This window comes from Balaenoptera acutorostrata, unplaced genomic scaffold (assembly GCF_949987535.1).
Source record: "Balaenoptera acutorostrata unplaced genomic scaffold, mBalAcu1.1 scaffold_126, whole genome shotgun sequence".
Classification (NCBI taxonomy): domain Eukaryota; kingdom Metazoa; phylum Chordata; class Mammalia; order Artiodactyla; family Balaenopteridae; genus Balaenoptera; species Balaenoptera acutorostrata.
This window is the reverse complement of record NW_026645629.1, coordinates 208,132-496,489: the sequence shown is the minus strand read 5'-3', so window position 1 is coordinate 496,489 and position 288,358 is coordinate 208,132. Positions and strand designations below refer to the sequence as shown.

Sequence of the window (288,358 nt, the reverse complement as noted above, 5' to 3'; positions counted from 1 at the left end):
GGCCTCTGGGCTGGGGCTTCGCGGCTCCGTGGAAAGGAGGACAGGGAGGCCCGGGGTCGCCCTCCCAGGGCCTCCTCGTTTCGGCCACCCGGGCCAAACCCCACTACAGGGAAAAACGTAAACATTTGGGTGTTATGGTGAACGGGATCCACGGGGGAGGACGTTGAAAACTGGGCGATGTCTGTGTACATCCTTGTTTTTCCCAACCTCCAGGCGAGTTGGGAAAGTTGAGAAAGTACGACCACCGGGACGCACGGAGGACGACGCCGGGCACGGACACCCTCTCATGACCACACACAAGAGCCCGAGCGGTCCCCACGGCCCGAGGGACACCACGGGGTGCTGGTCGACCCGGCCAGTATACCAAACCACTTCCAGAGCTCAGCGCCAGCCTCAGAAGCTATAGACCTGCTCGGCCAATCTCCGGCGACAACATGAAGCGCCCACGCCTCGGCGCCACCGGGACCGTTGCCGCTAGCATCGCCGGCTTCCTGGAACTCTACCTCGTGCTCGGCGGCTGAGTCTCAGCCCTCGTGAAGGTCACTGAAGCACCAGATGGAAGGGACGGTCTCAAAGCGGCCGCCATTTGGCGCCCGACAAGCGGTGTGAAAGTCCGAGAGATGGATCCCGATTGCCGGCCGGCGAGGGTACAGCGCGTGCCGCCCAAACGCCCGAGCTCGTCCCGGGGCGTCCGCCTTGGAGCTAGCTCCTGGATCGGCACCGCGGGAAGCGACCCTGGCAACAGAATAAGAGGGCGTGGGACTGGGAAGAGGTCGCCGGGAGGCTGCCGCGGAGACGCGCTCCCCACGCGATTCCCGGCGGGGCGGGCGCACTAGCGGCCCAGAGCGCTTGCGCAGGTCCCTGCTCCTGGGAGCACTTAGGCCTTTTGCGGGGACTTGGGCTGCATGGACTGTAAAACTGAAACGATGAAAGTACTCGTAGAAAACATGTATGCATGATTTTTATTCTGTGGTTTCAAACTGGAGTCCTTGTCAAGCATTTTTTTAAAAAGTCCAGAAACCATCAAAGAAATGAATGATAAATTTGACCAGAAATTCATCTTTACATATTCCACAAGCAAAGTCCAATGATAAGAAACCGGTGTGTGAGGAACATTTGTGCAAATACATGTGTAATAAGATTACTGATATCAGAATTATTTAATATAAAAACAGAACATTCAGAAAGCATAGCCGTTAAGAGGGACCAGGTAAGGAAATTGTAGTATGTCTACACAATGCAATATTATCAATTTGTGTTTTAGTTATTGATATTTTTAAATGAGGTAAATCTATAGGTGGAAAGCTGTTGATGATGGACTGTTCAATGGAAATAGCAAGTTGTAGGACTTCCACTGGTGCTAAAAATAAGAATTAAAACATACACACACAAACACACAGGAGAGACTATAGCATCCATCTGATCTTACGGGGAAATGTGCCTCTGGAATCAACCACATAAATGTGGCATTCAGGAGAAAGATCATCTAAATCACCTTATTCAGTCCTTAATCAAATTTTCATTTTTTAACAACTATTTTCTGAGAATCTCCAATATTTCAGAATTTGAACTGTTATGAGGATTGAGAGGTAAATAATACTATGTCCTTACCTTCATAGACTTCTACTTCTTAATAAGTAAATTAAATTACCCTGCAAAATAAAACTTCTGATATTAAAAATTAAATGTAAATAAGGGTTTATACATCGTATAATTCCAAAATTTTGCTACTAGTTTACAAAGAAAATTTGGCACTTTATAAAATAAAGTTGACATTTCAAACATTGTCAATTCTGGATCCTTGATTAGGCTCTATATTTTCAAAAAGGCTGGGTTATTAAAAATACTGCCTAAAATTCTGAACTTTTGTAAAGTTGCTCTGCAAGATTTAGGAAGAATAAAGGTAGATTTCTTTTCCTAAGAGCCAAGTTTCCTGTTTACTATATCGTAAAATAAGTATTTTTGAAATTCATTATTTGCATTCAAAAATAAACCTTTTTTAACAAATTATTTATTTATTTATTTATTTATTTATTATTTTTGGCTGTGTTGGATCTTCGTTTTTGTGTGAGGGCTTTCTCTATTTGCGGTGAGTGGGGGCCACTCTTCATCGCGGTGCGCTGGCCTCTCACTGTCACGGCCTCTCTAGTTGCAGAGCACAGGCTCCAGACGCGCAGGCTCAGTAGGTGTGACGCACGGGTCTAGTTGCTCCGTGGCATGTGGCATCTTCCCAAACCAGTGCTCGAACCCGTGTCCCCTGCATTAGCAGGCAGATTCTCAAGCACTGGGCCACCAGGGAAGCCCCGAAAATAAACTATTGAAAATCAATAATGGTGTTTATTAGAATAGAAAATCTGCTGCACATGCCCCTGAAAATTCCATTTATCTGCCATTTTATTTGAACATCCATGGGACACCATTTTCAAGAATACTGTACAAGAGGATCTCTCTTTTAATCATTACTTGGGACTCTTAATTTTCTCTTAACTTAATTTTAGATAATCCAAAACACCCCAAATAACAAAATATTGCATATATACATTTCCTGAAATAGAATATAAGCTACATACATTATTGATAAATTTGAAATGAAATGTATTTATAAATACATAAGAAAAAAACAAAATATATTTTGTTTTTGTTATTATTATGCAAGAATACACTTTTGAGAAAGAAATGTTATACCAGATGCAAGAATCTCTCGAAGTTGCATGAAAATGCTTTTGTATTTAATAACCAAAAATTATGTAGTTCTAAACGTTGGTTATTTTTGTTAAGTTTTCAGAAGCATATTCAATTATGTATTCATTATTTCATCAATGTGACCATTTTTAGAGTTTGCTTTACTCCCAAGTGTAAATTGGAACTCATTAACTCTTAATAGTTTTCTATCAATAAATTATTCTTGTTTTTAAAATAAAAAAAAATAATTTTTTTTATTGTAAAAAAAGGATCCTATGATGAAAGAAGCTTCTCTTTTAAAAAGCAGTGATGCACAAGGATAAGAGTTCTTGTGCAATGTGCAGGTAAAATAAAAATGAAGTTGGTTGCTATCGTCATCCTTAGTGCAATTTCACTACTCTGGTTTTTTTCAGTAACCTGGAAAATTATATCTGTGATCACTCTTAAAGTCATATCATTTTTTAAAATACATCTTTATTAGAGTGTACTTACTTCATATTACTGTGTTAGTTTCTGTTGCACAACAAAGCGAATCAGCCATATGCATACACATGTCCCCATATCCCCTCCCTCTTGAGCCTCCCTCCCATCCCCCCTATCCCACCCCTCTAGGTCATCACAAAGCATCGAGCCCATCTCCGTGTGCTATGCTGGTTCTTTCCACCAGCCAACTGTTTTACATTCGGTAGTGTAAATACATCGTTGCTACGCTCACTTTGCCCCAGCTTTGCCCTCCCACCCCGTGTCATCAAGTCCATTCTCTTTGTCTATCTCTTTATTCCTGCCCTGCAAGTAGGTTCATCAGTACCTTTTTTGTTTTTTTTAGATTCCATATATATGCGTTAGCATAGTGTATTTTTTTCTCTTTCTGACTTCACTCTGCATGACAGACTCTATGTCCATCCACCTCACTACAAATAACTCAATTTCGTTTCTTTTTATGGCTGAGTAATAGTCCATTGTATATATGTGCCACATCTTCCTTATCCATTCATCTGTTGATGGACATTTAGGTTGCTTCCATGTCCTGGCTATTGTAAATAATGCTGCAATGAACATTGTGGCACATGTCTCTTTTTGAATTATGGTTTTCTCAGGGTATATGCCCAGTAGTGGGATTGTTGGGTCATATGGTAGTTCTCTTTTTATTTTTTTAAGGAAACTCCATATTGTTTTCCATAGTGGTTGTATCAATTTACATTCGCACCAACAATGTGGGAGGGTTCCCTTTTCACCACACCCTTTCCAGAATTTATTGTTTCTAGCTTTTTTGATAATGGCCATTCTGATTGGCGTGAGGTGATAACTCTTTGTAGTTTTGATTTGCATTTCTCTAATAATTGGTAATGTAGACCATCTTTTCATGTGCCTCTTTGCCATCTGTATGTCTTCCCTGGTGAAATGTCTATTTAGGTCTTCCACCCATTTTTTAATTGCATTGTTTGTTTTTTTGATATTGAACTCCATGTTCTGTTTGTGTATTTTGGAGATTAATCCTTTGTCTGTTGTTTCATTTGCAAATATTTTCTCCCATTTTGAGGATTGTCTTTTTGTCTTGTTTATGGTTTCCTTTGCTGTGCAAATGTTTTAAGTTTAAGTCCCATTTGTTTATTTTTGTTTTTATTTCTGTTACTCTAGGAGGTGGGTCAAAAAAGATCTTGCTGTAGTTTATGTCAAAGAGTGTTTTTCCTATGTTTTCCTCTAAGTGTTTTAGAGTGTCTGGTCTTACATTTAAGTCTTTAAACCATTTGGAGTTTAGTTTTGTATATATTGTTAGGGAGTTTTCTAATTTCATTATTTTACATGTAGCTGTCCAGTTTCCCCAGCACCAATTATTGAAGAGGCTGTCTTTTCCCCATTGTATGTTCTTGTCTCCTTTGTCATAAATTAGGTGTCCATATGTGTGTGGGTACCTGTACCATCCTGTACCATTGATCTATATTTGTGTTTTTGTTCAAATACCATACTGTCTTGATTATTGTAGCTTTGTGGTATAGTTTGAGTTCAGGGAGCATGATTCCTCCAGCTCCATTTTTCTTTCTCAATATTGCTTTGGCTATTCGGGGTCTTTTTTCTTTCCATACGAATTGCAAGATTCTTTGTTCTAATTCTGTGAAGAATGCCATTGGTAGTTTCATAGGGATTGCATTGAATCTGTAGATTGCTTTGGGTAGTATAGTCATTTTCACAATATTGATTCTTCCAATCCAAGAATATGGTATATTTCTCCATCTGTTTATGTCATCTTTGATTTCTTTCATCAGTGTTTTATAGTTTTCTGAGTACAAGTCTTTCACCTTCTTAGGCAGGTTTATTCCTAGGTATTTTATTCTTTTTGTTGCAATGGTAAATGGGAGTGTTTCCTTAATTTCTCTTTCTGATTTTTCGTTCTTGGTGTATAGGAATGCCAGAGATTTCTGTGCATTAATTTTGTATCCTGCAACCTTATGCAATTCAACAATTAGTTCTAGTAGTTTTCTGGTGACATCCTTAGGATTCTGTATGTACAGTGTCATGTCATAGGCAAATAGTGACAGTTTTACTTTTTCTTTTCCAATTTGGATTCCTTTTATTTCTTGTTCTTCTCTGATTACCATGGCTAGGACTTCCAAAACTATTTTGAATAAGAGGGGTAAGAGTGGACATCCTTCTCTTCTTCAGGATCCTAGTGGAAATGCTTTCAGTTTTTCACCATTGAGTATGAGGCTTGTGGTGGGTTTGTCATATATGTCCTTTATTATGTTGAGGTAGGTTCCCTCTATGCTCATTTTCTGGAGAATTTTTCTTTTTATCATAAATGGGTGTTGAGTTTTGTCAGAGCTTTTTCTGCATCGATTGAGATGATCATATGGTTTTTATTCCTTAATTTGTTAATGTGGTGTATCACATGGATTGATTTGCGTATATTGAAGAATCCTTGCATCCCTGTGACAAATCCCACTTGATCATGGTGTCTGATCCTTTTAATGTGCTGTTGGATTCTGTTTGCTAGTATTTTGTTGAGGATTTTTGCATCTATGTTCATCAGTGATATTGGCCTGTGGTTCTCTTTTTTGTGATATCTTTTTCTGGTTTTGTTTGGTATCAGGGTGATGGTGGCTTCATAGAATGAATTTGGGAGTGTTTCTCCCTCTGCAATTTTTTGGAAGAGCTTGAGAAAGACGAGTGTTAGCTCTTCTCTAAATGCTTGATAGAATTCGCCTGTGAAGCCAGCTGGTCCTGGACTTTTGCTCATTGAAAGATTTTTAATTACGGTTTCAATTTCCTTACTTGTGATACATCTGTTTATATTTTCTAATTCTTCCTGGTTCAGTCTTGGAAAATTGTACCTTTCCAAGAATTTGTCCATTTCTTTATGGTTCTCCATGTTATTGGCATAGAGTTGTTTGTAGTCGTCTCTTATAATCGTTTGTATTTCTGCAGTGTCAGCTGTGATTTCTCCTTTTTCATTTCTAATTTTAGTGATTTGTGTCTTCTCCCTTTTTTTCTTGGTGAGTCTGGCTAAGGGTTTACCAATTTTGTTTATCTTCTCAAAGAACCAGCTATTAGATTTATTGATTTTTGCTATTGATTTCTTCATTTCTATTTCATTTATTTCTGCTCTGATATTTATGATTTCTTTCCTTCTACTGACTGGGTTTTCTTTGTTCTTTTTTCTCTAGTTGTTTTAAGTGTACGGTTAGCTTGTTTTTTGGACATTTTTGTTGTTTCTTGAGGTGAGATTGAATGGCTATAAATTTCCCTCTTAGAACTGATTTTGCTGTGTCCCATAGGTTTTTGGTGAGCTTGTTTTCATTGTCATTTGTTTCAATGTATTTTTAAATTTCTTGTTTGATTTCTTCAGTGATCTGTTGGTTATTTAGTAGTGCACTGTTTAGCCTCCATTTATGTGTGTTTCTTACAGTTTTTTCCTTGTAATTGAATTCAAATCTCATAGCGTTGTGGTCAGAAAAGATGCTTGATATGATTTCAATTTTTGTAAATTTTCCGAGGCTCATTTGTGACCCAAGATGTGATGTATCCTGGAGAATGTTCTGTGTGCACTTGAGAAGAAAGTGTATTCTGCCACTTTTGGGTGGCATGTTCTTTAAATATCAGTTAGGTCTACCTGGTCTATTGTGTCATTTAAAGATTGTATTTCCTTATTTATCTCCTGTTTGGATGATCTGTCCATTGGTGTAAGTGGGGTGTTACAGTCCCCTTCTACTATTGTGTTACTGTTGATTTCTCCTTTCATGGTTGTTAGCATTTGCTTTACGTATTGAGGTGTTCCTATGTTAGGTGCATAAACATTTATAGTTGTTATATCTTCTTTTTGGATTGATCCTTTGATCATTGTATGGTGTCCCTCTATCTCTTGTAATAGTCTTTATTTTAAAGTCTACTTTATCTGATACAAGTATTGCTACTCCAGGTTTCTTTTGATTTCCATTTGCATGGAATACCTTTTTCCATCCCTTCACTTTCAGTCTGTATGTGTCCCTAGGTGTGAAGTGGATCTCTTGTAGACAGCATATATATGGGTCTTGTTTTTGTGTCCATTCAGCCAGTCTGTGTCTTTCGGTTGGGGCATTTAATCCATTTACATTCAAGGCTATCATTGATATGTGTGTGCCTATTACCATTTTCTTAACTGTTTTGGGTTTGTTTTTGTGGGCCTTTTTCTTCTCTTGTGTTTCCTGCTTACAGAAGTTTCTTTAGCATTTGTTGTAAAGCTGGTTTGGTGGGGCTGAATTCCGTTAGCTTTTATTTGTTTGAAAAGTTTCTGACCTCTCCATCAAATCTGAATGAGATCCTTGCTGGGTAGAGTAATCTTGGTTTGTAGGTTTTTCTCTTTCCTCACTTTAAGTATGACCTGCCACTCCTCTTTGGCCTGCCGAGTTTCCACTGAAAACTCAGCTGATAAACTTATGGGGATTCCTTTGTATGTTACTGTGGTTTTTCCCTTGCTGCTTTTAATATTTTTTCTTTGAATTTAATTTTTGTTAGTTTGATTAATATGTGTCTTGGTGTGTTTTTCCTTGGGTTTATTCTATATGGAACTGTCTGTGCTTTCTTTGGGTGACTATTTCCTTTGCCATGTTAGGGAAGTTTTCCACTATAATCTCTTCAAATATTTTCTCAGATACTTTCTTTTTCTCTTCTTCTTCTGGGACCCCTATTAATCAAATGTTGGTGCATTAGTGATGTCCCAGATGTCTCTGAGATTGTCTTCAATTCTTTTCATTCTTTTTTCTTTATTCTGCTCCTCAGCAGTTATTTCCAACATTTTGTCTTCCACCTCACTTATTTTGTCTTCTGCCTCCGTTATTCTATTATTGATTCCTTCTAGTGTATTTTTCATTTCAGTTATTGTGTTGCTCATCTCTGTTTGTTTGTTCTTTAGTTCTTCTAGATCTTTGTTAAGCACTTTTTGTATTTTCTAAATCCGTGCTTCCATTCTATTTCCAAGATTCTTGATCATCTTTACTATCATTACTCTGAATTATTTTTCAAGTAGGTTGCCTATTTCTTCTTCATTTATTTGGTCTTTTAGGTTTTTACCTTCCTCTTTCAACTGTGACATAGTTATTTGCTGTGTTGTTATTTTTTGTTGTTGTTTATTTTTAAGATTGGGATTGTGTTCCTCTTATACTGGTTGTTTGGCCTGAGGCTTCCAACCCTGGAGTCTGTATGCTATTGGCTAGAGCTGGGTCTTGCTGCTGAGATGAGGAACTCTGTGAGACCTCACTCTGATGAACATTCCCTGGGATCTGTGGTTCTCTGTTAGTCCAGTGGTTCGGACTTGGTCCTCCCACTGCAGGAGTTTCCACCCAAACCCAGGCTCAAGAATCAAGATCCTGTAATCCACGTGGGGCAGCAAAAAAAGGAAAAAAAAAGGAAAAGAGAGAAAAAACTATAACAAATGCCCTCCACTCCTCTCCTGCTCTTCCTGGGGAGTCACTCACACCTGCCTCTCCTGATCTCCCCAGCCTCAGGGTCGCCGATCTTGTCTGGCTTCCACATCTCCTCCCCCTTCAGTCCCTGTATGTCCTACCAGTTGACTCTGGTATTCCTCCTGTCTCCTTCGGGGTCAAAGTTCCCCACAAATGGCCATTGTCCATGTGGTTTTACATACATCCCTGCATCACTGAGAACTTGAATTTTTGGAGCTGTGTCAAACTCAAGTACACCACTAGCCATTTTCCAAACAATGTCTGCCAGCAGCTGCCAGTTGCAACCCTGGAATTTCAAAATCACCCTCCTTCAAAACTATATATTTCGTTTGAACCCAAGCCAATCCTTGCTTAACAAGCCTCTTGCTTCTTGCCAACTACAATCCTACTTCTTGACGAACAATTTATGTAACCTTGCAGGTTTTTGGCTTTATAAACTTTGCCCATTTTGTAGTCTGCAGGAAAACAGTTCAAGTGCTTCTTGGATATGTGTCTTCTGGGCTGCAGTCCTAACAAACCCCAAATAAAAGCCTCTTTTTTTCAAGCAGGACTTTGTTCTGGGAATTTGCGGTCAACACAGGATTGTTTTTCTCTCTGCTTCCTGTGTCTTTGTCAGCATTCCCCACGAGGCCAAAGTTCACATTCCAGTTCTTCCCAGGACCTGTGTTGACCCTTCATTCATGAAAAAGTGTCTCAGCGGATCAATTTACCCTTAACATGTAGATCTTTTACAGATCTTTTCTTACACATATTGTTACTTATGTAAGTTGATGCTCTATATCTTGGCAAATCAGTTGACAATATTTCAAAGTGTTAAAAAACAAAATTCAACTGAGTAAATGTTAAACATCCTATTGGCTTTATTCAGTGATTCTTGAATCTGGCACCATCCTGTCTAGCAGACAGAAAGGAGCTCCAAGATCTAAAGAAGGCAAGAGGTTTTACAGGTGGAAGGGAGCAGAGAAAAGAAAGTTACACTAGGCAGCAGGCTGGTTGCTAATTGCAAGGTTCCTTTCCTTTAGGGGATGGGAGGGGCATTGCAGGCAGATGATCCAACTAGTCCTGATCAGGAGATTCCTAATTGGATGGTTCAAGATTCAATTTCTGGGAGATCAAAAATCTTTTCCTGGTTGACCTTTAAGTCACATCATTGATACACATACTCTCTCTCTCTCTTCTCATTGCAGTGCAGTGTCCCTGCTTCCATCCCATAAGCTCTCTGAAATTGGTGACCTCCACCCATTCAGCAGAGTGAGTGACATGCCTAGGTTGACCCCACCTCTTGCACAACAGCCAGACATTTGGAGGAGGAATCACATTCTCAACGGAGAGATCAGAATAAAAAGCTCATCTACTTACTGATCGTGAATCCTTGGTAGTCTCAAACAAAGCCATCCTTGGCTAAAACTACTTTCTATTGTCAATCTTGCACATTTGTGCTTCCTGATTTGAAGTGTTTTCTTCTGTGATGAATTGATTATTAAGTGTTCCATATACTTTACCGTGTGCAGGATTTTCACTTTGGTCTTGTCCTAATGATCAAGAGATGAGAAAATTTAACAAGGCTGCCTGATTTATTAAAGATTGATTGTATACAAAGTTTCTCATTAAATCTCAGCCACATAACTAAAAGCAAACACGGCGAAATAAAACCACAGCTCTGGCATCACTGTTTTGTGTAGTCCTATACTTTAAAAATAAATATTATCACCAGAGCTTCCTTGCAGCCATAGTTGCCGTAATTGGAATGTTTATCACCATGGTGATCGGCTGCTTTGGCTGTTTATACCAGAAGGGTCATGGCTGGCGGCTAGTCCTTTTGAGCACAGGCTCGAAGGAAACCCATGTTATCCTACAAAAGTACATCCCATCTGTCCTTGGAAATACCTAATTTCCCTTGGTGACTAGTTTTATACACCAGTTGTATGGGTTTGGTTCAACATCAACCTTCTAACAATAAATAAATCCATTTTTGTGTGATGTCAAATTAGGTGCTCTAAGTTGTGAAACTGATTAATCCCATCATCAATTCCCAAAGTAATGCTTTCCACCCTGCAAGTCCTCTCAGGACATGACCTGATCCATTGTTGGTTGAGAGTGTTTTTACATAATATGGAAGATAACGCACAACTGGAGGGATGACCTTGAGAAAGCAACTTTGTATTTGCTTACATCCCTCAGATATTACAACCATGAGAAGCCAAACTCATAGAAATAGAGAAAAGAATGGTGGTTTCCAGGTTGGGGTAAAGAGAGAGGGGTTAGTAAAAGGGAACAAGCATTCAACTCTAAGATGAATAAGGTCTGAGGATCTAATGTAAACCACGGTGACTATGGCTGATAACGCAGTTTTTGTAACTGAAATTTGCTAAGAGGGTGAAACCTAAATGTTCTCTGACACACACACAATGATAAATATGTGAGGAGACGGATGTGTTATTTCACTAGACGGGGGGGGGGCATCTTTTCACATTTATACATATTTTAGATCAACATGAAGTACAGTTTGAATATCTTACAATTTTATGTCAATTCTACCTCAATAAATATGAACTTTTAAAGCAGATATTGTTGCCGAACCAGGTTCACTTGCCTAATGCACAGAAAGCCAAACACTGACACGCCAAGTTTGCAGCAGATAAGGGTTTATTCATGAAGCAGCAAGCGAGGAGATAGGAGAACAAATCTCAGATCCACCTCCCCGAGGGTGAGGGGCTCAGGATATTTACAGGATAAAGAAGCAGGGTGGCCTTAGGCATGAGGAAAGGGGATTGGCGGTGGGGAAAGATGAGGTCATCAGTGTTCTTCCCAGGTGTATCTGCATCACAGGCTTCTATGAGATGCATGTTCATAAATGGAGGCACTCAGCATGTTCTGAGATTGGAGGTTTGGGCCCTCTGACATCAAATGGTCACACATCAGACCACTGGGCAAACCCAGTTTTAGGGATGGTGGGTCCCAACCAGTCTAATTTGGATTGAACTGAACAAGAACCAACTCGAAGTTCCTGGAAAACAACTTAAACCTCCCTGTTACTATAGTGACCCATAGTGGGAGGCGTTATCTACAGGGGTGGTTAAAGTGTTCTGTTATGTATTCCCTAGGTTACGTGAAGCTTAGAGTGTATGGAATTAAAGAAAGACAGGGGAAAATAACTAAAGTGCGTTCAATCAGCAGAGGCAGGTTTTCAACACACTATTCCCTTATCTGTTACTCTGTAACACAAGCTCAAGGGTTTCTGTTAGTCACTACTTTCTGTTAACCCAGAAAGGGACATGGTTTCAGTATTACATCCATGAAAAATGGAAGGGTGATAGTGTCTAGCTCCATAACACTTAAGATTATAGGAACTGAGTCAAACATCACAGGATCCAAAAATTCCCCCTGGCTGACAGTATCTGAGCAAGCTTTAGTTATTACTCATTTCTGAATTACCATGTTTACCTGCATTGGTGGCTTAATGAATGATTTACAAAGAGATGCATACTGGAAACTTTCTAGGGTGTTTGATCCTATTCTCCCAAAGTAAAATGCTGCATTTGGAGATTACCCTTTGTGGGGACTCCTTTGATTTTTTATATATTAGATTGTAAACAGACATAGGAAGATATCATGAAATAATTTTCTCTATTTTCCTTTTTATTATTTTCGTCAATATGACCCTTTCTCTAGTTAGTAAGAGGCATCTATGCTGCCTCAAAGAGAATTAGTTTGTTATCACAAGATCGCAAAGAGGAAGAAGAGTCCGATGTTCTGCTTTAATATTTTCAAAATAAGCTATTTAAGTCCAGACTGGACATAGTTGTTTTGAAAAGCAATCCCTTTCATTTGGAAGAGGTGAAATTCATTGAATGAAGACAAGGCCCTAGAAAATAAGAATGAGGACACTCTGATAGAAGAGCAGCACAGTGATAACCTGCCCAGCAATAGGAGGAAAGAGGCAGAGAATGACACAGACCACCCTGTCTCAGGAGAGAACACAAGATTCATTCTGAGAGAGGAGCAGAGGGTGGACAGAAGGCTGATCTTGGAGGGTTTGTGGCTTCAGGGATGAGGGGACCTGGCTGCGTTTACTGATGGGGGATGAGAATCATCATGGAGAGAAATCATCCCTCATCAGCAGGGTGTGGGCATCAGGAAACCCCACTGAGACACGTAGACCCTCTGCTGCCAGTGAGTGAGCACCGACCACCACTGCTCAGGGGCACATTGGCTGTCCTGGTCTTTGAGGTTTCCGGTGGTCCTGGGTAACTGCTGTGCTCGTGTCTCACGGACCATCCAGCAGAAGCCCTCACCATCCCTACCCTGATCCTCTTTGAACCCTAACTGAAAATTCTCCCTTTTCAGTGACCTGGAGTGTTGTAAACATTCCAATGCTTTGCAAAGTCAGACACAAGATAGAGGAAGAAGGGGAAAGAAAGGAATAAAATGTCATTCACAATTTTTTTGAACTCAAATTTTTTAAAAGAACTGAACCTGTTTTCTGAGGGGACGGGAAGTCCAGCTGTGGCAGGTGAGGCCCAATGGCGGCTGGGGACATAGCAGAAAGACTCTCTGAAGGAGGGCCTGGGATTCATATGAAACCTGGAACGAGAGCCCATGGCTGGCGGTGGGAAGTGACAGCGAGAACTGAGAGTTGCTGGGACAGGATGGGGCTCTGCTCCCCTCTGGGCACCTCTTCCCTTCCAGGCAGCTGCTGTGCACAGACGTCAGGATTCAGTATAATGACTATCGGGGGAGGGAGGCTTGGCACGAGGTGTAGCCGGGGAGGGAGCCCACGGGTTTCTCCCCGCATTAGTGGCAACTGCTCGTGACCTGGGGCTGCCGGGTCACCTGCGGTGCTTCTGCTGGAGGGACGTTCTGCCTGAACTGATGGCTGAGGCCTGAGCTCTCTTATGGAGACAGGGGAGAGGGCGGGTCTGTCCTGGGAAGAATCAGACCCTTCTGGGAAACTAAGAAACCTGAGGGCGGGCGGTGTGTGAAGAAATGATTCTATGCCACACCCTTTGGAACGGGGAGAGGGTCACCTAAGGAACAGAATGCATCTGGATGGACTCACAAGTTTACTGGGGAAGGATGTCATGGGAATAGTTTTTATGTTTAGTCTTTAAACGAAACGGGGGCTTCTAGGTTATTGGGCCTAAAATGGAACCCCAGATATGAGTCACGTGGGGTCCAGGTTTGTGCTTGAGATGTTGCAGAGCCGGTGGGGACCGCCCTGTGTGGACAATTCCTTATTAAGCCGGCACAACACCTGCAATGTCCCTGCAAACAGGCGAGGGGACACTTGACACTCAGGAGGCATCAGCTTATTGAAGGAAGAGCCCCCGTTGCCTGTCTTTGCCTGAGAGAAGACAGTGGTGACACTCATCCAAGTGCAAATACGTACATCCTGTGACACTGTACTTTGGTGTCGCTTCACTGTACTGTACTCTATCTTAACTTCTTTCTTTAGATTTCATTTTTTGTTAAAAGGAAATATAGAGATTGAGGAAAAATCAGGGATAAGTGGAGTACGTACACTTGGCCCATGCTCCACTTTCAGAAAAAAGAAATCAAACTAGGCCAGTGCCTGAGATAACATTTGGAATACCTGTTATAACCATCATTAAATATCTAGCGTCCATGAACTGAAAGGGACCTCCATCCCACATGTGCACGTTAAGGCAGGTGGTCTGGCTCGTGTGGGACCCAGGTAACAGCAACGGGAGGAGCAGGAATAGAATCATGAAAGTGGATGACCACGTGGGTCTTTTTGTTCCAACTCCATGAACCTCCGAGGACTTTGTGAATAGGTTCCACTTTAATTGTCATTGCTGGCCTGAAAGATAGTGTGAACTGTAGCTTACGGATGGGTGAGTGGACATGTGAAAGACAAGTTCAAGGCCAACTCTACCAGAAGTATCATTTATGTACAGATCCAGGAAAGAAACCAGATAGTTTGGGCTCTTTCAGAAGCCTGTATTAGCCACTTGGATGCCTGATATGTCACTGCTGCTCCCCTGACTTTAAACCCAGCCTCACCCACCCTCATATCTTGGCATTTATAAGTGAGGAGGTGGTGAGAGGCATGTGGGTGGTGACTTCAATTGTTATTTAGAGATCGCCCTCTATGGCTGCCATGGTTACGTGCAGCTACGGAGTACAGATCCTTTTTCTTCCTGATATATCTTCTGATTCCCTTTTACTATATTGCTTTCCACAAGCCTCATATTTCGCAGCATACTGTGTTTTACCGCAAGCCTCCAAAGACCACCTCTTTCAGAGGGACCTCCTGCTTCTGCACCATTGCCGTTGCTCTGAGACTGTCCCCTGCCCCATGGCCCTTTCCAAGCGCTTTCCTTTTGGTGCTTTCACAGTTAATGCTCAAACCTGCAAATGTCACTTTTTCTCACTCTCTCATGGCTAATTCTCTGACCATCACATATGAGACCTCTTCTCACTATTTCCCACTCATGGAAGCCTACAGCTTCTCAGTGGGAATCCCTCTGATGGTGTCTGTCAATAACCACCACCAGGACCCAGCACACTGGCTTCCTTTCCTTCTGGTCTCTACCTCACACTCAGATCTGCTGGGGGCTCTGGGGCTGACTCTTACATGGATGTCGAGCAGGGGAGTGCACTGTTTGTGCATAGACTCTGGAAGGGTATATGCTTCACTTTTGGATTTTAAAAAATGTAATATGGAGAGATTCTAATTCAACTAGCCACTATGCATCTTCATATACAGAATTTCAGACTTCTTCAATGTAAATCAACATCAGTGGCACAGCCTAATCCAAAAGGGAAGTTAAGAGCTACCTCTCTCCAATCCACCCCCAGATTAAAGATGTTTTGATCAAAATCACGACAAGAACACTGTTGTTCCTTTACCAAACAAAGTTTGTGCATCTGATGCACAGCAAACCAAACCCTGAAACACTGAGGTTTGCAGCAACGAAAGGGTTTGTTCACAAAGCAGCCAAGAGAGGCAATGGGAGAACAAGTCTTAGATCCCCCACCTTGAAGTCCAGAGGCTTGAGATATTTGTGGGATAAAGAAGCTGGGTGGCCTTAGGCCTGGAGAAAGGTGACGGGAAGTAGGGAAAAGTGAGGTAATTAGTGTTCTGCAGAGATATAGCTGAGCAACGTGCTTCTTCATGGGATGTATGTTCAAAAGTGGAGGCAGGGGTGTTTCCCTGGTGGCGCAGTGGTTGGGAGTCCGCCTGCCAATGCAGGGGACACGGGTTCGAGCCCTGGTCTGGGAGGATCCCACATGCCGCGGAGCGGCTGGGCCCGTGAGCCACAACTACTGAGCCTGTGCGTCTGGAGCCTGTGCTCCGCAACAAGAGAGGCCTCGACGGTGAGAGGCCCGCGCACCGCGATGAAGAGTGGCCCCCACTTGCCGAAACTGGAGAAGGTCCTCGCACAGAAACGAAGACCCAACCCAGCCAAAAATAAATAAATAAATAAATATTAAAAAAAAAAAAAAAAAAGTGGACGCAGGCCTGAGTCTTTCTCTGCGGGCAGTCTCTCCCACCGTCTTACATCAAAACCAGGCTTCTCTGACCCCCAGAGGACTTGAAGAGATATCTGCCCACCTTCTGTAAGACAAAACTGAAGTTCTTCTTGAGCTGATCTATTGAGAACACCAGAATCACAACTAGCTGCTGGACAATCATCGACAGAAAGACACTGGAACTCACCAAAAAGATACCTCACATCCAAAGACAAAGGAGAAGCCACAATGAGATGGAAGGAGGGGCGCAATCAGAGTAAAATCAAATCCCATAACTGCTGGGTGGGTGACTCACAGACTGGTGAACACTTATACCACAGAAGTCCACCCACTGGAGTGAAGGTTCTGAGTCCCACGTCAGGCTTCCCAACCTGGGGGTCCGAGAACAGGAGGAGGAATTCATAGAGAATCAGACTTTGAAGCCTAGTGGGAATTGATTGCAGGACTTCAACAGGAGTGGGGGAAACAGAGACCCCACTCTTGGAGGGTGCACACAAAATACTGTGCCCATGGGGACCCAAGGGGAGGAGCAGTGACCCTGCGGGGGACTGAACCACACCTACCTGCTAGTGTTGGAAGGTCTTCGGCGGGGGGTGGGGTGGGTGGCTCTGTTTCACCATGGAGACAAGGAGACTGGCAGCAGAAGTTCTGGGAAGTACTCCTTGGTGTGAGCCTTCCCATAGTCAGTCATTGGCCCCACCAAAGAGCCGAGGTAGGCTCCAATGTTGGGTTGCCTCAGGCATAACAACCAACAGGGAGGGAACCCAGCCCCACCCATCAACAGTCAAGTGGATTAAAGTTTTACTAAGCTCTGACTGCCACAGCAACAGTCAGTTCTACCCACCACCAGAGCCTCCCATCAAGCCTCTTAGATAGCCTCAACCACCAGAGGGCAGACAGCAGAAGCAAGAAAACTACAATCCTGCAGCCTGTGGAACAAAAACCACATTCACAGAAAGATAGAGAAGATGAAAAGGCAGAGGGCTATATACCAGATGAAGGAACAAGAAAAAAAACCCAGAAAAACAACTAAATGAAGTGGAGATAGGCAACCTTCTAGAAAAAGAATTCAGAATAATCATAGTGAAGATGATCCAGGACCTCAGAATAAGAATGGAGGCAAAGATCGAGAAGATGCAAGAAATGATTAACAAAGACCTAGAAGAATTAAAGAACAAACAAACAGAGATGACCAATACAATAACTGAAATGAAAACTACACTGGAAGGAATCAATAGCAGAATAACTGAGGCAGAAGAATGGATAAGTGACTTGGAAGACAGAATGGTGGAATTCACTGCTGCAGAACAGAATAAAGAAAAAAGAATGAAAAGAAACGAAGACAACCTAAGAGACCTCTGGGACAACATTAAATGCAACAACATTCGCATTATAGGGGTCCCAGAAGGAGAAGAGAGAAAGGCCCAGAGAATATATTTGAAGAGATTATAGTCGAAAACTTCCCTAAAATGGGAAAGGAAATAGCCACCCAAGTTCAGGAAGTGCAGAGAGTCCCATACAGGATAAACCCAAGGAGAAACACGCCGAGACACATAGTAATCAAATTTGCAAAAATTAAAGACAAAGAAAAATTTTGGGGAGCAGCAAGGGAAAAACGACAAATAACATACAAGGGAACTCCCATAAGGTTAACAGCTGATTTCTCAGCAGAAGCTCTACAAGCCAGAAGGGAGTGGCATGATATACTTAGTGATGAAAGGGAAGAAAATGATGAAAGGGAAGAACCTACAACCAAGATTACTCTACCCGGCAAGGATCTCATTTAGATTTGATGGAGAAATCAAAAGCTTTACAGACAAGCAAAAGCTAAGAGAATTCAGCACCACCAAACCAGCTCTACAACAAATGCTAAAGGAACTTCTCTAAGTGGGAAACACAAGAGAAGAAAAGGACCTACAAAAACAAACCCAAAACAATTAAGAAAATGGTCATAGGAACATACATATTGATAATTACCTTAAACGTGAATGGATTAAATGCTCCAACCAAAAGACACAGGCTTGCTGAATGGATACAAACACAAGACCCATATATATGCTGTCTACAAGAGACCCACTTTATACCTAGGGACACATACAGACTGAAAGTGAGGGGATGGAAAAAGATATTCCATGCAAATGGAAATCAAAAGAAAGCTGGAGTAGCTATACTCATATCAGATAAAATAGACTTTAAAATAAAGAATGTTACAAGAGACAAGGAAGGACATTACATAATGATCAAGGGATCAATCCAAGAAGAAGATATAACAATTATAAATATATATGCACCCAACATACGAGCACCTCAATACATAAGGCAACTGCTAATAGCTATAAAAGAGGAAATTGACAGTAACACAATAATACTGGGTGGCTTTAACACCTCACTTACACCAATGGACAGATCATCCAAAATGGAAATAAATAAGGAAACAGAAGCTTTAAATGACACAATAGACCAGATAGATTTAATTGATATTTATAGGACATTCCATCCAACAACAGCAGATTACATTTTCTTCTCAAGTGCGCATGGAACATTCTCCAGGATAGATCACATCTTGTGTCACAAATCAAGACTCAGGAAATTTAAGAATATTGAAATCATATCAAGCATCTTTTCTGACCACAACGCTATGAGATTAGAAATCAATTACAGGGAAAAAAACGTGAAAAGCACAAACAGATGGAGGCTAAACAATACACTACTAAATAACCAAGAGATCACTGAAGAAATCAAAGAGGAAATCAAAAAATACCTAGAGACAAATGACAATGAAAACACGATGATCCAAAACCTATGGGATGCAGCAAAAGCAGTTCTAAGAGGGAAGTTTATAGCTATACAAGCCTACCTAAAGAAACAAGAAAAATCTCAAGTAAACAATCTAACCTTACACCTAAAGGAACTAGAGAAAGAAGAACAAACAAAACCCAAAGTTAGCAGAAGGAAAGAAATCATAAAGATCAGAGTGGAAATAAATGAAATAGAAACAAAGACAACACTAACAAAGATCAATAAAACTAAAAGCTGGTTCTTAGAGAAGTTAAACAAAATTGATAAGCTATTAGCCAGACTTATCAAGAAAAAGAGGGAGTGGACTCAAATCAATAAAATTAGAATTGAAAAAGAAGAAGTTACAACAGACACTGCAGAAATACAGAGCATCCTAAGAGACTACTACAAACAACTCTATGCCAATAAAATGGACAACCTGGAAGAAATGGACAAATTCTTAGAAAGGTATAACCTTCCAAGAGTGAACCAGGAAGAAACAGAAAATATGAACAGACCAATCACAAGTAATGAAATTGAAACTGTGATTAAAAATCTTCCAACAAACAAAAGTCCAGGACCAGATGGCTTCACAGGTGAATTCTATCAAACATTTAGAGAAGAGCTAACACCCATCCTTCTCAAACTCTTCCAAAAAATTACAGAGGAAGGAACACTCCCAAACTCATTCTATGAGGCCACCATCACCCTGATACCAAAACCAGAAAAAGATACTACAAAAAAAGAAAATTACAGACCAATATCACTGATGAATATAGATGCAAAAATCCTCAAGAAAATACTAGCAAACAGAATCCAACAACACATTAAAAGGATCATACACTACGATCAAGTGGGATTTATCCCAGGGATGCAAGGATTCTTCAATATACGCAGATCAATCAATGTAATACACCATATTAACAAATTGAAGAATAAAAACCATATGATCATCTCAATAGATGCAGAAAAAGCTTTTAACAAAATTCAACACCATTTATGATAAAAACTCTCGAGAAAGTAGGCATAGAGGGAACCTACCTCAACATAATAAAGGCCATATATGACAAACTCACAGCAAACATCATTCTCAATGGTGAAAAACTGAAAGCATTTCTTCTAAGATCAGGAACGAGACAAGGATGTCCACTCTCACCACTATTATCCAACATAGTTTTGGAAGTCCTAGCCATGGCAATCAGAGAAGAAAAAGAAATAAAAGGAATACAAATTGGAAAAGAAGAAGTAAAACTGTCACTGTTTGCAGATGACATGATACTATACATAGAGAATCCTAAAGATGCCACCAGAAAACTACTAGAGCTAATCAATAAATTTGGTAAGGTTGCAGGATACAAAATTAATGCACAGAAATCTCTTACATGTCTATACACTGATGATGAAAAATCTGAAAGAGAAATTATGGAAACACTCCCATTTACTATTGCAACAAAAAGAATAAAATACCTAGGAATAAACCTACCTAGGGAGACAAAAGACCTGTATGCAGAAAACTATGACACTGATGAAAGAAATTAAAGATGATACCAACAAATGGAGAGATATACCATGTTCTTGGATTGGAAGAATCAATATTGTGAAAATGACTCTACTACCCAAAGCAATCTACAGATTCAATGCAATTCCTATCAAATTACCAATGGCATTTTTTATGGAACTAGAACAAATCATCTTAAAATTTGTATGGAGACACAAAAGACCCCAAATAGTCAAAGCAGTCTTGAGGGAAAAAAAAACGGAGCTGGAGGAATCAGACTCCCTGACTTCAGACTATACTACAAAGCTACAGTAATCAAGACAATATGGTACTGGTACAAAAACAGAAACATAGATCAATGGAACAAGATAGAAAGCCCAGAGATAAACCCAAGCACCTATGGTCAACTAACCTATGACAAAGGAGTCAAAGATATACAATGGAGAAAAGACATTCTCTTCAATTAGTGGTGCTTGGAAAACTGGACAGCTACATATAAAAGAATGAAATTAGAATACTCCCTAACACCATACACAAAAATAAACTCAAAATGGATTCAAGACCTAAATGTAAGACCGGACACTATAAAATTTTTAGAGGAAAACATAGGAAGAACACTCTTTGACATAAATCACAGCAAGATCTTTTTTGATCCACCTCCTAGAGTAATGGAAATAAAAACAAAAATAAACAAATGAGACCTAATGAAACTTCAAAGCTTTTGCACAGCAAAGGACACCATAAACGAGACGAAAAGACAACCCTCAGAATGGGAGAAAATATTTGCAAATGAATTAAAGGACAAAGGATTTATCTCCAAAATATATAAACATCTCATTCAGCTCAATATTAAAGAAACAAACAACCCAATCCAAAAATGGGCAGAAGACCTAAATAGACATTTCTCCAAAGAAGGCATACAAATGGCCAAGAAGCACATGAAAAGATGCTCAACGTCCCTAATTATTAGAGAAATGCAAATCAAAACTACAATGAGGTATCACCTCACACCAGTTAGAATGGGCATCATCAGAAAATCTACAAACAACAAATGCTGGAGAGGGTGTGGAGAAAAGGGAACCCCCTTGCACTGTTGGTGGGAATGGAAATTGATACAGCCACTATGGAGAACAATATGGAGGTTCCTTGAAAAACTAAAAATAGAATTACCATATGATCCAGCAATCCCACTACTGGGCATATACCCAGAGAAAACCGTAATTCAAAAAGACACATGCACCCCAATGTTCATTGCAGCACCATTTACAGTGGCAAGGTCATGGAAGCAACCTAAATGCCCATTGACGGATGAATGGATAAAGAAGATGTGGTACATATATACAATGGAATATAACTCAGTCATAGAAAGGAATGAAATTGAGTGCTTTGTTGAGACGTGGATGGATCTAGAGACTGTCATACAGAGTGAGGTAAGTCAGAAAGAGAAAAACAAATATCGTATATTAACGCATGGATGTGGAACCTAGAAAAATGGTACAGATGAACAGGTGTGCAGGGCAGAAGTTGAGACACAGATGTAGAGAACAAGCGTATGGACACCCAGGGGGGAAAACCGCGGTAGGGTGGGGATGGTGGTGTGCTGAATTGGGTGATTGGGATTGACATGTATACACTGATGTGTATAAAATTGATGACTGATTAAAAAAAAAAACAATTTAAGTAACAGGATTAATTTAATTAATGCTGACTCTGAGTTCTCTGTGTGTGCTGAGACTGGAGCTCCAACTGAGGACCCTTCCACCATGAGTACAGGTCTAGGGTTTCTCTTCATTTGAGTGTGCTGGTGGTTTAAGAAAGAGAAATTCTAGCTGAAGGCTCTACCTTACTGATTGCAGATATAGGTTGTCTCTTCCTGAGTTCTCTGGTGCATACAAATGTGACAGCAGCATCTACGGGTTCTTCCACATTTATTATATTTATAGGGCTTCTTCCCAATGTGACTTCTCACATGATGTCTAAGGTCATGGCTTTGTCTTATGTTTTCCCACATAGATGACACTCACAAGGTTTCCTCTCCAGTGTGAATGAGTCCACGACTTTGAAGTAACAAAGTTTCAACTGAAAGCTCTTCCATAGTTATTCCAGACATAGGACTTCTCTGCTATTTGAGCTCATATATGTGAATGAAAGTTGGCCTCTGATGAAGGGTCTCCCACATTCACTACATTTTTACGTTTCTCTCCAGTGTGATTTTTCATGTGTATAAAGGCAAAGCCCCAGCTGAGCTATTTCCCACTTTCATAACATTTGTAGGGGTCCCTCCAGGGTGAGTTCTCTCATGCCATCTAAGTTTAGAGCATTCACTGAAGCTTTCCCACATTGGTGGGATCTCTATGGTTTCTCTACAGTATAGTTCACCTTCTGTTATTGATACTTAAAAAAGGAATATTGGCCAAAGGCTCTTCCAGATTAGTGACAAGTATAGGATTTTTCTCCTGTGTGAATTTTTGGTGTATATAAAGGTGAGGGCTCTAGTTGAATTCTTTCTCACATTTATAGCATTTATAAGGATTCTCTCCTGTTTGAGTTAATACATGTGGAGTTCACGTTGTTGCATGTGAAATCTCCTCACATGCACTATATTCGATGGACTCTCCTCCAGAGTGAAGTCTGCTATGTGCAAGGAAAGGAGAGGCTGTTACAGATGCCCATGCACGTCCATGTACTCATTTCTCTACGTGCTGACTCTAGTCTGCTCTCTCACTGGTGTACTTTTTAAAAAAAAATAACTCCGCATGTTTGTTCTATTCACATGCAGTGTTACGTTGCTGAATTCACACTGATTTTCTATTTTGTAGCCTCTCACCTCCATAACTTTCTGATTAAATTTTAAGTCTTTATTTTTCACACATTATATACATGAGCTACATTGAGGCAATTGTCCTTTTATTGAAACTGAAGTTCCAGTTGGTCTTCAGGGAAATCTTATTCCAAAATTTAAAGTATTCAAAATTTCTACTGGGACAGAATTTATGCTCAGGCTTTTTTTCCATCAGAAGATTCTCATCAACTCCTAGTTTATCCCATTACCAGGTCTCTAATGTGACGACTGAGTTCATCCCCAAGAAACATACCATTGACCTGCAGATAAATGGGTCCTTCTTGAACGCTTGTTGTGTGGGTACCATTTCATGATTTTTAAGGTCACCTTCCATGTCTGAAAAAAGAGAAAAGAAATAGCTACAGTGACTTAGGGGAAGGAGAATTTTGCAAATGCTCAGAAGGCTAATGTAAGTATGTGTCAAGTATTGGCTTTAACACAGAGAAAAGATGTGAAATGGAGGAATATAGCAACAATTAGATACATGATATAGAACACTGATGATGTATACTATTTTTAAGAGTAAAATGACTGAAAAATAAAATGAAGGTGGGATGTCGGGGAGATTAAGACGCAGTAAATCAACAAAAGGGAGGGACAAACACATGTTGCTACATGAATAATAGTAACAGAAAGAGCACTTTCTCAGAAGCCAAGAAATGTACATAAAGTTAGATGAATAGAGATTAATATGCTCAAAGAATTAGAACACTATCGGAGCGAGATTTCTGCATTGGCCTTACAAGATGTCATAAGACTTCTTCCTCAAGGAAATCTGCAATTGACATTACAGGTTCTGTTCTCTCACTGACAAGACTCCTTTCCACATAGAATCCCAGGAGCCTGGAGCCCACCTAGAGCTGGGATTCTGGGAATCCTCTTTCTTCCTCCACACCTCTTCTCCTGCTACAGCTGGGAAATCACATCTACTTGTAGAGGCAAAAAACATTTGTGGAAAAATGTATATGGATTTGGAGTCCTGCTTTGGGATCTGCGTGTGGTCTTCAGGTTCACGTCAGGAGGAGGAGCGAGGCGAACGTAAAGAGCAGCACAGGGAAGGGCGTCCTGAGCACGGGCAGCACCACCGGCCCTTCCCCAGAGCAGAAGGACTCTGACCTTTGCTTCAGATGTTAAGGAACTGTCTGTTGATGCTTAGGTCCCAGGACTTTGACAGACTGAAGGATCCTTCCCCCCCCCCCTTTCCTCTGACCAGTGTGAATCAATTGTTCTATAGTAGATTAAACTTTATTTTAAAAAAAATCCAATAGTATAACTCAATGCCAACTCTATGACTTGTATTTTAAAGGGACAATATCTGTTCTGTGTAACTTTGTAGGGTTAAACTCCACCAGAGTTTGCACAGCAGAATGGTTTTTGGAAAATATTTAATGCATTTGTTTATCCATTTAAGGCCTCCATGCAGTGAGTGCCCAGCACTGGTTTGAGTGTTAGATATGGAGCCGCAAGAAACACATACTACAGTTCTCCGAAAGTCTACTATCTTTTGACATGACAAAGATGAAGTAAACAAATGAACAAGATCATTTCATCCAGGTTTTAGTAAGTGCTGTATGAGTGTATATGTGTCAGGGTGGGGAAGGGAGGGAACTCTGGCGAAGCTGCTCTGGATGATTTTTTATTAAATAAATAAATGCTGACAGTGTCAGCCACAGAGAACAGATGACTGTTGTCCTCCAGCATCACATCCCTGTGCAGGTTCCTCAGAGTTGGTTCTGACAGGGCCTCCCTCTTTCGATGAAGTTTATAGCCACAACTTGAAGGTGGCTGATTCCTAAAAACATGCTGGAGATTCTGGTTCAGGCTTCTCCATCCCCAAGAGTATCCAGAGGTGATGGTTGAGGGTGACTGCACTGGGAAAAGGCAGCTGTGTGTATCAAAAGCTCAAACCCTTCTTGAGGTCAAGTCCAATATTTCTCTGTGCTGACTTAGCATATGTCTTTCAAATGCATCACAGAGATGTGCACACTCTGAATACACAATAGCTTTCATAATTAAGGAATATCACATAAGTGGTTTGAAATAACCAGCACATTCTATGACAGAATGTAAGTTCTGAGTTCTGGATTAGCAATTATAATATTTGTTCTTGGGAAATAATAAATAAACCCTGTGTTCTACCAATTTTTATTAAATCTACAGACAATACAAGGCAAGAAATATCCATGTTCTGACACTAATCAGCTTTGATTGTGGGCAAATTATTTCCCATTTTGAACTTCACAATTTTCAGGTGTGAATAAGTTTCATAACCCCTTGAGAGAGTTGAGTGATTACATGATCTAATAGGTAAGTGCTTCTCACATAACAAAACCCAATAAATAAAAGCTATATATTATTATATGTTATTTATTATTTGTTCAGGAATATTGTCATTAAAAAGTCAGAGAGCCTTGAGGCAATGTCCACCCCTCTGCATGTCTGGACAAGTTTTATACTAAACTTGGTGTCAGGAGGTGCTGCCTGTATCATCTCCACTCTCATCAGGTGTTCATCACCAGATGTGAGGACAAAGTGTGTATGATGAGTCCAGGTGCAAAAGTTCAGTTGCCCCCTTGGTTCGCATCTGCTGTGCAAGAGGACTTCTTTCCCTTGGGAAAGCAACTCAAGGCTCATGGAGTGAAGGGCTGAAACCATGCAGAATCGAGCCAGCAGCCCCTGGTGGGGATGATTGGGGCGCCTGAGTGAATGTCTAGGGGCTCCCAGGATGAGGGAACAGGCTGAGGAGCTCAGGTCTGCAGAGGCAAGTTTACACAAGGTCCCCACTTGCATCTGAGCCTGGGTGGAGCAGAGATATTTAGGGGCTGGGATGCCAGCTCCTGTCTGGAAGCTGTAGTAGCATGGGGCACAAAAGGAGGAGGGGCAGCTCATCTTTGTTTCTGAAAACACTCATCTTTCTGGCTCCAGACACCAGGCTATAGGGAAGAGTTGATTTTTGTTTGTCAGAATTGCTTTAGCTATTCTAATACCTTAGCCTTTCCAACTCACATTCTTTAAAAGATAAATGCATATCCTGTTGTTGGTGCTGGCTTTTTTTTTTTTTTAACCACCCTGGAATTTCTACAAATGGCTATTTTCATTGAATAGTTCATTATCAACATCTAAGTCAGTACCTATAGACCTACTTCATTTAAAAAAAATATCAGTAACACAAATACAAATTGATAATAATGCATTGTGGGGATGCACTAACTAGAATTTATTTACCTAATTCCACTTAATGGCTATGTTTTTGAAATACTCTGTTTTTATATTAAGTAATGCTGATATCAATATTCTTATTACACATGTAATTTGCAGAAATGTTCCCCACACAGCCGTTTGTTATTTGACTTTGCTTGTGGAATATGTAAAGATCAATTTGTGGTCAAGTTTACCATTCATTTCTTTGATGGCTTCTGGACTTTTTAAAGAAATGCTTCACAAGGACTCCACTATGAAATCACAAATAAAAATTATTCATACATGTTTTTACCGAGTACTCTCATGGTTTCAGTTTTTCACTCCGCACAACCCGAGTCTCCGCAAAACCCCTATGTCCGCCACTGGGTCAGGGACCCGCCCGTGTGCTCGGGGATCCTTCGCTGCAGCCTCGCGGCGACATCTTCCCAGCTCACTCCCCCTTTCTCTCTGCTGCCGGGGTCGCGCCGCGTCGTACCGAGATGGGAGCTAGCTCCGAAGCGGACGACACGGGACGAGCTCGGGTGCTTGGGCGGCCCGCGCTGCACCCTTGCCGGCCGGCGATCGGGGGTCGTCCCGAATACGTTCTCGCGGTTGCCGGGCGCTACACAGCGACCGCTTTGAGATCGTCCCTTCCCTCCGGAGCTTCGGCGACTTTGGCGAGGGCTGTGACTCGGCCGCCAGGCGCGAGGCAGAGTTCCGGGAGGCGGAATGCTGGCGGCGACTGTCCCGGTGGCGCTGAGGCTTGGGCGCTTCCTGCTGTAGCCGGAGATTGGCCGAGCAGATTCGTGTGGTGTGAGCCCGGCCTTGCGCTTCGGGGCTGTGGTTGGGGTGGTCCTGGCGGGTCTACCAGCATGCCTTGGTGCCCCTCCGCCCGCAATACTGAGCGTGGTTATAGGACACGGTGTCCGTGCCCGACGTCGTCCTCCACGTCCTGGTGGTCGTACTTTCTCAATTTTTCCGAGTCATCGGGAGGTGGGGAACGACACTGATGTACTCGGACTGCGCCTGACCTTCCCCGGCCTCCACGCTGGATGCCGAACTTATTCACCAATTTTTTACGTCTCTCGCCGGAGTGGGGCCCGGGCCGGATGGCAAAACGAGGAGGCACTTGAAGGGCGACGGCGGCCCTTCCCTTCCTCCTTTCCACGTGACCATGACGCCCCGACCCACAGGCCGTTCGGCAGTGCGTCCTCGACGCCTTGGGGGACCGGGTCCGTCCAGCTGCCGTCGCGGCAGTGGGACAGCTCCCCGGCGTCCACTTTCGTTTCTCCAGCTTCCACGCGAAGCGCTCACTGGGCTCCGTAGATGGGATTCCCCTGCAGGTAAGGCTGCGTCAACACTGGCAGCACCCGTTGTCCAGTTTCCTTACGCCTCGGCGCAGCGCTTGTGTGTCGACAGCACACGCAGGTACCCTCACGGTGCGGGACAGCACGGTGTGTCGCGGGCGAGCGGGGAGGACGCTCCAGGGGCGGCGGCCGTCCCACCTGGGTCTCGGTGGTGGGACCCTAACAAACGTTTGGTAATCGGTGAGCGGCCTGGGCCGTCCGCTGGTGTTCGGGAGGAGCCCCGAGCCGGGGCGCAATCCTGGTTGGGAGCGGTTGTCTGAGGCTCCCACAGGGAGTAAGCTCTCTCTCTGGATCCTGGGAACGGTCTCTGGACCCGCGGGCGGACACCCCGGACCGAGCAACGCGACGGATGGCGGTCTGGGTCGAACCCAGGAGTTAGGGCGGCGGCTGTACGCCTGCGCCCTTGCACGCCCCGGATTCGTCCCGCTGAGCTTCGCACCAGTGGAGCTTCACCTGGTGGCTCCTGCAGCAAGGTCGACCAGATGGCTTGGCAGCGATATTGGGGATATGAAAAATATGTATTGGGTTAATGATTTTTTTATGTTTTTCTTTCACTTTAAGACTCACAGTAGACTCACCACAATGTAGGCATTAATGAAATAAGAAATCCTGAGATTTTGGTAATGAAAATTACCATTGTATTTGAAGATGTTGAAAGAGGGTTTCCAGAATACAGAATTTTCGATGTATGCCTGGGAGTCAGGGAAATCCTCCTTCTAATCACGAGGTCCTGCTCCACCCCCTGCAGCAAGCAACCTATAAAGCCAGACCCAAATCTGTGCAGCAACAGATCCCAAGGGTCAGTGCTTGCTCAGTGGCTGACAACTTCCTCATTTTTCATCCTTTGCATTCAGAACCGAATGTAAGAAAGCCAAATATGTTGCCCGAGGCAGTCACGTGGGCTTCCCCTCTTCCTGTGCACCGCCTCCAGCTTCCTCACATCACATCCTTCTTTTTTGCCACCAGAAAGCACTTCTGCGTGTGCATGGGTCAGTGTAACGTGAGGGGCAGTGTCTGTGTCTCTCAATCTGTAGCACCAGCTCGGAACAAATAGTGCTTGTCTCGCTTGGGAGGTCTTTCCTCATTTCTACAGAGCTTAGCAGAGTGAGAGTGAGAACCAACCAATAAACAAACAACTCAGGATTATGTGTGTTTTTGATGTTCTTTTATAAAAATGACATTTACTCATAACGATTTTTAAAGTGAGATAGATACACATAACATAAAATTCATCCTTTCATAAGTGTACAATTCAGTGATTTAGAGTCGACATAGAAAGTTGTACAACCGTCATCAGTACTAATCGAGAACATTCCATCACCTCAGAAAGAAATCCAGACCTCATGATACAGCCACTTCCCCTTCCCCCTCCTCCCCACTAGCCCTCAGCAACCCCCTGTGTGCTTTTTGTCTATGGATTTCTGTCTGGCTTCTCACACTTAGTGTCATGTTGTCGAGGCTCATCCGTGTTTTAGCCTGTGGTTGATTCCTCTGTTTCACTTAAGAATTTGCCATTCTAGGGCTTCCCTGGTGGAGCAGTTGTTAAGAATCTGACTGCCAAAGCAGGGGACATATGTTCGAGCCCTGGTCCGGGAAGATCCCACATGGTGCTGAGCACCTAAGCCCATGCACCACAATTACTTAGCCGGCACTCTAGAACCAGTGAGCCACAACTACTGAAGCCCACAAGCCTAGAGCCCATGCTCTGCAGCAAGAGAAGCCATCACAATGAGAAGCACGTGCACCACAATGAAGAGTAACCCCTGCTCGCCGCTACTAGAGAAAGCCTCCACACAACAAGGTAGACACAACACAGCCAAAAATAAATAAATAAATAAATAAATAAATAAATAGATAGATAGATAGATAGATAAATAAGAATTTGCCATTCTAGATCATTAAGATACACACACTTACACAGATACTATCTATCATTTTTTTAAATGTGAAAGATACAGAATATATACATTCCATCATAACCATTTTATGCACACAGGTCCATGGTATTACATCATGTTTTCCTGTAGATCCTCAACTTGCACCAACGTCCTACAGCTGCCACGAAGCACAGCGGACATGAGCGCAGTACTCTTGTCTGTTCTCACAACACCACAAACCACCGACACCGACCAGGACTCCACCAATGGGTGCCTCGTGCTGGCGGCCAAAGAAGAGAGCACAGGGTGGGGACAGGGGTGACAAATAGAGAGAGAGACGGAAGGAGAGAGAGGTGGCAAAAGCCTGATCTCCCGGAACCCACAGTCTCCCAATCAAGTACAACCCACGTATCCTCAGAGTGGTGTGGCCGTCGATGATGGCATCCAGGGGGGCACACTGCCAGCCAGGCTTCACTCCCCAGTGTGCTCTGAGCCCTGGGCTCCCCAGGCTCCTGTGGGTGGGCTGCTTCTGTCACACCCTTCAGCCCTCTGTGGACCACACCCTCAGGCTGATACATTTGAGTTCCCAGGAGACTGTGCACACTCAGTGGGTGTGGCCAGTTGCAAAAGGTAAGGACCAGCCAAGAGCAAAGTCCTGCCCCCTATATTCCAATGCCGCCCTGACACCACCCGCCCTTCTCCTACTCACTCTTACATTCCTCTATCAACACATTCCACCATCATGTTGCAAGCTGGGGTTTCGGGGACAGCAGTGACAGGGGACAGCAAGAGCTGAGCATCTCACAGTGAGATGCCAGGAACTCAGCCAGGCACCACCTCGGCCGACATAACTGTCAGATTTACCTAGAGTTAGAACAGAGGCTACAAAGGCAGTATTGACTTGATGTAGGCCATGAAGAAGGCTTAGAACTGGGGTCTGTTGACTAGTAAATCTGTCAAGGAGAAATATTGAACCCCAGGTAATCATAATCAGGTTGGTTAAGGGCAAAGAAGGAGGGATGTGTCCTGGTGGGGGAGGGGTGAAAACTTCCTCTGTTTCTGCTGCCCCACTTCCCACTGCCCACTGGCTCAGACACCGGGTCACGTCCTCCTCAACACCCTGTGCTCACATAATGTCTTCTCCTGGCTCGGGCCCCACAGAAGGGCTCCTGCCTTTAAGGTTCTCAATACTAAGAGGTACAGCCATGAAATGTCTTCAAACTGTAAACAAAATGAAATGAAAGACAAGAGTCTTCCAGACTACTGAAGTGGCAGATGAGGTGAGGGTGAGATAACGCCCCTCGGGCTCCTCGTCCTGGAATGAGGGTGGAGGAGGAGGAGGAGGAGGAAACTGACCTTCGGTGAACTTGACTTACACGTGGCCTGTGTTTAATCCTTTCACTATTCAGCTATTTAGCCATCATCACACATTTACGAGCTCCTCTCTGAGTCTGGTCCAGTGTCCTCACAGAGTTCACAGGCTGGAGAGGTAATCAAAGCATAATCACAGCCCTGGGTGTTCCACATGAGGCCAAAGGCAGCAAGAATGGGTGGCCATCAGCATGTCTTCATGGATGAGGCAACATCTCAGCTGGGTCTCCAAGGATGAGTTCTCTTCTAGCCAAAGTGGCACTGAGCAGGAAACACACAAGATGAATGAATAAGGAATGAAGGAATAAATGGGCATCCCCCTAACACTACACAAGGACGGCAGCCCACCAAGATGGTGGCTTGGGAACACAGGGTGCACTGGGGGAACAGTGGGGAGAGGCTGCCGCGTGATGCCTGCCTCACTCCCATTATGGGCTTTGCTGCCACAGTGGCCTGTGCTCTACCTGCTCAGGGAGACTTGTCTGTCCTCTGCTCTGGGATCCTGTTGCTCTTTACCAGCAATGACCACATGTGGTGACCCATGTGTATTTGTCTGCCACATGAGGGGCCTTTTCGAGGAGGGGAAGTTTGGTGTGCATCCCAGGATTGAAAAGAAAGAGAGGATGGTGGGGAGTCCTGCAGCAGTGGGATCATGGTGCAGAATGCTGGTTTGGGGTGGGGTGAGGCAAAAGCCATTCCTGGAGCTTGGGGGGAACATTAGTGGCTTTCCTTACCAGAGGGTATTCAAAAGAAAAAATGCATCTCAGTTTGGGCAGCACTGACTTTGAGAAGCTTGGCAGACCTTTGGGCATAGACCTCTAGAAGGAGCTGTACATAGAAAATGAAAGTGTGAGAGTGTGTCAAGATCAGAACTCATGACTCAGATGAGATGGGAGGAGGTGGAGTGGAAGGAGACTGAGGACACAGAGGAAGTTCATGAACTGGGGTCATCAAGGTGGAGACCCCTCACGTTCATTCCACAGCCTCCTAGCTCCTCACAGATTGCTGGGCCCAGGGAGGTCACTCAATAAATATGCACTGAGTTGACCCAAAGTCACCAAAGTTTTCACTTTGAATCACTGGAATAGAATATGCTGAATTCGACAGATTGATGGTGAGGCTTTTATGTCAATGAGCTAAGGAAGTGAAACCAAGAATACAAATAAAAGCAAAATGCAGACTCAAGAGAAATCTAAGAATTCACACTAGTAACTAAGACTTTCAACATGCAGCCCACTGTGGCCTCAGGGCCTTTGTACTTGCTATTCTCTCAGCCTGGAACACTCTGCCTTCTCCATTTCTTGCTCATTAAACACACTCAGAAATTTGCTCAACCTTCCTTCCTGACTATTTTTCTCCAAGATACATATCACCATTGGACGTTGTGTCCATTTTATTGTTTTCTCTCTCCCCCACAAGTGTGTCGCCTGCATGAGAATGGGCACTCCCTCCTTTTTCATCACCCACTGCTGCCCCTCAGTGTCTGGAACAGGCCTGGAACTCAGTGGGGCCTCAACGACTGTGCTCTGGGTGAGAGAGGAGTGAGTATGTTGTGGGGACAGACAGCTGGGTATAAGCGAGCACTATGCCAGATCGAGAATGAAGGGGTTCGAGGACACTCTGCTGCAGGTCTTGGTCTCTTGTTCTGCATGTATCTCACTATTATAATAAAGAGTCAACATCAGGCCCAGGGAAAGCAGCTGCTCTGACTTGGGGAAAATCCTAATTATAACCCGCACCTCCCGCACTGAGGTCAGAAGGGTGGACGTCAGGTCCAAGGCTCTCACCGGCATCTCCCCTCCTCCCACCATCTCCTCGCATTTCCCTGAGAAACCCCGGCTCAGGACATCCACCAATCCCTCCACTTGGTGGGGCCGGTGCTGAGCCATCAATGTTTCCAGCTCAGAAAGGGTTTAGTCTGTGCTGTGGAACTTAGAAAACCCTTTCCTCCACCCTTGGCCCGTCGGAGTCTCACCTTCCCCTCGGCCACCCCCGTGCCCGGAGGGATTCTGGGTCTTTGTTCATCAGATGAGAACCCGCACATGGCAGGCGCTGAGGCTCCTCCAGCCACCACGATGCACCCGAACCTCCATGGCGTGTCCACAGGCTGTGTGAGCAGATGGGGTCCCCACTGCAGGCCTCCCCCGGGCTGGGCCTGGACCTCCTTCCTCCCCAAACCAGAACCAGAACCAGGAGACTGGCCGTGCCTGTGAGTGGGGAAGGGTAGGAGGGGACAAGTGACTCCAGTGCACTCTGATACCGGTGAGGGGAATCAGCGGGGAAAGAGGGACAGCGGGGCGGCTTGGCCTGCTTTCTGGCCGGGATGTAAGGCTGCTTACAAGCTGCGGCTGCACCTGCCAAAGATGTTGATGGTGACAAAGTGCTCCTGCGTCTGTAGGTGCCAGAGCCACTCACAGAGCTCTCTCAGAACCAGCAGTTACAATAAACACCCGCGCTGATTGGCAACAGGGGAAGGGCTGACTGTGATCCAGGAAGCTCCCCCTAACCTCCGGGGCACATTCTGACAGGGTCTCTGAAGATGCTAAAAAGGTCTGCTTTGGCTAAGAAGACACTGGAGGATTTGAAAATTGTCTTCAAAGGTACATTTTTGGTAATGTAGAAAACTGTATTATTTCAAAATTAACAGCCTACGTTATGATTTTAGAACTACATTACTTAGATGACTACTAAATTGTATAGTGCAGGCATTGGTGAAAATAAAAGCTAAGTTGTTATAAACAGTTTTAATATCAATTTGTATTTTCCTATATTTTATATTATAGTATAAAACTGGTGTTTCTCTCTCTCTCTCTCTCTCTCTCTCTCTTTCTCTCTTTCTCCATCTCCCTCTCTCCAGCTTTAAGATGTGTTTCTCCATTTGGTAGGTGCCATTTCTCCTGCACCATGTACACTTCGTTCTGTAGGAGAACTGATAACATTTGATCACAGGAGTGTAAATGAGGAAGTGAGGCGCAGGAGGACTGGGGCACTGCGATGTGGTGAAAGAAGGAAGGGACTCGACCAGGGTGGCTGCACCCTGGCCTCTGGGCTCCTACTTTGCTCAGACACTTGGGGTGCCCGGGTTCACTCTTGACCCAGTAACAGGGGTCAAAAGGAGCAGTGCAGGCAGCCCCAGCCAACACCTTCCATATACTTCTCTCCATTTACATCATGGGCATGGAGTTCTCTCGAAGATCTTCAAAGTTCTGGGCTGTTCTGATTTCTTTAGTCTTCATTAGTCTTCTTGCCAGTGATGTCACTAACTAAATTAGCCTATACATTATGAATATTAACATATATTATTGGAACATAAATATTATTATATTAATATTGCTATAGTATATATTATTTATATGTTATGTTAATATAGTTGTAATAAAGCAAATTAATAAATATAAATGAGTTAATATAATAATATGAATATATATTACACTTGGAGTCAAGCCTTTGCTCACTGTGTGCTCAGCTGTGCCCACTGAGCCATATTGTTTGCCTGAAAAAATGAAGACTTCAGGGCAAAGTGAAATGTGAGAGGGAGGCGGGCAGAGAACACCCAACCTGCAATCACAGTTAAGGCACCACAACCGAATCCCTCAAGTGAAGCATGAAGTGTGTTCTCAAGACCAGCATGAACCGCACAGTCTTAGTGAGGGGAGTGCACGCCAACCTGCTCTCCCACCCCGTGCGCCCCGTCTGGAGTGGGGGGTGAGGAAGCGTCCTCCCGGTATTTCTTCTCTTTCCCTGCTCTCAGTTTCCTCCCCTCCAGATGGTCGGATGTGCAGGACAGCAAAAGGCACTTCTGACTTTCCCCGAGTGTGGGTGCTGGCACTGACTGCAGGTTGTTAATCGTTTGTCACTTAAGCACAGGCAGTGAGTTGGATTAAGTCATAGCCTGCAAAACAGTCAATTAGCAGGGCTAAATATGTACATAATTTTAGTATGCATATTCCCATACACTCAATCTTCTATATTTTTACAATGAGAGGTTACTAATTTTCACTCAGATTTTCAAACATTGGTCACTGGGAAATTTAGTAGTTGCCATTTGGTTTCAAGATGGCAGACTGAACAGGGACTAAGTGTAGACAAACATGCAAAAGAATATAATTTGGTCAAAGCTGTCCAAGTGCTTTAGAAATGTTACTGTATAACCTTCCAGACCAATAAGAAATGTCAGAAGAAATTCAAATAGAGACCTCATTTTGTTAAGCGAAAAGGTGAGAGTAAGAGGTGAGGTTAACAAGCCGGCCCAGCGTGAGGGGTGGGATCAGGCAGTTCAGATGTTATGGAGGCGGCTGTGGCGGCAGCTCTGCCACGTCCTCCCTGGGCTGGTCTCTCAGCCCCCCAGACGGGCAGCTGGTGTCGGTAAACTCAGGGTAGGGTGATCAGCTGTTCACTGGCCACTTCTTTTGCATCACACATGAGCAGAACCCTGAAAGTTAGGAGGTGTACAAATTACAGCCTGTGTCACTCAGACTGGAGGTTCGGGTGGATCATGGTGGCTGGAGGAGCCCCAGCGCCTGCCATATGTGGGTTCTCACCTGCTGGTTCTCCACTGCACTCACGCTGGCCAAGAGCAGTGCGGGTCCTGGAACAACTGTGAGGGTCACACATGCTTCAGAGACACCCCCCACCCCCGCCCGGGATCTGGGCAAGGCTTCGCCAGGGCTGCATCACAGCTCAACCCTTCCATCTGCCTCATCCTGCTTCCTCCCTGCCCTGCCACAAAGGCTGACACTGAATACACAGTCCTGCTTGTCCAGGTCCATCCCAACATCTGCCTTCAGAGAAACTAACTTGTGATGGGGGAGTGGGAGAGACAATGGTGAGAGGGACTTGGGAGCCAGCAAGGACGCCCTCGTTGCCCAGGAGAAGCACCCATAGTGCCAAGCCTGGGTGGCCGTCCAGGTGCTGGAAGCTCACAGTGCTGGGACAGCTCCAGCTACTGTTCTCAATGACGCCCCCCACACAGGGCCCCCACAAGGCTCAAGGTTTTCACGATGAAAATTATCTCATTTATATGAGTGAGTTGCACTAAGACTTTCTCAGTGAAGGAACCAGAGGATTGTTAGAAAGACCAGACTGGGGTTTACTGATACAGAGTCAGACACCTTCTAAACAGGCTCTTGAAATAAGAGGAGATGACCTCCATGAAGCTATTCAGTTCTGCCACGTTTCAAGGATCAGGGGTCAGTAACACATGATGGAAATATAATTTCTATGCTCAGTTACTGAACTCTTGAAAATATAACTTCTGAATTTTCTCCATGCTATAGAGGAGGTATTTTCAAAAGATGTCTCCTCAGCATGCCCCCCAATGTTCATTGCAGCACTATTGACAATAGCCAGGTCATGGAAGCAATCTAAATGCCCATCGAGAGATGAATGGATAAAGAAGGTGTGGTACATATATACAATGGAATATTACTCAGCCATAAAAAGGAATGAATTGGGTCATTTGTAGAGATGTGGATGGATCTAGAGACTGTCATACAGAGTCAAGTAAGTCAGAAAGAGAAAAACAAATATCATATATTAAGGCATATATGTGGAATCTAGAAAAATGGTACAGATGAACCAGTTTGCAAGGCAGAAATAGAGACATAGATGTAAGAACAAATGTATGGACACCAAGGGGGGAAAGCGGGGTTGGGGGCATGGTGGTGGGATGAACTGGGAGATTGGGATTGACATGTATACATGAATAAGTATAAAATAGATAACTACGAAGAACCTGCTGTATAAAAAAAAAAAAAAAAAAAAGTGTCTCCTCAGATATGGGCTTCATGTGAACAGGTGCAAAGCAGAGATTGTTCCCGTGCCCACAAAGTCTGGAGAGCAGGGGGAGTGGCCAAAATCAGTGACATAATAAAACAGTTCTACAGAGTAACAGTAAAAGAAATCAACTCCATGTAGCAGTGTTTCACCCTCTCAGCTTGTATGTTTGTTTTCAAGAAAAAAAGAAATCTGCTTCTAGAATAGATATAGAAAATCAAACCTTGGATTTTACCAGGCTGAAAAAAAATTTTGGAACCGGATTTTGTTTTCTAAAAAATTATTTTGCTTTCATTTTTGCCTGGAACAACTTCACCAGTGGCTATTTCTGGGAGGGTATGAATTAACCAGCACGTTCTGGAGTGAGGATCCTCTTCCCTCTCAGAAGACTTAAACTGGCCATTGTGATGTGTGAACCCAGAGGGGCCAAAACAAGGCCTCAGAGAAACATTTTGTTTAAAATAACAGCAACAGCAAGCCTTCCTAGAAATACTGTTCTGTGTAGTAGAATTTTCCCCAGGCCACAGAAGCTGAGCCACATGGGCCGCGGCTCAAGGTATGCTGCATCCAGGGATGGGGACTGGGACCTGCCTTCAGGCGTGGACCCAAGCTCTCAGGAACCCGGTGAGCAAAGCCAATGTATTTTAAAACCTACAATGAAAACGCACAAGCCCCCAAATGTGCACAACGTAACTTTTTCAATGTGAACCTCAGTTTCCTGTGAATTATTTGTGAACTGAGTTAAAAGCTGTTTTGCAGATGGCAGCAAAGGAAAGAGAGGATATTGGCCATAAAATTCGTTCTAAAAGACTTGTAATCAAACTAAATAAAAAATCTCTCCAATCTTTGGGAAAACATTTACTAATTTACAGGCATTGCCGTAAAGTTAGCAAATCCCTTACGGTTTGGGGATTGTTTGGGAAGATGAAGCAACAAGGGTCTGAAGCTTTAAGAGCCAGTTCAGGGCCCATCTCAGCTGAGGTTGCCCTGCATGTGAGCGTCTGGAACAGGACTGAGTCGGGAAGGGGTCAGTTTCAGGGGCACGTTTACTGGCTGACTTGGTTCTCTCCCCTCATCCCTGCTGAGCCACAGCCCCTGTCACCTCTTCATGGTGTCAGTTGGAAGATGCCTCCTTCTGGGGGGAGGGGAGGCTCCTTGTTGTCAGACACAGAGCAGCAGCCACTGGTCCTACGTCTCCAAAAGCCCCATGTTATGAACTCATTTGTAATACTGTGTCTTATCATTAAAGTGCTGGATATTTCATCTGAAAACTGGTTATCACCACAAAAATTTTATTTTTGGCCGCGCTGCATGGCTTGTGGAATCCCAACCAGGGGTTGAACCCAGTCACCACAGTGAAAGCCCAGAACCCTAACCCCTAGGCCACCAGGGAACTCCCATCAACACCAATTTTAATAACAGAATTAGGGGCACTAGATACAGCCTAAAGTCTAACCTAAATTTTACAATAAAGTTTTTGCCTGAAAGTTGTAAGGAATTTGAAACAAGACTAGACTCTGTAAAGACACGACAAAAAATGTTTGGTGACTGGGCTTTGTTCACTTTAAATAAAATTTATACACGAAAAATTAGACATAATTATTTACATAGTGATCAGCATAATAATTGAGGGGTAGAAATAAAGTATGAACCTAGATATGCTTACAACAGAGTTAGGTGGTTCTGGAAAGATTTTTGCACTGTTATTATACAGCAATGGAAAAACCAAGAGAAAATAAAAAGGAAAGGGTGGTAATTCAAAGTCTTACTGTTACATGAAAAAAGCAAGTTGCAAACCAACACGAATTATTCAATTAACAGGAATGAAAATAAATCTACGTTATTTGTGTGTAAATGTAGATTTTAAAACTTTTTTTTAAAGGTTGGGAAAATTATACAAATAAACATCACACACCTTGACAGGGATGAAAGGGAAATGTGTTTGATTTTTGGTTTGGGGTTTTTTGGGCCCTGCAACATGGCTGTAAGCTAGGGTCTTACTCCCCCAGAGCCTTTGGCAGTGAAAGCACGAGTCCTATCCACGGGACCTCAAGGGAATTACTTCCCTGAAGTAACGTAAATTTGAAATAAAATGTGCACTGCTTCTATTAAAAAACAACAATAACAGTAACTGTGCATGTGGTGTTATAAAACGAGCTTGTAGTAAAGCCTAGCCAAAGCATTTCGCAGTCAAGCAACAAGTAGGTTTATTCTGTGGGAGAGAATGGATCTTTATGTAAGATTTAAAAACAGAACACACACGAAGCACAATTAATGAAACCCTGGCTGCACACTGTTTTCTACTCTAGTCACTACAACATTTCTTGAGCACTCGCTGGGCTTAAGCCAGCCTGGAAATCAGTTACGTGCCCAAGGCAAGTCAGAATTTATGTCAGACTCATAGAAAAGACGGAAGAGTTTATTAGTTTGGCTACTATGGTCTCTCAGTGGAAGAAAAGGTACATTTTAGTCTCAAAACTTGTTTGGGCCTGTTCTGTCAGAGATTGCTACATGAAAAGCAAACAATCCAAACCAACATTAAAAAAACACTGTTTTTGCATACCTGGTGGCTTCTACCAATTTAGAGATTTCTCTTTTTCTGCCATATGTCCAATGCCATATAAAATAAAGGAGGACGAGTGGGCAGCAGGCAACGCCCCCGCGGTGCTGAGCCGCCGGGCATCCGTGCTGGCAGCAGCAGCTCAGGGCGCCCTGGGCTTCGGTCCTGACCAAGTGTGAGAGAGCCAAGGAGCATTTCCGCTCCGGGTCCCTAAAGGCATTTTATTCCTGGATAATCTGGATCTACAGAAAGCACGGGATGGCCTGATACTGTTTTCCACATCTCCCACAATTTTAAATAATTTCCAAATTTACTATTTTCTGCAACCAGAGATTGAGAATTCTGGAGACAGTGTATAAATATAACTACACAACTCAGTGTAAATAGAGTATAATTAGAAGGACGTGTGAGTCTAACTTACCTTGATATCCTAGTTACTGTGGCGCTCCGTAGAGAAGGCTCAGACTATATACACTGGGCATTTCTACAGATTGGACAGCAAGGGGCAATTTTAGTCCATTATAAAAAACAAGCAAACAAACAAACAAAAAATAACCTTCAGTTTCCTGGTGTTTTGTTTGTTTGGTTTTTAAGCAGCTTGCCACACTTGCCACGGAAGCATAAATATTTATATGCATTAGTGCACTAAGTACAAGCACATTAGCCTGGAAGGATAGTTTTAGAAGAGCACAAAGCCATCTGAAATGATGTCTATGAAACATTTACAATTAACCACAGAAACAGGCTCTGCCATCTAAAAATGTACTTGGGACCAGCCCTGAATTTTTTGTCCTGTGATCCTGTTCAGACAGACAGACTTGATAAGTTAGGTTTTCTTATGCAGAAAAACAAACTAACAGAGAAACAAACAAAAGACTTAACCTAGCACCTCACAAGTGGGAAACAAACTATTCTTGATTAAAACATTTGGTAACACTCATAGTGCAGGCTCGAATGCTCTCAACTCGATGTACTTCACGAATGTTTTTACACCTTTTCAACGACCAGTCTCCCCCAATCCTCGAAAGCCTACTTTTACTCGGTAGAGTTAACAGTTAATATGTGTTGAAATTTCTGTAGCTGTGTGTTCTGGTACAATTCACAAGAATAACTAAAGACTAGAAATGTGGATAAAATATTCTGGAGAGACTGGACCCAGAGCATTTAATCTTATATGAACAAAAGCCTGTGCACAAACACATTTTATACGTGATTTCAGGCAGGACCCAGGCTCGCTGGCCTCCATAAGCCTCTCAGATTAAGAGCCCTTTGGCTGGGAGGTAAAAGAGGACTAAGGCATCCCTACTTACCTCCCCATTCAGACCTCTGTTCCCATCACAGCCACACTCGTGGGGAGGAAAGTGGACGCTCGGGCACACAGTGTCCCAGCTGCACGGCGATCAGACATGTTGTAAGGAGTGTCATCATAGGGAAGAACGAATTTCACTCCACAGTGGATGTTTCTTTACTTTAACCTCTGTGTTCTATTGCCTTCACTTCGAATTAAGAATGTTGCCTCTAGCCTGAAATAGGCAGGATAGCCCATTCTCAAGGCTCTGACCTTTAAGGGCATAACACTTTTCCATCCATATACAGATAAAAGTTGTGGAACAGAGAACAACATTTTTTTGTTGGAGGTTACAGGAACACCGCGACCTGACCTTAGTGGACAAAGGATTTTCCTGCGCCAAGAAGTTTGCAGCAACCAACGTCGACACCCTCACCTGGCCTTTCAAAACGTTTTGCTGAAAGCCTTTGGGGAGTTTGGGCTTTTGTTGGGCACAAGCCACCCATCTCCTTGTGTGGCCCTGCAATACACCTTTCTCTGCTCCAAACTCAGACATTCCACTTTGCTTGGCCTCACTGGCCATCGAGCACAGGAACTTGTGTTCGGTAACAGGAGCACACTTGCCACACTGCACCTCTGCTTCATACATTCTGCTGGGCTTTGTGCAATGGCCCAGAAGGAGATTTAGACAAAACACAAAGAAGAGCACCAGCTCACTTCACCAATCCACATGGGAATAAACACCAATATTTACTGATCTTTTGGTATTCCAAACAACGCTGCCATGCATAAACTTGGCCTATGGTTTTCCACTGCTAGAAAGTTTATAGGATAAGTTTCGAAGGGATGTGTAACCTGGAGTTTCTCTAACTGAAAGAACACTTGATAAGATGTTACTATGTAAAGATAGTGAGTTGCTGAATCCTTCTGAGGAAACTAGCAATGAGACTTCTGCTTTCTTTAAACTGTAACCTCTCTATCAGACCTCTTCTCCACATGTGTTTAAAAATATTCCCCAATCTGTTCTACCCTCAGAAACCGTCCATAATCCGCTCTTCTTCTGAGCACTGACCTGTATTCTCACCCAATCGCAGCCTGGCCTGGTACATACCTGCTGTCTCTACCTTGCCCTCTGCCCATCATTGCTCATCTCACTCCATTAGAGCTGGACCCAACATGGCCAGATAACCTCCCGTGTATAGAGAAATGGATCATGGATGATTCTGAACCATGGAGCCTGGGGATCCAGGAGAGAGGGGGCATCCACAGGGGATGTAGCTGAGGAGAAGAAGAGGGAGAGGAATGAGGTTTCATGCATGGTAATTATTCAGGGGAACATGTTACAGAGCCCAGAGGCGGGCACGGGGAAGTCAGGTTGGAGATAAATCCTTGGGAGTCGGTGCCCAGTAATGACGGCTGAGCTGGGAGGCAGGGGCTCCAAAGGGAAGAGCGAGGGGGGAGGCTGCTGGGAGTGGAGGGCAGATCACACACGGGTCCACGACGCAGCAGAGAAGCAGGAAGGCATAATAAGCATCCCAAAGGAAGGCCAGAATGTCATGGCAATGAGGATGTGTCTGTAGTGGCATGTGTCACAGAAGGGTGGAGAAGAATGGAAAAGAGGTAACAGGAAGGGAGATTAGATGTCATTGATAAACTCAGACAGGGGTTTCGCGACAAGCTAAGGGCAGAAGCCAGAGCATAGCATACACTGAAGGATGCATAAAAATCAATAAATACAAAACATACATGTTCAAATCGAGAATTTGTTGAAATGGTCTTTCAAAGAATATAGAAGTAAAATTGCAGGTAAGAGGACATTGATGCTGAGGTGATGGCTGACAAGAATGATTCCCCCGCCTAAAAAGAGATCCCGTCAGGAAAAATGCTGTGCAGAGGCAAGCAGGGAGGCCACGTGACACTGGTGAAATGATGGGACAGGGGACACATGTGTCAGGTGGAGACACTGCGCCTTCTCTGGAGGAGGGGGTTCCTGCAGACTCCACATGCCCGTGAGCTGAGAACGTCAAGTGAGAGCTAGCTGAGTAGGTAAGAGTTATTTCAGCTGAATTGCGTTTGTAAGTGGTGCAGGTAAGGCACAATGCGAATGATCCTGGCAACAGGGGAAGGAGTGTGCAGCACTGAGCGGCTGCCTACCACCAGACACAGCCTGCTGGCTTAGAATGAGCCCCTTCACCCCTGAACTCCTCTTATTTTTCCAACTTTTCTTTCTTTATTTTAAAGCTACACGTTCCTTAAACTCTCCAAGCAATTTCCTGGTGACTTTCTTCCTCAGAAGTAGGATTTCTAAGGTCTGGTTCCCTTTCAGCCTTTCTATGTGACATTCAGAAAGATGAACTTTTTCTTTGAGACAATAGTTCTGCAAATTTATAAATGAATTCATTTTGGCTCATGCTAAGCAAGACTGCTGAAGTTGGCCTTCAGTCTCCTGTGTTAGAAATTGGCTCACTGATGTCACGAAAGTCCCTGATGATTTCAAACCCCATGATCTTGCTGGTGCCTCGCCTCCTCCATCCAGCCCAGTAAGACTGCTAGACCCTCTGTCTTCCCCCTGTGTGGACACAGGACATCTAATGTGCACTAGGAACATAGAGGAGCGTTTACAGCAGGAACAAATCTCAGACCACAGACTGCCAGCCTGAGCCAGGCCCTGACTCGGCCCATCCCTCCCCTTCCCCCTCCACCCCATCATTTAGGCCCCTCACTCAGGACAATGGAGCCGCAGTGTTTTCTCACGATCCGGCTTTGGACCCATCTCCAACTTTCCGACCTTGCTCTTCCCTCTGCCTAGGATGCCCTTGCCCTAGACCTTCAAAGGGCTGTTGGCTTCTGCTCGCCTGCATGGCGGCTCAGATGTTAGCTCCTCAGAAAAGCCTCAGGGCCCCCCTCGTCTGACGCTGGCCTCTCCCCAGCCCATTGCACATTAGAGCTTTCTCTTTTCCCGTCACATCTCAAATGCCATCTATAACGAAGGAGTCTGAGTCAGCAGCAGAGAACACCCCACTGTGGTGAGACTGGCCGGCTGTCCCGGCAGCAGCTGCCCGGGCGCTCTGGGCTTCGGTCATCGCCAGCTTTGTTGTCTTGGTAGCGCTCTTCAAACTTATTTTTCTTAGACATTCTTTTACAGGAGTCTGTGTACTCCCCCCAGAAACGTGAGAGCAGGGTCCCTTGTGTCTCGTTCATAATGTGTCCCCAGTGTGTACAATCCTCAGGAAATGTGTTGAAGAATGAAGACAAGGGACCTTAAGGTCCCATTCGTCCAGGTCCCTCAGTGACGGAGGAGTTAAGTGAGCTGCTATAGTCACTCAGCTGGTCACCTCAGGCCAATCCAGAGATGCTCACTGCACACTTCAGAACAGAAACAACTGCTAATGACTACACAAAATCATGAGTGCTGAGATCCAGGAAAAAATATTCTCTAAAATATCAACTGTGGGAAAGTGTATTACAAATGGACAGCAGAAATGTGTAGATGGGAAGTATCTTGGTAAATGTTGAATGCAAAATTTAGTAACAAGTAACAAGAAATAAAGCATCCCCACTTCAGTGGATCAGCGCTGGGACATATGTACGCCGTACTGAGCAAGCGTGTGTCTCTCAAAACAATGAAACCCTGTGCTCAGTAAGAATGGGCCTGTTTTCCTTCAATGCAGTCATTATTGATCAGTTAGTGACTTTCTATTTTTATGAAGTTGTAAATATACTTAGAAACACTAGGGTTAATCAGGAGCTAACTTTGAATGGTAACTAAAAAGTAGAACACAAATGATGTTAACTGTTATATTAGTGTTCAAATATGTATGCACATGTCAAGGATGAATGGCCACGAGAATAAACACATGATTTGTGATTAAACTCTGGTGCTTCGATTAATTCTATTGCTTTTAAATTTTATTTAATATTTTCCTCATAACTGAAAAGAGAATTAATTTATCCTTAACAAGAGTGCTAGGGCTGAAGAACTGTGTGCACCTGGACAGGAACATTCCAAGAATTCAGAGTCAGGCATAGGTTCATCACTTACCTTAGACTTTGTAGCCAAGGGTTTGTTTTGTTTTTCCACCAAAAACAGGTCGATATCTGCATGACTACGAAGGTGGAAGATGATTGCAGACATGGTAAGTGTCCCATTTTCAGAATGTGTTCAAACACCAGGGGCGCATACACTCATTCACAGAGACACAACGCCCAGCCCCCCAGAGATCCATGTATATGTCTATGCTCCAGAGGTTTCTGACAAGTGTTCATATATTGTACAATTATAAGATGATTGCAACTAGTCTACAATGATAAGTTGGCACTTGATAAAATAAAATCCATGTTTAAAACATTGTCAATTATAGGACTCTGAAAGATTATATATTTTTAGAATGATTGGGTTAGTACAAATATTTTACAGAATTCTGAACGCTTGGAAAGGTATTCTGCAAGATGCAAGGAGAGGAAAGCTAGATTTCCTTTCCTAAGAGTAAGGTTTGCTGTTCACTACATTATAAAATAAGTACTTTTAAATTTAATTGTTTGAATTCTAAACTATGTTTTTGAATATCAGTATGCTTTATAAGAATAGAAAATTTTCTCTACAAGCCTCTTAAAATTCCATTTATCAACTATTATATTTGAGATTTAATGTTTCCATTTTAAATGATATTAGACAAAATGATATCTATTTTGATTATTTTATTGGGGTCCTAATTTTATTCTAATTTAATTTTAGATAATTCATAACAATCCAAAATAACACGATATTACCAGAGAAATCAGAATTTCCCAGAATGTATTATAGGCTATATACACTATTGATAAATTTCAACTAAAATGTACTTATAAATACAAAAGAAAAATACAAACTGTCTTTATTTATGTGTTCTCATTATGCAGGAATGCATTTTAAGATAGAAACGCTGCAACAGATGCAAGAGTATACCAGGAAGTTTCATGAAAATGCTTTGTATTTCATGACAAAAAAATAGTATGATTCTAATTAGTTATTTTGGCTTTTATAAAATTTTCATAAGCTTATGTAAATTATATAGTAATTCTGTCATCAATGTGACCATTTTTATAGCTTTCTTTCCTCTGAGTGTAAATAGAACTTATTAAATCCTGATAGTTTTCTATCAATAAATTATTATTATTTTTTGAATTTCATGTTCAATAAACTTTGGCAAACACTGCTACAGTTAAAAGAGATGTCTCTAAAGCAAAGGTCAAACTAATTTTATGGTTTACTCTGCCCCATTTGTAGGATTGGAAATACTTGGCAGTTTCTGTAGTTGATGCGAATTCAGATAGGAGCTGTATTCCAGTTATGCTAATTTGTGGTGATTTCTTGGATGAAAGATGTCAGCACATGAATGCCTTTCTCAGCCTAGTAATAATTGCCCATTTGGTGTCTAGGTTTATTATGAGATTCCTTAGAATAATGTAATCAGTTTTACAACTACCCAAGGTTTATTTCCGGGGGCAAAATTCACCAAAAGTTTACCTGCTTACTAAGTGTAACCCTCAGCATACAGTGTAAGAAAAGACTACTTTTCTAGAGAAGGAGCTGGCAGAGTTTTCTAAAGGGCCAGAGAGTGAATATCTTAAACTTTGCCATATGACCTCTCCTTTATCCATCAACTCTGCCATTGTAGCAGGAAAGCAGCCACAGATAAAAGGTAAACAAAGGAGCTGTGCTCCAATGAAACATTATTTATAGACACTAAAATGCGAATGTCATATAATTCTCATATGTTGCAAAATATTTACATTTTTTTTTCAACATTTAAAAATAAAAAAATCATATTTAGCTTGCATGTCCTACAGCACAGGCTGGGGGCAGAATTTGGCCCATGGGTTGTAGGATGCTATGGCCTGTAAGGCTCCAGCTTCTCTGACAGCTAATGACCCAGGGGAGTCGAACAGCCATGTTCTGCTCCCAGCGCCTAACGGGTTTGGGGCTGTGAGCTGCCCTTGCTGCTAACAGCAAATGCCTACAGATGACTCTGGTGATGTTAATTCAACCGACATCTTATTTTGGCAGAGAACAGAATGCCTTCTGCAAAACATTTTTAAAGAATAATTTTTGCCCAGGATGGGAACTCTGGGCTCTTTCACACCACAGATGAAGGATTAAAGAAGGGACCTGCCTGGGGATGTGTAGTTGGCTCCTGCCTTGTTGTCCAGTGCCAGCCCTGGGCTCAGGACAGGAAACACAGGGGCCCAGCGCATCCCGCTCCAGTTCTTTGGCCTCAGTCTGGAAGCAAACAGAGTGAGAAGTCTAAGCGCCTCTGTCCCCATCCGGCCCGGAACCCAGGGCGGCACCTCTGGCTGCTCCAGCAGGCAAACAGCTAGATGTGAGCAGAGAAAGGGGGTAGGGCCAGATGGCAGGAAACCATACATCTTGTAAAGAACGGGGGTCTGTAGGCAGACAAAGAAAAGCAGGAACTTCTGGAGGGACAGAAAACCATACATTTTGGGCTGATAAGTGTCCTGGAGGCAAAGGAAGGTGGGAAAATGGGAATCTAAGGCCTCTAAATGTAACCTTTTGCTCATTATGCCCTCATTACAATAAAATTAGCCTTGCAGATGAGAAGTTCCCATCATGCACCGGAGCCGGGACACTTCCCAGCAAGGCTAAATAATGACGAAACTCCCTCCTCTGCTCAGAAAGGTGGAACTGGGGTGAAAATCACGAAGTGCGACCCCAAGCCCCACCCTTCCCAATGAATACTCCGCCCCTTCATTTTCACGCCCCTTGTAAGCAGCCTGTCCAAGCAGCTCGGCGCCGCTGCTCACCCCCCTCGGCCCTCTGTGCCCCAGAAGCCCGCGCTGTGCCTTCTCCTTCTCCCTCTTGTCTCTGAATTCTTCCTGCGACAAGATGAGAACCTCCTCTCTGGTGAGGAGGCGGCTGTGGATCCACCGACTCTTCCTGCATCTGAGCCGGCGGGTCGAGGAGGAGCCCCTCAGTGTGGGCGGAGCTCAGGGCCCCGGGCCATGGCCTCTCTGCTCCGCGCCCCGGACTTCCAGGCGGGGCAAGCGCTGCAGCTACAAGGGGCTCCGCTGCAGGGGCCCGGCCAGGAGCTGGAGGAGAGGAGGGAAAGGCGACCAACTCCCTGTCCAGAGCCGTCCAGAGACCTCCGCCCACAGGGAACGCGGCAGAGGTGGGGAGCTGGCGGGCGGCACCGCGCTCCTTGCAGAAGGCCTTCCGGGCCCAGGCTCATCCTCCAGGGGACCAGAACCGCCCGGCTTCCTGCACTCGGGCCGCTGCTGGGCTGGGCGTCTCTTTCTCCCGCTGGCCACTCGCTCCCCCCGGGCCTCCGCCTCCGCTCCTGCGGGAACTCGGAGCCCTGAGATGGACCAGAGGAGAGAGGGGTTCAGGGGCCGCTGTCCCAGCAGCTCCTCCTTCCCCCAGAGTGGCCTCTTCAGGGGCAGGGGCTGTCCAGGAGCTGATGGGGGCTGGGCACCAGGAGTGAGGTGCTGTCCTCCCACGTCCTGCAGGGTGAATCCAAGTCCCCCTAAAACACAGTTCCCTCACTGAGTTTACCGATGATCTCTCTATCCAAAACTTTCTTCCTTTTCTTTGTCACCTATAACCTCAATCCTGTGCTAACTGAACACTCATCAAGCAGAGTCAGGTGACCACACTTCTGTGGTTAACACCAGCAATGTACCAGTTGCTGTTGTAGATGTCATCATTCACTCCAAATTCAGGTTGTTTCTCTAGGGCAGGAGGCGTTCAAAGATCCCTGAGCCGGGGACCACCTGGCCTGAGAATCATAAACCAGAGATAGCCTGACTTCTGAAGCTATGATGAAAAAATGTCACATATAGTATGGGATTAAGAGTTACACAATTCAAGATTGGGGAGGCTTATAAAGGCAAAAACCTCAAAATGACATAAGTTGATTGTCAAGAATTACATATATATTTTTTGATGTGATCGTAAATGGATTTGTTTCTTTCATTTCCCTTTCTGACCTTTCATTGTTAGTGTATAGAAATGCAACAGATTTCCGTGTTTCAATTTTGTATCCTGCAACTTTACAGAATTCATTGATGAGCTCTAGTAGTTTTCTTGTAGCGTCTTTAAGATTTTCTAGGAATAAACCTACTTAAAGAGACAAAAGTCCTGTACCCCCAAAACTATAAGACACTCATGAAACAAATCGAAGGTGACACAAACAGATGGAAAGATATACCATGTTCTTGGATTAGAAGAATCAACATTGTTAAAATGACTATACTACCCAAGGCAATCTACAGCTTCAATACAATCCCTATCAAGTTATCAGTGGCATTTTTCACAGAACTAGAACAAAAAATCTTAAAATTTGTATGGAAATAGAAAAAAACCTGAATAGCCAAAGCAATCTTGAGAAAGAAAAACAGAGCTGGAGGAATCAGGCTCTCTGACTTCACTCTATGTGAAAAGCTACAGTCATCAAAATAGTATGGTACTGGCACAAAAAAAGAAATATAGATCAGTGGAACAGGATAGAAAGCTCAGAAATAAACCCACCCACCTATGATCAATTAATCTATGACAAAGGAGGGAAGACTATACGAAGAAGGAAAGACAGTCTCTTCAGTAAATTGGTGCTGGGAAAACTGGATAGCTACATGTAAAAAAATATGAAATTAGAACTTTCTCTAACATCATAAACAAAAATAAACAAAAAATGGATTAAAGACCTAATGTAAGACTGGATACTATAAATCTCTTAGAGGAAAATATAGATAGAACACTCTTTGACATAAATCAAAGCAATATCTTTTACTATCCATCTCCTAGTGTAATGGAAATAAAAACAAAAATAAACAAAAGAAAACTAATTAAACAGAAAAGCTTTTGCCCAGCAAAGAAAACCATAAACAAAATGAAAAGACAACCCAGAGAATGGGAGAAAATATTTGCAAATGATGCAACTGACTAGGGATTAGCCTCCAAAATTTATAAACAGCTCATGCGGCTCAATATCAAACAAATAAACAACCTAATGAAAAGATGGGCAGAACACCTAAATAGACATTTCTCCAAAGAAGACATACAGATTGCAAAGAGACACATGAAAAGATGTTCAACATCACTAATTATTAGAGAAATGCAAATCAAAAGTACAAAGAGTTATCACCTCCCGCCAATCAGAATGGCCATTATCAAAAAAGCTAGAAACAATAAATTCTGGAAAGGGTGTGGTGAATAGAGAACCCTCCCACACTGTTGGTGAGAATGTAAATTCATACAACCACTATGGAAAACAGTATGGAGGTTCCTTTAAAAAGTAAAAAGAGAACTACCATATGACCTAGCAATCCCACTACTGGACATATACTCTGAGAAAACCATAATTCAAAAAAAGACATGCACCACAATGTTCATTGCAGCACTATTTACAATAGCCAGGACATGGAAGCAACCTAAATGTCCATCGACAGATGAATGGATTAGGGAGATATGACACATATATACAATGGAATATTACTCAGCCATAAAAAGAAATGAAACTGAGTTATTTGTAGTGAGGTGGATGGACATAGAGTCTGTCATAAAGAGTGAAGTAAGCCAGAAAGAGAGAAAAAAAAAAACCGTATGCTAACGCATATATATGGAATCTAAAAGCAACAAAAAAGGTTCTGATGAACCTACTTGCAGGGCAGGAATAAAGAGGTAGACATAGAGAATGGACTTGATGACACGGTGTGGGAGGATGAAGCTGGGGTGAAGTGAGCGTAGCAACGACGTATTTACACTACCGAATGTAAAACAGTTGTCTGGTGGGAAACATCAGCATAGCACAGGGAGATCAGCTCGATGCTTTGCGATGACCTAGAGGGGAGGGATAGGGAAGATGGGAGGGGGGCTTAAGAGGGAGGTGATATGGGGACATGTGTATGCATATGGCTGATTCGCTTTGTTGTGAAGCAGAAACTAACACAGTATTGTGAAGTAAGTATACTCTAATAAAGATGTATTTTAAAAAAAGATATGACTTTAAGAGTGATCACATATTTAATTTTCCAGGTATACTGGAAAAAACCAGAGTAGTGAAATTGCACTAAGGATGACGAGAGCATCCAACTTCATTTTTATTTTATCTGCACATTGCACAAGAACTCTTATCCCTGCTTTTTAAAAAATAAGCTTCTTTCTTTATAGGATCCTTTTTTTAAAATAAACAAATTTATTTATTTTATTTATTTTAAAAAGAAGAATAATTTATTGATAGAAAACTATCAGTAGTTAATGAGTTCTAATTTACACTTGGGAGTAAAGCAAATTCTAAAATGGTCACGTTGATGAAATAATGAATACATAATTTAATATGCTTCTGAAAACTTAACAAAAATAACCAACGTCTAGAACTACATAATTTTCGGTTATTAAATACAAAAGTATTTGCATGCAACTTCCAGAGATTCTTGCATCTGGTATAACATTTCTTTCTAAAAAGTGCATTCTTGCATAATAATAACACAAACAAAATACATTTTGATTTTTTCTTATGTATTTATAAATACATTTCATTTCAAATTTATCAATAAAGTATATAGCATATAGCACATTTCAGGAAATGTCTATATGGCAATATTGTGTTATTTGGGGTGTTTTGGATTACGGAAAATTAAGTTAAGAGAAAATTAAGAGTCCCAAGTAATGATTAAAAGAGAGATCCTCTTGTACAGTATTCTTGAAAATGGTGCCCCATGGATGTTCAAATAAAATGGCAGATAAATGGAATTTTCAGGGGCATGTGCAGCAGATTTTCTATTCTAATAAACACCATTATTGATTTTCAAAAGTTTATTTTCGAATGCAATCAATGAATTTTAAAAATACTTATTTCATGATACAGTAAACAGGAAACCTGGCTCTTAGGAAAAGAAATCTACCTTTACTCTTCCTAAATCTTGCAGAGCAACTTTACAAAAGTTCATAATTTTAGGCAGTATTTTTAATAACCCAGCCTTTCTGAAAATTTACAGCCTAATCAAGGATCCAGAATTGACAATGTTTGAAATGTCAACTTTATTTTATAAAGTGCCAACTTTTCTTTGTAAACTAGTAGCAAAATTTTGGAATTATACAATGTGTAAACCCTTATTTACATTTAATTTTTAATATCAGAAGTTTTATTTTGCAGGGTAATTTAATTTACTTATTAAGAAGTAGAAGTCTATGAAGGTAAGGACATAGTATTATTTACCTCTCAATCCTCATAACAGTTCAAATTCTGAAATATTGGAGATTCTCAGAAAATAGTTGTTTAAAAATGAAAATTTGATTAAGGACTGAATAAGGTGATTTAGATGATCTTTCTCCTGAATGCCACATTTATGTGGTTGATTCCAGAGGCACATTTCCCCGTAAGATCAGATGGATGCTATAGTCTCTCCTGTGTGTTTGTGTGTGTATGTTTTAATTCTTATTTTTAGCACCAGTGGAAGTCCTACAACTTGCTATTTCCATTGAACAGTCCATCATCAACAGCTTTCCACCTATAGATTTACCTCATTTAAAAATATCAATAACTAAAACACAAATTGATAATATTGCATTGTGTAGACATACTAAAATTTCCCTACCTGGTCCCTCTTAATGGCTATGCTTTCTGAATGTCCTGTTTATATATTAAGTAATTCTGATATCAGTAATCTTATTACACATGTATTTGCACAAATGTTCCTCACACACCTGTTTCTTATCATTGGACTTTGCTTGTGGAATATGTAAAGATGAATTTGTGGTCAAGTTTATCATTCATTTCTTTGATGGTTTCTGGACGTTTTTAAAAAATGCTTTTCAAGTACTCCATTTTGAAACCACAGAATAAAAATTATTCATACATGTTTTCTACGTGTACTTTCATGGTTTCAGTTTTACAGTACACGCAGTCCAAGCCCCCGCAAAAGCCCTAAGTGCTCTCAGGAGCAGGGACCCACCCGAGCGCTCTGGGCCGCTAGTGCGCCCGCCCCGCCGTGAATCGCGTGGGGAGCGCTTCTCCGCGGCAGCCTCCCGGCGACCTCTTCCCAGTCCCACGCCCTCTTTTCTTGTTGACGGGGTCGCTTCCCGCGATGCCAATCCAGGAGCTAGCTCCGAGGCGGACGCCCCGGGACGAGCCCGGGCGTTTGGGCGGCTGGCGCTGCAACCTCGCCAGCCGGCAATCGGGATCCGTCCCTCGGACTTTCCCGCTGCTTGTCGGGCGCCAAGTGGCGGCCGCTTTGAGACCGTCCCTTCCATCCGGAGCTTCAGTGGCCTTCGCGAGGGCTGAGACTCAGCCGCCGAGCACGAGGTAGAGTTCCAGGAAGCCGGCGACGCTAGCGGCGACGGTCTCGGTGGCGCCGAGGCGTGGGCGCTTCATGTTGTCGGCGGAGATTGGCGGAGCAGGTCTATAGCTTCTGAGGCTGGCGCTGAGCTCTGGAAGTGGTTGGGTATACTGGCCATGTCGACCAGCACGCCATGGTGCTCCTTGGGCCGCGGGGACCGCTTGTGCTGCTGTGTGTGAACAGGAAAGGGTGTCCGTGCCTGGTGTCGTCCTCCGTGTGTCCCTGTGATCGTACTTTCTCAAATTTTTCAACTCGCCTGGAGGTTGGGAACCACACGGATGTACGCAGACATCGCCCAGTTTTCAACGGCCTCCCACGTGGATCCTGATCACCCTAACACCCAAATGTTTACGTTTCTCCCTGTAGGGGATTAACCCGTGTGGCTGAAACAAGGAGGCCGTGGGAGGGCGACCCCGGGCGTACCTGTCCTCCTTTCACGGAGCCGCGAAGCCCCGGCCCAGAGGCAGCCCGGAGGTGCGTCCTCGCCGCTATGGACCCGGTTCGTTCCCAGTGCCGTCGCGGCGTTGGGGCTGCTCCCCGGCGGCCACTTTCATTTCTCCAGTTTCCACGGGAAGACGTCACGGGGCTCCGCACACCAGATCTTCCGCAGGTCGGGCTGCACCTACGCGGGGAGCGCCCGGCGTCCCCTCTTCTATTTGCCCCGGGTAGAGAAATGGGACAGATGGTGGACTGGGTCGAGCCTGGTTGTCAAGGTGGCGGCGGAGCGCTTTCGTCGTTGTGCGACACGGATCCGTCTGGTTGAAGTTCCCACCCGTGACGCTTCACCAGGTGGCTGCCGAGGAGAGGTCGACCAGATGGCCTGACGGCGACATTGGGAATAGAAAAAAACAAAATAATTATTTTTTGGTTTTAGAACCTAGATTCACTATAATGTGGGCATTACTTAAATGAGAAATCTTTCGATTTATAGTAATGAAAATTACCATTGTCAATGTTACTCAAAATTACAGTAATTATTACCATTGTTTGCAGTTAATTTTGAGAACAGTGATTCAAGTTTCTGTAGGCACAGAGTATGTGATTGAAGATGATGAAAGAGGGGTTTTGGAATGCAGAATTTTCTAAATCTTCCTGGAAGTCGGGGAACCTCTCCCTCCAGCCACAAGACACTGCGCCACACCTTGCAGCAACCAACGTGGAAAACCAGACCTCAACCTCGGCAGCAATAGGACTCAAGTGTCACTGTTTGGTCAGTGATTCACAGCTTCCTCATTTTTCATCCTTTCCATTGAGAACCAAATGTGGGAAAGTGGTACAAATATCAATATGTTCCCCTAAGCAATCACGTGGGATGCCCATCCTCCAGTCAGCCCGCCTCCAGCTACTCCACTTCACAAGCTGTGAGCAGGACATGCCTCCCTTGTTTTCCACCAGAAGGCTTCCCCACCCCTATGCCTGCCCTGAGTCTTAGCCGAATGTGACTGGTGGTGGCTGACTCCCGTGCTCTATAGACAAGTTCTGAGTAAATAGAGCTTGTTCTCATTTTGGGGGTAGCGGGTCTTTGTTCATGTGTACAGAGCTTAGGGTGGGAACCAAATCAAGCAATGAGGATAATATGTGTTTCCCATTATTTTTCAAAAATCTTTTATTTATTAATCACCGGTTTTTAAGTTGAGATCATGTGTCATAAAATTCTCTTTGAACACTCTACAGTTTAGTGATTTATTGTCTATTTACAGAGTTGTGCAGCCATCATCACTATCTGATCCAGAATATTTTATCTCCCTACAAAGACACCTAGTGCCCCTTAACCAGTCACTTCCTGTTCCCCTTCCCCATAGCCATAGGCAACTAAATGTGTGCTTTTCATTCCTGTGGATTTGCTTTTTCTGTATATTTCCAGTACATGGATTTGTACAACTCTGGCCTTTATGTCTGGCTTCTTATACAGTGTCATGGTTTTGAGGCTCATCCATGTTTTATTATGCGATTAATTCGTCTCTTTGGCCTCAGAACTTTCCTTTATAAGTCCTTAAGATACACACAAAGGGAATTCCCTTGTGGTCCAATGGTTAGGACTCCACCACCACCCTCTCTCTGTGAAGGGCCTTGGTTCGATCCCTGGTGGGGGAACTAAAATCCTACAAGCTGCACAATGCGTCAAAAAGAAAAAAATATACACACACACATAGACACGTGCTACTATTGTTTTCAATGTGGAAAATAGAGTACCAAAATTGCTATTATAACCATTTTCTGCAGACAGTTCCAGGGCCCCAAATTGCCCCACCAAACCAGAGCTGCCAGCAAGCACAGAGGACACCAGCCCAGCCGTGCTGCCCTTTCTCAGAACTCTCCACACCACACACCCTTTCCAAGACTCCACCAATTTGTGCCACCAACCAGTGGCCAAAGAGGTGACCACCTGTGCAAGGGGAGGGGGGCAGCAGTGGCAAAGGGAGACAGGGATGAAAGGAGAGACAAGTGGCAAAGCCTACAGCACCAGGTATCCCAGTCGGTCTCACCACCAAGTACTAACCAGGCTCAACCCTGCTCAGATTCTGAGCTCAGAAGCTGGCAGGTGACTTCATGGTGATGCGGACCTAGATGATGGCAGCCCAGACCAGGCACCCCATACCCCATGCTGTGCAGCCTTGCCATGCCAGCTCCACTCCCCAGCCCATGTCAGAGCCCTGTGACACCAGCCTCCTGTGGGCAAACTTCTCCTGACACACCCTCACCCATCTGGTGGCCAGGCCACCAGGCTATGATCTGACTTCCCAGGAGATTGTTTTCACTCAGGGTATGTGGCCAGTGGCAACAGGGCCTGAGCAGCTTGAAGTGACTGGAGGAAAGCCCAATCTTCTGTAATTCAATGCTACCCTGACATCGACTGACCGTGTCTTTCTGATGCCTTCATGGCTCCATCTGGATACTCCACACACACAGCCGTGTTGCAGGCTGGGATTCCAGGGGCAGCACTAACAGGGCGGCAGCATCCCTCAGTGACCAATGCCAGGCACCCGGCCTCCACCACCTCTGGACGCTCATGAACGCAGCCTCGCTACCACATTCCTTAAGATTAAAAACAGGGGATCCAAGGCACTGAAGACTTGTCCTAGGTCAGGCAGAGGGCTTCGAACTAAAGTCTAGCTAACTCTAATGCTTTCCCCTAAGGCCACGCCGTCTGCCAGGAGACACGTCCAACTCCAGGTAATCAAAATCAGGCTAGTTCAGTACAAAGAGGGACAGGTGTGTCACGGTGGGGACTGGGTGGAAACTTCGTCCCTCTGCTTCTGTTTCCCTACTTGCTGCTGCCCGGGGGGCCCAAGCCAATTCCTCCTCAATATCCTTCGTTCTTCTATCGTCCTATTTTGACTCAGACACCTCAGGAGGATGCCTGCCCCTCAAGGTATAATTTTCTCAATTTTGATTAGTGCAGCCATGAAATCTTTTCAAAATGTTAAAGTACACAAAAGATAAAAATCATCCAGGTCATTGAAGTTGTACACGAGGTGAGGGTGAAATAAGAACCGTCGGGTTCCTAGTCCTGGAAGGAGGGAAGGAGGAGGAAGAAAGAATTAAACTTTGGCAAACTTACTCTACACATGGCCTGTGTTTAAACCTTTCATCTATTCAGTTATTTAGTCATCACAAGTTTTTCAAGATCCTTTCTCTCTCTGGCCCATCGTCTTCACAGAGTTCACAGGCAGGAGACTTACTCAAATCATGATCATATCACTGGTGGGAGGGGTTCCCAGATGAGGCCAGAGGCAGCCAGGAGAAGGGGTGTTGATCAAGAAGGGCTGCGTGGAGAAGGTGATATCTGAAAAGGCTGTTCAAGGATGAGTTATCATCTAGCCAAAACTGGCACTGAGCAGGACCCAAGTACAAGATCAATGAATGAGTGGATAGATACATTAATGTATGCCATCCCCATAACACAGAAAAGGAGGCCTGGCCCACTGAGGGTTTGTAAACTTGGAAACAGGGCACAATGGGATATCAGTGGGAAGGGGCTACAGCGTGATGCCTGCCTCACTCCCTTTATGGGTGTCTTGACACCACGATGCCCTGTGTTCTGCTTTCTCAGGGAGGCCTCATCTGTCCTCTGCTCTGGGATACTGCCTGTCATTCCCAGCAACACCTTGCTGTGTGGCCTCAGTGATCCCATGTGTAATTGTGCTCAGCTCAAGGGGACCTATTGACGAGGGAGAGGGTGGTGGGCAGCTCAAGATAGAAAGGTGGAAGGAGAGAATGACAGGGAGTGCGGCAACAATGGGATCATGGGGTGGGATGCAAGGGGGCAGGATGGGGCAGAGGTCGTCTGTTAGAGCTTGAGGGTGAGGCCATCAAAGGATTCGCTCACTGATAGGGATTCAACAAGAGGAGACAAGGGATGAACTCAGTTTGGGACCTAGGACTTTAAGAAGCCTGGGGGAATTTCGGGCAGAGATGACAGGTGATCCTACACCTAGGCAATGAAGGAGTGACAGAGGGGCAGGATCAGAGTTTGACCCAGATGAGATGGGGAGGAAGTGGAGCGGAGGGGGCCTGAGGACACTGAGGAAGTTTATTAACTGCAGTCATCATGGGGGTTCAGTCCACAGCCTGCTACTTGCTAACAGAGTGCTGCGCCCAATTTCACATGTTTCCACTTTGAATCTCTGGAGTAGAATTTGCTGAAATAAATCACTGGAATTGAATTTACCAGATTTTTGTGATCAACCTCAAGCTAATGATCTAGGAAAATGAAATCAAGGCTTCCAAATAAAAGCAAAACAGACTGAGCACAAGACAAGTATTCCAGCTAAAAACTAAGACTCTCAAACATGCAGCCCATGGTGACTTCAGGGCCTTTGCACTTGCTATCCTCTCAGCCCGGAACACTGTGTCTTCTACATGTTAGCTCCCTAAAATTCTTCAGGAATTTTCAAAAGTTTACTTTACTTTTCTTTATGGTACATATCACCTCCTGATATTGTGTACCTCTATTTTTTAAATCTGTTTTCCCCATGAGTCTGTCACCTGCATGTGAATTGGTATCTCCCTCCAGCTCTTTCACCCACTGCTCTCCTCTGGTGTCTGGACCAGGTCGGGCACACAGTCGGGCCTCAGTGAATGTGTGCCATGTGCTGGGTGAGTGAGCACTGAATGTATAAGGGGGGACAGCTGGGGGTCATAGAGCATTGCCCTAAATCGAGAAAGAAGGGGTCAGAAGGACAATCTCCTGAAGGTCTTGGTATCTTGTTCTTTGGGAAATATCTCACTGTTATTATAAAGATGCAAAATTAGACCCAGGGAAAGCAGCTGCTGTCCTGATTTGAGGACAGCCCTAAATATGCTATGCTGCTACTTCCCAGAGCTGAGGTCACATGGTTGAGTGTCAGGTCCAAGTGTCTCAGGGGCATTTCACATCCTCCCAATCTCTCCTCCCATTGATGTAAGAAACTCCATGATCAGGACACCTCTGACGACTACCTTCCACTTGATGGAGGCTGGGCTGAAGTAGCAGCATTTCCAACCCGGAAAGACCTCATTCCCCTCACTACAACTTAAAAAACTCTTTCCTCCACCCTCAGTCCATCCAAGCCACACCCATTCCTCTCATCCTGCATCGCCAAGAGAGTTTCTGCATCTTCATTCAATAAATGAGCCCCCACTAGGTGTTAGGGGCTGGGGCTCATCCAGGGACCCAAACCTCATGTGACGAGTCCATTGTCCTCGTGCGTGGATAGAGCCCCCTCCTTTGGGCGACTTCTGGGACCTTTGGGAGCCGCCTAACTTTCTGTGGTCTCAGATTATGGACCCTGCAAACCTGAGCCTTGATTGTGCTAACTCCTACCCACCCGTCCCCTCACTCTGAACATCACAGAGTTGCTCTTGTGTATTAGACAAAGCTCAGCTCCTGCTTAGACTTGCAAGGCCCTTAGGAACACAGCGCCAAGGAAACAGCAATCTTGTCCCCGGATGATCCCTAGCAGCTCCATTCTCCTCTGCTTCCTATTGTCCAAACACCCTAAAAAGTTGTTTTATATGTTTTGCCCAGTTTCTCAGTGTTTATAGTGAGGACAGGTCACACACCATTTCTTCTGTCATGGAAGGTTCTGGAATTGTCTTTTTTCATGTGCTTCACCTTCTGGACTCCTAGAGCTCAGGTAGACAGTAATCGACCCTGGCATCTGTTGCCCAGTTGTAGAATTCATCACAGAATCTTCGTGGTGGTTTATCTGAAAAAGGCAGCCACCTTCAATTCCTTCCTTCCTTATACAAAACAAGGCACCCCACCCCGAGGAAACAAGCAGTCTGTTTCTCCAAACTCCTACATCTGGCCTGGGCTGTGACTGCTTTGGCCCGTAGAGAATTGTAGAGGAGACTTTGGGCTAGTCCTGAACCGGCCTTAGAAGAGATCTGGTCACTGCCCCTTTCTTTACTCAGACTGCTGCTCATACATTCTGGTCCCTGGGAACACAGGCTCTGCTGCGAAGAAACCAAGCCACGTGTGCAGGTCACGTGCACACTCTGGTCCACAGCACAGGTGACCCCCAGCCAGCCCTGTGATTGGCCTGCTGGAGCCCCTCGGTGATCCCGCCCCAGCTGCCCTCCAACTGCAGAAGCACGTGGAGCTCTAAGCAAAAAGCTCGCAATTAAGCACAGACAGCCCACAGAACTACCAGATATAATAATAAATTATATTTCAAACCACAATGTTTTGTAATAGTTTCTTACATAGCAGTAATAAATCCGACTGATTCTAGGACAATCTTTTAAAGCAAAATATAACCTTAAAATAAAATATAAGCTCCATTAAAAGAAAAGGAAAATAAAATTCGACTGAGTAAAATTTTAAAATCACTGGCTTTATTTGAAGATTTATGAATCAGGCAGCATCCAATTTAGGAGATAGAAAGAGCTCTGAGGAGTTGCACAAAATTACAAGACGCTTATAGGCAGAAGGGAGCTGAAACAAGGAAGTTGTACTGGGCAAAGAATCCTGTGGGTTTTCACAAGGTTTCTTTGCATTAGGGGATGGCAGGGGTCTCCCAGGCAGATGACTTAGCTAGTGCTGATCAGAGGATTCCTGATTCACTGGATTAAGATTCTGTTTCTGGAGGAGCCAAAACAGCATTAAAGTCGCAGTTTGATGACACTGTTCTTACTAAACCACTCTTTTGGGGCTGTTGTCTTGATTTTAACTGTCCCCTGAGGGCAGCAACAAGTTTCATCATTGTTGGGTGCTTGTGTTAAGCACAGTGAGTGGCATAGTCATTACTCAAGATGCTGATCCAGCATCTGCTGTGTGCCAGGCCTGTGCTGGGGGAAGGGATTCCAGTCCCGAGGAGACAGAGACTCACCCAACAAGGAAATCACAAAATGGCGCGTTCCGGGCTGTGATAGGAGCTGCTCATTCAGTGTTTATGGAATCTCTACCTCGGGCTCCACACTGACCTGGGCTGTAGGCAGCACAGAGAATAAGACATACAAAAACAAGAACAATTTTGAAAGAAACAGCCCTGCTGCTCCCATGGAGCTGACGCTGCGCAGGGGGGACAGACGGTAAGCAGAACAGCCTGTAGAAGGGTCGGTGCTGTGCAGGAAACGGCAGGCCTCAGGGGAAGCAGGAGAGCGGGGCAGCGGAGGAGCTGGGGTGGCAGAGAGAGGGGACAGCGGTGGCAGAGGAGCTCGCAGGCCTGGGACCCCGTGAGGACAGTTCCTCTGGGTGGGGCGGCCACAGTGGGTGCTGACAGGGCCGGCCCTGGGTGCTGTGCATGAATGAGCTGGGTGATGGCTGGGACACGTTGGCGAGGGTGGCTGTCACTGCAGATGCACAGGCAGGGGACGTGTCTCTGAGAAGGTGACGTTTAAGCTGCGCCCTAGTGTAGACCAAGTTTCTAGGTTCTGTAAACCTGACGCTTTAACATCTCCTCACGTGCACATGCCCGGCACACCTTTTTCTAGACAACCCTGTGCCAGTCCCGGGTCCCCTTGCCTCGGCCTCTGGGTCCCTCCTCTCCTGCCTCCCTGGATTCAGACCTGCTCCCAGGTCTGCTTTTCAAATAAAAATCAATCCATCCAGAGCCCTCACCATCCACCTCCTCTGTGGCTCTCAGGCTGGGGGCCACTGTCTCCCTTCCCTCATCACCCAGACACCAGGGACAGCCCCTGACATCCTACAGGCTACTCAGTCCTGAATCTGCTCACCCTCGTCAATGTTCCTTCCTGGGGAATCACAGAAAAAGCACTTGTTCCGAATTCCCCTCCCTCCCTCTGCCTGCTGACCAATGTGCGGCCTGTCCCCTCCTCTTGGGAGCTGCAAGTAACCAACCATATTTTCAGTGACAGTCGTCTAGTGATCCGTTAGCCTTACTTTACCTCAAATTCCCTATTAATAAACAATATTTTAAACCAGTCCCGAAAGTAAAGACACTCTGTAGATAATTAAGCATGAACAAATAAAGAGCATATGAACTATGAAACTTTTTACAATGTTCTCAATCACTTTCATATTTTATTATATATTAGGCTGTCTTTTCAACATAAATTTGGGGGTCCATAAGGCTGGAGAGTACATGAAAAGTTATATGACACCTGGGAAGAACAATACACCTGCACTTGAATGGGGAGCTCAGACCAAGGCTTGAGTTGAGTCCCACTTTGTGGGTGGACGAAGCATTTGGATATTTTTGTTTCTCCAAATTAGGCTCTTAAAAGTATTGGTGGGCTTCCCCGGTGGCGCAGTGGTTGGGAGTCTGCCTGCCATTGCGGGGGAAACGGGTTCGGGCCCTGGTCTGGGAGGATCCCACATGCCGCGGAGCAACTGGGCCCGTGAGTCACAACTGCTGAGCCTGCACGTCTGGAGCCTGTGCTCCGCAACAAGAGAGGCCGCGATAGTGAGAGGCCCATGCACCGCGATGAAGAGTGGCCCCCAATTGCCGCAATTAGAGAAAGCCCTAGCACAGAGACGGGGACTCAACACAGCCAAAAATAAATAAATAAATAAATAAGTTTAAAAAAAAAAAAAAAACTATTGGTTTACTGCAGGACTTAGTTCTAAACTTATCTTACCAGCAACATTGAAGCTACAACAAACGTAAGATGGTCTGTGTCCTGAGTTATTTATTTAGAATCTGCACGTATCAGCAGGGAAACACCACAGCACGTTTCAAAACAAGCTATGTGTTTAGGAGATTGCCTGGGTGCACGCTCTGGGGGAAAGAACAAGACCGTATCCCCGGAAAATACTAGCTCCAGATTCCTTGTATTGGGAGCATCCATCTTCACCCAGTAGATTTCCGGAGAAGCGCCTGGAGAAGATATTGGATTGTTGCTGAGCTTGGCTGTCCCCCCACCACCCATGAAAGGGAGAGCTGAAAGTATCAGACAGCTGTGGTCTTTGGAGCAGCCTGACCCATGGGAAGTGCAGAGAGGAGCCCCTTCCAGGATTCCTGTGTAGGTTAGAGTTCAGTTGCTGCAACACACCGCCCCATTCCCCCGCCTCCCACGTAATTATGCCAAACAGAAGTTTGTATCTCTCTCACATTCTGATCTGGATGCAGACAGTCCTGGGCTGCTCTCGCAAGGCTACTTCAGGAAGCTTCTCTGTCATCCCTGATGCTCTGTCATCCTAGGGGAGCTGGCTTCCTCCGGGGTGGACGTGGGGCAGGATGGAGCTACAGTTTCAGTGTTTACATTCGTGCAGTAGGACAGAGGGAGGAGAAAGTAAGGCCTGCCTCTCCCATGTAGGAAATATCCTACAAGTTGCACAAATTTCTTTCCTTCCATCTTGGAGGGAGAGCTTAGTCTCACAAATAACCCAGCTGCACAGGAGGCCGAGAACGTCTGTAGTCTCGGGCAGCCCTGCGCTCAGTTACATGTCGAGTGTTCAGTTGCTCTAGGAGAGAAGTGGGCCAGGCTGTTGGGAGCCAAATGTATGTCTCTGCCACCCCACACACACACAGTTTTCACTGTTTTTTCTCATCACCCACCCACTCCCTAACAGAGTTCATGTTTTGTGATAATTTTTCCAGACAAATCACATTAATTCATATTTCAGGACCCAGATGAAAATCATCAGCCTGTGGGTGCTTTTCATTACACTCGCTGGCAAACTGAAGGTGGAACTCCGTTACTAACAGTGTCTCTGCCTAGGGGAGGAGACAGGGCAGGGTAGTGGGAGAACAATAGTAAAGTACAAAGTGGGAGCAACAGGGTGACAGACAGAGGCTTCAATCCCCAGGAAGAAAATAAACACAGACACGCTCCTGTATTCAACCCCCAAAATAATTTTGTAGGGAAGAAACAGCTACGATTAAGTAAAATCATATCTAAACACTTAAAATTATCCTCCTTAGAATTTCCGATTAGTCAGAAACTCCATAAGCACTTCATCCAGATGTGAAAGTAACTTTAGTTTTTTTTAATTTTTTTGTATATCTAACTAGCAAGCTGTCAGTAAAAACTGCAAAGGTAAAGGTGGTGAGGATGCAGTGAGACCAACACTCTTAGATGCTGGATTGGAAAAATGTAGACAGTACCATTTATTTCTGGAGCATCATTTGGTAATATGCATTAAAAATTCTAAAATATTTATAGTGTTTGAGCTAGTAATTCTACTTCTGGGAATTCATATAAAGAAAATAATAAGAGATGCTGACAAAGATTTAGGTACAATTGTTTACAAAATAAATGGAAAGATATTCCATGTTCACAGATTGGAAGAATTAATGTTGGCAACATTTCCATTCTCCTCAAGGCAATCTACATACAGATTTAATGTAATTAAAATAATTAATGTAATGTATCAAATTCCCAATGGCATTATTCACAAAAATGGAAAAAAACAATCTTAAGATTTGTGTGGAACCACAGAGGACTCTGAATACCTAAAGCAATCCCAAGAAAGAAGAACAAAGTAGGAAGAATCACACTTCTTGCTTTCAAATTACAATGCAAAGCTATAGTCATCAAAACAGTATACTACTTGCATCAACATAGACACACAGAACAATGGAACAGAATGGAGAGATCTAAAATAAACTCCTGCATGTACAGTCAACTAATGTCTGACAACAGGGCCAAGAATACTCAATGGAGAAAGGATAGTCTTTTCAGTAAATTGTGTGTGAAAAACTGGCAGCCACATGCAAATGTATAAAATTGGATCTGTATTTTATACCACTCACAAAAATCAACTGAAAGTGGATTGAAGAAAAATTTATGATCTGGAACCATAAAACTCCTACAAGAAAGTATAGGGGATTGGCTCCTTCACACAGTTCTTGGCAATGTTTTTTTTTTTTTTTTTTTTTTTGCATTTGACACCAGAAACAAAGACAACAAAACCCAAAAGAAACAGGTGGGAGTACATAAAATTAAAAGGTTTCTGCACTGCAAAGGAAACCATCAACAAATTGAAAAGGCACACTATGTAATGGGAGAAAGTATTTGCAAATATCTAATAAGGGGTTAATATGCCGATTGTACAAAAACCTACACAAGTCAATAGCAAAACAATAATAACAAAAAGAAAAACAATTTAGTTAAAAAATGAGCAGAAGAACTGGATAGATATTTTTCCAAAGAAGACATGCAAATGGGCAACAATACATGAAAAGATGTTCAACATCAGTAATCATCAGGGAAATAAAAATCAAAGGCACAGTGAGATATCACCTCACAGCCATTAGGTTGGCTGCCCTCAAAAGGACAAAAGAATGAGTGTTAGCTAAGATGTGGAGAAAAGGAAATCCTTGTGCACTTGTAAGTGAGAATGTAAATTGGTGTAGCCACTATGGAAAACAGTATGAAGGTTTCTTGATTATAGCACAATAAATCTGAAAAAAATCTATTTTAAAACGAAAGGAAAATCAAAAAAACCAATACCACAAGGCTTGTGAGGAAATGGGTTTAGGGTCCAATACTCAAAAACTCTCATTGGTACATTAAAAAATAAGACCCTGCTAGGGACGTAATGTTTCTGTCTCCTGAAAATTAATATTTTGAAGACCAATTCCCAATTTGATGTTATTTGGGAGTATGTGATGTTACTTTCGGAAGTAATTAAGTCAGAAGGGTGGAGCTCTCATCAATTGGATTAGTGCCCTTATAAAAGAACACCTGAGAGCTTGCTTTCTCTGCTCTTCACTCAGAGAATACCTCTCCAGGAAACAGCTCTCACCAGACAAGTGCTGCCACCTTGATCTTGGACTCCCCAGCCTCCAGAACTGTGAGAAATAAACGTTTGTAGGTATGTTTGTTACAGCAGCCCAAAATAAGACAAACCCTATTAAAAATGGTAGTATAATTATATGTGCTAAATGGTTAAATATTTACCCACAAGAAATAGGGCACTTTATCTTGAAAAGGGTCTGCAGTTTGCTGGTTAATCTGGGTGGCAGAAGGGTTGCAGCTTGTGGGTGATTGTGAAGCAGTGAGAGAAGTGTGATTTGAAATCCCTTAAAAAGCTCTAACGTCTGATGTGAGTGGGGTAGCTGTTTGAGGTGTGTGCAAGTGTGTGTTTTGTGTTTTTCCACCTGGCTAGTTTCCTCTGGGTGCATCTGTGCATCCATTCACCAACTGTTTCTCTGGACAAAATTACATGTGAACACAAGTGAGATTCAGAATATGTTCAAATTGTTCCCTGTATGTCAGGCATGTTAGAGCAATACCTTATTGCAACTCTGACAATGTATTAATATCTTTCTCCAACATGGCTATGAAAGAGCATATATGGCCTTAAATCTGGAGATCCCTAAGGATCATGAACTGCAGTTGAAGGAACTGAAGAAACGGGACTTTAACAATTATTTTTAAATAATTAATGTAACACATTATTGAAAAAAGGTGTAATAAGGTTTAAAGCCTACCTTGGCTTCCAGGTTCCATTGAGTCATTTTCTCTTAATGAATTCAGTTCTCAGAGTAGACAACCAAAGAACTGTAGGCTTTTGTATGGTTAAATATAGAATATTATAATATAATGCTAATGTAGTATGAGCTCCAATAGGTGTGGAGAACAACATTTTGAAATATGAAAATCCATAAAGGAGGGTTAGTAGTTCCATAGGCACTATAGTCCCTGCTCTCTAACTTTAGATTTAAAAAGGTAATGACCCTGACTAGCTGAGATGGTTAAAGCCAGTTTTTGAACATTTCTAGTTCTGTAGCCCCACACTGTCTTAACAACATCTTCAACATACTTCGATTAAACAACTCTAAAATAAATGCACTCCAAGAAATATCAATAAATCTTTACCTAATTAAAAATAATATTCCAGAAATTTTCATCTATATTTTGAATGCTTCATCGTTTTTAAATTGGTTTTTACCCTGATTATGTGAGTAATGTGTTGTCAAAATTTATAAAGTACCAAGAAAATAAGGATCATGCACATCTCTATCGCAAAGAAAGAGCTAGTAACATTTTATATATTTACACTCCTAATAAACTCACACGTAAATATTGTTGATTTCTACCTCTCTCCATATATATATAATGTAATGTAATATATAATTTTCGGAGCAATGCATTGAAATAATGCAAAATTGGGCATCTGATTTGCAGATGACACAACCCACTGCCCAGGCCTGCTCTAAGGATTTAAATTAGATTCCCAAAGTTAAGGGTTTAACATATGTAACACGTAATATAAATAGTAGCTGCTATGATGCATTTATTGACCTGTATTTAAATATCTTCATAGACGTTATGATAATGCCTGAATAATGTTATGTCAGGAACATGTGCAATATAGTTTAACCATTTCATTGCTATTTAGATTGTACATTTAGGGCTCTTCACAATTTTTCCATCTTAAAAGTAAAGTATTTGAATGCCTTTTCTATGTAAAAACACGTCCCCATATCATTTTCTCCCCTGTTAGTAGTAGAATTCTAAAGATGGAATTACAGGAGGTTTATTAACACATCTTTAAAAACTGCTTTCTAGAAATGTACCAATTTATGTATGTGGCTGTTCACCACTTTTGATTTAATTGTGCCATGTTTTGAAAGTTTTCCTAAAGGTAGAAAGGATTGTATTATTTTTCACTTGTGAGATCAATGTTTTATGTTTGTATTTTTATTTAATCAAAGGAATTTTCTGTGCACATCATTCGTGTGTGAGATTCAGACTTGTTTTATTCTTTGTGTTTAAATCAATTTGTATTAATGTTTTAATGTTAAAAATATTAACTTATACAATATTAACCTCTTGAAGTTTCCCATTTTTATGTAATTTTTCTTCTATCCTTTTTATGTTTGAGATTTTTCCATCTAGAAATCATATATATATATATATATATATATATATATATATATTTAATAAAATATTTAAATAAAACCCTGTTTAAATTTATTTCAAATTTATTTTTATGTATGGTTTTGAGTGAAGATGTAAATACTTTTTAAAGACAACTAACTACCCAGTTTTTCATCACCACTTATTGTATGGTCCGTAATGGCTTCTATTGATTGTAATACCTTTATCATATAGGTTCTCATCCTAGAACCTACATTTAGGGTAACGCTAGTCTCAGCTACGAATTGGCACTTGTCATCTACCTCGACAAGGATTAAATCATGTGCTGGTGCAGCTGCTTCAGCCACTGACCTTCAACACCCCCTGAAAGGAGATCAGGGTGGAGAGCAGAAATGAGGCCGTCTGTGCTCTGGGGAAACTGGCAGGAAAGCTCTTCAGAGAGTTAGATACTTTCAGGAGAAGATTTTATGAGCCCAATCCTTGTATCCCCTCCTATCTAGAAAAACACTAAGATCTTTCATGGTGAGGTCTGCTCTTCGAGACTAGCAGTAACCTTCACGAGACTAACAGAAACATTCTGCAAAAAATATATGTGCTCGATTGCATGTACTCCTCCTTCACCAAAATCACATATATATGGACCTTCCCCCTGCCTCTTTGGAGCAGTTTCTCAGAGCTCTCTGAAATGCTGTCTCCTAGGCTATAGTCCTCGTTTTGCCAAAATAAAACTTAACTTGCAACTCTCACGTTGTGCATTTTTTTTTAAGTAGACACTAGTTTATCTTTTTCTGTATTAGAACCACACTCTTAATTTGGCTTTATATATGTAATTAGTAAGGCACGTTTCACTCATTCTTTTCAAAAAAAATTTCTAGCTTGACTTTCAGCTAAATCTTAATCACTTTCTTAACAACACACTAGGATTTTGATTGGAAGGTTATTATAATTAAAATCGAGAAAGGTAGATATGTCTATAATATTTGGTGTTCTACAGAATCATGGCATTTTCTCTTTTTTTATTAACTCTTTTTAAATGGTATTTTGTAAATTTGATTTTTTTCTACTTATTCATCCTCTATATTCCTTTAAAATATATTTATTTTAAATTTTAGTTGTTTTTTTTATGGATGAGATTTATACATGTGTTTTCTATATCCTAAAAGTAGAAAGTCAGTTGTTTTGTGCATTTTTTTATGATTCTTGTCCTTTGAACTGTTATATTTTTAAGGATTTTCAGTGCCTTTTCATTAACTATTGGAAAATCTCATAATCTCAGAAAATGTCCTTTAGCATTCAACAATTCATATATTATTAATTAGTATTTTAATAAGATGATTTTTAAAATTGGGGTATAGTTGCTTTACAATGTTGTGTTAGTTTCTGCTGTACTGCGAAGTGAATCAGCTATACGTATGCATATATCCCCTCTTTTTTGGATTTCCTTTCCATTTAGGTCTCCACAGAGCATTGAGTAGAGTTCCCTGTACTATACAGCAAGTTCTCATTAGTTATCTACTTTATACATAGTAGTGTATATAGGTCAATCCCAATCTCCCAATACATCCCACCTCCCTTTTCCTCCCATGGTGTCCATACATCTGTTCTCTATGTCTGTGTCTCTACTTCTGCTTTGGAAATAGGTTCATCTGTACCATTTTTCTAGATTCCACATATATGCGTTAATATACGATATTTGTTTTTCTCTTTCTGACTTACTTCACTCTGTATGACAGTCTCTAGGTACATCCACGTCTCTACAAATGACCCAATTTCATTCCTTTCACTGGCTGAGTAATATTCCATTTATATATGTACTACATCTTCTTTATCCATTCATCTGTTGATGGAGACTTAGGTTGTTTCCATGCCCTGGCTATTGTAAATAGTGCTGCGATGAATATTGGGGTGCATGTGTATCTTTGAATTATGGTTTTCTCAGGATATATGACCAGTAGTGGGATTGCTGGGTCATATGGTAGTTCTATTTTTAGATTTTTTTTTTTTTTTAATTTTATAGCTACTTTATTTATTTATTTATTTATTTTTGGCTGTGTTGGGTCTTCGGTTCGTGCGAGGGCTTTCTCTGGTTACGGCAAGTGGGGGCCACTCTTCATCGCGGTGCGGGGACCGCTCTTCATCGCGGTGCGCGGGCCTTTCACTATCGCGGCCCCTCCCGTTGCGGGGCACAGGCTCCAGACGCGCAGGCTCAGTAGTTGTGGCTCACGGGCCCAGCTGCTCCGTGGCATGTGGGATCTTCCCAGACCAGGGCCCGAACCCGTGTCCCCTGCATTAGCAGGCAGATTCTCAACCACTGCGTCACCAGGGAAGCCCTATTTTTAGATTTTTAAGGAACGGCCGTATTGTTCTCCATAGTGGCTGTATCAATGTACATTCCCACCAACAGGTACAAGTGGTGTGTGGTTTTGTTTCATATCATTTATGTCTGATATCAGGGTTAAATTATTTTCACAAAACACAGATTTCCTCTATTCTTCTATTCTTTTTTTTTTTTTCTTACATTTGAAAATCTTTTTTTTTTTTTTTCACACACACACACTGTATTTGATTTTTACAAGAGATAAATAGACTGTGTTTCATGTTTGGTAATTGCAATCATTGTTGCTTTTGTTGTGGTCATCCATGTACAATGCTTGGTGTCAGTCTATTCTTCTATTCTTGATTCTCTGAAACTATTTGTTAATTATGTAGTCAGCTGTTTTTTTTTTTTTTTCACTTGCATAGCCCATACTTGATTTTCAGAAGTAATTGTTGAAAATTTTTATTTTATATCCTTCCTTGCTTATTTTTCTTTTGCTTTAGTTGTTTTAAATATTGGTCTTGAGAATTCATATTTTTCCAGAAAGTAGTCAATTTCTTGAATATTCTAATGTACATATACATATATATATCTATCTGTCCTGGGGTCTCACACAAGGCCCTTAAATCCCTTGGACTTTCCTGGGTTATAGAAGTGGGGTTTTTTCTATGTTTTTTAAAGTGTTAATTAAAATTTTTTTTTCTGGTAGGAAACCATTACTTGCATATCACTTAGACCCTTTCAAGTCTTATTTTTAAGGTTTGTTAGTACAGTTCTAGAGTATCCTTTAATACAGTCCTAGAGTATCCTTTAATCTAGGGCTTGTGATTAGTTCCACTTGTAATATGCACACTTTCTTGTGTCTTAATTGAATGCTCCATGTATTCAAGGAGGTTTCTTCACTCTGGCTGGTGAGGATTCTCAGCCATACATGAACTTTGGAAATTATTTAATGTACAGTTCTCCAGTAATTGTTCTTTCCACAGAAATTGTTCCTACACAGACTTGTGGAATTTCACCTGTATGTGCTCAGATTGGTACTCGACAGAGACTCAGAGGGATCATCAGGCAGTTGTGGAGTTTTCTCTCCTGGTAGCTCCCTCCTTTTGGACCCGTGCCCCACAAATTATCGCCCCGTGGACCTCCCAACTCACTGTGTTCTCTCCCTTGCTCTTCCCGTTGGAGTCCCTGCCTCTCAGTTCAGCTGTAATTTCTGGGCCATTGCAAGTACATGCCTTCAACTCTGTCTTCTCCTGCTCCTATGTAAAGGCTCAGTAGCATCTTCCCCTGAATGATGACCATGGATGAAACCTAAATCCTCTTCTCCTTCCCCAGCTACTTTAAACTGCCCTCTGGATGTCTCCTCTCATCCAGGCTCAGTGAGTCAGAATCATCCATGATCCATTTTTTCATACTCAACAAGATGTCTGGCCATGTTGAGTCTATCTCCAGTAGAGTGGGTTGGGCAATGATGGACAAAGAGAGACGTACAGACAGCAGTTAGAGACCATGTCAGGCTGTCGTGGGCATGAGAATGAATGAAACTGCTAAGAAGAGGATCAGATTATAGAGAAGTGACAAGGGTACAAGGGATTGGAAAATGTTTTTAAGCACAGATTGAGGAGAAATCTGGTAGAGGAGAGGTTGAATTTATAATAAAATAAAGAGAAGTGACCATTTCTAGGTTTCTCAGAAAAACTCAGTACCTGCTATCTTACTGGTAATATCTTATCAAATGCTATTTCAGTTAGAAATACTTCAGGCTACAAATCCTTTAGAAACTATCCTATACATATTTTAGCAGTAGAATAACATAAGCCAAAGTTATGCATTGCAGCATTGTTTGTAAAGTCAAAAGATGGTTGACTATTAGTGTTTATCCCAATGTGGACTGGTAACATGCATTATACTACATCATCCACTCAGTGGACTGCTTTGTAGGAAACAACGTCCTGATAGAAATTTTTTTCCCCAGATATTGTCAACTGAATATAAGGAACATATAATGAAACATTATACAAGTATTTATGTATTAAAATGTGGAGGGAAGGAAAAATAGCTATTCACATTTGCTTGTATACACTTAAAAAGACACTCTGGAATGATACCTGGGAAATCAACCACAGTGGCTGACTTTTAAGACTGGGCGTCGTAGGCAAGGGTAGGGGGCAGAATACAATATAAAGTATTTAATATTTTTAGGTTCTTGAAAGTTGTACACATATTATCAACTTCTCAGAAATGTGGACATTAATTTTTTTTTAAACCTCTAAAGATTAAAAGTTATAGGACGATTTATACCAGCTGAATGGAAGTCAAATTTGTTTTCCAGACAGATTTTCCGGCTTCTCTAAAATGTCTACTCATGAGAATTTTCTGGTGGATTTTCCTTATTTTCTTTCACATTGGAAGCAGTTTTCTGATTCATAATCCTTTGTGTTCTTCTTTTCAAAGAACATCTACCACTGCTAATTTTATGAGTTAAGCATGATCTAATTTTCTTACCTTTTGTCCCATTTTTCCCTATGAAAAGGCTCTGTACATTCATTATCAGTTGAGACAATACTTAGATAATTCATATGGCTGGAGGACAATTATTTGCCTTAATACTTGAATTCATTCTCTGCATCTGACATATTAATAATGCCAGTAAGATATTATATAAAACCGTTGACTTTATTATAATAAATATTAGTCAGGAGACCATATCTTAAGACTGACCCTAGGGCTTCCCTGGTGGCGCAGTGGTTGAGAATCTGCCTGCTAATGCAGGGGACATGGGTTCGAGCCCTGGTCTGGGAAGATCCCACATTCCACGGAGCAACTAAGCCCGTGAGCCACAACTACTGAGCCTGCGCGTCTGGAGCCTGTGCTCTGCAACAATAGAGGCCAGGATAGTGAGAGGCTCACGCACCGCGATGTGGAGTGGTCCCCGCTTGCCGCAACTAGAGAAAGCCCTTGCACAGAAACGAAGACCCAACACAACCAAAAATAAATAAATAAATAAATAAATTAATTAATTAAAAAAAAAAAAAGACTGACTGTAAAACCAGCAGCCATGTTGACAGTGAGGAGATGTGACACGGGAGGGGATATTTCATGTGGGAGAGAGGAGAGCTCTCTTTCAAGGTTTAAAGGGTGTTTAAAAACATGTAGAATTAGGCCCAGTGGATGGACCCTTTGGGAGTCACTCCCCAGGGATACATAGGACAGTGTCCTGAGCATTTCGAGTGCTACACAATTTGGTAGTCTGGAGTGGTGGCTGTGGACCCCTCTGTAAATCAACAAAGAAGATAGTTGCAGCCTTGTGTCTGTACAAGTCTAAAGTCTTTTTCTAGACTTCAGAAAAAGAAATTTGACTAAATGATATATGGTCTCAGCTCTAATAATAAGATCTTTTCTTGAATCCATTTCTTTTTCCTCTCAACTTGTCAAACCCAGAGTAGTTATTCTGCATGAGACCATTCGCTTTTAATTCCATTCTTCAGTCTCAAATTTTGTAGCTTTTCTCCAGTAAGTACCTGTCCATCTGTATTCTTTAGACAAGATAAGCAAGGGGGTCTTTTCTTATCAGACTTTAAAGGAAAACAAATACCTTTACAATTAGACTTTCTAAGGTTCTAAATTTATTTCATGTTCCCACAGTAGTATCTTCAATCCTGAGTTTGTGGCATTTTTATCTACTTCAAAGATCACTCTGGGGAGTGAATTTGCGGTGGGACCTCACAGACCCCTGGGATTTTGAACACTTGGTAGTTAGATCTCCGTTTATAGAAGTGTTAACAACCAATGAAACAATCAGCATACAGTCCTGGGTTACAGGGGTGACAACAGGGGGAAGACGATCTATGGATGACAGAAGAGATCGGCCTTCTGACAAGCAGTTGCATTTCACTGCGAGGCAAAGAGAAAGTGCCTGCAGATACAGAGATGCCATCAGCAGGGAGCAGGAAGGCTTCACCCACATCTGTTGTCAACAAAACCATCAGAAGTCAGTCATTCCCTGTGCTGATTTGTGCTTCCTATTTCTCCACTCCCTTGTGCTTCGAGCCTGCTCTGCTGAGTTGATGTTCTCCTCTGTGCTTTTTCTAAATCTCTTTCTGGGCCAGCAGGATGTAGGAAGCAGAGGTGCAGTGCGCCGGATCTGCTTCGTATAACATGTCTGACCGCCGTGCAGCTGGGACAGTACGTGTGCTGAGCGCCCACCCGCCTTCCCACGGGGGTGGCTAAGATGAGACCAGAGGTCTGAATGGGGAGGGTGATAGGGGTGCCTTTGTTTTCTTTCACTCCCAGGTCAGGAGCTCTTAATCTGAGGGGCTTAGGGAACCCAGGGAGCCTGTGGCCTCCCTGAAGTCATGTATAAAATGTGTTTGTGCAAATAAAATTAAATGCCCTGAATTTATGCCTTCAGAATATTTTATCACTGTTGCTAGTCTGTAGAGATCCTTGGGCATTGGACCAGAACATAGCTGCAGTGATTTCAACACACTTCCGTTGTGAACAGTACGTAGTAAAGTAAGCTTTCAGAATCAAGAGCGACTGGTGGCTGAAAAGGTTTAAAAACATTCTATGAAGTCTCTAGAATCAGGAGTGTTTGACCTGCACTCTACTGGAACATTTTAAGGTCTAATACTTTGTTTTCCACTTGTGAGCAGCTAGGTCAAGTATTTTCCTCCCAGACAAGACAACCTAACTATATAAAGTTTCTGTGTCTGGCCTGAGTCAAAGGACAAACTAGTTGAGGGCTTGTCACAGGCAGACTTTTGTGATTACCAGAAATTGAAGTTGCAAAGAATATTTATGACACAAAACCCTACACGCATTTCATTACTGGATAATCTCAATCTACAGAGAGGCAAAGTCTCTTCCTGTGGTTATTTGTAAATACTTCATACAGATCTATGTCAATGGCTTTGTGCTCTTCTAAAATTACTCTCCCGTGACAATGGCCAGGACTTAATGCACTTATGCACCAAACTGTTAAGGTTCCTGGCCAAGTGTGGTAAACTGGTTAAAAAACAACAAACCAAACCAGTGAACTGTTTTTTAAACTAGCTGAAGGTGCCACCTACTGTTCAGTCTATAGAAATGAGACGGGAATATAACCTGAGCTTTATCTATTGAGAGCCACAGGAACTAGGATATGAAGGTGAATTAGACTCACGTCTAATTATACTTTCTATTTATACTCTATTAATAATGAGTTATGTGAATAGTTATATTGATACTCTCTCCCCAACATCCCCAATCTCAGGTTACAGAAAATAAAACATTAGAAAATTATTTTAAATTGTGGCAGATGTAGGAAGCAGTATCAGGCTGTCATGTGCTTTCTGTAGATCCAGATTACCCAGTAGCAAAATGACTTCAGGGTTCTGCATCAAACTTGCTCTTTGACATTTCAACTCTAGTGATGACCGAAGCCCAGAGCCCCGTGAGTAGCGGCTCCTGCTGCGGACTAGACTGTATTTACTTTACACTGTGTTGAACAGATGACAGAAAAAGAAAAAGTTCTAAAAAGGAGGAAGATTTCAGGTACGCAAAAATGGAATTTTTAAATATTGATTTGGGAGTTTTGTTTTTAATGGACCAATCCATGATAGAACAGGCCCAAACGAGTTTTGAGAATAAAATGTACATTTATTCCCCGGAGAGATACTGGCATCCAAGTTAATTAAAACATGTGTTTTCTAGGAACCTGGCATAAATTCTCACTTGTTTTAGACAAATAACTGATTTCCAGGCTGGCTTAAACCCAGCGGGTGCTCAAGGAATGTTCTAGTGACTACTGTGCAGCGAGGGTTTCACTATTTGTGCTTCGAGTGTGTTCTGTCTTTAATCTTTAATAAAGACCCATTCTCTTCCACGTAACTTACTATTTGACTTGACTCTGGGCTGTATGACAAGACATTTCTATGTAATCACATGTAAAGTTGTGCGTGTGTGCGCGTGTTTTTAAATACAGTGTACACTCTTGTTCAAGTTCATCCTGAGTTCCAAGTACACACACACACACAAAACTGGGTCATTCAGAGTAAAAGTACAATTTCTCGTTCACCCGTATCAAGGTATCCATGGTTCATTTGTATATATTCTTCCAACAACAACAAAAAAAACATTTTCAAATATATTTTTATTTACTCACAGATACTATAGTTACATTTTTACTTGTCTTGAATACTCTGTGTTGCCTTGCAGCTTGCTTTTGGCAGGTAACAGCATGACATTGAGGTTTCACCATTTCCTGTTTTGGAGTTTTCCACTGTTATTTGAGAACACTGCAGAAAGCTTTCCACAGAACCACATAATACTGCTATAAGCATATCTAGGTTCATATTTCATTTCGATCTCTCACCTTCATACTACTAACAATATGCATAATTAAACGTTTCTAAGTTTTCAAAGATCATTTTACTTAGAGTGACTATAAAGCCCATTCACCAAGCAGTTTCTGTGGTGTCTTGTCTTATTCTAGTCTCGTCTTGAATTCCTTAAAACTTTGAGGTGAAAACTTCATTGTAAACTTTAGGTTAAACTGTAGGCTGTCTCTAGCGCAGCTAATTCCATTACTGACATCGGTGGTAATAACCGGTTTTCAGATTAATCCTACTAAAAATATCTAGCACATTAATGACAAAGACAAAGTTATTACAAGTCAGTTCATAGCATGAGGCTTTGGAAGTCCGCAGGAGCCGGGAGCTGCCTGTCCATGTGTAGGAGCTGACGTGTCTCCTCGTCTCCCTTCTCCACCATGAAGGTCTGAGAGGGGTTGTAACTCAGGAGGGATGCGGGAAGAGAAGCCCCCCAGCCACTTCAGCGCCCCTACACCTGACTCTTTCCCGCTCGGTAGTGTCCAGACCTTCACATGAGAGCACCTCAGCTGACACACTGAGAATTCAGTCCCATCTGTCTTCTCGCAGCCCCAGCAGCACACTGCCTGGGTCATGAAGCTCTTTTGGGAGAGTTATAGCCTGATGGCCAGGAGAGGACACAGGGGCAGCTCGTCTGCACTGTTACCAAGCAAGGCGGTAACACCTGTTTGTTTGTTGGGTTCTTTTTTCTGCATGTGTTGAATTTATTCAGCATAATCACAGGGGTATTGTCGTCATGCTGTCACACACACACACAAACACAGATATTGCACCGCATCCATGTGGAGCCCAAGTGCATTCCTTCTGAGGCTTATTTACACACTTTTATGTGCCACAGCCCATCTTTTAAATAATACATGTTTCAATGCCAGGTGCTGTGTTGACTTTCTCAGCATCATCTGCAGACATCTTCACGACTGCAGCACCCAGAGCAAGCTGTTTTCCTTCTGCCTCAATTGCAACAATCCTATCTGCTTCAGAGGAGCAAAGCTTAGCTCCTGGAGAAGCTAAGCCTAGTCACGTGATATCAACTCCTCTGAGTACAAATTTGATGGCTCCTTTATCCACCTGCTGGTGTGGAAAAAGAGTCTTTTTTATCTCTTTTTGTGTGGAATAACCTTGGGATTGGATCAAACGACACTTCTCTTTTTCTAAATAGAGTAACTCTCCAGTCATTGCAAAGATTTCCATCTGTTCATGGCAGCCCACTCTTTTAACTGGTTCCTTCTTTGGCATGATTGGATGAAACCGTGGTTCATTGCCTGGGAAAGGTTCTACTTGTTCTTTTTTATTTATTTAATTATTATTATTATTATTATTTTTATTTTTGGCTGTGTTGGGTGTTTGTTTCTGTGTGAGGGCTTTCTCCAGTTGCAGTGAGTCGGGTCCACTCTTCATCGTGATGCGCGGGCCTCTCACTATCGCGGCCTCTCTTGTTGCGGAGCACAGGCTCCAGACGCTCAGGCTCAGTAGTTGTGGCTCACGGGCCCAGTTGCTCCGCGGCATGTGGGATCTTCCCAGACCAGGACTCGAACCCGTGTCGCCTGCATTGGCAGGCAGATTCTCAACCACTGTGCCACCAGGGAAGCCCTCTATTTGTTCTTAATACCCTTAATAGCAGGTTTTCCACTGGATGTTGCTGGATACATTTTCTTTTTAATCAAATTTCTTGATCATGATGCAAGGTGAAAAGGTGATGATAGGGAAAGGCCGGGAATGGGGAAAAATAGACTTAGCAAGGATCCGGCAGACCCCCTACACCTGGAAGGCCAAAGGGACGGTGGCAGCTGGGGTCGTTACCCGCAAGTGACGCATCTGGCCGCACTTTTCCGGCTCTAGGGAAATCTCAGTCCGTCTGCTCCTTCAGCTACTTCCTCCAACTATTCATGTGAGAACTGCGGCAATTTGGGGGGCTGTTGGGTGTTACCAATTTCTCCCCAGGGCTGGTAGCTGTAAGGAAGGAAGTTGAGCAGGAAGAAGAGACGAAGCACTCATTCTCGTTGCAAGAACAGAATGGAGGGGCGGCACCTGGTCTCCAGAGGGACGGTTGGCCATTTCTGCAGGCTCACAGGGCTCAGAGGAGCGTGGGCTTCAACCCTCAGGGGCATCCTCCTGAATTCCACTACCAAGTTAGGGTCCCTTTCGCGGCCCTTACCTCCCATGGGCTAGCAGACCTCTGGTGGGTGGCTGACTAACCTCGTCTGGGACTTGGAGCCTGGCTACTTTAACTCATACATTGTTGATGAAAATAATCAATAAACAATCTATAATAGGAATAGAAAAGCATCTTATTTGAGCCAAACTGTGGACTACAGCCTGGAAGACAACCCCTCAGATAGCTCTGAGGAACTGTCCCAGGGAAGCATGGTTTTCAGTACAGTTTTATATATTGTCAGAACAAAGAACATTAAACAAGTCAGGGATACATTCCTTTAAGGCTTCAGGGGAGAAAACAAAAACAAAACAAACAAACAAAACACAGATCAGCCCACACACAGCAAGTCAGCATGGCCTTGGCACCTAGGAAGTGAGGCTTATTATTGAAGGAGCTTCAGCATTGGCGTCCCAGGAAGGGAGGCATTTCATCTTTATTTTTATCATGGACATTCTTTACTTCTGGTCAATGCACTCTTTTCTTTAATAATTAAAACAGAAGCACAATGTATGTTTGATAGACCACAAGCAGGCTGTTCTAGTATGCGTGTCATTCAAGTTAACTCATGTATAAGCCAGACGACTTCCCCATACCTCAATATGTGAAAATATCTTTTATCAAAATCCTGGGTCTGAGTGGGGTGTTTAGCTTTTTCTGCTTTCTTTCTAGCCAGAAGCTCCTCTGCTGGCTTCGATGGTGACTAACAATTACTACCCTCTCACCTGTGAGAGTTTGCACACCTGGACCATCAGCTATTTCAGACACTATGGGTGCTCCACCTAGCCCGTGGAGGGTCCTTGTTACTGCCAACTGCGGAGCAGTCTAGCTCCCAAATACTTCTCATCATTGCTTTCCCCCCATCACAAGTCAGTTTCTCTGGAAGGGAATGTTAAGATGGATTTTGGCAAGCAGGGTGCAAGTTAGGTGTCAACCTCTGTGACAGGGCAAAGAGGGAGCAGGAATGGGCAGATGACATAGTTTAAGGTGTCCAGGCCTGAGGAAGCCTTGGCTCAGCCCATTCGGGCTCTGAAGCATATGTGGCCGTCACAGGTGTTGTAAGTGCCCCTCTGCACTTGACCATTGGGCGTGGCAGCCCTGAGAGGGACCCGTGCATGGGTGAGGCTGCTGAGGGGATCTTGGCTGGAAGATACCTGTTGATGGCACTCCAGCAGCTGGGCAGTGAGTGTTTTCTGGGCCAGAGGTGTGGGTGGCACATACGTGTGCACCCTGAGTGGTGCCCATATTTTAGAGATGAGCAAGTGGGGAACATGCTAGAGATATTTGGCTTGTCTTCTTCACCTTGCTGCACCACCTAACATGCTACACTACCTGATTCTGGTGGTAAACAGTCATGATGATTAAGTTTCTTTAACTTCATTTGGAATTATTACTGTAAAATAGATTGTTTCCTAATATTTACTAAATATTCTGGTAACAAAGTCTCACTATTATCAGTAAAATTAGTTTAGGTTCATTGTGAGTTGTCACCTTGAAGGCTATTGAAATAATGAAGATTCTGTTTTCTCACATTGTATAATCTAAGTAGATACACGCTGTTGATGCAGGCACATAGAGGGGCAGATCTGGGGGAATCTATTAAACAAATGTGACATTAAACACACTTTAGGTAAAGGCATCTTGGGCCCTTTGGCCAAATACCACTAAGGGATGGAGGACTTCGAGTCCGATCTGCACACAAGGATCCAAAAATAGCCTGAAGCTTCTACACAATGAAAGCCTATTCTTTAGTTTGTCATAATTCCAACACTGGGCAAGTCTTGGTGAGTCATTCGTTGTTTTTGTAGCTGGTGTTTTGGTTCTCCTTGCAATCTACTGGTGCCACTTGAGAAAAAATTTTCAGCTGGGGCAATTTTTCCCCAATCCCCCATCCCCAGAGGACAAGTGGCTACATCCGGAGACAGTTTGGGTTGTCACGCCTGAGGATATGCTAGTGGGTAGAGGCCAGGGGTGCTGCTCAAAATCCCAGAAGTCACAGGACAGCTCCCACAGCAAAAAGTTATCCCGCTCAGAATGTCTTTAATCCCCAGGTTGAGAAATCTTGCCCTAGAGCAAGAGCAAAGGGCTTAAACAGCACAAAATGTGCATTCTGCACTTTTTGAGCAGAGTATTGGACTAAAACCTTTATACAAAAAGTGAATAAGCTTGTTGAGGTTAGTGGCACTGTGACAACTCTCGTTGAAAGTCACCCCCACGTGATACTGTACCTCTCATGAGCTTTCAGTGTAGTTGAGCTTTAACAGCCTGACACAAGCCTGGAACAACTTTGGTCCTTCCCACTTGGTCTAGGCAAACCTCTAGGAGGAGAAGCTAAAAGGGTCATATTATCAGGGGGAAAAGAACATGCAGATGAAACAAGCTGTGAGAGCTTTAGCGCCCACCACAGGCAGGGAGGATTCTGCAGCTCAGCTGCAGTCACAAGCTGTGTGAATCAGCTTAGGAATAGACGCTTGTGCAGTTTAGCCTCCTTATCCCCAATAAATGTTCATGAACTGCCTGCTACATGCTAGACACGGAAATGTCACAGCCCAGTCTCAAGCAGCACCGCTGTAAGCCTGGACACTCAGGACGTGGTATAGGTGCTGTGATAGACACCAGAAGAAGCCTCAGTTGAGGAGAGCACAGAGAACAGACTAGCGACTGCACAGGCTCTTATTTGTAAACCTTGCAGCTACAAGGGTCCTGCTCACGTGTGAAGCCAAAGAAGTGCCTGATGAATGGCTGATATCATGAAACTGAGTTTACCAAGAAAAGCTGCCCGTCTAGGGGGCTGAGAGGCCAGCCCCGTGGAGGACGTGGTAGAGTTGCTGCCACAGCTGCCTGCATAAGGTCTCAACTGCCTGGTCCCACCACCCACACTGGACCAGCTTCCTCACCTCACCTCTCACTGTCATCTTTTTGGCTGAACGAAAACATATCTATATTTGACTTTTCTCTGGCATTTCTCATTTGTCTGAATAGTTAAAAAATAACATTGTAAAAGTAGTTGGACAATTTTGACCATATTAGGTATTTTGCAGGTGTTTCTACCTTTAGTCCCTGTTTACTCTGCCATCTGGAAAACAGTGACAGCTAATAAATTTCCCAGTGACCAATCTTTGCAAATCTGAGTAAAAGTTAGAAACCTCTAAAGCTGTAATACATTGAGTGTATGAGAATAGGCTCAATGAAGTTCTGAATATATTTAGTCATGCCAATCTTATCAGGGGAGTTTTTTTCTTATTGTATTTTTGGGCCATATCTTAAAACAACGCACAGCCTGTGCTTAGGTGGCAAGCCTTAGCAACCTACAATCGGTGCTAGCATGCACACCTGGGAAAAATAAGAGGCGCCTTTAGTTTTCCTGCACATCCGAGCACCTGGCGGGGGGAGACTAACAGCAGGGAAAGTCTCCAGTGACAGCAGGTACCCAGTTATCAGAACTGAAAAGAGGAAGATGGGGCAAGGACAGCTCGCTGGCTGCAGGGAAGGTGCTTATGACTGGCTGTGGACCCAAGCCTGGCTGATAGCAGGCCTGAGAGCCTCAAAGAAAGGAAAGAAAAGAGAGACAAGAGGGAGGAGAACAGTGGGAGAGGGGTAAATTCACCTCCATGTGGCAAAACACAAGTGTCACAGCAGAGACTGGGGAGGAGAGGGGGTCCGGTGAGAGGAGCCTGAGAAGAAATACATGGAGGACGCTTCCTTCCCGACCCCCACTCCAGACGGGGCGCACGGGGCGGGCGACGGTGTTTGCATCACTCTCCTCATTAAGAGAGTGCGCTTCAAGCTGGTCTTGAGAACACACCTCATTCTTCACTGTGATTGCAGGTTCAATCTTCTCTGCCCGCCTCCCCCTCACATTTTATTTTGCCCTGAAGTCTTCATTTTTTCAGGAAAACAGTGTGGCTCATTGGCAGAGTTGAGTACCCAGGAGGCAAATCCTGACTCGCAGGTGTAATATATATTCATATTAATAGCTTATTTATATTTATTAATTTAATTTATTATAATACCATAATACTACATAAATATATGTACATATAATGTAAATAAAATGTTAAATATCATATAATATTATTTTAATATAATAATATTTACTAATATATCAATAATATATGTTCATATTAATCATACATAGGCTGATTTAGTTAGTGACATCCTTGGCAAAAAGAAAAGCGAAGATTATAGAAATCCGAAGAACTGAGAACTTGAAGATCTTTGAGAAAACTCAATGCCCACGATGTAAATGGAGAGAAGTACGTGAAGGGCTCCTGGCTAGGGCTGTTCACAGAGCTTTTCTAGGCCCCCTGTTTACTGAGTCAAGAGTGAATCAGGGCACCCCAGATGTCTGGATAAAAACAGCAGCCTAGGGGCCAGGGCCCAGCTCCCCTGGACAATGCCTGCCCTTCTTTCACCACATTGCAGTGGCCCAGCCGGCCCGCGCATCACCTCCTCACTTTCACTCCTGTGAACAAACGTTACCACTTCTCCTACACAATGATGTGTGTGTGTTGCAGAAGAATTGGCACCTAACAAATAGTGACAAACATCTTAAAACTACGGAGAGAGGGAGAAGGAGAGATAGATGGACAAGAAGTTAAGCATGTCACAGTTTTAGACTATAATGTAAAAATTATGAAAATAGAAAGTAATGTTAAAACTGTTTAACTCTGGGCTTCCCTGGTGGCGCAGTGGTTGAGGGTCTGCCTGCTAGTGCAGGGGACGCGGGTTCGAGCCCTGGTCTGGGGGGATCTTTTTGAGGTGATGAAATGTTCTGTTATTAGTGCCGATGGTTGCACAACTTTGTGAATAGATTATAAATCACAAAATTCTACACTTTTCAAAGGGTGAATTTTATGGTACGTGAATTATGTCTCAACTTAAAAAATGGTGATTAATAAATGTGATTTTTAAATAACATGGGGAACATTATCATGAGTTTTATTTGCTTTCTGCCCTACTAAGCTCTTTAGATATGAAGAAACACACACACACACCCCAAATGAGAACAAGCACTATTTACTCAGAACTTTTCTATAGAGCACGGGAGTCAGCCACCACCACTCACATCAGGCTGAAACTCAAGGCACACATCAGACTGGGGACACTTCCTGGTGGCCAAAAAAAGAAGGCATGTCCTGCCCAGAGCTTGTGATGTGGGAAGCTGGAGACAAGCTGATAGGAAGAGGGGTGTCCTAAGTGATTACTTAAGGGAATATATTTGGCTTTCCCCGCATTTGGTTCTACATGGAAAGGACTGAAAATAACGAAACTGTGAGTCACTGACCAAGTCCTGACACTTGGGGCCTATTGTTGCAGAGGTTGGAGTCTGGTTTTCCAGATTGGTTGGTGCAGGGTGTGAAGCAGGGACTTGTGGCTGGAGGGAGAGGTTCCCAGACTTCCAGGTGGATTTAGAAAATTCTGCATCCCCAAATCCTCCTTCATCATCTTCAATCAATCAGATACTCTGTGGATAGATAAACTTGAATCAATGTTTTCAAAATTAACTGCAAACAGAATTGGAAATGACTAATGTACAATATAATGACATATTAAAAGGCAAATATCAATAGAAGAATCTAACAGAATTTTATAAATTCCCTCCAAGCAATGAATATGCTCAATTAAAATCATACACTCATGAACTGCAGTATTTGGTAGTACATATCTGTGTGAAAAGAATTTTCAACTATGAAATATGTAAACTATGCAAAATCTCCTTATAAGTCAGGATTAACAACTGAAATTTTGATGATAGGAATCTGTAATAAGCTAAATGGCAACCCCCTTGCAAAAGAATTCCATTTTTCTCATTAGCAGATTTGTATCACAAAAATTGTACTAAATATATTTTAAATTTCATAAATCAACATTTTGTGAAAGAAAACTGCAGACGATAGTAATTATTACAGTAATGTCGATTTACTATAAACATTAGGATTTCTCATTTCACTAATGTTCACATTGTAGTGAATCTCACAACAAAGAAAATGTTAATTCATTAAATTTTCTTGCCCCAATACCGAAATCCGGCCATCTGGTCGACCTTGCGCTGCAGACGCCAAGTGACGTACAACTGGTGTGAACTTCAACAGGAAGGATCCATATCGCACACCGGCGAAGGTGCACTGCCAGGCCCTTGACACCCGTCCTCGACTCAGGCCACCATCGGTCCTATTTCTCGCCCTGGGGGATCCTCCCATCCGCCCGCGCATCTGTAGGCCATTCCCTGTCTGCAGAGCTTTTTCAGAGAAGCTAACGACAACCGCGCCCACCCAGGACCGTGGCCAGGCTCGTGTCTCCTCCCGACCATCACCGTATGCCCCGGGCGGTCCCTGTTTCCCAAAGAGAAACGACTATGACCTACGACCACCGAAGCATAGGAGGGACTGCCGGCCCTCCACGAGCACCCTTCCCGCTTGCCCACGACAGTCCGCGTTGAGGAGACCTGCACAAACGCAAGTGCCACGCTGACCAGGCGACCAAGGAGTGGGGGCGGGAGCTCCCCGCGTAGACGCCGATTCAATCTGCCGGGTGGATCCAGTCTGTTGACACGGATCCCGTGTTCCTGCTTCGGGGCAAGATCCGACCCGTGATCGCCTCGCGTGGAACCTGGAGAAACTAAAGTGGCCCCCGGTGAACAGCCCAACCGCCTCGACTGCACTGGGATGGACCCGGGCCCCCAAGGCGGCGAGGACGCACCGACGGATCGTGACACAGGGAGGACGATGTCGGGCACGGACATGCTCTCCTGGTCACACGTAGCAGGACGGGAGGTCTCCGCGAGCCAAGCGGCACCAGGGAGTGCTGGTCGACCGGCGCAGACCTGCCCACAATACATCGACGGAGCTCAGCGCCAGCACCACAACACACTACTCTCCACATTGAATCTCCGGTGAGAGCAGGACGCGCTCACCACTCCGCAGCACCGGGATGGTCGCCGCCAGGGTCGCCGGCCTCCCGTAACTCTGCCCCGCGCCTAGCGGGCGAGTCACATCCCTCGCGAAGGTCGTCAAAGTTCAGGAGGGAAGGGACAATATAAAAGCGGCCGCCAGGTGGCTCCCGACAAAGGGGTGGAACGTCAGCGGGCTGGATTCTGATCGCTGGGCGACGAGGGATCAGCTCCGACCGCCCAAACGCTCGAGTTCGTCTCGGGGTGTCCGCCTCGGAGCTAAATGCCAGTTCGGCTCGGTAGGGCACGACGCGACCCCAGCAGCCGACAAGGCTGGGAAGATTTGGGCAGGAGGCTGCCGCGAAGGAGACGCGCTCCTCACGCTAATGTGGAGAATTCTGCATTAGGAACACTGACTCTGCAAACCTGGGTTCCCTTAGTGCCCAGCCTCTTACCTCCTTATCAGGAGACCTTAGCAATTCACTTGCTTGCTCCAATTATCTCTGCCCAATCTACACGTGTGCCGCTCTTCTCTCCATAAGCCTAGAGGTGCTTTCCCAAGGAAAAGACATCCCCATGCCATTGCAGGTAGGAGCCAAGGAGACAAGTGAACATTTGCATCTGGACCTATTAGAGAAATTTTATGTACCCAACGCAGGAAGATACAAGACTGAGACGGTCTTATAACTTTAGCACCACATAGTTCGTCGTTTTCATGAAACACTGACGCACACTCGGCAAGTTAACGGGTGCCAGGAAGAAGAAAGACACGCACACACACAAGCACACACACACACACACATCCCCGGGTCTAATAGGAACACTTACCAGGGCTGCCAATGGGGGGATCAGAAAGCCCATTGTTGCCACTTCTGGGGTTCCCTGGGCTAGAACCCCAACTCATTCAGGCAGATCCTTGTTTTATTTATTTATTTATTTATTTATTTATTTTAAATGTTTGTTTATTTATTCATTTATTTATTTATGGCTGTGTCGGGTCTTCATTTCTGTGCGAGGGCTTTCTCCAGTTGCGGCGAGTGGGAGCCACTCTTCATCGCGGAGCGCGGGCCTCTCGCTGTCGCGGCCTCTCTTGTTGCGGAGCACAAGCTCCAGACGCGCAGGCTCATTACTTGTGGCTCACGGGCCCAGCTGCTCCAAATCATGTTGGATCTTCCCAGACCAGGGCTCGAACCCGTGTCCCCAGCATTGGCAGGCAGATTCTCAACCACTGTGCCACCAGGGAAGCCCCAATCTTTTTCTTTAATGTTTTCCACTTTGTGTGAATTTTTAAGAAGTTCTTCGTTTCCCTGATATCCTAAGAACATTCCTTATGTAGTTGTCTCAGGACTTTGTTTTTTGCCTTTCACTTTGAATTTCAATTTACCTGGAGTTGATATGTCTGCATTGTTTCTGAAGGAAAGTAGGTCGTCCTGCAGCAAAGCCTGTGGGGAGAAGATAGCACCCCACTCACTCTTCCCATCTCCCTTCACCCACAGCCCACACTTGGGATTAAGATCCCATCTGCGGAGACTGTAGGAGCTACAAGAAAAGGTAGAACAGGACAAGGGGACAGAGAGACCGGGGCTGATATTTTCCATGGGTGGTGTGGAACCTTTCTCTAAGGAGGGGGCATTTGAGTAAGGGCCATGAAGACAGAGAAGGAAAGAGCGATTTATTGCTGGAGTAGTAGCAAGTTTCATCATGCCACAGAAGAAGATGGAAAACTCTCTGGGCCAGAGGGTGCTCAGAGATTTCTAAGATGGTGCGGCCGCTGGTGTGGTCAGAGTGTGTGTGTGGGCATGAGGAGGAGAGGACGCCAGGATCCTGGTTCATTTTCACAATCTCTGCCCTTCAGGTTAGCCCCATCCCCTACCTGATGGGGAACCTTCTTGTTTTTCAGGAAAAAACTGTAATGTCCTTGTGACTCCTACCCAAAGCAAGCGACCTCCACTGCATTGTGATGTGATGTTCTTTTACTTTCTATCACACCATGAAAGGATGAGTTTCTTACAGAGAAGATTTGGGGGTGAGGGGTGTTTGCTTGTTGGTTAGTTTGGTTTGGTTTGGTATTCTTAGTGACAGGAACGGTCAGTCCTCAGTAAATATTGAATAATGAACAAATGACTGCAAAGGGGTGATGGCAACAATTTCTTCTGGCCTCAACTTGTCCTGGTAGGAACCCGGTGTAGTAGGATTAGAGCTGCTGCTAAACAGACTCTAGAAATGGCTACTTCTGATTTTTACCATGACGAAGGGTCTCGGGAATGAGTCTCAGGCATCAGCCTCCTGCCGTGTTCCCTTAGTGAGAATTGGTGACTAGCAGCCCTCTGTCTGTCTCTGCTTCCCCAGGGGGTACTGGTGGCTGCAGGCTCCGTGGGCTGTGACCTCCTGCCTGGCTCGGCTCTCCTGTGTCCCCCGTTGGCTGTCCCAGACTCACAGGCGCCCACCTGCTACAGGAGACAAAGATCTGAAGCCATTATCTGCTGGGGGTTCGAACTTGGGCCGCTGGTTCATTTGCATTTGCTTCAGTCAACAAGGGTGTCAGCCTGTCCCTGGACAGAGGGCTGGCCCGGCCACCCTGTCACCTTCCTCTCACAAACAGCCTCCTGTCTTTCCACCTTGACTCTGCCTGTTCCCTTGCCTCATGGGGACGTCCTACATGTCACAGCCACTGCTGTTCCTCGGCCTACATCAGGAAGCAGATAAGTTCTTCCTGACACTGAACATCCCTGAGGCGGTGATTTATGTGTCCAGCCCTGACCTCAAGGCCACGGTGATGAAGAGTGACCTGGTCAACATGGCCATATTGTCAGTGTGGACAGAGGGGACAAAAGTTCTTGTGACCAGGGAAGTCACACACAACACGCCCTGAGGATGAGAATGGAGTGAGGTTCCCTAGAGGCGAAAGACCCCGAGAGCAGAGCAGACCCCAGCAGAAGCAGAGCCTTCAAAGCAGATGGAGAGAAAATGTGAAAACTGGGTCACGAGTGGGAACAAAATGCAGCCACAGCACCGCAAGAGGAAAGCGAGTGAATAAAGAGAAGCGACAGGCAGAAGGGGCGGAGTACAGAGCACCTGGGGAGGGGGTGGAAGGAGTCACAGTAGAAGAGACGAGAAGTGGAGAGGACCTGAGAGGGGTCCCCGGACAGCAGAGGTCAGGCCAGGGTCCCGCAGGGGACGCCGCAGCCTCAGCCCGCCTGCCGCCTGCCAGTCACGGAGGGGAAAGCACGTGTGCAGCAGGACAGCGTATAACTTAGTAATACTACATCCCTGGTTAATGAAATCCTCAACTAATGCCATTGCTTCAAAAATCTCACATAAATAATTGCTTTTACTTTTGTTTTTGATGTTTTAAAATAAAGACCTGAGCATTGACTGACCTCGTGCTCCACCTGATAACTCAGCTTAGAATTACAGACAGGCCTGGGCTGCCTCTCAGCTCTGCCTCGTGGGAGCTGTGACTCAGGGTATGTCCCTCACCACCTCCCCCTCCCTTCAAGCCTCAGTGCCCTTATGTGTAAAATGGACATGATAATATTGTCTTGATGATTAAATAAGAAATTGCCTGTAAAATTCCACAGTGTCTTGGACATGATAGGCATACAGTGTCATCTTATTATGTATTTAATATTTCCAGTGTGAAATTAGAGACACTTTACAAAGGGCATCCTGATGACTGGACTGGGTACAGAGGTGGATTTTCTTTACCTCAAGGGATGAATACCTACAACAGTTAGCTTCACTGGGTCTTCATTCTTCTGCATCTTGGCCTGCACTCTTGGTCCTCCCTAGTTCCCCTCTCCTTCCCTCTTTCACATGTTGTCAGTGTTGGTATCTCTCCAGTGTTGAGTTTTGTCTCCAGTTGTGGCCAGAGTGAAATGGCAGTCATCCACCAGGGGAACACCTGACCAAGATGAACACAGATGGGTGCTAGCTGTCTTGTAAACAGGGAGGTTTCAGAGCTCATTTGTGGTTGATGACATATCTAAGACCATTTAAAAATCAAAATGGAGTAACTATGCTTCAGGCATCCATATAGAGTCGAGTGGCCATTGTCGATGTGTTTCTACATACGTCCCTGCATCACTGAGAACTTGAATTTTTGGAGCTGTATCAAACTCAAGGACACCACTAGCCATTTTCCAAACAATGTCTGCCAGCAGCTGCCAGTTGCAACCCTGGAATTTCAAAATCACCCTCCTTCAAAACTGTATATTTATTTTGAACCCAAACCAATGCTTGCTTAACAAGCCTCTTACTTCTTGCCAACTTCAATCCTACTTCGTGACAAACAATTTATGTAACCTTGTAGGTTTTTGGCTTTATACATTTTCCCCATGTTGTAGTCTGCAGGAAAACAGTTCAAGTGCTTCTTGGATGTGTGTCTTCTGGGCTGCAGTCCTAACAAACCCCAAATAAAAGCCTCTTTGTTTCAAGTAGGACTTTGTTCTGGGAATTTGCGGTCAACACAGGATTGCTTTTCTGTCTGCGTCCTGTGTCTTTGTCATCATTCCCCACGAGGCCAAAGTTCACAGTCTGTTTCTTCCCAGGACCTGTGCTGACCCTTCATTGATGAAAAAGTGCCTCAGCGGATCAATTTCCCCTTAACATGAAGCTATTTTACAGATCTTTTCTTACACATATTGATACTTAGGTAACTTGATGCTCTATATCTTGGTAAATCAGTTGAAAATTTTTCAAAGTGTTAAATAAAAAATTCAACTGAGTAAATGTTAAACATCCTATTGGCTTTATCCAGTGATTCTTGAATCTGGCACCATCCCGTCTAGCAGACAGAAAGGAGCTCCAAGAGCTAAAGAAGCAAGAGGTTTTACATGTGGAAGGGAGCAGAGACAAGAAAGTTACACTAGGGCTTCCGTGGTGGCGCAGTGGTTGAGAATCTGCTTCCCAATGCAGGGGACACGGGTTCGAGCCCTGGTCTGGGAAGATCCCACATGCCGCGGAGCAACTAGGCCCCTGAGCCACGGCTACTGAGCCTGCGCATCTGGAGCCTGTGCTCCGCAACAGGAGAGGCCAGGAGAGTGAGAGGCCCCCGCACCGCGATGAAGAGTGGCCCCCACTTGCCACAATTAGAGAAAGCCCTCGCACAGAAACGAAGACCCAACACAGCCAAAAATAAATATGAATAAATAAATAAATTTTAAAAAGAAAAAGAAAAAGAAAGTTACACTAGGCAGCAGGCTGGTTGCTAATTGCAAGGTTCCTTTCCTTTAGGGGATGGGAGGGGCCTTTCGGGCAGATGACTTAACTAGTCTTGATCAGGAGATTCCTAATTGGATGGTTCAAGATTCAATTTCTGGGAGATCAAAAATCTGTTCCTGGTTGACCTATAAGTCACATCACTGATACATATACTCTCTCTCTGTCTTCTCATTGCAGTGCAGTGCCCCTGCTTCCATCCATAAGCTCTCTGAAATTGGTGATCTCCACCCATTCAGCAGCGTGAGTGACATGCTTAGGTTGACACCACCTCTGGCACAACAGCCAGACATTTGGAGGAGGAATCATATTATCACTGGAGAGATCAGAATAAAAAGCTCATCCACTTACTGATGGTGAATCCTTGGTAGTCTCAAACAAAGCCATCCTTGGCTAAAACTGCTTACCATTGTGGGTCTTGCACATTTCTGCTTCCTGGTTTAAAGTGTTTTCTTCTGTGATGAATTGATTATTAAGTGTTCCATATACTTTACCGTGTGCAGGATTTTCACTTTGGTCTTATCCTAATGATCAAGAGATGAGAAGATTAAACAAGCCTACCTGATTTATAAAAGATTGATTCTATACAAGTTTTCTCATTAAATCTCAGCCACATAACTAAAAGCAAACAGGGCGAAATAAAACCACAGCTCTGGCATCACTGTTCTGTGTAGTTCTATACTTTAAAAATAAATCTTGTCACCAGAGCTTCCTTTCAGCCATAGTTGCCTTAACTGGAATGTTTATTACCATGGTGATGGGCTGCTTTGGCTGTTTATACCAGAAGGGTCATGGCTGGAGGCTAGTCTTTTTGAGCACAAGCTCGAAAGAAACCCATGTTATCCTGCAAAAGTATATCCCATCTGTCCTTGGAAATATCTAATTTCCCTTGGTGACTAGTTTTATACACCAGTTGTATGGGTTTGGTTTAACTTCAACCTTCTAACAATAAATAAATCCATTTTTGTGTGATGTCAAACTAGGTTGCTCTAAGTTGTGAAACTGATTAATCCCATCATCAATTCCCAAAATAATGCTTTCCACCCTGCAAGTCCTCTCAGGACATGACCTGATCCATTGTTGGTTGACAGTGTTTTTACATAATATGGAAGATAACGCACAATTGGAGGGATGACCTTGAGAAAGCAACTTTGTATTTGCTTACATCCCTCAGATATTACAACCATGAGAAGCCAAACTCATAGAAATAGAGAAAAGAATGGTGGTTTCCAGGTTGGGGTAAAGAGAGAGGGGTTAGTAAAAGGGAACAAGCATTCAACTCTAAGATGAATAAGGTCTGAGGATCTAATGTAAACCACGGTGACTATGGCTGATAACGCAGTTTTTGTAACTAAAATTTGCTAAGAGGGTGAAACCTAAATGTTCTCTGACACACACACAATGATAAATATGTGAGGAGACGGATGTGTTATTTCACTAGACGGGGGGGGGGCATCTTTTCACATTTATACATATTTTAGATCAACATGAAGTACAGTTTGAATATCTTACAATTTTATGTCAATTCTACCTCAATAAATATGAACTTTTAAAGCAGATATTGTTGCCGAACCAGGTTCACTTGCCTAATGCACAGAAAGCCAAACACTGACACGCCAAGTTTGCAGCAGATAAGGGTTTATTCATGAAGCAGCAAGCGAGGAGATAGGAGAACAAATCTCAGATCCACCTCCCCGAGGGTGAGGGGCTCAGGATATTTACAGGATAAAGAAGCAGGGTGGCCTTAGGCATGAGGAAAGGGGATTGGCGGTGGGGAAAGGTGAGGTCATCAGTGTTCTTCCCAGGTGTATCTGCATCACAGGCTTCTATGAGATGCATGTTCATAAATGGAGGCACTCAGCATGTTCTGAGATTGGAGGTTTAGGCCTTCTGACATCAAATGGTCACTCATCAGACCACTGGGCAAACCCAGTTTTAGGGATGGTGGGTCCCAACCAGTCTAATTTGGATTGAACTGAACAAGAACCAACTCGAAGTTCCTGGAAAACAACTTAAACCTCCCTGTTACTATAGTGACCCATAGTGGGAGGCGTTATCTACAGGGGTGGTTAAAGTGTTCTGTTATGTATTCCCTAGGTTACGTGAAGCTTGGAGTGTATGGAATTAAAGAAAGACAGGGGAAAATAACTAAAGTGAGTTCAATCAGCAGAGGCAGGTTTTCAACACACTATTCCCTTATCTGTTACTCTGTAACACAAGCTCAAGGGTTTCTGTTAGTCACTACTTTCTGTTAACCCAGAAAGGGACATGGTTTCAGTATTACATCCATGAAAAATGGAAGGGTGATAGTGTCTAGCTCCATAACACTTAAGATTATAGGAACTGAGTCAAACATCACAGGATCCAAAAATTCCCCCTGGCTGACAGTATCTGAGCAAGCTTTAGTTATTACTCGTTTCTGAATTACCATGTTTACCTGCATTGTTGGCTTAAAGCATGATTTACAAATACATGCATACTGGAAACTTTCTAGAGTGTTTGATCCTATTCTCCCAAAGTAAAATGCTGCATTTGAAGATTACCCTTTGTGGGGACTCCTTTCATTTTTTTATATATTAGATTGTAAACAGACATAGGGAGATATCATGAAATAATTTTCTCTATTTTTCTTTTTATTATTTTCTTCAATATGACCCTTTCTCTAGTTAGTAAGAGGCATCTATGCTGCCTCAAAGAGAATTAGTTTGTTATCACAAGATTTCAAATAGGAAGAACAGTCGTATGTTGTGCTTTTATATTTTCAAAATAAGCTATTTAAGTCCAAACTGGAAATAGTTGTTTTGAAAAGCAATCCCTTTCATTTGGAAGAGGTGAAATTCACTGAATGAAGACAAGGTTCTAGAAAGTAAGAATGAGGACACTCTGATAGAGATCAGCACAGTGATAACCTGCCCAGCAATAGGAGGAAAGAGGAAGAGAATGACACAGACCACCGTGTCTCAGGAGAGGAGACAAGTTTCACTCTGGCTGAGAGAGGAGACAAGGGTGGACAGAGGGCTGATCTTGGAGGGTTTGTGGCTTCAGGGATGAGGGGACATGGCTGGGTTTGCTGATGGGGGATGAGAATTATCGTGGAGAGAAATCATCCCTCATCAGCAGGGTGTGGGCATCAGGAAACCCCACTGAGACCCGTAGACCCTCTGATGCCAATGAGTGAGCACCGGCCACCACTGCTCAGGGGCACATTGGCTGTCCTGGTCTTTGAGGTTTCCTGTGGTCCCGGGTAACTGCTGTGCTCGTGTCTCATGGACCATCCAGCAGAAGTCCTCACCATCCCTTCCCTCATCCTCTTTGAAAACTAACTGAAAATTCTCCCTTTTCAGTGACCTGGAGTGTTGTAAACATTCCAATGCTTTGCAAAGTCAGACACAAGATAGAGGAAGAAGGGGAAAAAAAGGAATAAAATGTCATTCCCAATTTTTTTAACTCAAATTTTTTAAAAGAACTGAACCTGTTTTCTGAGGGGACGGGAAGTCCAGCTGTGGCAGGTGAGGCCCAATTGCGGCTGGGGACTCAGCAGAAGGACTCTCTGAAGGAGGGCCTGGGATCCATATGAAGGCTGGAACGAGAGCCCATGGCTGGCGGTGGGAAGTGACAGCGAGAACTGAGAGCTGCTGGGACAGGATGGGGCTCTGCTCCCCTCTGGGCCCCTCTTCCCTTCCAGGCAGCTGCTGTGCACAGACGTCAGGATTCAGGATAATGACTCTCGGGGGAGCGAGGCTTGGCAGGAGGTGTAGCCGGGCCGGGAGCCCACGGGTTTCTCCCCGCATTAGTGGCACCTGCTCGTGTTCTGGGCCTGTCAGGTCACCTGAGGTGCTTCCGCTGGAGGGACGTTCTGCCTGGACTGATGGCTGAGGCCTGAGCTCTCTTACAGAGACACGGGAGAGGGCGGATCTGTGCTGGGAAGAAGCAGATCCTTCTGGGAAACTAAGAAAATTGGGGGCGGGCGGGCGGTGAAGAAATGATTGTATTCCACACTCTTTGGGAGCGGAAGAGGATCACCTAAGGGACAGAATGCATCTGGATGGGCTCACAAGTTTACTCGGGAAGGATGTCATGGGAATAGTTTTTATGTTTAGTCTTTAATCTAAACCGGGGCATCTGGGTTATTGGGCCTGAGATGGAGCCCCAGATATGAGTCACGTGGGGTCCAGGTTTGTGCTTGAGATGTTGCAGAGCCGGTGGGGACCGCCCTGTGTGGACAATTCCTTATTAACCCGGCACAACACCTGCAATGTCCCTGCAAACAGGCGAGGGGACACTTGACACTCAGGAGGCATCAGGTTATTGCAGGAAGAGTCCCCGTTGCCTGTCTTTGGCTGAGAGAGGACAGTGGTGACACTCATCCAAGTGCAAATCCCTACATCCTGTGACACTGTACTTTGGTGTCGCTTCACTGTACTGTACTTTATCTTAACTTCTTTCTTTAGATTTCATTTTTTGTTAAAAGGAAATATGGAGATTGAGGAAAAATCAGGGATAAGTGGGGTAGGTACAACTTGGCCCATGCTCCACTTTCTGAAAAAGAAATCAAACTAGGCCAGTGCCTGAGATGACATTTGGAATACCTGTTATAACCATCATTAAATATCTAGCGTCCGTGAACTGAAAGGGACCTCCATCCCACATGTGCACGTTAAGGCAGGTGGTCTGGCTCGTGTGGGACCCAGGTAACAGCAACGGGAGGAGCAGGAATGGAGTCATGAGAGTGGATGACCACGTGGGTCTTTTTGTTCCAACTCCATGAACCTCCGAGGACTTTGTGAATAGGTTCCACTTTAATTGTCATTGCTGGCCTGAGAGATAGTGTGAACTGTAACTTATGGATGGGTGAGTGGACATGTGAAAGACAAGTTCAAGGCCAACTCTACCAGAAGTATCATTTATGTACAGATCCAGGAAAGAAACCAGATAATTTGGGCTCTTTCAGAAGCCTGTATTAGCCACTTGGATGCCTGATATGTCACTGCTGCTCCCCTGACTTTAAACCCAGCCTCACCCACCCTCATATCTTGGCATTTATAAGTGAGGAGGTGGTGAGAGGCATGTGGGTGGTGACTTCAATTGTTATTTAGAGATCGCCCTCTATGGCTGCCATGGTTACGTGCAGCTACAGCGTACAGATCCTTTTTCTTCCTGATATGTCTTCTGATTCCCTTTTACTATACTGGTTTCCACAAGCCTCATCTTTCGCAGCGTACTGTGTTTTACCACAAGCCTCCAAAGATCACCTCCTTCAGAGGGACCTCCTGCTTCTACACCATTGCTGTTGCTCTCAGACTGTCCCCTGCCCCATGGCCCTTTCTAAACGCTTTCCTTTTGGCGCTTTCACAGTTAATGCTCAGATCTGCAAATGTCACTTTTCCTCACTCTCTCATGGCTAATTCTCTGACCATCACATATGAGACCTCTTCTCACTATTTCCCACTCATAGCAGCCTAGAGCTTCTGAGTGGGAATCCCTTTGATGGTGTCTGTCAATAACCACCACCAGGACCCAGCACACTGGCTTCCTTTCCTTCCGGTCTCTACCTGACACTCAGATGTGCTGGGGGCTCTGGGGCTGACTCTTACATGGATGTCGAGCAGGGGAGGGCACTGTTTGTGCATAGACTCTGGGAGGGTATATGCTTCACTTTTGGATTTAAAAAAATGTAATATGGAGAGATTCTAATTCAACTAGCCACTATGCATCTTCATATACAGAATTTCAGACTTCTTCAATGTAAATCAACATCAGTGGCACAGCCTAATCCAAAAGGGAAGTTAAGAGTTACCTCTCTCCAATCCACCCCCAGATTAAAGATGTTTTGATCAAAATCACGACAAGAACACTGCTGTTCCTTTACCAAACAAAGTTTGTGCATCTGATGCACAGCAAACCAAACCCTGAGACACTGAGGTTTGCAGCAATGAAAGGGTTTGTTCACAAAGCAGCCAAGAGAGGCAACGGGAGATCAAGTCTTAGATCCCCCTCCTTGAAGTCCAGAGCCTTGAGATATTTGCGGGATAAAGAAGCAGGGTGGCCATAGGCCTGGAGAAAGGTGACTGGAAGTAGGGAAAGGTGAGGTAATTAGTGTTCTGCAGAGATATATCTGAGCAACGTGCTTCGTCGTGGGATGTATGTTCAAAAGTGGAGGCAGGCCTGAGTCTTTCTCCTCGGGCATTCTCTCCCACCGTCTTACATCAAAACCAGCCTTCTCTGACACCCAGAGGACTTGAAGAGATATCTGCCCACCTTCTGTAAGACAAAACTGAAGTTCTTCTTGAGCTGATCTATTGAGAACACCAGAATCACAACTAGCTGTTGGACAATCATCGACAGGAAGACACTGGAACTCACCAAAAAGATACCTCACATCCAAAGACAAAGGAGAAGCCACAATGAGATGGTAGGAGGGGCACAATCAGAGTAAAATCAAATCCCATAACTGCTGGGTGGGTGACTCACAGACTGGCGGACACTTATACCACAGAAGTCCACCCACTGGAGTGAAGATTCTGAGTCCCACATCAGGCTTCCCAACCTGGGGGTCCGACAATGGGAGGAGGAATTCATAGAGAATCAGACTTTGAAGCCTAGTGGGAACTGACTGCAGGACTTCGACAGGACTGGGGGAAACAGAGACCCCACTCTTGGAGGGTGCACAGAAAATAGTTTCACCATCGGGACCCAAGGGAAGGAGCAGTGACCCAGTGGGAGACTGAACCAGACCTACCTGCTAGTGTTGGAAGGTCTTCTGCGGGAGGGGGTGGGGGGGCTCTTTTTCACCGTGGGGACAAGGACACTGGCAGCAGAAGTTCTGGGAAGTACTCCTCGGTGTGAGCCCTCCCAGAGTCCGTCATTGACCCCACCAAAGAGCCCAGGTAGGCTCCAGGGTTGGGTTGCCTCAGGCCAAACAACCAACAGGGAGGGAACCCAGCCCCACCCATCAAGAGTCAAATGGATTAAAGTTTTACTGAGTTCTGACCACCACAGCAAGAGTCAGCTCTACCCACCAGAGCCTCCCATCAAGCCTCTTAGATAACCTCAACCACCAGAGGGCAGACAGCGGAAGCAAGAAAAACAACAATCCTGCAGCCTGTGGAACAAAAACCACATTCACAGAAAGATAGGCAAGATGAAAAGGCAGAGGGCTATATACCAGATGAAGGAACAAGAAAAAAACCCAGAAAAACAACTAAATGAAGTGGAGATAGGCAACCTTCCAGAAAAAGAATTCAGAATAATCATAGTGAAGATGATCCAGGACCTCGGAATAAGAATGGAGGCAAAGATCGAGAAGATGCAAGAAATGATTAACAAAGACCTAGAAGAATTAAAGAACAAACAAACAGAGATGACCAATACAATAACTGAAATGAAAACTACACTGGAAGGAATCAATAGCAGAATAACTGAGGCAGAAGAATGGATAAGTGACTTGGAAGACAGAATGGTGGAATTCACTGCTGCAGAACAGAATAAAGAAAAAAGAATGAAAAGAAATGAAGACAGCCTAAGAGACCTCTGGGACAACATTAAATGCAACAACATTCGCATTATAGGGGTCCCAGAAGGAGAAGAGAGAAAGGACCAGAGAAAATATTTGAAGAGATTATAGTTGAAAAATTCCCTAAGATGGGAAAGGAAATAGCCACCCAAGTCCAGGAAGTGCAGAGTCCCATACAGGATAAACCCAAGGAGAAACACACCGAGACACATAGTAATCAAATCAGCAAAAATTAAAGACAAAGAAAAATTATTGAAAGCAGCAAGGGAAAAATGACAAATAACACACAAGGGAACTCCCATAAGGTTAACAGCTGATTTCTCAGCAGAAACTCTACAAGCCAGAAGGGAGTGGCATGATATACTTAAAGTGATGAAAGGGAAGAACCTACAACCACGATTACTCTACCTGGCAAGAATATCATTTAGATTTGATGGAGAAATCAAAAGCTTTACAGACAAGCAAAAGCTAAGAGAATTCAGCACCACCAAACCAGCTCTACAACAAATGCTAAAGGAACTTCTCTAAGTGGGAAACACAAGAGAAGAAAAGGACCTACAAAAACAAACCCAAAACAATTAAGAAAATGGTCATAGGAACATACATATCGATAATTACCTTAAACGTGAATGGATTAAATGCTCCAACCAAAAGACACAGGCTTGCTGAATGGATACAAAAACAAGATCCATATATATGCTGTCTACAAGAGACCCACTTTAGACCCAGGGACACATACAGACTGAAAGTGAGGGGATGAAAAAAGATATTCCATGCAAATGGAAATCAAAAGAAAGCTGGAGTAGCTATACTCATATCAGATAAAATAGACTTTAAAATAAAGAATGTTACAAGAGACAAGGAAGGACACTACATAATGATCAAGGGATCAATCTAAGAAGAAGATATAACAATTATAAATATATATGCACCCAACATAGGAGCACCTCAATACATAAGGCAACTGCTAACAGCTATAAAAGAGGAAATCGACAGTAACACAATAATAGTGGGGGACTTTAACACCTCACTTACACCAATGGACAGATCATCCAAAATGAAAATAAATAATGAAACAGAAGCTTTAAATGACACAATAGACCAGATAGATTTAATTGATATTTATAGGACATTCCATCCAAAAACAGCAGATTACACGTTCTTCTCAAGTGTGCACGGAACATTCTCCATAATAGATCACATCTTGCGTCACAAATCAAGCCTCAGTAAATTTAAGAAAATTGAAATCATATCAAGCATCTTTTCTGACCACAACGCTATGAGATTAGAAATCAATTACAGGGAAGAAAACGTGAAGAGCACAAACAAATGGAGGCTAAACAATACGCTACTAAATAACCAAGAAGAAATCAAAGAGGAAATCAAAAAATACCTAGAGACAAATGACAATGAAAACACAATGATCCATCCTATGGGATGCAGCAAAAGCAGTTCTAAGAGGGAAGTTTATAGCTATACAAGCCTACCTAAAGAAACAAGAAAAATCTCAAGTAAACAATCTAACCTTACACCTAAAGGAACTAGAGAAAGAAGAACAAACAAAACCCAAAGTTAGCAGAAGGAAAGAAATCATAAAGATCAGAGTGGAAATAAATGAAATAGAAACAAAGACAACAATAGCAACTCTCAATAAAACTAAAAGCTGGTTCTTTGAGAAGATAAACAAAATTGATAAGCTATTAGCCAGACTTATCAAGGAAAAGAGGGAGAGGACTTAAATCAATAAAATTAGAAATGAAAAAGGAGAAGTTACAACAGACACCGCAGAAATACAAAGCATCCTAAGAGACTACTACAAACAACTCTATGCAAATAAAATGGACAACCTGGAAGAAACGGCCAAATTCTTCGCAAGGTAAAACCTTCCAAGACTGAACCAGGAAGAATCAGAAAATATGAACAGACCAATCACAAGTAATGAAATTGAAACTGTGATTAAAAATCTTCCAACAAACAAAAGGCCAGGACCAGATGGCTTCACAGGTGAATTCTATCAAACATTTAGAGAAGAGCTAACACCCATCCTTCTCAAACTCTTCCAAAAAATTACAGAGGAAGGAACACTCCCAAACTCATTCTATGAGGCCACCATCACCCTGATACCAAAACCAGAAAAAGATACTACAAAAAAAGAAAATTACAGACCAATATCACTGATGAATATAGATGCAAAAATCCGCAAAAAAATACTAGCAAACAGAATCCAATAACACATTAAAAGGATCATACACTACGATCAAGTGGGATTTATCCCAGAGATGCAAGGATTCTTCAATATACGCAAATCAATCAATGTGATACACCATATTAACAAATTGAAAAATAAAAACCATATGATCATCTCAATAGATGCAGAAAAAGCTTTTGACAAAACTCAACACCCATTTATGATAAAAACTCTCCAGAAAGTGGGCATAGAGGGAACCTCCCTCAACATAATAAAGGCCATATATGACAAACCCACAGCAAACATCATTCTCAATGGTGAAAAACTGAAAGCATTTCCTCTAAGATCAGGAACGAGACAAGGATGTCCACTCTCACCACTATTATTCAACATAGTTTTGGAAGTCCTAGCCACGGCAATCAGAGAAGAAAAAGAAATAAAAGGAATACAAATTGGAAAAGAAGTAAAACTGTCACTGTTTGCAAATGACATGATACTATATATAGAGAATCCTAAAAATGCCACCAGAAAACTCCTAGAGCTAATCAATAAATTTGGTAAAGTTGGAGGATACAAAATTAATGCACAGAAATCTCTTTACATTTCTATACACTAATGATGAACAATCTGAAAGAGAAATTATGGAAACACTCCCATTTACCATTGCAACAAAAAGAATAAAATACCTAGGAATAAACCTACCTAGGGAGACAAAAGACCTGTATGCAGAAAACTATAAGACACTGATGAAAGAAATTAGAGATGATACCAACAGATGGAGAGATATACCATGTTCTTGGATTGGAAGAATCAATATTGTGAAAATGACTATACTACCCAAAGCAATCTACAGATTCAATGAAATTCCTATCAAATTACCAATGGCATCTTTTACGGAACTAGAACAAATCATCTTAAAATTTGTATGGAGACACAAAAGACCCCGAATAGCCAAAGCAGTCTTGAGGGAAAAAAACGGAGCTGGAGGAATCAGACTCCCTGACTTCAGACTATACTACAAAGCTACAGTAATCAAGACAATATGGTACTGGCACAAAAACAAAAACATAGATCAATGGAACAAGATAGAAAGCCCAGAGATAAAACCAAGCACCTATGGTCAACTAATCTATGACAAAGGAGGCAAAGATATACAATGGAGAAAAGACAGTCTTTTCAATAAGTGGTGCTTGGAAAACTGGACAGCTACATATAAAAGAATGAAATTAGAATACTCCCTAACACCATACACAAAAATAAACTCAAAATGGATTTGAGACCTAAATGTAAGACCGGACACTATAAAACTCTTAGAGGAAAACATAGGAAGAACACTCTTTGACATAAATCACAGCAAGATCTTTTTTGATCCACCTCCTAGAGTAATGGAAATAAAAACAAAAATAAACAAATGGGACCTAATGAAACTTCAAAGCTTTCGCACAGCAAAGGAAACCATAAATGAGACGAAAAGGCAACTCTCAGAATGGGAGAAAATATTTGCAAATGAATCAATGGACTAAGGATTAATCTCCAAAATATATAAACAGCTCATGCAGCTCAATATTAAAGAAACAAACAACCCAATCCAAAAATGGGCAGAAGACCTAAATAGACATTTCTCCAAAGAAGACATACAAATGGCCAAGAAGCACATGAAAAGATGCTCAACGTCCCTAATTATTAGAGAAATGCAAATCAAAACTACAATGAGGTATCACCTCACACCAGTTAGAATGGGCATCATCAGAAAATCTACAAACAACAAATGCTGAAGAGGGTGTGGAAAAAAGGGAACCCTCTTGCACTGTTGGTGGGAATGGAAATTGATACAGCCACTATGGAGAACAATATGGAGGTTCCTTGAAAAACTAAAAATAGAATTACCATATGATCTAGCAATCCCACTACTGGGCATATACCCAGAGAAAACCATAATTCAAAAAGACACATGCACCCCAATGTTCATTGCAGCACCATTTACAATAGCCAGGTCATGGAAGCAACCTACATGCCCATTGACAGATGAATGGATACAGAAGATGTGGTACATATATACAATGGAATATTACTCAGCCATAAAAAGGAACGAAATTGAGTCATTTGTTGAGACGTGGATGGATCTAGAGACTGTCATACAGAGTGAAGTAAGTCAGAAAGAGAAAAACAAATATCGTATATTAACACATGGATGTGGAACCTAGAAAAATGGTACAGATGAACAGGTGTGCAGGGCAGAAGTTGAGACACAGATGTAGAGAATAAACGTATGGACAGGGCTTCCCTGGTGGCGCAGTGGTTGAGAATCTGCCTGCTAATGCAGGGGACACGGGTTCGAGCCCTGGTCTGGGAAGATCCCACATGCCACGGAGCAGCTGGGCCCGTGAGCCACAATTGCTGAGCCTGCGCGTCTGGAGCCTGTGCCCCGCAACGGGAGGGGCCGCGATAGTGAAAGGCCCGCGCACCGCGATGAAGAGCGGTCCCCGCACCGCGATGAAGAGTGGCCCCCGCTTGCCGCAACTGGAGAAAGCCCTCGCACGAACCGAAGACCCAACACAGCCAAAGATAAATAAATAAAAAAAAAAAAAAAAAAAATGTTTAAAAAAAAAAAAAAAAAAAAAAAAAAAAAAAAAAAAAAAAAAAAAACGTATGGACACCAAGGGGGGAAAACCGCGGTAGGGTGGGGATGGTGGTGTGCTGAATTGGGCGATTGTAATTGACATGTACACACTGATGTGTAGAAAATTGATGACTGATTTAAAAAAAAAACAATTTAAGTAACAGGATTAATTGAATTAATGCTGACTCTGAGTTCTCTGTGTGTGCTGAGGCTGGAGCTCCAAATGAGGACTCTTCCACCATGAGTACAGGTCTAGGGTTTCTCTTCATTTGAGTGTCCTGGTGGTTTAAGAAAGAGAAATTTTAGCTGAAGGCTCTACCTCATTGTTTGCAGATATAGGGTGTCTCTTCCTGAGTTCTCTGGTGCATACAAATGTGACAGCAGCATCTAAGGGTTCTTCCACATTTATTATATTTATAGGGCTTCTTCCCAATGTGACTTCTCACATGATGTCTAAGGTCATCGTTTTGTCTTATGTTTTCCCACATAGGTGACACTCACAAGATTTCCTCTCCAGTGTGAATGAGTCCACGACTTTGAAGTAACAGTTTCAACTGAAACCTCTTCCATAGTTATTCCAGACATAGGACTTCTCTGCTATTTGAGCTCATATATGTGAATGAAAGTTGGCCTCTGATGAAGGGTCTCCCACATTCACTACATTTTTACGTTTCTCTCCAGTGTAATTTTTCATGTGTACAAAGGCAACGCTCCAGCTGAGCTATTTCCCACTTTCATAACATTTGTAGGGGTCCCTCCAGGGTGAGTTCTCTCATGCCATCTAAGTTTAGAGCATTGACTGAAGCTTTCCCACATTGGTGGGATCTCTATGGTTTCTCTACATTATAATTCACCTTCTGTTATTGATACTTAAAAAAGGAATATTGGCCAAAGGCTCTTCCAGATTAGTAACAAGTATAGAATTTTTCTCCTGTGTGAATTTTTGGTGTATATAAAGGTGAGGGCTCTAGTTGAATTCTTTCTCACATTCGTAGCATTTATAAGGATTCCCTCCTGTTTGAGTTAATACATGCGGAGTTCACGTTGTTGCATGTGAAATCTCCTCACATGCATTACATTCGATGGACTCTCCTCCAGAGTGAAGTCTCTGCTATGTGCAAGGAAAGGAGAGGCTGTTACAGATGCCCATGCACGTCCATGTACTCATTTCTCTACGTGCTGACTCTAGTCTGCTCTCTCACTGGTGGACATTTTTTTTTTAAAAAACGTCCCATGTTTGTTCGATTCACATGCAGTGTTACTTTGCTGAATTCACACTGATTTTCTATTTTGTAGCCTCTCACCTCCATAACTTTCTGATTAAATTTTAAGTCTTCTTTATTTTTCACACATTATATACATGAGCTACATTGAGGCAATTGTCCTTTTATTGAAACTGAAGTTCCAGTTTGTCTTCAGGGAAATGTTACTCCAAAATTTTAAGTATTCAAAATTTTCTACTGGGACAGAATTTATGCTCAGGCTTTTTTTCCATCAGAAGATTCTCATGAACTCCTAATTTATCCCATTACCAGGTCTCTAATGTGACGACTGAGTTCATCCACAAGAAACATACCGTTGACCTGCAGATAAATGGGTCCTTCCTGAACGCATGCTGTGTGGGTATCATTTAATGGTTTTCAAGGTCACCTTCCATGTCTGAAAAAAAGAGAAAAGAAATAGCTACAGTGATTTAGGGGAAGGAGAATTTTGCAAATGCTCACAAGGCTAATGTAAGTATGTGTCAAGTATTGGCTTTAACACAGAGAAAAGATGTGAAATGGAGAAATATAGCAACAATTAGATACACGATATAGAACACTGATGATGTATACTATTTTTAAGAGTAAAATGACTGAAAAAGAAAATGAAGGTGGGATGTCGGGGAGATTAAGATACAGTAAATCAACAAAGGGGAGGGACAAACAAATGTTGCTACATGAATAATAGTAACAGAAAGAGCACTTTCTCAGAAGCCAAGGAATGTACATAAAGTTAGATGAGTAGAGATTAATATGCTCAAAGAATTAGGACACTATTGGAGCGATATTTCTGCATTGGCCTTACAAGATGTCATAAGACTTCTTCCTCAAGGAAATCTGCAGTTGACATTACAGGTCCTGTTCTCTCACTGACCAGGCCCTCTCCACATAGAATCCCAGGAGCCTGGAGCCCAACTTGAGCTGGGACTCTGGGAATCCTCTTTCTTCCTCCACACCTCTTCTCCTGCTACAGCTGGGAAATCACATCTATTTGTAGAGGCAAAAACCATTTGTGGAAAAATGTATGTGGATTTGGAGTCCTGCTTTGGGATCTGCGTGTGGTCTTCAGGTTCACGTCAGGAGGAGGAGCAAGCCGAACAGTAAAGAGCAGCACGGGGAAGGGCGTCCTGACCACTGGAGGCACCACCGGCCCTTCCCCAGAGCAGAAGGACGCTGACCTTTGCTTCAGATGTTAAGGAACTGTCTGTTGATGCTTAGGTCCCAGGACTTTGAAAGACTGCAGGATCCTTTTTTATCCGCCTTTCCTCTGACCAGTGTGAATCAATTGTTTTATAGTGGATTAATCTTTATTAAAAAGGAAAATCCAGTAGCATAACTCATTGCCAACCCTATGATTTGTATTTTAAAGGGACAATATCTGTTCTGTGTAACTTTGTAGGGTTAAACTCCACCAGAATTTGCACAGCAGAATGGTTTTTGGAAAATATTTAATGCATTTATTTATCCATTTAAGGCCTCCATGCAGTGAGTGCCCAGCACTGGTTTGAGTGTTAGATATGGAGCCGCAAGAAAGACATACTACAGTTCTCCGAAAGTCTGCTATCTTCTGACATGACAAAGATGAAGTAAACAAATGAACAAGATCATTTCGTACAGGTTTTAGAAAGTGCTTTATGAGTGTATATGTGTCAGGGTGGGGAGGGGAGTGAACTCTGGGGAAGCTGCTCTGGATGACTTTTATTAAATAAGTAAATGCTGACAGTGTCACCCTCAGAGAACAGATGACTGTTGTTCTCCAGCGTCACATCCCTGTGCAGGTTCCTCTGTGTTGGTTCTGACAGGGCCTCCCTTTTTTGATGAAGTTTATAGCCACAACTGGAAGGTGGCTGATTCCTAAAAACATGCTGGATTTTCTGGTTCAGGCTTCTCCATCCCCAAGAGTATCCAGAGGTGATGGTTGAGGGTGACTGCACTGGGAAAAGGCAGCTGTGTGTATCAAAAGCTCAAACCCTTCTTGAGGTCAAGCCCAATATTTCTCTGGGTTGACTTGGCATATGTCTTTCAAATGCATCACAGAGATGTGCACACTCTGAATACACAATAACTTTCATAATTAAGGAATATCACATAAGTGGTTTGAAATAACCAGCACATTCTATGACAGAATGTAAGTTCTGAGTTCTGGGTTAGCAATTATAATATTTGTACTTGGGAATTAATAAATAAACCCTGTGTTCCACCAATTTTTATTAAATCTACAGACAATACAAGGCAAGAAATATCCATGTTCTGCCACTAATCAGCTTTGATTGTGGGCAAATTATTTCCCATTTTGAACTTCACAATTTTCAGGTATGAATAAGTTTCATAACCTCTTGAGAGAGTTGAGTGATTACATGATCTAATACATAAGTGCTTCTCACATAACAAAACCCAATAAATAAAAGCTATATATTATTATATGTTATTTATTATTTGTTCAGGAATACTATCATTAAAAAGTCAGAGAGCCTTGAGGTAATGTCCACCCCTCTGCATGACTGGACAAGTTTTATACTAAACTTGGGGTCAGGAGGTGCTGCCTGTATCATCTCCACTCTCATCAGGTGTTCATCACCAGATGTGAGGACAAAGTGTGTATGATGAGTCCAGGTGAAAAAGTTCAGGTGTCCCCTTGGTTCGCATCTGCTGTGCAAGGGGAATTCTTTCCCTTGGGAAAGCAACTCAAGGCTCATGGAGTGAAGGGCTGAAACCATGCAGAATCGAGCCAGCAGCCCCTGGTGGGGATGATTGGGGCGCCTGAGTGAATGTCTAGGGGCTCCCAGGATGAGGGAACAGGCTGAGGAGCCCACCTCTGCAGAGTCAAGTTTACACAAGGTCCCCACTTGCATCTGGGCCTGGGTGGAGCAGAGACATTTAGGGGCTGGGATGCCAGCTCCTGCCTGGAAGCTGTAGTAGGATGGGGCACAAAAGCAGGAGGTGCAGCCCATCTTTGTTTCTGAAAACACTCATCTTTCTGGCTCCAGACACCAGGCTATAGGGAAGAGTTGATTCTTGTTGTTCAGAATTGCTTTAGGTATTCTAATTCCTTAGCCTTTCTAACTCACATTCTTTAAAAGATAAATGCATATCCTGTTGTTGGTGCTGGCTTTTTTTTTTTTTTTTAACCACCCTGGAATTTCTACAAATGGCTATTTTCATTGAAGAGTTCATTATCAACATCTAAGTCAGTACCTATAGATCTTCTTCATTTAAAAAAAATATCAGTAACCCAAATACAAATTGATAATAATGCATTGTGGGGATGCACTAACTAGAATTTATTTACCTAATTCCACTTAATGGCTATGTTTTTGAAATATTCTGTTTTTATATTAAGTAATGCTGATATCAATATTCTTATTACATATGTAATTTGCACAAATGTTCCCCACACAGCCGTTTGTTATTTGACTTTGCTTGTGGAATATGTAAATATCAATTTGTGGTCAAGTTTACCATTCATTCCTTTGATGGCTTCTGGACTTTTTAAAGAAATGCTTCACAAGGACTCCACTATGAAATCACAAATAAAAATTATTCATACATGTTTTTACCGAGTACTCTCATGGTTTCAGTTTTTCACTCCGCACAACCCGAGTCTCCGCAAAACCCCTATGTCCGCCACTGGGTCAGGGACCCGCCCGTGTGCTCGGGGATCCTTCGCTGCAGCCTCGCGGCGACATCTTCCCAGCTCACTCCCCCTTTCTCTCTGCTGCCGGGGTCGCGCCGCGTCGTACCGAGATGGGAGCTAGCTCCGAAGCGGACGACACGGGACGAGCTCGGGTGCTTGGGCGGCCCGCGCTGCACCCTTGCCGGCCGGCGATCGGGGGTCGTCCCGAATACGTTCTCGCGGTTGCCGGGCGCTACACAGCGACCGCTTTGAGATCGTCCCTTCCCTCCGGAGCTTCGGCGACTTTGGCGAGGGCTGTGACTCGGCCGCCAGGCGCGAGGCAGAGTTCCGGGAGGCGGAATGCTGGCGGCGACTGTCCCGGTGGCGCTGAGGCTTGGGCGCTTCCTGCTGTAGCCGGAGATTGGCCGAGCAGATTCGTGTGGTGTGAGCCCGGCCTTGCGCTTCGGGGCTGTGGTTGGGGTGGTCCTGGCGGGTCTACCAGCATGCCTTGGTGCCCCTCCGCCCGCAATACTGAGCGTGGTTATAGGACACGGTGTCCGTGCCCGACGTCGTCCTCCACGTCCTGGTGGTCGTACTTTCTCAATTTTTCCGAGTCATCGGGAGGTGGGGAACGACACTGATGTACTCGGACTGCGCCTGACCTTCCCCGGCCTCCACGCTGGATGCCGAACTTATTCACCAATTTTTTACGTCTCTCGCCGGAGTGGGGCCCGGGCCGGATGGCAAAACGAGGAGGCACTTGAAGGGCGACGGCGGCCCTTCCCTTCCTCCTTTCCACGTGACCATGACGCCCCGACCCACAGGCCGTTCGGCAGTGCGTCCTCGACGCCTTGGGGGACCGGGTCCGTCCAGCTGCCGTCGCGGCAGTGGGACAGCTCCCCGGCGTCCACTTTCGTTTCTCCAGCTTCCACGCGAAGCGCTCACTGGGCTCCGTAGATGGGATTCCCCTGCAGGTAAGGCTGCGTCAACACTGGCAGCACCCGTTGTCCAGTTTCCTTACGCCTCGGCGCAGCGCTTGTGTGTCGACAGCACACGCAGGTACCCTCACGGTGCGGGACAGCACGGTGTGTCGCGGGCGAGCGGGGAGGACGCTCCAGGGGCGGCGGCCGTCCCACCTGGGTCTCGGTGGTGGGACCCTAACAAACGTTTGGTAATCGGTGAGCGGCCTGGGCCGTCCGCTGGTGTTCGGGAGGAGCCCCGAGCCGGGGCGCAATCCTGGTTGGGAGCGGTTGTCTGAGGCTCCCACAGGGAGTAAGCTCTCTCTCTGGATCCTGGGAACGGTCTCTGGACCCGCGGGCGGACACCCCGGACCGAGCAACGCGACGGATGGCGGTCTGGGTCGAACCCAGGAGTTAGGGCGGCGGCTGTACGCCTGCGCCCTTGCACGCCCCGGATTCGTCCCGCTGAGCTTCGCACCAGTGGAGCTTCACCTGGTGGCTCCTGCAGCAAGGTCGACCAGATGGCTTGGCAGCGATATTGGGGATATGAAAAATATGTATTGGGTTAATGATTTTTTTATGTTTTTCTTTCACTTTAAGACTCACAGTAGACTCACCACAATGTAGGCATTAATGAAATAAGAAATCCTGAGATTTTGGTAATGAAAATTACCATTGTATTTGAAGATGTTGAAAGAGGGTTTCCAGAATACAGAATTTTCGATGTATGCCTGGGAGTCAGGGAAATCCTCCTTCTAATCACGAGGTCCTGCTCCACCCCCTGCAGCAAGCAACCTATAAAGCCAGACCCAAATCTGTGCAGCAACAGATCCCAAGGGTCAGTGCTTGCTCAGTGGCTGACAACTTCCTCATTTTTCATCCTTTGCATTCAGAACCGAATGTAAGAAAGCCAAATATGTTGCCCGAGGCAGTCACGTGGGCTTCCCCTCTTCCTGTGCACCGCCTCCAGCTTCCTCACATCACATCCTTCTTTTTTGCCACCAGAAAGCACTTCTGCGTGTGCATGGGTCAGTGTAACGTGAGGGGCAGTGTCTGTGTCTCTCAATCTGTAGCACCAGCTCGGAACAAATAGTGCTTGTCTCGCTTGGGAGGTCTTTCCTCATTTCTACAGAGCTTAGCAGAGTGAGAGTGAGAACCAACCAATAAACAAACAACTCAGGATTATGTGTGTTTTTGATGTTCTTTTATAAAAATGACATTTACTCATAACGATTTTTAAAGTGAGATAGATACACATAACATAAAATTCATCCTTTCATAAGTGTACAATTCAGTGATTTAGAGTCGACATAGAAAGTTGTACAACCGTCATCAGTACTAATCGAGAACATTCCATCACCTCAGAAAGAAATCCAGACCTCATGATACAGCCACTTCCCCTTCCCCCTCCTCCCCACTAGCCCTCAGCAACCCCCTGTGTGCTTTTTGTCTATGGATTTCTGTCTGGCTTCTCACACTTAGTGTCATGTTGTCGAGGCTCATCCGTGTTTTAGCCTGTGGTTGATTCCTCTGTTTCACTTAAGAATTTGCCATTCTAGGGCTTCCCTGGTGGAGCAGTTGTTAAGAATCTGACTGCCAAAGCAGGGGACATATGTTCGAGCCCTGGTCCAGGAAGATCCCACATGGTGCTGAGCACCTAAGCCCATGCACCACAATTACTTAGCCGGCACTCTAGAACCAGTGAGCCACAACTACTGAAGCCCACAAGCCTAGAGCCCATGCTCTGCAGCAAGAGAAGCCATCACAATGAGAAGCACGTGCACCACAATGAAGAGTAACCCCTGCTCGCCGCTACTAGAGAAAGCCTCCACACAACAAGGTAGACACAACACAGCCAAAAATAAATAAATAAATAAATAAATAAATAAATAAATAAATAGATAGATAGATAGATAGATAAATAAGAATTTGCCATTCTAGATCATTAAGATACACACACTTACACAGATACTATCTATCATTTTTTTAAATGTGAAAGATACAGAATATATACATTCCATCATAACCATTTTATGCACACAGGTCCATGGTATTACATCATGTTTTCCTGTAGATCCTCAACTTGCACCAACGTCCTACAGCTGCCACGAAGCACAGCGGACATGAGCGCAGTACTCTTGTCTGTTCTCACAACACCACAAACCACCGACACCGACCAGGACTCCACCAATGGGTGCCTCGTGCTGGCGGCCAAAGAAGAGAGCACAGGGTGGGGACAGGGGTGACAAATAGAGAGAGAGACGGAAGGAGAGAGAGGTGGCAAAAGCCTGATCTCCCGGAACCCACAGTCTCCCAATCAAGTACAACCCACGTATCCTCAGAGTGGTGTGGCCGTCGATGATGGCATCCAGGGGGGCACACTGCCAGCCAGGCTTCACTCCCCAGTGTGCTCTGAGCCCTGGGCTCCCCAGGCTCCTGTGGGTGGGCTGCTTCTGTCACACCCTTCAGCCCTCTGTGGACCACACCCTCAGGCTGATACATTTGAGTTCCCAGGAGACTGTGCACACTCAGTGGGTGTGGCCAGTTGCAAAAGGTAAGGACCAGCCAAGAGCAAAGTCCTGCCCCCTATATTCCAATGCCGCCCTGACACCACCCGCCCTTCTCCTACTCACTCTTACATTCCTCTATCAACACATTCCACCATCATGTTGCAAGCTGGGGTTTCGGGGACAGCAGTGACAGGGGACAGCAAGAGCTGAGCATCTCACAGTGAGATGCCAGGAACTCAGCCAGGCACCACCTCGGCCGACATAACTGCCAGATTTACCTAGAGTTACGAACAGAGGTTACAAAGGCAGTATTGACTTGATGTAGGCCATGAAGAAGGCTTAGAACTGAGGTCTGGTGACTGGTAAATCTATCAAGGAGAAACATTGAACCCCAGGTAATCATAATCAGGTTGGTTAAGGGCAAAGAAGGAGGGATGTGTCCTGGTGGGGGAGGGGTGAAAACTTCCTCTGTTTCTGCTGCCCCACTTCCCACTGCCCACTGGCTCAGACACCGGGTCACGTCCTCCTCAACACCCTGTGCTCACATAATGTCTTCTCCTGGCTCGGGCCCCACAGAAGGGCTCCTGCCTTTAAGGTTCTCAATACTGAGAGGTACAGCCATGAAATGTCTTCAAAGTGTAAACAAAATGAAATGAAAGACAACAGTCTTCCAGACTACTGAAGTGGCAGATGAGGTGAGGGTGAGCTAACACCCCTCGGGCTCCTGGTCCTGGAATGAGGGAGGAAGAGGAGGAGGAAACTGACCTTTGGTGAACTTGACTTACACATGGCCTGTGTTTAATCCTTTCACTATTCAGTCATTTAGCTATCATCACACATTTACGAGCTCCTCTCTGAGTCTGGTCCAATGTCCTCACAGAGTTCACAAGCTGGAGAGGTAATCAAATCATGATCACAGCCCTGGGGTGTTCCACATAGGGCCAAAGGCAGCAAGAATGGGTGGCCATCAGCATGTCTTCATGGATGAGGCAATATCTCAGCTGGGTCTCCAAGGATGAGTTCTCCTCTAGCCAAAGTGGCACTGAGCAGGAAACACACAAGATGAATGAATAAGGAATGAAGGAATAAATGGCATCCCCCTAACAGTACACAAGGACGGCAGTCCACCAAGATGGTGGCTTGGGAACACAGGGTGCACTGGGGGAACAGTGGGGAGAGGCTGCCGCGTGATGTCTGCCTCACTCCCTTTATGGTCTTTGCTGCCACAGTGGCCTGTGCTCTACCTGCTCAGGGAGACTTGTCTGTCCTCTGCTCTGGGATCCTGTTGCTCTTTACCAGCAATGACCACATGTGGTGACCCATGTGTATTTGTCTGCCACATGAGGGGCCTTTTCGAGGAGGGAAAGTTTGGTGTGCATCCCAGGATTGAAAAGAAAGAGAGGATGGTGGGGAGTCCTGCAACAGTGGGATCATGGTGCGGGATGCTGGTTTGGGGTGGGCTGAGGCAAAAGCCATTGCTGGAGGTTGGGGGGCGCATTAATGGCTTTCCTTACCACAGGGACTTCCAAAATAAAAATGCAACTCAGCTTGGGCTGCACTGACTTTGAGAAGCTTGGCGGACCTTTGGGCAGAGACCTCTGGAAGGAGCTGTACATAGAAAATGAAAGTGTGAGAGAGTGTCCAGATCAGAACTCATGACCCAGACGAGATGGGAGGAGGTGGAGTGGAAGGAGACTGAGGACACAGAGGAAGTTCATGAACTGGGGTCATCAAGGTGGAGACCCCTCACGTTCATTCCACAGCCTCCTAACTTCTCACAGAGTGCTGGGCCCAGGGCGGCCACTCAGTAAACATGCACTGAGTTGACCCAAAGTCACCAAAGTTTTCACTTTGAATCACTGGAATAGAATATGCTGAGTTCAACAGATTGGTGGTGAGGCTTTTATGTCAATAAGCTTAGAAAGTGAAATGAAGAATACAAATAAAAGCAAAATGCAGACTCAAGAGAAATCTAAGAATTCACATTAGTAACTAAGACACTCAACATGCAGCGCACTGTGACCTCAGGGCCTTTGCACTTGCTATTCTCTCAGCCTGGAGCACTCTGCCCTCTCCATTGCTTGCTCACTAAACACACTCAGAAATTTGCTCAACTTTCCTTCCTCCCTATTTTTCTCCAAGATATATATCACCATTGGACGTTGTGTCCATTTTATTGTTTTCTATCTCCCCCTCAAGTGTGTCGCCTGCATGAGAATGGGCACTCCCTCCTTTTTCATCACCCACTGCTGCCCCTCAGTGTCTGGAACAGGCCTGGAACTCAGTGGGGCCTCCACGAATGTGCTCTGGGTGAGAGAGGAGTGAGTATGTAGTGGGGACAGACAGCTGGGTATAAGCGAGCACTATGCCAGATCGAGAATGAAGGGGTTCGAGGACACTCTGCTGCAGGTCTTGGTCTCTTGTTCTGCATGTATCTCACTATTATAATAAAGAGTCAACATCAGGCCCAGGGAAAGCAGCTGCTCTGACTTGGGGGAAATCAATTATAACCCGCACCTCCTGCACTGAGGTCAGAAGGGTGGACGTCAGGTCCCAGGCTCTCAGCGGCATCTCCCCTCCTCCCACCATCTCCTCGTATTTCCCTGAGAAACCCCGGCTCAGGACATCCACCAATCCCTCCACTTGGTGGGGCCGGTGCTGAGCCATCAATGTTTCCAGCTTAGAAAGGGTTTAGTCTGCGCTGTGGAATTTAGAAATCTCTCTCCTCCACTCATGGCCCATCCGAATCTCACCTTCCCCTCGGCCACCCACGCGCCCGTAGGGATTCTGAGTCTTTGTTCAGCACGTGAGAATCTGCACATGGCAGGCGCTGAGGCTCCTCCAGCCACCACGATGCACCTGAACCTCCATGGCGTGTCCACAGGCTGTGTGAGCAGATGGGGTCCCCACTGCAGGCCTCCCCCGGGCTGGGCCTGGACCTCCTTCCTCCCCAAACCAGAACCAGAACCAGGAGACTGGCCGTGCCTGTGAGTGGGGAAGGTTAGGAGGGGAAAAGAGACTCCAGTGCACTCTGATACCGGTGAGGGGAATCAGCAGGGGAAGAGGGACAGCGGGGCGGCTTGGCCTACTTTCTGGCCAGGAAGTAAGGCTTCTTACAAGCTGTGGCTGCACCTGCCAAAGATGTTGATGGTGACAAAGTGCTCCTGCGTCTGTAGGTGCCAGAGCCACTCACAGAGCTCTCTCAGAACCAGCAGTTACAATAAACACCCGCGCTGATTGGCAACAGGGGAAGGGCTGACTGTGATCCAGGAAACTCCCCCTAACCTCCGGGGCACATTCTGACAGGGTCTCTGAAGATGCTAAAAAGGTCTGCTTTGGCTAAGAAGACACTGGAGGATTTGAAAATTGGCTTCAGAGGTACATTTTTGGTAATGTAGAAAACTGTATTATTTCAAAATTAAAAGCCTACGTTATGATTTTAGAACCACATTACTTAGATGACTACTAAATTGTATAGTGCAGGCATTGGTGAAAATAAAAGCTAAGTTGTTGGGACTTCCCTGCTGGTGCAGTGGTTAAGAATCTGCCTGCCAGTGCAGGGGACACGGGTTTGATCCCTGGTCCAGGAAGATCGAACATGCCACAGAGCAACTAAACCCGTGCACCACAACTACTGAGCCCACGTGCTGCAACTACTGAAGCTCGCATGCCTAGAGCCCGTGCTCAGCAACAAGAGAAGCCACCGCAATAAGCCCACGCTCCACAACAAGAGAAGACACCGCAATGAGAAGCCCGCGCACCGCAACGAAGAGTAGCCCCCACTTACCACGACTAGAGAAAGACCGCATGCCGCAACAAAGACACAATAAATAATAAATGAGTAAATAAATTTATTTTAAAAAAAGCTAAGTTGTTATAAACAGTTTTAACATCAATTTGTATTTTCCTATATTTTATATTATAGTATAAAACTGGTGTTTCTCTCTCTCTCTCTCTCTCTTTCTCTCTTTCTCCCTCTCCCTCTCTCCAGCTTTAAGATGTGTATCTGCATTTGGTAGGTGCCATTTCTCCTGCACCATGTACACTTCATTCTGTAGGAGAAGTGATAACATTTGATCACAGGAGTGTAAATGAGAAGGTGAGGCGCGGTCGGACTGGGGCACTGCGATGTGGTGAAAGAACGAAGGGACTTGGCCAGGGTGGCTGGGCCCTGGCCTCTGGATCCTGCTTTGCCCACACACTTGGGGTGCCCTGATTCACTCTTGACCCAGTAACAGAGGTCAAAAGGAGCAGTGCAGGCAGCCCCAGCCAACACCTTCCATATACTTTTCTCCATTTACATCATGGGCATGGAGTTCCCTCAAAGATCTTCAAAGTTCTGGGCTCTTCTGATTTCTTTAGTCTTCATTAGTCTTCTTGCCAGTGATGTCACTAACTAAATTAGCCTATACATTATCAATATTAACATACATTATTGGAATATAAATATTATTATATTAATATTGCAATATTATATATTATGTATATGTTATGTTAATATAGTTCTAATAAAGTAAATTAATAAATATAAATGAGTAATATAATAATATGAATATATGTTACACCTGGGAGTCAAGCCTTTGCCTACTGCGTGCTTAGCTCTGCCCACTGAGCCACATTGTTTGCCTGAAAAAGTGAAGACTTGAGGGCAAAGTGAAATGTGAGGGGGAGGCGGGCAGAGAACACCCAACCTGCAATCACAGTGAAGGCACCACAACCGAATCCCTCAAGTGAAGCATGAAGTGTGTTCTCAAGACCAGCATGAGCCGCACAGTCTTAGTGAGGGGAGTGCACGCCAACCTGCTCTCCCACCCCGTGCGCCCCGTCTGGAGGTGGGGGGTGAGGAAGCGTCCTCCCGGTATTTCTTCTCTTTCCCTGCTCTCAGTTTCCTCCCCTCCAGATGGTCGGATGTGCAGGACAGCAAAAGGCACTTCTGACTTTCCCCGAGTGTGGGTGCTGGCACTGACTGCAGGTTGTTAATCGTTTGTCACTTAAGCACAGGCAGTGAGTTGGATTAAGTCATAGCCCACAAAACAATCAATTAGCAGGACTAAATATGTACATAATTTGAGTGCGCATATTCCCATACACTCAATCTTCTATATTTTTACAATGAGAAGTTACTAATTTTCACTCAGATTTTCAAACATTGGTCACTGGGAAATTTAGTAGTTGCCATTTGGTGTCAAGATGGCAGACTGAACAAGGACTAAATGTAGACAAACATGCAAAGTAATATAATTTGGTCAAAGCTGTCCAAGTGCTTTAGAAATGTTACTGTATAACCTTCCAGGCCAATGAGAAACGCCAGAAGAAATTCAAATAGAGACCTCATTTTGTTAAGTGAAAAGGTGAGAGTAAGAGGTGAGGTGAGGAAGCCGGCCCAGCGTGAGGGGTGGGACCAGGCAGTTCAGATGTTATGGAGGCGGCTGTGGCGGCAGCTCTGCCACGTCCTCCCTGGGCTGGTCTCTCAGCCCCCCAGACGGGCAGCTGGTGTCGGTAAACTCAGGGTAGGGTGATCAGCTGTTCACTGGCCACTTCTTTAACATCACACATGAGCAGAACCCTGAGAGTTGGGAGGTGTACAAATTACAGCCTGTGTCACTCAAACTGGGGTTCGGGTAGATCGTGGTGGCTGGAGGAGCCCCAGCGCCTGCCATATGTGGGTTCTCACCTGCTGGTTCTCCACTGCACTCAGGCTGGCCAACTGCAGTGCCGGTCCTGGAACAACTGTGAGGGTCACACATGCTTCAGAGCCCAACCCGCCTGGGATCTGGGCAAGGCTTCGCCAGGGCTGCATCACAGCTCAACTTTGCCATCTGCCTGATCCTGCTTCCTCCCTGCCCTGCCACAAAGGCTGACACTTATTACACAGTCCTGCTTGTCCAGATCCATCCCAACATCTGCCTTCAGAGAAACTAACTTGTGATGGGGGAGTGGGAGAGACAATGGTGAGAGGGACTTGGGAGCCAGCAAGGACGCCCTCGTGGGCCAGGAGGAGCCCCCATAGTGCCCAGCCTGGGTGACCGTCCTGGTGCTGGAAGCTCACAGTGATGGGACAGCTCCAGCTACTGTTCTCAATCACGCCCCCAGCACAGGGACCCCGCAAGGCTCAAGGTTTTCACGATGAAGATTAACACATTTATATGAGTGAGTTGCACTAAGACTTTCTCAGTGAGGGAGCCAGAGGATTCTTAGAAAGACCACACTGGGGTTGAATGATAGAGTCAGATACCTTTTAAACAGGCTCTTGAAATAAGAGGAGATCACCTCCATGAAGCTATTCAGTTCTGCCACGTTTCAAGGATCAGGGGTCAGTAACACATGATGGAAATATAATTTCTATGCTCAGTTACTGAACTCTTGAAAATATAACTTCTGAATTTTCTCCATGCTATAGAGGAGGTGTTTTCAAAAGATGTCTCCTCAGCATGCCCCCCAATGTTCATTGCAGCACTATTGACAATAACCAGGTCATGGAAGCAACCTAAATGCCCATCAACAGATGAATGGATAAAGAAGGTGTGGTACATATATACAATGGAATATTACTCAGTCATAAAAAGGAATGAAATTGGGTCATTTGTAGAGATGTGGATGGATCTAGCAAATGTCATACAGAGTCAAGTAAGTCAGAAAGAGAAAAAAAAAATCATATATTAAGGCATATGTGTGGAATCTAGAAAAATCGTACAGATGAACCAGTTTGCAAGGCAGAAATAGAGACACAGATGTAAGAACAAATGTATGGACACCAAACGGGGGAAACCGGGATCGGGGGGATGATGGTGGAATGAACTGGGAGATTGGGATTGACAGATATATACACTAATATGTATAAAATGGATAACTAAGAAGAACCTGCTGTATAAAAAAAAAAGTGTCTCCTCAGATAAGGGCTTCATGTGAACAGGTGCAAAGTAGAGATTGTTCCCGTGCCCACAAAGTCTGGAGAGCAGGGGGAGTGGCCAAAATCAGTGACATAATAAAACAGTTCTACAGAGTAACAGTAAAAGAAAGCAACTCCAAGTAGCAGTGTTCCACCCTCTCAGCTTATATGTTTGTATTTAAAAAAAAAAAAAATCTGCTTCTAGAATAAATATTGAAAATCAAACTTGGATTTTACCAGGCTGAAAGAAATTTTTGGAACCGGATTTTGTTTTCTAAAAAATTATTTTGCTTTCATTTTTGCCTGGAACAACTTCACCAGTGGCTATTTCTGGGAAGGTATGAATTAACCAGCTCGTTCTCGAGTGAGGAGCCTCTTCCCTCTCAGAAGACTTAAACTGGCCATTGTGATGTATGAACCCAGAGGGGCCAAAACAAGGCCTCAGAGAAACATTTTGTTTAAAATAACAGCAACAGCAAGCCTTCCTAGAAATACTGTTCTGTGTAGTAGAATTTTCCCCAGGCCACAGAGGCTGAGCCACATGGGCCGCAGCTCAAGGAATGATGCATCCAGGGATGGGGACTCGGACCTGCCTTCAGGCCTGGGCCCAACCTCTAAGGAACCCAGTGACCAAGCCAATGTATTTTAAAACCTACAATGAAAACGCACAAGCCCCCAAATGTGCACAACGTAACTTTTTCAATGTCAACTTAAGTTTCCTGTGAATTATTTGTGAACTGAGTTAAAAGCTGTTTTGCAGATGGCAGCAAAGGAAAGAGAGGATATTGGCCATAAAATTCGTTCTAAAAGACTTGTAATCAAACTAAATTAAAAATCTCTCCAATCTTTGGGAAAACATTTACTAATTTACAGGCATTGCCCTAAAGTTAGCAAATCCCTTACGGTTTGGGGATTGTTTGGGAAGATGAAGCAACAAGGGTCTGAAGCTTTAAGAGCCAGTTCAGGGCCCATCTCAGCTGAGGTTGCCCTGCGTGTGAGCCTCTGGAACAGGACTGAGTCGGGAAGGGCTCAGTTTCAGGGGCACTTTTACTGGTTGACTTGGTTCTCTCCCCTCATCCCTGCTGAGCCACAGCCCCTGTCACCCCTTCATGGTGTCAGTTGGAAGATGCCTCCTTCTGGGGGGAGGGGAGGCTCCTTGTTGTCAGACACAGAGCAGCAGCCACTGGTCCTACGTCTCCAAAAGCCCCATGTTATGAACTCATTTGTAATACTGTGTCTTATCATTAATGTCCTGGATATTTCATCTGAAAACTGGTTATCACCACAAAAATTTTAATTTTGGCCACGCTGCATGGCTTGTGGGATCCCAACCAGTGGTTGAACTCAGTCACCACAGTGAAAGCCCGGAACCCTAACCCCTAGGCCACCAGGGAACTCCCATCAACACCAATTTTAATAACAGAATTAGGTGCACTAGATACAGCCTAAAGTTTAACCTAATTTTTGCCTGAAAGTTGTAAGGAATTTGAAACAAGACTAGACTGTGTAAAGGCACCGCAAAAAATGCTTGGTGACTGGGCTTTATTCACTTTAAATAAAACTTATACACGAAAAATTAGACACAATTATTTACATAGTGATCAGCATAATAAGCGAGGGATAGAAATAAAATATGAACCTGGATATGCTTACAACAGAGTTACGTGGTTCTGGAAAGCTTTTTGCACTGTTATTATACAGCAATGGAAAAACCAAAAGAAAAAAAAAAGGAAATGGTGGTAATTCAAAATCTTACTGTTACACGAGAAAAGCAAGTTGCAAAGCAACACGAATTATTTATTTAACAGAACTGAAAATGAATCTACACTATTTGTGTGTAAATGTAGATTTGAAAAAAATTTTTAAAGATTGGGGAAATTATATAAATAAACATCACACACCTTGACAGGGATGAAAGGGAAATGTGTTTGGATTTTGGTTTGGGGTTTTCTGGGCCCTGCAACATGGCTAAACGCTGAGGTATTACTCCCCCAACGCCCTTGGCAGTGAAAGCACGAGTCCTAACCACGGGACCTCAAGGGAATTACTTCCCTGAAGTAAGGTAAATTTGAAATAAAATGTGCACTGCTTGTATTAAAACACAACAATAACAGTAACTGTGCATGTGGTGTTATAAAACTAGCTTGTCGTAAAGCCTCGCCAATGCATTTCGGAGTCAAGCAACAGGTAGGTTTATTCTGTGGGAGAGAATGGATCTTTATGAAACGATTAAAAACAGAACACACACGAAGCACAATTAATGAAACCCTGGCTGCACACTGTTTTCTACTCTAGTCACTAGAACATTTCTTGAGCACTCGCTAGGCTTAAGGCAGCCTGGAACTCAGTTACGTGCCCAAGGCAAGTCAGAATTTTTGTAGGCTCGTAGAAAAGACGGACGAGTTTATTAGTTTGGCTACTGGGGTCTCTCAGTGGAAGAAAAGGTACATTTTAGTCTCAAAACTTGTTTGGGCCTGTTCTGTAAGGGATTGCTACATGAAAAACAAACAACCCAAACCAACATTAAAAAACACCGTTTTTGCATACCTGGTGGCTTCTGCCAATTTAGAGATTTCTCTTTTTCTGCCATGTGTCCAACGCCATATAAAATAAAGGAGGTCGAGTGGGCAGCAGGCAATGCCCCCGCAGTGCTGAGCAGCCGGGCATTAGTGCTGGCAGCAGCAGCTCAGGGTGCCCTGGGCTTCAGTCCTGACCAAGCGTGAGAGAGCCAAGGAGCATTTCCGCTCCGGGTCCCTAAAGGCATTTTATTCCTGGATAATCTGGATCTACAGAAGCATGGGATGGCCTGATACTGTTTTCTACATCTCCCACAATTTAAAATAATATGCAAATTTCTTATTTTCTGCAACAAGAGGTTGGGAATTCTGGAGACAGAGTATAAATATAACTACATAACTCATTGTAAATAGAGTATAGTTAGAAAGACATGTGGGTCTAACTTACCTTGATATCTTAGTTACCATGGCTCTTAGTAGAGAAAGCTCAGATTATATACACTGGGCATTTCTACAGATTGGACAGCAATGGGCAATTTTAGTCCATTATAAAAAAAACAAAAAACAAAAAACAAAAAACCAGACAACCAATAAAACAAACAAAAAATAACCTTCAGTTCCCTGGTGTTTTGTTTGTTTGGTTTTTAAGCAGCTTGCCACACTTTCCACGGAAGCATAAATATTTATATGTACTGGTGCACTAAGTACAACCACATTAGCCTGGAAGGGTAGTTGTAGAAGAGCACAAAGCCATCTGAAATGATGTCTATGAAACTTTTGCAATTAACCACAGAAACAGGCTCTGCCATCTAAAAATGTACTTGGGACCAGCCCTGAATTTTTTGTCCTGTGATCCTGCTCAGACAGACAGACTTGATAAGTTAGGTTTTCTTAGGTAAAAAAACAAATTAACAGAGAAACAAACAAAAGACTTAACGTAGCACCTCACAAGTGGGAAACAAACTACTCTTGATTAAAATATTTGGTAACACTCATAGTGCAGGCTCGAATGCTCTCAATTCGATGTATTCCACAAAATGTTTTTACACCTTTTCAACGACCAGTCTCCCCCAATCCTCGAAAGCTTACTTTTACTCAGTACAGTTAACAATTAATATGTGCTGAAATTACTGTAGCTGTGTGTTCTGGTACAGTTCACAGGAATACCTAAAGACTAGAAATGTTGATAAAATATTCTGGAGAGGCTGGACCCAGAGCATTTAATCTTATATGAACAAAAGCCTGTGCACAAACACATTTTATACGTGATTTCAGGCAAGACCCAGGCTCCCTGGGCTCCCTAATCCCCTCAGATTAAGAGCTAGTTGGCTGGGAGGTAAAAGAGGACTAAAGCACCCCTACTTACCTCCCCATTCACACCTCTGGTGCCATCACAGCCACACTCGTGGGGAGGAAAGTGGACGCTCGGGCACACACTGTCCCAGCTGCACGGCGATCAGACACGTTGTAAGGAGTGTCATCATAGGGAAGAACGAATTTCACTCCACAGTGGATGTTTCTTTACTTTAACCTCTGTGTTCTATTGCCTTCCCTTTGAGTTAAGAATGTTGCCTCTAGCCTGAAATAGGCAAGATAGCCTATTCTCAAGGCTCTGACCTTTAAGGGGATAACACTTTTCATCCATATAGAGATAAAAGTTGTGGAACAGAGAACAACATTTTTTTTGTTGGAGGTTACAGGAACACCGCGACCTGACCTTAGTGGACAAAGGATTTTCCTGCGCCAAGAAGTTTGCAGCAACCAACGTCGACACCCTCACCTGGCCTTTCAAAACGCTTTGCTGAAAGCCTTTGGGGAGTTTGTGCTTTTGTTGGGCACAAGCCACCCATCTCCTTGCGTGGCCCTGCAATACACCGTTCTCTGCTCCAAACTCAGACATTCCACTTTGCTTGGCCTCACTGGCCATCGAGCACAGGAACTTGTGTTCGGTAACAGGAGCACACTTGCCACACTGCACCTCTGCTTCATACATTCTGCTGGGCTTTGTGCGATGGCCCAGAAGGAGATTTAGACAAAACACAAAGAAGAGCACCAGCTCACTTCACCAATCCACATGGGAATAAACACCAATATTTACTGATCTTTTGGTATTCCAAACAACGCTGCCATGCATAAACTTGGCCTATGGTTTTCCACTGCTAGAAAATTTATAGGATAAGTTTCGAAGGGATGTGTAACCTGGAGTTTCTCTAACTGAAAGAACACTTGATAAGATGTTACTGTGTAAAGATAGTGAGTTGCTGAATCCTTCTGAGGAAACTAGCAATGAGACTTCTGCTTTCTTTAAACTGTAACCTCTCTATCAGACCTCTTCTCCATCTGTGTTTAAAAATATTCCCCAATCTGTTCTACCTTCAGAAACTGTCCATAATCCGCTCTTCTTCTGAGCACTGACCTGTATTCTCACCCAATCGCAGCCTGGCCTGGTACATACCTGCTGTCTCTACCTTGCCCTCTGCCCATCATTGCTCATCTCACTCCATTAGAGCTGGACCCAACATGGCCAGATAACCTCCCGTGTATAGAGAAATGGATCATGGATGATTCTGAACCATGGAGCCTGGGGATCCAGGAGAGAGGGGGCATCCACAGGGGATGTAGCTGAGGAGAAGAAGAGGGAGAGGAATGAGGTTTCATGCATGGTAATTATTCAGGGGAACATGTTACAGAGCCCAGAGGCGGGCACGGGGAAGTCAGGTTGGAGATAAATCCTTGGGAGTCGGTGCCCAGTAATGACGGCTGAGCTGGGAGGCAGGGGCTCCAAAGGGAAGAGCGAGGGGGGAGGCTGCTGGGAGTGGAGGGCAGATCACACACGGGTCCACGACGCAGCAGAGAAGCAGGAAGGCATAATAAGCATCCCAAAGGAAGGCCAGAATGTCATGGCAATGAGGATGTGTCTGTAGTGGCATGTGTCACAGAAGGGTGGAGAAGAATGGAAAAGAGGTAACAGGAAGGGAGATTAGATGTCATTGATAAACTCAGACAGGGGTTTCGCGACAAGCTAAGGGCAGAAGCCAGAGCATAGCATACACTGAAGGATGCATAAAAATCAATAAATACAAAACATACATGTTCAAATCGAGAATTTGTTGAAATGGTCTTTCAAAGAATATAGAAGTAAAATTGCAGGTAAGAGGACATTGATGCTGAGGTGATGGCTGACAAGAATGATTCCCCCGCCTAAAAAGAGATCCCGTCAGGAAAAATGCTGTGCAGAGGCAAGCAGGGAGGCCACGTGACACTGGTGAAATGATGGGACAGGGGACACATGTGTCAGGTGGAGACACTGCGCCTTCTCTGGAGGAGGGGGTTCCTGCAGACTCCACATGCCCGTGAGCTGAGAACGTCAAGTGGGAGCTAGCTGAGTCAGTAAGAGTTACTTCAGCTGAATTGCGTTTGTAAGTGGTGCAGATAAGGCACAATGCGAATGATCCTGGCAACATGGGAAGGAGTGTGCAGCACTGAGCGGCTGCCTACCACCAGACACAGCCTGCTGGCTTAGAATGAGCCCCTTCACCCCTGAACTCCTCTTATTTTTCCATCTTTTCTTTATTTTAAAGCTACACGTTCCTTAAACTCTCCAAGCAATTTCCTGGTGACTTTCTTCCACAGAAGTAGGATTTCTAAGGTCTGGTTCCCTTTCAGCCTTTCTATGTGACCTTCAGAAAGATGAACTTTTTCTTTGAGATAATAGTTCTGCAAATTTATAAATGAATTCATTTAGGCTCATGCTGAGCAAGACTGCTGAACTTGGCCTTCAGTCTCCTGTGTTAGAAATTGGCTCACTGATGTCACGAAAGTCCCTGCTGATTTCAGACCCTGTGATCTTGCTGGTGCCTCGCCTACTGCATCCAGCCCAATACGACTGCTAGACCCTCTGTCTTCCCCCTGTGTGGGCACAGGACATCTAATATACACTAGGAACATAGAGGAGCGTTTACAGCAGGAACAAATCTCAGACCACAGACTGCCAGCCTGAGCCAGGCCCTGACTCGGCCCATCCCTCCCCTTCCCCCTCCACCCCATCATTTAGGCCCCTCACTCAGGACAATGGAGCCGCAGTGTTTTCTCACCATCCGGCTTTGGACCCATCTCCAACTTTCCGACCTTGCTCTTCCCTCTGCCTAGGATGCCCTTGCCCTAGACCTTCAAAGGGCTGGTGGCTTCTGCTCACCTGGATGCCGGCTCAGATGTTAGCTCCTCAGAAAAGCCTCAGGAACCCCCTCGTCTGACGCTGGCCCCTCCCCAGCCCATTGCACATTAGAACTTTCTCTTTTCCCATCACATCTCAAATGCCATCTTTAATGAAGGAGGCTGAGTCAGCAGCAGAGAACGCCCCACTGTGGTGAGACTGGCCGTCTGTCCGGGCAGCAGCGGCCCGGGCGCTCTGGGCTTCAGTCATCGCCCGCTTTGTTGTCTTGGTAGTGCTCTTCAAACTTATTTTTCTTAGACATTCTTTTACAGGAGTCTGTGTACTCCCCCCAGCAACGTGAGAGCAGGGTCCCTTGTGTCTCGTTCATAATGTGTCCCCAGTGTGTACAATCCTCAGGAAATGTGCTGAAGAATGAACACAAGGGACCTTAAGGTCCCATTCGTCCAGGTTCCTCAGTGACGGAGGAGTTAAGTGAGCTGCTATAGTCACTCAGCTGGTCACCTCAGGCCAATCCAGAGATGCTCACTGCACACTTCAGAACAGAAACAACTGCTAATGACTACACAAAACCATGAGTGCTGGGATCCAGGAAAAAATATGCTCTACAATATCAACTGTGGGAAAGTGTATTACAAATGGACAGCAGAAATATGTAGACGGGAAGTATCTTGGTAAATATTGAATGCAAAATTTGGTAACAAGTAACAAGAAATAAAGCATCCCCACTTCAGTGGATCAGCGCTGGGACATATGTAAGCACTACTGAGCGAGCGTGTGTCTCTCAAAACAATGAAACCTTGTGCTCAGTAAGAATGGGCCTGTTTTCCTTCAATGCAGTCATTATTGATCAGTTAGTGACTTTCTATTTTTATGAATATACTTAGAAACACTAGCGTTAATCAGGAACTAACTTTTAATGATAACTAAAAAGTAGAACACAAATGATGTTAACTGTTATATTAGTGTTCAAATATGTATGCACATGTCAAGGATGAATGGCACGAGAATAAACACATGATTTGTGATTAAACTCTGGTGCTTCGATTAATTCTATTGCTTTTAAATTTTATTTAATATTTTCCTCATAACTGAAAAGAGAATTAATTTAATCTTAACAAGAGTGCTAGTGCTGAAGAACTGTGTGCACCTGGACAGGAACATTCCAAGAATTCAGAGTCAGGCATAGGTTCATCACTTACCTTAGACTTCGTAGCCAACGGTTTGTTTTGTTTTGTTTTGTTTTCCCACAAAAAAACAGGTCGATATCTGCATGACTACGAAGGTGGAAGATGATTGCAGACATGGTAAGTGTCCCATTTTCAGAATGTGTTCAAACACCAGGGGCGCATACACTCATTCACAGAGACACAACGCCCAGCCCCCCAGAGATCCATGTATATGTCTACCCTCCAGAGGTATCTGACAAGTGTTCATATATTGTACAATTATAAGATGTTTGCAACTAGTCTACAATGATAAGTTGGCACTTGATAAAATAAAATCCATGTTTAAAACATTGTCAATTATAGGACTCTGAAAGATTATATATTTTCAGAATGATTGGGTTATTACAAATATTTTACAGAATTCTGAACCCTTGGAAAGCTATTCTGCAAGATGCAAGGAGAGGAACGCTAGATTTCCTTCCCTAAGAACAAGGTTTGCTGTTCACTACATTATAAAATAAGTACTTTTAAATTTAATTGTTTGAATTCTAAAGTATGTTTTTGAAAATCAGTATGCTTTATAAGCATAGAAAATTTTCTCTACAAGCCTCTTAAAATTCCATTTACCAACTATTTTATTTAAGATTTAATGAGTTTCCATTTTAAATGATATTAGACGAAATGATATCTATTTTGATTATTTTATTGGGGTCCTAATTTTATTCTAATTTAATTTTAGATAATTCATAACAATCCAAAATAACACGTTATTACCAGATAAATCAGCATTTCCCAGAATGTATTATAGGCTATACACACTTTTTTTTTTTTTAATTTTTTATTTATTTATTTATTTATTTATGGCTGTGTTAGGTCTTCGTTTCTGTACGAGGGCTTTTCTCTAGTTGCGGCAAGCGGGGGCCACTCTTCATCGCGGTGCGCCGGCCTCTCACTATCCCGGCCTCTCTTGTTGCGGAGCACAGGCTCCAGACGCGCAGGCTCAGTAATTGTGGCTCACGGGCCTAGTTGCTCCGCGGCATATGGGATCTTCCCAGACGAGGGCTTGAACCCGTGTTGCCTGCATTGGCAGGCAGATTCTCAACCACTGCGCCACCAGGGAAGCCCTATATACACTATTGATAAATTTCAACTAAAATATACTTATAAATACAAAAGAAAAATACAAACTGTCTTTATCTATGTGTTCTCATTATGCAGGAATGCATTTTAAGAAAGAAACGGTGCACCAGATGCAAGAGTATACCAGGAAGTTGCATGAAAATGCTTTTTATTTAATGACCAAAAAATAGTATGATTCTAATTAGTTATTTTGGCTTTTATAAAATTTTCATAAGCATATATAAATTATATAGTAATTGTGTCATCAATGTGTCCATTTTTATAGCTTTCTTTCCTCTGAGTGTAAATAGAACTTATTAAATCCTGATAGTTTTCTATCAATAAATTATTATTATTTTTTGATTTTCATGTTCAATAAACTTTGGCAAACACTGCTACAGTTAAAAGAGATGTCTCTAAAGCAAAGGTCAAACTAGTTTTATGGTTTACTCTGCACCATTTGTAGGATTGGAAATACTTGGCAGTTTCTGTAGTTGATGCTAATTCAGATAGGAGCTGTATTCCAGTTATGCTACTTTGTGGTGATTTCTTGGATGAAAGAAGTCAGCACATGAATTCCTTTCACAGCCTAGTAATAATTGCCCATTTGGTGTCTAGGTTTATTATGAGATTCCTTAGAATAATGTAATCAGTTTTACAGCTACCCAAGGTTTATTTCCGGGGGCAAAATTCACCAAAAGTTTACCTGCTTACTAAGTGTAACCCTCAGCATACAGTGTAAGAAAAGACTACTTTTCTACAGAAGGAGCTGGCAGACTTTTCTAAAGGGCCAGAGAGTGAATATCTTAAACTTTGCCATATGACCTCTGCTTTATCCATCAACTCTGCCATTGTAGCAGGAAAGCAGCCACAGATAAAAGGTAAACAAAGGAGCTGTGCTCCAATGAAATATTATTTATAGACACTAAAATGCGAATGTCATATAATTCTCATATGTTGCAAAATATTTAAATTTTTTTTCAACATTTAAAAATACAAAAATCATTTTTAGCTTGCAGGTCCTACAGCACAGGCTGGGGGCAGAATTTGGCCCATGGGTTGTAGGATGCTATGGCCTGTAAGGCTCCAGCTTCTCTGACAGCTAATGACCCAGGGGAGTCGAACAGCCATGTTCTGCTCCCAGTGTCTAAAGGGTTTGGGGGCTATGAGATGACCTTGCTGCTAACAGCAAATGCCTACAGATGACTCTGGTGATGATAATTCAACCGACATCTTATTTTGGCAGAGAACAGAACACCTTCTGCAAAATATTTTTAAAGAATAATTTTTGCCCAGGATGGGAACTCTGGGCTGTTTCACACCAGAGATGAAGGATTAAAGAAGGGACCTGCCTGGGCATGTGTAGTTGGCTCCTGCCTTGCTGTCCAGTGCTAGCCCTGGGCTCAGGACAGACAACACAGGAGCCCAGCGCATCCCGCTCCAGTTCGTTGGCCTCAGTCTGGAAGCCAGTAGAGTGAGAAGTCTAAGCGCTCCTGCCCCCAAATGGCCCGGAGCCCAGGGCGGCACCTCTGGCTGCTCCAGCAGGCAAACAGCTAGATGTGAGCAGAGAAAGGGGGTAGGGCCAGATGGCAGGAAACCATATACCTTGTAAACAACGGGGGTCTGTAGGCAGACAAAAAAAAGCAGGAACTTCTGGAGGGACAGAAAAACATACATTTTGGGGTGACAAGTGTCCTGGAGGCAAGGGAAGGTGGGAAAACGGGAATCTAAGGCCTCTAAATGTAACCTTTCGCTCATTATGCCCTCATTACAATAAAAGTAGCCTTGCAGATGAGAAGTTCCCATCATGCACCGGGGCCGGGACACTTCCCAGCAAGGCTAAATAAGGACGAAACTCCCCCCTCTGCTCAGAAAGGTGGAACTGGGGTGAAAATCAGGAAGTGCGACCCCACCCCCATTCTCCCCAATGAATATTCGCCCCTTCATTTTCACGCCCCGTGTAAGCAGCCTGTCCAAGCAGCTCAGCGCCTCTGCTCACCCCCTTCGGCCCTCTGTGCCCCAGAAGCCCTCGCTGTGCCTTCTCCTTCTCCCTGTTGTCTCTGAATTCTTCCTGTGACAAGATGAGAACCTCCTCTCTGGCGAGGAGGCGGCTGTGGATCCACCGGCTCTTCCTGCAGTTGGGCCGGCGGGTCTCAGAGGAACCCCTCGGTGCGGGCGGAGCTCAGGGCCCCGGGCCATGGCCTCTCTGCTCCGCGCCCCGGACTTCCAGGCGGGGCAAGCGCTGCAGCTACAAGGGGCTCCGCTGCAGGGGCCCGGCCAGGAGCTGGAAGAGAGGAGGGAAAGGCGACCAACTCCCTGTCCAGAGCCGCCCAGAGACCTCCGCCCACAGGGAACGCGGCAGAGGTGGGGAGCTGGCGGGCGGCACCGCGCTCCTTGCAGAAGGCCTTCCGGCCCCAGGCTCGTCCCCCAGGGGACCAGAACCTCCCCGGCTTCCTGCACTCGGGCCGCTGCTGGGCTGGGCGCCTCTTCCTCCTGCTGGCCACTTGCTCCCCCCGGGCCTCTGCCTCCGCTCCTGCAGGAACTCAGAACCCTGAGATGGACCAGAGAAGAGAGGGGTTCAGGGGCCGCTGTCCCAGCAGCTCCTCCTTCCCCCAGAGTGGCCTCTTCAGGGACAGTGGTCTGTCCAGGAGCTGATGGGGGCTGGGCACCAGGAGTGAGGTGCTGTCCTCCCACGTCCTGCAGGGTGAATCCAAGTCCCCCTAAAACAGAGCTCCCTCACTGAGTTTACAGATGGTCTCTCTATCCAAAACTTTCTTCCTTTTCTTTGTCACCTCTGACCTCAATCCTGTGCTAACTGAACACTCATCAAGGAGAGTCAGGTGACTACACTTCTGTTGTTAACACCAGCAATGTACCAGTTGCTGTTGTAGATGTCATCGTTCACTCCAAATTCAGGTTGTTTCTCTAGGGCAGGATGAGTTCAAAGATCCCTGAGCCGGGGACCACCTGGCCTGAGAATCATAAACCAGAGAGAGCCTGACTTCTGAAGCTCTGATGAACAAATGTCACATATGGTATGGGATTAACAGTTACACAATTCAAGATTGGGGAGGCTTATAAAGGCAAAAACGTCAAAATGACATAAGTTGATTGTCAAGAATTATATATATATTTTGATGTGATGGTAAATGGATTTGTTTCTTTCATTTCCCTTTCTGACCTTTCATTGTTAGTGTATAGAAATGCAACAGATTTCCGTGTTTCAATTTTGTATCCTGTAACTTTACAGAATTCATTGATGAGCTCTAGTAGTTTTCTTGTAGCGTCTTTAAGATTTTCTAGGAATAAACTTACCTAAGGAGACAAAAATCCTGTACTCCAAAAACTCTAAGTCACTGATGAAAGAAATCGAAGGTGACACAAACAGATGGAAAGATATACCATGTTCTTGGATTAGAAGAATCAACATTGTTAAAATGATTATACTACCCAAGGCAATCTACAGCTTCAGTACAATCCTTATCAAGTTATCAGTGGCATTTTTCACAGAACTAGAACAAAAAAATCTTAAAATTTGTATGGAAATAGAAAAAACCCTGAATAGCCAAAGCAATCTTGAGAAAGAAAAACAGAGCTGGAGGAATCAGGCTCCCTGACTTCACTCTATGTGAAAAGCTACAGTCATCAAAATAGTATGGTACTGGCACAAAAACAGAAATATAGATCAGTGGAACAGGATAGAAAGCCCAGAAATAAACCCACCCACCTATGGTCAATGAATCTATGACAAAGGAGGCAAGACTATACGAAGAAGGAAAGACAGTCTCTTCAATAAATTGGTGCTGGGAAAACTGAATAGCTACATGTAAAAAAATATGAAATTAGAACTTTCTCTTACACCATAAACAAAAATAAAGAAAAAATGGATTAAAGACCTAAATGTAAGACTGGATACTATAAAACTCTTAGAGGAAAATATAGACAGAACACTCTTTGACATAACTCAAAGCAATATCTTTTACTATGCATCTCCTAGTGTAATGGAAGTAAAAACAAAAATAAACAAAAGGAAACCAATTAAACAGAAAAGTTTTTGCCCAGCAAAGGAAACCATAAACAAAATGAAAAGACAACCCAGAGAATGGGAGAAAATATTCTCAAATGATGCAACTGACGAGGGATTAGCCTCCAAAATTTATAAACAGCTCATGCGGCTCAATATCAAACAAATAAACAGCCTAATGAAAAGATGGGCAGAACACCTAAATAGACATTTCTCCAAAGAAGACATACAGATGGCAAAGAGGCACATGAAAAGATGTTCAGCATCACTAATTATTAGAGATATGCAAATGAAAACTACAAAGTGGTATCACCTCACGCCAATCAGAATGGCCATTATCAAAAAACTAGAAACAATAAATTCTGGAAAGGGTGTGGTGCAAAGGGAACCTTCCCACACTGTTGGTGAGAATGTAAATTCATACAACCACTATGGAAAACTGTATGGAGGTTCCTTAAAAAAATAAAAAGAGAACTACCATATGACCTAGCAATCCCACTGCTGGACATATACTCTGAGAAAACCATAATTCAAAAAAAGACATGCACCACAATGTTCATTGCAGCACTATTTACAATAGCCAGGATGTGGAAGGAACCTAAATGTCCATCGACAGATGAATGGATTAGGAAGATGTGACACATATATACAATGGAATATTACTCAGCCATAAAAAGAAACGAAATTGAGTTATTTGTAGTGAGGTGGATGGACATAGAGTCTGTCATACAGAGTGAAGTAAGTCAGAAAGAGAAAAAAATATATACCCTGCTAACGCATATATATGTAATCTAAAAAAATAAAAAAAGTACTGATGAACCTAGTTGCAGGGCAGGAATAAAGAAGTAGACATAGAGAATGGACTTGATGGCACGGGGTGGGAGGTTGAAGCTGGGGTGAAGTGAGCGTAGCAACGACGTATTTACACTACCCAATGTAAAACAGTTGTCTGGTGGGAAGCATCAGCATAGCACAGGGAGATCAGCTCGATGCTTTGCGATGACCTAGAGGGGTGGGATAGGGAAGATGGGAGGGGGGTTAAGAGGAAGGTGATATGAGGACATGTGTATGCACATGGCTGATTCGCTTTGTTGTGCAACAGAAACTAACACACTATTGTGAAGTAAGTATACTCTAATAAAGATGTATTTTAAAAAAAGATATGACTTTAAGAGTGATCACAGATTTAATTTTCCAGGTATACTGAAAAAAACCAGGGTAGTGAAATTGCACTACAGATGACGATAGCAACCAACTTCATTTTTATTTTATCTGCACATTGCACAAGAACTGTTATCCATGTGCATCACTGCTTTTTAAAAAGAAGCTTCTTTCATTATAGGATCATTTTTTTTAAATAAATAAATTTATTTATTTTATTTATTTTAAAAAGAAGAATAATTTATTGATAGAAAACTATCAGGAGTTAATGACTTCTAATTTACACTTGGGAGTAAAGCAAATTCTAAAATGGTCACATTGATGAAATAATGAATACATAATTTAATATGCTTTTGAAAACTTAACAAAAATAACCAACGTCTAGAACTACATAATTTTCGGTTATTAAATACAAAAGCATTTGCATGCAACTTCCAGAGATTCTTGCATCTGGTATAACCTTTCTTTCTTAAAAGTGCATTCTTGCGTAATAATAACACAAACAAAATACATTTTGATTTTTTCTTATGTATTTATAAATACATTTCATTTCAAATTTATCAATAATGTATATAGCTTATAGCACATTTCAGGAAATGTCTATATGGCAATATTGTGTTATTTGGGGTGTTTTGGATTACGGAAAATTAAGTTAAGAGAAAATTAAGAGTCCCAAGTAATGATTACAATAGAGATCCTCTTGTACAGTATTCTTGAAAATGGTGCCCCATGGATGTTCAAATAAAATGGCAGATAAATGGAATTTTCAGGGGCATGTGCAGCAGATTTTCTATTCTAATAAACACCATTATTGATTTTCAAAAGTTTATTTTCGAATGCAATCAATGAATTTTAAAAATACTTATTTCATGATACAGTAAACAGGAAACCTGGCTCTTAGGAAAAGAAATCTACCTTTACTCTTCCTAAATCTTGCAGAGCAACTTTACAAAAGTTCATAACTTTACACAGTATTTTTAATAACCCAGCCTTTCTGAAAATATACAGCTTAATCAAGGATCCAGAATTGACAATGTTTGAAATGTCAACTTTATTTTATAAAGTGCCAACTTTTCTTTGTAAACTAGTAGCAAAATTTTGGAATTATACAATGTGTAAACCCTTATTTACATTTAATTTTTAATATCAGAAGTTTTATTTTGCAGGGTAATTTAATTTACTTATTAAGAAGTAGAAGTCTATGAAGGTAAGGACACAGTATTATTTACCTCTCAGTCCTCATAACAGTTCAAATTCTGAAATATTGTAGGTTCCCAGAAAATAGTTGTTAAAAAAATGAAAATTTGATTAACGACTGAATAAGGTGATTTAGATGATTTTTCTCCTGAATGACACATTTATGTGGTTGACTCCAGAGTCACATTTTCCCGTAAGATCACATGGATGCTATAGTCTCTCCTGTGTGTTTGTGTGTGTATGTTTTAGTTTTTATTTTTAGCACCAGTGGAAGTCCTACAACTTGCTATTTGCATTGAACAGTCCATCATCAAAATCTTTCCAAGTCAACATCTTTCCACCTATAGATTTACCTCATTTAAAAATATCAATAACTAAAACACAAATTGATAATATTGCATTGTGTAGACATACTACAATTTCCTTACCTGGTCCCTCTTAACGGCTATGCTTTCTGAATGTCCTGTTTATATATTAAGTAATTCTGATATCAGTAATCTTATTACACGTGTATTTGCACAAATGTTCCTCACCACCGGTTTCTTATCATTGGACTTTGCTTGTGGAATATGTGAAGATGAATTTGTGGTCAAGTTTATCATTCATTTCTTTGATGGTTTCTGGACGTTTTTAAAAAATGCTTTTCAAGTACTCCATTTTGAAACCACAGAATTAAAAATCATTCATACATGTTTTCTACGTGTACTTTCATGGTTTCTGTTTTACAGTACACGCAGCCCAAGTCCCCGCAAAATCCCTAAGTGCTCCAGGAGCAGGGGCCCGCCCGAGCGCTCTGGGCCGCTAGTGCGCCCGCCCCGCCGGGAATCGCGTGGGGAGCGCTTCTCCGCGGCAGCCTCCCAGCGACCTCTTCCCAGTCCCCCGCCCTCTTCTTCTGTTGCCGGGGTCGCTTCCCGCGGTGCCGATCCAGGAGCTAGCTCCGAGGCGGACGCCTCGGGAAGAGCTCGGGCGTTTGGGCGGCCCGCCCTGTACCCTCGCCGGCCGGCAATCGGGATCCGTCCCTCGGACTTTCCCGCTGCTTGTCGGGCGCCAAGTGGCAGCCGCTTTGAGACCGTCCCTTCCATCCGGAGCTTCAGTGAACTTCGCGAGGACTGAGACTCAGCCGCCGAGTCCGAGGTAGAGTTCCAAGAAGCCGTCGATGCTAGCGGCGACGGTCCCGGTGGCGCCGAGGCGTGGGCGCTTCATGTTGTCGCCGGAGATTGGCCGAGCAGGTCTATAGCTTCTGAGGCTGGCGCTGAGCTCTGGAAGTGGTTGGGTATACTGGCCATGTCGACCAGCACGCCATGGTGCTCCTTGGGCCGCGGGGACCGCTCTTGCTGCTGTGTGTGAACAGGAAAGGGTGTCCGTGCCCGGCGTCGTCCTCCGTGTGTCCCGGTGGTCGTACTTTCTCAAATTTTCCAACTCGCCTGGAGGTTGGGAACCACACGGATGTACGCAGACATCTCCCAATTTTCAACGGCCTCCCCTGTGGCTCCTGATCACCCTAACACCCAAATGTTTACGTTTCTCCCTGTAGGGGATTGACCCGGGTGGCTGAAACAAGGAGGTCGTGGGAGGGCGACCCCGGGCGTACCTGTCCTCCTTTCACGGATCCGTGAAACCCCGGCCCAGAGGCAGCCCGGAGGTGCGTCCTCGCCGCTTTGGGCCCGGTTCGGTACCAGTGCCGTGGCGGCGTTGGGGCTGCTCCCCTGCGGCCACTTTCATTTCTCCAGGTTCCACGGGAAGACGTCACGGGGCTCCGCACACCAGACCTTCCGCAGGTCGGGCTGCACCTATGCGGGGAGCGCCCCTCGTCCCCTCTTCTATTTGCCCCGGGTCGAGAAATGGGACAGATGGTGGACTGGGTCGAGCCTGGGTGTCAAGGTGGCGGCGGAGCGCTTTCGTCGGTGTGCGACACGGATCCATCTGGTTGAAGTTCCCACCCGTGACGCTTCACCAGGTGGCTGCCGAGGAGAGGTCGACCAGATGGCCCGACGGCGATATTGGGAATAGAAAAATACAAAATAATCATATTTTTGTTTTAGAACCTAGATTCACTATAATGTGCGCATTAGTGAAATGAGAAATCTTTCGATTTATACTAATGAAAATTACCATTGTCGATGTTACTCAAAATTACAGTAATTATTACCATTGTTTGTAGTTAATTTTGAGAACAGTGATTCAAGTTTCTGTAGGCACAGAGTATGTGATTGAAGATGATGAAAGAGGGGTTTTGGAATGCAGAATTTTCTAAATCTTCCTGGAAGTCGGGGAACCTCTCCCTCCAGCCACAAGACACTGCGCCACACCTTGCAGCAACCAACGTGGAAAACCAGACCTCAACCTCAGCAGCAATAGGACTCAAGTGTCAGTGTTTGGTCAGTGATTCACAGCTTCCTCATTTTTCATCCTTTCCATTGAGAACCAAATGTGGGAAAGTGGTACAAATATCAATATGTTCCCCTAAGCAATCACGTGGGATGCCCATCCTCCTGTCAGCCCACCTCCAGCTTCCCCACTTCACAAGCTGTGAGCAGGACAAGCCTCCCTTGTTTTCCACCAGAAGGCTTCCCCACCCCTATGCCTGTCCTGAGTCTCAGCCGAATGTGACTGGTGGTGGCTGACTCCCGTGCTCTATAGAGAAGTTCTGAGTAAATAGAGCTTGTTCTCATTTTGGGGGTAGCGGGTCTTTGTTCATGTGTACAGAGCTTAGAGTGGGAACCAAATCAAGCAATGAGGATAATATGTGTTTCCAATTATTTTTCAAAACCCATTTATTTATTAATCACCGGTTTTTAAGTTGAGATAGAAATCATATATCATAAAATTCTCTTTGAACACTCTACAGTTTAGTGATTTATTGTCTATTTACAGAGTTGTGCAGCCATCATCACTATCTGATCCAGAATATTTTATCTCCCTACAAAGACACCTAGTGCCCCTTAATCAGCCACTTCCTGTTCCCCTTCCCCATAGCCGTAGGCATCTAAATGTGTGCTTTTCATTCCTGTGGATTAGTTTTTTCTGTATATTTCCAGTACATGGATTTGTACAACTCTGGCCTTTATGTCTGGCTTCTTATACAGTGTCATGGTTTTGAGGCTCATCCATGTTTTATTATGCGATTAATTCGTCTCTTTGGCCTCAGAACTTTCCTTTATAAGTCCTTAAGATACACACAAAGGGAATTCCCTTGTGGTCCAATGGTTAGGACTCCACCACCCTCTCTCTGTCAAGGGCCCGGGTTCGATCCCTGGTGGGGTAACTAAAATCCTACAAGCTGCACAATGCGTCAAAAAGAAAAAAAATATACACACACACATACACACGTGCTACTATTGTTTTTAATGTGGAAAATAGAGTACCAAAATTGCTATTATAACCATTTTCTGCAGACAGTACCAGGGCCCCAAATTGCCCCACCAAACCAGAGCTACCAGCAAGCACAGAGGACACCAGCCCAGCCGTGCTGCCCTTTCTCAGAACTCTCCACACCACCCACCCTTTCCAAGGCTCCACCAATTTGTGCCACCAACCAGTGGCCAAAGAGGTGACCACCTGTGCAAGGGGAGGTCGGCAGCAGTAGCAAAGTGAGACAGGGATGAAAGGAGAGACAAGTGGCAAAGCCTACAGCATCGGGTATCCCAGTCGGTCTCACCATCAAGTACTAACCAGGCTCAACCCTGCTCAGATTCTGAGTTCAGAAGCTGGCAGGTGACTTCACGGTGATGCGGACTTGGATGATGGCAGCCCAGACCAGGTACCCAATACCACATGCTGTGCAGCCTTGCCATGCCAGCTCCACTCCCCAGTCCATGTCAGAGCCCTGTGACCCCAGCCTCCTGTGGGCAAACTGCTCCTGACACCCTCAGCCATCTGGTGGCCAGGCCACCAGGCTGTGATCTGACTTCCCAGGAGATTGTTTTCACTCAGGGTATGTGGCCAGTGGCAACAGGGCCTGAGCAGCTGGAAGTGACTGGAGGAAAGCCCAGTCTTCTGTAATTCAATGCTGCCCTGACACCGACTGACAGTGTCTCTCTGGTGCCTTCATGGCTCCATCTGGATATTCCACACACACAGCCGTGTTGCAGGCTGGGATTCCAGGGGCAGCACTAACAGGGCGGCAGCATCCCTCAGTGACCAATGCCAGGCACCCAGCCTCCACCACGTCTGGACGCTCATGTACGCAGCCTCGCTATCACATTCCTTAAGATTAAAAACAGGGGATCCAAGACACTGAAGACTTGTCCTAGGTCAGGCAGAGGGCTTCGAACTAAAGTCTACCGAACTCTAATGCTGTCCCCTAAGGCCACGCCGTCTGCCAGGAGACACGTCCACCTCGAGGTAATCACAATCAGGCTAGTTCAGTACAAAGAGGGACAGGTGTGTCACGGTGGGGACTGGGTGGAAACTTCGTCCCTCTGCTTCTGTTTCCCTACTTGCTGCTGCCCGGGGGGCCCAAGCCAATTCCTCCTCAATATCCTTCGTTCTTATATCGTCCTGTTTTGACTCAGACACCTCAGGAGGATGCCTGCCCCTCAAGATATAATTTTCTCAATTTTGATTAGTACAGCCATGAAATGTTTTCAAAGTGTTAAAGTACAAAAAAGATAAAAATCATCCAGGTCATTGAAGTTGTACACGAGGTGAGGGTGAAATAAGAACCGTTGGGTTCCTAGTCCTGGAAGGAGGGAAGGAGGAGGAAGAAAAAATTAAACTTTGGCGAACTTACTCTACACATGGCCTGTGTTTAAACCTTTTACCTATTCAGTTATTTAGTCATCACAATTTTTCAAGATCCTTTCTCTCTCTGGCCCATTGTCTTCACAGAGTTCACAGGCAGGAGAGTTACTCAAAGCATGATCATACCACTGGGGTTGGAGGCCCAGATGAGGCCAGAGGCAGCCAGGAGAAGGGGTGTTGATCAAGAACGGCTTCGTGGAGAAGGTGACATCTGAAGAGGGTCTTCAAGGATGAGTTCTCATCTAGCCAAAAACTGACATTGAGCAGGACCCAAGTACAAGATCAATGAATGAGTGGATAGAAACACTAATGTATGCCATCCCCCTAACACAGACAATGAGGTCTGGCCCAGTGAGAGTTTGCAAACTTGGAAACAGGGCACAATGGGGGATCAGTGGGGAGGTGCTACAGTGTGATGCCTGCTTCACTCCCTTTATGGGTGTCTTGACTCCACAATGCCCTGTGTTCTGCCTTCTCAGGGAGCCCTAGTCTGTCCTCTGCTCTGAGATACTGCCTGTCATTCACAGCAACACCTGCCTCTGTGGCCTCAGTGATCCCATGTGTAATTGTGCTCAGCTCAAGGGGACCTACTGACGAGGGAGAGGGTGGTAGGCAGCTCAAGATAGAAAGGTGGAAGGAGAGAATGACAGGGAGTCCTGCAGCAATGGGATCATGGGGTAGGAGGCAAGGGGGGAGGATGGGGCAGAGGTCGTGTGTTAGAGCTTGAGGGTGGGGCCAACAAGGGGTTCCCTTACTGATAGGGATTCAACAAGAGGAGACAAGGGATGAACTCAGTGTCGGACCTAGGACTTTAAGAAGCCTGGGGGAATTTCGGGCAGAGATGACAGGTGAGCTTCGCATAGGAAATGAAGGTGTGACAGAGGGGCAGGAGCAGAGCTTTGACCCAGATGAGATGGGGAGGAAGTGGAGCGGAGGGGACCTGAGGACACTGAGGAAGTTTATTAACTGCAGTCATCATGGGGATTCAGTCCACAGCCTGCTAGTTGCTAACAGAGTGCTGGGCCCAAATTCACATGTTTCCACTTTGAATCTCTGGAGTAGAATTTGCTGAAATAAATCACTAGAATTGAATTTATCAGATTGGTGTGATCAACCTCAAGCTAATGATCTAGGAAAATGAAATCAAGGCTTCCAAATAAAAGCAAAACAGACTGAGCACAAGACAAGTATTCCAGCTAAAAACTAAGACTCTCAAACATGCAGCCCATGGTGACTTCAGGGCCTTTGCACTTGCTATCCTCTGAGCCCGGAACACTGTGTCTTCTACATGTTAGCTCCCTAAATTCTTCAGGAATTTTCAGAAGTTTACTTTACTTTTCTTTATGGTACATATCATCTCCTGATATTGTGTACCTCTATTTTTTAATCTGTTTTCCCCATGAGTCTGTCACCTGCATGTGAATTTGGAATCTTCCTCCAGTTGTTTCACCCACTGCTGTCGTCTGGTGTCTGGACCAGGTCAGGCACACAGTCGGGCCTCAGTGAATGTGTGCCATGTGCTGGGTGAGTGAGCACTGAATGTATAGGGGGGACAGGTGGGGGTCATAGAGCATTGCCCTAGATCGAGAAAGAAGGGGTCAGAAGGACAATCTCCTGAAGGTCTTGGTATCTTGTTCTTCAGGAAATATCTCACTGTTATTATAAAGATGCAAAATTAGACCCAGGGAAAGCAGCTGCTGTCCTGATTTGAGGACAGCCCTAAATATGCTATGCTGCTACTTCCCAGAGCTGAGGTCACATGGTTGAGTGTCAGGTCCAAGTGTCTCAGGGGCATTTCACATCCTCCCAATCTCTCCTCCCATTGATGTAAGAAACTCCATGTTCAGGACACCTCTGACGACTACCTTCCACTTGATGGAGGCTGGGCTGAAGTAGCAGCATTTCCAACCCGGAAAGACCTCATTCCCCTCACTACAACTTAAAATACTCTTTCCTCCACCCTCAGTCCATCCAAGCCACACCCATTCCTCTCATCCTGCATCGCCAAGAGAGTTTCTGCATCTTCATTCAGCAAATGAGCCCCCACTAGGTGTTAGGGGCTGGGGCTCATCTAGGGACCCAAACCTCATGTGACAAGTCCATGGTGCTCGTGCGTGGATAGAGACCCCTCCTGTGGGCGACTTCTGGGACCTTTGGGAGCCTCCCATCTTTCTGTGGTCTCAGATTATGAACCCTGCAAACCTGAGCCCTGATTCTGTTAACTCCTACCCACCCGTCCCCTCACTCTGAACATCACAGAGTTGCTCTTGCGTATTAGACAAAGCTCAGCTCCTGCTTAGACTTGCAAGGCCCTTAGGAACACAGCGCCAAGGAAACAGCAATCTTGTCCCCGGATGATCCCCACCAGCCCCATTCTCCTCTGCTTCCCATTGCCCAATGACCATAAAAAGTTGTTTTATATGTTTTGCCCAGTTTCTCAGTGTTTATAGTGAGGACAATTCCCACACCATTTCCTCCTTCATGGAAGGTTCTGGAATTGTCTTTTTTCATGTGCTTCACCTTTTGGACTCCGAGAGCTCAGGTAGACTGTTTTGGACCCTGACATCTGTTGCCCAGTTTTAGCATTCATCACAGAATCTTCGTGGTGGTTTATCTGAAAAAGGCAGCCACCTTCAATTCCTTCCTTCCTTATACAAAACAAGGCACCCCACCCCGAGGAGACAAGCGGTCTGTTTCTCCAAACTCCTACATCTGGCCTGGCCTGTGACTGCTTTGGCCCGTAGAGAATTGTAGAGGAGACTTTGGGCCAGTCATGAACCGGCCTTAGAAGAGATCTGGTCACTGCCCCTTTCTTTACTCAGACTGCTGCTCATACACTCTGGTTCCTGGAAACACAGGCTCTGCTGCGAAGAAACCAAGCCACATGCGGAGGTCACGTGCACACTCTGGTCCACAGCCCAGGTGACCCCCAGCCAGCCCTGTGAGTGGCCTGCTGGAGCCCCAGCTGCCCTCCAACTGCAAAAGCACGTGAAGCTCTCAGCAAAATGCTCGCAATTAAGCACAGACAGCCCACAGAACTAGCAGAGATAATAATAAATTATATTTCAAACCACCACGTTTTGTAATAGTTTCTTACATAGCAGTAATAAACCCGACTGATTCTAGGACAATGTCTTACAGCAAAATATAACCTTAAAATAAACTATAAGCTCCATTAAAAAAAAAGGAAAATAAAATACGACTGAGTAAAATTTAAAAATCATTGGCTTTATTTGAAGATTTATGAATCAGGCAGCATCCAATTTAGGACATAGAAAGAGCTCTGAGGAGTTGCACAAAATTAAAGACGCTTATAGGCAGAAGGGAGCTGAAACAAGGAAGCTGTACTGGGCAAAGAATCCTGTGGGTTTTTGCAAGGTTTCTTTGCATTAGGGGATGGCAGGGGTCTCCCAGGCAGATGACTTAGCTAGTGCTGATCAGAGGATTCCTGATCCACTGGATTAAGATTCCGTTTCTGGAGGAGCCAAAACTGCATTTAAGTCGCAGTTTGATGACATTGTTCTTACTAAGCCACTCCTTTGGGACTGTTGTCTTGATTTTAACTGTCCCCTGAGGGCAGCAACAAGGTTCATCATTGTTCGGTGCTTGTGTTAAGCACAGGGAGTGGCATAGTCATTACTCAAGATGCTGATCCAGAATCTGCTGTGTTCCAGGCCTGTGCTGGGGGAAGGGACTCCCAGTCCCGAGGAGACAGAGACACCCAACAAGGAAATCACAAAAAGGCGCGTTCCGGGCTGGGATAGGAGCTGCTCATTCAGTGTTTATGGAGTCTCTACCTCAGGCTCCACACTGACCTGGGCTGTAAGCAGCGCAGAGAATAAAACATACAAAAACAAGAACAATTTTGAAAGAAACAACCCTGCTGCTCCCATGGAGCTGACTCTGCGGAGGGGGGAGAGACAGTAAGCAGAACAGCGTGTAGAAGGGTCGGTGCTGTGCAGGAAAGGGCAGGCCTCAGGGGAAGCAGGAGAGCAGGGCGGGGGAGGGGCTGGGGTGGCAGAGAGAGGGGACAGCAGTGGCAGAGGAGCTCGCAGGCCTGGACCCCGTGAGGACAGTTCCTCCGGGTGGGGTGACCGCAGTGTGTGCTGACAGGGCTGGCCCTGGGTGCTGCACAGGAATGAGGTGGGTGATGGCTTGAACACGTGGGCGAGGGTGGCTGGCATTGCAGATGCACAAGCATTGGACGTGTCTCTGAGAAGGTGATGTTTAAGCTGCTTCCTAGTGTGGACCAAGTTTCTAGGTTCTGTAAACCTGACGCTTTAACATCTCCTCACGTGCACATGCCCGGCACGCCTTGTTCTAGACAACCCTGTGCAAGACCCGGGTCCCATTGCCTCGGCCTCTGAGTCCCTCCTCTCCTGCCTCCCTGGATTCAGACCTGCTCCCAGGTCTGCTTTTCAAATAAAAACCAATCCATCCAGAGCCCTCACCATCCACCTCCTCTGTGGCTCTCACGCTGGGGGCCACTGTCTCCCTTCCCTCATCACACAGACACCAGGGACAGCCCCTGACATCCTACAGGCTACTCAGTCCTGAATCTGCTCACCCTCCTCAGTGTTCCTTCCTGGGGAATCAAAGAAAAAGCACTTTTCCCGAATTCCCCTCCATCCCTCTGCCTGCTGACCAATGTGCGGCCTGTCCCCTCCTCTTGGGAGCTGCAAGTAACCAAACATCTTTTCAGTGAAAGTCGTCTAGTGATCCGTTAGCCTTACTTTACCTCATATTCCCTATTAATAAACTATATTTTAAACCAGTCCCGAAAGAAAAGACACTCTGTAGATAATTAAGCATGAACAAATAAAGAACAAATGAACTATGAAACTTTTTACAATGTTCTCAATCACTTTAATATTTTATTATATATTAGGCTGTCTTTTCAACATAAACTTCGGGGTCCATAAGGCTGGAGAGTATATGAGAAGTTATATGGACAAGAACAGACACCTGGGAAGTCCAATACACCTGCACTTGAATGGGGAGCTCAGGCCAAGGCTTGAGTTGAGTCCCACTTTGTGGGTGGATGACGCAATTGGATATTTTTGTTTCTCCAAATTAGGCTCTTAAAAGTATTGGTTTACTACAGGACTTAGTTCTAAACTTAACTTTCCAGCAACATTGAAGCTACAACAGACGTAAGATGGTCTGTGCCCTGAGTTATTTATTTAGAATCTGCACGTATCAGCAGGGAAACAGCACAACACGTTTCAAAACAAGCTAGGTGTTTAGGAGATCGCCGGGGTGCACGCTCTGGGGGAAAGAACAAGATCGTATCCCCGGAAAATACTAGCTCCAGATTCCTTGTGTTGGGAGCATCCATCTTCACCCAGTAGATTTCCGGAGAAGCGCCTGGAGAAGATATTGGATTGTTGCTGAGCTTGGCTGTCCCCCCACCACCCATGAAAGGGAGAGCTGAAAGTATCAGACAGCTGTGGTCCTTGGAGCAGCCTGACCCATGGGAAGTGCAGAGAGGAGCCCCTTCCAGGATTTCTGTGTTGGTTAGAGTTCAGTTGCTGCAACACACCGCCCCATCCCCCCTCCCCCCAGGTAATTATGCCAAACAGAAGTTTGCATCTCTCCCACATTCTGATCTGGATGCAGGCAGTCCGGGGTTGCTCTCGCAAGGCTACTTCAGGAAGCTTCTCTGTCATCCCTGATGCTCTGTCATCCTAGGGGAGTTGGCCTCCTCCGGGGTGGACGTGGGGCAGGATGGAGCTACAGTTTCAGTGTTTACATTCGTGCAGTAGGACAGAGGGAGGAGAAAGTATGGCCTGCCTCTCCCATGTAGGAAATATCCTACAAGTTGCACAAATTTCTTTCCTTCCATCTTGGAGAGAGAGCTTAGTCTCACAAATAACCCAGCTGCACAGGAGGCCGAGAACGTCTGTAGTCTCGGGCAGCCCTGCGCTCAGTTACATGTCGAGTGTTCAGTTGCTCTAGGAGAGAAGTGGGCCAGGCTGTTGGGAGCCAAATGGATGTCTCTGCCACCCCACACACACACAGTTTTCACTGTTTTTTCTCATCACCCATCCACTCCCTAACAGAGTTCATGTTTTGTGATAATTTTTCCATACAAATCATATTAATTAATATTTCAGGACCCAGATGAAAGTCATCAGCCTGTGGGTGCTTTTCATTAGACTCGCTGGCAAATTGCTGGTGGAACTCCGTTACTAACAGTGTCTCTGGCTAGGGGAGGAGACAGGGCAGGGTAGTGGGAGAACAATAGTAAAGTACAAAGTGGGAGCAACAGGGTGACAGACAGAGGCTTCAATCCCCAGGAAGAAAATAAACACAGGCACGCTCCTGTATTCAACCCCCAAAATAATTTTGTAGGGAAGAAACAGCCACGATTAAGTAAAATCATATCTAAACACTTAAAATTATCCTCCTTAGAATTTCCAATTAGTCAGGAACTCCATAAGCACTTCATCCAGATGTGAAAGTAACTTTAGTTTTTTTTAATTTTTTTGTATATCTAACTAGCAAGCTGTCAGTAAAAACTGCAAAGGTAAAGGTGGTGAGGTTGCAGTGAGACCAACACTCTTAGATGCTGGATTGGAAAAATGTAGACGGTACCATTTATTTCTGGAGCATCATTTGGTAATATGCATTAAAAATTCTAAAATATTTATAGTGTTTGAGCTAGTAATTCTACTTCTGGGAATTCATATAAAGAAAATAATCAGAGATGCTTACAAAGATTTAGGTACAATTGTTTACAAAATAAATGGAAAGATATTCCATGTTCATAGATTGGAAGAATTAATGTTGGCAACATTTCCATTCTCCTCAAGGCAATCTACATACAGATTTAATGTAATTAAAATAATTAATGTAATGTATCAAATTCCCAATGGCATTATTCACAAAAATAGAAAAAAACAATGTTAAGATTTGTGTGGAACCACAGAGGACTCTGAATACCTAAAGCAATCCCAAGAAAGAAGAACAAAGTAGGAAGAATCACACTTCTTGCTTTCAAATTACAATGCAAAGCTATAGTCATCAAAACAGTATACTACTTGCATCAACATAGACATACAGACCAATGGAACAGAATGGAGAGATCTAAAATAAACTCCTGCATGTACAGTCAACTAATGTCTGACAACAGGGCCAAGAATACTCAATGGAGAAAGGATAGTCTTTTCAGTAAATTGTGTGTGAAAAACTGGCAGCCACATGCAAATGTATAAAACTGGATCTGTATTTTATACCACTCACAAAAATCAACTGAAAGTGGATTGAAGAAAAATTTAATATCTGGAACCATAAAACTCCTACAAGAAAGTATAGGGGACTGGCTCCTTCACACAGGTCTTGGCAATGTTTTGTTTTGGTTTTTTTTTTTTTTTCATTTGACACCAGAAACAAAGACAACAAAAGCCAAAAGAAACAGGTGGGAGTACATAAAATTAAAAGGTTTCTGCACTGCAAGGGAAACCAACAACAAATTGAAAAGGCACACTATGTAATGGGAGAAAGTATTTGCAAATATCTAATAAGGGGTTAACATGCCGATTGTATAAAAACCTACACATGTCAATAGCAAAATAACAAAAACAAAAACAATTTAGTTAAAAAATGAGTAGAAGAACTGGATAGATATTTTTCCAAAGAAGACATGCAAATGGGCAACAATACATGAAGAGATGTTCCACATCATTAATCATCAGGGAAATAAAAATCAAAGGCACAGTGAGATATCACCTCACAGCCTTTAAGTTGGCTGCCCTCAAAAGGACAAAAGAATGAGTGTTAGCTAAGATGTGGAGAAAAGGAAAACCTTGTGCACTTGTAAGTGAGAATGTAAACTGGTGTAGCCAATATGGAAAACAGTATGAAGGTTTCTTGATTATAGCACAACAAATCTGAAAAAAATCTATTTTAAAACGAAAAGGAAAATCAAAAAAACCAATACCACAGGGCTTGTGAGGAAATGGGTTTAGGGTCCAATACTCAAAAACTCTCATTGGTACATTAAAAAATAAGACCCTGCTAGGGACTGAATGTTTCTGTCCCCTGAAGATTAATATTTTGAAGACCAATTCCCAATGTGATGTTATTTGGAAGTATGTGATGTTACTTTCGGAAGTAATTAAGTCAGGAGTGTGGAGGTCTCATTAATGGGATTAGTGCCCTTATAAAAAGACACCTGAGAGCTTGCTTTCTCTGCTCTTCACCCGGAGAATAACTCTCCAGGAAAGAGCTCTCACCAGACAAGTGCTGCCACCTTGATCTTGGACTCTCTAGCCTCCAGAACTGTGAGAAAGAAATGTTTTTTGGTATGTTTGTTACAGCAGCCCAAACTAAGACAAACCCTATTAAAAATGACAGTGTAATTATATGTGCTAAATGGTTAAATATTTACCCACAATAAATATGGCACTTTATCATGAAAAGGGCCTGCAGTTTGCTGGTTAATCTGGGTGGCAGAAGGGTTGCAGCTTGTGGGTGATTGTGAAGCAGTGAGAGAAGGGTGATTTGAAATCCCTTAAAAAGCTGTAACGTCTGATGTGAGTGGGGTAGCTGTTTGAGGTTTGTGCAAGTGTGTGTTTTGTGTTTTTCCACCTGGCTAGGTTCCTCTGGGTGCAGCTATGCATTCATTCACCAACTGTTTCTCTGGACAAAATTACATGTGAACACAAGTGAGATTCAAAATATGTTCAAATTGTTCCCTGTATGTCAGGCACGTTAGAGCAATACCTTATTGCAACTCTGACAATGTATTAATATCTTTCTCCAACATGGCTGTGAAAGAGCATATATGGCCTTAAATCCTGAGATCCCTAAGGATCACGAACTGCAGTTGGAGGAATTGAAGCAAAGGGACATTAACAATTATTTGTAAATAATTAATATAACACATTATGAAAAAAGGAGTACTAAGGTTTACAGCGTACCTTGGCTTCCATGTTTCGTTGAGTCATCTTCTCTTAATGAATTCAGTTCTCAGATTAGGCAACCAAAGAACTGTAGGCTTTTGTATGGTTAAATATAGAATATTATAATATAATGCTAATGTAGTATGAGCTTCAATAGGTGTGGAGAACAACATTTTGAAATATGAAAATCCATAAAGGAGGGTTAGTAGTTCCATAGGCACTATAGTCCCTGCTCTCTAACTTTAGATTTAAAAAGGTAATGACCCTGACTAGCTGAGATGGTTAAAGCCAGTTTTTGAACATTTCTTGTTCTGGAGCCCCACACTGTCTTAACAACATCTTCAACATACTTTGATTAAACAACTCTAAAATAAATGCACTCCAAGAAATATCAATAAATCTTTACCTAATTAAAAATAATATTCCAGAAATTTTCATGTATATTTTGAATGCTTCATCATTTTTAAATTGGTTTTTACCCTGATTATGTGAGTAAAGTTTTGTCCAAATTTATAAAGTACCAAGAAAAGAAGAATCATGCACATCTCTATCGCAAAGAAAGAGCTAGTAACATTTTTATATATTTACACTCCTAATAAACTCACATGTAAATATTGTTGATTTCTCTCTCTCTCCATGTATATATAATGTAATGTAATATATAATTTTGGGAGCAATGCATTGAAAGAATGCAAGATTGGGCATCTGATTTGCAGATGACACAACCCACCGCCCAGGCCTGCTCTAAGGATTTAAATTAGATTCCCAAAGTTAAGGGTTCAACGTATGTAACACGTAATGTAAATAGTAGCTGCTATGATGCATTTATTGACCTGTATTTAAATATCTTCATAGACGTTATGATAATGCCTGAATAATGTTATGTCAGGAACATGTGCAATATAGTTTAGCCATTTCCTTGCTACTTAGATTGCAGATTTAGGGCTCTTCACAATTTTTCCATCTTAAAAGTAAAGTATTTGAATGCCTTTTCTATGTAAAAACACGTCCCCATATCATTTTCCCCCCTGTTAGTAGTAGAATTCTAAAGATGGAATTACAGGAGGTTTATTAACACATCTTTAAAAACTTCTTTCTAGAAATGTACCAATTTATGTATGTGGCTGTTCACCACTTTTGATTTAATTGTGCCATGTTTTGAAAGTTTTCCTAAAGGTAGAAAGGATTGTATTATTTTTCACTTGTGAGATCAATGTTTTATGTTTGTATTTTTATTTAATCAAAGGAATTTTCTGTGCACATCATTCGTGTGTGAGTTTCAGATTTGTTTTATTGTTTGTGTTTAAATCAATTTGTATTAATATTTTAATGTTATTAATATTAACTTATACAAATATTAACCTCTTGAAGTTTCCCATTTTTATGTAATTTTTCTTCTATCCTTTTTATGTTTGAGATTTTTCCATCTAGAAATCATATATATATATATATATATATATATATATATATATATATATTTAATTAAAACCCTGTTTAAATTTATTTCAAATTTATTTTTATGTATGGTTTTGAGTGAAGATGTAAATACTTTTTAAAGACAACTAACTACCCAGTTTTTCATCACCACTTATTGTATGGTCCGTAATGGCTTCTATTGATTGTAATACCTTTATCGTATTGGTTCTCATCCTAGAATCTATATTTAGGGTAACGCTAGTCTCAGCTACGAATTGGCACTTGTCATCTACCTCGACAAGGATTAAATCATGTGCTGGTGCAGCTGCTTCAGCCACTGACCTTCAACACCACCTGAAAGGAGTTCAGGGTGGAGAGCAGAAATGAGGCACTCTGTGCTCTGGGGCAACTGGCAGGAAAGTTCTTCAGAGAGTTAGATACTTTCAGGAGAAGATTTTAGGATCCCAATTCTTGTATCCCCTCCTAGCTAGAAAAACACTAAGATCTTTCATGGTGAGGTCTGCTCTTCGAGACTAGCAGTAACCTTCACGAGACTAACAGAAACATTCTGCAAAAAATATATGTGCTAGATAGCATGTACTCCCCCTTCACCGAAATCACATATATACGGACCTTCCCCCTGTCTCTTTGGAGCAGTTTCTCAGAGCTCTCTGAAATGCTGTCTCCTGGGCTATAGTCCTCGTTTTGCCCAAATAAAATTTAACTTGCAACTCTCACGTTGTGCATTTTTTTTAAGTCGACACTAGTTTATCTTTTTCTGTGTTAGAACCACACTCTTAATTTAGCTTTATATATATAATTAGTAAGGCATGTTCCACTCATTCTTTTCAAAAAATTTTCTAGCTTGACTTTCAGCTAAATCTTAATCATTTTCTTAACAACCCACTAGGATTTTGATTGGAAGGTTATTAGAATTAAAATCGAGAAAGGTAGATATGTCTATAATATTTGGTCTTCTACAGAATCATGGCATTTTCTCTTTTTTTTTTCTTCGTCTTTTTAAATGGTATTTTGTAAATTTGATTTTTCTCTACTTATTCATTCTCTATATTCCTTTAAAATATGTTTATTTTAAATTTTAGTTGTTTTTTTATGGGTGAGATTTATACATATGTTTTCTATATCCTAAAAGTAGAAAGTCAGTTGTTTTGTGCATTTTTTTATGATTCTTGTCCTTTGAGCTGTTATATTTTTAAGGATTTCCAGTGCCTTTTCATTAACTATTGGAAAATCTCATAATCTCTGAAAATGTCCTTTGGCATCCAACAATTCATATATTATTAATTAGTATTTTAATAAGATATGATTTTTAAAATTGGGGTATTGTTGCTTTACAATGTTGTGTTAGTTTCTGCTGTACCACGAAGTGAATCAGCTATATGTATGCATATATCCAGTCTTTTTTGGATTTCCTTTCCATTTAGGTCTCCACAGAGCATTGAGTAGAGTTCCCTGTACTATACAGCAAGTTCTTATTAGTTATCTATTTTATACACAGTAGTGTATATATGTCAATCCCAATCTCCCAATACATCCCACCTCCCTTTTCCCCCCTTGGTGTTCATACATCTGTTCTCTATGTCTGTGTCTCTACTTCTGCTTTGGAAATAGCTTCATCTGTACCATTTTTCTAGATTCCGCATATATGCGTTAATATACGATATTTGTTTTTCTCTTTCTGACTTACTTCACTCTGTATGACAGTCTCTAGGTACATCCACGTCTCTACAAATGACCCAATTTCATTCCTTTCACTGGCTGAGTAATATTCCATTTATATATGTACTACATCTTCTTTATCCATTCATCTGTTGATGGAGACTTAGGTTGCTTCCATGCCCTGGCTATTGTAAATAGTGCTGCGATGAATATTGGGGTGCATGTGTATTTTTGAATTATGGTTTTCTCAGGATATATGACCAGTAGTGGGATTGCTGGGTCATATGGTAGTTCTATTTTTAGATTTTTAAGGAACGGCCATATTGTTCTCCATAGTGGCTGTATCAATGTACATTCCCACCAACAGGTACAATTGGTGTGTGGTTTTGTGTCATATCCTTTATGTTTGATATCAGGGTTAAATTATTTTCACAAAACACAGATTTCCTCTATCCTTCTATTCTTGATTCTCTAAAACTATTTTTTACTTTTGTAGTCAGCTGATTTTTTTTTTTACTTGCATAGCCCATACTTGATTTTCAAAAGTAATTGTTGAAAATTTTTATTTTATATCCTTCCTTGCTTATTTTTCTTTTGCTTTAGTTGTTTTAAATATTGGTCTTGAGAATTCATATTTTTCCAGAAAGTAGTCAATTTCTTGAATATTCTAATGTATATATATATATATATATCTATATGACCTGGGGTCTCACACAAGGCCCCTAAATCCCTTTGACTTTCCTGGGTTATAGAAGTGGGGATTTTTTCTATGTTTTCTTAAAGTGTTAATTAAAAATTTTTTTTTCTGGTAGGAAACGATTACTTGCATATCACATAGACCCTTTCAACTCTTATTTTTAAGACTAGAGTATCCTAGAGTATCTAGAGTATCCTTTAATACAGTCCTAGAGTATCCTTTATTCTAGGGCTTGTGATTAGTTCCACTTGTAATATGCACACTTTCTGGTGTCTTAATTGAATACTCCATGTATTCAAGGAGGTTTCTTCACTCTGGCTGGTGAGGATTCTCAGCCATACATGAACTTTGGAAATTATTTAATGTACAGTTCTCCAGTAATTGTTCTTTCCACAGAAATTGTTCCTACACAGATTGTGGAATTTCACCTGTATGTGCTCAGATTGGTACTCGACAGAGACTCAGAGGGATCATCAGGCAGTTGTGGAGTTTTCTCTCCTGGTAGCTCCCTCCTTTTGGACCCGTTCCCCACAAATTATCGCCCCCTGGACCTCCCAACTCACTGTGTTCTCTCCCTTGCTCTTCCCGTTGGAGTCCCTGCCTCTCAGTTCAGCTGTAATTTCTGGACCATTGCAAGTACTTGCCTCCAACTCTGTCTTCTCCTGCTCCTATGTAAAGGCTCAGTACCCTCTTCCCTTGAATGATGACCATGGATGAAACCTAAATCCTCTTCTCCTTCCCCAGCTACTTTAAACTCCCCTCTGGATGTCTCCTCTCATCCAGGCTCAGTGAGTCACAATCATCCATGATCCATTTTTTCATACTCAACAAGATGTCTGGCCATGTTGACTCTATCTCCAGTGGAGTGGGTTGGGCAATGATGGACAAAGAGAGACGTACAGACAGCAGTTAGAGACCATGTCAGGCCGTCGTGGGTATGAGAATGAATGACGCTGCTAAGAAGAGGAACAGATTATAGAGAAGTCACAAGGGTGCAAGGGGTTGGAAAATGTTTTTAAGCACAGATTGAGGAGAAATCTGGTAGAGGAGAGGTTGAATTTATAATAAAATAAAGAGAAATGACCATTTCTAGGTTCCTCAGAAAAACTCAGTACCTGCTATCTTACTGGTAATATCTTATCAAATGCTATTTCAGTTAGAAATACTTCAGGCTACAAATCCTTTAGAAACTATCCTATACATATTTTATCAGTAGAATAACATAGGCCAAAGTTATGCATTGCAGCATTGTTTGTAATGTCAAAAGTTGGTTGATTATTAGTGTTTATCCCAATGTGGACTTGCAACATTCATTATACTACATCATCCACTCAGTGGACTGCTTTGTAGGAAACAACGTCCTGATAGAAGTTTTTTTCCCCAGATATTGTCAACTGAATATAAGGAAGATATAATGAAACATTATACAACTATTTATGTATTAAAATGTGGAGGGAAGGAAAAATAGCTATTCACATTTGCTTGTATACACATAAAAAGACACTCTGGAATGATACCTGGGAAATCAACCACAGTGGCTGACTTTTAAGACTGGGCATCCTAGGCAAGGGTAGGGGGCAGAATACAATATAAAGTATTTAATATTTTTAGGCTCTTGAACATTGTACACGTATTATCAACTTCTCAGGAATGTGGACATTAATTTTTTTTAAACCTCTAAAGATTAAAAGTTATAGCACGATTTCTACCAACTGAATGGAAGTCAAATTTGTTTTACCAGAAAGATTTTCCGGCTTCTCTAAAATGTCTACTCATGAGAATTTTCTGGTGGATTTTCCTTATTTTCTTTCACATTGGAAGCAGTTTTCTGATTCATAATCCTTTGTGTTCTTCTTTTTAAAGAACATCTACCACTGCTAATTTTATGAGCTACGAATGATCTAATTTTCTTACGTTTTGTCCCATTTTTCCCTATGAAAAGGCTCTGTACATTCATTATCAGTTGAAACAATACTTAGATAATTCATATGGTTGGAGGACAATTATTTGCCTTAATACTTGAATTCTTTCTCTGCATCTGACATATTAATAATGCCAGTAAGATATTGTATAAAACCGTTGACTTTATTATCATAAATATTAGTCAGGAGACCATATCTTAGGACTGACTGTAAAACCAGCAGCCATGTTGACAGTGAGGAGATGTGACACGGGAGGGGATATTTCATGTTGGAGAGAGGAGAGCTCTCTTCCGAGGTTTAAAGGGTGTTTAAAAACATGTAGAATTAGGCCCAGTGGATGGACCCTTTGGGAGTCACTCCCCAGGGATACATAGGACAGAGTCCTGAGCATCTCAAGTGCTACAGAATGCAGTGGTCTGGAGTGGTGACTGTGGACCCCTCTGTAGATCAACAAAGAAGATAGTTGCAGCTTTGTGTCTGTACAAGTCTGTGCAAGGCGATCTGGCATCCAGAAAAAGAAATTTGACTAAATGGCATATGGTCTCAGCTCTAATAATGAGATCTTTTCTTGAATCCATTTCTTTTTCCTCTCAACTTGTCGAACCCAGAATAGTTATTCTGCATGAGACCATTCGCTTTTAATTCCATTATTCAGTCTCAAATTTTGTAGCTTTTCTCCAGTAAGTACCTGTCAATCTGTATTCTTTAGACAAGGTAAGCAAGAGGGTCTTTTCTTATCAGACTTTAAAGGAAAACAAATACCTTTACAATTAGACATTCTAAGGTTCTAAATTTATTTCATGTTCCCACAGTAGTATCTTCAATCCTGAGTTTGTGGCATTTTTGCCTACTTCAGAGATGACTCTGGGGAGTGAATTTGTGGAGGGACCTCACAGACTCCTGGGATTTTGAACACTTGGCAGTTAGATCTCTGTTTATAGAAGTGTTAACAGCCAATGAAACAATCAGCTTACGGTCCTGGGTTACAGTGGTGACAGCCAGGAGAAGATGATCTATGGATGACAAAAGAGATCGGCCTTCTGACAAGCAGTTGCATTTCATTGCGAGGCAAACAGAAAGTGCCTGCAGATACACAGATGCCATCAGCAGGGAGCAGGATGGCTTCACCCACATCTGTTATCAACAAAACCGTCAGAAGTCAGTCATTCCCTGTGCCGATTTGTGCTTCCTGTTTCTCCACTCCCTTGTGCTTCCAGCCTGCTCTGCTGAGTTGATGTTCTCCTCTGTGCTTTTTCTAAATCTCCTTCTGGGCCAGCAGGATGTAGGAAGCAGAGGTGCAGTGCGGCGGATCTGCTTCGTATAACATGTCTGACCGCCGTGCAGCTGGGACAGTACGTGTGCTGAGCACCCACCTGCCTTCCCACGGGGGTGGCTGAGATGAGACCAGAGGTCATAATGGGGACGGTGGTAGGGGTGCCTTTCTTTTCTTTCACTCCCAGGTCAGGAGCTCTTCATCTGAGGCTCTTAGGGAACCCACGGAGCCTGTGGCCTCCCTGAAGTCATGTATAAAATGTGTTTGCGCACACATTTTTGTTCAAATAAAATTAAATGCCCTGGATTTACGCCTTCAGAATATTTTATCACTGTTCCTAGTCTGTAGAGATCCTTGTGCATTGGAGCAGAACATAGCTGAAGTGATTTCAACACATTTCCATTGTGAACAGTACGAAGTAAAGTAAGCTTTCAGAATCAAGAGTGACTGGTGGCTGAAAAGGTTTAAAAACATTCTATGAAGTCTCTAGAATCAGGAGTGTTTGACCTGCACTCTACTGGAACATTTTAAGGTCTAATCCTTTGTTTTCCACTTGTGAGCAGCTAGGTCAAGTTTTTTTCCCTGGGACAAGACAACCTAACTATATAGAGTCTCTGTGTCTGGCCTAGGTCAAAGGACAAACTAGTTGAGGGCTTGTCACAGGCAGACTTTTGTGATTACCAGAAATTTAATTTGCAAAGAATATTTATGACACAAAACCCTAAATGCATTTCATTATTGGATAATCTCGATCTACAGAGAGGCAAAGTCTCTTCCTGTGGTTATGTGTAAATACTTCATACAGATCTATGTCAATGGCTTTGTGCTCTTCTAAAATTACTCTCCCGTGACAATGGCCAGGACTTAATGCACTTATGCACCAAACTGTTAAGGTTCCTGGCCAAGTGTAGTAAACTGGTTAAAAAACAACAAAAACCAAACCAGTGAACTGTTTTTTAAACTAGCTGAAGGTGCCACCTACTGTCCAGTCTGTAGAAATGAGAAGGGAATGTAACCTGAGCCTTGTCTACTGAGAGCCACAGGAACTAGGATATGGAGGTGAATTAGACTCATGTCTAATTATACTTTCTATTTATACTCTATTAATAATGAGTTATATAAATAGTTATATTGATACTCTCTCCCCAACATCCCCAATCTCAGGTTACAGAAAATAAAACATTAGAAAATTATTTTAAATGGTGGCAGATGTAGGAAGCAGTATCAGGCTGTTATGTGCTTTCTGTAGATCCAGATTACCCAGTAGCAAAATGACTTCAGGGTTCTGCATCAAACTTGCCCTTTGACATTTCAACTCTAGTGATGACCGAAGCCCAGAGCCCCCTGAGTAGCGGCTCCTGCTGTGGACTCGACTGTATTTACTTTACAGTGTGTTGAATAGATGACAGAAAAAGAAAAAGCTCTAAAAAGGAGGAAGATTTCAGGTGCGCAAAAATGGAATTTTTAAATATTGATTTGGGAGTTTTGTTTTTAATGGACCAATCCATGATAGAACAGGCCCAAACGAGTTTTGAGAATAAAATGTACATTTATTCCCCGGAGAGATACTGGCAGCCAAGTTAATTAAAACATGTGTTTCCTAGGAACCTGGCATAAATTCTCACTTGTTTTAGACAAATAACTGATTTCCAGGCTGGCTTAAACCCAGCGAGTGCTCAAGGAATGTTCTAGTGACTACTGTGCAGTGAGTGTTTCACTATTTGTGCTTCGAGTGTGTTCTGTCTTTAATCCTTAAATAAAGACCCATTCCCTTCCACATAACTTACTATTTGACTTGACTCTAGGCTGTATGACAAGACATTTCTATGTAGTCACATGTAAAGTTGTGCGTGTGTGCGTGTGTTTTTAAATACAAACAGTGTACACTCTTGTTCAAGTTCATCCTGAGTTCCAAGTACTCACACACACACAAAACTGGATAATTCAGGGTAAAAGTACAATTTCTCATTCACCCGTAACAAGATATCCATGGTTCATTTGTATATATTCGTCCAACAACAACAAAAAAAACATTTTCAAATATATTTTTATTTACTCACAGATACTATAGGTACATTTTTACTTGTCTTGAATACTCTGTGTTGCCTTGCAGCTTGCTTTTGGCAGGTAACAGCATGACGTTGAGGTTTCGACATTTCTTGTTTTGGGGTTTTCCACTGCTATTTGAGAACACTGCAGAGAGCTTTCCACAGAACCACATAATACTGTTATAAGCATATCCAGGTTCATATTTCATTTCGATCTCTCACCTTCATACTACTAACAATATGCATAATTAAACGTTTCTAAGTTTTCAAAGATCATTTTACTTAGAGTGACTATAAAGCCCATTCACCAAGCAGTTTCTGTGGTGTCTTGTCTTATTCTAGTCTCGTCTTGGATTCCTTAAAACTTTGAGGTGAAAACTTGGTTGTAAACTTTAGGTTAAACTGTAGGCTGTCTCTAGCACAGCTAATTCCATTACTGACATCGGTGGTAATAACCGGTTTTCAGATTAATCCTACTAAAAATATCTAGCACATTAATGTGAAAAACAAAGTTATTACAAGTCAGTTCATAGCATGAGGCTTTGGAAGTCTGCAGGAGCCGGGAGCTGCCTGTCCGTGTGTAGGACCTGCGGTGTCTCCTCGTCTCCGTTCTCCACCATGAAGGGCTGAGAGGGGTTCTAACTCAGGAGGGATGCGGGAAGAGAAGCCCCCCAGGCAGTTCAGCGCCCCTACACTTGACTCTTTCCCGCTCGGTCTTGTCCAGACGCTCACATGAGGCACCTCAGCTGACACACTGAGAATTCAGTCCCATTTGTCTTCTCGCATCACCACCAGCACACTGGCTGGGTCATGAAGCTCTTTCGGGAGAGTTACAGCCTGATGGACAGGAGAGGACACAGAGACAGCTCGTCTGCACTGTTTCCAAGCAAGGCGGTAACACCTGTCTGTTTGTTGGGTTCTCTTTTCTGCATGTGTTGAATTTATTCAGCATAATCACAGGGGTGTTGTCGTCATCCTGTCACACACACACACAAACACAGATATTGCACCGCATCCATGTGGAGCCCAAGTGCATTCCTTCTGAGACTTATTTACACGCTTTTACGTGCCACAGCCCATCTTTTAAATAATACATGTTTCAATGCCAGTTGCTGTGTTGACTTTCTCAGCATTATCTGCAGACATCTTCACGACTGCAGCACCCAGAGCAAGCTGTTTTCCTTCTGCCTCAATTGCAACAATCCTATCTGCTGCAACGGAGCAAATCTTAGCTCCTGGAGAAGCTAAGCCTAGTCACGTGATATCAACTCCTCTGAGTACAAATTTGATGGCTCCTTTATCCACCTGCTGGTGTGGAAAAAGAGTCTTTTTGATCTCTTTTTGTGTGGAATAACCTTGGGATTGGATCAAACGACACTTCTCTTTTTCTAAATAGAGTAACTCTCCAATCATTGTAGCAATTTCCATCTGTTCATGGCATCCCACTCTTTTAACTGGTTCCTTCTTTGGCACGATTGGATGAAGCCGTGGTTCTTTGCCTGGGAAAGGTTCTACTTCTTCTTAATACCCTTAATAGCAGGTTTTCCACTGGATGTAGCTGAACACATTTTCTCTTTAATCAAATTTCTGAACATGATTCAAGGTGAAGGAGTGATGATGGGGAAGGGCCGGGAATGGGGAAAAATAGACTTAGCAAGGAGCCGGCAGACGCCCTACACCTGGAAGGCCAAAGGGACTGTGGCAGCTGGGGTCGTTACCCGCAAGTGACGAACCTGGCCGCACTTTTCCGGTTCTAGGGAAATCTCAGTCCGTCTGCTCCTTCAGCTACTTCCTCCAACTATTCATGTGAGCACTGCGGCAATTTGGGGGGTTGTTGCGTGTTACCAATTTCTCCCCAGGGCTGGTAGCTGTAAGGAAGGAAGTTGAGCAGGAAGAAGGGACGAAGCACTCATTCTCTTTGCAAGAACAGAATGGAGGGGAGGCACCTGGTCTCCAGAGGGACGGTTGTACATTTCTGCAGGCTCACAGGGGTCAGAAGTGTGTGGGCTTCAACGCTCAGGGACATCCTCCTGAATTCCACTACCAAGTTAGGGTCCCTCTCGCGGCCCTAGCCTCCCACGGGCTAGCAGACCTCTGGTGGGTGGCTGACTAACCTCGTCTGGGACTTGGAGCCTGGCTACTTTAACTCATACATTGTTGATGAAAATAATCAATAAACAGTCTACAATAGGAATAGAAAAGCATCTTATCTGAGCCAAACTGTGGACTATAGCCTGGAAGACAACCCCTCAGATAGCTCTGAGGAACTGTCCCAGGGAAGCATGGTTTTCAGTACAGTTTTATATATTGTCAGAACAAAGAACATTAAACACGTCAGGGATACATTCCTTTAAGGCTTCAGGGGAGAAAACAAAAACAAAAACAAACAAACAAACAAAAAACAGATCAGCCCATACACAGCAAGTCAGCATGGCCTTGGCACCAGGGAAGTGAGGCTTATTATTGAAGGAGCTTCAGCATTGGCGTCCCAGGAAGGGAGGCATTTCATCTTTATTTTTAACATGGGCACTCTTTACTTCTGGTCAATGCACTCTTTTCTTTAATAATTAAAACAGAAGCACAATGTATGTTTGATAGGCCACACGCAGGTTGTTCTAGTATGCATAACATTCCAGTTAACTCATGTATAAGCCAGACGACTTCCCCATACCTCAATATGTGAAAATATCTTTTATCAAAATCCTGGGTCTGGATGGGGTGTTTAGCTTTTTCTGCTTTCTTTCTAGCCAGAAGCTCCTCTGCTGGCTTCGATGGTGACTAGCAATTATTACCCTCTCACCTGTGAGAGTTTGCACACCTGGACCATCAGCTATTTCAGACACTATGGGTGCTCCACCTAGCCCGTGGAGGGTCCTTGTTACTGCCAACTGCGGAGCAGTCTAGCTCCCAAATACTTCTCATCATTGCTTTCCCCCCATCACAAGTCAGTTTCTCTGGAAGGGAATGTTAAGATGGAGTTTGGCAAGCAGGGTGCAAGTTAGGTGTCAACCTCTGTGACAAGGCAAAGAGGGAGCAGGAATGGGCAGATGACATAGTTTAAGGTGTCCAGCCCTGAGGAAGCCTTGGCTCAGCCCATTCGGGCTCTGAAGCATATGTGGCCATCACAGGTGTTGTAAGTGCCCCTCTGCACTTGACCATTGGGCGTGGCAGCACTGAGAGGGACCCATGCATGGGTGAGGCTGCCTGAGGGGATCTTGGCTGGAAGATACCTGTTGATGGCACTCCAGCAGTTGAGTAGTGAGTGTTTTCTGGGCCAGAGGTGTGGGTGGCACATACGTGTGCACCCTGAGTGTTGCCCATATTTTAGAGATGAGTAAGTGGGGAACATGTTAGAGATATTTGGCTTGTCATCTTCACCTTGCTGCACCACCTAACATGCTACACTACCTGATTCTGGTGGTAAACAGTCATGATGATTAAGTTTCTTTAATTTCATTTGGAATTATTACTGTAAAATAAATTGTTTCCTAATATTTACTACATATTCTGGTAACAAAGTCTCACTATTATCAGTAAAATTAGTTTAGGTTCATTGTGAGTTGTCACCTTGAAGGCTATTGAAATAATGAAGATTCTGTTTTCTCACATTGTATAATCTAAGTAGATACACGCTGTTGATGCAGGCACATAGAGGGGCAGATCTGGGGGAATCTATTAAACAAATGTGACATTAAACACACTTTAGGTAAAGGCATCTTGGGACCTTGGGCCAATACCACTAAGGAATGGAGGACTTCGAGTCCGATCTGCACACAAGGATCCAAAAATAGCCTGAAGCTACTACACAATGAAAGCCTATTCTTTAGTTTGTCATAATTCCATCACTGGGCAAGTCTTTTTTTTTTTTTTTTTTTTAATTTTTTTTTTTTTTTTTTTTTTTATTGGCTGTGTTGGGTCTTCGGTTCGTGCGAGGGCTTTCTCTAGTTACGGCAAGTGGGGGCCACTCTTCATCGCGGTGCGGGGACCGCTCTTCATCGCGGTGCGCGGGCCTTTCACTATCGCAGCCCCTCCCGTTGCGGGGCACAGGCTCCAGACGCGCAGGCTCAGTAGTTGTGGCTCACGGGCCCAGCCGCTCCGCGGCATGTGGGATCCTCCCAGACCAGGGCTCGAACCCGTGTCCCCTGCATTAGCAGGCAGATTCTCAACCACTGCGCCACCAGGGAAGCCCTGGGCAAGTCTTGGTGAGTCATTTGTTGTTCTTGTTTTTGTAGCTGTTGTTTTGGTTCTCCTTGCAATCTACTGGTGCCACTTGAGAAAAAATGTTCAGCTGGGGCAATTTTTCCCCAATCCCCCATCCCCAGAGGACAAGTGGCTACATCCGGAGACACTTTGGGTTGTCACGCCTGAGGAGATGCTAGTGGGTAGAGGCCAGGGGTGCTGCTCAACATCCCAGAAGTCACAGGACAGCTCCCACAGCAAACAGTTATCCCGCTCAGAATGTCTTTCATCCCCAGATTGAGAAATCTTGCCCTAGAGCAAGAACAAAGGGCTTAAACATCACACAATGTGCATTCTGCACTTTTTGAGCAGAGTATTGGACTAAAACCTTTATACAAAAAGTGAATAAGCTTGTTGAGGTTAGTGGCACTGTGACAACTCTTGGTGAAAGTCACCCCTACGTGATACTGTACCTCTCATGAGCTTTCAGTGTAGTTGAGCTTTAACAGCCTGACACAAGACTGGAACAACTTTGGTCCTTCCCGCTTGGTCTATGCAAATCTCTAGGAGGAGAAGCTAAAAGGGTCATATTATCAGGGGGAAAAGAACACGCAGATGAAACAAGCTGTGAGATCTTTAGCGCCCACCACAGGCAGGGAGGTCTCTGCAGCTCAGCTTCAGTCACAAGCTGTGTGAATCAGCTTAGGAGTAGACGCTTGTGCAGTTTAGCCTCCTTGTCCCCAATAAATGTTCATGCAATGCCTGTTATATGCTAGACACAGAAATGTCACAGCCCAGTCTAAAGTAGAGCCACTGTAAGCGTGGACACTCAGGATGTGGTATAGGTGCAGTGATAGACACCAGAAGAAGCCTCAGTTGAGGAGAGCACAGAGCACAGACTAGTGACTGCAGAGGCTCTAATATATAAACCTTGCAGCTACAAGGGTCCTGCTCAAGTGTGAAGCCAAAGAAGTGCCTGATGAATGGCTGATATCATGACACTGAGTTTACCAAGAAAAGCTGCCCGTCTAGGGGGCTGAGAGACCAGCCCCGTGGAGGACGTGGTAGAACTGCCATCACAGCTGCCTGCATAAGGTCTCAACTTCGTGGTCCCACCTCCCACACTGGGCCAGCTTCCTCACCTCACCTCTCACTGTCATCTTTTTGGCTAAACGAAAACACATCTATATTTGACTTTTCTCTGGCATTTCTCATTTGTCTGGATGGTTAAACAACAGCATTGTAAAAGTAGTCGGACAATTTTGACCATATTAAGTATTTTGCAGGTGTTTATACCTTTAGTCCCTGTTTACTCTGCTTTCTGGAAAACAATGACAGCTAATAAATTTCCCAGTGACCAATCTTTGCAAATCTGAGTAGAAGTTAGAAAGCTCTAAAGCTGTAATTAATTGAGTGTATGAGACTAGGCTCAATGAGGTTCTGAATATATTTAGTCATACCAATCATATCAGGGGAGTTTTTTTCTTATTGTATTTTTGGGCCATATCTTAAAACAACGCACAGCCTGTGCTTACGTGGCAAGCCTTAGCAACCTCCAATCGGTGCTAGCATGCACACCCGGGGAAAGTCAGAGGGGTCTTTAGTTGTCCTGCACATCCGAGCACCTGACGGAGGGAGACTAACAGCAGGGAAAGTCTCCAGTGACAGCAGGTACCCAGTTATCGCAGCTCTGAAAGGAGGAAGATGGGGCAAGGACAGCACGCTGGTTGCAGGGAAAGTGCTTGTGACTGGCTGTGGACCCCAGCTTGGCTGATAGCAGGCCTGAGAGCCTCAAGGACTGGAAAGAAAAGAGAGACAGGAGGGAGGAGAACAGTGGGAGGGCGGTAAATTCACCTCCATGTGGCAAAACACAAGTGTCACAGCAGAGACTGGGGAGGAGAGGGGGTCCGGTGAGAGGAGCCTGAGAAGATATGCATGGAGGACGCTTCCTTCCCGACCCCCACTCCAGACGGGGCGCACGGGGCGGGCGACGGTGTTTGCATCTACTCCCCTCACTAAGGGTGTGCGCTTCAAGCTGGTCTTGAGGACACACTTCATTCTTCACTGTGATTGCTGGTTGGGTCTTCTCTGCCCGCCTCCCCCTCACATTTCACTTTGCCCTGAAGTCTTCATTTTTTTCGGCAAACAGTGTGGCTCAGTGCCAGAGTTGAGTACCCAGGAGTCAAATCCTGACTCGCAGGTGTAATATATATTCATATTAATAGCTTATTTATATTTATTAATTTCATTTATTATAATGCAAGAATACTACATAAATATATGTACATATAATGTAAATAAAATGTTAAATATCATATACTATTGTTTTAAAATAATAATATTTACTAATATATCAATAATATATGTTCATATTAATCATACATAGGCTGATTTAGTTAGTGACATCCTTGGCAAGAAGAAAAGCGAAGATTATAGAAATCAGAAGAACTGAGAACTTGAAAATCTTTGAGAAAACTCCATGCCCATGATGTAAATGGAGAGAAGTACGTGAAGGGCTCCTGGCTAGGGCTGTTCACAGAGCTTTTCTAGCCCCCTGTTTACTGGGTCAAGAGTGAATCAGGTCACCGCAGATGTCTGGATAAAAACAGCAGCCTAGGGACCAGGGCCCAGCCCCCCTGGACAACGCCTGCCCTTCTTTCACCACATTGCACTGGCCCAGCCCACCCCTGCATCACCTCCTCACTTACACTCCAGTGAACAAACGTTACCACTTCTCCTACACAATGAAGTGTGCGTGTTGCAGAAGAACTAGCACCTACCAAATAGTGACAAACATCTTAAAACTACGGAGAGAGGGAGAAGGAGAGATAGATGGACAAATAGTTAAGCATGTCACAGTTTTAGACTATAATGTAAAAATTATGAAAATAGAAAGTAATGTTAAAACTGTTTAACTCTTAGCTTTTATTTTTACCAAAGCCTTCATTAAACAATTTATCAGTCATCTAAGTACAGTAGATTCTAAATCATAAAATAGGATTTTAATTTTGAAGTACTGTAGTTTTCTACATTTCCAAAATGTACCTTAAAATCATCCAATGTCTTCTTAACCAAAGCAGACATTTGTTGCATATTCAAAGACCCTGTCAGAATGTTCCCGGAGTTTAGGGAGGAGTTTCCTGGAACATCATCTGCCCTTCCCCTGTTGCCAGAAGAGTGTTTATACATGGATGTTAGTTTTGAGAGAGCTTGGTGAACTCGTTCAGCTCCTACACAGGCAGAAACTGTTTGTTGACCAACATTCTCCAGTAGGTTCAGCCTGCACTTGAATGTGTCCTAAATCCCTAGCCACTAAGCAGGCCAAGAGCCTCTCTGTCTCATTACTCCCTCTGCTTCCACCCACCAGGGTCATGGGCCCACAGGATGCAGAATGGACTGGATTCTCTAGGCCACTTGTCCCCTCCTACCCTTCCCCACTCACAGGCCCAGAGAAACCAAGCTCCTTGCCCTGATTTAAGGAGGAAGGAGATCCAACAACAGTGTCAGAAGAGGCACATTGGAGGGACCCCTGCACTCCCAGAGGACTGTGGACTCATCCTGTAGGGTTGGGTGTAACCTGGTGGCTGGAAGAGACTCAGGACCTGACACCTATGGGACCTCGCCTGCTGAACAGACTCAGAAGCCATCTGTGGGATGTGCGAGCTGAGGAACGGGGGGCGACTTGGATGGACTGGAGGTAAAGGGGAGGGATTTCCCTGTTGCAAAGCACAGGCTGTGGTCTTTCTAGCCTGGAAATATTGACAGCTCAGCACCTAATGGAGAGCATTGGTTGGAGGTGTCTTGGTAGTAGGGTTTCTCACGGAGGTGAGAGGAGATTCTGGGAGGATGCAAAACACCTCCGAGAGCCTTGGACCACACACCCAGCCTTCTGACCCCAGCAGTGGAAGGTAGCAATTTCTTATGTTTAAAGCTGTCCCAGGTCAGGACAGCCGATTTCCCAGGGCCTGAACAGTGAGGAATACAGGTGGGTGTTGCCAAAGATGAGCAGTGTCCCTGAGCAGAGGACAGACGAGGGTTCCCGTGCAGCCAGAACACAGGCTATTGAGTCAAAAAGACAGTCATGAAGGGGGTGAGGCAGACATCATGCTGGAACTCACAGCAATCTTTGCCCTTGAATAAGCCCCCACAAGGGAGTGAAGTGTTGGAAGAGAGAAGGGAAGACGGAGGACTGTGCGGGGCAGGCACACAGGTGAGTGTGCATGGAACACGTAGCACATCTTAGTTCCTTAGAGGGTTTTTGTTGAGAAAACAAGGACAGATCCATGAGGCAGCCCTGAAATATGGATGGTCTAGAAAGTCATTTATTTTTTTCTTGTCAAGCTTTACCTCTTCCGGGTGGAAAGGGAAAAAGAGAAAGAAAGGAAGCAAGGAAGAAAAGAATGACAAGAGATGTCCCCAAGTGTTCACTGGTTCTCCTCCATAGGGGCCTGGCAGGGACCTCAGCAGAATACGTCCTCAGGAGACCAGCACTGTACCTCATGGGGCCCCTGAGTGACTGCAGGTCCCAGGGCACTGCTTCCTTGTCCGAAGCACAACAACTTGCCTGGGGACAGCTGCCCTCTTCACTAGAGTCTCTCAGTGTCTGGAGTTCTTTTTGCTACAATGAAGGGCGCTAATAGTGGGTTCATGGTCAGTTTGGATGACGTTGGGGTTCCAAGGAAGGGCAGCATGGCTGGGCTTGTGTCCTCTGGGCCTACTGGCAGCTCCAGGTGAGTGGGGTAAGTTGGAGTCAGGTAGGGAAGCGGTACTTAATATTAGTCAACTGTAGACTTTAAATGGTTAAATTTGAAAATATATTTTTTACAAAAAACCCCCAAAAAACAAAAAACCCTTGTCGCATGTGAATGTACGTAAAATCTTATGGCTTAAAAGGAAAAATTCTTAGGCCAAACGAAGGAGTACATTACTGATACATTCTAAAACATAAGCCTCATATGTTTGATATTCAGTATAAGAAGCCAGACATAAAGAGCACATATTGTGTGATTCCAGTCACATGAAATATTGAGAATAGGCATATCGGTAGAGACAAAAAGCAGATTTGCGGTGGCCACTGCCTGAGCATAGGTGGAATAGAAGAGACTAATGGGGATGGGGTTTCTTTTTGAGGTGATGAAATGTTCTGGTATTAGTGCGGATGGTTGCACAATTTTGTGAATAGATTATAAAGTACTAAATTCTACACTTTTCAAAGGGTGAATTTTATGGTATTTGAATTATGTCTCAAGTTTAAAAATGGTGATTAATAAATGTGATTTTTAAAATAACAATGGAAACATTATCATGAGTTTTATTTGCTTCCTGCCATACTAAGTTCTGTAGATATGAAAAACGACACCGCCCCAAATGAGAACAGACACTATTTACTCACAACTTATCTATAGAGCACGGGAGTCAGCCACCACCACCCACATCAGGCTGAGACTCAGGTCACACATAAGAGTGGGGACACTTTCTGGTGGCAAAAAAAGGAAAGCATGTCCTGCTCAGAGCTTGTGATGTGGGAGGCTGGGAACAAGCTGTTAGGAAGAGGGACGCCCTAAGTGATTACTTAGGGGAACATATTTGGCTTTCCCTGCATTTGGTTCTACATGGAAAACACTGAAAATGACGAAGCTGTGAGTCACTGAGCAAGTCCTGACCCTTGGGGCCTATTGTTGCAGAGTTTGGAATCTGGTTTTCCAGATTGGTTGCTGCAGGGTGTGGGGCAGGGCCTTGTGGCTGGAGGGAGAGGTTCGCGGACTTCCAGATGGATTTAGAAAATTCTGCATCCCAAAACCCTCCTTCATCATCTTCAATCAATCAGGTACTCTGTGAATAGATAAACTTGAATCAATGTTTTCAAAATTAACTGCAAACAGAATTGGAAATGACTAATGTACAATATAATGACATATTAAAAGGCAAATATCAATAGAAGAATCTAACAGAATTTTATAAGTTCCTTCCAAGCAATGAATATGCTCAATTAAAATCATATGCTCATGAACTGCAGTATTTGGTAGTACATATCTGTGTGAAAAGAGTTTTCAAATATGAAATATGTAAACTATGCAAAATCGCCTTATAAGTCAGGATTAACAACTGAAATTTTGATGATAGGAATCTGTAATAAGCTAAATGGCAACCCCCTTGCAAAAGAATTCCATTTTTCTCATTAGCAGATTTGTATCACAAAAAAATTGTACTAAATATATTTTAAATTTCATAAATCAACATTTTGTGAAAAAAACTGCAAACGATAGTAATTATTACAGTAATGTCGATTTACTATAAACATTAGGATTTCTCATTTCACTAATGTTCACATTGTAGTGAATCTCACAACAAAGAAAATGTTAATTCAATAAATTTTCTTCTTGCCCCAATACCAAAATCCGGCTATCTGGTCGACCTTTCGCTGCAGACGCCAAGTGACGTGCAACTGGTGTGAACCTCAACAGGAAGGACCCAGATCGGACACCGGCGAAGGCGCACCGCCACGCCCCTGACACCTGTCCTGGACTCAGGCCACCATCGGTCCCATTTCTTGCCCTGGGGGATCCTCCCATCCGCCCGCGCGTCTGTAGGCCGTTCACTGTCTGCAGAGCTTCTTCAGAAAAGCTACCGACAACCGCGCCCACCCAGGAGCGCGGCCAGGCTCGTGTCTCCTCCCGACCATCACCGTATGCCCCGGGCGGTCCCTGTTTCCCAAAGAGAAACGACTACGACCTACGACCACCGAAGCCTAGGAGGGACTGCTGGCCCTCCACGAGCACCCTTTCCGCTTGCCCACGACAGTCCGCCGTGAGGAGACCTGCACAAACGCAAGTGCCACGCTGACGAGGCGACCAAGGAGTGGGGGCGGGAGCTCCCAGCGTAGACGCCGGTTCAATCTGCCGGGTGGATCCAGTCTGTTGACACGGATCCCGTGCTCCTGCTTCGGGGCAAGATCCGACCCGTGATCGCCTCGAGTGGAACCCGGAGAAACTGAAGTGCCCCCCGGTGAGCAGCCCCAACGCCTCGACTGCACCGGAATGGACCCGGGTCCCCAAGCCGGCGAGGATGCACCAACGGATCGTGACACACGGAGGACGACGTTGGGCACGGACATGCTCTCCTGGTCACACGTAGCAGGACGTGAGGTCTGCGCGGGCCAAGCGACACCAGGGAGTGCTGGTCGACCGGCACATACCTTCCCACAATCCTTCGAGGGTGCTCAGCGCCAGCCCCACAACACACTTTTCTCCACATTCAATCTCCGGTGAGAGCAGGACGCGCTCACCACTCCGCATCACCGGGATGGTCGCCGCCAGCGTCGCCAGCCTCCCAGAACTCTGCCCCGCGCCTAGCGGGCGAGTCACATCCCTCGCGAAGATCGCCGAAGCTCAGGAGGGAAGGGACAATATAAAAGCGGCCGCCAGGTGGCTCCCGACAACGAGCTCGAACGTCAGCGGGATGGATTCTGATCGCTGGGCGACGAGGGATCAGCTCCGACCGCCCAAACGCTCGAGCTCCTCTCGGGGCATCCGCCTCGGAGCTAACTGTCGGTTCGGCTCAGCACGGCACGACGCGACCCCAGCATCCAACAAGGCTGGGAAGATTTGGGCAGGAGGCTGCCGCGAAGGAGACGCGCTCCTCACGCTAATGTGGAGAATTCTGCAGTCGGAGCCCTGACTGCAAACCTGGGTTCCCTTAGTGCCCAGCCTCTTACCTCCTTATCAGGAGACCTTAGCAATTCACTTGCTTGCTCCAATTATCTCTGTCCACCCTACACCTGTGCAGTTCTTCTCTCCATGAGCCTAGAGGTGCTTTCCCAAGGAAAAGACATCCTCATGCCATTGCAGGTAGGAGCCAAGGAGACAAGTGAACATTTGCATCTGGACCTATTAGAGAAATTTTATGTATCCAACGCAGGAAGATACAAGACTGAGACAGTCTTATAACTTTAGCACAACATGTTCATGGTTTTCATGAAACACTGATGCACACTCGGCAAGTTAAGGGGTGCCAGGAAGAAGAAAGACACGCACACACACAAGCACACACACACACACATCCCTGGGTCTAATAGGAACACTTACAAGGGCTGCCAATGGGGGGATCAGAAAGCCCATTGTTGCCACTTCTGGGGTTCCCTGGGCTAGAACCCCAACTCATTCAGGCAGATCCTGGTTGTTTTATTGATATCACTGTGGCGGAGTGAGGTCTTGGAGCTCCCCAGACTGTGGTTTGCTGTCCAGTGCTCTACAGTTTGTTCTGTGTACTATGCCCCTTCTCCTCCATACACAGTCAAAATTAAGAGAATAAGAATCTGCAGACCGTTCATTCAACTTTCTAAATTGAATGAAGGTTAAGAATACAAAGGAAAAGGGTTATGTGAACAACTTTGTTAAGGAACTTACGTTTATCTTTTTGAAGCTATCAAAATGTTTATGAGCAGTCTGTAAAAAGTTAATCTTTTTAAAATTAGGAAAAATAAATGATTCTTTATTGCTATCTCTCACCAAATCCCGACTCACCCCAGCACCTATGACACAGGACTCACCTGATGAAACGCCTGCTCCCCACTGGCCTAGAGATTTCTGCTCTGAGTCATTCTCTATCCCCTGTGTTCACAGCATTCCTAATTCCACTGCAGCCAGGAACATGATGAAGGAGGCCACTGAGCCCAAGGGAGGACCTTTAAAAAAAGAGAAGGAAAAAACCTCTCCCGTCTTCTGTGATTTCACAGCCTTAATGGAGGCTGGAACAAGTGAAAGTAAATGTTGGGAAAGAGAGTATTTCTACATTGGTCCCTGACCTGCCATATCCCTAACAGGGTGGTGAACCTAACTGGTGTTAATATTTCCTGGGTGCACTTAGAAGATCCGGACCCAAAGTAGAAACCGGACCATTTGGCAAAAGATGGATCAATTTAGGAATCAAAGTAAGTTTTTTTCTCACCTGTTGTTTCATTATCAGGAACTCTGCCACCACCTGTCCTCTTCTGCTTCCTTATGCAGGGGCAATCCGAAAGTCAATCAGGTAAATCTGAGGAAAGAGAAAGAAGCCTTGAGAACCCAGCCTTTCAGAGTATTGTTAGATACACCAGGCATGAATCCCTAACCACTCAACTGGGAGTGAACCCTCCCACCTAACCCACAGGCATGCACAGACAGAAGGAACGCTTTTTCTTCCCATGGTCAAAAACAAGGCTGCATTGCCTACTCGGCATGTAAGGAGGATATAATATCCCCATTTTGCAGAAAACAATGCAAATTATGGGGTGTTATACTTTGATTCGACTTACTGTTCAGAGTTATTATTTTATTAATATTCAGTTCCTAGGATTAACACTTATTCCCAGGTAACCCTTACCATGGTCTCCTGGAGAGTCTTGTCTCCACAGCAAGGACACCCCTCGCAAAATTCTCATTTAATAATTCTTGGTGAAAGGCACCAACATTTGTTTTCCAACACCCATTCCAGGCCTTTAGCACCCCACCTTCCTTGTTGCGCCCCCCGCCACCCCAGATGCCCTTACCTTCAGTCACCTTGGTTCCTCCCCATGTGGGAATCAGCAACATCAGGGCCTCAACCCTAGCTCTGCCTTCCATGACTTTGGACATGTGGCCAGGAGATTTTCTATCAATGTAATGGAGGATGGAACAATCTGAGGACCCATGTCATTTGACATTACATTTCAAACTCTAACCTGGGCTTCAATGAAAAGGTAATTGATTAAACATAGCTCATAGATATAGTGTTTGAAACATAAAGAAGACCTAAAGCTTAATCAGAAAGCTATGACCAGTGAGGGTTTACCAGATACAAAATCTGTGTGAATTCAGCAAAGTAACAGTACCTGTGAATGTAACTAACATTGGGAGATTTTCAATGAAGACCATCACTGAGGTAGCTGCCTAGAATTCACATGTAGACAAACGACTGAATGAATATTATGTGAGTAATTTTTAACAGCCTCCTTTTCCTTGTCAATAGCAGGGATTTCATGCTAGAGAAGAGCCCACTGAATGCAATGAATATGAGGACATTTCACATACTACAACCTTAACTCCACATGTGTAATACTTTCAGCCCGAATGGGAGAGACTTCAGCCGTTATTCATCACTGAATTAACATAAGCTAATTATACTAGAGAAAAATCATGCAGATCTCCGAATGTGGAAGATTTTTAGTCACCCTCCAACCTTAGACAACATGAGAGAGTGCACCCTGGAGTGACTCTTGCAAATATCCTGAACGTGGGAAATAATTCAGCTGAAGCCTCGTATTTATACACCAACAGCTCACACTGGAGAAGATGAACCTTATAAAGGTAATGCAGCCAGAGAGCTGACTTTTATTCACACCAATAAACTCACACGGGAGAGAAGCCCTATGTTTGGAATGACTGTGGAAGAGCTTTCAGTGACCATCCAACCCTTCGATATCATGAACACATTCACACAGGAGAGAAACAACAGTGAATAACATTTATGTGAGAAAGCATTTAGTCAACGCCATGACCTTAGTCATCGGGGAGAATTCACACTGATGAGAAACCCTACAAATGCGATGAACGTGGAAAAGCCTTTGAACGCAGCTCTCACGATTATATGCTCTAGAAAACTGACAGGAGAGACTCCTTATGTCTGGAATCCATGTGGTGCAGCCTTTACCCAGAGCTCCCACTTTTATAAACACCAGAGAATTCATACAGAGTAGAAACCCTGTGTCTGTAATCAAAGATATGGAGCCTTCAGCCAGAAATTATCCCTTTTAAACCACTAGGAATGTCATGTGGAGAGAAACCCTGACCCTGGAATCGTGGTGGAAGAGCCTTCAGTTGGGGCTCCAGACTCAGAATACACAGAGAACTCAGAGTGGGATGCATTCTTGACACAGTAGAGAAGACAGCCCAAGGTTTCCTACGAGGAGAGCCCTCTTGGGGTACACCATCTAATCACTGCTGTAGAAGAAATCCGATGAAATGAATGCTAGAGTTCCATTAGTCATGGAATCATTGAACATGAGAGGGTTCACACTGAAAAAATAGTCTCAGTGTAATGAAGGAAGGACATTCTTCAGTGATTCCTTATTCCTGACTGAACAAGAAAGTGCTCACACTGAGGAGATGCCAATTCTAAAGACACTGTGGAAAATCTTTCACTTGCTATTCATATCAACAAACTCATACTGGGAAAATAGTCTATAAAGAATGTGTTAGCATGCAATTGAGACAATAATTAAGTCCTTCAGCAATTGTCTTTTTATTAAATATACAATATAAAGATGTAGATGATGAAGGGTTTTGAGAAGTGCTGAAAGCAATATTCAGTATCAAGTAAGAAGAAACGAAGCAAACCTGCTTCAGTAGATCAGTATTTGCAAATATGTAAGCACTACTGAGTGGGTATGTGTCATTCAAAATCATGAAATATTGGGATGAGTAAGAATGGGCCCGTTTTCTGTTAATATTCTGTCACTGTTGATCAGTTAGATACTTTCTGTCTTTATAAAATTATAATCATAATTACAAAGACTGGGATCAATCAGGAAACAACCTTGAATGTTAACTGAAAATGCAAAACATAGTATGATGTGTGTTAACGCTTACATTAGCGTCCAAATATGTGTATACAGGTTCAGGATGAATGGCTTCAAGAATTAATACACACATACTTTGTGATTAACCTCTGCTGCTTCAATTAATTCTATTACTTAACTTTCATTTACTATTTCCCACATGACTTTAAAAAAGAATTATATATTAATTATATTTAAACAAAGGTGAATATTTGTGGGTACATGGACAGGAAGAACTCAAGAATTCAGAGTCAGACGGTGGTTTAATCCCTACTTAGCATTTTGTAGCCAAGGGTTTCTTTGTTCGTTATGTCCAAGAAGAAAAGATAGATATCTTAAGGACTGAGAAGGTGAAAGATCTTTGCAGACATAAAAAAAGTTGTACTTTAAGAATGTATTCGAACAATAAGGGGTGCATATACTAAATCATGTAAACACAAAGGAGATCCCTCAGAGAGCCATTGGTAAGTCTACCTTTAAAGCTTTACTCTTTGATCTAGAAAAATGGTACTAAAAAAAGTTCCGGGAGAAAGATCAGCATAGAGACAATGTCTATTTTGTCAATTAAACCTTCAAGAAGGCTAGCTAGGGAGAGTGTACAGGCTGCATGATGAGTTCCGGCCCTTTTTCTGTTCAATTGCTTTTTCTTTGTTGACCAAAACTTTCGTTATAGCCCTGAGGTCCATTGAAGTGTAATGGGTTGGGAAATGCTATTCTCGGGCCTATAAAGCCCACCATGGGGACTTTCCTAGCATTCCAGAGGTTAAGACTTCACCTTCCAATGCAGGGAGTGCGGATTCAATCCCTGGTCGGGGAGCTAAGATCTCACATTGCTCACAGCCAAAAAACCAAAATAAAAAAACAGTAACAATATTGTAACAAATTCAATAAAACACGTTAAAAATGGTCCACATCAAAAAAAAATCTTAAAAAAATATTTTTTTAAAAACCCCAAGATGTTAGCTGCAACATTACTGTGTGTACATGCATCTGAGTGCACACACACACACCCATGCAAGGGAGGGACATTGTAACAGCTAACTGATCAGAAAGGGGAAATGCGACTCAGGAATTATTGGCATAAAGGATTCATGCAGGAGAGAAATATGCTAAATCACCTTGTTCATTCATTTATCAACTTTTCAATTATTAAATATTTAATGAGTACTTCCAACATTTCAGAACTTGGATTGTTATGATGATTAAACTGTAAAGAACACAACACCTTTTTCTTCTGTATTCTAATGCAGGTAATAAGAATAAATTGCAAAATAAAATTTCTGACATTAAAAAAAAGACATGTTCATACATTGTATAGTTACAAAATATCACTACTAGTCTACAATAAGTTGGCACTTCATAAAATAAAATTGACATTTAATACAGTCTCAATTCTGGAACTTTGAAAGGTTATATATTTTTAGAAAGACTGGGTAGTAAATATATTTTACAAAATTCTCAATTTTGGAAAAGGTAGTCTGCATGAATTGGGGAGAGCAAAGCTAGATTTCTTGTCTTAAGATCCAGGTTTGCTGTTCTCTATATTCCAAAATAAGTACTTTTAAAATTGTTAGAATTCAAAACTATATATTTGAAAATCAGTAACGATTTTTATAAGGATAACAATTCTGCTGTACGTTCCTCTTAAAATTACTTTCATCATAGATTTTATTCAAATAACATTTTGAAGGATAACAGACAAGAGGATTGCTATCTTGCTCTTTATATTGGACTCTTAATTTCTGTCTATTTTTTTTTGATAATCCGAAACAATCCAAAATAACACATTATTACCATAAAATCCAGAATTTCCCAGTGTGTTCTATAGTGTATATAGTCCCATTGCGATTATATACACTATTGGTAAATTTGAACTTAAGTGTTTTCCTAAATGCAAAATAAAAATCTAAAACTGCATTTACCTATGTGTTTCATTATGCAATAATGCCCTTTTAAGAAAGAAATGGCTTACCAGATGCAAGAATACCTGGAAGTTGCATAATATGTTTTTATATTTAATAACAGAAAATAAGGTAATAAGTGATATTTTGTTGTTATATATTTTTATATTCTTATGTAAATTACATATTCATTGTTTCATCAATGTGATTGTTTTCTAGTTTATTTAACTCTAGTGTGAAGTATAGTGCATTAACTCTTGATAGTTTTCTATGAGAAAATGATTCTTGCTGAAATTCTCGATGATCAGTTAACTTTGGTAAACAACACTGCCACAGTCAACAGATGTCGCCAAACCAAAATGTTAAGTAAATACTTCTATGGCTTACAATGTCCTATTTTGAGGCTCAGAAATATCTAGCAGTTTTGGCAGTTTATGCTAATTCAGATGGGTGCTAGGTTTTAGTTACACTAATTTGTGATTATTTCTTAGATGAAAATAAAAAAATCTGCAGGTGGATTCCCTTCCTCAAGGCAGGAATAATTGTGAATTAGTGTTTGTTCTAACTGAGATTATTGAGAGCAATGTAACATATTTACTTCTACCTAAAGTTTGTTTCCAGGGACAAAATTCGCTAAAAGTTTAACTGTTTTAAAAGTATAAATTCCAGCATATATGTTTCAAAAAAATTTATTTTCCCGCTTTTCTAGAACAGGGGTTGGCAAACTTGTGTAAAGGACCAGAGAGTAAATATTTTAGATTCGTCATATGATGTCTGTTGTTTCTATTCAGCTCAGTCATTGTAGCCAAAAAGCAGCTACAGTAAAATGTAAATAAAGGAGTATAAATGTGTTTCAATAAAACATTATTTATAGACAAGGAAATTTGAATGCTATATAATTTTCGTGTGTTGCAAATAATCTTTTTATGAATGATTTTCAACCATTTAAAAATATAAAAACAATTCTTAGCTTGCAGCTCCTACCAGCCAAGCTGGGGGTGGCATTTGGCAGCTGGGATGTAGGAGGCAATGGCCTGTTCTCTCGAGTTACAGTGCAAACATCCCTCCTTAGAGACCAGCATTCCAAAACGAATTGATTGTACTAGCCCTGCACCAGAAAATATGAAAACTATAATCAAAACAAAAAACAAATTACCAAAATCTGCCCAAGATGTGAGGGGATAAATTCCTCCCCCAGGGTGCCCGCCTCTGCTCATGTATGGTCCCCTCGTGTTGGCGTCCCCAGTAACCAGCAGTGAGTGAGACTGTCCTGCCCCTGTGCTCCCTGTCAGGCTGCGTGCAGGGGGCCAAGGAGTTCTGAGCAATAGTTACTTGCTGAGCACAGTTCCTCATCCATCAATTCACCACTAAGTTCTGTGGCTCCCAGAAGGACAGAAAGCAGCCTTTCCAGCTCCACCCCTGGCTTGGAGTCCAGCCGCTCCGAGTCCAGCTTTTCTGAGGGCTAATGGCCAGCGGAGTCTGGCAGCTGTTGTGGGTTCTGTGCACCCAAAGGGGGTTGGGGCCGTGACCTGTTATTCAGCCTCACGGCCAGCTCCAGCGGATGACTCTGACAGTTCAAGTCATCAAACATCTTATTTTGACAGGGGACAGAACACCTTCTACACATCATTTATAAAGAACATTTCTTTCGCCCAGGATGGGAAATCTGGGCCCTTTCACACCAGAGACAAGGATCAAAGAAGTAGCACGAGGGTTGCAGTGTGTAGTTGACCCCCGCGTTGTTGTTCCAGTGCCGGCCCTGCGTGCAGCGTGCAGACAGCGAAGCGGCGATGCTCTTTCTCCTGATGACACATTTATGCCATTGATTCCAGACTCACATTTTCTCTTTAGGATCAGATGGATGTTATATGCTCTCTCCCTTGCTTGCATGTTTGTGTGTGTGCGTGTGCATGTACACAGACAGGAACACAGACACACAAAGATTGCAGGCAACATCCCATGCTTTATAGACCCCTACAATACCATGCTTTCACCCATTAGAAGTCAGTGGGCTTTAGGGTTATAATGAATGTTTTTAGGCCAACAAAGTAAAAGCAATTTATCTGAAGAGGAGCCAGACCTTCAGGAGCCAGAGCTTCATGCAACCCCTACCATCTCCAAATCTGAAAATGGAACTCTCCATGTCTGCAATGATTCATTTTATTTTATCTTACCTTATTTTATTTATTGGGGTATACTTGCTTTACATTGTTGTGTTTTTGGAATGATCTTCCAACTCTCGGTTTTGACATATCTATCTGTTCTTGGTGGGGAAAAAAACCTTTTGGCTAAAAAATTCTGATGTAGGAATAAATCCCTGTCTAACTGAATTCTTTGGATTTTCATGGCTGGGTCTACAAATTCTCCAGGACTAGGACTCTTGTGAAAAATTAAATTTATTTGTAATTCAATTTTAAGTTATAAGGGGCACATTAAGTGAAAATATAAAAGGAATAAAATAATTGAAGCACCAGGTTTTACAGTGTTTCAAGAGAGAGTGTTTCTACCTTGTGAGTTCATCAGTGTGAATCAAAGTTAAGGCTCTGCTGAAGTGTGTCCCACATTTATCACATTAAGGTTTCTCTCCAGTGTGAGTTTCTGGTGTATTTAAATGTGAGGCTCCAGTTAACTATCTTCCACATTTATAACATATATAGGGGTTCACTTCAAGGTGAGTTTTCTCATGTCATCTAAGGTTACAGCATTGCCTGAAAGCGTTCCCACATTCATGAGACCTGCATGGTTTCACTCCAGTATAAATTAGCTTATATTAATTCAGTGATGAATAAAGGCCGAAGGCTCTTCCAAATTGATTGCAAGCATAGGGTTTCTGTCCTGTGAGAGGCCACTCATGTGGCGTGAAAGTTGAGTTCTATGTGAAATCTCCTCATATTTGTGACATTCAGTGGGCTCTTCTCCAGTGTGAAGTCTCTGCTATTGATAAGGAAAAGAAAGACTGTTAAAAGTTTGCTCACATAAAATTCATTTCTTTAGTTCACTACATGTAAATTCTAGGCTGCTCCCTCAGTGATGGTCTCCACTAACTACCCCCCAACCGTGGAATTTATATTCACATAGAGTCTCACTTTGCTGAATTCACATAGATTTTTTTTTTATTTCGTAGCCTCTCACTGGCATCGTTTTCTGATTAAGTTTTAGGTCTTCTTTATTTTTCAAACACTATATAAATAAGCTACATTTACGCAACGGCCCTGTTGGAACTCAAGGTACAGTTTGTCTTTGGGGCAATATGGTTCCAAATGCAAACTATTCAATAACCTCTGCTGGGCCAGCGTTTAAGTCCACTTTCAGTCAGGTGGTTGTGCTGAATTCCTCTTACCCTAAGATCATGTCACTAATGTGGACAGCGGGGTTCATCCCCATAAACTTACTGTTGACCATCAGATAAATGGGTTCTTCCTGAAGCTACCGTCTGTGAACATGTTTAAAATATTGATCTTTAACACAGAGACAAGGTATGAAATGGAGGAATATACCAGTAATTGGAAACATATTATAGGATATTGACAATTAGGATATATCTTTAAGGGTAAAAGAAACGAAAAATAAAATGGATGGGATGTTGGCGAGATCAAGATGACGAAAAGCGCCGAAAGGGAGGGACTGAAACAGTGGGCGCTGCGTTGAAGTTTAGCACCAGTAACAACAGAGTCATCGTTTCCTCTACGGCCAAGGAATATGCAGAAGTTTAGATTAATAAGATTGATACGTTCACAGAATTGTGGCACTATTGGAGGGATTTTTCTACATTGACTTCAACAAGATTCCAGAGACATTTCACTCAGAGAAACCTGCAATTGACATTTCCCCAATTCTGGATGAAGTTCACAGTCACATGTCTTGAAAGTCACTGATTCCTAAAAACATGCTGGACATTCTGGTTCAGGCTGCCTCATCTCCCCAAATGTCCAGAGGTGATGGTCGAGTGTGACAATACTGAGAAAGGCAGCTGTGTGTATCAAAAGCTCAAACCCTGTTTGACGTCAAGTCCAATGTTCCTCTGCGCTGACTTGGCCTATGCCTTTCAGATGCATCACAGAGATGGGCACACTCTGAATACAGAGTGACTTTCATGATAAAGAAGCATCACATGTGGGGTGGTGTGAAATAACCTGCACAGTCCACAACAGAATGTTAATTCTGAGCTGAGTGGCAATTAAAAAATGTGTACTTGGGAATTCATAAATATCCCTGCTCCCCACTACTTTCAGTTAAATCTACAGACTTAGCACAAGGCAGGCAATATACATGTTCCGCCACTTATCAGCAGTGACTACAGGCAAAGTATTCCCCAATACAATCCTCACTGTTCTCATGTGGAAAATACTTTAATAACCTCTCAAGAGAGTTGAGTGATTAAATGAGCTGACATGACATGTTTGAACATAACAAAACCCAATAAATAAAAGCTACAGGTGAATTAGTCATTAAAAAGTCAGAGAGTCTTGATGCAATGTCCACCATTTTGTGTGAGTGAACAGACTGTATATACAACGTGGGGTCCGCAGTTGCTGCCTACATAACCTCGACACATACCATGCATTCATCACCAGATATGAGGAATGATGGGCTCAACTTCACAAGCCAGTGGTCCCGGGGTTGCCAAACTGTAAGATGATCCCCGACTGACCTTTCCTGTGGGTTGAGGTTCCTATTTCCCTCCTCGTTTCCTGGGACCTCACTGCTTTGACTATCATTGTGACTCCTGTACCTTCCTCCTGTCTTCCCTGCTCACAGACTAATAGGAGACTCTCGATGGTTCAGGCCTCTCCAGAGCTTCAAATATGGTCATAATTTTCTAAGTTTTCCTCTACCTACTATATCCTCCTCAATGCACCAATTAAGGAAAAAATGCTTTCTTTAAGTGCTTCCAGTTTCTGAACAAATGTTACCTAAACAGGGGGAAAATGGCTGGTTTGGAACAAGAATGAAAGGGAGTATTTTGTTTTGACTTTTTAGAGTTTTCAAAATAGTCAATTGTATTCTGAGAAAACAGATTAAAAATCGGAAAAAAAAAAAAAAAAAAAGCAAAATGGGCTCCACTCTGCCCTCTGGGCCAGTCCTGCTGAAGGGCTTCTCTTTCTCCTGCCCCCTCAACCCTGCACAGCCCTCTAGCCAGCACCTCTGACCCTGGACGTATTGAACTTAGCCGTCCACACACCTCCTTCCCTTCCAGGCCTTGAACTTCTGCTCTTGCTCATCCCTCCACTTGTGTCCATCACATGACAGAGCTCACTGCATTGCAGACTCGCTTATGGAGTGAGTCGCACCCCCATCAAGACAATGGCTGAGGGAAGAGAAATACAACCTCTCATGTGTCCTCTTTACCATCACTGCCTTCATGGAGTCTGGAGCACATCGGTGTAAATGTTGGAAAGGAGACGGTTGCTGTATTAGCGCTTGCCCTACTCCACGATCCTCACAGAGATGCCAGATGACAGGACTAGTGCTCAGAGCCTTGACTCCCTCCTGGCTACACTTAGAGCACTCAGTCCAAGTGGTGGAAACAGAGTTACTATTTCAGGAGAAAGAGCACGTCCCCACTCAGTTGGGGACACATTGTCAAGAATTCAGCTGCTAGTATCCTCTCTCAGAGACACTGCTTACTCTAAGCAGGCAAATCGAAGGAAAGACAAGAAAGCCATGAGACTTGAATCCTATCTAGAGTTTTCAGACGTAACAGTCATGAATCCATAAACCTTTACCTGGGAATGAACAACCACCTCACCTGCAAATGTGAAGTGGTCTATGAGAAATGAGGAGTAACCTTGTTTCAAAGGGTCAAACTAGGAAGGCTTTGACTACTGCTTTTCATAAGTGAAATATTAGTATCCCAAATTTACTTATTATGAAATAAAAATCGAAAAGTTTTTAAAGGTAATTAACCCATGATATTCCAAGTTATTATTCAGTTTCCTCCCTGACCCCAAATGCTAGGAGAACCTCCAGTGCACTGACCCCACTCTCCAAACATCTGTGCCAACCTGTCTTCATGTTTATTCCAAACTAATCAAATTAAGTAATTTCAACATATAGTTATGAAGACCAACAATTTCCATGTTCCTCTTTTCATATTCCTTCCAAATTCTTCACATCTGCTGATCAAGATTCCAATATTGAAGGGCTCCAACTGCGTGCTTCTTCCATGACTGAATCTAACTAGGATATTAAATCTGGTGGGGTTCAGAAATCGCCCAACATCTTTCAAATATCTCTGGCCATTGTACTATATCTAGATAATTAAGTCTTATTCTATGCCTCACAAATATTTCAGACTTTCTCCATATCTTTTGATTTTTAATCATTCTCAGCACTTTCCTCACTTTCCACAAAGGGTATCACCTTCTACTAGACAGATTAATCAGATAATATGAGGAAATTCTTCAGCTCACTGTCACAAAATCTGCAAATATTACTCATTGTTGACACCCAGTCCCATAGGAAGAAGCGAAGAATCATGTCTTCCTTGGCCAAGCCTAATTTCTCCAATTGTATTCTTTTCTCTCCTGCATCCCTGGGAACTTCATGTAATTGATTAGAATTTAAGTATTATTTACCTTGCTATTAAAATACAAATGCTTTAAAACACTAAAAATATCTTCCTTGAATGTTTGATATCATCAAAAAACACCAGTCTTTATGTAAAGTCTCACAAATCCCACAGTCTAATGGACTGTTTGTAGGTTAAACCCATTTAGATAAAGACTGATCCTCTTGCTGCAAATTCTCTTCCCAGAACTGGCCACAATTCACAAAATAGTGAGATATCTGGCCCAAGGCATCAAGATTGCTTTTGGAGGCTTTTAGAATATTAGCAAATTAAAGGAATCACTTATACTTTCCTTACATGTATCGAAGGGGTTAACCTGTTGAGAAGGAAAAGCTTGTGTTAGGGAAGTTATTCCTGGATTAGATTTATCCTGATTGGCATCCAGATTAAAGGAGTTCTTTCCTCATGATTATAAAATATATGAGGTTATCAGATCTATTAACAGGAGCCCACAGACAATTCTATGCCTGATTCTATAGAAAGAGACTAAAACTTTGAACTCAGGAGTGTGGTAGCTGCATACTTAAGTAAAGACACAAACACAGTTTTCCCACACATTTTGTTTCTGGTGATTACTAAAGAAAAATTTCCGCAGGAGGAATCAAAGTCATTTGTTAGTCCAAGAATTTTTAATCTAAAGATGGTTGTTTAATTTGATTAAAGACCTTTGGTCACAGGCCATCTGAGACTAGATTAGGTTACTGTGTACATGGAATTTCTGTGGATTTACAATTCATATGTAATAGTCAAGAGAGACTTGCTTTATGACTCTACAGTTGACTTTTCTGCAATTAGTCCAGAGAGGAAAACAGGAAAAAAAGAAAAGAAAAAAAACCAGATGAGTAGAGATATCATGTAATATTAGATGTGTAGCCTGTAGGTTCTATTCAAGACAACAGGGAAAGGAGAGTTACTTAGCTAGTAATTTAAAGAAGGAAGCTCTGAGGCACTGACATTTAACCTGAAAGTGAAGCAGTGTAAGTGTAGCTGGAACTATGTATGTGGATATCAGGGAGGAGATGAACAGAGATGAGAGTGCTCATTGTAGAGCTAAAATCGATGCTTGGTTCTGTTTGTGTGGTTCTGGGACGTTATGTCAACGACTGAGCCGCAAATAATTAGTGGAGCCGCTATCTGAGACTGCAGATGAGAGAAGTAGTTTTTATTTGGGGACGGAGTTCCTGGCTTCTGTCTGATATACATTTCATTGTAGGTGCCTGCTTCCCATGCAAGTATGGATGACACCTCAGAAATGAAATCTAGCACTCGTTTTTACGCATTATTATCATAGTGGTAACAGTCGAAGACTGGATAATTATAACAGTTTTCGAAGATGGTGTATATAGTAAAAAGAGAGAAGAAGGCTACAATGGAGTCTTGAGATGTTGAAATAGTATTGTTTGAGGAGAACCGCGCACGGTACACTGGGAGGAACTGACTAGTTTAAAGGCAGTGGGGAGTTTGCGACGTCAGAGGACCTTGGAAATATAAAGATCCTGATGGAGGTCATAGTCCAATTATGCTTGGGTCCAAGTAAAATACTGAGAAACATTCATTGGATTTAATTAGGAGAGATAACTATAATGTTATAAAGGTTTATGTATACGCAGGTCAATAGTAACAGGGAGATCACCCCTAGTAAATCAAACTGTGAGAGGGGCGCCCAGAGATTGTCACTAATCCTGTACTGCTCTTTCAGTTTACTTTGGAAGGAGGAAATACATTGGGCAGAACTAGAGATAAACTGGTTCAGAGATTTTGTTTCAAGAATGAAGAAACTGAAAAAAAGATGAAAGGGAATGGAGTGGGAAGAGATGGGTGTTTGTTGGTACAAGACCTTCAGTTTCCAATTAATAATAAAACATTCTCCAGAGAGCAGGATAAAAGGGGATACATTTGGGAAAAATTGGCTTACCCAGGCATAGAAATGACTTTCATTTTAAATGGAGTGGCATCGCCAATGGGTGAAGATGCAGGAATAGGTGTTGACTTCATGACAGTGAGTTGAAACATTTCTTCAAATTATCTACTTCATCTGCATGGTAGGAGGTGAGCACACTGTTGAAAGTGAGGGAAGGTGAGAATTTCAGGGATTCAAAAAAACAAGGGGAACGTTCGAAGTGTATGCAAAGCATGGGAGAATGATTTATGACCACATCCTGGTAGGATGCCAGATATTTATAAAACTGATTGGGAGATAGGTATGATAGATGCAGCCATAGGAAGGGCAGATTTTTTTGTCATCTCTGATTGGGGTCTTGATCATCAGCTGTGCTGAGAGGTCAGAGGGACCTGAGAATTTTTCCATAAAACTCAGGAGACATGGGACTGATCGGGAGGCTGGGTCAGTGCCCTGGAGGGTTCCTGTGTTGGGAGAACGTAAGCACGGTAGTCATTGTGTGAACAGACTGGAGGGGAAGTGTTGTGATAACAGGGCGGATTCCAACCACTGATTTGGTAGGTGACATATCCAGGTCAAACTTGAATCTGGGATCCACGCCTCAACACCAGCATATTTAGGAAATTGAGATTCAAAAACAGCCTGAGCTATGTTTGAATTCTAGCTCTGTCATTTTCTAGCTGCATGATTTTCTCACATAAGCAACATTTCACAACCTATCTTATGTTACTTGTTAAAAGGTAACTAATCTATAAGTAACAGGGTTGTACTAAAGATCAATGAGCAAACGTAGGTAAATCTCAATCACAGGGTCTCAAAAGGAATGTTTTCTCTTTTCAGGATCTCAGGATCAAAGGGTTGTGATTCACCCCTGTTCCTGACACATTATCAGTATTTGTTTACGTAGTAGTTAATGATTAACGTTGACTTAAGTAGCACTTGATAGTTTACACATACTTTCCTATACAAAAATTATGCAATGAAGAATGTTTCTCCCCATGACATTTCGTAAGATAGAACTCCACCTACTATTTCACTAATGTATCTGAAGGTGTCGACTAAATTTCACCCCAAATTAAACTTCGCTCTATATTTGATGAGCGTGTCTGCCCTGTGTGGATTGTGGTACCCAACAGTAGGCTTATGATGTACATACTCCTGCTGCTTTCCTGTGCAAGGGGTTGTTAGCCCTGATTTGTGTGAGAAGACCTTCCAACAAGACATGAGTCCCTGGATTGTTTTCCCCACCATTAAGTAGATCCAAAGCGGCCTGGCCACATGTCCAAGGCCATGGAGGGCAGCAATAGGGTTGAGGCTCTCATGTTGCCTGTTTCCCACATGGGGACGAACCAAGGTGACTGAGGGCAAGGGCATCCGGGGGGTGGGGGTAGGGCACAGCAGGGAGGGTGGGGGTTCTGGAGCACTGGGGCTGGTGTTGGAGAAAAAATCCTGGTGCATTTGATCAATTATTTCAGGAAACATTTGAGAGTGGTGCTCTTTCTGTGGAGTCAACATTCCCCAAATGATCATTGTGCAGGTTTCCTGGAGTTTGGTGTAAATCCTAGGAACTGAACATTAATGAAATAACTCTGAAAAAGTAGCTCTAATAAAAGTACAACCCCCAAGGATATTCATTTTTTATTTGTAAATGAAAATATTACTCTCTTGATTATGTGCAGCAGCCTACACTGCCTTATTGTTTATCCTGGGGTGGGGGTGGGGAGGTTCACCATATCTACACATGCCTGTGGGTTAGGTGGTAGGGCTCATTCCCAGGTGAGTGGTTGGGCATTCATGCCTGGCGTACCTAACAATTCTTTAAATGCCTGGATTCTCTTGGTTGCTTTCTCTTTCCTCATCTTTATCTGCTCAGTTTCTCATCTGACCCTGCATGAGGATGCAGAGGAGGACAAGTGGTGGCTGAGTTCCTGACAATGAAACAACAGGTGAGAAGAGATTTATTTTTATTCTTGAATTGGCCATCTTTTGCCAAATGGTCAGGTTTCTCCTTTTGGCCTGGATCTTCTAAGTGCACCCATGAAATACTAATGCCAGTTATGTTCACCACCCTGTTAGGGAGACTGATGTGGAAATAATCTCCTTCCGTCATTCACACCCACTTGTTCCAGACTCCATTAAGGCTGTGACTTCAGAGAAGAGATGGGAGAGCTTTTCACTAAAAACTATAAATACAGCCCTTAGGCTCAGTAGAGAAAAATTCCCTAATTACTATGTGAATGACTACAACGGCCTTAGGTGTGTGGTATACGCAGGTGCTAGTGATGAGAGAAACAAGTTTCCAGACCGGGGCGAGCAGATGTGTCATCAGGTGAGTGCAGTGTGAAAAGTGCTTGGGTGGAGGTGGGTGCTGGGCAATAAAGAGTAATGAGGAATTATTTACTATTTCTAATTTTTTAAATACTAAACTTTTTATAGACTATATTTGAACATCTTTATATCTACAAAAGAAGATAAATAAAATTTCCTTCCTAAACTTCTTCACAATAACTCAATTTTCCTATGTGCCCTTTTCTTTTTAAAGAGTTTTCAATTTATTTATTTATTTATTTATTTGTTTATTTATTTATTATTTTTGGCTGTGTTGGGTCTTTGTTGCTGAGCACGGACTTTCTCTATTTGCGGTGAGCGGGGGCTACTCTTCATTGCGGTGCGCAGGCTTCTCATTGCGGTGTCTTCTTTTATTGCTGAGCACGGGCTCCAGGCCCCCAGGCTCAGTAGTTGTGGCTAACAGGGTTGGCCGCTCTGATGCACGTGGGATCCTCCCAGACCAGGGATCAAACCCGTGTTTCCTGCATTGGCATGCGGACTCAACCACTGCGCCCCCAGGGAAATCCTTCCCTACCTGTTCTTTACCTTTGTTCAAGCTAGAAAATTGAATCTAACATATGCAGATTATTATTTTCTTAATTGTAACTGTGTATTGAGGAGAAAGTGTATGATAGACAGAATGAAATGTAGGGCACTGGACAGCAAATGACAGATTAGGGAGCTCCAAGCCCTCACTCCCCGCCAGTGACATCAATACAGCAGCCAGGATGTGTCAGCGCAGGGGACCCAAGAAGTGGCAACAATGATCTCTTTTCTGCTCCCACCACTCTCAGACCTGGCAGGAGTATGGATTTACTGCCAATATGTGTGTGTGTGTGTGTGTGTTTCTTTTTTCTTCGTGCCACAGCTGGACTTGCTGATTGAGCCTGCGTGTTTGAAGAAAGCAATGGCCATGTTGCGCTAACAATACAGTGGACCCTCTGTCGCTCTTGTGTCTTTGGGAGTTGAGTGCACACAAAGTTTGTAGGATGGATCCAGGCGCGAACTTCCAGTTGTCCCCTTGGCTCATACCTGCTATACAAGGGGAATGTTCTTCCCTTGGGATATCAGCTCAAAGCTTTTGCAGAGAAAGGCTGCACAGGTGTAGGTTGGGGCCAGCAACCCTCGGCATGGACGACTGGGCAAACCAAGTGAATTGTTAGGGGCTCCTGATATGAGGAAACAGGCCGAGGACATAGGGAGCCCAGGCCTGCAGAGTGAAAGTTCTACTTGCCTGTAGGTGGCTCTGGGTGTGGGTGGAGGAGAGACATTGAGGGACTGAGATGTCAGCTGCCTGTCCCAGGACTGCAGAAGGAGGGGGCAGAAAAGCAGGAAGTGTGGCTCATGTTTGTCTCTGACACACTCATCTTTCTGGCTCTTGACCCCAGGCTATAAGGAGGAATTTATTCTTGTTTTTCAAAGTTGCTTTACCTATTCCAATCCTTTACTATTCCATTTACTTTTTCAAAAGATATATATAAACTTGCTATTTTCATTAAACAGTTTGTCATCAACATTTTTTCCAAGTCAATATCTATAGATCTAGCTCCTTTAAAAATATATCAGTACACCAAAGCACAAAGTGATAGTACTGTATTGTCTGAATGTACTTGAAATTTACTTACCTGGTCCCTCTTAATTGCTGTTTTCTAAATGTTCTGTTCTTAAGTAATACTGACATCAATATTCTTATTACACATGTATTTGCACAAATGTTCCCACCCACTCACTTCTTGTCATTTGACTTTGCTTGTGGAATATGTAAAGATTAATTAGGTGGTCAAGTTATCAATCGTTTCCTTTATGGCTTCTGGGCCCTGGATTTTATGTTTTAGTAACATCTGCACTCTGCAATTACAGAATAAAATGTCATCCGTGTTTGCTATTGGTACTTTCATGGTTTCAGTTTACAGTTCACGCAGTCCATCCCTCTGCAGAATTTTTCCTTGTTTACAGCGGCCGGCAGCCCAGGAATAGCGTGAAGAGCGCGTCTCCCTCGCGGCAGCCTCCCGGCAACATCCTCCCAGCTCCTCGTCCCCCGTCTGCTGCCGGGGTCGCGCCGTGTCGTGCCGAGCCGCGAGCTAGCTCCGAGGCGGACGCCCCGAGACGAGCTCGGGCGTTTGGACGGCCCGCGCTGCACCCTCGCCGTTCGGCGATCGGGATCCGGCCCGGGGACGTTCGAGCCGGTTGTCGGCCGCCACCTGGCGGCCGCTTTTATATCGTCCCTTGTCTCCGGAGCTTCGGCGATCTTCGCGAGGGCTGAGACTCGGCCGCCGGGTGCGAGGCAGAGTTCCGGGAGGCCGTCGACACTGGTGGCTGTCCCGGTGGATCCGAGGCGTGGGCGCCTCCTATTGTCGCTGGAGATTGGGCGTGCAGATTTGCGAGGGTGTGATCATTGCCGCACTCCCGGGGGCAGTTTGGAGGTTGCCTGGCTTGGTCGACCAGCATCTGCCCGTGCCCCTCCAGCCGCGGGGACCGACCGGACTCGACCCGACCTGGGCCAGCCGCCGCGTTGTGAAGGGAGAGGGTCTTCCGAGCCCTCTTGAGCGCCTGAGGCTTGATGGTCCTTTGTTCTAAGTCACTTTAGGAGCGTTCATTTTCTACCACCTCGGTTCCCCAGCGTCCCACTTCGGGGGTGGGGAAGGGCCCGAGCCCGTGCGTTGAGGGCGCGACGTGCTTGTTGGCTGGGCGCTTGGATCCCGGTCTCCGCGACATGGGCGCTTCCTGCTCCCGCGGGATTTGGACGTGCCGACCTGTGTAATGTGAGGCCCGCGCTGCGCTCCCTAGAAGTCGTTGAGTGGTGTTCTGGGCGGTTCGACCGGCACTCCCTGGTGACCTCTGCCCGCGGGGAACGCACAGGTTGCTGCGCGTGGTCATGAGAGGGTATCCGTGCACGGCGTCGTCCTCCGTGTGTCCCGGTGGTCGTACTTTCGTTTTCAAAGTTTCGCTTGGGGGTGGCTGTAAGTCTCCTATGGACGTGGACGGCGCCAAGTTTCCGCCGGCCTTCCCTCTGGATCTCGTTCGCCCTAAATCCCAAATTTCTTTCGGCAGTGGGTACGGCCCGGATGGCGAAACGAGGAGGCACTGGGAGGGCGACCCCTTCCTCCCCGTCTTCCTTCCCAAGGGACCGCAACGCCCCGGCCAGTAGGGCGCCCATTGCGGCGTCCCGGCCGCCTTGGTGACCGGTGCGTCCCGTTCCCGTCGCCGTAGCTCCTCCCTGGCGGCCTCTTACTCCGAAATCTGCGAGAAGCGGTCACGAGGCTGCGCGGACAGGATTCCCCGCAGGCCGAAGTGCGTCTACGGGGGAGCGCCCGGCGTCCCCTCTTCTGCTGGCCTCGTCGGCGAAGCGCTTGTGTGTCGACCACACAGAGGTCCCCTCACCGCAGGTGGCGACACGGACAGTCGCGGGCGAGCGGTGAGGGCGCTCCAGGCGCAGCCACGGTCCCGCCTGGGGCTTGGTGGTCGGAGAAGCCTAACAAATGGGGAAATGGGGACCTTCTTGGGGCGTCTGAAGATGGTCGGAGGAGGCCCGAGGCCGGGCACGGTCGTGGGTGGGCGCGTTTGTCAGAGGCTCCACGAGAGAATCTCGTCCCGGAATGGCCTCTGAACGCGCGTGTGGACGGGGAGACAACCCGGAGAGAGAAATGGGACCCGTGGTGGACCCAGAGGGGACGAGTTCAGAGGAACGGAGGCGCACCTTCTCTGGCGTGCCTTCCAGATCTATCCCGGTGGTTTTCCCTCCATTTGGTTGTTATCTGGCGTCAGCTACTGCAAGGCCGACTAGATGGTCATAAAGAGGTGTCGTGGCAAGAAAAAATTTCAGTGACTTGAGAATTTGTTTTGAGATCCATTAGTGTAGACACTGGTGAAATGAGAAGTTCTGAGACCTACAGAACTGAAAAGTACTACTATCGTCGTTACTCAACATTATTGTAATTAATACCATTGTTTGTAATTAGCGATAGAACTGAGTAAAGTTGATTCACACAGTAGCTGATTAATTGAAGATGATCAAAGAGGGGTTTCAGTATTTCTGAATCCTCCTAAATGGGCAGAGAGCAAGGTGGAGACAACAGGTATGTGCAAGTAAGGCTGTGATGGATGTGGGAATAAAGGGCAGTGCTGAGAAGAAAGATTATGGAGGGTTTCTGAGGTAGAAGAGGTTGGAAAGCATTTTTAAACACGTGGGGGGATAGAACCGATAGGTTGCAGTTTAAAGAAAGAGAAAGGCTCATTGCTAGTCTCTGCAGAAGGATTCAGCCAACAGAGTATCTTTAACATCTTATCAAATGCTGTCAGTTAAAAACACTCCAGGTTGGGCTTCCCTGGTGGTGCAGTGGTTGAGAATCTGCCTGCCAATGCAGGGGACACGGGTTCGAGCCCCGGTCTCGAAGATCCCACATGCCGCGGAGCAACTAGGCCCGTGAGCCACAACTACTGAGCCTGCGTGTCTGGAGCCTGTGCTCTGCAACAAGAGAGGCTGCGATAATGAGAGGTCCACGCACTGCGATGAAGAGTGGCCCCCACTTGCCACAACTAGAGAAAGCCCTCGCACAGAAACGAAGACCCAACACAGCCATAAATAAATAAAAAAATAAACCCAAAAAGTTAAAAACAAAACAAAAAAACGCTCCAGGTTATAAATCCTTTAGAAACATACTACACATTTGCTAGCAGCAGAATAATGCATGTCAAGGTTATGAATTACTGCGCTGTTTGTAATATAGATTATTGAATATCAGCGTTCATCCCAACGTGGATTGGCAAAGTGCATTATAGTACGTCATCCATTCAGTGCACTGTCGTGCAGGAAACTATATCTTGATAGAGGATAATTTGCAAGATATTGTCAAATGAATAAAAACAAGATATAAACAGAACACCGTGCTTAGTATTCTATTTGTGATTTTAATTAGGGTGCCAAGGAGAAATATATATTCATATTTGCTTGTTTGCACATAAAGACACCCTGGAAGTATGCGTGGGAAACCAGGTACATGGTTATTTGTGGAGGGCAGGGGCTTCTGGGCAAAGAGGGGGGGCAGGTGGTGGGGGGCACAATGTAATGCAAAGTATTTTATATTTTCAGGACCTTCAACCATGTATATATGAATTATAACCTGTCTAGAAATTCAAGAAATTGAATTTCTTAAAGCTCCAAAGATTAAAATGCATTTACTATTTCTACCAACTGTGAGTACATTTCAGGTTTGTTTTACCAGGGAGATTTGCCTTCTCTAAAGTGTCTACTCAAGCCTTCCATGGTGATTTTGACTATTTTCCTTTACTTTGGTAGGAGACAAAGAAAACCAGGGGAATTGCTGCTGTGTAGTTCATTAGTACCCCCAGTGGCTCCCCTGCTTTTTTTGTCCTTTCAAATGCTTTTTACACTGTGTGTTTTTTGGAGCTATTTTCATAATTTTTATTTGCAAGAAAGAGGAATATAGGAGAAATAAAGCATTAGGGTTTTGCTAGGGTTGCCAGAACAAGATACTGCAGACTGGGAGGCTTAGTTAATTTTCTCACAGTTCTGGAGGTTTTGAGTCTAAGATCAAGGTGTCCACAGGTTCAGTTTCTTCTGAGGCCTCTCTCCCTTGCTTGCAAATGGCCGCATTCTTGCTTCGTCCTCACATGGACTTACCTCTATGAGCTGAGTGTGCGTGGCTGTGTCCTAATCTTCTCTTCTTATAGGGGCACAGCTCTGGATTAGGGCTCACCCATATGACCCATTTTCACTTAATCACCTCTCCTAAGGTCCTATTCCCAAATACAGTCACATTATGAGGTACAAGGGTCTGGACTTCAACATATGAATTTATAGGGTTCCAGTTCAGACCTTAAGGGCAGCTGCTCCCCGTTGGTTGAAGCAGAAATCTCAGAGGAGGGAGGAGTCTTCCAACATGACCTAGAACTTCTTGACCCAGCCAAGTCATGACCAGAAGTCTGATTCCCTGTTGTTTTTACCACATATCTCTGTGACTGAGAGTGTAGGTCAGGGAATGAATAAGAAATTATGTCCTCAGTACATTGTCACTACATATTTCATCCTTTTGGAGGCCAGGTGTTCACAAAAGTAAAGAAGTTATGTTTTGCTCAGCATGTTCTTGGCCTTGGAAGATACACAATGCACTGAGGAAGCAGCCTAAGTGTCTCCCATATGCTGAGCAGGCCACAGACACAGGAGCAGGAGACAGCCATTAGAGGCCACAGCCTCGCTGGGAAGCAGCTGCATCACCAGGTTTGTTCAATCAGATCTGTCTTCTAGGTGCTGAACTAGAGGAGGGCGTCAGTCCTGGGACACTGTGGACACGATGCAGAAAAATTACCTTAAACCCAGAGTCATACTTAAATAGAAAAAATGTGAGATATTAAATTTTATTGCCTCCACTGAGCTATAAACTTGGTGAAGGTGGTAATGTTATACATTTCACCTCTTAGTCTCCAGAAAATTTCACATGCTGGAATCCTGGAAACTCTCAATGAATATTTGTTACTTTAATGAGTGGTGTGTGAGAGAGCTACCTGATTTTTATTGAAGACTCTTGTCCTTTGATAATTTATCTACGAAATCCAGAACACTTGGGAGATATGTTTTCCTTTAAGTATCTGATGGATACTGTGGACCCTCCACCTAGTAATGGACATACACAAACACATTGCTGCAACCTACCTCAAGTGTTCTATTTCCCTCTTTTCAAGCTCATAGACCAACCCATTTGCATTCTATATGTATGGGCTTTATAATGGTTTTGTGTGTGTGGGTGTGTGCGCACATCAAGAAAGAAAAATTAATCGATTTGAAGGGAGAGAACACATCATGTAGCTCCTGCTCTCTCTCAAGCCAACCTGACAGCAGATAAACTTAAGACATAAGCATTCTCCACGGGGCCATCTCTTTTCCCCAGGTCTTTATTTATTTTTAGCGTCTTTATTGGTGTATAATTGCTTTACCCTGGTGTGTTAGTTTCTGCTTTATAACAAAGGGAATCAGCTATACCCTGGTCTTTATTGATTAGCACCATTGTCATTGGAGGAAGAATGGAACTAGGGAGGGGGACCAAGTCCCTCTGACTTCCCTGGCTCACGGTGCAGAGGGTGGGAGGGGCGCCTCAGCCCCTGCACCCTGCCCCGGTTACTCCCTGCAAAGTTAGGGGCCACAGCCTCAGCAGCAGAAGCAACAGAGCCACTCCTCTCCTCTTTTGCTTAGTGTTCTTATGGAATATCTCTTCCCATATTTTCACTTTCAGCATATGAGTGTCCTTCTAAGTTGAGTCTCTTGTAGACAACATAAGTTGGACCCTTTTAATGTCTAGCTTGTCCATCTTTGTTTTTTAACTGATGAGTTTAAGCTATGTATGTGTGTGTATATATATATATATATATATATATATATATATATATATATATATATATATATATATATATAAATTACTGATATAGAATGACTTTTAATTGCCAATTTTTCTGTAATGTCATATAGCTTTTCTGTTCCACATTTTCTCCCATACTGACGGCCTTTGTGCTTAATTTTTGTACTCATTTTAAAAATTAATTTATTTGGTTGTGCCAGGTCTTAGTTGTGGCATGGGGGACCTTTGATCTTATTTGCGGCAGGTGAACTCTTAGTTGTGGCATGTGGGATCTAGTTCCCTGACTAGGGATTGAACACAGGCCCCCTGCATTGGGAGCGTGGAGTCTTCACCACTGGACCACCAGGGAAGTCCCCTGACTGACTTACTTTTAATTTCCTTCTGTGTATATTCTATAGACATTAAATTTGTGGATACCATGGAGAGTACATATAAAATCCTATCAAACTAGCTTCAACTGATATCAACATAATTTTAAACACATGCAAAATCTCTATTACATCTCCTATTACATTACACATTATGTTATTAATGTCACAAATCACATATTTATACATTGTTTTCTGTTAATGTAGATGTACGAATTAGTTATTTGGGGATGCTATAACAAAATGCCACAGCTTGGGTAGCTTATAAACAGAAGTTTATTTCTCATGGTTCTGGAGGCTGAAGTGTGAGATCAAGGGGGTTAGGTAAAGGTCTTTTTCTGGGTCATAGACGTTTCATTATGTCATCACCTGGAGGAAGGGGTTAGAGAGCTCTCTGGGATTTCTTTTAAAAGCACAGAAGAGACTTCCCTGGTAGGCCAGTGGTTAAGAATCCACCTTCCAATGCAGGGGACACAGGTTCAATCCCAGGTCAGAGAACTAAAATCCCACATGCCACGGGGCAACTAAGCCCAAGTGCTGCAACTACTGAGCCTGTCTGCCACAACTAGAGAGCCTGTGTGCTGCAACTACCGAGTCCCCGTGCCACAGCTAGATAGGAAGCCTGGGCATCACAACAAATATCCCACGTGCTGCAACTAAGAGCCAATGCAGCCAAATAAGTAAGTAAATAAATACATATTTAAAAATAAATAAAAGCACACAAATCCTATTCATGGTGGCTCTGCTGTCATAACCTAAGCACCCCCCAAAGGCCCTACATCCTAATATCACCACATTTGGTGGTTATATTTTTAACATACGAATTTTAGGGGAAACAATCACACAATACCAATACATTTCTAACTATTTTAATATTTTGGTTTTAGAAAATATCCTAGAATAATAAAAAGTGTAGTTACAAGTCAAAATTATAGCTTTTTTTCTATTTGTCCATTTATTTACCTTTATCAGATAAATTTATATTTTCATATGGCCTCAAGTTACTGGTTTACTTCCATTTGAACTCGAAGTACTCCCTTTAGCATTTCTTGAAGGATAGGTATTATGGTACTGAACTCCTTCAACTTTTGTCTGAGATTGGCTTTCATTTTCCTCATTTTTGAAGAATAATATTGTAAGATATAGAATTGTTGTTAGGTGGTTTCCCCCAGTACTTTAAACGTATCATTTCACTCTCTTCTGGCCTGCAAAATTTCTGATGAGAAAAAGCAACTGATAATCTTACTGACGATCACAATTAAGTGGATCATAATAATTGTCACATATAACTTTGTTTATATATATTTCTTAACACTAACCTATTTTAAAAAGTACTTATTTTTACAAAAATTTTTATTTATCATTCCAAGATTACTTAACAAACTTATATTTTTATTCTACTTATTTATAAAATAATAGGTTATTAGCCAAAATTATGAATTCATAGCTGAAATGTGTGGTAAAACATTCTTGATAAGAGTTTTTCCATGTCTGAGAATTTTGATATGAACTCCGGCTTTTCAGTTTGATTTTAGCATTGATAGATCTAGTGTGAGAATTCAATGTTGACTAAGGAATTAAATATCTCTGAGGGCTTTCCTTCATTCATTACAGTCAACTGTTTTCTATGCTGTGAAAACTCATGTGTATGTCAGTCTATTCAATGATAGTCTCCAGTTACAATTATCTCCTTGTCAGTTACATACACATAGCACTGTTTGTGCCAACACATCATCCTCCCTGCTGACCCAGGATCACCTAGGATGACATCTTCCAATAGCCTTTGTGGGACATTTGCAAACCGAAATGTCTGGACTTTATGGGACCGGGTAGGTACAAATGGCAGGAGCTCAGGCAAGATGCTGATGCTGAGACAGTGCTGGGGGTAAGCATGTATCACAGAAGAGGCCTCTGCATGTAGGGTGTGCAGAAAGCTCCTGAATTCCCTGCCTGGAGCCTAGGACCCCTAGCCAACTGGCCAGTCTTTTGAAATCTGGTGGTGGTTATGAGGCAGGCAGGACAAGGTCCATTTACTATGGACCGAGGTACTTATTCTCTTTCCCTTAGGACTCCCCTTCCCTGGTTTGCATATAAGTTCCCAAGTTCACCCACACCCTCCTCCTCTTTGGTATTCTACTCCCTCCTGCTTGTTTTCTCCTCTCAGAACAAACTTCTTTGTGCAAACCTAGGATACTGACTCTAAAATACTCCAGAGAACGTCTGATATAGGTACCCTGAAATTTAATTAGAGGAGTCTGTACGCAAATCTGCCATCTTTCTAAGTTTACTTTTCTCCTTAAGAGTGGTAATGGTAATATTGTAATTCTCACTATTATTGTCTTTAGTCCATTTCATTACGTTTATTAATATGCATTATCTTTGTGGTTGTTTTTACATAACATTGAGTAGATCTGCTCTATGCTAAAGATTGTCTGATTTACTGAAGATCTTTATAGAGGGTTTCCCAACATACAAAATACATACACCTAGTTACTCCTGAGCTCCCACAGTACTTAGCTGGGTGCCCTCGACTCAAGGTCTCTATGAAGCTGGGGCTGAGATCTCAGCTGTCACTCCACAGGGGAGGATTTGCTCCCAGACTCACTGAGATGGGTACTGGCAGGATGCAGTCTGAGCTGAGAGCCTACTGCCTCTGTCTGGAGGCCTGGGACCTCCCTGTGTTCTCTCCTATGTGGGCCTCTCCATATGGCAGCTACTAACACCTTTGCAGGCTTCCCCAGGTCCAGGGATAGGAGAGAGATACAGACAGAAACAGAGAGAGAACACAGGATGCAGCAAGTGAGAGAGAAGTGACAGAGGTTCTGTCAATGAATCTTAACACTGACCTCCCCTGACTTGCTATATTCTGTTGGTCAGAAGCCAGTCACTAGCTACTTAGTAGTTGCACAAAGAGTGGAGTTTCCTCGCTGGATGTGGATCACAGCCTGTGGCTGGGAACACCCAGGAAGGCATATTCAGTGGTCTCCCCCAGAACTGGGAAAAGGGGCTGCATTCTGGAAATAACTGAAAGTGATGAAAGTCCAACCTCAATCATCAGAAGAGAAGTGGAAAGAAGACAATGGGTTACGTGCCATTTCTCATCCACTAAAACAGCAAAACAAAAGCTCCCCAAACTCCTGAAACTGGAACCCTTGGTGGGAATGAGGCACAGAGCCATTCATTCCTCAGGGGTAGGAGGGGCACCGACTCTTCCTGGAGGGTGATGGCTGCCGCATCCCCAGATGCCACCCACTTGATTCAGGATGTTACTTCTAGAAAGCAAAGGCAGTGGTCAGAGGTGTGTACAAAGAGTACACGAGGGTGGTGTTGTCTGTCTTATTTCTAAGAGCCCTGCATGGACACCTGCTTCCAGAGGGAAGCTGGTTCCACTGACAGTGAGAACAGGCTGCAGTTGTTTAAAATGACAGTGTCCATACTACCCAAAGCAACTACCTGTTGAATGTGATAACTATCAAATTACACATGACATTTTTTCACAGAATTAGAACAAATAACCCTAAAATGTATATGGAACCATAAAAGACCCAGAATTGCCAAAGCAATCCTGAGGAAAAAGAACAAAGCCGGAGGCATAACCTTCCCAGACTTCAGACAATGCTACAATGCTAATCAAAACAGCCTGGTATTGGAACAAAAGCAGACATATGGATCAAGGGAACACAATAGAGAGCCAAGAAATAAACCCACAGACCCTTGGTCAATTCGTCTCTGATGAAGGAGGCAAGAATAGACAATGGGGGAAAAGACAATCTCCTCAGCAAGAGGTGTTGGAAAAGTTGGTTCATGCAAATCATTAAAGTTAGAACACACTCTCCCACCATACACAGAAATAAACTCAAAATGGCTTAAAGACTTAAATATAACACATAACACCATAAAACTCCTAAAAGGGAACATAGGCAAAACATTCTCTGACATAAATTGTACCAGTGTTTTCTTAGGTCAGTCTCCCAAGACAATAGAAATAAAAGCAAAAATAAACAAATGGGACCCACTCAAACTTATAACTTTTCTCACAGCAAAAGAAACCATAAACAAAATGAAAAGACAACATACAGACTAGGAGAAAATATTTCCAAATGATGCGACCAACAAGGACTTAATTTCCAAAATATACAAACAGCTCATACAACTCAATAACAAAAAACCAAACAAACCAATCAAAAGATGGGCAGAAGACTTAAACAGACATTTCTCCAAAGAAGACATACAGATGGCCAATAGGCACATGAAAGGATGCCCATCATCACTAATTTTTAGAGAAATGCAAATTAAAACTACAATGAGGTACCTCCTCACACCAGTCAGAATGGACATCATGAAAAAGTCTGCAAATAACAAACGCAGGAGGGGGTGTGGAGAAAAGGGAACCCTTCTACACTGTTGGTGGGAATGTAAATTGACACAGCCACTATGGGGAACAGTATGGAGGTTCCTGAAAAAAACTAAAAATAGAGTTGCCATATGATCCTACAATCCCACTCCTGGGCATATATCTGGAGAAAAACGTACTTTGAACAGATACATGCCCCCAGTGTTCATAGAAGCACTATTTACAATAGCTAAGACATGGAAGCAAATTAAATGTCCATCAACAGATGAATGGATATAGAAGATGTGGTACATATATACAATGGAATATTACTCAGCCATGAAAAGAAAGAATGAAATAATGCCATTTGCAGCAACATGGATGCAACTAGAGATTAGCGTACTATATGAAGTAAGCCATAAAGAGAAAGACAAATACTATATGGTATTACTTATATGTGAAATCTAAAATATGGCACAAATGAACCTATCTACGAAACAAAACAGACTCACAGACATAGAGAACAGACTTGTGGTTACCAAGGGTGAGGGGGTTGCAGAAGGATGGACTGAGAGTTTGGGGTTAGTAGTTGCAGACTATTACATATAGAATGGATAAAAGACAATGTCCTAATGTATAGCCCAGGGAACAGGATATTCAATATCCTGAGATAAACCATAATGGAAAAGAATATAAAACAGATATATATATGTGTATAAGTGAGACACTTTGCTATACGGTAAAAAGTAACACAACATTGTAACTCAACTATATTTCAATTAAAAAAAAAAGAATCAGTTGATGTGAACAACACTAAAGGGCAAATGATGCCAAGAGTCATATACAGAACATTCTATCCAACATACGCTGACTACACAGTCTTGTCAAGTGCAGAAAAAATACTTTCTAGAAAAGACCACATGATCGACCACATATCAAATCTTAGTAAACTCAGAAAGACTTAAATTTTACCAAGTATATTGTCTGACCATATTATTAAAGTAGAAATCAATAAGAGGAGGAAAACTGGAACACTAATGAATACAAAAAAATTGATCAACACTCTCCTGACCAATTAATTTATGAAAGAATAAACTTAAGAAGAAATAAGACAGTATTTTGAGACAAACTGAAATGGAAACACAGTATACTAAAAGCTATGGGATGCAGCAAAAGGAGTGTTAAGAGGGAGGTTTAATGTAATAAATGCCTACCTTACGAATTAAGAAAGATCTCAAATAAAAAACCTAACTCTTCTCTTCAAGGACGTGGAAAAACACCAAACTGAGCCCAAAATTAGCAGAAGGAAGAAAATTATAAAGATTACAGAAGAAATCAATGTGATAGAGAAGAGGAAAACAACAGAAAAATTAGCAATACTAAGAGTTGGTTCATTAAAAGATAAAATTTCAAACCTTTAACTAGACTAAGCAAGGAAAAGGAGAGGAGACCCAAATCAACAAAATTATAATTAAAAGAGAAGACATTACAACTCTACTACAGAGATAAGAAGGATAACATGTTACTTTGAACAACTACATGCTAACAAATTGAGCAATCTAGATAAATGGAAAAATTCTTAGAAATATACAACCTACCAAAAGTGAATTAGGAAGAAAGAGAAAATCTAAATGAAGCAATTAGTAGTATGGAAATTAAATCAGTAATCAAAACTCTTCAAATGAAGAAAAACTCAAGATCAAATGGCTTCACTGGTAAATTTTACCAAATATTTAATGCATTAATGCCAATCCTCAAAGTCTTCAAAAAAGAAAGAGAACAAATGGATGAGGAGGGAAAACTCCCAAACTCATTTTACAAGGCCAGCATTACTTTGATATTATAATCTGAAATGGACACTGCCAATTACAGGCCAATAACACTGATGAATATAGGTTTAAATATTCTGAATAAATACTAGCAAATCAAATAAATGTGATGCTTCATATTAATAGAACAAAGGAAAAATATAATATCAATAGGCACAGAAAAAGCATTTAATAAGTTAGGTATAAAATGAATGTAACTCAACATAATAAAGGCCAAATATTGGGGCTTCCCTGGTGACGCAGTGGTTAAGAATCCACCAGCCAATGCAGGGGACATGGGTTTAATCCCTGGTCCGGGAAGATCCCACATGCCAAGGAGCAACTAAGCCCGTGAGCCACAACTACTGAGCCTGTGTGCCACACCTACTGAAGCCCACGTGCCTAGAGCCCATGCTCTGCAACAAGAGAAGCCACTGCAATGAGAAGCCCACGCACCACAGCAAAGAGTAGTCCCCACTCACCACAACTAGAGAAAGCCCACGTGCAGCAACAAAGACCCAATGCAGACAAAAATAAAGTTTTTTAAAAAAGGCCAGCCGCGGTGGTGAGAGGCCCGTGCACCGTGATGAAGAGTGACCCCCGCTTGCCGCAGCTAGAGAGGGCCTCATGCAGAGACGAGGACCCAACACAGCCATAAAAATGAATAAAAAATAAATAAATTAAAAAAAAGAAAGGCCAAATATGACAAGGTCACATTTCAAAGCACACTCAAGAGTGAAAGTGTGAAATTTTTCTCTAATATCAGAAACAACACAAGGGCGTCCACCATCACCACTCATTCAGCATACTAATGGAAGTCCTAGCCAGGGCAATCAGTCAAGGAAGAGAAATAAAAGGCATCAAAATTGGAAATTAAGAAGTAAAAATGTGTCTATTTTAAGATAACATGATTTTATATATAGAAACTCCAAAAAACTTCACCAAAAACCTGTTAAAACTAATCAACGTAATCAGTAAAGTTGCAGAATAAAAACTTAAAATGCAAAAATCAGTCATATTTCTATATACTAACAATGATCTGAAAAAAGAAAACCATTCTATTTATAACAGCATCAAAACTAATAAAATAATAAGGAATAAATTTATCTAAGGAGATGAAAGATAGCTATAATACAAGCTACAATACACTGATGAACAAAATTGGAAAAGACAGAAATAAACGTAAACTTATCCCTTGTTCATGATTGGAAGAATTAATATTTTTAAAATGTCCGTACTACCCAAAGTCATCTATGGATTGAATGCAATTCCTATCAAAATCCAATGGCATTTTTTAAGTAGAAGAAAACAACACAGAAGTGTATGAGGAACCACAAAAAAACTTCTATATGCAATGCAACCATGAGAAAGAACAACAAACCTGGAGGTATCACATTCCATGATATCAAACTGTATTATAAAGCTATAATAATGTAAGTAGTATGGTACTGTCATGTCATGTAAAAAGGCATACACAACAATGGAATAGAACTGAGAAACCTGATATAAACCCATGCATATAAGGTTAATTAACATTTGATAAGGCAGTCAGGAACACTCGGTGGAGAGATAGTCTCTTCATTAAACAGTGTTTGGAAAACTGCATACTTACATGCAAAATAATAAAACTAGACTCCTGTCTAACACCACTCATGACAATTAAATAGAAATAAGATAAGGTAAAGACAACTGTAAGATGGGAGGCCATAAAACTCCTAGAAGAAAACAGTAAAAATCTTTTTAACACAGGTCTTAAATATTATTTTTGATGATACCATAAGCACAAGCAACAATTTAAAGAATTAATAAGTGGAACTATATCAAACTAAAAATCAGCAACACAGCAAAATAAATAATCAACAAGATGAAAAGAGGCTTTGTAATCAAAAATAATATTTGCAAACCTTATAACTAATAAGAGCTTTATATCCAAAATAGATCATAGAACTCAATAGCACCAAAAAAATTAAGCCAATTAAAAACTGTGCCAAAGACTGCAATAGACATTTTTCCAAAGAAGATATGTGAATGTACAAGAAATACATGAAAATGTGTTCAACGTCACTACACATCAGGGAAATTAAATCAAAACCAAAATGAGATATCAACTCAGGACTGTTAGAATGGAACTCATCAAAGAGACAAGAGATTTGCTAGCAAATGCTAGCAAAGATGTGGAGAAAAGAGATGATTTGTGTGCTTATGGTTGTCTTATAAATTGGTTCAACATCTATGGAAAACACTAGAGAAGGCCCTCAAAATTTAATAGGGCTACCGTATGGTCCAGCATTTTCATCTATGGGAATATATTGAAAGAATTAAAAACACTGTGTTGAAGAGATATCTGCACCTCCATGTCTATAGCAGCAGTATTTACAATAGCCAAGACATGGAAAAAACGTGTGTCTATCAACAGATGAGTGGATATAAACTTTGTGGTATATTTAGAACATGGAGTATTATTCAGCCATAAGAAAGAATGAAATCCTGCCATTGGTGACAATATGGATGGACCTTGAGGGCGTTATGCTAAGTGAGAGAAGTCAGACCAAGTTTATATGTGAAAAAAAAAAAAAAAACCTCACAAAAATCTCATAGAAAAAGATCTGATTTTTGGTTACCAGAGGAGCGAGGTGGGAAGAGGGAGAATTTGATGAAGTCCAAAAGTACCAACTTGCAGGTATAGGAAAAATAAGTATTGAGAATGTTATACACAACATGATGAATAGCGTTAACACGGCCATATGGTATATTTGAAAGCTGTTAAGCAAGTAGATCTTAAGAGTTCTCATCACAGGAAACTATATTTTCTTTTTCTTTTTCTTTTTTTTCTTTTCTTGCATCTATATAATATGATGTATGTTAACTAATCTTACTGCAATAACACTTCCACAATATATGGAAGTCAAATCATTATAATGTGCATTTTAAACTTAAATAGTACTGTGTTCAATTATATCTCAATAAAACCGGGGGGGAAATTACAACAGCTGTACAATAATGTCTTTGAAATTTAAGAAAATCTTAAAAAGAAATGGAAACACAACTTGCTAAAACTTATGGGCTGCAAGAAAAACAGCTGTAAGAGAGTTTATTGCAACAAGTGCCTACAATAAGAAAAAAGAAAGATCACGAATAAACAACCTTACTTTTCAAGGGACTAGCAAACAAACGAAAAAAAGCACTAAGCTCACAAGTAGCAAAGCAATGAAATAAGAAATATGAGAACAGAAATAAAACAGAGGCCATGCAAACAATAGAAAACATCAATGCAAGAGGTGGTTTTTGAAATGAAAACAAAATTAACCTTTTAGCTCTACTAATGAAGAATAAACGAGAATACTCAAGTACAATCAGAAATGAAAAAGAAGACATTACAACTGATACAACAAGAACACAACAGCTCATGAGAGGTGACCATCAACAAATATATACCATCAAATTTGATACCCTAGAAGAAATGAATTCCTAGCAACATAAAAACTACCAAAACTGAATCATGAGGAAATACACAAACTGAACAGACCAACAATGAGTGAAAAGATTGTATCAGTAATAAAAAATTTACAAAAAAAAAATGGCTAGGACCAGATAGTTTCACTGGGAAATTCAACCAATCATTTAAATCGAATTAAAACAAATCCATGTCAAACTTTTCTAAAAAACTTTGAGGTACATTTCCAAACTCATTTGATGAGTCCAGCATTATCCTGATACCAAAGCTAGATAAGAACACTACAAGAAAAAAAAAGTCAAGTATTACTGACATAGATGCAAAAATTCTCAGTGAAATACTAGCAAACAAAATTCAACAGTATATTGAAAGGCTCATACACCATGATCAAGTGGAATTTATCCCTAGAATGCAAGGGTAATTCAACTTATGTAAATCAAACGTGGTGCACCACATTAAGAGAATGAAATATGAAAATCATATGGTTATCTCAACAGATACAGAAAGAGCATGTGAAATAATTAAAGAACCTTCCATGATAAATATACTAAAAAAATTGCTATACAGAGAATGTACCTCAACACAGTAAAGGTCATATTGAACAAATTCACAGCAGACATCATACTCAATGGTGAAAGTTTGAAAGTTTTTCTGCTAAAAATATAAACAAAATAAGTTTGTGCACTCTCACCACTCCTTTTCAGCATAATACTGGAAGTCATAGCCAGAGCAATTAGGCAAGAAAAATAAATAGAAGAAATTCAAATTGAAAAGGATGACATAAAGCTATTTCTGTTTGCATTTAATATAATCTTATATAGAGAAAATCCCAAAGATTCCACAAAAAAAATGTATTACAAATTATAGATAAATTCAGGCAAGTTGCAAGATACAAAATCAACATGTGAAGAGCAATTGTACTTCTATATACTAACAATTTGAAAAAGAAATGTAAAAAGCAATCATATTTAAAATGGCATCAGAAATAAATAAAACATTTAGGAATAAATTAAACCAAGCAGGTAAAATATCCGCACACTGAAAAGGACAAAACACTGATGAAAAAACTGAAGATACAAATAAATGAAAAAAGTTTCCATGGTTATGAACCAGAAGAATATTGTAAGAATATCTATACAGCCCAAGCTGTCTATAAATGCAGTGCAATCCCTGTCAATATTCCAGTGATTTTTACACAGAAAGAGGAAACAACCCTAAAATTTGTATGGAACCACAAAACACCACTAATAGCCAAATCAACCTGGTCAAAGAAGAACAAATCCAGGGACATCACAATTCCGAACTTCAAACTTTATTAGAAAGCTATAGTAATCAAAACACTAGATTCTGGCAAAAAATAGAGACCTAGTCCAATGAAACAGAATCAAGAGCACAGAAATAAAACCAGTCATTTACTGTTAACAAATATTTGACAAGGGAGCCAAGGAGATGCAGTAGGGGAAATACAGTCTCTTCAATAAATGGTGCTGGAATAAAACTGGATAACAACCTACAGAAGAATACAATTGGACCCCTTTCTTGTACCACTCACAAAAATTAACTCAAAGTGGACTGAAGGCTTAAATATAAGACCTAAAGCTCTAAAACTACTTGAAGAAAGCATAAAGAACAAGTTCCTCAATATAGTTTTGGCAAATATTTTTCACCTATAACACCAAATGTGGAAGCCACAAAAGCACACAAAACAAAACAAACAAACAAAGGAAAAACTTTGCATAGCAAAATGAACAATCAGCAAACTAAAAAGCAACGATAGAAGAGGAGAACATATGTGCAAACCATTTTTTTTTGGATAAGGGTTTAATATTCAAAATATATAAGTAACATAAAATAATAGCAGTCAAAAATTAAATAAAATTGGGCTAAAGGACTTGAAATGACACTTTTCCCCCCAAAAGACATACAGATGGCCAACAGGTACATGAACAGATGCTCAACATCACTAATCATCAGAGAAATGCAAATCAAAACCACAATGATACATCAACTCACACCTGTTAGAATGGCTATTATAAAAATGACAAGAAAAAACAAATGTTTGTGAGAATGTGATGAAAAGGCAACTCGTGTGCTTTTTTGGTGGAAATGTAAACTGGTACAGTCTAATGAATATAAAAGAATTAAATTGGACCCCTATCTCACACTACTCACAAAAATTAACTCAAAAGAGATTAAAGACACAAATGTATGACTTGAAACCATAAAACTCCTTTAAAAAAGTCCTGGGGGAAAATCTCCTTGACCTCTGTCTTGCGAATAGTGATTTTTTGGTTATGACCCCAAAGGACAGGCAACAAAGCAAAAGCAAAAATAAACAAGTGGGACTAAGTCAACCTAAAAAACCTTCTGCACGGAAAAAAACCACACACAAACGCAAAACAAAACAAAAAACAAAACTAATTAAAAATGGATAAAGGATCTGAATAGATATTTTTTCCAAAGAAGACATACAAATGTCCAACAGATATATGAAAAAAATGTTCAACGTCTTTAATCATCAGGGAAATGAAAATCAAAACCACGAGATCATGTCACTCCTGTTAGAATGGCTATAGCCAAAAGACAAAAGATTACAAGTGTTTGAAAGAACATGGAGAAAAGTAAATCCTTGTACATTGTTGGTAAAGATGTAAATTACTACAAGCACTATGAAAAACAGTATGGAGGTTCCCCCCAAAATTATAAGTAATATCCAGTTGTCCCAGTACCATTTGTTGAAGAGACTATCTTGCCCACTGAGTGTGCTTTACTCCCGTCTCAAATTTTAATTTCTTATACACAGGGGTTTACTTCTGGGCTCTCTATTCTGTTCCTTTAGTCTATGTGTGTATTTTAGTGCCAGTATCATAGTGTGGCATAACTACAGTATTGTAATATAGTTTTTTTGTTGTTTAAAATAAATTTATTTATTTACTTATTTTTGGCTGTGCTGGGTCTTCATTGTTGCGTACGGGCTTTCTCTAGTTTCTTCGAGCGGGGGCTACTCTTCATTGCGGTGTACGGGCTTCTCATTGTGGTGGCTTCTCTTGTTGCAGAGCACGGGCTCTAGGCATGCGGGCTTCAATAGTTGTGGCACGTGGGTTCAGTAGTTGTGGTTCATGGTGTCTAGAGTGCAGTCTCAATAGTTGTGGTACACTGGCTTAGTTGCTCTGTGGCATGTGGGATCCTCCCAGACCAGGGCTTGAACTCGTGTCCCCTGCATTGGCAGGCGGATTCCTAACCACTGCACCACCAGGGAAGCCCCTGTAATATAGTTTTAAATCAGGAAGTGTGATGACTCCCAATTTGTTCTTTCTCAGGATTGCTTTGGTTATTTGGGGTCTCCTGTGGTCACGTACAATATTTTAAAATTGATTTCTCTATATCTGTAAAAGATGCTGTTGGAAATTTGATGGAGATTATATTGAACCTATAGATGCCTTTGGGTAGTATGGACATTTTAACAACAATAATTCTTCTGATCCATGAACACAGTACTGTATATCTTTCCACTTGTTTTGTCTTCTTCAATTTTTTTAATCAAAGTCTTGTAGTTTTCAAAGTACAAATTTTTCACTTCCTTCGTTAAGTTTATTCCTAAATATTTATTGGTTTTAATGTAATTTTGAATGGGGAAAGGATAGTGTCTTCAACAAATGCTGTTGGGAAAAGTGGAAAACCACATGCAGAAACATGAAACTGGACACTTATCTTATACCACTCACAAATATTAATTTGAAGTGGATTGAAGACTGAAACAAAAGACCAGATACTATAAAACTCCTAGAAGAAAACATAAAGAAGAATCTACTTAACACTGGTTTGGGCAATAATTTTTAGATATGATCCCAAAAGCATAAGCCAGAAAAGTAAAAACCAACAGATGGGATTATATCAAACTAAAAAGCTTTTTATATATATAAAATATATAAAGTCTATATACAGAGTAGGAGAGAATATCTGCAAATCCTATGTTGCATCAAAGAGTATAAACTTTCAGTGTTAAGATGAGTAAGTTCTGGGAACTTTAATGTACAGCATGGTGACGATACCTAACAATGCTGTATTATATATTTGAAAGTTGCTAAGAGAGCAGATCTCAAAAATTTTACCACACAAAAAAGTTAATCATGTGAGTTTATGGAAGAATCCTTATTGTGGTAATCATTTCATACTATATATCTGTATCAAATCACCACACTGTGCATCTTAAACTTACACAATGCTGTATATCAATTATGTCTCAATAAGTCTGGAGGAAAAAAAAAAAAAAAAGAATTTCAAGATGGATAGAAGAGCATGAAACCAAGCATGGGCATTTTTGAGTGAAGAACCTTGTGTCATAGCCATGTAGCTGTCCCCAGTTCTACCTGCAAAACCACAACGAAAATCTGAGCACTGGTCCCCATCACCAGGGCTAACAACCTGCCTGAGCTCCCACCTTGCTTACTGCAGCAGTCTCCTAATTCGTGCCCCAATTCTGCTTTTGCCCCCTCAGTCAGTTGGTAGGACAGCAGCCAGAGGAAGTCAGATGATAGCCCTCCTGTGCTTAAAACCATTCACTGGTCCTTTATTTCACTCAGAGTAAAAGCCAATATCCTTTAAATGGCCAACAATCTGTTGACACCCCCAAGGGCTCTATCCCTTGTTCACTTAACTTCAACCACCCAGCATTCCCAACTTTCCTCAAACAAGCCAGCCATGTTCCTTCTTTACAGCATTTTACCTTGCTCTCCCCTCTGCCTGGAATCTGTTTTTGCCACCTATGCACACTATGTATGCCCTCCCTCATATCTTTTAAGTCTTATTCACAGGTATTTACTGAGCAAGACTATGTGCCAGACACTATTTAAGGCACAGATGTTTGGACGCAGCATCTCTCTGATCTTACTGAGGTGGAGCCTCATTTCATAAACTTACTGACTATTTTTTCTGGAAAAAACAGATACATAAATATGGGAATGTAGGAATCGCTCAGGCACAATCCCAAATAATAGATACAGATGTTTAACTATCAGAAAGGTGGAGCATAACTTCCCAAATCCTTAAATGTGTCCTGCACACAGTGACATCCTTCCACAAGGTACACACTGAATTAACGGGGGGAAAGATGGATGTTACAGTGAGGAACTTGACAAACCCCACCTCAGCCAAGTGATCAAGGGCAATAAGTCATCTGCAGAGCATGTGCCCTTGATATGAAATGTGAATTCCATTTGTTTTTCTCCAGAAACACATAACCCCAGGCTAATCACGAGGGAAACAACAGGTTAAACCCCAATTGGAGACTGTCAAGGTCATCAAAAAGAAGAAATGTCTCAGAAATTCTAACAACTAACAGTGTCTTAAAAAGAAATGGCAGCTAAATGGAATGAGGGTGAGATATCCTGAATGCAATCCTAGAAGAGAAAAAAGGAAGTCTAAGAAAATTTGAAAACAGAGTGGGTTGTAGTTAAAAATCAGGTGTCAACACTAGTTCATTAACTGTAAAAATGTACCCTAATGACATGAAACTGTAATAAGATAGGAAACTGAGTCTGGGCTACATGTGAAATCCTGCACTATTCTTGCAAATTTTCTATAAATCTAAAACAATGACTTCGCCATCGAATCTGAATGAGATCCTTGCTGGGTAGAGTAATTTTGGTGGTAGGTTTTTCTCTTTCATCATTTAAAATATAACCTGCCACTCCCTCCTGGCCTGCCAAGTTTCCACTGAAAATTTAGCTGATAACCGTATGGGATTCCTTTGTATGTTACTTTTGTTTTTCCCTTGCTGCTTTTAATATTTTTTCTTTGAATTTAATTTTTGTTAGTTTGATTAATATGTGTCTTGGTGTGTTTTTCCTTGGGTTTATCCTATATGGAACTGTCTGTGCTTCCTGCACTTGGGTGACTATTTCCTTTGCCATGTTAAGGAAGTTTTCCACTATAATCTCTTCAAATATCTCCTCAGACACTTTCTTTTTCTCTTCGTCTTCTGGGACCCCTATAATTCGAATGTTGGTGCATTAGTGATGTCCCAGATGTCTCTGAGATTGTCTTCAATTCTTTTCATTCTTTTTTCTTTATTCTGCTCCTCAGCAGTTATTTCCAACATTTTGCCTTCCACCTCACTTAATCTGTCTTCTGCCTCTGTTATTCTGTTATTGATTCCTTCTAGTGTATTTTTCATTTCAGTTATTGTGTTGCTCATCTCTGTTTGTTTGTTCTTTAGTTCTTCTAGATCTTTGTTAAACATTTTTTGTATTTTCTCAATCCGTGCTTCCATTTTATTTCCAAGATTCTGGATCATCTTTACTATCATAACTCTGAATTATTTTTCAGGTAGGTTGCCTATTTCCTCTTCATTTATTTGGTCTTGTAGGTTTTTACCTTCCTCCTTCAACTATGACATAGTTTTTTGCTGTGACTTTTTTTTTTTTTTTTATGATTGGGATTGTGTTCCTGTTATACTGGTTGTTTGGCCTGAGGCTTCCAACCCTGGAGTCTGTAGGCTCTTGGCTAGAGCTGGGTCTTCCTGCTGAGATGAGGAACTCTGTGAGATCTCACTCTGATGAATATTCTCTGGGGTCTGAGGTTCTCTGTTAGTCCAGTGGTTTGGACTTGGATCTCCCACTGCAGGAGTTTCCGCCCAAACCCAAGCTCGAGAATCAATATCCTGCAAGCCACATGGGGTAGCAAAAAAAAAAGAGAGAGAGAGAGAGAGAGAGAAAAGAACTATAACAAAGTAAAAATAAAATTAGACTAGGAAATTAACAGATATGTTAGAAAGAATATAAAAATAAATATATAGATGAATCAACAACTGGAACGTACGACAGTACCATAATAGTAAAAAAAGAGGCGGGGGGGAAAGAACAAAAATGGAGGGGGTGGTGGGGGAGGACTTGGTTGTGGAGAGCGAGACCTAAGCAATGGTGAGGTTTGGGCAGTGGGTAAGGCCAATGCTCAGGACCCACAGGGCTGGAAAGGGCTCTGGGTGCTGTGGGGGTGGGGCTTAGGTTCAAGGAACAGAAGGGGCCCACACGTGTCCCCCATCCCTGGTCTCAGCGGTCAGGGGACCTCACCTGGGGGCCCATCAGGCTTCCTGGTCTCGAGTGGGTAAGGCAAATGCCCTCTGCTCGTCTCTCCTCCTCCGGTCTGGGAGGGCCCCTCCCGCCTACCTCTCCTGATCTCTCCCGCCTCCCCCCTATGCCCCCAGGACCCACACGGCCTGGATGGGGCTTTGGAATGGGGGGAACAGGCTTAGGAGCTCAGCAAGCTCTCCGGCCCAAGTGGGTCAGGCGATCGATCGCCCTCCACTCCTCTCCTGCTCTTCCCGGAGAGTCCCTCCCATCTCCCTCTCCTGATCTCCCCAGCCTCAGGGGCGCCGATCTTGTCTGGCTTCCACTTCTCCTCCCCCTTCAGTCCCCGAATGTCCTACCAGTTCACTCTATGTCCTACCAGTTCACTCTGTGGTTCCTACCGTCTCCTTGGGGGTCAGAGTTCCCCACCAGCGGCCGGCAGGCGCCCTAGTTGTGGGGAGACGCTAACTCCGCATCTTCCCACACTGCCATCTTGACTCCTCCCGCTATTCTTGTAAAAATTTTACATATTCAATGAACTCTGGCAAACACGGCCACAGTCAAAAGAGATGTCTCCAAACCAAAGTTCAAACTAAATAGTTTTGTGGTTTATGATGCCCCCTTTTGATACTCAGAAAATACCTGATAGTAAATACCTGAAGCTCATCCAGATGGGAGCTGTATTTCAGTAACAGAGATTTGTGATTTTTTTCTTAGATGAGAGAAGGCAGCAGGTGGATTCCCTCCCTAGAGCATTAAAAATTGTGACTTTTGTGTCTTGGTGATTATTCTAACCAAGATTACTGAGAGTAATGTAAGCAGTTTTATATTTACCAAAAAAAGGTTTATTTCACATGGCAAAATTTCCTAAGTTTACCTGCTCTTTAGGTAAAACTCAAACATGTAGTGTTAAAAAATACTACTTTCCTAACCCAGGTCTGGCACAATGTTCAAAAGGGCAGATAGTAAATCTTTTAGGCTTTGTCACATGACCTGTGTTGCATCTACTCAATTCTGTTATTGAAGCAGGAAAGCAGCCGCAGATGAGTTAAATGAATGAGCATGGCTGTGCTCCAATAAAACTTTATTTATTTATAGACACTGAAATTTGACGGTCATATAATTCTCATTTCTCACAAAATTTTTAAAAAATTTCTTAACATTTAAAATTATAAAAACCATTCTTAGCTTGCAGGTCCTACCAGCACAGGCTGGGACAGAATTTGGTCCACGGGATGCAGGATGCCATGGGCTGATCTATAGAGCCACAGTGGAACCGACACTTTTTAGAGATCAGCATTCCAAAATAAACTGATTGCATTAGACACATGCCAGAAAATATAAAAACAAAACAAATACCAAATTACCAAAAGCTCCCATCAAGTCCTCCCCCAAGATGCCCCAGCCCCCCATGCACGGCTTCCTCATCTTGGCATCCCCAGCCACTGGCAGTGAGTGAAAGCTGTCCTGTCCCTGTTCTCCCTGGCCTGCCGTGTGCAGGGCTCCCGTTAGTTCTGGGCAGCAGCTATTTGCTGGGTACAGTTCCTCATCCGTCAAGTCACCAGTACCTACAGTGTCTCCCAGAGGGACATAAAGCTGCCTTTCCAGCCCCACCCCTGCACGTGGAGTCCGGCCCCTGAGTCCTGCTTCTCTGACGGCTAATGGCCAGCGGAGCGTGGCAGCTGTTTTGTGCTCTGTGCACCCAAAGGTGGTTGAGGCTGTGACCAGCTCTTGAGACTCACAGCCAAAGCTTAAGGATGACTGGCATTTCGATTCATGAACCGTCTTGATTTGGCAGGGGACAGAACGCCTTCTGCAAAATAATTTTATAGAACCACTTTTAGCAGGATGGAAACCTGGGCCCGTTCACACCAGAGACAAGGATCAAAGAAGGGACGCGCGCGGTGCGGCGTGGACTTGATGTCCCAGCAGCGGCCCCGCACACAGCACGCAGACAACGGAGGGGCCGGAGCGTCCCGTCCTCCCGCTCCCTGGGCGGCAGGCCCGCAGGCAGGCGGAGCGGGAAATGGCAGCGTCCCTGCGCCCCCAGACTTAGACGGGAGGCCGTGCTCAAAGGCTCGGGCTGCCGCTGGGCCAGCAGGTCATGGGAAGGAACGCGGGAGGTGCCGGGGAAACATCTCCTCCCGCCCCGGATGCGGCCGCGCCTTCCCAGGACGGGGAGATGCCGGGGGTTCGGGGCCTCGGACGTGCTTCGCCGGCCTCGCCGCCCTCCACGCAGGGGACCCAGGGCGGCAGCTCCAGGGCGCGCGGTGTCAGGTGTCCGCGGAGTCTTCGAAGGGCAGGGCCCGGCGCTTCCAGACTCGCGGCTGCGCCCCCAGGGTCCCCTGACGCCCCCGCCCCTGGACACGCGGGGACAGCGCAGCCCGACTCCGACTCCTCTGGGTCTGAGCTGCTCGGGCGTTGAAGAGGCCCCGCGCGACGCCGGCTGTTTCTCCACCCGAAGAAGCAGTCAAACTGCCAGCCCCGTGGCCCCGGAGCGCGGAGCCCTCCCTCTCGTCCTTCCTTCTTTCCGAACCTCGGGGCGCCCGGACTCCCGTCCCAGGAACCCGACCCGACCTCGTGCACGGGCCCTGAGACGCTTCTGAAAGGAGGCGGCCCGCGCTGTCCGCCACCCGCAGGGGCAGAGACGTGAGCTCCGGCAGGTCTGGGCGAGTTCTGGGCAGAGAAGCGGAGGCCACCTGGGGACACCTGCTCCAGGCCATGGGCACCTGCCAGGAGTGCGTCCCTGCTCGCTGCCCTTGCTGCACCCTGCGTGCCCTCAAATCAAAGTGGGGTTCACCGTTCTTCACTCAAGGCCTTTGTTTTTCCCTGTGCTTCTCCTTGACCTCAATGGTCGGGACCTCACTCTGTGGTCTGAACACTCTGCTGCGTTGTGGTTTGTGTTGAATGGACTCTAGATCAGGACACGAGGGTGAGACTAGGTGTTAAAGAGGGCGGGGTACTTGCGCAAATAACTGAAGTGAGCCGCGTCAGCATCTCAGGGGCACCCACACCCACAGCTGCATCCTGCCCACCCAGCCGCGACACTAATGTCTTCGGCTCCTCCTGCCTAATCCCCGCAGCATGCCTAGCTGTCCATTGGATTCTGTGCCTGTGTTTCCCGGGGTCCCCTTCTGGCTCATTCCTGGCTGTGCACACCCCACCTGCCCTCCCCACCTCGTCCTCCACGAAGCTGCCCTGACAGGCTGTCACCCATATAGTGTGCACGCCTTGCTTCTTGCTGGTAATAAACTAACAAAACATTATTCTGTGTGCATCTATTATGACCCACGCTGATTACACCCATTGTTTGATTATCTGTAACTCATATTTTAGTACTTAGTTGTATTCTAAAGTGTCGTGAAGAAAATTTTCAATTATGTAAAATAACGTCCTTTCAACTGACGCAGAAAGGTAGTTGGCCAGCAGAAACATGGCCCCTCAAGTTGTCCAGGCCCTAACCCCCAGTATGAAGATGTAAAGTCACCTGGCAAAAGGGACTTGTGTAGGGTGATTAAGTTAAGGATCTTGAGCCGGGGAGACCCTCCTGGGTTATTTGCGGTGGTGCGGTGTGATCACACAGGTCCTCGGAAGTGAAAGAGACAGTTAAGAGGGTCACAGGTGGAGGAGATGTGAGGACGTGACCGAGGCGGGAGTGCAGTGGGTGCTGGGGCCACAAGCAAGGAGTGTGGCGGACTCTGGAAGCTGGTGAAGGAACAGACCTTCCCCCAGAGCCTCCAAGGAACACGGCGCCGATCACACCTGATGTCCACACAGTGAGACCCACTTTGGACTTCTGACTCCAGGAGTGTAAGAGAAGGAACTTGTGTAATTTGTTATACCAGCAATAGGAAGCAAATACAGGTAGGGAAGTGTATCTTTTTTTAAAAGCAGGTTTATTATAACACTGGTAAGTGAAATTTCCTTGTATTGCGAGTTAGAATGAGGAGGGGTGACACTGATAATGTTTCCTCAAGAAAATCATTTCAGAAGCCCCTCTCCTGCGAGGAAAGAGCGCATCATGGGCAGAGGAGCCTCAGGGCACCAAGGGGAGCAGCTGTGTGCCCAGCACCTGACTGAGGAGGTCTGAGGGCCTCTGAGTGGGAAAGGGAGATGCTGAGAGGCTTTCCTGAGGTCTCTGCATCTGCACCTAACCAGCAGCTGAGCACCCAGCGTCCAGATGGAAGCAGGGACGATGCCTCACTTTCCTTACTTCTAAAGCCGAGATGACAATACTATCATATCATAGAGCTGTGTGGAGAATTACATGAGGTAATGTGTGTATTAGCACATATCTCGGGCACGTAGCAATCCCCGATAAACCCTATGAATGATTTGAGATCATTATGTGTTACTTGTCTAAATGGGCCACAGGGTGGTCAGTCTTAGCCCTGGATTCTGGGCCTGCTTTGGACCCTTCTCATCGCTCCTGACTTGTTTCTACTTCTCCATCCCCCTTGATCCACAGGGACCTAATGACTTCCAGCTGAAACTCCATTTTCCCTTGTATGTGGTTTGAGGGTGGGCAGGAAGCAGCCTTCTTCTGTGCCCACCTGAGCCCTTAATTTCAGGATCTTATTTAATCCTCATAACAAAGCACTGAGGCAGCACAAATATTCTCCTTATTTTCGAGAACACAGAGCTGAAATTTGGTGCTTTAGTAACTTGGTCAGGAACACAGAGTGAGTGACCAAGATTTAAATCCAGGCTAGTCTGATTCCTGGGCCCTCACACCCACAGAAAGTTCACCTCCTGTGCTACTCAGAGCTCAGTGATTGTACTGGTGTTTCTTTTGAAGTAGTCTTCAAGTTCTGCTAACAGATTTCTCTTATTACCAAAATACTTTATATTTATTGTAGCAAGCTTTAAAGCTTTAAAGCTTTAAAATTATTGATAATCACGAAACGAGATATTTAAATTCATCTATAACTCACAACCCAAAAAATCTACCTGTAAGAGAGGATCTCTCTTGTTTTATTTCCTTTCCATTTTAAATATTTGCCTGATATTGAAGGTAGTAGTTTTGTTTCACCAAATTCTTATTGTTGAGCATTTAAGATTATTTCTCATTTTTGAGTAAGCATTCTGATAGTTAAAATATTATACTTAATTATTTGTTTGGTATATTTTCCCAGAAATGACAACAGAAATTTCTAGGTCAAACAGAAACCATTTTAAAGGCTTTTGATTTGCATTTACCGGAAAATGGGCAAGAAGAAAAAAATTGAAGAACATGCAGATCTTCATGCATGAAAGCTAGAGTCTTTGTTAGCAGGTAAGATATTATGTAAAAAGATTCTTTTCTCTTCATAGAAAGGAAAATATTATTTCAGTCTAAATTTATACAAATAGGCTGATTTCCTTTCCTGTTTTCTAGTAACCATCTGTATTTCTTCATTTGAATTTTCCCACTTATGTATCTTGCCAATTTTTCTGCTACAATGTTTATACTATTATATATTTGTAGGAATTATTTATTAGGAATATCAGACTTCCGTGAATCATGTTATAAATAACATTTTGACTTTGTAGTTCTCCTCTTATTTCTTGACCTATAAGAATTTAACAATGTTGTGTAGTAAAACCCTTTAAGGTTTTTCTATGTAGTTTGACATTCAGGATAATGCTTATGTATCATTTTCGTGCAGCTGCCATATCAGATACCACAGCCGGCTGGGGGCGGGGACACAAACAACAGAAATTTATTTCCTCACAGTTCTGGAGGCTGGAAGTCCAAGGTCAAAATGTCATGCGGTGTGGTTTCTCCTGAGGCCTCTTCCCTGGCTTTGCAGATGGCGGCCTCCGCAGTGTGTCCTCACATTGTCTTCCCGCTCTGCACACAGCCCTGTGTCCTTAGTTGGGAAGAATTTCCTCTTCTTACAGGGATGAAGTCTGATTGGATTAGGGTCACCCTAACAGCCTCATTTTAATTGGTTGACCTCTTTAAATGCCCATCTGCAAGTCCATGCACATTCTGACATACTGGGGGTTAGAGCTTCAACCTATGAATTTGGGGGACACAAGGCAGTTCATAACAGTTTATAAAGGTCTTCCTTGCCTCAAGATCATAGGAATATTTTTATTTTCTTCTTGAAGTGTACTATATCAAATTTTATATATAAATGCCACTTGTAATTTATTTTGTCATGTGATACATTATTTATTGAGAAATATGTAAAGAAACTGCATAGGTAATATAAGTGTATAGTAAAAAATACTCATATTCTCCCCATCCACCTTCAGAAATAGAACATTCTAATTCTTCTGTGCCTCTCAATTCTCTGACATTCCCTGGCTTTCATTAGAGAGTCCCACATGCATATGAATTGCTAGACAACACTTTGGCTTTTCCTCTTTTGGTCCTTTATATAAGTAAAATCACATAATCATTATCTGTTTGAGATGTAATTTTTCTTTTGTTTCCAGTATTGTTTTCTGAGATTTATCCATGTTGCTGCATGCAGGTGATTTATTTTTGCTATTTAGTAGTCTATATTTTAAATATACCAAAACCTATCCTATCTACTTGCAATGAATATTTGAATATTTCTTAACATTACTATTATGGAACTGGTTCACATGTGTCTGCTCTGTGTCTTGGTAACAATTGATAAGACCTCAGGAATGTACTCAACTAGCTGTACAATATAATCACAGCTGATATTCCTATTAAACTAGAATGACAGTTCCTCTTATGCCGCATGTGAGCCAATGTTTTTATTGCCATTTTTAAACATTTGCCCAACTGTAGAATGTGGAAACTTGTTTGACTGTGATTTTAATTTGCATATATTTTATGACCAATGAGAGTGACCAACTCTGAAAATCTTCACTGGGCTTCCGTATTTTACCTTCCATGAAATGCCTGTTGATGTCTTTTTGACATCATTTATTGTCGATATTTGAAAGTTGTTTATAATGATTGCACCTATCACTTAATTCAGGTCTTCCTTCTTTTTATGTTGCTTTTTAATGAGCAGTTCTTAATCATAACATAATAGTATTTATCAATCTTCTTCTTTAATGTTTTCCGCTTTGTGTGAACTTTTAAGAAGTTCTTCGTTTTCCTGATATCATAAGAACATTCCTTATGTAGGTGTCTAAAGATTTTGCGTTTTGCCTTTCACTTTGAATTTCAATTTACCTGGAGTTGATATGTCTGCATTGTTTCTGAAGGAAAGTAGCTCGTCCTGCAGCAAAGCCTGTGGGGAGAAGATAGCACCCCACTCACTCTTCCCATCTCCCTTCACCCACAGCCCACACTTGGGATTAAGATCCCATCTGCGGAGACTGTAGGAGCTACAAGAAAAGGTAGAACAGGACAAGGGGACAGAGAGACCGGGGCTGATATTTTCCATGGGTGGTGTGGAACCTTTCTCTAAGGAGGGGGCATTTGAGTAAGGGCCATGAAGACAGAGAAGGAAAGAGCGATTTATTGCTGGAGTAGTAGCAAGTTTCATCAAGCCACAGAAGAAGATGGAAAACTCTCTGGGCCAGAGGGTGCTCAGAGATTTCTAAGATGGTGCGGCCGCTGGTGTGGTCAGAGCGTGTGTGTGGGCATGAGGAGGAGAGGACGCCAGGATCCTGGTTCATTTTCACAATCTCTGCCCTTCAGGTTAGCCCCATCCCCTACCTGATGGGGAACCTTCTTGTTTTTCAGGAAAAAACTGTAATGTCCTTGTGACTCCTACCCAAAGCAAGCGACCTCCACTGCATTGTGATGTGATGTTCTTTTACTTTCTATCACACCATGAAAGGATGAGTTTCCTACAGAGAAGATTTGGGGGTGAGGGGTGTTTGCTTGTTGGTTAGTTTGGTTTGGTTTGGTATTCTTAGTGACAGGAACGGTCAGTCCTCAGTAAATATTGAACAATGAACAAATGACTGCAAAGGGGTGATGGCAACAATTTCTTCTGGCCTCAACTTGTCCTGGTAGGAACCCGGTGTAGTAGGATTAGAGCTGCTGCTAAACAGACTCTAGAAATGGCTACTTCTGATTTTTACCATGACGAAGGGTCTCGGGAATGAGTCTCAGGCATCAGCCTCCTGCCGTGTTCCCTTAGTGAGAATTGGTGACTAGCAGCCCTCTGTCTGTCTCTGCTTCCCCAGGGGGTACTGGTGGCTGCAGGCTCCGTGGGCTGTGACCTCCTGCCTGGCTCGGCTCTCCTGTGTCCCCCGTTGGCTGTCCCAGACTCACAGGCGCCCACCTGCTACAGGAGACAAAGATCTGAAGCCATTATCTGCTGGGGGTTCGAACTCGGGCCGCTGGTTCATTTGCATTTGCTTCAGTCAACAAGGGTGTCAGCCTGTCCCTGGACAGAGGGCTGGCCCGGCCACCCTGTCACCTTCCCCTCACAGACAGCCTCCTGTCATTCCACCTTGACTCTGCCTGTTCCCTTGCCTCATGGGGACGTCCTACATGTCACAGCCACTGCTGTTCCTCGGCCTACATCAGGAAGCAGATAAGTTCTTCCTGACACTGAACATCCCTGAGGCGGTGATTTATGTGTCCAGCCCTGACCTCAAGGCCACGGTGATGAAGAGTGACCTGGTCAACATGGCCATATTGTCAGTGTGGACAGAGGGGACAAAAGTTCTTGTGACCAGGGAAGTCACACACAACACGCCCTGAGGATGAGAATGGAGTGAGGTTCCCTAGAGGCGAAGGACCCCGAGAGCAGAGCAGACCCCAGCAGAAGCAGAGCCTTCAGCGCAGATGGAGAGAAAATGTGAAAACTGCGTCACAAGTGGGAACGAAATGCAGCCACAGCACCGCAAGAGGAAAGCGAGTGAAGTAAGAGAAGCGACAGGCAGAAGGGGCGGAGTACAGAACACCTGGGGAGGGGGTGGAAGGAGTCACAGCAGAAGAGGCGAGAAGTGGAGAGGACTGGAGAGGGGCCCTCGGACAGCAGAGGTCAGGCCAGGGTCCCGCAGGGGACGCCGCAGCCTCAGCTCACCTGCCGCCTGACAGTCACGGAGGGGAAAGCACGTGTGCAGCAGGACAGCGTATAACTTAGTAATACTACACGCCTGGTTAATGAAATCCTCAACTAATGCCATTGCTTCAAAAATCTCACATAAATAATTGCTTTTACTTTTTTTTTTTTTTTTTTTTTTGTATAAAGACCTGAGCTTTGACTGACCTCGTGCTCCACCTGGTAACTCAGCTTAGAATTACAGACAGACCTGAGGTGCCTCTCAGCTCTGCCTCGTGGGAGCTGTGACTCAGGGCATGTCCCTCACAACCCCCTCCCTTCAAGCCTCAGTGCCCTTATGTGTAAAATGGACATGATAATATTGTCTTGATGATTAAATAAGAAATTGCGTGTAAAATTCCACAGTGTCTGGGACATGATAGGCATACAGTGTCATCTTATGTATATTACATTTCCAGTGTGAAATTAGAGACACATTACAAAGGGCATCCTGATGACTGGACTGGGTACAGAGGTGGATTTTCTTTACCTCAAGGGATGAATACCTACAACAATTAGCTTCACTGGGTCTTCATTCTTCTGCATCTTGGCCTGCGCTCTCGGTCCTGCCTAGTTCCCCTCTCCTTCCCTCTTTCACATGTTGTCAGTGTTGGTATCTCTCCAGTGTTGAGTTTTGTCTCCAGTTGTGGCCAGAGTGAAATGGCAGTCATCCACCAGGGGAACACCTGACCAAGATGAACACAGATGGGTGCTAGCTGTCTTGTAAACAGGGAGGTTTCAGAGCTCATTTGTGGTTGATGACATATCTAAGACCATTTAAAAATCAAAATGGAGTAACTATGCTTCAGGCATCCATATAGAGTCGAGTGGCCATTGTCGATGTGTTTCTACATACGTCCCTGCATCACTGAGAACTTGAATTTTTGGAGCTGTATCAAACTCAAGGACACCACTAGCCATTTTCCAAACAATGTCTGCCAGCAGCTGCCAGTTGCAACCCTGGAATTTCAAAATCACCCTCCTTCAAAACTGTGTATTTATTTTAAACCCAAACCAATGCTTGATAACAAGCCTCTTACTTCTTGCCAACTTCAATCCTACTTCTTGACAAACAATTTATGTAACCTTGTAGGTTTTTGGCTTTATACACTTTCCCCATGTTGTAGTCTGCGGGAAAACAGTTCAAGTGCTTCTTGGATGTGTGTCTTCTGGGTTGCAGTCCTAACAAACCCCAAATAAAAGCCTCTTTGTTTCAAGTAGGACTTTGTTCTGGGAATTTGCGGTCAACACAGGATTGCTTTTTTGTCTGCTTCCTGTGTCTTTGTCATCATTCCCCACGAGGCCAAAGTTCATACTCCGTTTCTTCCCAGGACCTGTGCTGACCCTTCATTGATGAAAAAGTGCCTCAGCGAATCAATTTACCCTTAACATGAAGCTATTTTACAGATCTTTTCTTACACATATTGATACTTAGGTAACTTGATGCTCTATATCTTGGCAAATCTGGTGAAAATTTTTCAAAGTGTTAAAAAACAAATTCAACTGAGTAAATGTTAAGCATCCTATTGGATTTATTCAGTGATTCTTGAATCTGGCACCATCCCGTCTAGCAGACAGAAAGGAGCTCCAAGAGCAAAAGAAGCAAGAGGTTTTACATGTGGAAGGGAGCAGAGACAAGAAAGTTACACTAGGGCTTCCGTGGTGGCGCAGTGGTTGAGAATCTGCTTCCCAATGCAGGGGACACGGGTTCGAGCCCTGGTCTGGGAAGATCCCACATGCCGCGGAGCAACTAGGCCCCTGAGCCACTGCTACTGAGCCTGCGCATCTGGAGCCTGTGCCCTGTAACAGGAGAGGCCAGGAGAGTGAGAGGCCCCCGCACCGCGATGAAGAGTGGCCCCCACTTGCCGCAACTGGAGAAGGCCCTTGCACAGAAACGAAGACCCAACACAGCCAAAAATAAATATGAATAAATAAATAAATTTAAAAAAGAAAAAGAAAAAGAAAGTTACACTAGGCAGCAGGCTGGTTGCTAATTGCAAGGTTCCTTTCCTTTAGGGGATGGGAGGGGCATTGCGGGCAGATGACCTAACTAGTCTTGATCAGGAGATTCCTAATTGGATGGTTCAAGCTTCCATTTCTGGGAGATCAAAAATCTGCTCCTAGTTGACCTATAAGTCACATCACTGATACACATACTCTCTCTCTGTCTTCTCATTGCAGTGCAGTGCCCCTGCTTCCATCCATAAGCTCTCTGAAATTGGTGATCTCCACCCATTCAGCAGCGTGAGTGACATGCTTAGGTTGACGCCACCTCTGGCACAACAGCCAGACATTTGGAGGAGGAATCATATTCTCACCGGAGAGATCAGAATAAAAAGCTCATCCACTTACTGATGGTGAATCCTTGGTAGTCTCAAACAAAGCCATCTTTGGCTAAAACTGCTTACTATTGTGGATCTTGCACATTCCTGCTTCCTGGTTTAAAGTGTTTTTTTCTGTGATGAATTGATTACTAAGTGTTCCATATACTTTACCGTGTGCAGGATTTTCACTTTGGTCTTGTTCTAATGATCAAGAGAGAAGAAAATTAAACAAGCCTGCCTGATTTATTAAAGATTGATTCTATACAAGTTTTCTCATTAAATCTTAGCCGCATAACTAAAAGCAAACACGGGGAAATAAAACCGCAGCTGTGGCATCATTGTTCTGTGTAGTTCTATACTTTAAAAATAAATCTTGTCACCAGAGCTTCCTTTCAGCCATAGTTGCCGTAATTGGAATGTTTATTACCATGGTGATGGGCTGCTTTGGCTGTTTATACCAGTAGGGTCATGGCTGGAGGCTAGTTTTTTGAACACAGGCTCGAAAGAAACCCATGTTATCCTGCAAAAGTATATCCCATCTGTCCTTGGAAATATTTAATTTCCCTTGGTGACTAGTTTTATACACTAGTTCTATGGGTTTGGTTTAACTTCAACCTTCTAACAATAAATAAATCCATTTTTGTGTGATGTCAATGTAGGTTGCTCTAAATTGTGAAACTGATTAATCCCATCATCAATTCCCAAAATAATGCTTTCCACCCTGCAAGTCCTCTCAGGACATGACCTGATCCATTGTTGGTTGAGAGTGTTTTTACATAATATGGAAGATAACGCACAATTGGAGTGATGACCTTGAGAAAGCAACTTTGTATTTGCTTACATCCCTCAGATATTACAACCACGAGAAGCCAAACTCATAGAAATAGAGAAAAGAATGGTAGTTTCCAGGTTGGGGTAAAGAGGGAGGGGTTGGTAAAAGGGAACAAGCATTCAACTATAAGATGGATAAGGTCTGAGGATCTAATGTAACCCATGGTGACTATGGTTGATAACGCTGTTTTTGTAACTGAAATTTGCTAAGAGGGTGAAACCTAAATGTTCTCTGACACACACACAATGATAAATATGTGAGGAGACGGATGTGTTAATTCACTAGGCGGGGGGCATCTTTTCACATTTATACATATTTTAGATCAACGTGAGGTACAGTTTGAATATCTTACAATTTTATGTCAATTCTACCTCAATAAATCTGAAATTTAAAAACAGATATTGTTGCCGAACCAGGTTCACTTGCCTAATGCACAGCAAGCCAAACTCGGAGACGCCAACTTTGCAACAGAGAACGGTTTATTCATGAAGCAGGCAAGTGAGGAGATAGGAGAACAAATGTCAGATCCACCTACCCGAAAGTGAGGGCCCGAGGTCATATACAGTATAAAGAAGCAGGGCGACCTTAGGCATGAGGAAAGAGGATTGGCGGTGGGGAAAGGTGAGGTCATCAGTGTTCTTCCCAGGTGTATCTGCATCACAGGCTTCTATGAGACGCATGTTCATAAATGGAGGCACTCAGCATGTTCTGAGATTGGAGGTTTGGGCCTTCTGACATCAAATGGTCACACATCAGACCCCTGGGCAGACCCAGTTTTAGAGGTGGTGGGTCCCAACCAGTCTAATTTGGATTGAACTGAACAAGAACCAACTCGAAGTTACTGGAAAACAACTTAAACTTCCCTGTTACTATGGTGACCCATAGTCGGGGGCGTTATCTAGAGGGGTGGATAAAGTGTTTTGTTATATATTCCCTAGATGACGTGAAGCTTGGAGTGTATGGAATTAAAGAAAGACAGGGAAAAATAACTAAAGTGAGTTCAATCAGCAGAGGCAGGTTTTCAACACACTATGCCCTTATCTGTTGCTCTGTAACGCAAGCTGAAGGATTTCTGTTAGTCAGTACTTTCTGTTAACCCAGAAAGGGGCATGGTTTCAGTATTACATCCATGAAAAATGGAAGGTTGATAGTGTCTAGCTCCATAACACTTAGGATTGTAGGAAGTGAGTCAAACATCACACGATCCAAAAAGTCCACCTGGCTGACAGTATCTGAGCAAGCTTTAGTTATTACTCATTTCTGAATTACCATGTTTACCTGCATTTTTGGCTTAATGCATGATTTACAAAAAGATGCATACTGGAAACTTTCTAGAGTGTTTGATCCTATTCTCCCAAAGTAAAATGCTGCATTTGGAGATTACCCTTTGTGGGGAGTCCTTTGATTTTTTTATACATTAGATTGTAAACAGACATAGGGAGATATCATGAAATAATTTTCTCTATTTTTCTTTTTATTATTTTCTTCAATATGACCCTTTCTCTAGTTAGTAAGAGGCATCTATGCTGCCTCAAAGAGAATTAGTTTGTTATCACAAGATTTCAAATAGGAAGAACAGTCGGATATTCTGCTTTTATATTTTCAAAATAAGCTATTTAAGTCCAGACTGGAAACAGTTGTTTTGAAAAGCAATCCCTTTCATTTGGAAGAGGTGAAATTCACTGAATGAAGACAAGGTCCTAGAAAATAAGAATGAGGACACTCTGATAGAGACCAGCACAGTGATAACCTGCCCAGCAATAGGAGGAAAGAGGAAGAGAATGACACAGACCACCCTGTCTCAGGAGAGGAGACAACTTTCACTCTGGCTGAGAGAGGAGACACAGTTGGACAGAGGGCTGATCTTGGAGGGTTTATGGCTTCAGGGATGAGGGGACCTGGGTGGGTTTACTGATGGGGGATGAGAACCATCGTGGAGAGAAATCATCCCTCATCAGCAGGGTGTGGGCATCAGGAAACCCTACTGAGACACGTAGACCCTCTGCTGCCAATGAGTGAGCACGGGCCAACACTGCTCAGGGGCACATTGGCTGTCCTGGTCTTTGAGGTTTCCGGTGGTCCTGGGTAACTGCTGTGCTCGTGTCTCATGGACCATCCAGCAGAAGCCCTCACCATCCCTTCCCTCATCCTCTTTGAAAACTAACTGAAAATTCTCCCTTTTCAGTGACCTGGAGTGTTGTAAACATTCCAATGGTTTGCAAAGTCAGACACAAGATAGAGGAAGAAGGGGGGAAAAAGGAATAAAATGTCATTCCCAATTTTTTTGAACTCAAATTTTTTAAAAGAACTGAACCTGTTTTCTGAGTGTACGGGAAGTCCAGCTGTGGCAGGTGAGGCCCAATTGCGGCTGGGGACTCAGCAGAAGGATTCTCTGAAGGAGGGCCTGGGATCCATATGAAGGCTGGAACGAGAGCCCATGGCTGGCGGTGGGAAGTGACAGCGAGAACCGAGAGCTGCTGGGACAGGATGGGGCTCTGCTCCCCTCTGGGCACCTCTTCCCTTCCAGGCAGCTGCTGTGCACAGACGTTAGGATTCAGGATAATGACTCTCGGGGGAGCGAGGCTTGGCAGGAGGTGTACCCGGGGAGGGAGCCCACGGGTTTCTCCCCACATTAGCGGCACCTGCTCGTGTTCTGGGCCTGTCAGGTCACCTGAGGTGCTTCCGCTGGAGGGATGTTCTGCCTGGACTGATTGCTGAGGCCTGAGCTCTCTTACGGAGACACGGGAGAGGGCTGGTCTGTGCTGGGAAGAAGCAGACCCTTCTGGGAAACGAAGAAAACTGGGGGCCGCCGGGGGGTGAAGAAATGATTGTATTCCACACTCTTTGGGATCGGGAGAGGGTCACCTAAGGGACAGAATGCAGCTGGATGGGCTCACAAGTTTACTCGGGAAGGATGTCATGGGAACAATTTTTATGTTTAGTCTTTAATCTAAACCGGGGCGTCTGGGTTATTGGGCCTGAGATGGAGCCCCAGATATGAGTCATGTGGGGTCCAGGATTGTGCTTGAGATGTTGCTGAGCCGTTGGGGATCGCCTTGTGTGGACAATCCCTTATTAACCCGGCACAACACCTGCAATGTCCCTGCAAACAGGCGAGGGGACACTTGACACTCAGGAGGCATCAGCTTATTGAAGGTAGAGCCCCCGTTGCCTGTCTTTGGCTGAGAGAGGACAGTGGTGACACTCATCCAAGTGCAAATACGTACATCCTGTGACACTGTACTTTGGTGTCGCTTCACTGTACTGTACTCTATCTTAACTTCTTTCTTTAGATTTCATTTTATGTTAAAAGGAAATATGGAGATTGAGGAAAAATCAGGGATAAGTGGGGTACGTACACTTGGCCCATGCTCCACTTTCTGAAAAAAGAAATCAAACTAGGCCAGTGCCTGAGATGACATTTGGAATACCTGTTATAACCATCATTAAATATCTAGCGTCCATGAACTGAAAGGGACCTCCATCCCACATGTGCACGTTAAGGCAGGTGGTCCGGCTAGTGTGGGACCCAGGTAACAGCAACGGGAGGAGCAGGAATGGAATCATGAGAGTGGATGACCACGTGGGTCTTTTTGTTCCCACTCCATGAACTTCTGAGGACTTTGTGAATAGGTTCCACTTTAACTGTCATTGCTGGCCTGAGAGATAGTGTGAACTGTAGTTTATGGATGGGTGAGTGGACATGTGAAAGACAAGTTCAAGGCCAACTCTACCAGAAGTATCATTTATGTACAGATCCAGGAAAGAAACCAGATAGTTTGGGCTCTTTCAGAAGCCTGTATTAGCCACTTGGATGCCTGATATGTCACTGCTGCTCCCCTGACTTTAAACCCAGCCTCACCCACCCTCATATCTTGGCGTTTATAAGTGAGGAGGTGGTGAGAGGCATGTGGGTGGTGACTTCAATTGTTATTTAGAGATCGCCCTCTATGGCTGCCATGGTTACGTGCAGCTACGGAGTACAGATCCTTTTTCTTCCTGATATGTCTTCTGATTCCCTTTTACTATACTGGTTTCCACAAGCCTCATCTCTTCTCAGCATACTGTGTTTTACCGGAAGCCTCCAAAGATCACCTCCTTCAGAGGGACCTCCTGTTTCTACACCATTGCTGTCTCTGAGACTGTCCCCTGCCCCATGGCCCTTTCCAAACGCTTTCCTTTTGGTGCTTTCACAGTTAATGCTCAGACCTGCAAATGTCACTTTTTCTCACTCTCTCATGGCTAATTCTCTGACCATCACATATGAGACCTCTTCTCACTATTTCCCACTCATGGAAGCCTACAACTTCAGAGTGGGAATCCCTCTGATGGTGTCTGTCAATAACCACCACCAGGACCCAGCACAATGGCTTCCTTTCCTTCCGGTCTCTACCTGACACTCAGATGTGCTGGGGGCTCTGGGGCTGACTCTTACATGGGTGTCGAGCAGGGGAGTGCACTGTTTGTGCATAGACTCTGGAAGGGTATATGCTTCACTTTTGGATTTTAAAAAATGTAATATGGAGAGATTCTAATTCAACTAGCCACTATACCTCTTCATATACAGAATTTCAGACTTCCTCAATGTAAATCAACATCAGTGGCACAGCCTAATCCAAAAGGGAAGTTAAGAGCTACCTCTCTCCAATCCACTCACAGATTAAAGGTGTTTTGATCAAAATCACAAGAACACTGTTGTTCCTTTACCAAACAAAGTTTGTGCATCTGATGCACAGCAAACCAAACCCTGAGACACTGAGGTTTGCAGCAACGAAAGGGTTTGTTCACAAAGCAGCCAAGAGAGGCAATGGGAGAACAAGTCTTAGATCCCCCTCCTTGAAGTCCAGAGGCTTTAGATATTTGTGGGATAAAGAAGCTGGGTGGCCTTAGGCCTGGAGAAAGGTGACTGGAAGTAGGGAAAGGTGAGGTAATTAGTGTTCTGCAGAGACATATCTGAGCAACGTGCTTCGTCGTGGGATGTATGTTCAAAAGTGGAGGCAGGCCTGAGTCTTTCTCCGCGGGCATTCTCTCCTACCATCTTACATCAAAACCAGCCTTCTCTGACCCCCAAAGGACTTGAAGAGATATCTGCCCACCTTCTGTAAGACAAAACTGAAGTTCTTCTTGAGCTGATCTATTGAGAACACCAGAATCACAACTAGCTGTTGGACAATCATCGACAGGAAGACACTGGAACTCACCAAAAAGATACCTCACATCCAAAGACAAAGGAGAAGCCACAATGAGATGGTAGGAGGGGCGCAATCAGAGTAAACTCAAATCCCATAACTGCTGGGTGGGTGACTCATAGACTGGTGAACACTTATACCACAGAAGTCCACCCACTGGAGTGAAGGTTCTGAGTCCCACGTCAGGCTTCCCAACCTGGAGGTCTGACAATGGGAGGAGGAATTCATAGAGAATCAGACTTTGAAGCCTAGTGGGAACTGATTGCAGGACTTCGACAGGACTGGGGGAAACAGAGACCCCACTCTTGGAGGGTGCACACAAAATACTGTGTGCATCGGAACCCAAGGGAAGGAGCAGTGACTGTGCAGGAGACTGAGCCAGACTTACCTGCAAGTGTTGGAAGGTCTTCTGTGGGGTGGGGGGGTGGGTGGCTCTGTTTCATCATGGGGACAAGGACACTGGCAGCAGAAGTTCTGGGAAGTACTCCTTGGTGTGAGCCCTCCCAGAGTCTGTCATTAGCCCCACCAAAGAGCCCAGGTAGGCTCCAGGGTTGTGTTGCCTCAGGCAAAACAACCAACAGGGAGGGAACCCAGCCCCACCCATCAACAGTCAAGTGGATTAAGGTTTTACTGAGCTCTGACCACCACAGCAACAGTCAGCTCTACCCACCATCAGAGCCTCCCATCAAGCCTCTTAGATAGCCTCAACCACCAGAGGGCAGACAGCAGAAGCAAGAAAAACTATAATCCTGCAGCCTGTGGAACAAAAACCACATTCACAGAAAGACAGACAAGATGAAAAGGCAGAGGGCTATATACCAGATGAAGGAACAAGATAAAACCCCAGAAAAACAACTAAATGAAGTGGAGATAGGCAACCTTCCAGAAAAAGAATTCAGAATAATGATGGTGAAGATGATACAGGACCTTGGAATAAGAATGGAGGCAAAGATCGAGAAGATGCAAGAAATGTTTAACAAAGACCTAGAAGAATTAAAGAACAAACAAACAGAGATGAACAATACAATAACTGAAATGAAAACTACACTAGAAGGAATCAATAGCAGAATAACTGAGGCAGAAGAACGGATAAGTGACCTGGAAGACAGAATGGTGGAATTCACTGCTGCGGAACAGACTAAAGAAAAAAGAATGAAAAGAAATGAAGACAGCCTAAGAGACCTCTGGGACAACATTAAACACAACAACATTCGCATTATAGTGGTCCCAGAAGGAGAAGAGAGAGAGAAAGGACCAGAGAAATATTTGAAGGGATTATAGTCGAAAACTTCCTTAACATGGGAAAGGAAATAGCCACCCAAGTCCAGGAAGCGCAGAGAGTCCCATACAGGATAAACCCAAGGAGAAGCATGCCGAGACACATAGTAATCAAATTGGCAAAAATTAAAGAGAAAGAAAAATTATTGAAAGCAGCAAGGGAAAAATGACAAATAGCATACAAGGGAACTCCCATAAGGTTAACAGCTGATTTCTCAGCAGAAACTCTACAAGCCAGAAGGGAGTGGCATGATATACTTAAAGTGATGAAAGGGAAGAACCTACAACCAAGATTACTCTACCCGGCAAGGATCTCATTTAGATTTGATGGAGAAATCAAAAGCTTTACAGACAAGCAAAAGCTAAGAGAATTCAGCACCACCAAACCAGCTCTACAACAAATGCTAAAGGAACTTCTCTAAGTGGGAAACACAAGAGAAGAAAAGGACCTACAAAAACAAACCCAAAACAATTAAGAAAATGGTCATAGGAACATACATATCGATAATTACCTTAAACGTGAATGGATTAAATGCTCCAACCAAAAGACACAGGCCTGCTGAATGGATACAAAAACAAGACCCATATATATGCTGTCTACAAGAGACCCACTTTAGACCTAGGGACACATACAGACTGAAAGTGAGGGGATGGAAAAAGATATTCCATGCAAATGGAAATCAAAAGAAAGCTGGAGTAGCTATACTCATATCAGATAAAATAGACTTTAAAATAAAGAATGTTACAAGAGACAAGGAAGGACACTACATAATGATCAAGGGATTAATCCAAGAAGAAGATATAACAATTATAAATATATATGCACCCAATATACGAGCACCTCAATACATAAGGCAACTGCTAATAGCTATAAAAGAAGAAATCGACAGTAACACAATAATAGTGGGGGACTTTAACACCTCACTTACACCAATGGACAGATCATCCAAAATGAAAATAAATAAGGAAACAAAAGCTTTAAATGACACAATAGACCAGATAGATTTAATTGATATTTATAGGACATTCCATCCAACAACAACAGATTACACTTTCTTCTCAAGTGCACACAGAACATTCTCCAGGATAGATCACATCTTGGGTCACAAATCAAGCCTCAGTAAATTTAAGAAAATTGAAATCATATCAAGCATCTTTTCTGACCACAACGCTATGAGATTAGAAATCAATTACAGGGAAAAAAACGTGAAGAGCACAAACAGATGGAGGCTAAACAATACGCTACTAAATAACCAAGAGATCACTGAAGAAATCAAAGAGGAAATCAAAAAATACCTAGAGACAAATGACAATGAAAACACGATGATCCAAAACCTATGGGATGCAGCAAAAGCAGTTCTAAGAGGGAAGTTTATAGCTATACAAGCCTGCCTAAAGAAACAAGAAAAATCTCAAGTAAACAATCTAACCTTACACCTAAAGGAACTAGAGAAAGAAGAACAAACAAAACCCAAAGTTAGCAGAAGGAAATAAATCATAAAGATCAGAGTGGAAATAAATGAAATAGAAACAAAGACAACAATAGCAACTTTCAATAAAACTAAAAGCTGGTTCTTTTAGAAGATAAACAAAATTGATAAGCTATTAGCTAGACTCATCAAGAAAAAGAGGGAGAGGACTTAAATCAATAAAATTAGAAATGAAAAAGGAGAAGTTACAACAGACACTGCAGAAATACAAAGCATCCTAAGACACTACTACAAGCAACTCTATGCAAATAAAATGGACAACCTGGAAGAAATGGACAAATTCTTAGAAAGGTGTAACCTTCCAAGACTGAACCAGGAAGAAAGAGAGAATATGAACAGACCAATCACAAGTAATGAAATTGAAACTGTGATTAAAAATCTTCCAACAAACAAAAGTCCAGGACCAGATGGCTTCACAGGTGAATTCTATCAAACATTTAGAGAAGGGCTAACAATCATCCTTCTCAAACTCTTCCAAAAAATTACAGAGGAAGGAACACTCCCAAACTCATTCTATGAGGCCACCATCACCCAGATACCAAAACCAGACAAAGATACTACAAAAAAAGAAAATTACAGACCAATATCACTGATGAATATAGATGCAAAAATCCTCAACAAAATACTAGCAAACAGAATCCAACAACACATTAAAAGTATCATACACCACGATCAAGTGGGATTTATCCCAAGGATGCAAGGATTCTTCAATATATGCAAATCAATCAATGTGATACACCATATTAACAAATTGAAGAATAAAAACCATATGATCATCTCAATAGATGCAGAAAAAGCTTTTGACAAAATTCAGCACCATTTATGATAAAAACTCTCGAGAAAGTAGGCATAGAGGGAACCTACCTCAACATAATAAAGGCCATATATGACAAACTCACAGCAAATATCATTCTCAATGGTGAAAAACTGAAAGCATTTCCTCTAAGATCAGGAATGAGACAAGGATGTCCACTCTCACCACTATTATTCAACATAGTTTTGGAAGTCCTAGCCATGGTAATCAGAGAAGAAAAAGAAATAAAAGGAATACAAATTGGAAAAGAAGAAGTAAAACTGTCGCTCTTTGCAGATGACATGATACTATACATAGAGAATCCTAAAAATTCCACCAGAAAACTACTAGAGCTAATCAATGAATTTGGTAAAGTTGCAGGATACAAAATTAATGCACAGAAATCTCTTACATTTCTATACACTAATGATGAAAAATCTGAAAGAGAAATTATGGAAACACTCCCATTTACCATTGCAACAAAAATAATAAAATACCTAGGAATAAACCTACCTAGGGAGACAAAAGACCTGTATGCAGAAAACTATAAGACACTGATGAAAGAAATTAAAGATGACAGCAACAGATGGAGAGATATACCATGTTCTTGGATTGCAAGAATCAATATTGTGAAAATGACTATACTACCCAAAACAATCTACAGATTCAATGCAATTCCTATCAAATTACCAATGGCATTTTTTACGGAACTAGAACAAATTATCTTAAAATTTGTATGGAGACACAAAAGACCCCGAATAGCCAAAGCAGTCTTGAGGGAAAAAAACGGAGCTGGAGGAATCAGACTCCCTGACTTCAGACTATACTACAAAGCTACAGTAATCAAGACAATATGGTACTGGTACAAAAACAGAAACATAGATCAATGGAACAAGATAGAAAACCCAGAGATAAAACCAAGCACCTATGGTCAACTAATCTATGACAAAGGAGACAAAGATATACAATGGAGAAAAGACAGTCTCTTCAATAAGTGGTGCTGGGAAAACTGGACAGCTACATGTAAAAGAATGAAATTAGAATACTCCCTAACACCATACACAAAAATAAACTCAAAATGGATTTGAGACCTAAATGTAAGACCGGACACTATAAAACTCTTAGAGGAAAACATAGGAAGAACACTCTTTGACATAAATCACAGCAAGATCTTTTTGATCCAACTCCTAGAGTAATGGAAATAAAAACAAAAATAAACAAATGGGACCTAATGAAACTTCAAAGCTTTTGCAGAGCAAAGGAAACCATAAACGAGAGGAAAAGACAACCCTCAGAATGGGAGAAAATATTTGCAAATGAATCAACGGACAAAGGATTAATCTCCAAAATATATAAACAGCTCTTTCAGCTCAATATTAAAGAAACAAACAACCCAATCCAAAAATGGGCAGAAGACCTAAATAGACATTTCTCCAAAGAAGACATACAAATGGCCAAGAAGCACATGAAAAGATGCTCAACGTCCCTAATTATTAGAGAAATGCAAATCAAAACTACAATGAGGTATCACCTCACACCAGTTAGAATGGCATCATCAGAAAATCTACAAACAACAAATGCTGGAGAGGGTGTGGAAAAAAGGGAACCCTCTTGCACTGTTGGTGGGAATGGAAATTGATACAGCCACTATGGAGAACAATATGGAGGTTCCTTGAAAAACTAAAACTAGAATTACCATATGATCCAGCAATCCCACTACTGGGCATATACCCAGAGAAAACCATAATTCAAAAAGACACATGCACCCCAATGTTCATTGCAGCACCATTTACAATAGCCAGGTCATAGAAGCAACCTACATGCCCATCGACAGATGAATGGATACAGAAGATGTGGTACATATATACAATGGAATATTACTCAGCCATAAAAAGGAACGAAATTGAGTCATTTGTTGAGACGTGGATGGATCTAGAGACTGTCATACAGAGTGAAGTAAGTCAGAAAGAGAAAAACAAATATCGTATATTAATGCATGGATGTGGAACCTAGAAAAATGGTACAGATGAACACGTGTGCAGGGCAGAAGTTGAGACACAGATGTAGAGAACAAACGTATGGACACCAAGGGGGGAAAACCACGGTAGGGTGGGGATGGTGGTGTGCTGAATTGGGTGATTGGGATTGACATGTATACACTGATGTGTATAAAACTGATGACTGATTAAAAAAAAAACAATTTAAGTAACAGGATTAATTGAATTAATGATGACTCTGAGTTCTCTGTGTGTGCTGAGGCTGGAGCTCCAACTGAGGACTCTTCCACCATGAGTACAGGTCTAGGGTTTCTCTTCATTTGAGTGTCCTGGTGGTTTAAGAAAGAGAAATTCTAGCTGAAGGCTCTACCTCATTGATTGCAGATATAGGGTGTCTCTTCCTGAGTTCTCTGGTGCATACAAATGTGAGAGCAACATCTAAGGGTTCTTCCACATTTATTACATTTATAGGGCTTCTTCCCAATGTGACTTCTCACATGATGTCTAAGGTCATGGTTTTGTCTTATGTTTTCCCACATAGATGACACTCACAAGGTTTCCTCTCCAGTGTGAATGAGTCCACGACTTTGAAGTAACAAATTTTCAACTGAAAGCTCTTCCATGGTTATGCCACACATAGGACTTCTCTGCTATTTGAGCTCATATATGTGAATGAAAGTTGGCCTCTGATGAAGGGTCTCCCCATTCACTACGTTTTTACGTTTCCCTTCAGTGTGATTTTTCATGTGTATAAAGGCAAAGCTCCAGCTGAGCTATTTCCCACTTTCATAACATTTGTAGGGATCCCTCCAGCGTGAGTTCTCTCATGCCATCTAAGTTTAGAGCATTGACTGAAGCTTTCCCACATTGGTGGGATCTCTATGGTTTCTCTACAGTATAATTCACCTTATGTTATTGATACTTAAAAAAGGAATATTGGCCAAAGGCTCTTCCAGATTCGTGACAAGTATAGGATTTTTCTCCTGTGTGAAGTTTTGGTGTATATAAAGGTGAGGGCTCTAGTTGAATTCTTTCTCACATTTATAGCATTTATAAGGATTCTCTCCTGTTTGAGTTAATACATGTGGAGTTCACGTTGTTGCATGTGAAATCTCCTCACATGCATTACATTCGATGGACTCTCCTCCAGAGTGAAGTCTGCTATGTGCAAGGAAAGGAGAGGCTGTTACAGATGCCCATGCACGTCCATGTACTCATTTTTCTACGTGCTGACTCTAGTCTGCTCTCTCACTGGTGGACTTTAAAAAAAAAAAAAAACGCCCCATGTTTGTTCTATTCACATGCAGTGTTACTTTGCTGAATTCACACTGATTTTCTCTTTTGTAGCCTCTCACCTGCATAACTTTCTGATTAAATTTTAAGTCTTCTTTATTTTTCACACATTATATACATGAGGTACATTGAGGCAATTGTCCTTTTATTGAAACTGCAGTTCCAGTTTGTCTTCAGGGAAATGTTATTCCAAAATTTAAAGTATTCAAAATTTTTTACTGGGACAGAATTTATGCTCATGCTTTTTTTCATCAGAAGATTCTCATGAACTCCAAATTTATCCCATTACCAGGTCTCTAATGTGACGACTGAGTTCATCCCCAAGAAACATACCATTGACCTGCAGATAAATGGGTCCTTCTTGAACGCTTGTTATGTGGATACCATTTCATGCTTTTTAAGGTCACCTTCCATGTGTGAAAAAAAGAGAAAAGAAATAGCAACAGTGACTTAGGGGACAAAGAATTTTGCAAATGCTCACAAGGCTAATGTAAGTATGTGTCAAGTATTGGCTTTAACACAGAGAAAAGATGTGAAATGGAGGAATATAGCAACAATTAGATACATGATATAGAACCCTGATGATGTATGCTATTTTTAAGAGTAAAATGACTGAAAAATAAAATGAAGGTGGGATGTCGGGGACATTAAGACACAGTAAATCAACAAAAGGGAGGGACAAACAAATGTTGCTACATGAATAATAGTAACAGAAAGAGCACTTTCTCAGAAGCCAAGGAAGTACATAAAGTTCGATGAATAGAGATTAATATGCTCAAAGAATTAGGACACTATTGGAGCGATATTTTTGCATTGGCCTTACAAGATGTCATAAGACTTCTTCCTCAAGGAAATCTGCAGTTGACATTACAGGTCCTGTTCTCTCACTGACCAGGCCCCTCTCTACATAGAATCCCAAGATCCTGGAGCCCAACTTGAGCTGGAACTCTGGGAATCCTCTTTCTTCCTCCACACCTCTTCTCCTGCTACAGCTGGGAAATCACATCTACTTGTAGAGGCAAAAACCATTTGTGGAAAAATGTATATGGATTTGGAGTCCTGCTTTGGGATCTGCGTGTGGTCTTCAGGTTCACGTCAGGAGGAGGAGCAAGCCGAACAGTAAAGAGCAGCACGGGGAAGGGCGTCCTGACCACTGGAGGCACCACCGGCCCTTCCCCAGAGCAGAAGGACGCTGACCTTTGCTTCAGATGTTAAGGAACTGTCTGTTGATGCTTAGGTCCCAGGACTTTGACAGACTGCAGAATCCTTTTTTCCCCCTCTTTCCTCTGACCAGTGTGAATGAATTGTTCTATAATGGATTAAACTTTATTAAAAAAAAATCCAATAGTATAACTCAATGCCAACCCTATGACTTGTAATTTAAAGGGACAATACCTGTTCTGTGTAACTTTGTAGGGTTAAACTCCACCAGAGTTTGCACAGCAGAATGCTTTTTGGAAAATATTTAATGCATTTATTTATCCATTTAAGGCCTCCATGCAGTGAGTGCCCAGCACTGGTTTGAGTGTTAGATATGGAGCCGCAAGAAAGACACTACAGTTCTCCCAAAGTCTGCTATCTTCTGACATGACAAAGATGAAGTAAACAAATGAACAAGATCATTTCGTACAGGTTTTAGAAAGTGCTGTATGAGTGTATATGTGTCAGGGTGGGGAGAGGAGTGAACTCTGGGGAAGATGCTCTGGATGATATTTTATTAAATAAATAAATGCTGACAGTGTCACCCACAGAGAACTGATGACTGTTGTTCTCCAGCGTCACATCCCTGTGCAGGTTCCTCTGAGTTGATTGTGACAGGGCCTCCCTCTTTCGATGAAGTTTATAGACAAAACTTGAAGGTGGCTAATTCGTAAAAACATGCTGGACTTTCTGGTTCACGCTTCTCCATCCCCAAGAGTATCTAGAGGTGATGGTTGAGGGTGACTGCACTGGGGAAAGGCAGCTGTGTGTATCAAAAGCTCAAACCCTTTTTGAGGTCAAGTCGAATATTTCTCTGGGCTGACTTGGCATATGTCTTTCAAATGCATCACAGAGATGTGCACACTCTGAATACACAATAGCTTTCATAATTAAGGAATATCACGTAAGTGGTATGAAATAACCAGCACATTCTATGACAGAATGTAAGTTCTGAGTCCCGGGTTAGCAATTATAATATTTGTACTTGGGAATTAATAAATAAACCCTGTGTTCCACCAATTTTTATTAAATCTACAGACAACACACGGAAAGAAATATCCATATTCTGCCACTAATCAGCTTTGATTGTGGGCAAATTATTTCCCATTTTGAACTTCACAATTTTCAAGTGTGAATAAGTTTCATAACCTCTTGAGAGAGTTGAGTGATTACATGATCTAATAGGTAAGTGCTTCTCACATAACAAAACCCAATAAATAAAAGCTATATATTATTATATGTTATTTATTATTTGTTCAGGAATACTGTCATTAAAAAATCAGAGAGCCTTGAGGCAATGTCCACCCCTCTGCATGACTGGACAAGTTTTATACTAAACTTTGGGTCAGGAGGTGCTGCCTGTATCATCTCCACTCTCATCAGGTGTTCATCACCAGATGTGAGGACAAAGTGTGTATGATGGGTCCAGGTGCAGAAGTTCAGGTGTCCCCTTGGTTCGCATCTGCTGTGTAAGGGGAAGTCTTTCCCTTGGGAAAGCAACTCAAGGCTCATGGAGTGAAGGGCTGAAACCATGCAGAATCGAGCCAGCAGCCCCTGGTGGGGATGATTGGGGCGCCTGAGTGAATGTCTAGGGGCTCCCAGGATGAGGGAACAGGCTGAGGAGCCCAGGTCTGCAGAGGTAAGTTTACACAATGTCCCCAGTTGCATCTGGGCCTGGGTGGAGCAGAGACATTTAGGGGCTGGGATGCCTGCTCCTGCCTGGAAGCTGTAGTAGGAAGGGGCAGAAAAGCAAGAGGTGCAGCCCATCTTTGTTTCTGAAAACACTCATCTTTCTGGCTCCAGACACCAGGCTATAGGGAAGAGTTGATTCTTGTTTTTCAGAATTGCTTTAGCTATTCTAATACCTTAGCCTTTCCAACTCACATTCTTTAAAAGATAAATGCATATCCTGTTGTTGGTGCTGGCTTTTTTTTTTAACATCCCTGGAATTTCTACAGATGGCTATTTTCATTGAAGAGTTCATTATCAACATCTAAGTCAGTACTTATAGATCTTCTTCATTTAAAAAAAATATCAGTAACCCAAATACAAATTGATAATAATGCATTGTGGGGATGCATTAACTAGAATTTATTTACCTAATTCCACTTAATGGCTATGTTTTTGAAATACTCTGTTTTTATATTAAGTAGTGCTGATATCAATATTCTTATTACACATGTAATTTGCAGAAATGTTCCCCACACAGCCGTTTGTTATTTGACTTTGCTTGTGGAATATGTAAAGATCAATTTGTGGTCAAGTTTACCATTCATTTCTTTGATGGCTTCTGGACTTTTTAAAGAAATGCTTCACAAGGACTCCACTATGAAATCACAAATAAAAATTATTCATACATGTTTTTACTGAGTATTCTCATGGTTTCAGTTTTTCACTCCGCACAACCCGAGTCCCCGCAAAACCCCTAAGTCCGCCACGGGATCAGGGACCCGCCGGTGTGCTAGTGGATCCTTTGCTGTAGCCTCGCGACGACATCTTCCCAGCTTCCTCCCCCTTTCTCTCTGCTGCCGGGGTCTCGCCGCGTCTTACCGAGCCGGGAGCTAGCTCCGAGGCGGACGCCCCCGGACGAGCTCGGGTGCTTGGGCGGCCCGTGCTGCACCCTCGCCCACCGGCGATCGGGGGTCGTCCCGGGTACGTTCTAGAGGTTGCCGGGCGCTACACAGCGACTGCTTTGAGATCGTCCCTTCCCTCCGGAGCTTCGGCGACTTTGGCGAGGGCTGTGACTCGGCCGCCAGGCGCGAGGCAGAGTTCCGGGAGGCGGATCCTGGCGGCGACTGTCCCGGTGGCGCTGAGGCTTGGGCGCTTCCTGCTGTAGCCGGAGATTGGCCGAGCAGATTCGTGTGGTGTGAGGTCGGCCTTGCGCTTCGGGGCTGTGGTTGTGATGGTTTTGCCGGGTCTACCAGCATGTCCTTGTGCCCCTCCGCCCGCAAGACTGAGCGTGGTGATAGGACACGGTGTCCGTGCCCAACGTCGTCCTCCACGTCCTGGTGGTCGTACTTTCTCAATTTTTCCGAGTCACCGGGAGGTGGGGAACGACACGGATGTACTCGGACGTCGCCTGACCTTTCCCGGCCTCCCCTCTGGATGACGAACTTGTTCACCAATTCTTTACGTCTCTCGTCAGAGTGGGGCCCGGGCCGGATGGCGAAACGAGTAGGCACTGGGAGGGCGACGGCGGCCCTCCCCTTCCTCCTTCCCACGGGACAATGACCCCCCGACCCACAGGCCGTCCGGCAGTGCGTCCTCGCCGCCTTGGGGGTCCGGGTCCGTCCAGCTGCCGTCGCGGCAGTGCGGCTGCTCCCCGGCGGCCACTTTCGTTTCTCCAGGTTCCACACGAAGCGGTCACTGGGTTTCATAGATGGGATTTCCCTCCAGTTCAGGCTGCGTCTACACTGGCAGGGCCCGTCGTCCAGTCTCCTGTTCGCCTCGGCGCAGCTCTTGTGTGTCGAGAGCACACGCAGGTCCCCTCACCGCGGGAAACGACACGGAGTGTCTCGGGCAAGTGGGGAGGACGCTCCAGGCACGGCGGCCTTCCCACCTGGGTCTCAGTGGTCGGAACCCCTAGCAAACGTTCGGTAAACGTGGCTCGGCCTGGGCCGTCCGCTGGTGTTCGGGAAGAGCCCCCGAGCCCGGGCGCAATCCTGGTTGGGAGCGGTTGTCTGAGGCTCCCCCAGGGAATAAGCTCTCTCTCTGGATCCTGGGAACGGTCTCTGGACCCGCGGGGGGAAACCCCGGACCAAGCAACGCGACGGATGGCGGTCTGGGTCGACCCCAGGAGTTAGGGCGGCAGCTGTACGCCTGCGCCATTGCATGCCCCGGATTCGTCCCGCTGAGCTTTGCACCAGTGGAGCTTCACCTGGTGGCTCCTGCGGCAAGGTCGACCAGATGGCTTGGCAGCGATATTGGGGACGCGAAAAATATGCATTGGGTTAATGATTTTTTATGTTTTTATTTCATTTTAAGACTCACTACAATGTAGGCATTAATGAAATAAGAAATCCTGAGACTTTGGTAATGAAAATTATCATTGTTTTTGTTACTCAACACTAGTGTAATTATTACCATTGTTTGCAGTTAAGTTTAAAAACACTGACTAAAGTTTCTTTATCCACAGAGTATTTGAAGATGTTAGAGGATTTCCAGAATACAGAATTTTCTATATACGCCTGGGAGTCAGGGAACTCCTCCCTCTAATCACGAGGTCCTGTCCCACCCCCTGCAGCAAGCAACCTGGAAAGCCAGACCCAAATCTGTGCAGCAAAAGATCCCAAGGGTCAGTGCTTACTCAGTGACTGACAACTTCCTCATTTTTCATCCTTTGCATTCAGAACCGAAAGTAGGAAAACCAAATATGTTGCCCGAGGCAGTCATGTGGGCTGCCCCTCTTCCTGTCTGCCGCCTCCAGCTTCCTCACATCGCAACCTTCTTTTTTGCCACCAGAAAGCACTTCTGAGTGTGCATGAGTCAGTGTAACGTGAGAGGCAGTGTCTGTGTCCATCAATCTGTAGCGCCAGCTCTGAACAAATAGTGCTTGTCACGCTTGGGAGTCTTTCCTCATGTCTACAGAGCTTAGTTGAGTGGAAGTGAGAACCAACCAATAAACAAACAACTCAGGATTATATGTGCTTTTGATATTCTTTTATAAAAATCACATTTACTCATAATGATTTTTAAAGTGAGAAAGATACACATATCATAAAATTCATCCTTTCATAAGTGTGCAATTCAGTGATTTAGAGTCGACATAGAAAGTTGTACAACCGTCATCAGTACTAATCGAGAACATTCCATCACCTCAGAAAGAAATCCAGACCTCATGATACACCCACTTCCCCTTCCCCCTCCTCCCCACTAGCCCTCAGCAACCCCCTGTGTGCTTTTTGTCTATGGATTTGCCTGTTCTGTATATTTCAAGTAATTGGAATTGCACAATTCTGGACATCTCTGCCTGGCTTCTCACACTTAGTGTCATATTGTAGAGGCTCATCCATGTTTTAGCCTGTGGTTGATTCCTCTGTTTCACTTAAGAATTTGCCATTCTAGGGCGTCCCTGGTGGAGCAGTTGTTAAGAATCCGCTTGCCAATGCAGGGGACACATGTTCAAGCCCTGGTCCGGGAAGATCCCACATGGTGCTGAGCACCTAAGCCCATGCACCACAATTACTTAGCCGGCACTCTAGAACCAGCGAGCCACAACTACTGAAGCCCACAAACCTAGAGCCCATGCTCTGCAGCAAGAGAAGCCACCACAATGAGAAGCCCGTGCACCACAATGAAGAGTAACCCCTGCTCGCTGCTACTAGAGAAAGCCTGCACACAGCAACGAAGACCCAATGCAGCCAAAAATAAATAAATAAATAAGAAAGAATTTGCCATTCTAGATCATTAAGATATACACACGTACACAGATACTTTCTATCATTTTTTTTAAATGTGAAAGATACAGAATATATACATTCCATCATAACCATTTTATGCACACAGGTCCATGGTATTACATCATGTTTTCCTGCAGATCCTCAACTTGCATCAACGTCCTACAGCTGCCACCAAGCCCAGCGGACATAAGCGCAGTCCTGTTGTCTTTTCTCACAAAATCACAAACCACCCACACAGACCAGGACTCCACCAATGGGTGCCTCGTGCTGGCGGCCAAAGAAGAGAGCAGGGGGTGGGGACAGGGGTGACAAAAAGAGAGAGAGATGGAATGAGAGAGAGGTGGCAAAAGCCTGATCTCCCGGAACCCACAGTGTCCCAATCAAGTACAACCCACGTATCCTCAGAGTGGTGTCGCCGTCGATGATGGCATCCAGGGGGGCACACTGCCAGCCAGGCTTCACTCCCCAGTGTGCTCTGAGCTCTGGGCTCCCCAGGCTCCTGTGGGTGGGCTGCTTCTGTCAAACCCTTCAGCCCTCTGTGGACCACACCCTCAAGCTGGGACTTTTGAGTTCCCAGGAGATTGTGCACACTCAGTGGGTGTGGCCAGTTGCAAAAGATCAGGACCAGCCAAGAGCAAAGTCCTGCCCCCTATATTCCAATGCCGCCCTGACACCACCCGCCCTTCTCCTACTCACTCTTACATTCCTCTATCAAGACATTCAACCACCATGTTGCAAGCTGGGGTTTCAGGGACAGCAGTGACAGGGGACAGCAAGAGTTGAGCATCTCACAGTGAGATGCCAGGAACTCAGCCAGGCACCACCTCAGCCGACATAACGGTCAGATTTACCTAGAGTTAGGAACAGAGGCTACAAAAGCAGTATTGACTTGATGTAGGCCATGAAGAAGGCTTAGAACTGAGGTCTGTTGACGGTTATATCGATCAAGTAGAAACATTGACCCCAGGTAATCATAATCAGCATAGTTAAGGGCAAAGAAGGAGGGATGTGTTCTGGTTGGGGAAGGTGAATACTTCCTCTGTTTCTGCTGCCCCACTTCCCACTCCCCACGGGCTCAGACACCAGGTGACGTCCTCCTCAACACCCTGTGCTCACATAATGTCTTCTCCTGGCTCAGGCACCACAGAAGGGCTCCTGCCTTTAAGGTTCTCAATACTGAGAGGTACAGCCATGAAATGTCTTCAAAGTGTAAACAAATTGAAATGAAAGACAACAGTCTTCCAGACTACTGAAGTGGCAGATGAGGTGAGGGTGAGATAACGCCCCTCGGGCTCCTGGTCCTGGAATGAGGGAGGAGGAGGAGGAGGAAACTGACCTTCGGTGAACTTGACTTACACATGGCCTGTGTTTAATCCTTTCACTATTCAGCCATTTAGCCATCATCAAACATTTACGAGCTCGTCTCTGAGTCTGGTCCAGTGTCCTCACAGAGTTCACAGGCTGGAGAGGTAATCAAATCATGATCACAGCCCTGGGGTGTTCCACATGGGGCCAAAGGCAGCAAGAATTGGTGGCCATCAACATGTCTTCATGGATGAGGCAACATCTCAGCTGGGTCTCCAAGGATGAGTTCTCCTCTAGCCAAAGTGGCACTGAGCAGGAAATACACAAGATGAATGAATAAGGAATGAAGGAATAAATGGGCATTCCCTTAACACTACACAAGGACGGCAGCCCACTAAGATGGTGGCTTGAGAACATAGGGTGCACTGGGGGTACAGTGGGGAGAGGCTGCCGCGTGATGCCTGCCTCACTCCCTTTATGGTCTTTGCTGCCACAGTGGCCTGTGCTCTACCTGCTCAGGGAGACTTGTCTGTCCTCTGCTCTGGGATCCTGTTGCTCTTTACCAGCAATGACCACATGTGGTGACCCATGTGTATTTGTCTGCCACGTGAGGGGCCTTTGCGAGGAGGGAAAGTTTGGTGTGCATTCCAGGATTGAAAAGAGAGGATGGTGGGGAGTCCTGCAGCAGTGGGATCATGGTGCAGGATGCTGGGGTGGGGTGGGGTGAGGCAAAAGCCATTCCTGGAGCCTGGGGGTGCATTAGTGGCTTTCCTTACCACAGGGACTTCCAAAAAAAAAAAAAATGCAACTCAGTTTGGATGGCACTGACTTTGAGAAGCTTGGTGGACCTTTGGACAGAGATCTCTGGAAGGAGCTGGACATAGAAGATGAATGTGTGAGAGAGTGTCAAGATCAGAACTCATGACCCAGATGAGATGGGAGGAGGTGGAGTGGAAGGAGACTGAGGACACAGAGGAAGTTCATGAACTGGTGTCATCAAGGTGGAGACCACTCAAGTTCATTCCACAGCCTCCTAGCTCCTCACAGAGTGCTGGGCCCAGGGAGGTCACTCAATAAATATGCACTGAGTTGACCCAAAGTCACCAAAGTTTTCACTTTGAATCACTGGAATAGAATATTCTGAATTCAACAGATTGGTGGTGAGGCTTTTATGCCAATGAGCTAAGAAAGTGAAACGAAGAATACAAATAAAAGCAAAATGCAGACTCAAGACAAATCTAAGAATTCACAGTAGTAACTAAGACACTCAACATGCAGCCCACTGTGACCTCAGGGCCTTTGCACTTGCTGTTCTCTCAGCCTGGAACACTCTGCCCTCTCCATTGGTTGCTCACTAAACACACTCAGAAATTTGCTCAACTTTCCTTCCTGACAATTTTCTCCAAGATACATATCACCATTGGACATTGTGTCCATTTTATTGTTTTCTATCTCCCCCACAAGTGTGTCGCCTGCATGAGAATGGGCACCCCCTCCTTTTTCATCACCCACTGCTGCACCTCAGTGTCTGGAACAGGCCTGGAACTCAGTGGGGCCTCCACGACTGTGCTCTGGGTGAGAGAGAAGTGAGTATGTCGTGGGGACACACAGCTGGGTATAAGCGAACACTATGCCAGATCGAGAATGAAGGGGTTCGAGGACACTCTGCTGCAGGTCTTGGTCTCTTGTTCTGCATGTATCTCACTATTATAATAAAGAGTCAACATCAGGCCCAGGGAAAGCAGCTGCTCTGACTTGGGGAAAATCAATTATAACCCACACCTCCCATGCTGAGGTCAGATGGTTGGACGTCAGGTCCCAGGCTCTCACTGGCATATCCCCTCCTCCCTCCATCTCCTCGTATTTCCCTGAGAAACCCCGGCTCAGGACATCCACCAATCCCTCCACTTGGTGGGGCCGGTGCTGAGCCATCAATGTTTCCAGCTTAGAAAGGGTTTAGTCTGCGCTGTGGAACTTAGAAATCTCTCTCCTCCACTCTTGGCCCATCCGAGTCTCACCTTTCCCTCGACCACCCCCTCGCCCAGAGGGATTCTGAGTCTTTGTTCAGCACGTGAGACCCCGCACATGGCAGGCGCTGAGGCTCCTCCAGCCACCACGATGCACCCGAACCTCCATGGCGTGTCCACAGGCTGTGTGAGCAAATGGGGTCCCCCCTGCGGGCCTCCCCCGGGCTGGGCCTGGACCTCCTTCCTCCCCAAACCAGAACCAGAACCAGGAGACTGGCCGTGCCTGTGAGTGGGGAAGGGTAGGAGGGGACAAGAGACTCCAGTGCACTCTGATCCCGGTGAGTGGAATCAGCGGGGGAAGAGGGACAGTGGGGCGGCTTGGCCTGCTTTCTGGCCGGGATGTAAGGCTGCTTACAAGCTGCGGCTGCACCTGCCAAAGATGTTGATGGTGACAAAGTGCCCCTGCGTCTGTAGGTGCCAGAGCCACTCACAGAGCTCTCTCAGAACCAGCAGTTACAATAAACACCCGCGCTGATTGGCAACAGGGGAAGGGCTGACTGTGATCCAGGAAGCTCCCCCTAACCTCCGGGGCACATTCTGACAGGGTCTCTGAAGATGCTAAAAAGGTCTGCTTTGGCTAAGAAGACACTGGAGGATTTGAACATTGGCTTCAAAGGTACATTTTTGGTAATGTAGAAAACTGTATTATTTCAAAATTAACAGCCTACGTTATGATTTTAGAACCACATTACTTAGATGACTACTAAATTGTATAGTGCAGGCATTGGTGAAAATAAAAGCTAAGTTGTTGGGACTTCCCTGCTGGCGCAGTGGTTAAGAATCTGCCTGTCAGTGCAGGGGACACGGGTTTGATCCCTGGTCCAGGAAGATCCCACATGCCACGGAGCAACTAAACCCGTGCACCACAACTACTGAGCCTGCGCTCTAGAGCCCACGAGCCACAACTGCTGAGCCCACGTGCTGCAACTACTGAAGCTCGCGTGTCTAGAGCCCGTGCTATGCAACATGAGAAGACACCGCAATGAGAAGCCCGCACATCACAACGAAGATTAGCCCCCGCTTACCACGCCTAGAGAAAGCCCGCATGCTGCAACAAAGACAAAATAAATAATAAATAAGTAAATAAATTTATTTTTTAAAAAAAAGCTAAGTTGTTATAAACAGTTTTAACATCAATTTGTATTTTCTTATATTTTATATTATAGTATAAAACTGGTGTTTCTCTCTCTCTCTCTCTTTCTCTCTTTCTCCCTCTCCCTCTCTCCAGCTTTAAGATGTGTATCTCCATTTGGTAGATGCCATTTCTCCTGCACCATGTACACTTCGTTCTGTAGGAGAACTGATAACATTTGATCACAGGAGTGTAAATGAGGAGGAGAGGCGCGGTCAGACTGGGTCACTGCGATGTGGTAAAAGAAGGAAGGGATTTGGCCAGGGTGGCTGGGCCCTGGCCTCTGGGCTCCTGCTTTGCCCACACACTTGGGGTGCCCGGGTTCACTCTTGATCCAGTAACAGAGGTCAAAAGGAGCAGTGCAGGCAGCCCCAGCAAACACCTTCCATATACTTCTCTCCATTTACATCATGGGCATGGAGTTCCTTCAAAGATCTTCAAAGTTCTGGGCTCTTCTGATTTCTTTAGTCTTCATTAGTCTTCTTGCCAGTGATGTCACTAACTAAATTAGCCTATACATTATCAATATTAACATACATTATTGGAATATAAATATTATTATATTAATATTGCTATATTATATATTATGTATATGTTATGTTATGTTAATATAGTTCTAATACAGTAAATTAATAAATATAAATGAGTAATATAATAATATGAATATATATTTCACCTGGGAGTCAAGCCTTTGCCTACTGCATGCTCAGCTCTGCCCACTGAGCCACATTGTTTGCCTGAAAAAATGAAGACTTGAGGACAAAGTGAAATGTGAGGGGGAGGCGGGCAGAGAACACCCAACCTGCAATCACAGTGAAGGCATCACAACCGAACCCCTCAAGTGAAGCATGAAGTGTGTTCTCAAGACCAGCATGAACCGCACAGTCTTAGTGAGGGGAGTGCACGCCAACCTGCTCTCCCACCCCGTGCGCCCCGTCTGGAGTGGGGGGTGAGGAAGCGTCCTCCCGGTATTTCTTCTCTTTCCCTGCTCTCAGTTTCCTCCCCTCCAGATGGTCGGATGTGCAGGACAGCAAAAGGCACTTCTGACTTTCCCCGAGTGTGGGTGCTGGCACTGACTGCAGGTTGTTAATCGTTTGTCACTTAAGCACAGGCAGTGAGTTGGTTTAAGTCATAGCCCACAAAACAATCAATTAGCAGGACTAAATATGTACATAATTTGAGTGTGCATATTCCCATACACTCAATCTTCTATATTTTTACAATGAGAAGTTACTAATTTTCACTCAGATTTTCAAACATTGGTCACTGGGAAATTTAGTAGTTGCCATTTGGTTTCAAGATGGCAGACTGAACAAAGACTAAATGTAGACAAACATGCAAAAGAATATAATTTGGTCAAAGCTGTCCAAGTGCTTTAGAAATGTTACTGTATAACCTTCCAGACCAATGAGAAACGAAAGAAGAAATTCAAATAGAGACCTCATTTTGTTAAGTGAAAAGGTGAGAGTAAGAGGTGAGGTGAGGAAGCCGGCCCAGCGTGAAGGGTGGGACCAGGCAGTTCAGATGTTATGGAGGTGACTGTGGCGGCAGCTCTGCCACGTCCTCCCCGGGCTGGTCTCTCAGCCCCCCAGACGGGCAGCTGGTGTCGGTAAACTCAGGGTAGGGTGATCAGCTGTTCACTGGCCACTTCTTTAGCATCACACATGAGCAGAACCCTGAGAGTTGGGAGGTGTACAAATTACAGCCTGTGTCACTCAGACTGGAGGTTCGGGTGGATCGTGGTGGCTGGAGGAGCCCCAGCGCCTGCCATATGTGGGTTCTCACCTGCTGGTTCTCCACTGCACTCACGCTTGCCAAGTGCAGTGCAGGTCCTGGAAAAACTGTGAGGGTCACACATGCTTCAGAGACACCCCCCACCCCCGCCCGGGATCTGGGCAAGGCTTCGCCAGGGCTGCATCACAGCTCAACTTTGCCATCTGCCTGATCCTGCTTCTGCCCTGCCCTGCCACAAAGGCTGACACTTATTACACCGTCCTGCTTGTCCAGATCCATCCCAACATCTGCCTTCAGAGAAACTAACTTGTGATGGGTGGGAGTGGGAGAGACAATGGTGAGAGGGATTTGGGATCTAGCAAGGACGCCCTCGTGGGCCAGGAGGAGCCCCCATAGTGCCCAGCCTGGGTGGCTGTACAGGTGCTGGAAACTCACAGTGCTGGGACAGCTCCAGCTACTGTTCTCAATGACGCCCCCAGCACAGGGACCCTGCAAGGCTCAAGGTTTTTACGATGAGATTAACTCATTTATATGAGTGAGTTGCACTAAGACTTTCTCAGTGAGGGAGCCAGAGGATTCTTAGAAAGACCACAGTGGGGTTTAATGATACAGAGTCAGACACCTTTTAAACAGGCTTTTGAAATAAGAGGAGATGACCTCCATGAAGATATTCAGTTCTGCCACGTTTCAAGGATCAGGGGTCAGTAACATATGATGAAAATATAATTTCTATGCTCAGTTACTGAACTCTTGAAAATATAACTTCTGAATTTTTCCATGCTATAGAGGAGGTGTTTTCAAAAGATGTCTCCTCAGCATGCCCCCCAATGTTCATTGCAGCACTATTGACAATAGCCAGGTCATGGAAGCAACCTAAATGCCCATTGACAGATGAATGGGTAAAGAAGGTGTGGTACATATATACAATGGAATATTACTCAGTCATAAAAAGGAATGAAATTGGGTCATTTGTAGAGATGTGGATGGATCTAGCGAATGTCATACAGAGTCAAGTAAGTCAGAAAGAGAAAAAAAATCATATATTAAGGCATATATGTGGAATCTAGAAAAATGGTACAGATGAACCAGTTTGCAAGGCAGAAATAGAGACACAGATGTAAGAGCAAATGTATGGACACCAAGCGGGGGAAAGCGGGATGGGGGGATGGTGGTGTAATGAACTGGGAGATTGGGATTGACATATATTTACACTAATATGTATAAAATAGATAACTAAGAAGAACCTGCTGTATATAAAAAAAAAAAAAGTGTCTCCTCAGATAAGGGCTTCATGTGAACAGGTGCAAAGTAGAGATTGTTCCCGTGCCCACAAAGTCTGGAGAGCAGGGGGAGTGGCCAAAATCAGTGACATAATAAAACAGTTCTAGAGAGTAACAGTAAAAGAAAGCAACTCCATGTAGCACTGTTCCACCCTCTCAGCTTATATGTTTGTATTAAAAAAAAAAAAAATCTGCTTCTAGAATAAATATTGAAAATCAAACTTGGATTTTACCAGGCTGAAAGAAATTTTTGGAACCGGATTTTGTTTTCTAAAAAATTATTTTGCTTTCAGTTTTGCCTGGAACAACTTCAGCAGTGGCTATTTCTGAGAGGGTATGAATTAACCAGCACGTTCTGGAGTGAGGATCCTCTTCCCTCTCAGAAGACTTAAACTGGCCATTGTGATGTGTGAACCCAGAGGGGCCAAAACAAGGCCTCAGAGAAACATTTTGTTTAAAATAACAGCAACAGCAAGCCTTCCTAGAAATACTGTTCTGTGTAGTAGAATTTTCCCCAGGCCACAGAGGCTGAGCCACATGGGCCGCAGCTCAAGGAATGATGCATCCAGGGATGGGGACTCGGACCTGCCTTCAGGCCTGGGCCCAACCTCTAAGGAACCCAGTGACCAAAGCCAATATATTTTAAAACCTACAATGAAAATGCACAAGCCCCCAAATGTGCACAACGTAATTTTTTCAATGTCAACTTAAGTTTCCTGTGAATTATTTGTGAACTGAGTTAAAAGCTGTGTTGGGGATGGCAGCAAAGGAAAGCGAGGATATTGGCCATAAATTTCGTTCTAAAAGACTTGTAATCAAACTAAATAAAAAATCTCTCCAATCTTTGGGAAAACGTTTACTAATTTACAGGCATTGCCCTAAAGTTAGCAAATCCCTTACGGTTTGGGGATTGTTTGGGAAGATGAAGCAACAAGGGTCTGAAGCTTTAAGAGCCAGTTCAGGGCCCATCTGAGCTGAGGTCGCCCTGCATGTGAGCGTCTGGAACAGGACTGAGCGGGGAAGGGGTCAGTTTCAGGAGCACGTTTACTGGCTGACTTGGTTCTCTCCCCTCATCCCTGCTGAGCCACAGCCCCTGTCACCTCTTCATGGTGTCAGTTGGAAGATGCCTTCTTCTGGGGGGAGGGGAGGCTCCTTGTTGTCAGACACAGAGCAGCAGCCACTGGTCCTACGTCTTCAAAAGCCCCACGTTATGAACTCATTTATAATACTGTGTCTTATCATTACTGTGCTGGATATTTCATCTGAAAACTGGTTATCACCACAAAAATTTTATTTTTGGCCACGCTGCATGGCTTGTGGGATCCCAACCAGGGCTTGAACCCAGTCACCACAGTGAAAACCCGGAACCCTAACCCCTAGGCCACCAGGGAACTCCCATCACCACCAATTTTAATAACAGAATTAGGTGCACTAGATACAGCCTAAAGTCTAACCTAAATTTTACAATGACGTTTTTGCCTGAAAGTTGTAAGGAATTTGAAACAAGACTAGATTCTGTAAAGACACAAGAAAAAATGTTTGGTGACTGGGCTTTGTTCACTTTAAATAAAATTTATACACGAAAAATTAGACACAATTATTTACACAGTGATCAGCATAATAATTGAAGGATAGAAATAAAATATGAACCTAGATATGCTTACAACAGAGTTAGGTGGTTCTGGAAAGATTTTTGCACTGTTATTATACAGCAATGGAAAAACCAAGAGAAAAAAAAAAAAAAGGAAAGGGTGGTAATTCAAAGTCTTACTGTTACATGAGAAAAACAAGTTGCAAAGCAACACGAATTATTCAATTAACAGAAATGAAAATAAATCTATGTTATTTGTGTGTAAATGTAGATTTGAAAACATTTTTTTAAAAGTTGGGGAAATTATACAAATAAACATCACACACCTTGACAGGGATGAAATGGAAATGTGTTTGGTTTTTGGTTTGGGGTTTTTTGGGCCCTGCAACATGGCTGTAAGCTGGGGTCTTACTCCCCCAGGGCCTTTGGCAGTGAAAGCATGAGTCCTAACTACGGGACCACAAGGGAATTGCTTCCCTAAAGTAGGGTAAATTTGAACTAAAATGTGCACTGCTTGTATTAAAAACAACAACAACAGAAACTGTGCATGTGGTGTTATAAAACGAGCTTGTAGTAAAGCCTAGCCAAAGCATTTCGGAGTCAAGCAACAAGTACGTTTATTCTGTGGGAGAGAATGGATCTTTACGTAAGATTTAAAAACAAAACACACACGAAGCACAATTAATGAAACCCTGGCTGCACACTGTTTTCTACTCTAGTCACTACAACATTTCTTGAGCACTCGCTGGGCTTAAGCCAGCCTGGAAATCAGTTACGTGCCCAAGGCAAGTCAGAATTTATATCAGACTCATAGAAAAGACGGATGAGTTTATTAGTTTGGCTACTATGGTCTCTCAGTGGAAGAAAAGGTACATTTTAGTCTCAAAACTTGTTTGGGCCTGTTCTGTCAGAGATTGCTACATGAAAAGCAAACAACACAAACCAACATTAAAAAACACCGTTTTTGCATACCTGATGGCTTCTGCCAATTTAGAGATTTCTCTTTTTCTGCCATGTGTCCAGTGCCATATAAAATAAAGGAGGCCAAGTGGGCAGCAGGCAACGCCCCCACGGTGCTGAGCAGTCGGGCATCCGTGCTGGCAGCAGCAGCTCAGGGCGCCCGGGGCTTCGGTCCTGACCAAGCGTGAGAGAGCCAAGGAGCATTTCCGCTCCGGGTCCCTAAAGGCATTTTATTCCTGGATAATCTGCATCTACAGAAAGCACGGGATGGCCTGAAACTGTTTTCCACATCTCCCACAATTTTAAATAATTTCCAAATTTCTTATTTTCTGCAAACAGAGATTGAGAATTCTGGAGACAGAGTATAAATATAACTACACAACTCAGTGTAAATAGAGTATAATTAGAAAGACGTGTGAGTCTAACTTACCTTGATATCCTAGTTACTGTGGCGCTCACTAGAGAAGGCTCAGACTATATTCACTGGGCATTTCTACAGATTGGACAGCAAGGGGCAATTTTAGTCCATTATAAAAAACAAACAAACAAACAAACAAAAAATAACCTTCAGTTTTCTGGCGTTTTGTTTGTTTGGTTTTTAAGCAGCTTGCCACACTTGCCACAGAAGCATAAATATTTATATGCATTAGTGCACTAAGTACAAGCACATTAGCCTGGAAGGGTAGTTTTAGAAGAGCACAAAGCCATGTGAAATGATGTCTATGAAACATTTACAATTAACCACAGAAACAGGCTCTGCCATCTAAAAATGTACTTGGGACCAGCCCTGAATTTTTTGTCCTGTGATCCTGCTCAGACAGACAGACTTGATAAGTTAGGTTTTCTTATGTAGAAAAACAAACTAACAGAGAAACAAACAAAAGACTTAACCTAGCAGCTCACAAGTGAGAAACAAACTATTCTTGGTTAAAATATTTGGTAACACTCATAGTGCAGGCTCGAATGCTCTCAACTCAATGTACTTCACAGAATGTTTTTACACCTTTTCAACGACCAGTCTCCCCCAATCCTCGAAAGCTTACTTTTACTTGGTACAGTTAACAATTAATATGTGTTGAAATTTCTGTAGCTGTGTGTTCTGGTACAATTCACAAGAATAACTAAAGACTAGAAATGTGGATAAAATATTCTGGAGAGACTGGACCCAGAGCATTTAATCTTATATGAACAAAAGCCTGTGCACAAACACATTTTATACGTGATTTCAGGCAAGCTCCAGGCTCGCTGGCCTCCATAAGCCTCTCAGATTAAGAGCCCTTTGGCTGGGAGGTAAAAGAGGACTAAGGCATCCCTACTTACCTCCCCATTCACACCTCTGGTCCCATCACAGCCACACTCGTGGGAAGGAAAGTGGATGTTCGGGCACACAGTGTCCCAGCTGCACGGCGATCAGACACGTTGTAAGGAGTGTCATCATAGGGAAGAACGAATTTCACTCCGCAGTGGATGTTTCTTTACTTTAACCTCTGTATTCTATTGCCTTCCCTTTGAGTTAAGAATGTTGCCTCTAGCCTGAAATAGGCAGGATAGCTCATTCTCAAGGCTCTGACCTTTAAGGGGATAACACTTTTCCATCCATATACAGATAAAAGTTGTGGAACAGAGAACAACATTTCTTTTGTTGGAGGTTTACAGGAACACCGTGACCTGACCTTCGTGAACAAAGGATTTTCCTGCACCAAGAAGTTTGCAACAACCAATCTCGACCCCCTCAGCTGGCCTTTCAAAACGCTTTGCTGAAAGCCTTTGGGGAGTTTGGGCTTTTGTTGGGCACAAGCCACCCATCTCCTTGCGTGGCCCTGCAATGCACCTTTCTCTGCTCCAAACTCTGACATTCCACTTGCTTGGCGTCACTGGCCATCGAACACAGGAACTTGTTTTCGGTAACAGGAGCACACATGTCACACTGCACCTCTGCTTCATACATTCTGCTGGGCTTTGTGCAATGGCCCAGAAGGAGATTTAGACAAAACACAAAGAAGAGCACCAGCTCACTTCACCAATCCACATGGGAATAAACACCAATATTTACTGATCTTTTGGTATTCCAAACAACGCTGCCATGCATATCCTTGGCCTATGGTTTTCCACTGCTAGAAAAATTATAAGATAAGTTTCCAAGGGATGTGTAACCTGGAGTTTCTCTAACTGAAAGAACACTTGATAAGATGTTACTATGTAAAGATAGTGAGTTGCTGAATCCTTCTGAGGAAACTAGCAATGAGACTTCTGCTTTCTTTAAACTGTAACCTCTCTATCAGACCTCTTCTCCACCTGTGTTTAAAAATATTTCCCAATTTGTTCTACCTTCAGAAACCCTCCATAATCCGCTCTTCTTCTGAGCACTGACCTTTATTCTCACCCAATCATAGCCTGACCTGGTACATACCTCCTGTCTCTACCTTGCCCTCTGCCTATCATTATTCATCTCACTCCATTACAGCTGGACTCAACATGGCCAGATAACCTCCCGTGTATAGAGAAATGGATCATGGATGATTCTGAACCATGGAGCCTGGGTGCCCAGGAGAGAAGGAGCATCCACAGGGGATGTAGCTGAGGAGAAGAAGAGGGAGAGGAATGAGGTTTGATACATGGTAATTATTCAGGGGAAGATACTTCAAGGCCCAGATTCGGGGACACGGGAAGTCAGGTGGAAGATTAGTCCTTGGGAGCTGGTGCCCAGTAATGACGGCTGAACTGGGAGGCAGGGATTCCAAAGGGAAGAGCGAGGGGAGAGGCTGCTGGGAGTGGCGGGCAGAGCACACACGGGTCCACGACGCAGCAGAGAAGCAGGAAGGCTTAATAAGCATCCCAAAGGAAGGCCGGAATGTCATGGCAATGAGGATGTGTCTGTAGTGACATGTGTCACAGAAGGGTGGAGAAGAATGGAAAAGAGGTAACAGGCAGGGAGATTAGATGTCATTGATAAACTCAGACAGGGGTTTCGCGACAAGCTATGGGCAGAAGCCAGAGCATAGGATACACTGAAGGATGCATAAAAAACAATAAATACAAAACATACATGTTCAAATCGAGAATTTGTTGAAATGCTCTTTCAAAGAATATAGAAGTAAAATTGCAGGTGAGAGGGCATTGATGCTGAGGTGATGGCTGACAAGAACGATTACCCCGCCTAAAAAGCGATCCCGTCAGGAACAATGCTGTGCAGAGGCAAGCAGGGAGGCCACGTGACACTGGTGAAATGATGGGACAGGGGACACATGGGTCAGGTGGAGACACTGCGCCTTCTCTGGAGGAGGGGGTTCCTGCAGACTCCACATGCCCGTGAGCTGAGAACGTCAAGTGGGAGCTAGTGAGTCAGTAAGAGTTACTTCAGCTGAATTGCGTTTGTAAGTGGTGCAGATAAAGCACAATACGAATGATCCTGGCAACAGGGGAAGGAGTGTGCAGCACTGAGCGGCTGCCTACCACCAGACACAGCCTGCTGGCTTAGAATGAGCCCCTTCACCCCTGAACTCCTCTTATTTTTCCATCTTTCTTTCTTTATTTTAAAGATACACATTCCTTAAACTCTCCAAGCAATTTCCTGGTGACTTTCTTCCACAGAAGTAGGACTTCTAAGGTCTGGTTCCCTTTCAGCCTTTCTATGTGACGTTCAGAAAGATGAACTTTTTCTTTGAGACAAAAGTTCTGCAAGTTTATAAATGAATTCATTTTGGTTCATGCTAAGCAAGACTGCTGAACTTGGCCTTCAGTCTCCTGTGTTAGAAATTGGCTCACTGATGTCACGAAAGTCCCTGATGATTTCAGACCCCGTGATCTTGCTGGTGCCTCGCCTCCTCCATCCAGCCCAATATGACTGCTAGACCCTCTGTCTTCCCCCTGTGTGGGCACAGGACATCTAATGTGCACTAGGAACGTAGAGGAGCGTTTACAGCAGGAACAAATCTCAGACCACAGACTCCCAGCCTGAGCCAGGCCCTGACTCGCCCATCCCTCCCCTCCCCCCTCCACCCCATCATTCATGCCCCTCACTCAGGACGATGGAGCCGCAGTGTTTTCTCACGATCCGGCTTTGGACCCATCTCCAACTTTCCGACCTTGCTCTTCCCTCTGCCTAGGATGCCCTTGCCCTAGACCTTCAAAGGGCTGGTGGCTTCTGCTCACCTGGATGCCGGCTCAGATGTTAGCTCCTCAGAAAAGCCTCAGGGCCCCCCTCGTCTGACGCTGGCCTCTCCCCAGCCCATTGCACATTAGAGCTTTCTCTTTTCCCGTCACAACTCAAATGCCATCTTTAATGAAGGAAGCTGAGTCAGCAGCAGAGAACGCCCCACTGTGGTGAGACTGGCCGGCTGTCCCGGCAGCAGCCGCCCGGGCGCTCTGGGCTTCAGTTATCGCCAGCTTTGTTGTCTTGGTAGAGCTCTTAAAAGTTATTTTTCTTAGACTTTCATTTACAGGAGTCTGTGTACTCCCCCAAGCAACGTGAGAGCAGGGTCCCTTGTGTCTCGCTTACTAATGTGTCCCCAGTGTGTACAATTCTCAGGAAATGTGCCGAAGAATGAACACAAGGGACCTTTAGGTCCCATTCGTCCAGGCCCCTCAGTGACGGAGGAGTTAAGTGAGCTGCTATAATCACTCAGTTGGTCACCTCAGGCCAATCCAGAGATGCTCACTGCACACTTCAGAACAGAAACAACTGCTAATGACTACACAAAAACATGAGTGCTGAGATCCAGGAAAAACTATTCTCTACAATATCAACTGTGGGAAAGTGTATTACAAATACACAGCAGAAAAGTGTAGATAGTGAAGTATCTTGAGAAATGATGAATGCAAAATTTGGTAACAAGTAACAAGAAATAAAGCATCCCCAGTTCAGTGGATCAGTGCTTGGACATATGTAAGCCGTACTGAGTGAGCGTGTGTCTCTCAAAACAAGGAAACCTTGTGCTCAGTAAGAATGGATCAGTTTTCCTTCAATGCAGTGATTATTGATCAGTTAATGACTTTCTATTTTTATGAAGTTATAAATATACTTAGAAACACTAGGGTTAATCAGGAACTAACTTTGAATGGTAACTAAAATGTATAACACAAATGATGTTAACTGTTATATTAGTGTTCAAATATGTATGCACAAGTCAAGGATGAATGGCCACGAGAATAAACACATGATTTGTGATTAAACTCTGGTGCTTCGATTAATTCTATTGCTTTTAAATTTTATTTACTATTTTCCTCATAACTGAAAAGAGAATTAATTTAACCTTAACAAGAGTGCTAGTCCTGAAGAACTGTGTTAACCTGGACAGGAACATTCAAAGAATTCAGAGTCAGGCATAGGTTCATCACTTACCTTAGACTATGTAGCCAAGGGTTCGTTTTGTTTTGTTTTGTTTTTCCACCAAAAACAGGTCGATATCTCCATGACTTAGAAGGTGGAAGATGATTGCAGACATGGTAAGAGTCCCATTTTCAGAATATGTTCAAACACCAGGGGCGCGTACACTCATTCACAGAGACACAACACCCTGCCCCCCAGAGATCCATGTGTATGTCTACCCTCCAGAGGTTTCTGACAAGTGTTCATATATTGTACAATTATAAGATGTTTGCAACTAGTCTACAGTGATAAGTTGGCGCTTGATAAAATAAAATCCATGTTTAAAACATTGTCAATTATAGGACTCTGAAAGATTATATATTTTCAGAGTGATTGGGTTAGTACAAATATTTTACAGAATTCTGAACCCTTGGGAAGCTATTCTGCAAGATGCAAGGAGAGGAAAGCTAGATTTCCCTCCCTAAGAAAAAGGTTTGCTGTTCACTACATTATAAAATAAGTACTTTTAAATTTAATTGTTTGAATTCTAAATTATGTTTTTGAAAATCAGTATGTTTTATAAGAATAGAAAATTTTCTCTACAAGCCCCTTAAAATTCCATTTACCAACTATTTTGAGATTTAATGAGTTTCCATTTTAAATAATATTAGACAAAATTATATCTATTTTGATTATTTTATTGGGGTCCTAATTTTATTCTAATTAAATTTTAGATAATTCAAAACAATCCAAAATAACAAGTTATTACCAAATAAATCAGCATTTCCCAGAATATATTATAGGCTATATACACTATTGATAAATTTCAACTAAAATGTACTTATAAATACAAAAGAAAAATACAAACTGTCTTTATCTATGTGTTCTCATTATGCAGGAATGCATTTCAAGAAAGAAACCGTGCACCAGATGCAAGAGTATACCAGGAAGTTGCATGAAAATTCTTTTTATTTAACGACAAAAAATAGTATGATTCTACTTACTTATTTTTGCTTTTATAAAATTTTCATAAGCATATGTAAATTATGTAGTAATTGTGTCATCAATGTGACCATTTTTATAGCTTTCTTTCCTCTGAGTGTAAATAGAACTTATGAAATCCTGATAGATTTCTATCAATAAATTATTACTTTTTTTTGATATTCATAGTCAATAAACTTTGGCAAACACTGCTACAGTAAAGAGATGTCTCTAAATCAAAGGTCAAACTAGTTTTATGGTTTACTCTGCCCCATTCGCAGGATTGGAAATACTTGGCAGTTTCTGTATTTGATGCTAATTCAGATAGGAGATGTGTTCCAGTTATGTTCATTTGTGGTGATTTCTTGGATGAAAGAAGTCAGCACATGAATTCCTTTCACAGCCTAGTAATAATTGCCCATTTGGTGTCTAGGTTTATTATGAGATTCCTTAGAATAATGTAATCAGTTTTACAACTACCCAAGGTTTATTTCCGGGGGCAAAATTCACCAAAAGTTTACCTGCTTACTAAGTGTAACCCTCAGCATACAGTGTAAGAAAAGACTACTTTTCTACAGAAGGAGCTGGCAGACTTTTCTAAAGGGCCAGAGAGTGAATATCTTAAACTTTGCCATATGACCTCTGCTTTATCCATCAACTCTGCCATTGTAGCAGGAAAGCAGCCACAGATAAAAGGTAAACAAAGGAGCTCTGCTCCAATGAAACATTATTTATAGAAACTAAAATGCGAATGTCATATAATTCTCAAATGTTGCAAAATATTTAAATTTTTTTTCAACATTTAAAAATACAAAAATCATTTTTAGCTTGCAGGTCCTACAGCACAGGCTGGGGGCAGAATTTGGCCCATGGGTTGTAGCATGCTATGGCCTGTAAGGCTCCAGCTTCTCTGACAGCTAATGACCCAGGGGAGTCGAACAGCCGTGTTCTGCTCCCAGCGCCTAAAGGGTTTGGGGCTATGAGCTGCCCTTGCTGCTCACAGCAAATGTCTACAGATGACTCTGGTGATGTTAATTCAACCGACATCTTATTTTGGCAGACAACAGAACGCCTTCTGCAAAATATTTTTAAAGAATAATTTTTGCCCAGGATGGGAACTCTGGGCTCTTTCACACCAGAGATGAAGGATTAAAGAAGGCGAATGCCTGCGCATGTGTAGTTGACTCCTGCCTTGTTGTGCAGTGCCAGCCCTCGGCTCAGGACAGACAACAAAGGGGCCCAGCGCATCCCGCTCCAGTTCTTTGGCCTCAGTCTGGAAGCCAGCAGAGTGAGAAGTTTAAGCGCCTCTGTCCCCATCCGGCCCGGAGCCCAGGGCAGCACCTCTGGCTGCTCCAGCAGGCAAACAGCTAGATGTGAGCAGAGAAAGGGGGTAGGGCCAGATGGCAGGAAACCATACATCTTGTAAAGAACGGGGGTCTGTAGGCAGACAGAGAAAAGCAGGAACTTCTGGACAGACAGAAAACCATACATTTTGGGGTGACAAGTGTCCTGGAGGCAAGGGAAGGTGGGAAAACGGGAAAAAATCCTCTAAATGTAACCTTTCGCTCATTATACCCTTATTACAATAAAAGTAGCCTTGCAGATGAGAAGTGCCTATCATGCACCGGGGCCGGAACACTTCCCAGCAAGGTTAAATAAGGACGAAACTCCCCCCTCCCCTCAGAAAGGTGGAGCTGGGGTGAAAATCAGGAAGTGCGACCCCAATCCCCACCCTCCCCAATGAATACTCCGCCCCTTCATTTTTACGCCCCTTGTAAGGAGCCTGTCCAAGCAGCTCAGCGCCTCTGCTCAGCCCCTTCGGCCCTCTGTGCCCCAGAAGCCCGCGCTGTGCCTTCTCCTTCTCCCTGTTGTCTCTGAATTCTCCCTGCGACAAGATGAGAACCTCCTCTCTGGTGAGGAGGCGGCTGTGGATCCACCGGCTCTTCCTGCAGCTGGGCCGGCGGGTCTGGGAGGAGCCCCTCGGTGCCGGCGGAGCTCAGGGCCCGGGGCCATGGCCTCTCTGCTCCGCGCCCCGGACTTCCGGGCGGGGCAAGCGCTGCAGGTACAAGGAGCTCCGCTGCAGGGGCCCGGCCGGGAGCTGGAGGAGCGGCGGGAACGGAGGGCCCGCCTCCCTGTCCGGAGCCGCCCAGAGGCCTCCGCCCGCAGGGAAGGCGGCAGAGGTGGGGAGCCGGCGGGCGGCACCGCGCTCCTCGCAGAAGGCCTTCCGGTCACAGGCTCGTCCCCCACGGGACCAGAACCGCCCCGGCTTCCTGCACTCGGGCCACTGCTGGGCTGGGCGCCTCTTCCTCCCGCTAGCCACTCGCTCCCCTCTGGGCCTCCGCCTCCGCTCCTGCGGGAACTCGGAGCCCTGAGATGGACCAGAGGAGAGAGGGATTCAGGGGCCGCTGTCCCAGCAGCTCCTCCTTCCCCCAGAGTGGCCTCTTCAGGGGCAAGGGTCCGTCCAGGAGCTGATGGGGGCTGTGCACCAGGAGTGAGGTGCTGTCCTCTCACGTCCTGCAGGGTGAATCCAAGTCCCCCTAAAACACAGTTCCCTCACTGAGTTTACAGACGATCTCTCTATCCAAAACTTTCTTCCTTTTCTTTGTCACCTCTGACCTCAATCCTGTGCTAACTGAACACTCATCAAGGAGAGTCAGGTGACTACACTTCTGTTGTTAACACCAGCAATGTACCAGTTGCTGTTGTAGATGTCATCGTTCACTCCAAATTCAGGCTGTTTCTCCAGGGCAGGATGAGCTCAAAGACCCCTGAGCCAGGGACCACCTGGCCTGAGAATCATAAACCAGAGACAGCCTGACTTCTGAAGCTATGATGAACAAATGTCACATATAGTATGGGATTAATAGTTACACAATTCTGTTCATAAAATAGATAACTAACCAGGATTTACAGGAAACTCTAGTCAATATCTTGTAATAACCTATAATGGAAAATAATCAAAAATATATATATATATGTATATATAAAACTGAATCACTTTGCTATACACCAGAAAGTAACACAATATTGTATCAATAAGTCAACTATATTTCGATTTGTTAAAGAAGTAAAAAAAAGGAGTTGCAGAAATGTCAAATGATGATGATTAATGGCAGCCTCTTTGTTCTTTCCTTTAAAAAAGCCCCTAACTCAAAGGCCAAATTGGAGTGTATCTGTGGCTTGTCTCCCACTCCCTTGCTTGGAGATCTGTAAATAAACCCTTACTTTGATTAAAACACCTGCTGTCAGAGTTGGGCTTTCTGCACCTCAGTCACATGAGCCCTTGCTCCATAAGAAGAGAACCTCAGGTTGGCAGTTTCAGGGCTTAGAGTGGCATCGACGGAGATGGTCTCTGATGGGTACAGGTCTGCGCGCCTCCCAACTCATAGTCATGTCCCCAGGGTCTCCATGATGCTTGATCTGCTGTCCCCACCTCCCCCCCAGGGGCGGTGCAGTGGGCTTCGGAGCAGCTGGGAAGAGCAGAGAACTGTCGAGGCTCTCCTTGCTGGGCCCAGAGCACGTCCCTGTCCCCTGTCCTTGTAGTAGCCTCCATGCACTAAATGAAAGTGGGCTTTAGTATCTGTAACATATTTTAGCTGTTCATTATATTCTGAACTGTTATAAAGAAACTCTTTAATTCTGTTGTCAATATAAACAATCACTAAATCAGTCTATACTAGGAATAGGAAAGAATTTTATTTGGTCCAAACTGAGGTCTATAGCTCAGGAGAGACAGATTCTAGAAGGACCTGAAATGTGTTCAGCCAGACTACAAGATTGGGGAGGCTTATAAAGGCAAAAACCTAAAAATGACATAAGTTGATTGTCAAGAATTATATATATATATATATTTTGATGTGATGGTAAATGGATTTGTTTTTTTCATTTCCCTTTCGGACCTTCCATTGTTAGTGTGTAGAAATGCAACAGATTTCCGTTTATCAATTTTGTATGCTGCAAATTTACAGAATTCATTGATGAGCTCTAGTAGTTTTCTTGTAGCATCTTTAGGATTTTCTAGGAATAAAACTACCTAAGGAGACAAAAGTCCTGTACTCCAAAAACTATAAGACACTGATGAAAGAAATTGAAGGTGACACAAACAGATGGAAAGATATACCATGTTCTTGGATTGGAAGAATCAACATTGTTAAAATGACTATACTACCCAAGACAATCTACAGCTTCAAATCAATCCCTAGCAAGTTATTAGTGGCATTTTTCACAGAACTAGAACAAAAAATCTTAAAATTTGTATGGAAATAGAAAAGACCCTGAATAGCCAAAGCAATCTTGAGAAAGAAAAACAGAGCTGGAGGAATCAGGCTCTCTGACCTCACTCTATACTACAAAGCTACAGTCATCAAAACAGTATGGTACTGGCACAAAAACAGAAATATAGATTAATGGAACAGGATAGAAAGCCCAGAAATAAACTGACCCATCTATGGTCAATTAATCTATGACAAAGGAGGCAAGATGATACGATGAAGGAAATACAGTCTCTTCAGTAAATTGGTGCTGGGAAAACTGGATAGGTACATGTAAAAAAATATGAAATTAGAACATTCTTTAACACCATACACAAAAATAAACTAAAAATGGATTAAAGACCTAATGTAAGACTGGATACTATAAAACTCTTAGAGGAAAATATAGACAGAACACTCTTTGACATAAATCAAAGCAGTATCTTTTACCCTCCATCTCCTAGTGTAATTGAAATAAAAACAAAAATAAACAAAAGGGAACTAATTAAACAGAAAAGCTTTTGCAAGGCAAAGGAAATCATAAACAAAATGAAAAGACAATCCACAGAATGGGAGAAAATATTTGCAAATGATGCAACTGACTAGGGATTAGCTTCCAAAATTTATAAACAGCTCATGAGGCTCAATATCAAAAAAACAAACCACCTAATGAAAAGATGGGCAGAACACCTAAATAGACATTTCTCCAAAGAAGACATACAGATGGCAAAGAGGTACATGATAACATGTTCAACATGGCTAATTGTTAGCAAAATGCAAATCAGAACTGCAATGAGACATCACCTCACACCAGTCAGAATGGCCAGCATCAAAAAATGTGCAAACAATAAATACTGGAGACTGTGTGGAGAAAAGGGAATCCTCCTACACTGTTGGTGGGAATGTAAATTGGTACAGCCAAAAATGATACAAATAAACTTATTTACAAAACAGAAACAGACTCACAGACTTAGAAAATGAACTTATGGTTACCAGAAGGGAAGGGTTGGGGGTATAGATTGGGAAGTTGGGATAGACACATACACACTGCTATATTTTAAAAAGATCACCAACAAGGACCTACTGTATAGCACAGGGAACTCTGCTAAATATTCTGTAATAAGCTAAATGGGGAAAGAAATTTGAAAAAAATAGATACATGTATATGTATAACAGAATCACTTTGCTGTCCATCTGAAACGAATACAATATTGTTCATCAACTATACGCCAATATAAACTAAAACTTTAAGAAAACAATTATAATTGGAGCTGGCAAGAGGTAAGGGTGCCTATTAAGAAAGGATTGGTTGGTGTTTGAAATTGTTGCATAGTTACAAGGGGAGACCTGGAGACCATAAGTTTGAGATGGTAGCTGCCAGCAGATACTGTTTTGAGAATGGTTGTTTGTGTCCTTGAGTCTGATACTGTAACAGGGAAGAACAATCTGACTTCATATTAGATCTATTTTTTGTTGTTGTTGTTGCTGTTTTTTACTTTAACCTATATATCCTATTGTTTTTGCTTCAAGTTAAAAATGTTGCCTATACCATGAAATACACATGGGATAGCCCATTCTCAATGCTCTGACCATTAAGAGTATAATACTTTAACATTAATATAAAGATAAAAAGTTGCAGAACAGAGAATAGCATTTCTTTTTTTGGAATTTTACAGGAACATCGTGAACTGACCTTTGTGGACAAAGGATTCCTGGGCCAACAACCAACCTCACCCCTCCTTAAGCCTGCCCTTAAACATGATTTGCTGAAACCTTTCAGGGAGTTTGGGGTTTTTTGAGCATGAGCCTCCCATTCTCCTTTGCATGGCTCTACAATAAACCTTGGTCTCACTCTGCATCAGGCACATGAACTTGTGTTCGCTAACAATACAGGTCAGAAAACTCAAGTTTTCACTAATAAAAGAATGTGTTTGAAACCTTGTCTATAGTGGCCACCCGGTCCATTTCGAAAGCCTAAAGTATAGTTGCTCCATTTGATTTTTAAATGAATTTTTTTTTTAATGGTTAATAGCAGATGTACAGTGCATGTTGAATAGGCTACAAACAGGCTGTTTGGGATAGCCTAAAGTTCAAGTCATGTATAAGCCAGAATGACCTCCCCATTCCTTAATATGTTAAAATTTCTTCCATCAGTGTAGAACAATTTTTTCAAGTTGCGCAGAAAGGGTAGTGTGGTCAACAGAATAATGGCTCCTCAGAATGCCTATGGTCTAATTCCCAAACATACAAATATATTACCTCACACGGCTAAAGGAACTTGTGTGGGTGTGATTAAATTAAGAATCTTGACTTGGGGAGGCTCTCCTGGATAATTTTTGTGGGTGCAAAGCAATCACAAAGGTCTTTAGCTACGAAAGAGGAAGGGCAGAGAGTCACATCCAGAGAAGGAGGTGTGAGGACTGGGGCAGAGGTGGGAGTGATGTGATTGCCGGCGGGGCCAGAAAGCGAGGAAATCATGTGGCCTCTAGAAGCTGGTGAAGGCAGGGAACAGACCCTGCAACAGATCCTCCAGAAGGAACAGACCTGCTGACACTTTAAAGCTAGCACACTCCGATCCATTTTGGATTTCTGACCTCCAGAACTGTAAGAGAAGGAACTTGTGGTAATTTGTTACATCAACAACAGAAAACTGATACAGGTAGTTAAGTGTATCTTTTTTATTTTTATAAATTTATTTATTTATTTATTTATTTTTGGTTGTGCTGGGTCTTCGTTGCTGCGTGCGGGCTTCTCATTGTGGTGGCTTCTCTTGTTACAGAGAACGGGTTATAGGCGCATGGGCTTCAGTAGTTGTGGCGCCCGGGCTTTGTTGCTCTGTGGCATGTGGGATCTTCCCCACCAGGGCTCGAACCCATGTCCCTTTCATTGGCAGGTGGATTCTTAACCACTGCGCCACCAGGGAAGCCCTAAGTGGATCTTTTTAAAAGCAATGTATAGCACTGTTAGTGGAATGTCCTTGTATCTGGGAGTTAGAATGAGGAAGGGTCCCGCTGATAATGTTGCTCAGGAAATCAATGTAGAAGCCACTCTCCTAAGAGGGAGGGGGAGATGTGGGCAGACGCTGAGGATCCTCCTGACAGCAGGGGGGCTGTGAGAAGAGGAGGTTCAGGGGGCCAAGCTAGGAGGAACTGTGGGCCTTGCTTAGAGCTTCTGCGGGCATCTCTGCTGAAGAAGGAGGCCTTCCTGAGGTCTGTGCATTCGCACCTCAACCTACAGCTGAGTACAGCTCCCAAAATTTGAGGAGTGGAGAATAGACGTGAAGCAGGACTTCCCTGGTGTCCCAGTGGTTGGGAGTCCACCTGCCAGTGCAGGGGACGTGGGTTCGATCTCTGGTCCAGGAGGATCTCTCATGCTGAAAAGCAGCTGAGACCGCGAGCCACAGCTGCATAGACCCTCGCTCCTAGAGACAGATCTCCGCAACGGGAGAAACCGCTGCGGTGAGATGCACACGTGCTGCAGCGAAGACCGAACGCAGACAAAAAAAAAAAAAAAAAAAAAAAAAAAAGTGAACCATGGGAATTAGTTAATTAACTAATTAATTATTAAAATGTTTCAGTTTTGTTCCTTTCTCTTCCTCATTACACTTGATAGAAAGTGACAGCTGTGTTTTATTTAATGCTTTAACAATTTATATATATATATATATATATATATATATATATATATATATACATATTATTTATTTTATTTTTGGCTGTGTTGGGTTTTTGTTGCGGTGCATGGGCTTCTCACTGAGGCGGCTTCTCTTGTTGCAGAGCAAGGGCTCTAGGCGCTCGGGCTTCAGCAGTTGTGGCCCGCGAGCTCAGTAGTTGTGGTGCGTGGGTTCAGTAGGTGTGGCCCATGGGCTTAGTTGCTCCGCGGCATGTGGGATCTTCCCAGACCAAAGCTGGAACCCGTGTCCCCTGCATTGGCAGGCGGATTCTTAACCATGGAGCCACCAGGGAAGCTCTATATATTCTTTTATTTTTCAAAAGATTAAGCAAAATATGTAGGAGACTTTTCACAGTTCCTTCCCCAAACCTGAATTAAAGGTGCTTGTGTGAGGTGTGGCTCATCCATTTAGACATGAGGATGCTGCTAGGAATGTACAAGCTGGTCCTGAATTACACAAACATTCCCATCCTAGCTCTACCCCTTCCTATTTGTGTGATGTTGGACAGGCCACCTAACCAACTCTAGCCTCACTTTCCTTACGTCTAAACCAGAGATGACCATACTACTATGTCATAGAGCTGTGTGGAGAATTACATGAGATGATGTATTTATTAGCACATATCTAAGACCACGTAGCAAACACAATAATCCCAATGAATGACTGGAGATAATTGTGTCAGTTGTCTAAATAGGCCCCAGAGTGGTCACTCTTAGTGCTGGATACTGGTCCTGCTTTGGACCCTTTTCATCTCTCACGATCTGTTTCTACTTCTCCATCCCCCTCGATCCACAATGACGTAATGATTTCCAGTTGAAACTCTCTTTTCCCTTGGCTGTCGTTAGAGTGGTAGGTGGGAAGAAGCCTTCTGTGCCCACCTGAGCCCTTACATGCAAGATCTTGTTTAATTCTCTTAACAGAATTTGTAATATTTTGATTATTTTCATATATAATGAGCCTGTTTTGTGGGCCAGAATATCTTGGTAAATTTTGCACGTTTACTAGAAAAAAATATTATTTTATTCTGCAATTATTAAGTGAAGAACTCTATAAATGTTCATTACTTCAAGATGAATAGTGTCCCTCAGATCTTCTATATACTTACTGATTTCTTTTTTTCCTCTGGTCTAGATGCTATAACAACAAAGTTGATTTTAATTATATATTTTCATTTTTTCAACCTCTTTGTTCACTATACACTTTTCTATGCCATCCTAGAAGTTTACTGGAAGTATATAAATTCATTTATAGGATGTCACAGGCAATTATAAATTATAAATTATGCTCATTAAAGTAGAATGAATATATTAAAAAGATAAACCAGTTTATTAACTGATTAATTAACCATTTTATTAACTAATTCATAATGTGGTTATTATTTAACGTTTTAACATTAAAAACCCTAATTCTCTTCTGAGTGTAATTATTTATAAATGAGGATAACCCAAGCCTTTATAAGAGATTTATGAAATTTCACTTCCTCATCTTGGCAATCAATGTTCCCAAGGAGAATTATCAATTACTATAAAGAACGACCAGAACATAGATCAGGGGCCAACTTCTGGTTTCCATTCAAAGTATTGTTTTTACTTCAATCATAAATATTGACAACATTTACTTTGGTTGTTTCCCTTTGATTATTGATATATCTGAAGATTACATTGAGGGGTAACAGAGCTCCTTATGTTTGAGATTTTTAAAACTCTAAGGATAATACAAAAAAATTAAAACTTACACTTTCACTGGGTTCATGTGTTCATAGCCTCTGTGTCTGTAGGCACCAATATCCTCACACAATGCCCACATGTCTTTTCTTGAATCCCTTCAACTAACATCAATTTATAATCTAAACATTGTCAGAAAAATAAATATAAATAAATAAATAAATAAATAAATAAATAAATGCTGTCAGGCACTGGGGTGGAGGGAGGATCTGCACAGCTGTCACCTCACAGGCCAGAGAGGATATCTGAGCTTCCTCTTCAGGTAATTATCCTCCCTTCCCCACGAGAAGGTGTCGGATATGTCCCCGTGAGGGGATGCGATCAGTGTGAGACTTGTAGGATGTGTAGGTGATGAGCAGGATAAAGAATATTCCAGGCAGAAAGGACAGGAACAGAGGTTGGAAAGAGCCCGGTGTGTTCTAGGCTCTGAGAGGAGGTTGGCGTCATCAGATGCAGGGAGCGATGGGGAGAGGGTCAGAAGTGGGGCCGCAGAGATGGGTAGGAGCCCCATGGGGCGGGGTGTTATCAAGGATCTGTGGATAATGCACCTTCTCATTTTCATGGTATTATCCTCATGTGTCTGTTTGAACGCTTATTTTCTATGGCTAAAAGCGAGCGAGTGAGAGAGAAACATAATTAGGAAAAAGAATATGGAAGATACGTATGCACGTATGCACGAGAGAGCACAACACTCCGAGCGTGAATCCTGGGGGTTTGGTGAAAGCGTGACCCAGAAAATGAGAACAAAACCTTGCCCTCCCAGCATGCAGAAAAAGCAGCTAGTAAGACACCACAAATAGCAACTTCATTACCTCAACTCAGCTAATGTTTAAGATTTTGTCTGGGCAGGTCCCATGTTAGACACGGAGTGGGATACTGAGTAGGGTGGCCACAGCCTTGGGCTCTGGTAGAAATCGGGAGGGGGCACCACGGGAGAAGCCTAGCAGAGGATGAGGGGAGAGAGAAGTAAGAGAAACCTGTGGGGATCCAGCATGGTTGTGGGAATCAGATGTTAAAATACAGCAAAGTCTGGAGGATGGATTCTTGGTGGGGGCCGGGGAGGTGTGTGCACCTGTGTGTTTATGTTTTTGAGATGGGAAGGGGCAGAGCACAGGTGACAGATGTACTTTCTAAAGTTGAGATCTGTTGCACTTTTCTTAACTTCTTGCCCCTTAGCTTAGTGATAATTATCTTTGTCTTCCCATTAGAATCACCCTGGGAGATTCAAAACTTCTGTCACGGAGGACTCCACCTCACGAGAACAATTAGGGCAGAGTCTGCAGCAGTGGGGCAGCCGGATGGCAGCATATTTAAACATTTACCTGAGCATTTTAAACTGCAGCCAGAGTTGAGAATCACAGGCCTTACCTCTACTTAGTAGGAAAGTCTAAATTGATGGAAGTTTAAATATTACTTTTTGGGGATATTCTTATTTTTTTTAGAATTTCAATAAAGAGTTTCAAAACACTAATTGGAGTCACCAACTGAATAATCGTCTTGGAGATTAAAGACTCAGTTTGGGTGTTTTAGTGCCAATTGAATTAGAAAAAAAAACTCTAAAACAAACAGACAAAAAAAGCCCTCAAAAATATAAGCATTGTTAATCTCGATGCATTACAGTGTTTACTTACACAGAAAAAAAAATACGTAAAATGTACACAAATTTTATACAGAAATACCTTAGTTTATGAATTTAACCTGAAAGTTGTCTAGGCCTTACCTCTGCAATAATAAATTAATAATAAAATAAGTTTTTATTGTTTCTCCCAGCTCTCAAGTCCACTGGCCATGCCCAGCAGAGGCTCTAAGCTCTCATGGTCCGTGGGTCTTTACCCTCGCCAGCATCCCTTAGGATACTCGGAGATGGGCTCTTAAAAAACATCTTAACTATTTTCATTGTCTACTCACGACCTGCTCTGACTTGATTGTCCCTCCAGCCTTGGTCGATGCTCATTTCTGCTTGGCCAGCGCCATGCTGCTCCCGTCCGGAGCAATCTTCCAGGGAGCCCCTGCCTGGGGGCTGAACTCTGCCTTGACCCCTGAGCCCCCCTCTCCCCTCCTGACATTGTTCTCACTGCTCCTGTCACGCTGCTCCAGGCCCCCCTCCCCAGCAATTCCTCCTGCTGCCTCACGTGCCTCTGGGGCTGGTGAGCCTGTCACACAGGGAGGCTGCTCAGAGCTGCCGGTTCAGCTCCTGCTGCTTCATTTACCACCGGCATCATCTATATCTGGGACTCCAGTTTCTCCACTAACCACACGGGCCACCGCGGCCTCTAAATCGCTCCCTAGTTTCTTCCCGGCTCTTACTTGAACATCACGCTCACTTTCACATTGTCACTAGGTCTAGGATGTTCTGCTGTGTCGTGCCTCACAAAATGACAAGTTCCCAGGACTTCCTTTTTCCTGCTGAACTGAAAATATTTTTCTCTTACCCTATTTGCTTTATTAGAGGGTTCCCCGGTATTACTGATAGCTTTATTCCCACTTGGCATTTGGATTCTTTGGGTCAGGATCATGTCAAGTAACAGCCACTAGGTTTGTCTAGAACAACTGAAGCCCTCTGATTATTGGCCTTGTTCCCAGGACTGTCTCATGAGGTCACACATATTTCCCACGGGGACTCTCTCTGAGACTCACCAACCATGCTTCTCCTTTTCTTCACCTTCTGTCTGCAAAGTCATCAACTACCCAAGGGAAGTATGAACCCTCACTGTGGAATCAGGTCTAGGATGTCGGGTGGGGACTGCTGGCAACACCTCAGTCAGAGCCGCTGTCCAACCCCATCTGAAAGCCACTGCCCCCGGTGAGCATCCTGCTACATCAAGAGTAGCTGGCTTTGAGTTATTTTATTTTGTCTTTCCTTTTTTATTTCTTTAAACACTAAAATAATTTAACAAATTATATTGCTTTGGATTTTATGTATTTTAGGATAATTTTAAATTTCAAAGTGGAAGTAAATCAACATTGTCATTTTATAATTGGGAATAAAAAACACAGTGAGGTCCATAGCCGTGTGAGGAGTAGATTGAATCAGGATAGAGAGGAAGAGAGCATGTGTTGGTATATTATTGGGAAAAATAATACAGCTCTGGACTTCCCTGGTGGTGCAGTGGTTAAGAATCCGCCTGCAAATGCAGGGGACACGGGTTTGAGCCCTGGTCCGGGAAGATCCCAGATGCTGCGGAGCAACTAAGCCCATGCACCACAACTACTGAGCCTGCGCTCTAGACCCCGAGAGCCACAACTACTGAGCACACACGCCTAGAGCCTGTGCTCAACAACAAGAGAAGCCACTGCAATGAGAAGCCCGCACAGTACAACGAAGAGTAGTCCCTTCTCGCCGCAACTAGAGAAAGGCTGCACAGAGCAACGAAGACCCAACACAGCCAAAAATAAATAAATAAATATATTAACAGAAAATAATGCAGTTCTGAATGAGGGAATTAGGTGATATTTTGAAGGTAGGATTCCTAACATTGTCTGTGGTCCTAGAATCCAAGTCTGAGGCTATCTTTCCAAAATTCCACCATTTGTCTCTTCCTAATGATTTGTCTACAGTGATAGTGGTTCATATGTATTGAGAAATTCCTCTTCTAGGCCATATGGTAAATATCTCCTATCTATGCTCTCTTCTAACCTTCTCTATAGCCCTGAGGAGTAGGTGCTATCATCATCATATTACAAATGAGAAAATCCAGGCTTAGAGAAGTTAATTTAATATGTCCTGTGTGACAGAGTAAAGGACAATCAGAACAGGGGTTGATCAGATAGACTAGCATAGAACAATAAGCAGGGTAGCTGTGATTATTATGTAACAAATAATACAAGGGCAGTAAAAACACTCCAAGAAATAAGATATTCTTATATAACTTACATCTCTGCCGTGGTAACACCTGCCACCTCAGCAAATAATATAGCTCTATTTATCAAAATGTCAAGTGTAGACAATGTTTATTGATCCTCCTGTTAATCCATCTGGTAAGTATACATTAGAGGTCAGAAACTCACCATCACTCCCTGTGGTCTCTCGTGGCCCCTTTCAGCAGATCCCATGTCCCAACAGCATGCAAAGTTTGCCAAGAAATGGGATTTAGCTCATTGACTCTCCTGACGTCTCCTTGAATTCTTTTTTTTTTTATTCTCCTGATCCTATTTCTCTAACTTCCATGCCATCTTCACAAGCCACTTACCCTCATCAAGGAGATGCAGTTTGGTACCTTACACAGTATTTCTTGCCCTTGACCTCAACTCTACTGCTGGTGCCTGTTCTCCCCTTGACTTGGTGCATTTTTGAGATCTCTCAGCTGAACTGGCCCTAGAAACTCCTCCTCCTCCTGTTTGTGCATATTGTCAACTCCCAACCCAGATGCCATGAGGGATGCAAGATGACACATATCCATGTGCCCGCAAAGAGCTTGCAGTGCAATGGGGACATGAGCCACGTCCCTCATGAGCTGCTAACATTGTGGAGTCAAGAGTCTTCGTGTCACAGGAGGCTTATAAGTAAAGGTTTAAATATACACAAAACCGACGCATGTTAATTCCCCTTCAGAACAAATTTGGTTATGAATAGATTAAAACATGATTGTTTATTCTATAGCAGAAAAATCCATGTGTGTGAAACTACATCATTTATATTATTATATCACTACTGCTCCTGCTAGGAGAGAAGCCTGAAGCAGGAAAACTATGGCAGAGCAATGGAAAGGGTGATCACAGTTAATGAGTCTAGTTTTGCTTCAGTCCATTTTCAGGCTCAGCAATAAGTTTTGCTTTGGGGATCTGTGTGATATCCAGGGATGTGTAAAATAATTTTTCTTACTCTCCTACTTTCAACCAATAATCAGTATTCCAGAAAGGGAAGAACTCAAATTCTTAAATCCATAATTCGGACACTTGCCATTACCATGAATTCCAGGGAAATATCTGTCCTGGGAGAATCTGCCTTACTGAGCAGAAAAGCTACAAGGCTCCTGTCTCCTCTCTGTCTTAATGTCTGCATGAAAGGTCAAGTGAACTGTCCCTGAGCCCCTTTACTTTATGCTCACCTTAGATCGTGTCCCCGTATGTCCCAGTGCTCTGAGGCAAAAAGTGCACAGAGATGAAGCTAGGGAAGGAAACCCAGTTTTCCCTGAGCTACTGGGATGGCCTAGTCTGTCCACACAATCACATGTCTCTTCTGGCCCCTCTCACAATCCGGCCAGGATTTTTTGGTGCAGGGACCGTGCTCAGCATGTCAGCCCTGAGTGTCACCAAAGACCAGGGAAAACATAAGACTGAAAGGGAAGCAATCCAAGTGAGGGGAATCACACCCATGATGAACTTGTTACAGTTTGGCTTCACTTGCTAGAAAAGGAGTGTAACTCTGCCCGGTGGGGTTAACAGAAACTGGTGACTAACAGAACTCTTGAGCTTGTCTTAAAGCTCGTTAAACAGCCCTCTGCTTGTAGCCCGCCTTCGGTGAGCAAGTTCACTTTAATTGTTTTGTTGTATGTCCTCCAAGCTTCGTGTTGCCTAGACAATAAGATTTCACCCCAGTTATTTTCAGGTACTTGGAGTCAGCTGTGTCTAACTCAAGCTTGAGCTGGCTAAGACTTGTTGGAACCACTGCCCCCAAACCTGGGCCTGTGCAGCTGTCCCACCCGTTTGAGGTCAGAGGACCAGAAATTCCACCCTCAGACCATGCTAAATGCCTCGACTTTTGAACATAAATCCCAGGAAGAAGCACATTACTCATAAGCCTCTGCAGAACACCAATTACCTCACCTTACCCTACTTCCAGTCACCTTTCCCCAGGTCTAAGGCCACCCAACTTCTTTATCCCTCAAATATCTCAAGCCCCTGGCCTTTGGGGAGGGGGATCTGAGACTTGTTCTCCTGTCTTCTCTCTTGGGTGCCTTGTGAATAAAGCCTTTCTTTGCTGCACCTCAGTGTCTCAGGTTTTGGGCTTTCTGCACATAGGACACATGAACCTGGTTCAGTAACAGGAGCATCCATGTTTCTTGTCTTGATGTTGATCAAAGCTCCTCTTATCTGGGAGCAGAGTGGAGCAGGGGTAGCTCTTAACTTCCCTTTTGGATTAGGCTGGGTCACTGATGTTAGTTTACATAGAAGAAGTCTGAAATTCTGTATATGAAGATATATAGTGGCTAGTTCAATTAGAATCTCTCCATATTACATTTTTTAAAAATCCAAGAGGGAAGCACATACCCTCCCAGAGTCCATGCACAAACAGTGCACTCCCCTGCTCGACATCCATGTAAGAGTCAGCCCAGGAGCCCCCAGCAGAGCTGAGTGTCAGGCAGAGACCAGAAGGAAAGGAGGCCAGTGTGCTGGGTCCTGGTGCTGGTTATAGACAGACACCATAAGGGGGGATCCACACCCAGAAGCTGTAGGATAACATGAGTGGGAAATAGTGAGAAAAAGTAACATTTGTTGTCAGAGTATTAGCTGTGAGAATGTCAAAAAAAAGGGCTTGGCAAAGGCTATGGGGGAGCGGGCAGTCTCAGGCCAGCAGCATGATGGAGAAGCAGGAGGCCTCTTTGAAGGACATGATCTTTGGGGGCTTGTGGTAGAAGCACAGGGCGCTGCTAAAGATGAGACTTGTGGAACCTGATATAGTAAAAGGAATCAGAAGACATATCACGAACAAAAACAATCTGTACTTTGTAGCTGCACCCAACCAGGGCAGCCGTCTAGGGCGCTCTCTAAATAAGAATCCAAGTCAAAACACATATGCCTCTCACCACCTTCTCATTTATAAACGCCATGATATTTGGTGCGTGAGGCTGGGTTTAAGGTGCGGGGGTCAGTGCCAACATATCAGGCACCCAAGTGGCTAATGCAGCCTTCTGAAAAAGCCAAAAATATCTGGTTTGTTTCCTGGATCTGTAGATAAATGATACTTCTGGATAGGGTTCATCTTAAACTTGTCTTTCAGATCTCTCCTTACCCATCCATAAAGTACAGTTCACACCATCTCTTGGGCCAGCACTGACACTTTAAGTGTGACCCACCCACAAATTCTTCAGAGACTCACGGCGTTGAAATAAGAAATCCCACCTGGTCATCCACCCTCATGATTCCATTCCTGCCCTTCCCACTGCCGTTACCTGCATCACACAGGAGCCAGTTCACTTGTCTTACTGAACACGCATGGGGTGGATGTCACTTTCAGTGCACGGAAACTAGATATTTAATGATGATTATGTCAGGCATTCCAGATGTCATCACAGGCACTGGCCACTTTATTTTTTCAAAAACAAAGTGTATCAAGCACCAAGAGTACTTACCCCACTTATCCCTGATTTTCTTTCATTCTCCATATTTTTTTTAACAAGAATGAAACCTAAAGCAAGAAGTTAAGGTAGAGTATAGCACAGCGAAGCGACACCAAAGGACAAGGTATCTTTTCCAGTGTCGCAGGTTTTCATCATCAGCCCTTGGATGGGTGTCACCACTATCCTCTCTCAGCCAAAGACAGGCAACGGGGGCTCTTCCTGCAATAACCTGATGCCTCCTGACTGTCAAGTGTCCCCTCGCCCGTTTGCAGGGACATTGCAGGTGTTGTGCCGGGTTAATAAGGGATTGTGCACAGAGGGCGGTCCCCACCGGCTCAGCAGCATCTCAAGCACAAACCTGGACCCCACGTGACTCATATCTGGGGCTCCATTTCAGATCCAATAACCCAGAATCCCCCGTTTAAAGACTAAACATAAAAATTTTTCCCATGACATCCTTCCCGAGTAAACTTGTGAGCCCATCCAGGTGCATTCTGTTCCTTAGGTGACCCTCTCCCAGTTCCAAAGGGTGTGGCGTAGAATCATTTCTTCACTCACCACCCGCTCCCAAGTTTCTTAGTTTCCCAGAAGGGTCTGCTTCTTCCCAGCACAGAGCTGCCCTCTCCCGTGTCTCCATAAGAGAGCTCAGGCCTCAGCAATCAGTTCAGGCAGAACGTCCATCCAGCGGAAGCACCGCAGGTGACCCGGCAGCCCCAGGTCACGAGCAGCTGCCACTAATGCGGGGACAAACCCGTGGACTCCCTCCCCGGCTACACCTCCTGCCAAGCCTCGCTCCCCCGAGAGTCATTATCCTGAATCCTGACGTCTGTGCACAGCAGCTGCCTGGAAGGGAAGAGGTGCCCAGAGGGGAGCCGAGCCCCATCCTGTCCCAGCAGCTCTCAGTTCTTGCTGTCACTTCCCACCGTCAGCCAGGGACTCTCTTTCCAGCCTTCATATGGATCCCAGGCCCCCCTTCAGAAAGTCCTTCTGCTGAGTCCCCAGCCGCAATTGGGCCTCACCTGCCACTGCTGCACTTCCCGTCCCCTCAGAAAACAGGTTCAGTTCTTTAAAAAAAATTCGAGTTCAAAAAATTGTTAATGACATTTTATTCTCTTTTTTTCCTTCTTCCTCTATCTTGTGTCTGACTTTGCAAAGCATTGGAATGTTTACAACACTACAGGTCACTGAAAAGGGAGAAATTTCAGGTAGGGTTCAAAGAGGATGAGGGAAGGGATGGTGAGGGCTTCTGCTGGATGGTCCATGAGACACGAGCACAGCAGTTACCCAGAACCACCGGAAACCTCAAAGACCAGGACAGCCAATGTGCCCCTGAGCAGTGGTGGCCGGTGCTCACTCACTGGCAGCAGAGGGTCTACGTGTCTCAGTGGGGTTTCCTGATTCCCACACCCTGCTGATGAGGGATGATTTCTCTCCACGATGATTCTCATCCCCCATCAGTAAATCCACCCAGGTCCCCTCATCCCTGAAGCCACAAACCCTCCAAAATCAGCCCTCTGTCCACCCTCTTCTCCTCTCTCAGCCAGAATGAATCTTGTCTCTTCTCCTGAGATAGGGTGGTCTGTCATTCTCTGCCTCTTCCCTCCTATTGTTGGGAAGGTTAACACTGTGCTGCTCTTCTATCAGAGTGTCCTCATTCTTATTTTCTAGAACCTTGTCTTCATTCAGTGAATTTCACCTCTTCCAGATGAAAGGGATAGCTTTTTAAAATAATTATGTCCTGTCTGGATTTAATAGCTTATTTTGAAAATATAAAATCAGAACATCTGACCATTCTTTCTCTTTGCAATCTTGTGATAACAACCTAATCCTTTCTGAGGCAACATAGATGCCTCTTACTAACTAGAGAAAGGGTCATATTGAAGAAAATAATTAAAAGGAAAATAGAGAAAATTATTTCATGATATCCCCCTATGTCTGTTTACAATCTAACATATAAAAAATCAAAGGAGTCCCCACAAAGGGTAATCTCCAAATGCAGCATTTTACTTTGGGAGAATAGGATCAAACACTCTAGAAAGTTTCCAGTGTGCAGCTCTTTGTAAATCATGCACTAAGCCAACAATGCAGGTAAACATGGTAATTCACAAATGAGTAATAAATAAGGCTTGCTGTCAGCCAGGGGAAATGTTTGGATCGTGTGATGTTTGACTCAGTTCTTATAATCCTAAGTGTTATGGAGCTAGACACTATCAACCTTCCAGTTTTCATGGATATAATACTGAAACCATGTCCCTTTCTGGGTTAACAGAAAGTAGTGACTAACAGAAATCTTTGAGCTTGTGTTACAGAGCAGCAGATAAGGGAAGAGTGTGTTGAAAACCTGCCTGTGCTGATTGAACTCACTTTAGTTATTTTCCCCTGTCTTTCTTTAATTCCATACACTCCAAGCTTCACGTCACCTAGGTAATACATAACAAAACACTTTAACCACCCCTGTAGATAACGCCTCCGACTATGGGTCACTATAATAACAAGGAGGTTTAAGTTGTTTTCCAGGAACATCGAGTTGGTTCCTGTTCAGCTCAATCCAACTAAGACTGGTTGGGACCCAACACCACTAAAACTGAGCTTGCCCAGGGGTCTGATGAATGACCATTTGATGTCAGAGGGCCTAAACCTCCAATCTCAGAACATGCTGAGTCCCTCCGTTTATGAACATGCGTCTCATAGAAGCCTGTGATCCAGATACACCTGGGAAGAACACTGATGACCTCACCTTTCCCCCACCGCCAATCCCCTTTCCTCATGCCTAAGGCCGCCCTGCTTCTTTATCCTGTAAATATCCTGAGCCCCTCACCCTCGGGGAGGTGGATCTGAGATTTGTTCTACTATCTCCTCACTTGGCTGCTTCACGAATAAACCCTTCTCTGCTGCAAAATTGGCGTCTCAGTGTTTGGCTTGTTGTGCATCAGGCAAGGGAACCTGGTTCGGCGACAATATCTGTTTTTAAATTTCAGATTTATTGAGGTAGAATTGACATAAAATTGTCAGATATTCAAAGTGTACATCACATTGATCTAAAATATGTATAAATGTGAAAGATGTCCCCCGCCTAGTGAATTAACACATCCGTCTCCTCATATATTTATCTTTGTCTGTGTGTCAGAGAACATTTAGGTTTCACCCTCTTAGCAAATTTCAGTTACAAAAACAGCGTTATCAACCATAGTCACCGTGGGTTACATTAGATCCTCAGACCTTATCCATCTTATAGTTGCATGCCTGTTCCCTTTTGCCAACCCCTCCCTCTTTACCCCAACCTGGAAACCACCATTCTTTTCTCTATTTCTATGAGTTTGGCTTCTCATGGCTGTAATATCTGAGGGATATAAGCAAAGACAAAGTTGCTTTCTCAAGGTCATCACTCCAATTGTGCGTTATCTTCCATGTTATGTAAAAACACTCTCCACCAACAATGGATCAGGTCATGTCCCGAGAGGACTTACAGGGTGGAAAGCATTATTTTGGGAATTGATGATAGAATTAATCAGTTCCACAAGTTAGAGGAACCTAATTTGATATCACGCAAAAATGGATTTATTTACTGTTAGAAGGTTGATGTTAAACCAAACCCATACAACTGGTGTATAAAAACAGTCACCAAGGGAAATTAGATATTTCCAGGGACAGATGGGATATACTTTTCTTGGATAACATGGGTTTCTTTCGAGCTTGTGTTCAAAAAGACTAGCCTCCAGCCATGACCCTTCTGGTATAAACAGCCAAAGCAGCCCATCACCATGGTAATAAACATTCCAATTACGGCAACTATGGCTGAAAGGAAGCTCTGGTGACAAGATTTATTTTAAAAGTATAGAACTACACAGAAGAGTGATGCCAGAGCTGTGGTTTTATTTTGCCGTGTTTGTTTTTAGTTTTGTGGATTAAATGAGAAAACTTGTATAGAATAAATCTTTAATAAATCAGGCAGGCTTGTTTAATCTTCTCATCTCTTGATCATTAGGACAAGACCAAAGTGAAAATCCTGCACACGGTAAAGTATATGGAACACTTAATAATCAATTCATCACAGAAGAAAACACTTTAAACCAGGAAGGAGAAATGTGCAAGATCAACAATACTAAGTGGTTTTAGCCAAGCATGGCTTTGTTTGAGACTCCCAAGGATTCACCATCAGTAAGTGGATGAGCTTTTTATTCTGATCTCTCCGGTGAGAATATGATTCCTCCTCCAAATATCTGGCTGTTGTGCAAGAGGTGGGGTCAATCTAGGCATGCGTTCATGCTGTTGAATGGGTGGAGATCACCAATATCAGAGGGCTTATGGATGGAAGCAGGGGCACTGCCCTGCAATGAGAAGAGAAAGAGAGAGTATGTGTATCAATGATGTGCTTTATCAGTCAACCAGGAACAGATTTTTGATCTCCCAGAAATGGAATCTTGAACCATCCAATTAGGAATCTCCTGATCAGGACTAGTTGGGTCATCTGCCCGCAATGCCCCTCCCATCCCCTAAAGGAAAGGAACCTTGCAATTAGCAACAAGCCTGCTGCCTAGTGTAACTTTCTTGTCTCTGCTCCCTTCCACATGTAAAACCTCTTCCTTCTTTAGCTCTTGGAGCTCCTTTCTGTCTGCTAGACGGGATAGTGCCAGATTCAAGAATCACTGAACAAAGCCAATAGGATGCTTAACATTTACTCAGTTGAATTTTGACTTCTAACACTTTGAAAAATTTTCAACTGATTTGCCAAGATATAGACCATCAAGTTACCTAAGTATTAATATGTGTAAGAAAAGATCTGTAAAATAGCTTCATGTTAAGGGTAAATTGATCTGCTGAGGCACTTTTTCATCAATGAAGGGTCAGCACAGATCCTGGGAAGAAATGGAGTGTGAACTTTGGCCTCGTGGGGAATGCTGACAAAGACACAGGAAGCAAACAGAAAAGCAATCCTGTGTTGACCGCAAATTCCCAGAACAAAGTCCTACTTGAAACAAAGAGGCTTTTATTTGGGGTTTGTTAGGACTGCAGCACAGAAGACACACATCCAAGAAGCACTTGAACTGTTTTCCGCAGACTACAAAATGGGGAAAGTGTATAAAGCCAAAAACCTGCAAGGTTACATAAATTGTCAAGAAGTAGGATTGAAGTTGGCAAGAAGTAAGAGGCTTGTTAAGCAAGCATTGGTTTGGGTTCAAAATAAATATACAGTTTTGAAGGAGGGTGATTTTGAAATTCCAGGGTTGCAGCTGGCAGCTGCTGGCAGACGTTGTTTGGAAAATGGCTAGTGGTGTCCTTGAGTTTGATACAGCTCCAAAAATACAAGTTCTCAGTGATGCAGGGATGTATGTAAAACCACATCGACAAAGGCCATTCGACTCTATATGGATGTCTGAAGCATAATTACTCCATTTGGATTTTTAAATGGTCTTAGACATGTCATCAACCACAAATGAGCTCTGTAACCTCCCTGTTTACAAGACAGCTAGCACCCATCTGTGTTCATCTTGGTCAGGTGTTCCCCTGGTGGATGACTGCCATTTCACTCTGGCCACAACTGGAGACAAAACTCAACACTGGAGAGAGACCAACATTGACAGCATCTGGAAGAGGGAAGGAGAGGGGAACTAGGCAGGACCAAGAGTGCAGGCCAAGATGGAGAAGAATGAAGACCCAGTGAAGCTAATTGTTGTAGGTATTCATCCCTTGAGGTAAAGAAAATCCACCTCTGTACCCAGTCCAGTCATCAGGATGCCCTTTGTAAAGTGTCTCTAATTTCACACTGGAAATATAAAATACATAAGATGACACTGTATGCCTATCATGTCCCAGACACTGTGGAATTTTACACGCAATTTCTTATTTAATCATCAAGACAATATTATCCTGTCCATTTTACACATAAGGGCACTGAGGCTTGGGGGTGGTGGTGAGGGACATGCCCTGAGTCACAGCTCCCACGAGGCAGAGCTGAGAGGCACCTCAGGTCTGTCTGTAATTCTAAGCTGAGTTACCAGGTGGAGCACGAGGTCAGTCAAAGCTCAGGTCTTTATACAAAAAAAAAAAAAAAAAAAAAGTAAAAGCAATTATTTATGTGAGATTTTTGAAGCAATGGCATTAGTTGAGGATTTCATTAACCAGGCGTGTAGTATTACTAAGTTATACGCTGTCCTGCTGCACACGTGCTTTCCCCTCCGTGACTGTCAGGCGGCAGGTGAGCTGAGGCTGCGGCGTCCCCTGCGGGACCCTGGCCTGACCTCTGCTGTCCGAGGGCCCCTCTCCAGTCCTCTCCACTTCTCGCCTCTTCTGCTGTGACTCCTTCCACCCCCTCCCCAGGTGTTCTGTACTCCGCCCCTTCTGCCTGTCGCTTCTCTTACTTCACTCGCTTTCCTCTTGCGGTGCTGTGGCTGCATTTCGTTCCCACTTGTGACGCAGTTTTCACATTTTCTCTCCATCTGCGCTGAAGGCTCTGCTTCTGCTGGGGTCTGCTCTGCTCTCGGGATCCTGGGACTCTAGGGAACCTCACTCCATCCTCATCCTCAGGGCGTGTTGTGTGTGACTTCCCTGGTCACAAGAACTTTTGTCCCCTCTGCCCACCCTGACAATATGGCCATGTTGATCGTCACTGTGGCCTTGAGGTCAGGGCTGGACACATAACTCACCACCTCAGGGATGTTCAGTGTCAGGAAGAACTTATCTACTTCCTGATGTAGGCCGAGGAACAGCAGTGGCTGTGACATGTAGGACGTCCCCATGAGGCAAGGGAACAGGCAGAGTCAAGGTGGAATGACAGGAGGCTGTCTGTGAGGGGAAGGTGACAGGGTGGCCGGGCCAGCCCTCTGTCCATGGACAGGCTGACACCCTTGTTGACTGAAGCAAATGAAATCAACCAGCGTTCTGAGGTCGAACCCCCAGCAGGTAATGGGTTCACATCTTTGTCTCCTCTGGCAGGTGGGCGCCTTTGAGTCCGGGACAGCCAACGCAAGACACAGGAGAGCCAAGCCAGGCGGAAGGTCACAGCCCACGGAGCCTGCAGCCACCAGCACCCACTGGGGAAGCAGAGACAGACAGAGGGCTGTCAGTCACCAATTCTCACTAAGGGAACACGGCAGGAGGCTGAGACCTGAGACTCATTCCTGAGACCCTTCGTCATGGTAGAAATCAGAAGTAGCAATTTCTAGAGTTTGTTTAGCAGCAGCTCTAATCCTTTTACACCTGGTTCCTACCGGGCCAAGTTGAGGCCAGAATCAATTGTTGCCATCACCCCTTTGCACTCATTTGTTCATTATTCAATATTTACTGCGGACTGACCATTCCTGTCACTAAGAATATCAAACCAAACCAAACCAACCAACCAAATCCACCCTTCCCCCCCAAATCTTCTCTGTAAGAAACTCATCCTTTCATGGTGTGATAGAAAGTAAAAGAACATCACAATGCAGTGGAGGTCGCTTGCTTTGGGTAGGATTCACAAGGACATTAAAGTTTTTCCTGAAAAACATGAAAGTTCTCCATCAGGTAGGGGTTAGGGTTAACCTGAAGGGCAGAGCTTGTGGAAATGAACCAGGATCCTGGTGTCCTCTCCTCCTCATGCACATGCACATGCTCTGACCACACCGGTGGCCGCACCATCTTAGAAATCTCTGAGCACCCTCTGGCCCAGAGAATTTTCCATTTTCTTCTGTGGCTTGAAACTTGCTACTACTCCAGCAATAAATGGCTCTTTCCTTCTCTGTCTTCATAGCCTTTACTCAAATGCCCCCTCCTTAGAGAAAGATTCCACACCACCCTTGGAAAATATCAGCGCCGGTCTCTCTGTCCCCTTGCCCTGTTCTACCATTTCTTTTAGCTCCTACAGCCTCCAGAGATGGGATCTTAATCCCAAGTGCGGGCTGTGAGTGAAGGGAGATGGGAAGAGCGGGTGGAGTGGCATCTTCTCCCCACAGGCATTGCTGGACGATGAGCTACTTTCCTTCAGAAACAATGCAGACATATCAACTCCAGGTAAATTGAAATTCAAAGTGAAAGGCAAAAAAGAAAATCCTGAGACAACTACATAAGGAATATTCTTAGGATATCAGGGAAACGAAGAACTTCTTAAAAATTCAAACAAAGTGGAAAACATTAAAGAAAAAGATTGGGGCTTCCCTGGTGGCGCAGTGGTTGAGAATCTGCCTGCCAATGCTGGGGACACGGGTTCGAGCCCTGGTCTGGGAAGATCCAACATGATTTGGAGCAGCTGGGCCCGTGAGCCACAATTACTGAGCCTGCGCGTCTGGAGCCTGTGCTCTGCAACAAGAGAGGCCGCGATAGTGAGAGGCCCGTGCACTGCGATGAAGAGTGGCCCCCGCTTGCCACAACTAGAGAAAGCCCTCGCACAGAAATGAAGACCCAACACAGCCATAAATAAATAAATGAATAAATAAATAAATAAAAAAGAAGAAGATTGATAAATACTATCATGTTATGATTAAGAACTGCTCATTAAAAGGCAACATAAAAAGAAAGAAGACGAATTAAGTGATAGGTGCAATCACTATAAACAACTTTCCAAAACCAACAATAAATGATGTCAAAAATACATCAACAGGCATTTAATGGAAGGTAAAATATGGATGCCCAGTGAAGATTTTCAGAGATGGTCACTCTCATTGGTCATAAATTAAATGCAAATTAAAATCACAGTCAAACAATTTTCCACATTCCACATTTGGGCAAATGTTTAAAAATGGCAATAAAAACATTGGCACACATGCAGCATAACAGGAATTGTCATTCTAGGTTAATAGGTATATCAGCTGTCATTATATTGTACAGCTAGTTGAGTACATTCCTGAGGTCTTATTAATTGTTACCCAAGACACAGAGCAGACACATGTGAACCAGTTCCATAATAGTAATGTTAGGAAATATTCAAATATTAATTCCAAATATATAGGATAGATTTTGGTATATTTAAAGTATAGACTACTAAATAGCAAAAATAAATCACCTGCATGCAGCAACACGGATAAATCTCAGAAAACAATACTGGAAACAAAAAAAAAATTACATCTCAAACAGATCATCACTATGTGATTTTACTTCTATAAAGGACCAAAAGAGGAAAAGCCAAAGTGTTGTCTAGCAATTCATATGCATGTGGGACTCTCCAATGAAATCCAGGGAATGTCAGAGAGTTGAGAGGCACAGAAGAATTAGAATGTTCTATTTCTGAAGGTGGGTGGGGAGAATATGAGTATTTTTTACTATACACTTATATTACCTATGCAGTTTCTTTACATATTTCTCAATAAATAATGTATCACATGACAAAGTAAATTAAAAGTGGCATTTATATATAAAATTTGATATAGTAAACTTCAAGAAGAAAATAAAAATATTTCTATGATCTTGAGGCAAGGAAGACCTTTATAAACTGTTATGAAATGAATTGTGTCCCCCAAATTCATAGGTTGAAGCTCTAACCCCCAGTATGCCAGAATGTGGATGGACTTGCAGATGGGCCTTTAAAGAGGTAAACCAATTAAAGTGAGGCTGTTAGGGTGACCCTAATCCAATTACACTGTGTCCCTGTAAGAAGAGGAAATTTGGTCACACAAAGAACACAGGGTTGTGTGCACAGCGGGAAGACAATGTGAGGACACACTGTGGAGGCCGCCATCTGCAAAGCCAAGAGAGAGGCCTCAGGAGAAACCACACCGCATAACATTTTGATCTTGGACGTCCAGCCTCCAGAACTGTGAGGAAATAAATTTCTGTTGTTCAAGGGCCCCAGCCCCCAGCAGGCTGTGGTATCTGATATGGCAGCTGCACGAAAATGATACATAAGCATTATCCTGAATGCCAAACTACATAGAAAAACCTTAAAGGGTTTTACTACACAACATTGTTAAAGTCTTATAGGTCAAGAAATAAAAGCAGAACTACAAAGTCAAAGTGTTATTTATAACATGGTTCACGGAAGTCTGATATTCCTAATAAATAATTGCTACAAATACATAATATATAAACATTGTAGCAGGAAAATTGGCAAGACACATAGTGGGAAAATTCAAATAAACAAATACAAATGATTACTAGAAAACAGGAAAGGAAATCAACCAATCTGTATAAATTTAGACTGAAATAATATTTTCCTTTCTATGAAGAGAAAACAATCTTTTTACATAATATATTACCTGCTAACAAAGACTCTAGCTTTCATCCATGAAGATCTGCATGCTCTTCAATTTTTTTCTTCTTGGCCCTTTTGCGGTACATGCAAATCAAAAGCCTTTAAAATGGTATCTGTTTGACCTAGAAATTTCTGTTGTCATTTCTGGGAAATTATCTCAAATAAATAATTAGGTATAATATTTTAACTCTCAGAATGCTTACTCTAAAATGAGAAATAATCTTAAATGCTCAGCAATAAGAATTTGGTTAAACAATCTAGTACCTTCAATATCAGGCAAATATTTAAAATGGAAAGGAAATAAAACAAGAGAGATCCTCTCTTACAGGTAGATTTTTTGAGTTGTGAGTTACAGGTGAATTTAAATATCTCGTTTCATGATTATCAATATTTTTAAAGCTTGCTACAATAAATATAAAGTATTTTGGTAATAAGAGAAATCTGTTACCAGAATTTGAAGACTACTTCAAAAGAAACACCACTACCATCACTGAGCTCTGAGTAGCACAGGAGGTGAACTTCTTGTGAGTGTGAGGGTCCAGGAACCAGACTTGCCTGGATTTAAATCTTGATCACTTAGTTATTCACTCTGTGATCCTGGCCAAGTTACTAAAACACCAAATTTTAGTTCTGTGTTCTCGAAAATCAGGAGAATATTTGTGCTGCCTCAGTGCTTTGTTATGAGGATTAAATAAGATCCTTAAATTAAGGGTGCAGGTGGGCACAGAAGAAGGCTGCTTCCTGCCTACCCCTCCAACCACATACAAGGGAAAGTGGAGTTTCAGCTGGAAGTCATTAGCTCCATGTGGATCAAGGGAGATGGAGAAGTAGAAACAAGTCAGGAGCGATGAGACGGGTCCAAAGCAGGACCAGAATCCAACGCTAAGACTGACCACCCTGTGGCCCATTTAGACAAGTAACACATAATTATCTCAAATCATTCATAGGGTTTATCAGGGATTGCTCTGTGCCCTGAGATATGTGCTAATACACACATTACTTCATGTAATTATCCACACAGCTCTATGACGTGATAGGATTGTCATCTCTGCTTTAGAAGTAAGGAAAGTGAGGCATCGTCCCTGCTTCCTTCTGGACGCCGGGTGCTCAGCTGTTGGTTAGGTGCAGATGCAGAGACCTCAGGAAAGCCTCTCAGCATCTCCCTCTCCCACTCAGAGGCCCTCAGACCTCCTCAGTCAGGTGCTGGGCACACAGCTGCTCCCCTTGGTGCCCTGAGGCTCCTCTGCCCATGATCCGCTCTTTCCTCGCAGGAGAGGGGCTTCTGAAATGATTTTCTTCAGGAAACATTATCAGTGTCACCCCTCCTCATTCTAACTCGCAATACAAGGAAATTTCACTTACCAGTGTTAAAATAAACCTGTTTAAAAAAAATACACTTCCCTACCTCTATTTGTTTCCTATTGTTGGTATAACAAATTACACAAGGTCCTTCTCTTACAGTCCCAGAGTTAGAAGTCCAAAGTGGGTCTCACTGTGTGGACATCAGGTGTGAACGGCGCCGTGTTCTTTCTGGAGGGTCTGGGGGAAGGTCTGTTCCTTCACCAGCTTCTAGAGTCCGCCACACTCCTTGCTTGTGGCCCCAGCACCCACTTCACTCCTCCCTCGGTCACGTTTCACGTGTCCTACACCTGTGACCATCTTAAATCTCCCTTTCACTTCCGAGGACATATGTGATCACAGTGCATCCTCACAAATACCCCAGGAGGGTCTCCCCAGCTCAAGATCTTTAACTGAATCACCCTACACAAGTCTCTTTGGCCAGGTGACTTTACATCTCTCTCTCTCTTTTTTTTTTTTTTTCTTTTTTTTGCTTTCCCACGTGGCTTGCAGGATCTTGATTTTCGGGCCTGGGGTTGGCCAGAAACTCCTTCAGTGGGAGATCCAATTCCGAACCACTGGACTAACAGGGAACCTCAGACCCCAGAGAATATTCATCAGAGTGAGGTCTCACAGAGTTCCTCATCTCAGCAGGAAGACCCAGCTCTAGCCAAGAGCCTACAGACTCCAGAGTTGGAAGCCTCTTGTCAAACAACCAGTATAACAGGAAAACAATCCCAATTATTAAAAAAAAAAAAAAGTCACAGCAAAAAACTATGTCATAGTTGAAGGAGGAAGGTAAAATCCTACAAGACCAATTAAATGAAGAGGAAATAGGCAACCTACATTAAAAATAATTCAGAGTAATGATTGTAAAGATGATCCAGAATCTTAGAAATAGAATGGAAGCACGGATTGAGAAAATACAAAAAATGTTTAACAAAGATCTAGAAGAACTAAAGAACAAACAAACAAAGATGAGCAACAAAATAACTGAAATGCAAAATACACTAGAAGGAATCAATAACAGAATAACAGAGTCAGAAGAAAGAATAAGTGAGGTGGAAGACAAAATGTTGGAAATAACTGCTGTGGAGCAGAATAAAGAAAAAAGAATGAAAAGAATTGAAGACAATCTCAGAGACCTCTGAGACATCACTAATGCACCAACATTCGAATAATAAGGGTCCCAGAAGAAGAAGAGAAAAAGAAAGTGTCTGAGAAAATATTTGAAGAGATTATAGTAGAAAACTTCCCTAACATGGCAAAGGAAATAGTCACTCAAGTGCAGGAAGACAGTTCCATAAAGGATAAACCCAAGGAAAAACACACCATGACACATATTAATCAAAAGAACAAAAATTAAATTCAAAGCAAAAATATTAAACACAGCAAGGGAAGAACAAAAGTAACATACAAAGGAATTCCCATAAGGTTATCAGCTGATTTTTCAGTGGAAACTCAGCAGCCCAGAAGGGAGTGGCAGGTTATACTTAAAGTGATGAAAGAGAAAAACCTACAATCAAGATTACTCTACCCAGCAAGGATCTCATTCAGATTCGATGGAGAAGTCAAAAACTTTTCAGACAAATAAAAGCTAACGGAATTCAGCACCACCAAACCAGCTTTACAACAAATGCTAAAGTAACTTCTCTAAGCAGAAAACACAAGAGAAGAAAAAGACCCACAAAAACAAACCCAAAACAATTAAGAAAATGGTAATAGGCACATACATATCAATAATAACCTTGATGGTAAATGGATTAAATGCCCCAACCAAAAGACACAAACTTGCTGAATGGATACAAAAACAAGGCCCATATATATGCTGTCTACAAGAGATCCACTACAGACCTAGGGACACATACAGACTGAAAGTGAAGGGATGGAAAAAGATATTCCATGCAAATGGAAATCAAAAGAAACCTGGAGTAGCAATACTTGTATCAGATAAAATGGACTTTAAAATAAAGACTATTACAAGAGATAAGGAGGGACACCATATAATGACCAAAGGATAAATCCAAGAAGAAGATATAACAATTATAAATGTTTATGCACTCAACATAGGAGCACCTCAATACATAAAGCAAATGCTAACAACCATGAAAGGAGAAAACGACAGTAACACAATAGTTAGGGATGGTAACACCCCACTTACACCAATGGACAGATCATCCAAACAGAAGATAAATAAGGAAACACAAGCTTTAAATGACACAATAGACCAGATAGCCCTAATTGATATTTATAGAACATGCCACCCAAAAGTGGCAGAATACACTTTCTTCTCAAGTGCACACAGAACATTCTCCAGGATACATCACATCTTGGGTCAAAAATCAAGCCTCGGAAAATTTACAAAAATTGAAATCATATCAAGCATCTTTGCTGACGACAACGCTATGAGATTGGAATTCAATTACAAAAAAAAAAGTGTAAGAAACACGCATACATGGAGGCTAAACAGTGCACTACTAAATAATCAAGAGATCACTGAAGAAATCAAACAAGAAATTTAAAAATACATATAAAAAAATGACAATGAAAACACGATGACCCAAAACCTATGGGATGCATAAAATCAGTTCTAAGAAGGAAACTTATAGTCTTTCAATCTCACCTCAAGAAACAAGAAAAATCTCAAATAGAGAAGCTAACCGTACACTTAAAACAACTAGAGAAAAAAGAACAAAGAAAACCCAAGTCAGTAGAAGGAAAGAAATCATAAATATCAGAGCAGAAATAAATGAAATAGAAATGAAGAAAACAATAGCAAAGATCAATAAAACTAATAGATGGTTCTTTGACAAGATAAACAAAATTGATAAACACTTAGCCAGACTCATCAAGAAAAAAAGGGAGAGGATGCAAATCAATAAATTTAGAAATGAAAAGGGGGAAAAACAACTGACACTGCAGAAATACAAAGGGTTATAAGAGACTACTACAAACAACTATATGCCAATAACATGGACAACCATGAAGAAATGGACAAATTCTTGGAAAGGTACTATTTTCCAAGACTGAACCAGGAAGAATTAGAAAAGATAAACAGATGTATCACCAGTAATGAAATTGAAACAGTAATTAAAAATCTTCCAACAAACAAAAGTCCAGGACCAGCTGGCTTCACAGGCGAATTCCATCAAACATTTAGAGGGGAGCTAACACCGATCTTTCTCAAACTCTTCCAAAAAATTGCAGAGGGAGAAACACTCCCAAATTCATTCTATGAAGCCACCATCACCCTGATACCAAACAAAACCAGAAAAAGATATCACAGAGAAAGAAAACTACAGGCCAATATCACTGATGAACATAGATGCAAAAATCCTCAACAAAATACTAGCAAACAGAATCCAACAGCACATTAAAAGGACCAGACACCATGATCATGTGGGATTTGTCCCAGGGATGCAAGGATTCTTCAATATACGCAAATCAATCAATGGGATACACCACATTAACAAATTAAGGAATAAAAACCATATGATCATCTCAATCGATGCAGAAAAAGCTTTTGACAAAATTCAACACTGATTTATGATAAAAACTCTCCAGAAAATGAACATAGAGGGAACCTACCTCAACAGAATAAAGGTCATATATGACAAACACACCACAAGCCTCATACTCAATGGTGAAAATTTGAAAGCATTTCCACTAGGATCAGGTACAAGACAAGGATGTCCAATCTCGCCACTCTTATTCAACATAGTTTTGGAAGCTCTAGCCACAGCATTCAGAGAAGAAAAAGAAATAAAAGGAATCCAAATTGGAAAAGAAGAAGTAAAATTGTCACTATTTGCCTATGACATGATACTATACATAGAAAATCCTAAAGATGTCACCAGAAAACTACTAGAACTAATCATTGTATTTGGTAAGGCCGCAGGATACAAAATTAATGCACAGAAATCTCTAGCATTCCTATACACCAACAACGAAAAATCAGAAAGAGAAATTAAGGAAACACTCCCATTTACCATTGCAACAAAAAGAATAAAATACCTAGGAATAAACCTGCCTAAGAAGGTGAAAGACTTGTACTCAGAAAACTGTAAAACACTGATGAAAGAAATCAAAGATGGCATAAACAGATGGAGAAATATACCATATTCTTGGATTGGAAGAATCAATATTGTGAGAATGTCTATACTACCCAAAGCAATTTACAGATTTAATGCAATCCCTATCAAACTACCAATGGCATTCTTCACAGAACTAGAACAAAAAATCTTGC

The 288,358-nt window shown here is 43.3% G+C and overlaps 1 protein-coding gene and 1 pseudogene across 2 annotated transcripts; both read right to left on the bottom strand.

Moving 5' to 3' along the window:
• Positions 1-76,700: 76,700 nt before the first annotated feature.
• On the bottom strand, positions 76,701-77,566 carry LOC130706662 (malignant T-cell-amplified sequence 1-like; annotated as a pseudogene).
• Positions 77,567-102,574: 25,008 nt separating this feature from the next.
• On the bottom strand, positions 102,575-237,990 carry LOC130706664 (uncharacterized). 2 transcript variants are annotated; one of them, XR_009006831.1, is made up of 3 exons: positions 236,522-237,990; positions 104,051-104,133; positions 102,575-102,752 (listed from the first exon to the last, which is right to left on the bottom strand). XR_009006831.1 is itself a non-coding variant. In XM_057539336.1 (2 exons), exon 1 carries the CDS (start codon positions 237,346-237,348, stop codon positions 236,533-236,535), a length of 816 nt encoding a protein of 271 aa, XP_057395319.1. In that variant the 5' UTR covers positions 237,349-237,990; the 3' UTR covers positions 103,766-104,133; positions 236,522-236,532. The 2 variants fall into 2 exon arrangements, 1 of the variants encoding a protein (XP_057395319.1); XM_057539336.1 differs by lacking the exon at positions 102,575-102,752 and having other exon boundaries at positions 103,766-104,133.
• Positions 237,991-288,358: the final 50,368 nt, after the last annotated feature.

Coding starts and splice junctions, on each gene's coding strand:
- LOC130706664 (XM_057539336.1), bottom strand. CDS start 237,348: ATGAAACCCAGTGACCGCTTCGTGTGGAACCTGGAGAAACGAAAGTGG.